The 288,358-nt window shown below is 40.5% G+C and overlaps 3 protein-coding genes across 6 annotated transcripts in view; all 3 read left to right on the top strand.

Moving 5' to 3' along the window:
• The first annotated feature begins 1,274 nt into the window (after window positions 1-1,274).
• On the top strand, window positions 1,275-29,692 carry slc9a1a (solute carrier family 9 member A1a). 4 transcript variants are annotated; one of them, XR_011177881.1, is made up of 15 exons: window positions 1,275-2,409; window positions 12,219-12,691; window positions 14,848-15,098; window positions 16,927-17,144; window positions 18,206-18,408; window positions 21,197-21,286; window positions 23,534-23,604; window positions 24,063-24,239; window positions 25,372-25,498; window positions 25,841-25,942; window positions 26,513-26,594; window positions 26,888-26,944; window positions 27,486-27,692; window positions 28,080-28,175; window positions 28,304-29,692. XR_011177881.1 is itself a non-coding variant. In XM_069141709.1 (14 exons), the coding sequence occupies exons 1-14, from the start codon at window positions 2,118-2,120 to the stop codon at window positions 28,112-28,114; spliced, it is 2,385 nt and encodes a 794-aa protein (XP_068997810.1). In that variant the 5' UTR covers window positions 1,276-2,117; the 3' UTR covers window positions 28,115-29,692. The 4 variants fall into 4 exon arrangements, 3 of the variants coding, with proteins under 3 accessions (XP_068997810.1, XP_068997800.1, XP_068997809.1); XM_069141709.1 differs by having other exon boundaries at window positions 1,276-2,409; window positions 28,080-29,692; XM_069141699.1 differs by having other exon boundaries at window positions 1,278-2,409; window positions 27,486-29,692.
• Window positions 29,693-40,412: 10,720 nt separating this feature from the next.
• LOC138193581 (mannosyl-oligosaccharide 1,2-alpha-mannosidase IA) lies at window positions 40,413-228,078 on the top strand. The gene is made up of 12 exons (XM_069141711.1): window positions 40,413-42,073; window positions 125,604-125,700; window positions 150,790-150,905; window positions 168,746-168,826; window positions 209,890-209,984; window positions 214,465-214,588; window positions 214,840-214,933; window positions 217,107-217,222; window positions 219,262-219,481; window positions 223,134-223,306; window positions 225,097-225,212; window positions 226,547-228,078. Exons 1-12 carry the CDS (start codon window positions 41,528-41,530, stop codon window positions 226,686-226,688), a joined length of 1,920 nt encoding a protein of 639 aa, XP_068997812.1. The 5' UTR covers window positions 40,413-41,527; the 3' UTR covers window positions 226,689-228,078.
• A 54,243-nt stretch (window positions 228,079-282,321) lies between these two features.
• ifnlr1 (interferon lambda receptor 1) overlaps window positions 282,322-288,358 on the top strand; it is a 7,990-nt gene continuing 1,953 nt past the window's right edge. Inside the window, exons 1-7 of the mRNA XM_069138912.1 lie at window positions 282,322-282,364; window positions 283,154-283,280; window positions 284,911-285,083; window positions 285,179-285,357; window positions 285,848-285,989; window positions 287,113-287,243; window positions 287,519-288,358. The exon at window positions 287,519-288,358 is cut by the window's right edge and continues 1,953 nt beyond it. Of these exons, the coding sequence (XP_068995013.1) occupies window positions 282,322-282,364; window positions 283,154-283,280; window positions 284,911-285,083; window positions 285,179-285,357; window positions 285,848-285,989; window positions 287,113-287,243; window positions 287,519-288,358 (1,635 nt within the window). The remainder of the gene's footprint in view (window positions 282,365-283,153; window positions 283,281-284,910; window positions 285,084-285,178; window positions 285,358-285,847; window positions 285,990-287,112; window positions 287,244-287,518) is intronic.

The following is a 288,358-nucleotide window of genomic DNA, read 5'->3' on the forward strand; positions in this document are numbered from 1 at the left end:
TGAAAAGTCCAGAAATCAGCGACACAAAACTATAATCAACATATCACTCTCTTCATTTATTGTCTTGTCGTTGGGGCCCCACAGGTGTAAATACTTTTCAACATTTCTAGCTAGAATTTGTGTGGCAAAGTCACAAACAAGGGGGGTTGTTCGTGTGTGGAAAAAAAAAAAAAATCAATGGAAGGAACTAACTCGGCAAAAGTTTATGGGTTGTTTTTGTCAAAGAATCTGTAATGTATTAACCATTTTGGCTAATAATTGTATCTAAATGTACAAATTGCTGCGGGTTCTTTTTTTGTACCCATTAGCTGCTGCTTTAGGGTAGATTTTAAGCACAAGGAAACATCACTGCTTTAAATATCACTTGAACACATGCCACCCCTCCAAAACAACAGGCCTGTTTTGATTCATTGCCTTTGTTATTAGGGGAATTATATGTTACTAAACCTGAAAGGTGTGCTTGAAAATGATCTCGCTCTCTGAGTCACGATGTTGAACTTGCAATGCAAGTAGTTTCCAAGGCCACTCCTACAGGTGCAGGATATCTGACTGTGTTAACTTCACTGTGTCCATTCTGCTGGCGGGCATTCATTCCAGTTGAGTGCGCCTGAACAATATATTGAGCTCCTTCCTGGTCTGGGGGCTCTGGTTGTCAGCTGAAACTGACCACTGATCTCTTTTAAATAAAAAAAAAAAAGAAAAGAAAAAGTGATGTCCTTTAAAGGGCATTTAGGGCATCTATAGCCAGTCTGCTTCAGCCTCAGGTAATTTATGCAAACGTATGCACCTCCCGCAACCCTCAGCTCTCAGCCATTGTGAATATCACTGCTCATACTGCTGGATCACATCGTGTTTGATTGGTTGCTGGAATGAACACTTGTCCTCAGGCTTAATAAAGACAAAGGCAATGGCACGCTATGGTCATGTACAGGGACAGCCAAGGGTCAGATAGTAATCCATACAGTCCTAATGAATTAATAAAAAAAAGTGATCCTATGGTTTGTAGTTAACCCTGATCCCTCAACAGTGTCAGATATTGCTGTGATTAACAACACAGGCTCAACAACAGACCCCGTTCAGGGACAGGTGTGCACTACAGAGTAGAAATGTGTTTCAGCAGCAGCATTAGGATCCTTTTTTTTTTTGAGGTTTTTTTTTTTTTTACCTTAAACCTCCATTCCTATAGGTGTCACTGTAGTCGGGCACCCCCTTACCTTTCGACTCCAGTTCTCCTCCTCCTCCTTACGTCAACCAAACCTCCGCGAAAGGGTATGCGTTTTGAAGGTTGTATTAAGACTACAACACCGCTGCCGACGGGACGAGTCGCCACTCGCCTCGACAACCACGGGACAAACCCCCCTGAGGCCGGGGCGGAGCGCACCACGAGCCTTCCCCCCCCCCCATCCGCATCCTCCTTCAAGAGCTCTCAGCCTCCCCCCCCTAAAAAGCCAAGGTCTTGTCCTCCCGGGTTCACCGTGAAGATGCCGCATACACGGATATTAATATTAAAAAGTTGAACTACACAGTGCACGCGGCAAAAATGCAATGTGGCAGCTCGTGCGGCTTCTCCTCAAGGTCAGCAGCACCTGAGCACCGCCGCCGCCTCACGGACGACTTTCTCGGGCAGTCGGAAGGGAAGAAGCGGAGCGGCGCGGCGCGGAGGGGATGCCGCTGTCTCGCGCGCATCCGGCATCAACAATAACATCTTTCACCGACGAGGACATCGACAGAAACGGACAACGGAACCGGACAAACTTGTTGAAACGTTGACCGACTAGGTTTGCCTTTTTTGACAGCATCATCATCATCGCCTGCCTGCCCACGGCCTGCGGTCGGGGGCTTGTTTTACCCGGCGACGAGCGGACAACGCCGGAGGTCCAACTTAACAGAATGGGCTCTCGGTTCGGTTGAAACCAACCGAGCTCGGTTGTCAGTTCGTGTGTTCAACGGCTGAAAAGAGTCGGTTCACTTAACGCAACGCGGCCGCTGCGTTTGCGAGCGACTTTTAACTCGTTTGGGTGTTTTTGAGGCAGACTTTTCACCAACTCATTTCTGTTCAAACCGACTTTATTTATTTATCTATTTATTTTTTAAATTTCCCTCCCCTCCCCACTAACATGACTTCGAGGACAGGGGGACGCAGCCCGGCCGGCTTCTGGAGCAGTTTTCCGGAGCGGGGACTGCTCCTGCTGACGGTTCTGGTGTTCCTGGAGGGCTCCGTGCTTCCACTCGGAGCCGCCAGCTCTCCGGATATCAGCCACCACGAAAACGTGAGGAGCGACATAGCGGCGAACGAGAGATACAACTCGACGAAGAAGCCCTTCCCCGTGCTCAGCTTGGACTACCACCACATCCAGACCCCCTTTGAAATCTCACTATGGGTGCTCCTCGCCTCTTTAATGAAATTAGGTGAGTATCATGTGGATGTTACGTGTTGTTACGTTAAAGCTGCCTGTAGCCCGGAAATGCTTGCTAGGATGTTTAGAGCCAGTTTTTTTTGTTTTTTTTTAAGACACCTTACATCTGCTCCTCCATTACATCTGGTCTGGTTTATTAGACTCCTCTTTTTGAGAAAACGGGGTTATTCTACAGTATGCCTGATGGTCAGATAAGGAACTCTGATAACTTCACCACAAGACAGTAGATAAATCAAGTCTTGTGCAAGTCTTGATTCAAATGATAAACATGCACTAAAGCCACTCGAAGGGGGGTCACGAGAACTGACAACTGGATTATCCAGGACCACCAGTTCATGCTGTTTATATTCTGCATATGAATTAAAGAGGGCCTTGTCACGCTGACATAACACGTTTGACCAGAGTAGCTCAATCCAGTCTGTTAATGGCTGGTTTTGCTTGTCCAGCAGATGAATCACTACTGTTGGTTTCATGTGGAGAGGATCTTAAAGCTGTATTTACTCACTGCTACGGGTGATGACTAAGCAGTTTGCGACAGTCTGGATTTTTATTTTAGAAAGGAACTATTTGGCAAGTGTCCAACGCAGGTTCACCTTCTGTTACACTTGTGATGAGGGATGTTTCAAAAGCAGAAAGTCAATTTTAGATGACCCAATTTAAGATCTTCCTCACGTTGTGTTCTCGACAGTTCAACCCTTCACTTTCCTCTGTTGTGTCTCGAGTTTCCTCCCCCTTTTGTTTGTTCCTCTCCTCTTCAGCTCCTGGTTGTTTGTTGTCCTCCTTTCTTTTACGTACTCTCCTGTCTTTTCAGCTCGTTCGTCAGTTCCCTCCGTGTGTCGCGCTTTCCACAGGACACTTGCATTGTCTCCAGCTATCTTTTTCTAAAAGTCAGCAGCTTGTCACTCGCATGTGACATCAGGGGCCTGACTGAGCAGCAGGCTGCAGACAGGGAGGACGCTGCCTCACTGTCTGGGCCAGAAGCCCAGTGTCTCCGGGGAGAGGACAGGCAAGGCAGAGAGGGACCACCTGGCTCTGGTGGCTCACTTGTAGGACACACGTCAAGCAAGCACGTCGAGGGGAAAATAAGCACAAGGAGAGAGAGAGAGAGAGAGAGAGACTGAGCTGAAGGAACGATTACAGTACAGTAAGCAAGAGATGTGCATAAAAGAAACGCAACTGGATGTTTGTAGGCTGACAGCAGCAGCAGACAGTGGTGACCTTAAGCCTCTGATTATCCCAGGACTGCTGAAAATGGGCGGTGGGTAATTCGAGGTGGCTGCTACATCGCTCAGCCTTGGCCATGTCTATGATTTATGTTGATAGACTTTATATCTTACAAGCCTAAAAGCACATTTGTCTCTTAAGCAGCCCCTGCCTGTGCATGGTGCCTCTCACTCCTCATTTTTCATACAAGTACTTTTCTTGAATTTGATTTTCATTACAAATCAAAACCAGGGGATGTCCTTTCACTGAGAACTTGCCTTAATGATGCTAAAGTGGCGCAGGCTTCATATTTATGAGATATCCTGTATTTTGGCTCCTCTAAGTGGCCTACAGACCAATTTTACACAAATAATGATTATTTATCAAGTTATGTCTCAAAAGCTATAATTGGCGCTGAAAGTGTACTACGAAGTCCTCATAAACTGATGTCGATTTTTCTCTGTGTTAAGAGCAACGGTGTGTTCGAATACATCTGTTAAGTTAAAATCAGGAAGATAAAAAATGACCTTAGTCCATATTAAGTTTATACGTAACATATCATAGAAAGACACTGCGCTGACGTTTCAAATTTGCATATCGGTGAGGTCTGATCTGATAACATTCACTAGTAGGACACATCTTTTGATAATCACTTTGATTGCCCTGAGGCTCCGCGATTCCTGCGTATTCGCTCCTTCCTAGTGTAACATGTCTGACAAGTTGAGTTAGTCTCACCTTCCTTGTAAATTTCACAACTGGCCAAAGAATTTGAAGAGAAGGTGTGTGTCCAGTGGGAAGCTGCAAATATATATATATATATATATATATATATATATATATATATATATATAAACAACCTTGGGCTCAAATGGATAACAGATACCTGGGGGGGGGGGGGGGGGGGGACCTCATATGAATGAAGTGGCGAACATTGATGTTACCCTCCCTGTTTCTAAACATTCACACCTGCAACTCGACCAAGTTCGATGCTGCAGACATGAAGCACAACAAATATAGCACCAGGCAGCCTCTTCAGTGTGCACTACAGAGTAGCCTGCTGCTGGTACAGAGACCTCCAAGGTCGAAAGGTTTAAGCCATAAATGTTATAAACCGCAGAGGCTCTACAGTGTGCCAGATTTTGCCCGTAAAATGGAAAGTAGGCTTGTAGTGAATAAATACAAACACCATTACGTTCTCAGCACTGCTGTAGTTTTATTACCGAGATTTTGGGGAATGTGTGGGAAATGCAAATGAGGGAATTCAACTGGTTATCAGTGCAAGTTGGTTTGATTTTGACCAACTCTCAGTGCTTGTAATCCCACAGTAAGTATTAAAGGGACAAAGTATCTATACTGATTAGACTTATATTTCTACTATATAAGTATATATTTATGCACATACAGTAATTAAAAGTACTTACCTCAGTCAGTTATTAGTGTTTTTTATATATATATATATATAAAAAAAAAAAACAGACATCTGGGCAAATGCAGAAGTCAATGCTCATCTGTTGGTAGACCCTGGGAGTTCGTGGAGAGGTTGGAGGTTGGGAAGCGAGCCGCTCCATCATGATTGGACACGGGTATTAGTGCAGAGTTTTGAAAACGTGAACTAGGAAAATTGCCCTTTGTTGTTGTTATATAGTGAGAAATAGCACATATTCAGAGGCAATCCAGAACCACAACTCTGACAGCCATAAGATGATCATCCATCAGTGTTGAACATTGCTGTTGCCTGGTTTCACCCAGTTACATTCAAATTCTAGTTTTACATATTAAGAATTGTTACCGGTTTCCATGTTTTTCTTACTCCTTCGATTCATATACCTGAGGAACTGGCGAGGTTGTGAGTTCTTTTTATGCCTTGTAATTAGTAGACGTGACTCTGTGATCTTAAATCTGGTTCTCGCAGCCTGCAGTTTAATTATTAAACTGCACAGAGGTTGACTTTTCTGAGATCCATTATACCTTGAATGTCACTATTTCAGGAATGCTGAGGTCGCTGAAGCAAATTTGTTTTGCTGAGTAAAAAGTTCCCTTGGAGACCTGCTCATCCCTCAAAAGATAGCTTTATCTATAGTAAATAGTTGATGATAGCTGTTACTGATGGGAGGCATTATTAGTATCACTGGATTTATGCACATATTCATTCTTGGAAAAATAAATATTTGTTCTTTTCCTTATAAAGTTACAGCATTTTTTTGTTTTTTGTTTTAATCCAAAGTGAAATTTGAAGCAGTCTACCAGAATCAACCAATCAAAGACTGGGTTATAATGAATTTACCCTGTAGGAGTATCTGGCTACACTTTGGCAACACTTGATGAACAAGTTTAATTCATGTACTTGTGGAGGATTTGGCAAACCCTTAAGAAATTGAGCCTTAATATTGTCCTTATCTGTAATGCAGCGTGGGAAAGATTACTATTTCATCATCGGAAATAACACCCTTGGCAAAGCTCGAATCACAGTGTCACAGACTGTACTCCGCTTATCTTCATTGTGTTATTTAGGTTAAAACTTAACTAAGATGTCAGGTATTCTTAACAGAGAGGAACATTGATATGCTCTTAATCTTAAAAATGAATGTCTTTGCCTATAAGATTACTCGCATCCGGTCAATATCAAAGGCATTCACACAAACAGCCCTCAAAGCAGTAATGGATATTGATTGTTTTGATGGCTCGCCATTCTTTGCGCGCACCACGGGAAGAAAGAAACAAGTGTCATTTTAGGTGTCATAGGCCAACGGCACTTTAATGATTAGCCTTACTCAAGTGGTCGGCTTTCGATTTGATTAAAAAAAAAAAAAAATTGCCTTATGGGTGGATCAATGTAGTGAACTCTTTATCATCACAGAGATAACGGTCTTATCTAAGACATGGAAACAAAGCTCACTTGTCAGTTGCAAGACAAAGTCAAAGGTTCATCTTGTAGTAAAAACCTACTCTGTCCTTAGAATTGTAATTATATCCTTTGGTTTCCTAGAAGTCAAATCTTCACTCCTTTCTGTTGGCTTGGTTTCTCTCCATTTAAAACACCACTCAGCTCACTAGACGGTCTACAGTACTGCTCGCGCCAGACATTTGATACTTTCGCTGAGCTGTACCTCACGCTGTAAGTTACTGTAGAAGGTATCTTTGTGCATTGCAGTAAACCTCAAACACAGGTGTCGGTGTGCCAACATCGCGGCCGTTGTGGCGCAGCTCTGAAACGCATCCCTGTGAGGAATCGCCAGCGTGAGATGTCAGAGTTTTTGTGCAGATGTGATGCCAGCAATCCTACTGAAATATACCAGCACAAGGCCATAATAAATAATTTAAACTAATGCTGGAGCTGCATGAGCAACTTGAGGAGCACAGTGGTCTGCATCAAACAATAAAACAATGTCCGTCGGCAGCTTCTCTTTCACGCAGCGCTGTTGACGGGAACAACGCCTCCATCGCTCTAAAGTACATATCTTTCCTGACCCCGTCTGTGAACACTCAAATGATCCGACGTTGGAAAACTTGGCCAGTGAGTTCAACGTCACAATTTCTAGACAAAGACTCAAATGAATCACCAGTCACCATCCTGAACACAGACACTGTTTAAATGTTTTCTCTCTCTCTCTCTCTCTCTCTCTCTCTCCTTCTCGCTTCATCCAGCTGATTTGGTTGCCAGTGGTGTTCAATTAGTCACCCGGCAACACGACACAGCTCCTGTCTTTTAGAAATGATCAGGTTTAGCAAGTACCAGGCTGTGCTGAGGCCGGGGACTCGTGCCGAAGTGAAAGAGCTGTTACCCTTTGCCGGTTTTCAATAACCGTGCTGCATAAAGGCTCTCAGGAAGGGAATGAGGCAAGAACACAGCGGCTGCTTTTATTAACAAGCAGCCGCAATGAACCGCCTGATCTTAGCGTTAAAGAATGTGGCATAAAATTCTCATGATTACTCCTTGTCGCCGAAGCACCGCTTATATCTTACCTCTTTAATACACGCGTCTTGATTGCAGCGCGGTGGTGGGCGGTGAGTCATTCTTTGATATTCACATCCCTCCTTTTCACTACCTTATCTCCAGCGTTCTGGCTCTTCACTTGATGAGCGCCGAGGGCCCAATAACGGGAGTCACACAGGAGAGATTTAAGAATGTGCCGTCACCACTTACACAGCGTCGGCCGCTTTAGGCTTCCTCGACCTGAGCCTTTTGTCTTGGGGTCCTAGATGTGCTGAGAAGGGTCAGTAGCGATGCTGATGTCCAGCATGCACGGTCGTCACTTGTCCCTCTTGGCCACCCTTGAATGATAATGGCTCATTTAGAGTTTCCTTCTTGGATCCAGTATTGAGTGTGCCTCCGCTCAAGGCACCAGCAGAAATACATTTGTACAATCCAGTCGTGACCCGTTTGCTCTTTCCTCCAGGACGACACTGGATGGCATTGTGTCAAAGTTTTTGTCCTGATGACTTTCTTTGCAGAGCTCGGTCATCGGGACAGTTTAGAAATCTTTCTTTAAAAATGAAACAATATTTCTATGTATTTGGCCGTTAGGGCCTTATTTATGGATTATGATTCGGGGAGGGAAAGCTGTGAGCCAAAAGTCCTCTGCCTCACGTTCATTTCTTAATGTCACTCAGAAGAACACTTTACACAAGGGATCATGGGACTGTTTGTCCTCTAATAGCACCCCTGCTTGGTGTCCCATGTCCCCCCCCCCCCGGGACTGAATTATACTTATTTATTTTTTTGTATAACTTTTGAAAAAAAAAAAACAAGTGTGACAAGGTTTTCTTTTGGTCAACCCGCTCCATAGCCAGATCAAATGAGCTGCACAGTCGGCCGCTTCCATTGTGTGAATTTGGAAACCACAGTAATCTGTTCCTGTAAGTGTCTGTAATTTTCCATGCTCATGTCAGAAGACTGTGATTACTTAATTATTATGATGAAACACACATTGAGGATCAGTTCTTGGATAGCAGTAGGAAGTTGCTTGTTTTCCAGGACTTTCTTTCAACTGTGGCCCTTACAAAGGAAGCTTATTTTCAGCGGGTATTCCCGTGTAACCATAAAACCTGAGTCATACCTCGGCAGCGTGTTTGCTCAAGGTCTATATGAACATGCTTGTTGTTAGCACACCTTGTTGCAGACATTCAGCTGGCAACAGGCTGAGCAAATTTGTCTTGTCTAAAGTTTAATGCATATAACATTCTGCATACCTTGTGTACATACATAGTGTGTTATTCAATTCTAATTGTTAACGTCGGAATTGTTGTTTCCATGCATTTGTAAGAAAAACGAGGGGATGACAAACTGATAGGACCTCTTGCATTTGCGGTCGGAATAATTCCATAAAACGCTATCAGGGGTATCATTTCTGAGGAAGGCCTTTCATCGTGATCTATTCTGTTCATCTTAAAACCAATTAGCCCAGCTGGATGCGCAGAGGCCCACTTGCGCTATCTGGTGGCCCCGTCTCTGAACAGAGATCTCCGCGGTGTTGACGTCTCTTTAACACGTTTAGACGAGACTTTGGAATGATGCAAGTGCTGTGGGAGTTGCGACGTTGTGATTTCTCTTTAATTGGGAAGCTTCCATGAACAGATTGCTGCTTTCTTCTGGAGAGACACTGTGCTTTGGATAGTCTCGGAACCAGCTGTGGAGTTTACATCCTGCTCACCACTCATGCCTTTTGGGGAATTTGCATTGTTTACCCCAATCAAGCAGCTATCACAAGAATATTTTCATGAACCCAGCTGGCCGCTGAGCCTCTGGGGAGTCTGGGGTGGTGCTTATTTTCGAATTTAGTTCTTGGAAAGAAGACGAGCGCTCAGGCTCTGACATCTCGTTGAGGGCAAATTAAGTCTCCTTAGAGTATTTAAGATAAAGCCTCTCTCACTATATTTCCAAAACGTGCAGCTGGATGACTCACAGACGTGCACTTGTTTGGCTTGTGTTCTGAAACACTAATCGTGTTGTCCTGAAGCTAACCGAGCATTAAGCACCACCACCACCACCACCACAGACGCCTTGTACGAAATCACGACTGTTTGCTGTCCTGGCTCCTAAATGGTGGAATGAGCTCCCCACCGACATCAGGACAGCAGAAAGTCTGTACATCTTCCGCCGCAAACTAAAAACACACCTCTTCCGACATGAACAGTAGCACTTTAGTAGCACTTAAAATGGCACTTACTGACAGCACTTTGTAGTTTGGCTTTCTTGAAGAAATTGTATTTTCTTGATTCTTGTTGTTCTGGGTTGTGTACCCTCATGGTTGAAATGCACTTATTGTAAGTCGCTTTGGATAAAAGCGTCGGCTAAATGAAATGTAATGTAATGTAATGTATGCCCGAAGAGAATTTCTCCTACTGGCCTTTTACATACTGTTAAGACAAAGCCATGTAACATTGTAATGTCGATATAATTCCACATTCTACGTCTCGATTGTAAATGATCTGTTTACTTCGAGTGGTAAACTTGTAAAAGTGGCAGACGGCAGGGCGATTACACAACAAGCTGCGATGTGCTAATTAGCAAACATTAATTTGCTGCTCCGCCATCATCCACATTGTGTAATTGTAAGATAATTGAAGCAGCCCGGCGCCATTCACCAGCCTGCCCCTCCTGTCTTTGGCCCGGGAGGGAGGGGAGGAGGGGGGGGGGGGAGCTTCTGAGCTTCTGCCATCGGGGGGGTTATGTTTGCACAGAATGCTATGAATGTGCGAAAATGTGTCAAAACCAAAAACGTCATCCAAGTGACAATTATTTTCCACAATGACGGACCGTGTGACGCCATGCTAATGCCTATTGGATGATACGCATGGTCACATTATCTGCATCCGTAAGATTGCCCAGCCCGCATGTCACCTCACCCGGTTCATATTTCTGTGCGTGTGGTTCGTGTCGGTGTTGATGCGCCGTGGGCTCAGCGCCAGCCGGAAAAATGACACATCCCTGCGTTACCAGTTGTCAACAGTAAATATAGCCGCGGGAGGACTTCACACCGCGGGATGCACACGGCTGTCCCTTTGAAATCTTCGTCCCCTTTTGTTTACAGCAGCTGTCCCGTCCCCGCCTCACCGGGTTCACGCAGCCGTGTCCACGCTTATGATTTTCATGTGAAACTCACAAAGATAGCCTCATAAAGTCGGCTACTTTTTTTTTTTTTTTTTTAATTTTTAACGCACAGGTGAAGTGTAAAGAAGACTCCTCATTAGACCTGCGGCCTCAGGAGCCGACGGCGTGACGTGTAAACGCAACAGGATCCAGCGCCCTCGCCCCGTCGGCTCCCTTTTTACACGGGCGTAGATTGATTCGACCGCATCCGCTGCTGGCTTGACAGCAGAACAACAACGGCCCACTCCCCCCCTTTCCCTCCTTTCCCCCCTTCCCCCCCCCTCCCCCGGATGGCACGTTTGGACATTTTATACACAATGGCGAGGCGGAATAACAGCACCACTTTCCTGCCTTGAACAGACTGTATAAAAGGGTCTATAAGCGGTCTCCGGCGACTCACCGCAGAGTTATTTGTGCCGTGATGCGAGCCACGCGCCCTCTAGCAACGGCAGGTAATTACGGACGGTTAGTCTCACTTATGTGGAACTCCCCCGAAACCGGATTACCACGTATTCAAAAAGACAAATGAAAATTGAACGTTTTTGTTTTTTCACTTCACATTCATTCATTTAGTCGTTTACCGAATGTAGGCTTACGACAAATGTATTCAAATGTCAGCTCTTCCGAGTCGATCTGTCATGATATCTGTGGACAACAAGTGTTTTCCATGTTTATTTCAGGTTTTTTTTTACTTGGAAGAATTCACAAGGCCAGCCGCTACAGGGCACGCAGCAGACTTCTCGTTTTCTTTACCCAGCCTACAGCTTCAAGAGAAAAGGAACCACTTATGCTGACACTGTTAGTTCCTTTAGGTGAAATGAGGACGGGCGAGCTCTGACATGTCGGCACAGCCACCGCAAAAATCAAGCGTTTTCCTTTGTGTTTACTACGAACATTAACAGTGTAATGAACATTGATGTCGACAGGAAATTGCACATTTTTTTTGACCTTGGGTCATTGCACCGGCAAGATAACTGATAAATTGAAAGCAGAAGTTAGGAGTGGTTGTCTGGGTGGTGACATAATTCAGAGGTGTAGTGTGTCACAGCTGATCGGCCTTCTGATGTCGTGTTTGCTTTTGCGCTGTTGCCGTTTCTACAGTGAGGAAACGGACGGGAACAATTCCAGTTAAGTGTTTCAGCCGCGTCTTTCAGTCGTCCATCTGCATTTTTCACCTGCACTGATGAAACAGATTCTTATGTTACGCTTCGGTGGTTTTGTTTTGAACTCTTGAGCACACGTGACCTTCAACTCAACGCTGTGCCTGAATGCCTCCTGTGTAGAGCAACACGGTCCTCCTGCTGTTGCTCTGCCAACGTGATGCTCGGCACTATGCCTTCTGTGTAGGCGCGCGCGCACGCACACACCCACACCCACACCCACACACACACACACCCACACACACACACACACACACACTGACACAATTAACTTCCAGTGAACCCCTCCCTCGTTCTTGTTTCCCCACATTTCATCGCTCCTTGTCTTGTTTGCGTCCATTTCCCCAGGGTTCCACCTGATTCCTCGTCTGTCCAGCATCGTGCCAGAGAGCTGCCTGTTGATTGTGGTGGGCCTGCTGGTGGGGGGGCTCATCAAAGTGGCCGGAGAGACGGTCCCACCAGTGCTGGATTCCAGATTGTTCTTCCTCTGCCTCCTGCCTCCCATCATCCTGGATGCTGGCTACTTCCTGCCCATCCGTCCCTTTATGGAAAACCTGGGCACAATCCTGATGTTTGCCGTCGTGGGCACTCTGTGGAACGCCTTCTTCATCGGTGGCTTGCTGTACGCTGTGTGTCAGATCCAGCCAGACAACCCATCGACCCTCCATCAACTGGAGCTTCTGCCTTGCCTGCTGTTCGGCTCCATCGTCTCGGCTGTGGATCCTGTCGCGGTGCTCGCTGTTTTTGAGGAGATCCACATCAATGAGCTGTTGCACATCCTGGTGTTTGGAGAATCACTGCTTAATGATGCTGTAACTGTGGTGAGTGACCAAAACTACAAATATGAGGCAATACGTGAGATGACAGCCTTTCATGATTTTATTTACGAGAGTGCCTTTATTGCTTTATTTGTGCACCATTAAAGGTAGACGGATAGATAAGAGATAGACTTCTGTCAAGAATATTTATGATATAATGGTGTAGTGTAAGCCCTCGCTTGTAGCCCTCAGATGCTTCTATGCCATTACAAGGGTGCAACTTTATCATGTTGGAGAACCAAAGTGCCTTTGCATCAAATGTTCTCATTCAGACACCTCAAAACGTCGCAGTTGAACTGGGCATTGACGGTCTGACCCCGAGGGACAAATTAACATTGCACAACCTGACAGTGATGTTCTGCTCCTCTAAAACAAAATGTCACTCAAAACGCCTCGCATTTTATTTCTTAATTGCTGTAGATTCTCAGAAGCACTTCAAGAGTCTCTGTTGCTAATTTCCTGAGTTTGAGACTAAATTTGACTTTGTCTTTTGATCAAGTCCGTGGAGAAATCGCCCAGACCACCGGTTGCACACCGTTTGTGTGCAACAGGTGCAGTCTCAGAACTGTTTGATCCACTCCGGTATGACAGAGTTATTATTGAGTGGCAGTTGTTTATCTGATACCCAGCGAAACGATAACATGGTCTCCCTGAAGACGCCATCATCAATAATTGAATGAAGGGCATAAATTACCTTTTAACCCTGAATGTTTCTCATTGACGCCAATGGCAATCTTGATGTGTCACACAGCAGTCTGTGACAAACTTAGAAACTTAGTGTTCGTCATCAGATTAAGTTGTGGAATGAAATTGAAATACAGTTCTTTCCTTCAATTTTTTTTTTAATCTACTGACAAGCCACAAAATAGTTCTCAGCTCACAGCATGCCGGCGGTTGGCTGGCGTGTTCCGATACAGCGCCATACGCAGTGTAAAGTTACTGACAATTCTTGCGCTGCGTAGTTTATAGTCCTCATAGACTCTGCATGTTCATTCCCCAAGGGCCCTTGTCTCCTTTGGCACCACTGCACATTCATAAAAGTTGTATGGTACATTGCCACCGTTTGCACAGTCAGTTTTGAGTGCAGGCTTTGGTGAGAGCCAGAGCTCATCAGCCTGGGAGCACTTCGTAGTCAATCTGCAGATTAGTCTGCCGTGCTTTACAGGAGTTTGGATATCCCACAGTGAGATTCTCAGCAAGTGCCTGGTTTCTTTGTGCCAAATACTTTCAGTACAGAAGGGTGCACGACTGACTACACGTGACGTGCTTTGCAACCTTTGGTTGTTGATTTTTTTTTTTTTTTTTTTTTTAATCTGCTGCGACATTTACCCTGAATTTTTGTCGAACCACTTTTTTGTAGCTTCCACTATGACCTCCGTATTAGGGCCGGAGCACCGATGGTGCGAAAGCCCTATTGTTTTTCAAGGAATTCTTCTTTTTATTCTTACGTAAAGTGATTTGCCTTTTTGGAGGCTTTATCATATTCAAAAACTCATGAAAGTGGATGCACACACGTCTCCCGGTGAAAAATTTCGTATTCTAGTGGAGTCGCGAGTGGGCGTGGCCAAATGGCTCGAGAGCGCCCCCTAAACCTCACGCCTGAAACCTCACAAAACGTGCAGCATACATCCGGCGTGGTGAGACGATACATCTGATGTGTTTTGCGAGCGGGCGTGGCCAAACGGCTCGCTCGCCGTGACACAGGAAGTTGATGTTTAAGGTCAAGGGATGCTTGAAACCTCACGAAACGTGTCACGTACATCCGGCGTGGTGAGACGATACATTATATACCTGTTTTGCGAGAAGCGGGGATATGCGGTCCCTCGCGCGCTGCACGTCGAGGAGGCGGCTTCGGGGAGGCGGCGCACGGGAGTGCGAGGGCCCGTTATCACTGCTTGCAGTTTTAATTTCATGTTCCTCTTTTGACGGAATCAATACGGCCACATGGGGTAGATGAACTACACCGGAGTTTCCATTGTTTTGTTGGCTTTTCTTGTGATTTGCAGTGTCTTGTCATATATTATAATCAGGATCATTTTTCTTAAATTTGAATACTGTCCATTCACATTTATTAAACCGTTTTCTTTTTTCTTTCTTTTTTTTATCTCACCTCTTTTATTGTTCACTCCCTCCCTGTCTACTATTCCTCCCTCTCACAGGTACTATACCACCTTTTTGAGGAGTATTCGGGCGCTGGCACGGTGTCAGTGTTGGACGCCGTACTGGGAATCATCTCCTTCTTTGTGGTTGCGTTAGGTGGCGTCCTAGTCGGCACGATCTACGGGATCCTGACTGCCTTCACCTCACGCTTCACCTACCACACGCGTGTCATCGAGCCGCTGTTTGTCTTCATGTACAGCTACATGGCGTACCTGTCGGCCGAGGTGTTCCACCTGTCTGGCATCATGGCGTAAGTTTGTGGTTAAAAAGACAGGCTGGTAAACAGAGAGACTAATAGGGCACCTTATTTAAATGTGCTGGGTATACAGTACACAGTTGTGCAATATCGCTGAATGTCAAATGGTTCAAAGCGTTATCATTTCACAATAATCCCATTGTTCTTCAGTTGATGTGTATTTTATATGATCTTATGTATCCTTTAAACATGGTAAAATAAATTGAATATATGAGCACCAAAGTACAACCAACAAAAGTGATGCCAACCGTGACATCTGTAACAAAAGCGATCATACATGTATCTTCAAGTCAAAGCAGTCAAATCCATGTACAAAGTTATAAAATGACCTGTGACCTCAACTTTGGCTTGTTGCCGTGTCTAATGCAACATGGCTGGTAAGGTGTTGACTGAACAAGTGTGTCACTAGATTGTGAGACCTCATAAAGATGGAAGAGGATACAGAAACACAGTTGCAGCACTAGCGAGGCGGTATAGAAAGAGCCATACTTCCAAAACCAAAAGGCACAGTGGCCTCATTCAATCAAAGCAATATCAAATTCAAACAAAATTATACTTTAAGGACCGTACAATGTCCTGAGATTTGCATGTTTAACTTGTGGGTCTTTCAGGTTCTTTACAGAGATAGTTATTGGCTTCCTTGTAGGTGCTTTCTTTTTGATATATATATATATATATATATATATAATGTATGCGTTCCATAGATTTCCTTATGTAATGTTAAAACAATGTCATTGTATCACGGTTAGCTCTAGACTCTCAAAGAAGAGTAGCTTTGGAGTCTTGGTCTCCCCAGTGAGCTGCTGTATGCAGGTTCAGCATTCACAAATTAATATTCTAGTGTGGCGTGTCTGCTCTGTGGTGCCTAATGAAATACTCCAAAGGTTTTGGGAATGTGCTCCCTATACTACACGTTTCTGACATATTGATTCCCCCCCCCCCCCCGTGATTAGATGTCATGGTGTATATACAGCCTTGCCACTGCAGGGTTTCATTTGGACATCCTGGCAGACTGAACTACATATAAGCAGCGGTATAATGAATTCATCTGATCTAACACCAATTTAACCGAGCCTGGATTTATTGTGATGTCAACATTCTCCGAGTTGCCATTTCATCAGCTCCTCCAGTACACAGCAATCAGTTTTCTGTTTGAGCTCGCAGGTGTCACGGACGGGGTGTTACTGACGGGAGGTGCTGATATACCGAGTCTCTCCCCTGTGTTGGGGCAGATGGATGCTCTCTTCAAGGGCAACCCCTTCGGATGCCTGTGGCTCTTTTACTGCAACTCGTATCCAAATCTGGATTTTTTTTTTTTTTTTTTTTTTTTTTTTTCACATTATTGGGTTTTAAAGGGGGAGAGAAACAGCCTCACTGATGTGAATTCCTTTCATCATAATGCCTTGAGAGCCAAACCAATATTGACATGAAGGAGGAATGGGGGTGAATGTTGAGCAGCAGCTGCAGCTTGTGGGGTACAGATGACCTTTGGCCTTCAGTTCTGACATAAAAACTTTGCATGGCTCTAAAACAGAACCGAGAAGTGGTGAGCAGACAGATGGCGACATCTTTGTGTCTGTTAGTGTGGGAAAAGTACAGCATCACTATTGCCTCAACTCAAACGAACACTTCTTCTAAAAATTTGTAGATTTATGTTACTTCATTTTGTTTCAATCATTTGTTAAACAATGTTCTGACATGGATCACAAGGGGTTAAAAACATGCAACCTATTCAAATCTATTTCCCAAAAGATATGTACATTAAATCTCCTCTGCGTCGTTTTCCTTCAACTGATCCAACATTTGCCTCCTCTCTTTTCAGATTAATAGCATGTGGAGCGGTGATGAGACCCTACGTGGAGGCTAACATATCCCATAAGTCGCACACCACCATCAAGTACTTCCTGAAAATGTGGAGCAGCGTCAGTGAGACACTAATCTTCATCTTTCTGGGCGTGGCCACGGTGGCCGGACCTCACGCCTGGAACTGGACCTTCGTCACTCTCACCGTCCTCCTGTGTCTGGTCGCGCGGGTCATCGGTGAGCTTCACTTTGCACAACTTCTTCAAACAAATGCAGTGATGCCATTCTGGGGTGTAAAGTAAAAGAGGAAGTGATGTATATTTGTTGTGTTATTTGTTTTTGAGGTGAATTCACGGAGGATCCTTTTGATTCTGTGATTTGCTTTTATTGGTCCATCTTTACATGGTTGAGTCACTTCAAATTTCATCTTGAAAAGCTTTGTTTGATTTGTCATTTTTAGGGCTCCAAATGGAAGTTCCTTTATTTTCAAAGGAGATAATGATGAAGGAAAGAATATTGCACTTTTAAGTGATTTTTTTTTTTTTTTTGTGGAAAAAAAAAGGGCCATATTCTCAACTGGGAGCACTGACAGGAGTTAATGTTGCCATCATGTTTCATCACACAGCTGTTGATGTGTGACAGGAAGTACCGCTGAGGATTTCCTCGTTGACTTCAGGATGTCACAAGTCTTTCTGCTGAGGATTTGTCATACACCCAACTCGTGTTGTTGGAGAGAGACTGAAAGGGAAAGAATCATGAGGACGAAGTTGTCATGCAGTCTTGAATTGTTGTCTTAAAATTAACAAATGAGTTAAAGGACAATTCCAATTTTTTTTTTTTTTTTTTAGCTGGTTTTAGGTTGTTCACTGTAAATTATCCATAAGTTGTGTACTGTTAACTACTTTCCAAAGCATGCATTGATTTCTCTACTCTCCTGACAGCGCTCGGTTTATTACGCTGCGCTAGAAATTCAAATTGCAACAACTTTTGTGGATATTTGTTGTCCATGAAACTACCTTAATGCTTGAAAGTGAAGAATTTAAACAACATATGGCGGGCAGGATTGTCTTTTTAAGCTGTTTTTAGAGTACTAAAGGAAATCAACTCTCGATGGGATGGGACAAATAACCCAAAAATTTTAGTACAGAAAATATATTATTGCATTCACTCTTTTCCTTTTGTGTGCTAGCGCTGTTATTTAAACAGGCTATGAAGAAAGCTATTCGACCTGTTGACATACTCGCGCAGTCTCTGACAGACAAAGCCAACAAACTCAACTGTTCATTGTCCTCCACCAGGTGTAGTTGGTCTGACCTACATCATCAACAAGTTCCGCATTGTGAAGCTGACCACGAAGGATCAGTTCATCATAGCCTACGGTGGCCTGCGAGGTGCCATTGCTTTCTCCCTTTGCTTCCTGCTGAAAAAGGAGCACTTTGCCATGAGAGAGCTGTTCCTCACTGCCATCATCACCGTCATCTTCTTCACTGTCTTTGTTCAGGTACGAGCACCTTATCGTGGTTGTCCTGTTTCGGTCTAAACCAACTTTAGTCGAAGAAGTTTTTGTTTAGGTTTATTTAAACAGCAGCTGAAAATGCACATTGCTGATTAGACATCGTTTCAACTGTTTTCTGGTGCACATTTCCAGGTACACAGTGTGGATTTTACTCACTCGTTGTGTGTTTTACCCACTCAATTGCATCTGCCTTACTTGTTTACAAAAGAGCTCCTTTTGGTGTCCTATATTTGCATCTAATACATAAAGTTTGAATTTTTCCCTTCAACACTTTGAATACTCATTGCTCACCACTGCTTAAATTAGCCTAGCTCAGAAGAAAACATTTGAAATTATACATACAGCTGGTCATGCGGAGAATTGAACATCTAATAAATGTAATGAATTGTGCGAATTAATGCCTGTCTAAGAAAAAGCTATTTGATCTGTCATCAGTTGCTCAACCTCGTGTGGTCAAATTTTATTTTTTTCTCTGCTCCTGCTCGTTTAGGAAAATTGCGTAATTGCTTGTTCTCACTTAAAAGCGCACACACAGACAGACAGGTGAGATAATTCATGCATTAAATGTAAAAACTCTGTTAAAGGAATAAAAGATGTGGTTTGGGAGCATAACTTTCTACTGAATCATCTCACGCAGTGAGCCTAAAGATAACATGCTAAATGGTACACAGAGGCAAGATAAATACACAAATCCAGGGATTGTGTACATATTGAATTTTCTGCCCTTCAAGCACAGTGCACTGCATCGCTCAGCCGTGTCTGATAAACTAGTCTCCAGGCGGACTTTGGGAAGATTGTTGGGCATGAGTTGGACCCAGAACGGCAGCAGCTAAAGTAAAACCCTGAAAACGTGTTCTCTCTCCTGAGAGACTAGATTAGAAAACATATTTTATTCATGCTGACGTGTTCAGCCGTGGCACACTGATGCTGTGACTGACGCAGACCAGAAGGTGGAAGGTAGAAGGTGGAGGCCTCTTTTACCTCCAGTGGAATTCGAAGCGTAGGTCTGTGTGAGTGAGATAGGGACTGAGTTTGTGTTGGCGTTTGTGAAAGATTAAATCTTATTTATTATTATGTGGCAATGTTATACTTTCTTTTTTTTAATTTTAATAAGTGGCTCGTCCCTTTTTGTATTGGCTTACTTCTGTTATGTTTGTCATTCTCTTACCAATGTATCCCAACCGGTTAGATGGGTAAGTGGTTTATAATGTTGGTAATTTAGTTACATGTCCTGAGAACAGAGAACAGAGACTGTGTTATATTTCTGTCATTATGTGGACCAGATGTCTTAAAAGCAAAGAAAGATGATGAAACTCACCTAAACTGAAAACAGAGACTGTATTTCCACCACAGTAAACGTAATGGAGAAACCATTGATGCTGTTTCGGATGCCGCTGATTGAATTTTAAAAAAATACCTAAATGTCATGGCTACAGTCTGGCATTTTGTTAATTGCACTGATTGGCCAGAAGTGGAATGTTTCATTTAGTGTAACCTTTAAACCCAGTTCCCTGGTTTGGGGTGAAGAAATAAATGTTGATGGATACTTTTGTATAGTAGCAAGAAACCAACTTGTTTTATGTGGAAGAAGCATGGCATGATAAAAGTGCAGGTTTCTTTGCGCACATGTCTCGTAGCAGAATAGAGAATTATTTAAGAACAGGAGACTTCTGTCATCCCCTTTATGCTGTTACAGTTCACCAGATGGCCCGCTTAATCTCCTTAAGAAACAGAATGATACACACAGGCTTTTAGGTGCAGACAGGAACAAGCTTACGCACACACACACACACACACACACACACACACACACACACACACACACACACACACACACACACACGCTGCCCCTAAAATGCTATAATGCTGCTTTGGCCAATGCTCTTGGTTCTGATGTGAAAGTGACCTTACATCAGACTATTGTTGGGATTTGTGTTCCAGGACCTACACCGTTATTTTTTTCAGTATTGCGACAATATAGTTGTTAGCTTTAAGAAAATCAAAGAGCACACTGGATCTGATATTTGTTTTTATTTTTCACCTGATTCGCTTGCTTATGAACATGTAATGAACATTTACAATTACATACATGGAAACGTACACTCAGTGTGTCATACAAAAACTGTTTGTGTTGATGTGCACACTGGCAACTTGCGTTTATGATCACTGTGATCCACAGTGAAGTCACAACATGTTACTGGTATTGAAGTAATGCTTTGCTTTACTGTAGGCCCTCTCTGTTCAGACAGAACATCAAAGTTTAGGATATATCTTCAGCTTAATTTGTGCTTGAAAGAAACATCTCTAAGCCGTATTTACCTCATACCAACCTGTGTACTTCAAAGAGACCTCAAGGGAACAACAATGGACACACAAAATAATATTGTGTCGCATTATATACAACCAGATGGGCCTCTTTACATTCGTCTCACCAGGGTGTTGCTACAGTTTTTTATTTCAAAGCTGAATCTGTAACTGTTCTTTTATGCCGTCACCCTCTAATGCAGTAAGAGATTTACAGCAAGATCCTGTTGCAAGATTTAAGAAATGTGTCAGTATTGGACCCGATTAGCTGATCAACCGCTGTTAAGATTGTGTGTAAACCCGGTCTGTGTTGCACATTCATCTGACACACAGAGCGGCCATAAAAACAACAGATAAGAGTTGTAAAGCACTTGCACAGACTGTGTGATAAGAGCGTATTACTGTCTTAAACCAAGGTTGGGAGGTGTTTTTACAATGGTTCATGTTTTGTTCTTATCGTTCCTTTAAGGGCATGACCATCAAACCGCTGGTGGAGCTGCTGGCGGTGAAGAAGAAACAAGAGGCCAAGCGCTCTATTAATGAGGAGATTCACACCCAGGTACAACTTTTTCCCTCCCACCGTCCATATGCTTCACTGTCAAATAGCCAGTGATTTTTGAGTGTTTACACAATTCCCTGGATTGAGGAATGCACAGCAATTGCACAAATAGTCAAATTTGGATTATGAATTTCTGGATGGCATTCCTTTCAGTTGTAGTCATGTAAAATGTGACATCCTTTTCCAGTAAAAAGCCTCTGTGGCCATTCAGTTTGTTATCAAATTTTAATAATTGCCTCCACCTACTGGCTGGATGGTGGAACTTCATATCAGTATACTGTACAGTGTATTGGTGGTACAACGTAGAAAATGTCAGTCCAAAGATTTTTGTCATTAAATGACTTTTGTTGCCCCAATTTATAACGGCAGCTTGTTTTACCATCCAGTTAAATATAACATGGGTTTATGTCTATGTATGTTTTACTGGCGCGCACACACACACACACACACACACACACACACACACACACACACACACACACACACACACACACACACACACACACACCATCCATAGCGTTCGCCACTCAATCAAACGGATAAGTAACAACAGTTCTCGAGTGCTTTAAAGCTATTAATACAACTCAGATAAATCCACATACACATGCATTCACGCAGCCCTCTCAGGGGCTTGGCAGTGAGTCGCCAGCGCTCAAGGCTAGAAGAGCAGTCTGTCCTAATGGCTCCTCCTCAGCTGTAAAACACCAGTGATCAGAGTCAACAGAGCTGGCTGAGGAGAGAGTCACACTGGGCTACGATGGGGTTGATGAATGCCAGCCTCCCGGCAGGGCGGTTGTGTTTTGTTTTTTTGTGACTTGTGTTTTGCAAGCAATTAAGTGACATACTTATCCAACCTGGCACAGAGATGCTGCAGATACTTCCAAGACCCTTTAAGTGTATTTACTTTTCTAGAGGGTATTTGTGACAACTCGCAAGACAATGGGACTCGGAGATCCTTCTCAAAACTGACAGTGGTACCACAGTATTAAAAACATACTGCTTGAATGGGTTATAATGTTTGTGCAACTGAATAGGAAAACATATCCCTAAATAGATAAGATGGGTTTTTTTCACCACTTAATGAGGGGCTTCTGATTTGAACAATTCTAAAAAAAAATAACGATACTGTGTACCACTTTAGCACGAGCTTGACACGTGTGTGTGTGTGTGTCTGTATTCAAATTAAAAAAAAACTTAAACCGGTGAAAGGAGAAGCTCCAGAGAGACACGTGTAGTTATCAGAGGGGTACATCTATATACAGTAGAGAGTATGCGGTATCTAGATATATTGCTGTCCTAATTATTTAGCTCACTCATTTTGTACTAGTAATAACTCTCTCCAGAAACTTTCCATAGGGTTACCACTTTTAAAGATGAGACTCTTTCACCACTGCAGTGGGTCAGTTTTTATATAAATCAGTCACTTATGACAAAGCAGATTGCGTGGTGCCACTTAATGACTTGTTCCCATGGCGACGCTTCCAGTCATCGGCCGGCTTAGTCAGAGCAGCGGGGCGATCTACGGGCCGACTGCAGTCTGAACAACAAATGCAGCGGTACATTTTCTGTGGTGCTGCGAGGAGGCTTGCTGCCACCGTTAATAAACTCTGTCCAATCAATCATCTCGCTGCTGCTGCTGCTGCTGGTTTTCTCGCACTGACTCCAGTTTAAAGCTCGTCGCCTGCTGTTGTTGATAATGATGTTGGCAGTCTCACCTGAGAGGTTGTGTTTGCTGTGAGGAATTGTAATAGTGGTGAAACAAGAGGTAAGAGATGCAGCTGTTTAATATGTGTGGTACCAGAGTGTTTGTAATCTCTGTTGCATTGTTAATCACAAATTACACTGTATAAATACAAAACATAACTTTTTCACATTTTTGCCTCTCGGTGGTAAAGTGTACAAATAGAAATGAGGGAAAAAGAGAACCTCGCAAGTGTCACGAACATATAATACAATCAAGCTTTAACTACAACTACCAACACAACAGCTAAAAAGAGAAATCAATTTCTGACCAATTAAATCGCTCCAAATGACATTGTATGACAGCAGCTGTAACATGGGCCCTCAGAAGTTGAGTGTATGAGATAGAAGCTGGAGGTCAAACTTGGCATTTTTTTTGCATGCTGTGTCTGTTGTGACAATAAATAAATAAAACTCCCCAGAGAAGACTGGGGTCAGCTGGGTCTGATTCAGTCTGGAGTTTGTTTTTCTATCCGTTCAACAAATTCTCTTCTTTTTATTCCCCAGTTCCTCGACCACTTACTAACTGGAATTGAGGATATATGTGGACACTATGGACATCACCACTGGAAGGACAAGTATGGAACGATTTTAGAAGGAACTAACAACATATAAACACAAGAAAACACGAGCTACATTATTTTAATGAGTCATTAATTGTTTAGTATAAATTAGTAAACAATCTGACAAATGTGCATTAGAAATCACCTAATCCCAAATGTCTTGGTGATGATGTCTTTGAATTTTAAACTCTGAATATAAAATGTTTACTTTTTACGAAGTGGCTTATATTTATAATTAACTGACAAATTGTAAGTGGTTTCTTTTCTGTCATATTCAGCTAACTATATGTAACCCGAGAGACGATACACAACACAACTATGGCTATAAATGTTGAATTGTTGTTATTAATTCCAACATTTACCTCTTTTTTTTTTTTTATCCCCCTTTAAGACTACGCAGCCTTTCTCCCTCCTGTTTTTACCGCCATGTCTGAGGTCTCCGTTCTCATCTGTCACTTCTTTCCATCTCTCAGATTGAACCGCTTCAACAAGAAGTATGTGAAGAAGTGGCTGATTACAGGCGAACGCTCCAAGGAGCCACAACTCATCGCCTTCTACCACAAGATGGAGATGAAACAGGCCATTGAGATGGTGGAGAGCGGTGGGGGAGTCAAGCCGCCGTCTGCTGTGCCTTCCACCGTTTCCATGCAGTGAGTACCAACTAAACTTTTAAGTGCTTCAAGCAGTACTTGTCAAAGGATTAAAAAAAAAAAAAAAAATTGTGCTCAATATAGACCATGCTTAATATTTTAATTAACTTTGACACAGTCATTAAATTCTACAATAGTAGAGACTAAGTTTATTTTTGAAGGTACGATTTAGACCATCACAATAAAAGACATCCCATTAACCTCTGTAGTTTCTGTAATTAGCTGTAAATAGAAAATAACGGTGTATTTTCATGTTATTTTTTACATTACCTTCACTCACACTCAGTCATTTCATATTAAAGAGGAATGCTTTTATGACTTCATGACTTTAATCCACTTTTTACAGTTAAATTGATGGAAACAAATCTATTTTTGTGGGAGATAGCACGATATATAATTTTATCCAGAGATGTCAAAGAGTTTTTTTTAGTATATTGTGGGTTTGCACATTGCTTCGCAGAGATTGGTGGTTCTTTAAAGAGCGCTGACGTATTAAAGTTGTTCTTTCTAATTCTTAATACATAAACAGCACCTTCTGTCACCCAGAAGGTGCTGAGTAGCGAAGACTCATTTGTTATTGTTGCCCAGTGTGCTTGTGTGGTATAACCTTTAAAAAAAACAATGACTGTAAGCAGCAGTACGGGCCTCACTAAATTCTTCACTAATTTCACATCTGCAGTCAGAAGTAGTCAGTGACGAATGGCTAAATTGAGCCTTGGCCGGTCTTAACATCCAGTAGATGAGTCAGTCTTCACTAGATGTAAGTGAAGTAGAGACAGTTGGATACTCATGAGAGAATTAGTTTTCCTCACTTTGGACTCTGTTGCTGTAAAACAGATAGACAAAGTCAAACAAATGTCTAAAAGTTAATTCAGTAAAAACAGTAATAATCTCACTTAATTTATCTGTTACAGAAATAATGTCATCCCTAACATTTATAAGTAAATTAGATCTCCTATTACTTAAAATATTGGCTGTTTACTGCCAGCCCGCACTGTTAGATATTTTCTCTCACGCATGTCATCTTTAGATTCGCAGAAAATATTCAGGGAAGTGCAATATCACGCGTGTAACTTCTTCCCGCCAGTCTACAAAACAAAATGTCTGATCGGTTTTCCTGTACATTCACCAGGAACATCCAGCCCAAGAAACCTTCTTCTGACAAATCTGCGAAAAAAACTCTTTCGCAGCTGCCCAAAGGCCGAGAGGAGGAGATCAGGAAAATCCTCAGGAGTAACCTTCAGAAGACACGACAGAGGGTAACACTGCTGATATACGAGTAGTTTCGCTTTTCTCATTTATATCAGCAAATTGCACCGTCTTGTATCAGTGGGAGCTGAGCATATCATTATTCAATAATGATTTTCACTGATAAACAAAGCACATCTGCTGTATTTTATAACGGACTGATTTCTTTGAACTCTGAATCAAATCGGTGTTGCAACAAATACTGACTTTTTAGAGGACACGGATTAGCACTTCCACTTGATTTACGCTGCCAAGAATATTGTTCCCATGGTGATCTTGGCATGAATAAATCAGCAATGATGACACAGTGGTATGAATTTTTTTTTTTTTTTTCATGTGGCTTTGTTTCTTAGCTGTGCTCCTACAACAGACACACTCTGTTGGTCGATCCTTACGAGGATGGACTGAGCGACATACTCATCAAGAAGCAGAAGATGGCTCATCTGGAGAAGAAGGTAAGCAACGCCTTTTAATATCAACCATCACCACCTAAATCAAGCCATCTGTCTGCTTTGTGGACAGTAGACTGCAAAGAAGCAGCTCTTATCATTTCATACTGGGCCACCAGCAGTTAAATGATTCGGGCAAAACTATGATTTGTTCTCGAATTAGTGAGTCCTGCAGTCTCCTAAATTAATTTTCTCCACACAAATAGGAGCTGATTCACTCGCGCAGTTGAGTGTCTCTACCACAATCTTCTATTTCACCCTCCTTTAATTGCATAATGAAAATAAGGCTCCTGTTTAGGATAAATTGGATGTGCTGGAAGCCACTGTAAACTCAAGAGGATTTCCAGAGTACAACGAAGCAGCGCATCATATTAATTAAGTTTCTCTAAGATATTGATTCATGTTTGATTCCCAAACAATTAAACGATGAAGAATTGTGTATTTCTTGTCATTTTTCTGCTTTGTACATTAATGAAAGTGAATGTTTATGGAAGCTACATTATGTATGTTACATTTTGATTAAACGCAGAAGGCTGATTCACCCCACAAATATACACTATCACCGTGTTTTCGCAGATAAAAGAGATGAATAACTACCTGACGGTGCCTGCTGCTCCTCCCGAATCCCCGACTATGCACAGAGCTAGACTGGCCTCAGGTAAACACATCCATCTTAGCTACATCCAAATGCAAACACCCCATTATCTGCCACCATTTTACTGTCTGGTACCCCCCTGAAATAACAGGAGAAAATGCAGCGTACCACTAATGGGACCCAGAAGGATCAGACTTTGTATTTTGTTAGGTTCAGAGGGCAGCTCTCACAAACCAATAGTAACTGTGGAAACACTGTTAATGTTCGCTGCTGCAGCCGTAAATATTTCCCCACCGATGGAAATATGTTTGCATGTGCCATCCCGGCATGTAAACCCGTGTGTGGTTTCATTTTAGGCAAAGATTCTGATTTCAAACCTGCTCAGCAGCAGAAAGGACACAAACTCTGCTCAGGTATGTCGTGAGTGTAGAGAAGATTCATTTGAAGTTGTGCTAACCTAACAGCAACTCTAACACGCATGCTCCTGTTGTTCTGCTTTTCAACACTCATTACTTATTCATTACTAATGAGGGGATTCTCATTACATGACTGACAAGGAGAAATTCAGATGAGTTATTAAAGCCAAGGAACAAAGTCCTGGACTAGAGTTCAGCATGTTGCATACAGGGAGCTTCAGTTTGTGTGTGTGTTGTTTTTTTTATTGTGTTTTTAGTGAAAGCGGATTTATTGCAGCATGCGTTGCACCACATATCATCGTGACGTACTTTTGCGTATTTTTTGTTGTACAGTGAAATGTGTGGAATGGTCTGAAAGCCTGATGTCCGCAAGTTTGTGTCGTGACTTTGACCTTCACATTTGTTGATCATATTTTCCTCCCCCTGTACATCGTATGTTCATGCACGCTGGTGGGATGATGAGATAATATCAGATCCCTTTTTAAAAGCCCTGTTAAAGCTAATTGCCTGATATTGTAAACTTTTATCCTGCATGTAGACCCCCAAACCTACAGCGTGAAGCAGATGTCAGACAGCGTGCCGACCATTCAGGTGGACCTGGCCTCTCCTCAGTCTCCAGACTCTGTAAACCTCATGGATGAATTCAGACGGGAGGAGGAGGAGCAGCAGCAGCAGCGGAGGGAGGAGGAGGACCACGGCCTGATGATGAAGCCTCCTGGGGGGCCGAGCAGACTCGACAAGCCAGGTGAGGAGAACGGAGTCGGCGATCAGCCGAAGCTAACGAGATGCCTGAGCGACCCCGGTCCCAGCGCGGACGAGGACGAGGACGAACCCTTCCTGCCCTAAAGGTGGAACCCCGGATATGGAGGGGGTCCGGCTGAACGCCCACCCTCGCTGGTTCAAATGGGGGGGAGGGCTGCTTCACCGCTCTGCTCTAAAGGAACTCTTTGGTGGAGAAACCAAACAAGCCAAAACTGCTAATGCTGGACGAACCAGAAACAAAAAAGAAAAGAAAAGAAAAGAAAAGAAAAGAAAAGAAAAGAAAAGAAAAGAAAAGAAAAGAAAAGAAAAGAAAAGAAAAGAAAAGAAGAGCCATTAGTGTGTTCTGCTCATTGCTCTTTATTTTTTCTAGACGGGAGTGGAGCTGGGAGTGGAGCTGCTAGCTGAGAGATGGTGGAGTTTACGGTTGACAGTGAGACATTCAGGAAAGAACTATGCATTACCAAAGGTTTGGACTGTTTTCGTGTCAGACAATGTTATTTTGACTTTCGTGTCAGACTGTCTTTTTCTTTTAATATTAGCTGTTAATTTCATGTTTTTTTTTTTCTTCCATCTTTTCTGTCTTTGAATTCACAGAGGCATGCTGGCCCTAAATGTCATCAAAAGAACAACAGTCCAAACATAACGCATTGAAGTTTGTTTTTTCGCTGTCATTCTATCACTTGAAATTGCTGGATATCCAAACATTTAGATTGTAGCTGTTTTAATATTTAATATTTGGCCTTATTTGATGTCAGACTTTTTCACATGGTGCATTTTAATCTCTCGTGTCTTTCTTTTTTTTAAAACCAACATATTTTACTTTCAGGGGCACAAACATCTGTCAGTAATCAGAGTTTATTCCAGTATTTGTTGTTTTGTAGGTTGGATGTATTTAGTCACTGTGCAAACCACCGACTAAAAGAACCACAGCTGTTTAAAGTCGGGCTTACAGACCTGTGGCCTTGTTCTGTGGCTGTTCTATGGGAGTCCAGAAACTGCTCACTGTTATAGAAAGTCAAGAGGTTTTGACCTTGAAACATGAAGAGGAGCTGAGTGTTTGGATATCTTATTGGACAGATGTTTTGATCAGCCATCATACACGTTTCCTCATCCGAGTTAGATCACGTGTTGTCGTGCCGCTTTGCTCTGTGGATGTTGTTTGTTTTTCCTTCGAGGTAGAATACCCTTTAAATTCGCTGATGTAGCAGTGGCGTTGTTAAAGTAGATGTCTCTCTTAATAATAATAATAATCTAATTAACAAGCTCCCATCAACAGTCACTTTCACTCTCTTCATATTGTAAACCTCTACACACACGAGTTGGGTTTAATATAACGGATCTAAATACTTAATTCTCTGTATCTTTTACATGCCTGTTTGCATTGTCTTGTTGTTGTTGGTTTTTTTTTTTTAAAGAAGCATTTGTTCTCTATATTACCACTGAGGATATTAACAGCACACAATAACTGAAGGTTATTTTGTACAGGAATCCATCCACGCCTCTTAACCTTCTTCAAAATCTAACACTGTCGGCATGTTGTGGCAAAAAAAAAAAAAAAAAAAAAAGAAGCAATTCTATGCAGTAGAGATGTGTAAATTATGTAGATGAATTATAATATTCTATATTTATGAATACCCTTTAAACGTCTTTTAAAAACCTTTTCATCTTCCGAACATGCAAATCACCGCTAAAGGCAACAACTGAAATCAAACACTGGTATTAAACTGTCGTTAAAAACCGTTCGCTAGAATTTTTCGCACGTCCGGGCAAGACTCCAAAATGAGCTGTAGGGTTATTACCTGCTGTCTCATGTCGTGTTGGTACTCTGCTGTACTTTCTACGGCTGTACAGTGTGTACGATAGTCAGTGTAAAATACACCGCGCGTCCACAAAAGCTGCTCGGCGAATCAAACGTATTATTGAAGTTATGGACGCTTATTTGGATTGATTTGAGCACGTTCATAAAAAAAAAAATTTAAATTTTTTTTTTAAAAAAAGGCACCACGTTGTAAACTTTTTCTACAGAACAGCCGGTGTCACAGCCGATAACAATTCGATTGTAAAGCCACAGGTATTCTTTCGCTTGAGTCCATTAAGTGCTCGACCCCCGTACAAAAAGAGTTTCCAGGTCACGCAACGACCTGACTGCGGACAGCAAAAACTCCGGCTTTGAAACCCGGTCGAACTGAAGTAGCTTGAGTGAGTCACTGTTCCACTTTTCTGGCTGTTCCCTTGCGTGTTGGCGACGATTGAATCCTTCCTGATCCTCTTACATCCAGAAAGCTCGCGTTACAGCTGAGGGGAAAGAGCAGAAGCGGCCTAAAAGCTTCTTCATTTCTTCCACTCCTCTTCTCTTAAGCATCTGTAAAATGCTTGCTACGGTAACCTCAGTTACCAAGAGTTGAAGGATGTTTTGGCAGTCGACACATTCACTCCTGTAAATCAGTGGGAACATCCCAGCGTACATTTTTTTTTTTTTTTTTTTTTTTTTTTTTGCCAAAACACTCTTCCTGCTTTCCAATTTATAAAATGATGTTAAAGTTGGCAGATGGAAGGGTCAAACTTTAAAACTTCTTAGTTCCCTGTTGCTTAACCACATTTGATTTTTACATTATAATAAAGCTCAGCGTGTGCGACAGACTATTAGAGAGGAGAAGTGCGCTGGAAATGCCAACAAGGACGGGTCTAAAGACAAACGTGACGAGCTTAATGACTTGCAGAACATTCCTCATCCTCAAATTGCCTTTTTATTGTCGTGTGGACAGTAATGTTTCACACGCGACATTGGATTTATGAGCTCCTCCGAAGCTACAGAAGCCCTGGGAACGGTTTCTCTACATCTCCGCTGTTGTGTTTCTTATAATCTTCCCAGATGCTCTATGATTTGGCAGTTTGTTCATCTCTTAACACTTAACTGCTCTTCAGAGGCTCATGAGTAGATTTCAGGACGGTTGCAGTAAGTAACAAAGCAACACATCTCTAAACATACTCCTGCGTGTGGATGTGTGTGACTGTGTGAATGCAAAGCGGGTTATCTCTGAGAATATCCTGCTTGAGAGTGTTTTTTTTTTTTTTTTTTTTTTTTTTTTTTATGTCAAAATGATAAGGAGAGTTTTCATTACCGGAGGGTGTGATCAAACGGAGGGAAACCAGAAGCTTCACATTTAGATCAAAACAATGCTTCAAGCGAAACACGCCATGTCCCTCATTATTTTCACGTTATTCCAAAGACTTGATTTCTCAAAAAGAAACGCTATTTTCACAACTTTTATTTTTCATACCGAATGCGTCTTCAGGGCAAACATTCTCGCGCTGCTGGCGGGGTAATGTTTGGTGCGGAGAACCTTAATCTGAAGCCATACAGCCTTTAGAAGAACCGCTTTTAATTGTATTTACTTATGTAATGTTATGTACACATTGTTTTTGCCTTTATTTTGCTTGATGCACAAATCAAACAAAGCCATCACAGTTAAATCATCTGTCCTCTTCGCTTTTTAATCAAGTGGATGCTCTCCGTTCTCTTTTTTTTGGGAGTTTCCACACTGGATGTATGTCCGCCACCGGTGCATTGTTTTTACGTCGTGGCATTCGACTTCATTGAATGTGTTGGCAACACTGTCGCCTCAGCAGCATTCACTTCAGCTTTTTTTGTTTTTGGTTCCTTATATTTCTGTGCACTTAAAAACTCTTCGTGCTTTACTTGTTCAACCACTTGATTGTAAAAAAAAAAATGTTTTCATCAGCTTTACGGGATATTTGAGTCCCTTTGCTTTCAATCGTCAAGTACTGTAAATGGAGTCGAGCGTTGCATCACTCCGTGTGCTTTACAGATGGCTTCACTGTGGGTTTTTTTGGGGTTTTTTTTGTTTTTTTTCCATCTCATGTTCACTTGTAACGGCACTCCAGAAGCATTTGTCACCCAAACTTTAAACGGCGGAGTTTACAGAGTAGAAACAGGCTGAATTTACTGCAAAATAAACTATAAACAGTGCAGCTTCTAAGCTTTATGTTCAAACTCACTTCTCCTGAAGTTAAATTGTTCCACTGGAAAAAACAACAACATATATATATATTTTTTCTTGATATTCAGACAAAATCTTCCATTAATTCTCTACAACATAACAGATCTCTGTAAAGACGTGCTTCAGCTTTGTCACTGTGAGCGTTCAGCATTGGCATCAGGTACATTTGTGTTTTGTTGTAATTGCAGTGCAGATTCATCTCGTCAACATATTCCTAGTATCATATCAAAAGATGAATGGATAATAATAGTGGTCTCACTGGTAGAAAAAAAAAGAAAAAAAAGAAACACAGTTCCTAAATAAAGGGAAAGCACCAATTTGGATACTTTAGGATTTGTACTGTTTGGGCTAAAACTTGCAACAACACTGGTATGTTCCTTTATAAAGTACCGTAACATTTGACTAGCCCGGCAGCACAAGGCAAATTAGACAAAGACGTTCAATTCTAAAGGGCAGCAATCATAGTGTGACGCACACTCGCACACTCATCAACATAATGAACCATGTGGAGTCACTACTCCACCATCCAAAGAATTTTTCCTCCCTTGTTTACCTCATCTTCCTCCAATTTGCTTGATCCAGCCCCTGTCGCGCGCCACTATTTTAAACCACACCGAGCACTTTAACGAAGCACTACCTTTATCTCAAAACTCTGATGTTAGCGAGAGCAATAAACGGCTTTAATGTAGTGTACACGTTGTGCATGGCTAACAGGGGACACATCACAGGGAAAAGGAATGTACTTTATGATGGGCGTTATTACCAGGGACGGGTTGGGTGTTGTACAGCAGAGAGGCCGGGATCGAAAATCCTAGTGAATGTTATGCTTTGACTTGATGACAGAGTTGATTATATTTCCCTTTTGTTCATCTTTTATGTTTATCTTTAATGTTTTGGTTTTTTTTTTGGTTTAATTTCTGTGTCGGTCAATTATTTGCAGACGCAAATTGAAATTCGTCAATGATTAAAGATTTATTTTTAATTTATACGCACATGAATTGCAAATATGTATTAAAATAAATATATAGTAAAGAAGTTTATTATATGATGTACAAATTAGAATCTGAAGGATATAAAGTGTGCGCTTTCTTGTTCATTCATCTTTAGCTTTCAGCATTCCGTTGTAATGACCAGTAAAACTTAACAAGCAGTAATGAAACTACATCTGAAACTATATAATAGATTAAAGTTATACTTTATAGCACACCTGTGTCTGTGTCTCATGATTGAAGATTAATGTTGTGGTTGACCCAAAAGTGGAGGGAAAAAAAAACTTGGGGTTTCATTTGAGTTTTGGTAGATCTTTAACGTTTTGGGGGAAATGCTGTCATTCTGTGCTAAAATTACAGCTGGTTGCAGCTTATTTGAGGCGATAATTCACCTACCTCCTTTTCAGGCAATCGGTCTCCCTGGTAACCAAGAAAATTGAGGAGAAGCTTGTTCAATTAGTGTGAGCAGATCTGCCGGACCCTAAATGTATTTGGTGAGTGCACATTGTAAATGTGTTGTATGCCGTGTAGTCAGTTCTCTCTCGACATAAATTTGCTCCTTGGCTATGGTCAGTCCCAGCATCCCCAGCGACCTGCCAGCTCTTTTCTGCCAGAAGACTGTCAAAACTCAGGGCTTTTAATTTGAAACAATGGCTTTTAATTTGAAACAGATACAGGAAGTCACAGCAATTGGCTAAACCAATGGTGACTTCATCAGTAGAGTCTTTCCTTCTGGACTTCGATGGAAAAGAAATGTAAACTCTCTTAAATTGAAATTATTCCAATCATGTACAATTATCATTTCAAAATTACTTGCTCGAGCACTCGTTCGAAGAAGGGATCGTCACACACTTTTGAACTTGCAATAACCTTTTTTGGCCAGAAGGGAAGAGTGCTGAACATTGTAATTAAGATACAACCAGCTGGGATTCAGCTGCATTCTGAGCATGCAGAGTCCCAAAAGTAAAATATAAGAGGGAGGAGCTGGATTCATATATCTGGGAGACATTCTATAATTGGACACTTTGTTGAGTCGAATAAACTCAGAATGAACCGTCTGCCTTGTTAAAGTGGCGCTGCTGTTGAGAATGTGAAGTACCCAGAGAGACGGCTGTGGCTGCTGTGGCTGCTCTGGCTGAGTTTATTTATTCCGCTTCTATTTCTGGTAGATGGAAAAAAAATCACAATGACTCGTGCGCTTCTTAACCAGTTTGGCCCGACGAACACGAGGTTCTGCTCTATTTTTAATATTCACTCATTTCAGGTCTTGGCATTTGTTGCATTCTATTGTTTTCCAGCAGAGCTGCTGGGTGGCCAAGTTAATTTGACATCTGAGGAGTCTGGTTTCAGACTCCAATTACTGGCATCATTGTTGGCTGAAGAATCCTATTTATATTTAAATTGGTTGGCATTTAGCTGATACTCATTCAAAGGATTTAACAGTAAGTAAACAGTAAAACAAGCTTAAATTCCCAGATCACCAACATTACAGACGAACAATAGCCAAGTTGTGCTCTCCACAAATCAAAGTTACCACTGATTTTAAGCTGTTAATATCTCAACTTTGACCGTCATAGGGTCGAGTTGCCACGTAAATGGTTCAACATTGTGGAAAATAGAATTTAGAGATTCAGATGATGAAACAAAGAAGATATTGCATGTTAATAAGTGAGTTTATAGGTGCACGTACCACACGTCAGTGAAATAAAATTGACTACAACACCCGTGAAAACAAATACACCATTAATGCTGCTTTTAGATCGTTTATCTGGGGACTGCATCAGAAAAGACTTGAATCAGCTATATGGTCATTTTTGATTGAGGCTAGACTTTAATTTAGGTTGTAGGTGGGCTGCAATACTTTATTGTGTGTGCTGAGCATCTTTACTATCATTATAGTAAAAGTAGAAAGATATGAACAAAATTCAGAACCACAAATGGGGACAAACAAGTACATACTGTAAGTGACTGTGACTTCAGAGGTCATCACACACTGAACTCCCAAATGAAATGCTGGATATTTACCAGCCATCCCTTCCGCCGCTCCAAATTAGCGCGTGGAGGGCGAATTAAGCCTGAAAGCTTTTCAAATGGATTAGTTTGAGTGTTTATGTATTTGTCTTTTTTTGCTCTTGTTAAATTACTGTCGGTCCGCTGGGTCTATCATCGTGGAGCTTTTTTAAATTGGTCTTGTTTGCAAGAGGGCTCTCCTATTTATTTTCTCCTCATCGCTCCTTAATGTTTGGAGCGTCTGCCCTTTACGTTTAATGATGCTGTTTGTTTTAAATATTGGACTAGTTTGACCCTCAGTCACCTCTAAATACACAGAGGAACACAGGGTCTTTTAGTGAGTGCAAAATATATCTGCACACTCTGTCTTAAATTTATAATGTTGGTGAATTTGGCTGAAAGGACAATTTTAATCCAACCCAAATGTGTACAAATAGAGTATATATATATTAAAATGTATCCACATCACATCCCAGGGTTCTGACTGCAGCGTACAAACACACACCAGCAGAGGGCACTGTGTAACTGTACAATCACCCAGTTCCCCAACAAGTGCTGCCTTCCCAGAACAAGAAAACAAGCTGTTACTTTTTCACTTGTAATTTCACTGTAAGGGTGATTTGTACACTAAAAGCACGCTGGCCTGTTTAAATCGGTGCGCTGGGGAGGGAGTCTGGCTTTTTTTTTTTTTTTTTGCGGCCCCATTCCATCAGCTCAATGGTGTGTTTCCTATTGCGTTCCCTCTCATTTACATGGACCATATACTCCCATCTAATGCATGGCTAATTGTTGTGTTCAGGCAATAAAAAAAATAAAAAATAAACACTTGAACCGTGACGCTGATGTTCCTCACAAGTGAACGTTCTGATTCTCAGCGTCGGCTGCTGCGCTTTGAAAATGTTTTGTTACACAACAAGAGATTTTTTTTTTTTTGATTATGAATGTGGTGGAGAAGGGTCACTGAAGGGCCGCGTGCACACTGCAGTTTGATGTTTGTTTTGTCTATAAAAGGGAGAGACAAATATAACTGCAGCAGGGCTTATTGTTCTGCTGCTACTATTTGCACTGAGCTGTAGTCCATTTATGCTGGACAAAGGATGCAACATCTTCTTACAGAAGAATTATGCAAACTATAGGCAAAGTAGTGCCCAGCCGGGCACTGGCAATGTGTGTCCCAGTGGAAAGTACATTTATTTAAGTACTTTATCGACATAAAATTGTGTATGGAGCTTTCTCATACCTGAGAATGTCCAATTGATGTTCCTTTGTAGTTCTAATCCGCCTCATTTCACAGCTAAATATTGTAAATTGTTTCTTTACACCATTTACTTGGCAGCTTCAGCTACTTTGTAGAATCATATTCTACAAAGAAAGCCCTTTCGGTGGTTAAAATTAGATCCAATTCAACAATCTCACACTTCAATCCAATCATCAGCAACAATACCAATACATTTTGCTTACACTTCCTTACTTAAATAAGAGTTTAAAAGCAGGACCTTAAGTTGCAATCGTTCACATTGTGGTTTGATATATAAGCAAAGGATCGGAATTCTTCCTTCGCAGCGTCACTAAACTCTGAACTAAGATGATCCGAAGTCTTCGGTATCTCCAGTCGATCCTCGAGTTTCGTCTTATCCGGTGACCCAGCATTCTTGAAAGTTTAAGAGTGGAGTCAAATTCTACAGGAAGCTTTGTTCAGGCATTGTACATCTCCAACATCACCCCTGAGGGTCAGTCCCCCATCCCAAAAAAGCAATCTCTGATATTTATGACTTGTAATCAAACGATTCCCAGCGTCAGGGAAAGCTCTGCCGCTGTGCTTAAAGAACGAAATCGCAAGCGTGGTGACATTATTAATCCGGACACACTGGCACAGGCTGATACATCTCGGGCCTGCTGTTTGATGTATTGGAATGAGCACAACACAGAGATGGACTTTTTCATTGGCATGTTTGATGAATAAAACATCAGGGCGTGTTGGGAAAGAATTGAATTTTTGAATACAAGAGCAGACGTGGTTACAGCCCTCTGCAGAAAAATGTTCTTTAAGACAGTCGGCTGTTTCAGCCACGTCCTGCATACATTTCCAGAAACTTAGTGGTCATTACGTGGTTGTTTCACGGTGATTGTACAGTAGACTGGGAATAAAGTGGCCTTTTCTATGAGCGTAAAATATTTTCTTACAGTACGTCTCTCCTCTGATCACCATCACATGCCAATTAAGTGTAAAAAAAAAGAAAGAAAAGGGGTCACAAAGCCACTTCCTCCGCTCCCTAATGCATTCTGTTTGTGGAAACGCTTCCCAGCTGATAAACCGGTGAGTCAGTCCGATAACGAAGCCCAGCTGAGAGATGCATCCTTATTAACCACATGCAAACAACATCACATTGCAGCACCAGATTTCCCTCACCGTGCTCAGGGATGATGTTTGTACATAAAGGATCAGGTTGCCAGTATGTTCAGGCCTCAGCCCAATGAGGATGGTGCGCGTGTGTGTGTGTGTGTGTGTGTGTGTGTGTGTGTGTGTGTGTGTGTGTGTGTGTGTGTGTGTATTATGGAGACAGTCACCACGAATGGCATTTGAGCTGTGAAACAGAAAACAGCGCCCGGACATCAGCAGTTCGTTTCCGCGGTGAACGTGAATGCAAAGCACACGACAAAATGTCCTCTGAGGGAACCATTTATCTGCACAGCGTTCGTTTTTGGTGGAAAATGCCTGCGCTTTGGTTTCACGCTCGCCTGTTGGTAGCAGTGAGACCGTATCGCCCTGCCCATCTATCCTGGTGATAAACTGGGCTGTCAGAGACCGGCGCAGCTTTGTGCAAGCTCAAAGACTGGACTCGTGTATAACTTGGGCCCTTTGAGAGCCACTGACTGGATGTGTCTATTGTGTTGCTTTCAAAATATTTTGTTTTTGTAGGAATCGACATAAACATTTACATAATCCATAAATTTGCCAACAATTTCCGAATGTTTATGGTGATGGTAAGGTTGTGCAATGTATACATTCCAAGGCCACTTTATTGGGTACACCTGTACAATCAAATACCACAAATTCCTCCCTTAAAAAGTCTGTAATGTCCATTTTGTACTGTTATCGTCAGAAATGTGTATATTTAATTGCACTGTATGTTTAATTTTTTTAGGTTATAGTTAAAGGTGGCGCTGCACTGGTTGTCTTGAATTTTTTTTTTTCTCCCCTCCCTGTTGACATAGATCTAGTGGTCAAAATATTAGAAACACCTCTAAATGTAGCTCAATATTGTAAAATACAATCAATATACAGAATACATCACTTAACCTTTGTTAGTTTAAAACATGAACATTGTTTGACTTCATGACATAATGGTATGCAAGCTATTGGACGGATGAAGCCAATAAAGTGGCCACAGGGTGAATGTTGTCGTGGAAAGAGTGATACGATACATGAGATTCAAGCCTCATTACAGACAGACGCTGAGCCATCGTAAAGCCCCTCTCTCACTGCAAACTGTCCTTTTGTCAGCATTGAAGTCCACAGAATGCTTCATGGATTTACCTGCTCCCAGAGGAAATGCTCTTGGATCAAAAACTAGAAAAGCTAATTCAACAGCTCTGTCTTCCCCCTCCCCTCGTTCTGTAAATTACAGACGAGCAGCAGTCCGACTCAATTAGGGCCGCGGTGAGAGATGGTGTAACGGTGAGAATGTGGGGTCAAACGCTGTACAAATTGCCTTAAAATTGGCTCGTCGCACCACATGCACCTGACAATGACAACAAAGGAGCCTGAGGAGTTTCAGGCGTCAGATGTTAATAAGTGCTTATTACTTGTGCAGGCAGGGATTTTGTTCAAATTCAAGTCAACTTTTTGAAGGAAGAAAAACATCCACTTTTATATTGAAAATGACTATTTTAACGACGGAGAGGGAAACGGATGAAAAATGAAACGTAGGTAAGGGTCAAGGTTCGTCGGGAGTTATCAGACATCATTAAACGGATTTGATTTTAAGAATGTCCGGAGGCAACTTTCAGACAGCGGGATGACAACAGACGTCCTGGAGGCCTGTGGGCGGGCGGAGGGGTTGGGACTTAAATTGACATCTAATTAAAGGTCAATACTGACACCGATCACCTTTTGTTTTCTCATTGCTGCTTTCAGGACCATTGGTTGAATAGTGCCGTGCGGGCTCTTCAGTAATGGCCACCTCATTTGCACATCTATCTTATTTAATGCCGAGAAAACACTGTGGTTACCACTCAGCTTCTTTCTCGCTTATGCAAACATCATGTAAACACACCTTTCTCCCCCTCCTGCGCACACTGCAGGCAAAACACTGATGGCAAATGCGAACTATGGCTCTCAAAGTGTTGGGTTTAAGTTCACCTAAACTCAACTCATGGTCAACATATTTGTTTTTATCAGAGCTTTCAGCCACACTACACAATCCTTGATGTATCCATTAGTATAATTTCAGATTTATTTCCACGAGTGACCTCCATTCCCCCCCCCAAAAAAAAGACTCTTTAAATGTTAGTAAGTTCACCTTACTTTGAGATGCCTTTGCTGAGACGACGATCAGGCGGTTAATATTATTTTTCCTCATACATCATGATGCAATATATTTCTTATTTGACCAAAAATGAGTATTTCCCTTACGATATGAATCTTTTGTCTGAGTAATATGTTCAGCTGAATAAACTGTTGCTGGGAAACCACATGAACCAAAGTATTGATAAATTGTAGTTTCTAGTAGAGTTTTAGATTTTGTTTGGAACAAAAGAAAACTGCATGAACAGGAAGACAGATTCTTTATTTTGACAACACTCGGCAGTACAAACAGGAGGAACCTGTTGATAAAAGTCTGTAGATGTTGGTCAGGCTTACCTGCAGCAAGACAAACCAGGAAGTACGCCACTTCCGGCTACTAAAGCGTTGCAAAGCCAGAACCTGGTTAAAAATCAACTTTTATGGCCATCTCTGCATTGTATCGGCTATTTGCTCGAAGGAAGAATCTGTCATGACTTTAAAACGTCTTCAGATCAGAAGTAAGTGTAGTCAAACGGGTGAAGTTTTGGTTTCTCGTTGAAGGAGGTAAAACTCAACGCTAAGATTCTCACGTGGATGATCTCATGGGGCCCAAATGGTTCTTTAGAGGATTAAAAAAGAAACTAGGTGATACATACCAAATGAAATGTTTGTGGGTTTCTCCAGACTGGTGTGATTATGTGACAAGGAGGTCATGAAAACAAAGAAAACGCGAAACCATGCAGGCCTGTGGTGGATTTACCATCTCTTCCCAAAATGAAAACAGTGACTAATCATTGGCACTGTATTTATTTTTTCTCCTACAGTTGATACATCTGTAGCAGATGTATCAATCCTCTCCAGTTTTCCCCCGGATGAAAGCAAGCTCATTTCCTCGGGGTGTGGATGATTTCTCCACGTACAGAGCCATTCAGACCTCTCTCCTTTTGTTCAAACGGCTCAAAACGGCTTAACTGTGTTTTGATAAGCCGCCTTGAATATCCGTCAAGAAATCCGACCAGCCCCACTGAATTGTTAAGCAGCGGACCGTTTCGCGCCCCCCCCCCCCCATTCCTCCTCCTCACCCTGCCCGCTCTATATGTTACATTTCCAGCCCTCTCCTCTCGCTTTTTTTTTTTTTTTTTTAATTTTTTTTTTTTACGCAAGCGGACGTCCACGGCACAGCGACACAAGTGCGCACTCTGCGAGCGAAAGGGAGCGATCCGCACGGCAGCAGCCAGGCTGACGGCGGCGGGTACCGGAGCGACGACGCAGGCGGCGTGTCTATCTGCCTTTGTTGGAAACCGGCGGACTGGATGGTGGATTTGTTTATTTAACGGATTTTGGATCAGTGTGTGTGTGTGTGTGTGGGGGGGGGGGAGACGAGGATAACTTCGCATGGGACAAAACCCGCCTTCTTTCATGTCATCCGGCGATTTGTTTCGCCCGGCGTGTTGACGCCAGTGGAAAGGGGGGCAAAGGAGGCTGCCGGAGGAGCGCAATTGACAGCGAGGCGACATGAATATCCATGCGTTTCCGTCCACCGGCTGTGCAGAATAGATGCGGACCGAACGGCTCGTGATTTTGAATGTGATTCTAGGTGCAGCAACGCGGGTCGGTTTAAACGGAGACGAGGAAAAAAAGATGCTCTGCCGCTCGCTAGAGGTTTTTGTTTTTTTTTTGCACCGCAGGGCGATGTGTTATTGACGATTTGCACGGCGTGCTATAATGCATCGAGTCCCAACTTTGTTCTGACACCACGCGAGACGTTTGATTATCTCTTTTAAAAAAAAAAAAAAAAAAAAAAAAAAAAAAGTCTATTTATTTATCAGCCTGGCGTACGCTGCAGTAATCCTGTTATTCTTGAATACAGCTTCAGTAAACGCCAGTGCCATTTATCTATCAGCCCCGAAGCCCCGTGCTGTTTTTGTTTTTTTTTTTTTTTTTTTTTTTATCATTTACATGTTTGGAAACCCAAATCCTGCAGTCTGTTGATGTCACATATTTGCGTTACACAGATAAAAGCTCCGGAGTTGCGTTGCCAAATGATGAATTGTAGATGTAGGCAGGCCTAACCATCGCTTATGCAGATCCAATCGATAGCGAGATAAAGACAGCTCTGGCAGCCTGTTTCTGCCACTCTTGCAAGTGTCACGGGGGTGTGTTAGGAGAAGTCCCGCATATTTCGCTTTCACACAAGCCTCAAGGCAGCGGAGGAGCTGCTCGGTAGAGAGTGAAGTCTGTCAAAACACAAACGTCTCTACTGCAAGGCGAGGTCTCCAGAAAAGTTTCAATGGTTTTCCGAAAGTTGCCCGGTGTGTCGGCATCGGGCATGGGTCTGCGCCTGTCCCAGAAATTCGTGTTTCTCCTCTTTCTCTCGGGTTTGGTTACGCTGTGTTTTGGGGCCCTTTTCTTTTTGCCCGACTCTGTCCGACTAAAACGCATTTTCTTGTCCAAGACGGAGATCCAGCCGGTCACTGTTGGCTCCGGGTCCGAGAACGATGTCAGGGAACACCTAAAAAGACCCAAGGACCAGGGCATGACCTCCGCCAAAGGAGAGAGCGTCGCCAAGCTGAAAAGTCTGAGCCGCAAACCCTCCGTCTCTCATGAGGCGACCGAGGCGCGGCTGGCCGGCGGCAAAGCGCAGGAGGATTTGACTCTGACCGGGACGAGAACGGAGTCCGCCTCGGAGAAAGCCACCTCCTCAGACCCCGGTGCCAACTCGGATACTTTCAGTTACCAGAAGTTCAGGGGGTGCCTGCTTAAACCCCCGCTGGGGAGAGACAACGGCAAGCCGGGCGACCCCAAGACCAACGAGCGCCGGGAGAAAGTCAAAGAGGTAAGGATGCGACTGTCACCCTACTGGGGGGGGGGACCAAGATGTTAAATGTTCCTACAAGTGGTGGATGACTGACGTGTGGTAGACTCGAGGGTTAGGCGTAAGTACAAGCTGAGTGTTGGTTTTGTTACAGAAAGTAAAGGTTGTGGTTAAAGAGAAAAAGAGGAAGAGCATATGAGGTGAATCCAAGACACGTATGATCTAAGATCAGTGTCTGATCTATTAAATAGACATTTGACAAAATAAGCATTTTTTTTTCTTCCCCCTTGCGGCTTCATAAGTTTCCATTGTCCACCGTCTTTTCAGTGGGAGTGTGTTCATGCTGTCAAAAACAGGCAAACACAGCAGATAAATGGCAGTCTGCCTTATTCCAGCATGAAAAAAAAAAAAAAAAAAAAAGGCATTCACACTTGAATGGAGTAATTATAAATCAGATGTAGAGTTTGATTCATCTGGATTTGTCTGACAATACAGCCGACCTCTATGGAAGCAGTGGGACGGTTGTTTGCTGAGCTGCTGTCAAACAGACAAAATAAATCCCTTTCAATCATATCAGTTGTCTAAATGCAGCCGTCGCCTTCTACAGGACGGATTCCAGTCAGGTTTCTATCAATGAAGAAAAAGAACAGTGTCGGGACTAAAGACGGCTTTCAATGCACAGGGTCTAATATTCAAACAGAACTAGAATTAAATAGTAAATCAGGAATTTTTTTTTTAACACTGCAAAACAGATTTCAACTGCACTTTACTCACAATAAAAGCAAAAAAAAACCCCATAATCTTAGTTTTATAATATGTTATAATACAACTTCATATTTGATTTTTGTGCCTTTTTAAATAAAAAAACAGCACAACTTAACAAATCGCGGTGTTTGTTTTTAATGTGAGCGCTTAAATCACGTTCCATCAGGTCACCGAGTGACGAAACGTCCCGCGTTTCGCAGCAGCACCTCTTTTCTCCCTCGCACAATCGGCCCCGCGAACGACGTGACCGTGTGCGCCGACGACTCTTTGAGCCGCGAGCTCCTCAAGCTGTGTGCCATCCTTTGTTGAGCCCCGTGGGTCCAATGAGGGCTCCGGAGTGGGAGCGTCTGTGGATCACACATCTGTACCCACTCAAGGCGAAGTGAGGCTGGTGAGGCGGAGGGAGGGAGGGAGGGCGAGCGAGCGAGCGCAGCGGGACATGTCATTGGCCGGCGTGGCACAGAAAGGTTTCATCCTCGGCATGTGACGCGGATAAAGTCCCGTTGTCACTCTCGCTGTGAGCACGGCGACACCCTCTTCGCGCAGGCCTCTCGTACCGAGGGCCGACGCTGCCGGGGCGACGGCCGAGGCGTCAGAGGACGGAGGGGTCGTTCTCCCTCTCACTGACTCGCAAGCTTCCTGTGTTTTTTTTTTTTCCTCTTCTTTCAAGTGACCGCCAATGTGACTTTGCTCGCCCGGTCTGTTGAGCCAAGCTCTGCAAAAATGATTTGCCTCGGGGGGGTCGTAGTCATTGGAGGAAAAGTTATTTCCTGCCACACCCATCCGCGCCCAATTATTGTTGAGGCACATCAGTTGTGCTTCCAAGAATGACGGCCTTCGATTCCGGCGTTGGGAGAGCAGACACGTTTACCTGCATCGCGTGCTTTTGTTTTCGCGGGCATATTCAAGCGTGTGTCTTGGTGGTCTTGCATTGCTGTTGGTTTCCGTCTTTTCTTTGTGTGCGTTGCGGACAGATTCACACTCACGCCGCCAGCACAGGTTGACACAATGCTAACATGCACTTTGTCCAAGTTTACAGATGTCAAACTAAAGAGTGACTTTAACGTTTAAAACTGACAACATAGACATGTTGTGATGACTGTTTTTTTTTTGTGTTTTTTTTTAAGCAGTTCCCATGTATACATCTGTGAAGCTTGGGGATTAATTCAGACTTGAATTTTTGCTGTTGTCAGCCTCAGTTTGTGTCGTGGTACAGACAGAGCAGCTCTGTAAAAGCAGCCTCTTTTTTTCACTGCGATGGAATGCAGAGTGAGGGTATCCCCCTCCCAAAGCCAACAACAACAACAAAAAAAAAGGGGTCTGGTCCAGCCCACCGAGTGCCTCAATGCCCAAAACTGTGAATGGGCATCGTTTTTCTAAACTGCCAACAACTACAAAGCAGACACCCCCGCCTTCTCCCGCTGGGTGTGTGTTTCCACTGCCAAGAGAGGGTGAAACGATTGGAAAAGGACTGCCTGATCACACATCGCAAATGTTTAAAGGCAGCCCACCACGAGCTCGGGTACCAGGTTACCTAGAAAGTAACCGCCAACGTGAGATTGACGGTTTATTCTCCTCCAAAAAGTCCTCAGCAGGATGAAGATGAGAGTCATGCGGCGTCCTACTTGTTATTCTGTGACGTTATGGGTCGCTGGGTTTGCCTTGCACGGCTGTGTTGGTGCCTCGTTGGCTTTGGCGTAAGAAGTTGGATCGCAGGGATAGCGCCACAAAAAAAAAAAAAAAAAAAAAAAAAAAAACGCGCGACGGCGGAATGTCCTTTTATTCTGCGTGCGCATTTTGTTGAAGATGTCCCTTTTACGTTCAGCGAGGTTCGAACACTGTGCAGTTTTACGACACGTGTGTCTGGGAACATCTCAACTTTAAGGCGGGAAGGAAGGAAAAAAAAAACTCTCTTTGTACAGGAAGAAACCTCCGACCGAACCACGCTCGGAGGCGGGAGGCCGTCTGCCTCGACCGGTCGGGGTTCGGGGAGCGAAGAGGGAGATCATTGTCTTAAGTGTGTGTGTGTGCGTGTGTGTGTGTGTGTGTGTGCGCGTGGTGGATAATTGTGCACGTCTGTGTCGGATAACTATCCAGTTGATCAAGACTTTACAGATTTATGTCAAGGTAGACAGTCTCAGCTGAAATTGTTGTCACTGTTTAGTCATCCAGTTCCAGCCTCACCTGCATCACTGTGTCGACAAACAGCAATCAAATGAGGTACATCTGTTCTGTTTAATGGTCACCTGTGTGTGTGTGTGTGTGTGTGTGTGTGTGCGTGCGCGCGCCTGCTTATAATCCACAATAATAAGCAGCATCTCGGTGAAGTGAAACCCCTCCACCTGCTATTTGAGAAAACAAATTATTTCTAAACAGAAGCTTAAGAAGCACAAACAGTTTAATCTACACAGTCAGTAAAATGCAATAAAAGAGTGCACAGTGGTGATAAGACAGTTTAGTTTAACCTCCATCAGTTTGTCAGCTCGCCTCCCTGAGAAACTCAAAGCAGCAGCACGCACCTCATCTGCTTACTTTAGCTCCCAGATGAGTAAACAGCTATGAAAATAAATTGCAAAATAAAATACTTAGTTGTCGGCAGAACTCGGCAGAAGACTCGCTCTTAAAAAAAAAAAATCTCTGGAGTGTGGAATTTTTTTAAGCTTTTAAAAAAGAGAAACCGAATACCATCATCTTAAACAGATGAAAATAGTTTGATCAGAGCTTCCTTAAAAAAAAAACCATCTGATTTTATAGGGATGCTGTCCTGACGTATGTAAGCTCAGGGAGGTCAGGGAGGTCAGAGGTCAAGTTCAGCGAAAGCACGGCAACCAATGAGCAGATTTAGATGAAATACATAAAAAGATTCACACTCTGCTAAAATTTTAGATGCAGTAAACTCTTAAAGTCAGAGTTTAAGGTGTGATGTAAAGTATTGTTTTTACAGTGTAAATGTGGGAATCAATCAAAGAATATGAGCTGCCACATTACACACACACACACACACACACACACACACACACACACACACACACACACACACACACACACACGCACACGCAAACCCAACACAAAGCCTCAGAAAGAGGTGAGCTTGTAGCCGGACATGAAATCCCCTTACAGCAGTAATGACCGGTGAGCTGGCTGACCGTCTGAATAAAATGCTGGCGCCTGCTGGCCGGCTCTGAGCGCCGTGACCTCCCTCCACCCCTCGTTCCCCCGCTGTCTCCTGCTACGGATCAGGTGTGCCAAACAACCTCCAGTCTGAGCCAGGGAAATGGCCGCCCGCTGAGCGAGAAGAAAGAAACGGAAGATGAACAAAGTCTTAAGAAAAAGGCTTACACTCTCCCAGTGTCCCGACAGAGCTGGAACGTTTCTGCTTCTTTTTTTCTTTTTTTTTTCTCGTTTCTCGGCGGATGCTGTGCAAATGTCAGCGGCTGGTGTTTGGAATGTGAGCCCATCGTTGTCTTTGGTCTGTTTGTGTGGGGGAGGGAGCCGCCGGGCCCGCTGGATATTGATACATACTGTAAGTCAATGGCGTCTGAGGCAGATATTATGAACCTGTCAGTGCTGCCGACCGTCTCCGCCACACAAGAAAGAATTGGACCCTTTCGTTTATTTTCGGGGACTTTTTGTTTGCGCTAAATCTACATGGACATTAAAAGCATTCAGTGGGTTTTTACCTCGGGCCACATGCAGTAATTGACATAGCAGAGTCATTTCCGAGGTTGTCAACATAACGAGCGGCCAACGACGCATGGGAAACATGGCCGTTTACTGCTTAAAGTAAAAGCAGCGAGTGTGGTCGTCAGTCTCTGTCCTCACAGGTTTGTTCTCGTCACTTTTGAGCTCATTACTGACTATCGTGATGTCGAATTTTATCATGTAATACAGAAGGGAGGGGGGGGGGGGACCTGGAAGTAAACCGAGGAAATGTCGCTGTAATAAGTTCAAGTCAATGAGATTAAGTTACGTTGCGAAAACAATGCATTTAAAACGAATTCAGTGTGTGTAATAGTCAAATTCATCACATTCTTTCTGGATAAATGTTTACCGAGCAACCTGTGTGTAAACTAAATATTTATGCTGCTGGTTCTTATTGCAACTCGTAGTTTGCTTTTCGGAATAAGTCTTGCTGCTGGATTCACAAGTCCGTAAATCTCTTTTGGAAACCCCGGCAGGAAAAAAAAGTGCAATTTTTTTTCACTTAAATGAAGCTCAAAATATGACTCGCTGACTGAAGACCAGTTGTTTACTTTTATGCGTACACAGAGTACGTCACGAGACCCAGCTGACAAGGCAAACATGTTGTCACATGTTCATAAAAGTTATCAAAATAAATGTAATCGTGCATATTAGACCAACATAAAGCCGAACACCCATTATTGGGAAACATTTTAACCGTTAATGCTGCTTATGTTGAAATACTGATTTTGATTCCGATTTTGACTGAAGGAATGACTGATCAGACATGGTGTCAGCAGTTAAATCGACCGAGTGTGATTGACACCTGTCACATTCACCCTCTAAGTGCTGGTTATTTATCCTTTTCTTATTTTTCCTTTGTTTTTTATTTTGAAAATCTACTTAAGATTGCTCGAGGCTCCCTGAAGAGTTTTCATTCAAGCAGAGTTGCAGGTCTGACAATTATGATGAATGCACTCTCGCCTTCCTCATAAAACATTTGCAGTGCTGGTTTTAAGTATTTTAAATCCTTCATATCTTTTCACTAGTTAGCAGTATCCCTCTGTATTGCTTCTGCTGAGCAGGAATGTGTATTGCATTTCCCTCGTGTTCGAGCATGTGCACCTTTATGCACAAATAAAACAGTGACCCTGTTATTAAGTCATTTCCCAGTGGTGCTACTGGTGGTCAAAACCTCCCAGAGGGTGCCTTTAATGTGAGGGTTGCTGTCTAAAGCAGAAAACGTCCGCATTTCTTCAGTACATACAGGGAACCTGCTGCCACACTTCAGTGGTTACATGCTGACGGGGTGATGAGCAATGGAAAGCTGGCTTCCTGGAACCCATCACATCGATGTACTTCTCTTTAACCACGGCGCTCTCTGTTCTCCTAAACCAACAGTAACCCCTCTGCCTGCACGCACACAGATTACAAACACTTCGGGATGGTACGGTCCAAAGGTCCGAACAGATGACCCTAAAGTTGGAAGCGTCTCCGTCCAGGAAGTGTGTGCTCAGCGGAATAAGACAGAGGACTGCTCGGTTAAAAACATCGGGAGCCCGGCAGAGAAGCGTATCTTTCTGTGGGTGATAAAGGCCGATTAAGCCGTACAATAACAGCCCCACCGCCCGCCCGCCCGCCCGCCCATCCCCAGGCAGGCAGACGCTGCAGGAAGTAAAGTGATCGGGTTGAAATGGAGAGAGGAAGAGGAAGGATGTGGGTGAAAAAAAAGGGGGGGAGATGTTCGCTAACATCCTTTTGCATTCACGGCACATTCTCCGAACATTTCTCTTTGTGGTAGGGGCGCCGGCTTCAGGGCACGTTTCTCTGTCGGGGCATGCTTTTCAAGAGCGCGCGTGCGTGCGTGCGAAAATCCTCCTGCGCAAGGCCGTTCGCACGCAACTCTTTGTGGATGGTTAGGAGACGCACACAGGCCACTTTGTACAGGCACATCTGTTCATTTGTGTGCGTGCCTGTCTCGCGTACCGCGGGAGCGTTGTGCGCGTGTGTTGTGTTGGTTGTGGGTTACGGGCGGAAGCGGGGTGGGGTCGGGGGGGGGGGGGATTACATCACATCTTGAAAACGAATAAAAAAAGCGCTCTTTTCTCTCTTGAGAGGCCGGTAAGGTCCTACTGTTGAGCCCGAATTTAAGGCTTATGCGCGTAAGCTGTATATTGTGTGTGTGAGAGAGACAGGGGATTTGTGCGAGCGTTGTAAAAATGTTCCCCAGCCATTTTGAAGTCACACACACACACACACACACACACACACACACACACACACACACACACACACAATTGCACCCCCCCCCCCCCACCCTCCGCCCTCCTCCCACCCTCCCCCGATGACGTGGCCTGGTCAACGGTTTGCAGATGTTTTTTGTTACACAATCAAAGTCCAAGTTTTTCCCCTCTGGAACTCCCTCTTGTTGTTTGTTCCTGCACTTCCATATTTGCAGAGTCTTTAAATCAGACTTTACCTGTCTTGTTTGTTTGCTGTACTTGTCCAAGGCCCCTCTGCCTCTGTTTACTGTGGGTTTTGCGTCAGTTGTCAGACAAAAAAAAAAAAAAAAAAAAAAAAAAAAAAAGCAAGAGGTCCCGGAACGCATCTGGCCACATTTTGACCCCCTTCCTGCTCGAACAGAGCAGCGAGGGAGCAACGCTGGAAGGAACGGTCATGTGTTTAGTAGATTTCCGTGTTTCTCCGATTTCATCATCTGGACTCTGAAAAGTTTCTCCGACGCAATCAGCCTTTCCACTGCTGTGATGCTGCGATGTTGCGATACGTTCCGTCGAAGCCCATTTGTCACACGCTGCTGACATAATGGGGTCATTGTGTGTATACCTCCTCATCCTGGCTTCTGAAGTCCTGTGATTACTGGGGGAAAAAAAACAATACACACATTCGTTCCTGACTGGATGCTCTCGAGTTGCATGTTGTTCCCCTCGTGGGTAGGGACTTTTCGATAAGGCTAAACATGCCTAAAATCCTTTTTCTTTTTTTTTTTTTGTACCTCTTCGGTCTTTGACGTAACCGGGAAACCAAACTCTGGTACTTTTTATGTCACCAACCAAAATGCTTTTGCGCAATCTACAACTGCCTTGTCATTCTGCACTAAATTTCAATAACTGGCTTAACTTTTGCCTCAACACAAGACTAAATCTCATCAGAGCCGCGGTTTGGACCACATGTAGCCTCGACTCAGGATCCCGCACACAAAAATTCAAAAAAATTCCCCCGTTATCAGCTTGGTTGTAATTTACATTATAAAGCCTTTTTTCCACTGTTTTCAAACTAATATGTAGCCACATACTTTTCTTTTTTGCATGCGCTGCAGTATTTGCTTAGCTTACCAGGTGCGTACAGAAAAGCTTTCATCTGACGATAGGATGTGACGTTTAGTTTAGGAGATTTCAGTAAATTGTCGCATCCAGCGCTAACTTGCACCTGAGGTGTTTCCCTCTGAACTGCATGAAAACTTAAGGATTTGTACCGTAATGTCTAATGTAATTTTCTTTTTTATTTACAGTAGAATTAGTAAAAATTATTATCAAAAAAAAGTATCCTTCAGGAATCTAAGTCCTTGTATCGGTACCAGAAGCGATATTTTTTTTTTTGACACCCACCAGCCTGTTAAGGTTTGGTCATTACTTTCAGGCTAAAAAAAAACAAAACAACAACGAGATAATAATCATGGTTATCTCCACTCTTTCACTGCTACTGCTGATATTATTACTTCCAAAGTAGTAAAAACAAAGAGAGAGAGAGAGGAAGACAAGCACCGTTCGTGTCTGGCTGCATCTCTGTCTGTGAGTGCATGTGGACTTGGAGCATCTTACAGACGTGTCGCCTTGTTCGCAGCTTCAGATTGACATCCTTTGCTGAGGTGCCGAGTGAAATCCCCCCCCCCCCCCATCGCCGCCTCCTTCTCCCTTTGTCCTCGCTGCCCCGGCAGATTCAACAAACAGGGAAGAAGTGAGGGGGAGAGTGTCCTAGATGTAACCAGCAGACTCTCGGAGCCCCTAGCGGAGTTCCGGCCCGCTGCCTTTATTCCTGCCTAATTGATCAGAAACAACATGCGTGGCTGTGTTCACCGGCTAATGGCAAGACATTAGAGTAGGCTGGGAGACCTGGCTTGTCCCCATATGTCTTCCACATATTTCTCACTCTTGTCTTTTGTTCAGTCCTAAAGCTCTGTCACCGACTCTTTCTCTCTCTCACCTCTTCTTCTCTTTCTCTTTTGTCTTCTTTTTTTTTTTTTTTTTTTTCTTTCTTCCTTCCTCGCTGCTTCTTGGGGAATCTGCGGCCCCTGGCATGTTTACTGCCGCCGCTGCTCTGTCAATTACGCTCTCGTCCCCTGCATTGCCCGAAAGCCAGTGTTAACTGCCCGGCTGCTGTTGTGGCAGACTGGCCTGTCTGCGTTGTTGTTATCGTGTTGTGACAATGGTTTCAGCCCTACTTTCAAGATGGCTGAATAATGGTGTCAAGCCTTTGACCCACAATTTTAGGCGACTGCCCGAAAGACAACATGAGCTTTTAAGTGGCGGCTTTTGTAGGCGAGGATCAGGTTTTTCCATCGGAGCGAGGACAATGACTTTCGCATGGAAAGCTTAGCAGACCGTTTTCGTGGTCAGCAACAGTGCTGTCTAGTTCTAGTGGGCTAAGAGGAAAATGTGTATCCCCAGTGATTTTCTCCTTCATCGGCATCAGTGGGCAAATTGCCATTAATTAGCTGAATGCTTACAAGACCATTTTAGCCAGAGCTGGGTGTATTTGCTCATTATTATCACAATTAAGTCCCTAATCAAATAGCAGCAATGGTGCTCAGTGCTCATTAGGGAGGCATATAGATTTCTCTTGTTTCCATCAAGGTTGGATGATTGCTGGCTAGATAATTGCAATTTTCATCTGTCCACAAGTCGGTGGCGAGGCAGTGGAATAACAAATAAACTGACTTGATGGTCTTCTAATGACTGTTTGTGTGTGTGAGAGAAACCAGTTTGCCGATCATTAATTGGATGAGAAGTGTAGGTGACAGGCTCTTTGGCATGTTACTTGCACATTCATTTTGCGCCAGACTGCTGGATGTGGCAGAGATGCATCCATGCGATGCCTTTTTAAAAAAAATATTTTTATAAATAAAGCCTTGAAAGTCTCTCGGATAGCTATCTTAACCGAAGAGAACCAAAGCAGACGAAAATGATCTGTCGTTCCTCTACGAAATATTACTCAAAATCATCCTGTATTCTGGAAAGCAGCTTATAGAATGAACATTTAGGGTCTTATTTAAAATACTATTGATAAAAAGAATTGTATTAAAAAGTAAAGCTCCTGTAAAAAAAAGCAACTCATAATTGAAGTGTTGAAAGATTGTACTTTTTGTACAATGTTTCAGAGAATATTATCTTTCCAAACATTTAATACCCTCAAAAACATCTGTTTTCTTAAGCAATACTGTCCTAACTTAATCTGCTTATTTCCATACAAAAATCCATTTTTGAAACTGAAATAATTGTATTTTTCTTTTGACGATGAGTCTTCACTTTTCTCTTTAAGAAGAGAGTGGATGGTGGTACAATATGCTTTGACAACAGGAAATGGGTGTAGCTGGCTGGCTGCTTTCAGAAGTCACTGTGGTTATCAGTTTTTTGTAGAAGCCCAGATGTGTCGTTTCAGTTAATCAAGTATGACAGCGCATCGTGCCGAACTACTGTTGAACTTGTAACTGACAAATTGGTGGTTGGCGTGACCAGAGGGTTAAAAGAATATTATGATTCATTTTGACTAAAATAACAGGTAAACTATAAGTGCATGATACTCTGGCAAATATGGAAAAGATAGTGGTGTCATATTGGGCTAGTATGAGACAAAAAAAAGGTAGTGGCTTCTGAGAGTTTCCTCTATTTCAGGCCTAACTAGAAATGCCAAATATGGCATTTCTAAACCCTGAGCTAAAAGGGATTTTTACTGCTTTATATATAAATAAATAAAGACTCACTTTGAGTCAGTATAGGCTGATAATTGATGCTTAATATGCATGCAAAATGATATGCACTTGCATGTATATTTGACATCTGTATGTCAATGAAACTAGTCAGTAATACGTCATTAGAATAAAATGAAGTAGTTGAATGGCAGTTTTCAGAGCCTTTGCAGCAAAATGACTTGTATAGCATAATCCAAATGATCAAATACAGACAAACAGGGGGTAAACAAAAAAATCATAGTAACACTACACAAAATTTACGGTTTGATTGGTACTTCGCTATTTGGGGTTCAGTTACAGTTCAGTATGTTTTCTTTACAGCAGGAAAAACTAAAAGAAGGCATAAAATAACAATTTTACATTTATTTTGAGGGATGTAAACGTTCTAAAAGTATCATATTGGCCATAATTTGTACTGGTATATGCTAGCATGTTATCAAAAACAAATACCATGAAATTGCAGATCCGACTCTACCAGTGGTCACGAAAGCGTGTGTACCTCAGGTGTCGATGTTTGTCAAGCAACGTAACTTGGAATACTTCCCCCACGAAGGTCCCAGCTTCCCTCTGCTCATTGCATGTCACGGTGCTGTGCTGCGTTCACGTGCAACAGAAGCAGTCTGTACTTTTTGGTTGTACCTTGTATGTATCTCAAGCTTTAAAGACCAATCATTTTAGCACGCTGAAACTGATTGACGACAACTGGCACACTCACAAGACTGTCTGAATGGAACTCGAGCTGTAGAAAGTACATAGTTTGGCCGCACTGAACAGAACGGTCTCCTGCCAAACCGACGGTCACGTTCGGCTACACCCCTGCTTGTTATTGCAACTAACTAGTACAGCTATGGATTGCTTGAATTTTTATATTTTAAGTTGTTTAATTAGGACAAAAAAAAAAACCAATGTTTGCCGGTTGTAGCTTCTAAAATGTGACTAATAATTCTTTATTTTTTTTCTATCATGGGAAGATGAATCTTTGGGTTTGAAAAATAGACATATGGAGCCATCACCTTCGTCCGTTACAACTTGCGACAGATGTGGAGAACTTTTGGACGTTTCTTAGACTAAATTATTTCTTGTTACATCCATCCATCCATTATCTATCCATCCATCTACATAACTAACTTTGGGTGAAGGCATGGTACACTGTGGACATGTCTTCAGTCCATCACAGGACTTAATTGATACAATAAAAACAAAAAAGAATAAACTGACAATAAAAATTATTATTAGTTGCAACCCTGCGTAGAACACGACAGCCATTCAGTAATCCAATCTTTCAACATATAGTCTGTTTTTACTTTTATCCCCTTGTGTTCCAACTGCGTCTGAGTCATGTAAATGATCGAATTAGACTTTGAAATGTCGATCCATTACAGTGGAAACCTGCTGCTAACTAAACCTTCGCCAGAAGACGTGAGCCTGCTCCTCCACTCCCTCATAATGATGTCTGCTCTGGTCTTCCGGACGCAATGATAGAAATGAAAATGGCAATGACGTGTCTGTTATAATGACATCTCCGGATGACAGAGGTCGAAGATTGGTGGCTTCTACCTGCGAGTGAAGAATCACTGAGATCATGTCACTTTTAATTTTCCCCAATTCAACATGCAAATTGAAAGCGGCAGTTGATATGATAACAACAAAGCAGCAATTTCCAATATCTTAATAGTAATTGAAGGTTTGATAAAAGAACCCTAATCATGACAAAGAGCAGTGTATCTCAGCTGTGAGGTTTTAATAGAATCATGAGCAGATCCTAAAATGCATATTCCCAATCAGTCTGGCCTTCAGATTGGTTGTGTGCCAGCATCTCATGAGTTCTCCAGCCAAACGCACGCTTGTGGCTTAGCAACAGTTGAGTTTATTTTTTGCTTATTCACCAGCAAATCAGAGAGGCTTTAGCTCTTCAGCTACCAAGTATTACAGACACCATATCAAGGAGAGGAACTGGTTTGAGACTGCGTTAACGTTCAAATCGGTTTGGTGCTTTTATTGGCTGAGGTGACAGTGAGACAAACACGTAGGTAAAAACAAACATCCAAAATTGAAAATCTTTTAGCTTTAAAAGGGCCTGAAAACAGTTTGAGGTTTGACTTTAAAGTAGCACAGAGCATGTCAGAACATGAATGCGTGTGTAAAGTAGCCACAGATATTCCCTTTATTCAGAAGTGCCAACATTTTGCGTGCCATATTTGGATCTCTGAAAGAGGCCTTACTCAGTTTAACACCTTGTTTTGCTTTCCTCCAATATTTAAGGTTTCATTTTGTTGCAGTGTTGTAGAAATGTACTAAATATGTGTTTAGTAACTGGGAGGGGGAGTGAGGGAAGTGGTGGGAGGGGGATGTTGTTACATTACACTTTAAATGAAATATTTTTAGCACAAGCGGTGCTTCATTCAGTTATGGTAACGTCGTACCTAACAATGAACTGCTGAGATTTCGGAACATCTTTATGTCCGTGTCGGGTAACAACAGTCATTCAGAGAGATGGTGAACAAGACGACATTCTTGCCAGGTCAGCTTTCTCTTTACATGAATGGATGTGTGTTGTTCATAACCTCTCAGAGGAAAACTTAAGTACATGATTATTATGCGTACATTTAAGTTCAGCAGGGGAAAGTATTGAGCTGTTGGTTGCTTATGCAGGCTTTCCTCCTCCCCAAAAAAACCTGACCCTCTTAAAATAGGTCTTTTGTGCAAACAGCTTTTTATTACAGACAATTTATTTATAAACCCTCCAGCGGTCGCATAAATAATGACAATCTCGTTTCCTGGAGAAGTGACGCAGTTCATAGGATGTCTATGTTAGGAGGAGGCAGGTTGGATGGATTGTTCGATACAACAGCGGACTTGAGTGCAGGAGATCGCTGTTAGCTTTCTGTTTCCAACTAGGAGTTGGAACCGTCTTTTGAAACAGCGTTTACTGTCGCCATGACAGCAAAAGTTACATTTCTTTAGGGAAGAAGTGACTTTAACACACAATACAGTTCAGGTCATCATTTGAACCCAAACATTAATCTTTCTGTAACTCTAATCGATGTGTTTTTTTGTGCTTAACGTTTTTCCTTTTACTGTCAGCCTTTTTTTAAAAAAAATTTATCTTCCAAATAAGTTTTAACTGAACTTTTCTATTAACTAAAAACCATCTGTCTCATGTTATCTTAAACAAATTCTTTGGGGAAGGTTTCCGATCTATTCTGAGATCTTTCTTTCAATTTCTTGAGTGCAGTGTTATCGAGCCAGCAGACAATAGCTAAAGCTACAAGCATAGTTTTCCTTTAAGGAGTCACAGATGTTACAGACCACTTTCCCAGATCTGGAATTTATTGTAACACTTGTCAGCGCACTGTGTTCGGCCTGTATGGTAAACTTTAAAGCATTTGTTGGCATGCTTTCTTCTGAAATCCGAGCAGCTTTACTCTCAGAAGAGGATTCGGGCTTATGGAAACCATTTAGGGATGGTAAATGAAAAACAAACCCATCTCTAGGGGGCATAGAGTAGAAAATATGTGCGTATGTTTGAGTGTGTGGGAGGCTGAGAGCACCATGGCCATTGTGTTTTCCAAGTAAAATGAGATGGATGCCTGCGATTAATTCTGCACTGACCATTAGCTTAAGAGCCGAGTCCGGCAGAATCAGCAGCAGGAGGCTCGATCAGACAAGAGCAATGCAGTGTGTATGTTTGTGTGTGTGTGTGTGTGTGTGTGTGCGTGTGTGTGTGTGTGTGTGTGTGTGTGTGTGTGTGCGTGTGTGTGTGTGTGTGTGTGTGTGTGTGTGTGTGTGTGTGTGGGTTGATGCACGTGTGCGATGCTTTAAACACAGTTTGCTTGGGGACCTCTGAGGCCCGCTGAGGCTTTACAAGAGGTGACTAGATGCTGACCGGAGTGAATGAAACCCGACAGGTCCATTCAACATCTGTTCCAGCCTGCTCTGCGTATTTGTTTTAGGTACATGCACGCAAGCAGGAAGCACATCACTGTAATTTAAGACACAAAAGATAGACCTGTGAGCTCTTGCTTCACATTTGGGCCAAGTTATGTGCAGACCGAGGCAAACAGGCTGCCAACCTTCAAAGATACGAAAGAGAAATTTCACAGTAAACATGCATCGAATATAAAATGAATTTCCTTGTCCTCTCTCTTTATTATTGCCCTCCGTTTTCTCCAATGCTGTTGATGGAAACTGTACATGAGGCTGCGTTGAAGCTGCTTGTTTGTTTGCCTCTGTTAGTTTTGTCTGTACTGTTGCTTGTTGAGAATAAAGAGTTATTTTGATTGTACCTTCCTAAGCTGCTACCATTACCACCATCGAACCATCTGTGTCTTTCTGTTCTCTACATGCAGCTGAATAGCATCGAATGTATGAAATGTCTGCCGATCTTAAATCACTGTAAAGCAAATGGATTTCTGTTTGACCTTCAGGTTGTCGCAGTCGGACCATCGCGTGTTAATTGAATCAGACAGGGAGATATTCGCTATAGAAAGATTGAATTACAGATCCATCAAAAAAGACCATTTCTTTTGCATTTTAATTAGAAAATGATACTAGACTTAAAGGGGTACAAAGCTCTGATTGACATCAGGGGGCAATTGGTTTTCAGCATTTTACACTGTAGCAGGAAACCTGACGGCAAAAATGTCTTAATCACGATTTGATTTTGACCGTAATGCCACGTCACGTGTCGTTTCTATGACGTTTGAACAGACAACGTTGATGTATAATGAAACTACAGATAAGGCAGAGGGTTTAATAACTAGTTATGTTTGAGCCTGATATAATGTTGAAGAGAAAAAAAAAACAGAGTGAGTCACGGTCATTCATTAAATTTTTTTTTAATAAACAAGAAAACTAAAAAGAATACATTAATTTATGTTTAAAAAAAAAAATCCAGGCTTTAATATGATATTTTGGCATCAGTCATCTAATGAGTTGCACTGAGATGAAAAAACGCAGAGCTTGAAATGGTAAATTTATAAGTGATAATGGATTTATATACCACAAGAGGGTCTTTTCATTGTGCGCAGTTGACTCATCTGTGTTTTGTATTACTTCCAGAAGCTGGACAAGATTTGGATGCGTTTGCTTTTTCCTCTGCTTGGTTCTGAAACGGTGCCTGCAACAGCAGTGCTATCACACACGGAGGGGTCTGTTGGCCGTGGGGGACTGACTTATTTTAGCTGGGAAGTTGACACACGAGTGAACTTACAATGCTAACAGAGCTAAAGGAGCTAACAGAGCAGAAAAGCCCAAACTAAAACAAACAAAAAACTCATGTCAGGCACAGGCTGCCACAGGCAGGCCGAGCTGACAGTGGTGGGGTTGGCACGGTGACAAAAAGCATCATTCATATTGATGAATGTGTCTTCCCAGGTTTGGCATTATTCATTATTTCCTTGTCGTACACTGGTCTTGCGGCCATAAGCAATCAGTATATATACAGTGATTGGTGTCGCTTTAAAACCTCCAGTGGAAACCAAAACCAGAACGACGGCTGTGATGTAAGGATGAGTTCATCTGCAATTATTTTCATTATAGATTGATCTGACTAGTGCTGATTACTTCTTTTGATTTATAATTTGGTTAATAAACTATCAAATAGTAAAAAAAAAATTACCGTTGCAACTTTGCAAATGGGGCTTTGGACAAGAAAAACTGTTTAAATATTAACAAATGACAAAATGTTCTTTTACTCCAAAAGTGAGAATATTGCTAATTGATTTTCTGTAGCTCATAAATGACTTTTATTATTTATTATTATTACTTTTTAGATTCTCCTTGTTACGAAGGAGGTTCAGGGAAGGTTATTACTGCGCAGATTCCACTGTGAAGTTTGAAGACTCCACCAAAAAAATTACCCTCTGGGTTTTTCTTTTGTGGACTATGGTTTATACCCTCATTAGCTACTTTGTGTTGTTAGTTTTATAGTACACAATGTGCCCTTTATTTTGACATTTTTAATTAGTTTGAAGGGATTGGATCAGCTTGAATAAATTTGCAGATTTAGCAAGTGTTTGTGCAAAGAAAAAATTAGCCCAGAAGTCATCCTTGCCTTTCATAAACTGTGACCCCGTGGCTGGTATCTTGTGTTCATGTATTGGTGCACTCTGTCACTTCTGGCTCCATGGTACTGGTCCATTTTTGGAGGTTATCTTCGGGGAGTCACGCTGAGCGATTCATGTGTGCTGAACTCATTTGTTCTCTGCTGGCATAAATAATCTATGGCAAGGGGAGTCTCAGCTTTCTGGTTGCGAGCCTCTTCTCCAGGTTCCTCCTCCAGCCTTTTAGCTCTGTTGCATTCCTCCCTAGCGTATTACTTTAGCTGAATTTCCCATCGCTCTCTCTCCGTCTCTGTCACTTCTGTGCTCTCTTCATCTGTCTTTTCCAATTTCGCTCTGATGCTCCCGCTCTTTCATGTGCTGGCCTGTTGTTCGTTCTGCATACTGTATTGGAAACACTGTGTTGCTGTGGTACTGTACTTGGCCTGTCAAGAGAAAGAGTTTCTTTTTACGTCTGTCAGACTGCCGTCATCCTGCCCAGTGAAACAGATCAATTCATTGGGAAACAGCCCTCCTGTTATGATATTCTGTTAACATTGTAGATTAGATTATTCATGATGAATTCATTTCCATTTATTACACTGACGCAAACTGTGATCATACATTGTCCGTCAAAACGCACAACACTTTGAAGTAAATATTTTGACAGATCAGGATTTTGAAGGTTAGGCTGCCTCCTCAGCTGTGTTGCAACAAGCTCAGGCATGATGATGCTGTTTAATGTCTTGCAGCGATTTATTCTCTGAATGAGCTGATATTTTTTTGGTGAAGTGTGTTGGTCCTGCATACCTGTCTATCCGAGAGGGATACAGGGAACAAAGGGGCATGCAGTTCCTGTGAAGAGGTGATCAAAACAAGCAGCCCCACTAAATGCACAGCTTAAGTATTACACGTGAAGCCATCACGAAGTTTAATTAACTGTGCAGTAATTCTGGAGCCTAAGTTCAAAGGTGTTTTAGATCATCCAATGGACTTAATATTTCAGTCATGAAAGCATTAAAGTAGATCCGCTTCTGTGACTTTAACTTTAAATTCCTGCAGTTGCTCTTAGTGTTGTTGATATTATACTTGGACTGGTTAAATCCAGTAGCGACAACAGAGCTGTGGAACAAAGGGAAAACTAAACCGAAATTTGGGGTAAAATGACGGAAAAACAAAATCTTCAATCTGAAATGTCATTGGGCTCCTAAATGAACTACCTCAATGTACATTATCATTTACAGTACATGATAAATAAAAAAATATACTTTTGCTAAAAGAAACTGTACACACAATATAGTAAAGAACAGACGCAATAAAAGAAAAACACCAACATGTGTCCACTGCTAGTCCAGTTGAATAGTGAGCAGCGTCCATACTGTAACGTCCTCAACAGCAGGTTCATAAAACTGAAGGTCCCATGTTGTCTAAATTCAGATTTAAATTTTTCTTTCTTTTTTTCATTATAAAGTTGGCCTAGGTGCTATATAAATATAGTGAAACTGTGCCGTTTGAACAAGCCATTTCAGCTTCTGTGAGTTTGTGATGTCACAAACTCAGGTTCATGTGATATTTCCACCCTCGGCCCAATTCCCAACTTTTAATGTGGAAGAAAGCACTAAGTAATCAGTCTGTTGCAGAGCTAGCAAACTACAAGACAAAAGAAAATTTGGCGTTGGTGTGGGTGTGCGTTTCTCCAAAAACAAAAAAAGTCAGCCAATCAGAAGAGAGCGTCATTGATGTCTTCATTAATGAAGACAAAAAAGCCTGTTATTGGTTGACCTCCAGAGAAAAGCTTGAGAGAGGAGATGTAATACTATATTGAGATGGTTTTTGTAACTTAAAACCGTAAAAATATCTTCTTACGGATTTCAAGACTGCAAATATAACACACAGAAAGTGTAAAATATGGCCCCTTTAACCTTCAGCTCTTATTCTGTTCCAACGTGTAGGAAGCTGCAAAACGACTCAGAGAGGTTTGCTGGCTGCTGATTAATAAGCACTTTGACTCCCACACCATGGGACACTGAAAATATAGACTGAACGTTACTGGATAAAAGCCAAAACATGCAAAAGCCCACACTGAAGAGTTATGGTTGCCATGGACTCTGCAGTCAGCCTTTATTTTCTTAATCAGAATGGTCATATCTAATGTAGTATCCTGTACACTTGAGCCCAGATGCTGCAGTGTATCAGCAGCCATCCTTTCAGTACAGAGTCTCCTTGGGTTGTCGCAGTCTTAATATAATGTAACATGGTCTACATGTAATTAAAGTGAATGGGAAAAGGTCAAATGTTCCTGCAGCATTCCTGCATCCTTCAGGGTTTGCACATAGATTATAGACACATTCCCAAAGACATGGGTTGCCTCATGCATCACTACACTAACTGTTGCCAAGGTCATGACCTTGCTGGAAGTTGAAGGGGAAATGTCTATTAATAATTTTTCATTGGCTTGGTCAGTGGACCCAGGAGATGAAGAGAGTTTGGCAAAACAGGTTTTGCCTTCACTGGGTCAAAAACTAGGCTCATCAGTTGTTGGTGGTCAGACTGGGTGAAATAATATGGAGGACTCAAACTGGCAGACTGAAATCTGGAACTTATATATATATATATATATATATATATATAGGAGCATATGTATATATATATATATATATATATATAAACACACACATACACACACTATACTGTACAGTATTTTCAGAATGAGAAGCAGCTGGCTGGGCAGAAGACTCAGATGATGGGTTGACGTGGGAAACTCAATAGTTACAGCTGGTGGGCAGGTGTGAATCGGTGGGCAGAGGTTAGTCCGTGTGTGCACAACATAGAGATTAATCAGATGTACTTGAGGTGCAAGAGAGGGGGATGGAGCAGCTGTCATCAGGACAGAAACATTTATTTTTGGAAGTTTTGCAATTTAGCTGTGCCTTGTCGTGAATTTGCAAATTCACGACATCTGCAAAGAATACCAGTGCAATATTCTCTGCCTACAGGAACCCCACCGCGGACCAAAAAAAAAAATCATCGCCCCCATGTGGAAGGTATGACCACCCTCATAGAAAGACCACATGAGAAATATGGCAGCATCATGCTAGTAAAAAATGGGACAATCGCTGAATCAACATCAAAGAGTGATGAAAACAAGATTGAAGTCCTAACCACTGAGCTCAGAGGAGTTACCATCACCTCAGTCGACAAACCGCCCCCCATACCCATTGAGATACCTGAAATACCACCATCTGGAAAACCGAAGATTGTGATAGGCGATTTCAACAGCCACAGCATGCAATGGGGATACGCCAACAACAACGCAGATGGAGAAGCAGTAGAAATGTGGGCCGAAAACTGCCAGCTTAATCTGATCCAAGACGCAAAACATCCAAAGTCCTTCAACAGCGGACAATGGCGAGCAGGCTACAGCCCTGATATTGTGTTTGTCAGCCACAAGATTGCCGGATTAAGCAAAAAGCTGGTCTTGGAGCCACTGCTGAGAACCCAACACCATCCCATTGGCATCACAGTCAACGCTGCAATAACCCCAGCCACAGTTCCATTCCGAAGAAGATTCAACTTGGAAAAGCGAACTGGCCTGGCTTCCAAGAAGATCTTGAAAGGAAGATTGCCCATCTCCCAGCAGACTCCAGGAACTATGACAAATTCCCTAAGCTTGTGCACGAAGCAGCCCACAAGAACATCCCAAGAGGATGCCGCACTCAATACATCCCGGGCCTTGACGCTATAAATACCGAACTGTACGAGCGATACCAACAGCTCTATGAACCTGACCCTTTTGCTGAAACTACCACCGAAGTAGGTGAGAGACTCATGACCTCCATTTCAGAACGCTGCCAGCTGAAGTGGAAAAATCTGCTGGAGACAACTGATATGGCAAAGAACAGCAAAAAGGCATGGAGCCTCATACGAAAAATCAGCAACGATTCATCAATCGCAACTCGGCAACAGTGTATGACAACTGCCAACCAAGTTGCGCACCAGCTGCTGCTCAATGGGAAATCCACCACTAAACAGCCAAGACCATAGGTAGATCGAGTAAAACACTCCCAAACCATGGGACTGACCAAGCCGTTCTCCCCTGAAGAGCTCAATATCAGCATCAACACCCTTAAAACCGGCAAAGCCATCGGACTGGATAACATTTTCACTGAAGAGATCAAACATTTTGGACCTCTGGTGAAGAAATGGATCCTCGAGCTGATGAATAAGTGCATGCTGACAAAAAACATCCCAAAGATCAGGAGGAAAACCAGGATTATTCTCAAACCAGGCAAAGACCCAACACATGCAAAGAGCTTCTGCCCAACCTCTCTACTATGCCACCTCTACAAGCTGTTTGAGCGCAACAGGCTTGCCCCTTTTGCTGAACCAGCCATCATACCTCAACAAGCTGGATTCCGACCTGGCAAATCTACAACACTTCTGAACCTCACTCAACACATTGAGGACGGATTCCAGAAAGAACTGGTAACAGGAGCCGTCTTTGTTGATCTGTCTGCCGCATATGACACTGTGAACCATCGCCTCCTCCTAAAAAAGATCTTGGAGTTGACAAAAGACCTGGCACTCACAGACCTCATTGGAGCCCTTCTGAAAGACAGGCGCTTCTTCATTGTCCTGAATAACAAGCAGAGTCGCTGGCGACAACAACGGAATGGCCTACCTCAAGGTAGTGTGCTGGCCCCACTACTATATAACATTTACACCAACAACCAGCCAATGGAGCATCACACTGAGCGTTTCATCGATGCAGACGATCTCTGTGTAACATCCCAAGAGAACTCGTTCGAAGCAGTAGAATCAAACCTCACCACAGCCCTAGATGAGCTACTCCTTTATTACGAGCGCAACCACCTACATGCCGACCCTGCAAAGACCCAAGTCTGCTCCATCCATCTCAGGAACCGTGAAGCCAACCGACCACTTAACATCAAATGGTCTGGAACACCACTTGAGCACTGTACCCACCCTTTCTACCTTGGAGTAACCCTGCATCGTACTCTCTCCTTTAAGGAGCACATCAACAACACAAAATCCAAAGTCGGTTCCCGAAACAACATTCTACGGAAACTGACCAACTCCAAATGGGGAGCCACAGCACACACATTAAGATCTACTGCTCTGGCCCTGTGCTATTCCTCTGCGGAATATGCATGTCCTGTCCAAGAGACTTGACCCAGCATTGAACAACACCTGCCACCTGATCACTGGCTGCTTGAAACCCACCAACACACGCAACCATCACTTCCTCGCTGGCATTGCCCCTGCTGATATTAGACGGGAGCCGAGTCGAGAAAACAAAATCTACTAGTGATGAACGCCATCTCCTCCATGGATGTCACCCTCTGGCCCAACGGCCAAAGTAAAGAAGAAGCTTTCCCAGCCATGTCCAGCCCCTAACAAAGTCTCGGGAAGAAACCAAAATCAAACTCTGGATGGAAAAGCTTGATAATGACCCTCCTCCAACTGCCATGGGAATACCCCCTACTGAAAACCTTCCCCCTGGCCCAGAAGCACCATGGGCTCAATGGAAAACACTAAACCGCCTCAGAACGAGAACGAGACGATCAAAAGCTGCTCTGATCAGATGGGGCTACAAGACTGGCCCAACCACCTGTGAATGTGGAGAAGCAGACCATACTATGAAGCATTACCTTGTCTGCCCTCTACTACCCAACCCTTGCAACTCAAAAGACCTTGCAGTGTTCAATAAAAATGCAAAGGACTGTGTAAAGAAATGGGAACTGTCATATAACCATCACGCTTCAGTGAAATGAAAATAAGAAGTCGTGAATTGGGTGTAACTTAAGAATATTTTTAACTGTAGCTTTGAACTGTTTTCTTACTTTCCAGTGCTGCTCCATCCTGTGTTTGCCTCTCCCTGTACATCTGTCTTTTGCCTTTCGCCCTGCAGTAATATTAGTGTTGAGTCAGCTCACTTTTTTCATCTACTTAACATTTGAACATGGATGTTAATGTGCCATCGCCGAGGGGTGCCCACCGTCTTCTGACACTCATTTGCATAAACAGCGCACCTTCTAAACGCTCTTAACGCCCGGACCGACGAGTTCGTTTCTCATGTGACTCGGGTGCATCGGTTTGATATGGATGCTGTAGGACGCAGCTATTCTCAATGAGCTCTTCCTCTGTACATTCATGTATGCGTGTGCTAATGAGGTTCATTAACCTCCCTCAGTGATGGATGAATACATGCTCTTCTTTCTCCTCTTTGCTTGACCTGTGTTAACATGCAGTATATTCTCTTTTCCTGCTCTAAAGGAAAGCAGTTTTACCCAGGTTTACCCCTCCTTGCAGACTATATGTGCGCAATTACAAGTGTGCTCTGAGCAGATTTGCACCCCACTGTGTCCAATTTTTGAATATTTTTAATAGTTGTTATTGACCTATTTCCCTAAGCTATAGAGACATCAAATGAATACTGAGTGACAGATAAAGCTTGTCAGTGATACTGGCTGAGTGTCTGGAAACAATGGTCGGGTATTTTTCCCAGGTCTAAAACAGGAAACAGGAAGTGGACTCAGCAGAAGTGGTGTGTCCCCCCCCCCCCCCCTCTCCTCAGAGATCAACATTATCAGTGTCAGCTTGCTGCCTGCCTGCCTGCCATCTCGCTGTCATCCTCCACCCGTTCAGACGTATCACGGTCAGAGGTCGCCTCACACTCTTCCACACAAACAAGAAGAGCGCAGGAGTCAGCGATAGGAATTTCCTCCTGCCTGTTATTGCCACTTCAAAGGTCCAGGAGAGCAGCTCTCAGAGAGTGCCTTTTCAGCACTTCACAGGCACCCGCCCCCGGCCTGCAAGGAGAGCTGCCTTATTTTATTAGACAACACAAGGAAAACAATTGAGATTTATGAGTGATGTGGCTCTGTGCACTAACATTTTGCTCTCAGCCCCGCCCCCTCGTGGCTGCTCTTCGCTCAGTGTTTGAATTGTGTTGGACATTGTTATGAGTCCCCGGGGTCATTTGTGGCCCAATAACCCCACGAGACATCTGGCTTTAATTTAGTCCATGTCACTCAAAGGAAATGTAAGTGGAAACATCAGGTTACAAAATTAACTGTCCCATAAAAACCTTTAGACATATTTTTTATGTATTTTTTTTTTTTAAATGATCTATAGGCTATTTGACATAAGAAAACATCACTCAGTTATTTTTTGTGAAGCATCACAAGTTTAATGAGAAATGAAGACCTTAATAGGCTGGGCAAATTTGACAAAGCTCCAATGTTTAATGTAGACGAAAGGTTTAATTCAGTGAAAACTGGAAAAAAAACACGTATATTTTTACAACTTTTCTGGGAAAAGAAATTCCAATACTCTTAAATGTAGTGCGAAAAACACAAATTCTCACCATATTACCGAATTAACTTTGATAGGAGGGCTTTACTTTAAGAAAAATACCACCGGAACCTCACAATAAAGTTTCTTTCTTATTTGGGGATACATAACCCCTAATCTTTTTATACGGTGTCTGAATAAACGCCTTTTCTTTCCTTCCAAGCTCAAATTGACTTTGGCTCCGTCATCCAAGGCATGTCGACGAGCACCTTGAGTACGCCTGCATTAAATAGGCATGAAAATGTACACTACTCTACCTTTTCTTCAATCATTTAGAGTTCGAAAAGAGTTCCAGGTTTTTCTGACAGAGTTTATTTTTGGGCCGACACGAGGGTTGCAGCCAGCCAGCCAGCCTTCCCCAACCCACCGCTCACTGTGTCGCTGACGGTTCATAAACAACAACTTAAGGAGCCTGATTGCAAAAAAAATAAAATAAAATAAGAAAAATGTGCAAAAAAGATTTTTAAATGAGGAACACGGTTGCAAGAGAAAGCAAAGCAGTTGAAGCAGGGGGTCGGTGTTTGTGCGTATTTTCTGACACTTTCCTATGATGTGTGTTGAACAGTGCCCTGCAGCTGAATACACGAAGACACAACTGACGGCCCCTTTCTTTACTTTATTTTCCAAAGACACGGTCTCACCCCAGGGGTCTCCTGTAGATTACAACTGAGTATATAAGATAGAAAAGGAAGAAGGTGTATGTGTGTGTCTGCTTTTGTTTTGTGTGCGTTTCATTTGGTAAAGAATTTATTTCCCTGAGACAGCTCAGCAACCCCGGCACGCTCTTTCCACCATTTTCACTCGAACCGAATATGTGAAAAAGTGATTTCTCTATATGCTTCACCAAAGACCAAGAAAAAAATGACTCAGCAGGACCATCTAATCTACCAAGTCCCAATAAACCTTTTTGCCTCAACACAAACACACACACACACACACACACACACACACACACACACACACACACACACAGACACACACACACACAGACACACACACACACACACACACACACACACACACACACACACAGACACACACACACACACACACACACACATATATATACAAAGGCTTATTCCTGTACAGTTCCCCCTCCAGAACGTCTGACAAACCTCTGGTATGGCTCCCATGGAGAAAAGGCCAGGCTAGAAAATCTCTGTGGGGATCAATAAGGCAATTTTCTGTCGGGCCAGCGGCTGACGCTTAGGTTATTTACTCCGAGGGGGTTGTGGTAGTTGTGGTGGTGGGGGGGATGCGGCATGTTGGTGGACATATTGCCTTGCTTACCTAATCTCTCTCTGAGCACTTTGATCATATCAAATAGCTTCTGCAGTGTCCCAGAACAGAGGTGAAACACCCCCGTTACATAAATATGACGCCGGTGTTTTGCCTGTAAACATAGTGGTTTTATATATTTATCGATAAAAGATATGTTTTTGTTTCATCACTAAATGTATTTGAGAATATTTGGTTGCTAAAATGTGTCTAGCTCATAAAGGGACATTACTGACAGATGGCTTGTCTCACTTTGGTGATCTGGACTTTGAGAGCGTTTTTTTACGACTCCTGAGGACTCAGAACGCAGCATCAAGTACCAGATGCGTGGAGAGCTCGTGTAGCTTAGAGTGTGGCCTCAGAGCTGCTGCTCCTGCCTGAGTTTAGAAAGTTAACAGCAGCTAAACATTTGGCTCTGAGAAATTGTGATGGATATTTTATAGACCAAATGATTCAGCGAGAAAACAACCTGTTGGGTTATAAATACCGACAACGACAGATAGATGAGGCCCAAACAGTTTGAGATCATTTTGTTCGTTTGTTACTTCACAATCCACTTTTTGTGACGAACTTTGTTATTTGTCTTGTCTTGTATTGCTGTTTATATTAGTTTTCTATTTTCTGTTTCTTCTAATCTTCTTCTTTTCTGTATTAATGAGCATTCATATGTATCACGTATATTATAAAATATATAAAGCTTTGAGCATCAAGAGGGTGCTGGTTTCGAGAGGCCGGCGAAGGGAAACTTAAAAACACAAACACACCGTGGCCGAAACAGAAAATTCCTTGTTGCGATGTTTTCAATTCTCAGAGGATAAGCGAAAGAATTCAGGGAACCGAGCGACCCCACTGATCTGTGTGGAGGTTTGGCGTTGCAGGGGGGCGTTTGGCCTCTGTGAGGAAAACCATGCCTTTTTTCCCCTCCTGCATGTTCCCAAGGAGTGAGCGTTCGGTTGCGGATTATGCTCACATATCCCTCCTCGTGTTGACTGCAGAATAACACATCCCCAGGGAGATGTAAGTTCAAAAAGATTCATACATTGATCTTTTATTTACAGAGTATATTCTTGGAGTCTTAATGGCTGCAAAAGATGGCAGGTTATGTTCACCACAGAAATGTGTGGTGAAACAAAAGTATCTGAAATCACACAAATAGGTCTATCATGCAAATGAGACACATTAATGCCCCCCCCTTTTTTTATGGTTTCAGGCTGAAAAGATGATTTATGCCACATTACCCATTGATGATGTATTCAAGGTGAAATGGAAACCTGAGATGATCAATCAGACTAATGAACGCAATCATTTCTTACATTGGCGTTGGTGGACATTTTATCAATGTGACGATGGAGAAGCTGAGGAACCATTTACATCTGAAGCCACACACACACACACACACACACACACACACACACACACACACACACACACACACACACACACACACACACACACACAAAGCACACAGAAATGTGTGCAGTGGTTGACAAAGTGATAAGTAGACCAGTCAAGCATTTAAATGATTATTTCTATGATTATGTGTTTGTGGTTCAGTGTGATCACTGCTCCTCCTCAGCCTATCTAAATGTAAACTGTTCTTTGACCTTGCCAACTGCAATTTAGATATCTTTGATTTAATGTCTCCTAGGGTGATTGTGCCGCACTAATCACAGTAATTGTTCAGCCTCGCCAAGTGTCAGAGTCCATTCTGCCCCCGAGCCAGTAGCTGTGAGTGCAGGTGAATTCAGAGCACCTACGCTGAGGTTCCCGGTATTTAATGTCACCCCGGGGGATTGTGGCAGCACGGGAGTGGGTCAAAAATAAAGGGGGCTTAACATAAATTCTCTGCAACATATACAGCCCATCGAGCTAATTCTCTGCGACATATACGGCACGTTGAGCCTATCATTGAGCCATCCGATTTGACTGCCACGCCAAGGAGTTCTCAAAGCAGAGGCCCATCTTCTTTCCAATTATATCAGCGGTGCAGGTGAAGTGGCCTATTTGCTTGTCGAGGCGCACAGGGCATGCTCGGCTAGCTGGAAAGACTGGCAGCGAAGACAGGGATGAGGAGGGAAAGGGGTTCACGTCAATGGAGCAAGTGCTCCATCTGCTTACACGGAGGGAACAGTTAAGTTGTGTTTCTGCCAGTTAGCATCACGCAGTTCTTACCATCACTGAGTCTGTTGACAGTGAAAGTCTGGCTCCCCGCACGTCTAAAAATAGTTGGTGAGGATGGAAATTCTACAAACAAAAGCAGAAACGCACCGAAGTGTAGTAGGCTTTATTTATATATATATATATATATATATATATATATAGTTTTTTCAGTTTGTTTTGGTTTTGTGTTTTTTTGTCCTCTCCTGCCTTTGTTTGTATCTGCATGCACAAATCCAACTGCTTAATTCCCTCTCTTTTTTTTTCTTTCAGTCAAGGCCTTGGCAGTAAAAGGCACAATGAGTAATGTCGATTTCCAAGTGCAATTAGGATGTGTGATAAATAGTGACTTATTGTTTGGTTCTTGTTAAGGCCAGCTGCCTGTCTTTGGTGTATTTTTACTCAGACCCGAGCAAGGGAAGCACATCTCTCAGTAGATTTAACGTCTATCACGAGGAGTCAGAGGAGTTTTTACTGGTTCTTTTTATGTATGCTTTTGTAGTGTTCTTGTGGCATTGCAACGCTGCCCAGTGTCGTTTATGGGTCTGAGCACAAAATATTGTAACCCTTCACTTGGGATTTCTCTTTCTAGTTTCAATCATGAACTTCAATCATAATTCTTAAACACAATGAGACCCAGAGCAACTACTTTATATGTACTTACATGGTTATAAAACACATTTCATGAATAAAAAAATCATCTCTGAAACTCTGTAACGAAAACCTATCAAAACACTTTGGTACTTTCATACTGTACATATAAAATATCTCTGATATTCTTAGGATATTGTGCAGACATGATCAAATCAGCCATAACACATCACTTACACAAAAAAAAACACAAGTACATGTGCAAAAACTCAATTGATCACATGTGACCAGTTACCCATGTTATTGTGCATATGTGAAACATGTATTCTGCCCATGGCACACTTGTGTTTTTGAAACATTTTAATGGTGTAACGTGTGAAGCCCATGTAGATTCTCACGTGAAAACTTTTCCACATATTTTTCCCATGTTATCATATGTTGCAACATGTGGTAGACATGTGTCATACATGTTGTCACATGTCCATGTGGAAAACTTTTGTGTTTTTTCTGTAAGTGATGAACACAAACTGCCTTGCAAAATTTTGGCCCAAAGTAGCTAAAAAAAAACTAAAGATCAAAAATTGACTGATCATAAATTCACTAATTTGTGTCTTGGACATGTCATTCTATAATATACTATAATTCAGGTTGAGTGGCAGAAAACCAGCCAATTGATCATCAATTTAATGCTCTCACATACTGTATGCTCCGTGCTCTTTGGTGCCTATATGTACAGTGTCCAGAGTCTAAAGTCAGTGATTGTTGAATTAAAAGTTTAAGCTGTAAAGTATTTCTCCTTTTTCTATTACAGCTCTGGCTCAGTGATTTTCTCTGCTTGTGTGTCCAATCTCCTCTCAGCTGCTGTCAATACAATAATTTGCTCACTTCTTCTTAGTTATTTAGTTTTATGACCTTCTTCAATGTGCATTTGTCTTGCTATTATAGTAAAAGTAAAGGCAGAAGCTGATCCAGGACAGGTTTCTCTGTCCCGAAAGCAAAATGTAATTTGGAACTTTAATATAACACTTCATGCAGTATCTACCTTCTGTATTTGTGGGAACTGCATCCAGTCTGCCACCCATAATTTATCTGCATGAGTTGTTTGTCAAACTCCAAAACAGTGTGTCATATCCCCCGCCGAAAGTGACTGAGACAGAGAGTTCAGTTTGTTATAATACGAGACGTTGTCTTCCCGGGACAGAAACATAAATGGGTGACTGATGTATGAAAGGATGAAACAGTAAAAGGGACTTGAGTGGATTAAACCACATTTGTGAGTCAACACAAGACTCCGGCGGTCAGGGGAGGGAAAACAGCCTGTGATACCAGCCTCTCTCTGATTTTTGCAAAAGGCAGCATTGTTTTCTTTGTGCCACTCCAAAGATATCTCTGGTTGGCACAGGCGTGATGGAGGAGAGGCTGCACTTGTTTCTGTCCCGACATTGAGACAGAATCCTCACCTCCCCCCTGCTCACACCCCGGCACCCAACCTCCTGTTGATGGAAAGTGGAGGGATGAACAAAGACGGGCATTGTTTTACCGTCTGCTTTTGAGGGGTAAGTGGGGGGTGGGGTGGGGTGGGGTGGGGTGGGGAGTGGGCATCGCATATTCCTCAAAAACAAGAATCGGAGGGAGGCCTCTGCACAGGCCTGACACCTAATTGGGTGAGGGACAATCCAGTTACTTTAGCAAGGGATTCTGGGAAGCTTTGTGGCGAGTGGAGAGCTATTCACAGCCAGCCTTGACAAGAGAGCCTCCCTAAATGGAAAACAGTATCATTCTTTGTCAAAGCTGAAGTCATCGACACATTCAGAGCTTCAGTTGCCATTGAGACATTGTGTGAGGCGAGGATGTTGTTGTTGGTGAATGGGTGGAGGGGATGTGGGTATACAGGCTGGTGAGAGGCTGGGGGTGGTATCCCCCGTGGAGTCCCCCACGGCTCTGGAGTGACGTCATTGATGCTTTTGTTTCTCCTCCCGCTGAGCACCAATTAGCCTGTCGCCTCCCGCTACTGGAGAGAAAGCTTTTTTTTGTTTGTTTTGTGCTCCGCAGCCGAGCAGCAGCCTTGTGTTGCTCACTGACTCGGGTTTACTGTACATGCCAGCCACTCTGGAAACAGGATATTGTGGTAGCGAGTGATAACTCGTATAAGCTGTCACATACTGTACGCCGAACTGTTAAACTGGCATTACATCATGACAGCAGCTTCTTACTACAGATGTACCAAGCTGAAAATAAGCACACTTTGAGAGCACTTTCATGTCTTTGTTACAGAACCTGATTTGACAATTATACAAATTTAAACGGGACCAATGTTGCATATTCGATGCTTTGAGGAGAAATTGATAGAAAAGTAAACTGACCAAAAACATGTTCCTGAAAAGACTTAACATTCAGGTAACATTAGCGTCCTTTCACTAGATACAGGCGGGGTGTATTTAGAAAATGCTGATATTCTAGTCTGATTTTTAGCAGTTTGAGGTCCAGATTTTTCCATTAAAAGCTTAACTTAACTAGGCTTTCTTTGCATCACGTAACGAGTGCAGCTGTCATTAACTTTAGTAACCTTCACCTGTGTTCACCTTGTGCTCTGCGTGTCTGTGAGAACGCAGACATTCAGCTGAGCGCCGAAACAAACAAATTAGATCGACTTTCAGTGACCAAAAAATGCCTGAGCGACTCTCACTGAAAGAAAGCTGAAAGGAAACTGGTGCACAGGAACTAAATACATTTTAGTTCCTGGACTTAACTGCAGTTCTATGAGTACGGTTGTATTTTGGTTCTTTCCCGCCCCGCCAACTGGACCTCCCGCCCTCCCAAGGCAATGGTAGAGGAAACACTTGCATCTATAATCTTTTTTTTTTTAGTACCAGTAGTCCACCTGTTGAGAGTTTGCCGATTTAAATTATGTCTCATTTTAATAAATCAGTGGCAGAATCAGATAAAATTACCTGATCCTTTAACTTAGGAGCACTTCAAGCAATGCCCAAACTTGCAAAACAAGAGTTGACAGGCATGAAACTAAATGTTAAGTCCAAAAAAAAAAAAGAATCCTGAAAGCACAGACTGAAGTAAACAAGCTTTCAACACATTTCAAAGGTACAAACTCAAATGTACATCATTTGGACAGCAACTTTTTAAATTATATAAATTTCCAGGCCGTGTGAGGGGGTGGGTCTACAGCACATGGTGAGCCTGAGAGTGATACGAACAACTCGAACAGTCTTTCTCCTCATTGCGAGTTCTCATCACATCTGACTTTGGCTAATCTGGGGATTGTCGGTGACTCATTCAAAGGACACTTTACAATGGCAGCCTATGGCAGGATTATGAAGGATGTGAGAGCGCACAGACAATCAGGGTCAGCAGGAGACGTTGATCCAGCTCACTTCCTTGAGCCTCCAATCGTTGTCAATCACACTGTGTTGTGACCTCTGCGAGGGGCCGTATGTGGCATTTGTTGGTACAGGTTGTCCTCTCTGGCCTTTGTAGCCGGTGGACCCTGACACCTGTTTCCCTTTAGTGCCTCTTTAATGTGCTCTCACCTTGGTTCCATTACCCTAGAATGTGCTTCCCACTGTGGACAAAGAGAAGGCCATTTTGCTGAGGCACTGTCTCACTCCTCAGTGTTGTAATTGGCTACCTCTCTTCTCAGTGGCCTTGATAACTGCACTGAAATTGAGGTTCAGTGGCCTTGTGGTGCTCAGGCATTTGGCAACAGTGAATCATTGACAGCCTTTAAGGTTTACCTGTTAGCCTTGCTCTGGGTTTGAGTATCTTGTCTCCCCTGTAGCTGGAATAAAGGTCAAAAGGCCTTGAGATTTTCCACAAATCATGCAAATAGTTTTGCTCAAAGAGTCTGCAGCTTTATAATAACGTGAAATTAGTAAGTTACAGGACTTCTTTTCTTCTTTTTCATCTAAAAACCACCATACTATCACATGACAACATAAATTCTCCTCGTCTTGGCTTGATAACCTTGACCTCTCTTTACAGCCGGCTGTTACTCAAGACTGGTATGGCAGTTAGCGTCCACAACACTCAGGCTACCTCTCAGATCTTCGCTCCAGGCTAAATTCCTTTCTTTGGGCTGCTCATGAAATTTTAAAGTAATAGTTAGATGTTTGTTTTATATCCTCCTACCACTGCTGACATGTTTATTTTTTGCCCCTCAATGCTCGGTTAAGCCACTTCTCCTTTGTACCATTTTCTCGCTGTACTGCATCTGACCATAAAAAGACAGTAATAATGTGGGGGGGGGGAAATCCCTTGTGCCATGAATTTTATACCCAAATAAACCACCCCGATTTTGGAAATAGAAACAGGAACACAAAAAACATTCTTGCTTGCCTTGATAAGTATGTGAATAAATGCAATCCTTTCCATACTATTCTGCTATTCTGGCGTTGTCTCACTCTGCAGTTGTATACAGTAGCTCACTGTTTGCAGTACAATACAGCTACAGAATACATGTCTACTGTACAATCGAGGCTTAGATGAGACTTTGCAGCATGAGTATCAGTATGCACTGGGAGATGAAAGTACTGCAGCTGTGGTTAAAACCTTGCGACTTGAAATAAGGCACTCGGATCTCTAAAAAGACAATTAACTTTAATGGAACTGAAATTTATTACACTTTTGTAACTTTATATCTGCCCAAACTCCCAACTGAGCCTATCGTACTGGATGAAGATCACTTTGAAATACTGGTTAAGGAAAAAAAAAAAAGGCCATGAAGGACAACTGTACTGCAGTTGAATGATATATTAGATTCTGAATAAATGGGACATATAGATATGTACTATATGTGATGTGTGCTCACTTTATACTCGCAGATTCAAGCGCTTTGATTTATCGTGTCATGTCACCTGTGCAGTGGTCTCCATCCTGCCTCGACTTAAGCCCTTAATTTTCACTTAACCCTTCACCCCATGTGACATTTTCTGTAGCAGCATTTAGCTCTTGCACCCAAACGCCGCCGTCCTGCTGAGTGACATGCTGCGAGCTCCCGCCTCCGGTGGTCTCCTGCTGTGAAGCAACGCTGATTGACGTCTTATTATAGGACCTTGCTTTTTTTTTGACAGACCGATCAGGGAATTGACGAGGTGATTATATGATATGGGTCCCTGCACTGTGTCAGGATTGCTGTAGCACTCTATACTGACAGCCTTTGTTGAATTGTAAAAGATGGCTGTGTTGAGATAGGATATCGGGTTAGTTGGGGCTAAGGTAAAAAATAAAGATGACACTATTACAAACCAGAAAGTGATGTCTTATGTAAAACCAATACACAGTTTATAAAAAGGATCAATACTGATGCAGCAGAATCACAGATTTTTTTTTTACTTTCCACTCATTATTCCTACTGGGCAAAACTCTGCAATTACATCCACACTACAACTTAACCGCTGGCGTTTTGATTGGAGATTCAGGTGTGTCTTGCTGGTACCAGTGAACGTAGCCTGGAGCTGCTAGCCTCAAGCAGAGATCTGGTAAGCTCACATTGTTCAAACCTCCACACCCACAGATTCTTTTCATTTTCAAACTCAGTCTTGTCCCTTCAAATCAATTAGGAGTTCCCCTTTAATCAGATGCTGTTGTACAACATTAAAATCACTCTTCACTTTGATTAATTGCAAAGCTACAATTCACTTTAGAAGCATAGATACTCCTGTAGCTGGTCCTCTGTTGGTGTTTTTCTATGGTCACAGCCTATTCTGCAGGATGTGATAACACTTGTTTTTCTGGTTTTACTTCTGCCCCTAGTTCTACCTCTTACAGCTCTGTAATTCAGCTTCTTTTTACTTTCCCAGTGTGTCTCATATAGCCCAACACTAGGCCTTAATTAAGACGTGGATGTTTTCCTCCAGGGTGTGTATGTGTGTGTGTGTGTGTGTGTGTGTGTGTGTGTGTGTGTGTGTGTGTGTGTGTGTGTGTGTGTGTGTGTACGTACGTACGTATCAGTGCTTCAGAGGAAGCGGTGGAAGACGGTGTCAGCTTGTATTCTGTGTGCTATTGAGACAGATATGGAAGCTGTTTGAGCACCGCTGGTTCAAACAGGATCTGCCATGTAATCTCCAATCCTCAGGGTTCCTTCTGTTTTTGTTAGATATGAACTATATCATCATTAATGGGTACAAGGTTAAAATTACAAGATGGACCCACGAGCGAACCACTGAAGGTAAACTGGAGGAAGGGCTGGAGGGAAACCCATGACACCGAAGCATGACATGGTTCTGGATCTGCAGTCATTAATGTGGTGATGCTCCATAACAGTAAAACAGAACAATTAATGGAATAGTCTTTTACATATCTCGTATATTCTATTAATTACCTGTAATATATTGTCACATGAATGTTAATGTAGATATTAAAATGCATAAAGTAACAGCCCACTGTGATGCTTATTTTCTCATTGTTTATATACCTGTGCGATCCTCAGTCAGTGCTTTCATGTTGTTGCTGAGCAATCCATCACTGCAGCAAGTTTCCCTCTTAATAGTGTTTTAATTGCGTAGGTCACTCTCTTTATGTCGGGCTTTGTACTGAATCATTTAGTCCAAATTAACAGGGAACAATTTTGGTCATCAGTTAATTGCGTAAGTCTTTTTTTAAGGAAAAATTTACTGGTCAAGTGTGGTGATTTTCTTGTTTTCTTTGACAGTGGACTGTCCTTCTTAGTCCTTCTCTGAAGTTGCAATCACAATAATTAATGCTAAATCAACAACCATATTTGCACAGGCTTTACATTTTTGAATCCCGTGGTTCATGCACTGAAAGCACATAGTACAAAGCTCCAAAAATTGTATCACAAGTTTTGTAAAAAGACATTGCAAAGTCAAATATTTTGGATCAAAACAGTCACAAAACAAACGTGTATTTACAAAGAACAGGACACTTGGAATAGCTTATAGAAATTATGAAGTTGTGAATGAGTGAATGATACTGGAGATCATCATTAGAATCAGCCTTAATTGGTTCCCTGGAAATAAGCTCGGCAGCACTAGGTTCATAGAGCCACAAATCCAGAGAGAATCATAAACTACATCTACATTTAATCAAAACTGGATTATTATGAGTTAGAAAGTTACAAAAAAATGGCAATTATTTTTTATTAAAGTTATTGTAGATTATTATTTTGAGCTTATTATTGACTGGCTATAAATCCCTATCCTTGGATCTCTCACATGTTTGCATTCAGTGCTCTTGTACACCCACACATAACCACACACATGCAGGCTGGGCTTTATCATCCCATTACCCCAATTAACTGCGGCCTGCAGCATCAGTGGTATTGTGCCGGTGAGATGGCTCTATCAGTCTTGCTTGGCCGCGGCTCTGCGCACAAAGCATGACAAATGAGAGAGACCTCTCCCTCATTACCTGAACTGTAATCACTGTGTCGCCCGATAAGATAACTGTCACACGGCACGCTCAGTTATTGACAACCTTAGCAGTCCGGATTGGCTATCTGTGGTATCTGTGCCAGCGTGGTCAAACGGAACAAATAGCAAACAGGATTGATTGCTGCACTTTTGACCTTTCTGAGATTTTTGATCTACTGTATAAAACAAACGGGAGATGTCGGCATTTGAGGAGATAAGCTCACAGTGAATGTGAAACTAATGCACGTGGAGATAATGCACACGCAATATGCAAATATCATCAAAGGTTCCTTGTACCCATGTGTGCTGTAGTTATCTATCGAGTGTGTCCCGTGTTAGCCGGCAGGCAGCGGGGTGAAAGTGACTTTTGCGTCGACGATGCCAACTCGTAGTGAGGGGTCTGCCCCCTTCACCCTCCCCCTCCCTCTGCCCTTCCCCCTCCCAGCCCGGATCCCAAGAGGAGCCCCAGGCTAGAGCGAGATAAGAGCACCAGAGTAGGCTGCTCGGTGCTTGGCTAATTCTGTTGTTGGCTTGTCCTCTATGCTCTCCCAGCATTTCTGTTTGAGCAGCTTCAGTTGGTTGAACAAAGCTTAACGTGATTAGACAGATAGAGAAACCCTGTTTAGGAAGAATAGACTTGGCAATACTACGAGTTGAGGCTTGTTGTGTGTGCAGTGATACTCAAATAGCCAAAGGTTTCTCACCATATTGCTTCAAAATAGTCGAGTTAATGTGGCAGTGATTTGCCACTTGAAGCTTTTTTACTGGAAGCAAACTGCATAAAAGTCAACATTTTGCTTTAAAACTGACCACTTGTGACATGACAGTTCTTTGAGTCCAAAGTAATGAGTAGTAAAAGTGTGTGTTAGAAAAATTACTCAGAGGCTAGGTTCAAAATCAAACATTGGACATTTATTCTTGAAAGAAGGAGCAAATACATGTACACTCAAAGAAGGATGTCCAGCATTGCTCAGCGTCACTCCTTCCTCCGTAGGGCAGCTTTTATACAGTGTGACAAACAGTTGACAGTCACCCCCATTCCCTTTGTATCTGCTTTCGTATGGTAATACTGAGTTGGTTGCAGGTCACAAGATAAGGACGCAGGGGAGTCGTCAATTAGATGCGGAAAGTAAAACAAAAGGAACTTTCCAGGAGTCGCTTGCAAATAAGAGTAAATCAAAAGAAACCTGCATGACAAGAAACTTTTTCGGAGCCACAATGCAAAGAAAAAGAGAAAATCTTTCTCTTTCCATCAGTGTGCTTCTGTGTCTTTGCTTTCTTGCAAAGTGTAGGTATGGAGCGGTGCTGGTTGGAGGCCTGCCCCGTCACAGTGATTAGTCATACAGACAGTGGTCGGCAGACCACATTACGTAATTTGGCCCAGATGGAGGTGGAGACTTTGCAGCCAAATGCTGAGCTGGAAGCTGTTACTCCCCTGATCCCCCACCACTATTGTTTTTCCCTGTACTTCGGCTATGGGGTTTCCCATAAGAAATTAATTTTAGAGCCTCTGTGGTTAGCGAGGTGGATGGTTTGAGAAGACCTGTCCAAATCATTGAGTCTTGTCTGTAGAGGTTCTCCAGACAGGCCTGCATACTGTTAGGCAATTTAATTTCCTTGGGGTCATACTGTGTTCTGTGTTTTTGCACAATCCGGTCTGGGCTTGTTTTCCTTTTTAGTTCTCGCTCCCCTGTTCTCTGTGGTGATGATGCATGGTGCTTGTCAAAAATTGAGCAACACTGAGTGGGAAAAAGAGAAAAAAAAATAGCCTGAAAGATGACCAGAGATTCAAGCTGAGGCTGAAGGTGTGCAGGATTTTTTTTATTTTTGGATCTCTCAGCAAAAGCAGAACAGTCCAGGACTTTGACATTTTAGTTATCTTCTGATTTTTTTTTTGGCCCTTTTCACTGCTTTAAAATGTACTTCTCGCTCTCTCTCTCATGAAACTAAACGTGCATGACGGGAGCAAAAGGCAGGGGAGCGTGAATGTCAACAACCGATTAAACACATTTTGGTTGTGGAGACTAAGTCACATAGTCTGTTCGTTTATATTGTCGCTTCATGTACTGCTGCTCGCCGAAATGAAGCACAATCAATTTTAATTGCACATTATCTACCGCATCTATTTCGTGTCATTACTTGATAAAGGAGCTCTGCAGTTCAGCTGCTGCAGGTCACTGTTCATATGTTTGAACTGTAACCTCGCTACAGTCTTTGTCTCTGCTCTGCATAATTTAACAAGACCCTCCACAGGATTTGTCTCAGTTTATTGCTCGAGTATATCTCTTTCCTTTGTGAATATTTAGTAGGAAAATGCTTAAGAGGGAAGGAGATTTGCATATTTGCATTGATATGCAATTCCCTTGAAAATTTTGCCTCTCATTTGACCTACTTGTGTTATATTTCCAAAGTATGATCCTCTGCTTGTATTAATCTTTGGCTGTCTGCTCTTTCTGATAATTTTCTATAGTAAATGGAGCTGTTTGCTTACTACACGACTAGTCAGCAGCACTTTTAGTCTGTCACAGAGGTGTTACTCTAAAAAAAAATAGTTTGCTGATCATTCATAGTACAGAAATACGAAGCTGGTTTAAAAGATGGGTGTTAAAAAACAGTGATAGTTACAAGAGACACTGAGACAAAGAGGCTGATTCACCGAGAAAAAAAAAAAGAACAAAGGAGCAAATGGCATCCTGGGTGATAACGGCCCAGTCTAGAAGATAAAGCACCCACCGGCCACTCTGTAAACAAACTTTAACTGGGGACTCACTTCAGTGACCACAGCAGCACTGTTTTAATCCTCTTTTTATGTTGCCCATATGTCTGTGATAACATAGAAGTGCCGGCCATCAATTATTAGTGGCTGCAGCTGACACACATTACTGTACCTACCTTCTGCCTTTACTTCACATCCCCGTGCTACAAACCCAGATAGATTGACCAGGATGGCTCATTGGCTTAATTGGGAGGTGGCGAAACCTACCATTTACTCCAGTGGCACTTCAGTGAAGAAGGCAGCCTCTGTTTATGAAAGATAAACAAATGTTAACTCAAATTTTCTGGTGTCTCATTGCACTAAATGGACTGTGTCCTCCGCCGAGGTTCAAATTACTGCTGCGCGGCTACAAATTTGGTTCCTGCAGGAAAATCTGAGGCCACACAGAGCCACCTCTCCTGAGGTAATCATTATCATTTCTGTCAGGCGCTTGTTAGGCCAACCTCATCACTTGAGCCGTCTGTGTCCTTGAGGCTTCCACTGAGCTGCCTGTTACCCTTTACACACAGATGATTTACCACTGACAGCAAAGCAGCTATTATCCCCTAGCAGCTAAGCTAACCTGTTACCCTAAGACAAGCAAACGGGTCAAAGGTCATTTAAAGGTAAACACAGCTTCTGTCATGACACTAGATAGAAGGAAAACAGTGTGGCGGGGACTTTACATCAGCCATTCCTTCGATCTGCCCTTAAGACAACCCTTTTCCAAGCCCGGCAAACAAACCATTGATTTACCCCGCAACGTACCGCCAACCTAATTTCCTCTCTGCTGTGAGCCAGAACTTTATTTAGACTGGGATCTTGTCTGGATCAGATATTCGCGTTGCGAGATAAGTTCAACAGAGTAGTCTTTTAAGCTTTGGCACACACTTCAAAACAAAGCGCAATGTCTCAGAGATCTTAAAACACAAACTTATTCTGCATTCATTCTGTAGTTTGGATCATGAAGGTTTTTTTTTTCCTCCGTTATTTTCTGAAAGGCTGTGCTTACAGGTAGCTTACACATTAACACAAGCACCTCAATGACATAATGCAAGATATGGTTGTCTTTCCTCAGGAGACATGAGGCCAAACTCTGACCCCTCACCCTTTGACCTCAGTAGTAATGCTTTACGCCTTTAATGAGCCACATCAGGCCAGAGGTCTGCCACATCTGTGAGACACATAGAGACAAACAGAGAGTCTTAAATACAGAAAGATAATGTATGTATGTGTGTGTGTGTGTCAGAGGTAGATTTGTGTACATTTGAACGGCCGTGCGTGTGCATATCTTCCTCCCTCTGCCTGACTGTGCATCAGTATTTCAGTCCATCTGTAACTCTGTGTGTGCTCTGTCTCGTGACTCTCCTTTGCCCTTCTCTCCCTTTACTCTGTTCCCCGGGCAGACTGTGTGTGTGTGTGTGTGTGTGTTCTATCTTTAGCAGAGAGGAAAAGTCCGTTGTATTTTGTCACGCAAACTAACAACACAAGTGTGGTCTTCTATAAATTGTCTCAATGAAAAATGTAGTAAAATCATGTCATGTCATAATGACATGATGGAGGGAACTGGTGGAGCAGGCACGCAGCCAAGCTCAGAAAGATGAAGAATGTCCTGTTTGGGAATACGTTGTGTTCAGATCCAATCATACAGGTGAGCCAGCCAGCACACGTCAGGCTGTTTTCTCCAGCTGAATAAAGTCGTGTTTGGTATAACTTGTAAAATGTTGGGAAGGAATTGAGGCATCAATGAATGAGGTACTGCTTACGTCTCATCTCGAGTGCTATCGTAACCTCCTGTCTCCACTAGCAGTTTGAAATGTCGAAAAATTCAAATGAGAAAAAGCACTCAGCCGATCTGATAAACGAGAACCTAATGAAAAACGTTTTGATATCAGCACATGATGACGCTTACCCCTCTGGCAAGTGTAAAAAGAGACATACAAAAATGTGTGTGTGTGTGTGTGTGTGTGTGTGTGTGTGTGTGTGTGTGTGTGTGTGTGTGTGTGTGTGTGTGTGTGTGTGAGAGAGAGCGCGTGCATGCGTGTCAGGACAGCTACTCATCTGTTTGCTGTGGTATCTAAGACCGGCATGCTGAGGCTGATCATATGACTGCCGGTGATGAGTCAGAGATGACAGTGGGAGTCCTGCTGCACTCTGACCAGCCTCGGTCTGACCCCGGGGCAGTGCTTTGTCCCGCTGTGCAGAGGGTCTGCCGAGCTCTGTTGTTGTTCACCCATTAGCTTCAGTGGGCCATCAGACCTCCCTCTCGTCCAGCAACATTAATAGCATAATGGAGGTCATGGTTGGGGGTCATTTTGTGTGTGTGGTGGCAGATTGTTTGTGTATGGAGGGAGCATATGGGCTGGGTAGGAACTGTCTTTTTTTTTGGGGGGGGGGGGGGGGGGGGGCGCGTGTGCCTGTGATCTAATGTACAAAGAAATTTTGAGATCATTGCTTGGGAAAATGAAGACAGAAGGTGGTTACATATTGTGACCACGAGTCTTACATTATTGCCATATTTGTTGGTGTAATTTACTCCACCAAGAAGGTTATGTTTTGAGTGCAGTTTGTTTGTTTGACTATTCGTCAGCAGAATTACGGAAAAACTACCTTCCCGACTTTCGTGAAACTTGGTGGAATGGTGTATCACAGGCCAAGGTAAAATTAGGGGGGGAGGGTCCAAAGTATTTATTCTTTTTTTTCACATTGCGAGATACGTCATTTGACCTGCTAAATACCATACATCTTAAAATCCAGTCGATGATGCTTAAGTTTAATCGTTACAAAACCATTCTAGAACTACGATGACCGACATTATCGGTCCCAGGATCCGAGAGGATTAGCAATGGGGGACAGTGGTTTCGTTGGGGAGAACCAGAACCGGTACAACAGCTGAGATGAGGCTTCAGTGAGGCACAAATGCCCTCTAGTGGTCAGACTTTTACACTGTATCTTTTGTATTTTATTACAGTAAATTTCCTACTTTTTGGCCAAAATATAGGCTACATTGACATAAATCTAAAATCTGCGATAAGCATTCATCAATGTTTATCAGGCTGCCTGATTTCTGTAGCACTAACATTAATTATTACTGGACTAATACAGTCAGTCCCTCAGTCCGTCCCGGAAATTGCGATCTTGCGATGAATGCGAGTTCAAATCAAGCATTTCTGATTGCAACAATCTCCAAAAAACATGCAGGGTGAAAGTGAGGGTGCAGGGTGAATTATTCAGGACATTACTGAGAAAATCTTCTGCACAATCTCGTAATTCACAGATCGGAAAGATTGGCTCAAAAGTCATGTGATATTTTGTTGTCTTTGTAGGATGTTTTTAGATTTTTTGGGGGGGTAATTTCAAGACGTTGCTTCTTTTGTTGTTTGTTTGATATTTGTCTTTGTATTTGCAAAACAAAATGCATGAGTTTGTTGAGTGTGTTTTGTACTTGTAAACCACACTGTATCTGTTAGTGACTCATTTAAAAAAATAATTTTCTTAAAAAAACAAAACAAGTTTGTACAGGAAATTGACTCCATAGCCGTCTGCTCTAAATTGTCTAAAAAGATCTGCATGAGTAGTGAGTGGGCCAATACTGTCCTTCAAAGAGATATGCACAAATACAGGATATGAAATCATCTTGTGATCTCAATTTCCTTCTGCGGATCAGAATGCGTATGCTATTATATACTTTTCTAACTGCGGGAAGTGTGTGTGTTTTTAAAGCACCCTTCTGGCAGAGGATAGATATAGCTTTCCACTCTGCCACTCACTCTGTCACATGGCTGCCATTTCCTCCTCAGGGTCTCCTCTCTTGAGAGCTGGCCTGTCAGCCAGAGACGATGTGGGTTAGAGGTGTCAGATTTGACTGGGATATGGAGGAGACAGAGGAGGAGAGAAGGCCACGCTGAGGTTATCTGCTGAAATGAGGATGATTATCCTGCTCTAGAACGTGCACCGAGGTTTTTCTTTTTCTTTTTTGGAGGTACTCTCAGAGGAGTTATTATCTTTGGGCACCCCTGAATGAACTGTTTTTGTTAATGGAAGTGAGTTGGCCTTTATAGTCAGTCGAGCATACTATGGAAGTCTTTACCTATTTAACCTTTGCCAGCTCTGAGCCCAAGTGATGAACTGTGAAGCTGTTAGGAAGTACCTCTGCGAAGCATTATCGTTATTGTCCTTGTGCCGTCTTATTGACTCCCTCTGAAAGATGTGGGGAGCACTTTTGCACAACTTGAGGCTTCTTTAGCTAAACTTGGCAAACCAAACGCACACACATTCACACAAGCCCGTCTCCGCCCACAACCATAAACAATCATGACTCTGGCAGTCTATTTAGCTGATGGATATGGTATTGACTTTATGGGCCTTTGCTCCATCTGCAAGGGGCTGACATGGTTGGTTTCCTGCATTTGGAGGGGTTTCGCTGAGGTGGATGGATTGACTTGTGTATCGATAACTCTCTCTTCTTGTCTGTGGGTGGATGTTTTATGGCCGGGGGGAGGACAAGATGCTGAGGTTAGAGAGGAGAGAACCTAGCATGAAAATCTGGCTTGTTTCATGCCGGAGAAGTTTTTATCTCTGTGGAGGATGATGAGCAGATGTCAGTCCACGGCAGTGGGGGAAATAAACTGCAAACAAATCACTCATCTCATTGGCTTGTTTTTCACATCGCTTACGTTATACAGAATTTCGGAATATTCACATGGAAATGAGATTAGGCAAGATGAAACTTTAATGGTCCCCTTGGGCGATTTGAGTAAGACTGAGTATGCATGCCAGTGTGACTACTTCCAGCCACTGCCTTGTGGTTTCCTGTCATCAGCTGAAAATGTTGCTTTTATGGTAACAATTTAAAACTTTAATGGTAGCGGGCTTGTTTCAGGGCTCAGTTTGTGTGAAGCCTACCACCCCCTGCTGTCTTTTTATGAAATATAATGTGTTTAAAAAGAAGGAACAGCAGATGACATTATGTTGACAGCATGTCTTTTGACTTCAGAAGGTCATCAAGCCGAAAAAGCTGTTTTGTTTTTTAAACTGATCCAGTTCAAAAACCGTTTGTCTTTTGGACACTTTCAGACTTTAGTCTCTAAAGAGAATCCACTTTTCCTTCAGTTTTGCTTCTGTTGTTGTTTTTTGGGCCAGCTTTGCTAAAAACTTCACTCACCGGCGCTTTGTTAACACACTCAGGTGCTGGCTAAGGCCTCTGCTCTAATATCGGGCACTGACTATGCATTTATCTGAATCCCGTTGTGTCTCCTTTGTAAAAGTTATTGATGGAGGCAGGGTAAGTGGCTGCAGTCTTCTTGTAAAATGGCCTCAGCTTTTGTTTTCTCATCTCACACAAACTCTTAATGGCCTTATTGGATCAATTAGAGCCCCATACATAAAGGTGCTCAGTAACTCATTATTCAGCCAGCCTTCATTAGTTTATTGGGGTTGTAAATAGGCTTAGTCTGTGTGTGTGTGTGTGTGTGCACTTGTCGGGATTAAGTGCAACATTTCTTTTGATCTTTTTTTGCTAATCCTATTGACATTTTGGTTTGTGCAATCGACTCGCACGTAAAGTTGGGATAAGTGGGAAATGTCATGGAAATGTAGAAATATGTGGATTTGTTAAAGGCCTATCTGCCACTTGACTGTGTTTCTGGTCAGCTGAATGTAAAGTGGCAGGAAATCATACACACACATAGCAACACTATACCAGTGTTCAGTAGGTGTGCGACTTTCAGTGTGGATGTGACCATAGTTTGGGTCTTAGGAGAGTCACGGACCTACAATATTATGTTGAGTATCCTGCTTGCTGCTTGTAGTGGCGCCGATGTACACAGCACACATCCAACCACAAACATACATGAGAGAAGCTGGGACACACATCTACAACACGCTGCACATGTTCACTCAAAAAACAAATGGAGTGTTAAGAGGCAATATCCTCTGTGCCCTCACATGCAGAGTGGTTTTCTGTTGATTCGGTTTATTTTTTTTCACATGATGCCCTGTTCCTGTCAGGATATGGTGGCAGAATTTAAACGCTGCACCTGCTTCCTCAGTTAGCCAAATACATATTTATTTGACATTTAAGTAGGTCTGAGTACCGAACTCTGATATTTTTATGGCACCGAATAAATTGGTTCGAAACTATCTACAATCCAAAAATGCCTTGACAATTGGTACCAAATTTCAACAGCAACGTTACATCCATACTAACACATTTTCCTTTTTAAAAATGCCTAACTTTTGCTACATTCATTTAGTTGTGGTGCAGTAAATGGAAGCTTCTCTGTGTGCAGCTAGGAAGATAGCTTCTACTGATACCATGTGAGGCATGTAGGGGACATGGGTAAATTGTAGCATCTCGCAGTATCTTCCTTGTGAAGTGTTTAGGGGAAATCTGTTAATTATAGCTATAGAAACATGGGTTACACTCCCCCCCACTAAACCGCATGAAAATTAGAGATCTGTAAAATTTGAATTTTTTAAAATCTTTTTCTTAACATGGATTTTATAAAATTGGTTTTCATTCAGGAACCGTTATTGACGTCAAGGTATTGGCACTAATGTTAAAATTTGTAAATTTCCTTTAAACAACCACTGTTTCGTGTTATATGCCTATTTTTGATTTATTCAGGTTTCAACAAAATGAAAGATTAACAAACAATTTAAAAACCAGCTGGTTAAACCATCTAATCAACCATGGCGGAAAATTTTGTATTTTTTTAAGTTCATGATATTTGTCCTGCAGTTGGCATAAAGGTCTGCAGTTGGGTAAGCTTATGAGATGTGACATGGATGATCAGATAAACAGATTTCCACATTTCCTTTTTTTTTTTTTTTTTTTTTTTTTTTACTTGTAGATATTTAGAAACAACGGCATTGTTCTAAAAGTGCCTTTGAGAATATCGTGTTCATGGCGCCACACAATGAAGAACTATATAAACTGTGTTTTATAACAGACGCGGAAACAGCGAGCATCCATTACTTCACTGTATCTGAAAACTAGTAGCTCCATCAGTCTTTGCTATTTCTCAAACTCATCGACAAGCTGTCTCTGAAAACGTACAGTACGGCTGCTGGCTGCTTTTGTTGCTGGAGAAGAACACGGTTAAAAAATGGTGTACAACGTGCTTTCCACACAACGTAGTGGAATTTAAAGAGGTGCTTTACTGCCTTTGTTGAAAATTGTTGTCTAATGAAAGACATTAACCAGCTTAGACACCTGAATAAGGTTTTTCTCTTGATGGCGTGTCACTTCTTGGTTACATTAACTGTCACATCTTGGAGCCGTGCTTAGCTCATTCTTTCACTCTCAAAGAGTTAGCTGGAATTTGCCGGATCTTAGATGACAGGCCTATTATCAGCTTCAACCCCTCCCCACTCCTGCTAAGAAGGTATTGTAGATATACTAGGAGATGTATTTGGACAGCCTTCCTGAGTCTAGTTTATGCATCAGTAAGAAACCGCACAAGCTGCTCGGCCCCTCGTGTCAATCACATCTGCTCTCCCCCGACTGAGTTTCATCTGAATCTTTTATAGTACAGCCAACATCAAAGATTAACCAAAATAATAAGTGCTGCTGTGGCCATTACAGTGCATGAGGTGATAAAACATTTGTGACAGGCATGAGACATTTTACACAACACCCTTTACCAGACACAGAGCCTCTGTCAATGAAATCAACTAGCATGTGTCAATAGGTCTGTAGTTCAGTCGAGGTAAACTGAGGGCAGAGGGCAGAGGCACGAGTCAGTACAACACCAGAAAGGGGAAGAGCTGCTTATTTTAGTCTCATCAGGCAAATAAATCCATTGTTGTGTGTGCTGTGGAGGCTCAGTTTCTGTGTCTTTCTGAAGGCTGGCGTGTTGGTGCGCACGCTGCGTATTAGTAGGTCAATTGAGATTAAGCCAATTCAAAAAGAGTTCGTTTATCGTGCGTAAACTCCCACCCGCCACCCCCGCTCCCCACAGCAATACAGGCTTTTCATATCCATTTCGAGGAAAAAAAAAAAAAAAAAGTGGGTTGAGAATTAACACACTTTTTGAGTTCTTGCATAAAATGTACATTTTACAGGGATCTTCTCTTCGTCTGTTCTTCTCCTTTTGAAGTGATCATAAATAATGTTTGTGGACTTCCCAAACGGGGGGCTGCAAAGGTTTAAGAATATTTTACATCTTTATTTTTCACACTTGCTTCTCTTAGAGGAAGTAATTAAGTGGAAGCAGATGTCGTCTGCGATGTTATCTTTCTTGAGTGTTTTGCATGGTGTGACGCAGAAGTGGCATGGCAGCATGTGAGCAAACCACAATAGGATTAGACAGTGATGTCACAGCGTTTGATAGTTCCCTGTATTTTCCTAGTTATCCCCATTCCTCCGCGGTTATTAACTTTCCACCTTCTACTCCCTCTTTACTCTCCAAACGTTGGCAATTTATCCACGTCTGCCTCTGTGATTCACCAAGCTTGTATCCCACACTGTTCACCTCCAGCCAAAACGGTCTCAGATGGACGGCGAAGAAAAGGGAGAGGGAGTTTGCGAGGGACAATCAAAGACAAACAGTTGTAGGGCGTTTATAGTTGGTTAGTCTGAGGGGGCTCTCATCACAACCCAGGCAGAGGCTTTGTGATGTACAAGTGGAAGTCCGGCCCTCTGCGAAGGCACCAGCGCTCTGACATTTGGACTAACAAGGGAGAGCAGCCGAGTAGAAACGATGAGGGCGCTCATGCATGCTCATCGCTCATCAGGCCCGTCTTCAGGCCCCATGATTCCAGCACAAACAAACATCCAGTGTGAGCCAGAGACGGGCCGCAGAGAGGCCGCCAAACTCAATTTTATTTGTTTCATTTAAAAAAAAAAAAGAAGCTTGCTGTGTGTGTTTTTACTGTGTCTCTGTGCACACAATCGTATGCCTTTAATGTATCTTGTTGATGTTCAGACTGCCCTATTATGCCTACTTGTGTTTATATATGTATGGTGGGCAATCTGTTTAACGCGCTGCATCTCTAAGTAGGTGACACATTAATGTACTATGTGTGAATCAGTGGAGCCTTTTAGAGCAGAAAAACAGAAAATGCATTCAGACGCATCCTGCCACTGCTTTTTTGGTTATTTGCTTCTGATCCGGGACCGTGTTGACTTTACAAACAGCCCGGGTCGAGTCCGTGTATTTACTTGACGCCCTTCTGGACAGTATATTCCTCGAACAGAAATGGCTTTAATATGAATACATGAAGACAGTGCCGACAGCAAAGAACACTCTGTGCCTGTGTGTGTTTGATAAAAATGGAGAGGGAAGGGAAAACCAAAACAAGGACTGAGAAAGAAAACTGAAGTAGATGCTTTGCAATTATGCAAGTACCCATGTTATAGCAGAGAAAAGAGTGTATGTAGTCACAGCTATTCAATAACTTCAACCTGCATGGAAACTATCAATAAATAAAAACTCTTTCAATATCAAAGCAAGTAAAGAGTAAAAATTCCCCCGAACAAAAGAAGCGAGGAACTGCGTGTTTTATATCTTATCGACAGGTGTAAATTAAGAGAGGGCTTCTATATCAATCCATGTCGGTTTGATTTCACACCACCATAAATCTTATGGCAGCCAGTGACAAACCAAAAACACTCAGGCTGAATAATCAATGATATTCTAATTAATGCTACATCAACAAATCTGCAGGGCCACTTCGTTTATATTTAACCCTCGATACATCCTCTAGTTACTGAAGAAAGGAGTTGGAGTCATTTAGTGGCACCATAATGCATCTCTGCAGAAATGTCCAGCTCTAGATTGAAGTGGCACTCGCTTTTGAGTGTGAATAAAAATGCTAACCAGTGCTTTTTTTTTTCTGTGTTTCTTTGAATTTGCCGCTGCTGTGATTGCTGCCTCTGTGGTGACTCTTCAACAGGTAATGTGATTTTTTTTCTCTCTCTCTCTCTCTTCCTATCAGCCTTATCTGTTATTGTACAAGGTTCTGGCACTGCAAATAACGGTGTCAAAGCAGCAGTAATGGCAATTATTTATTTCATATGACCTCACTGGGACTTAGAAAATACATGTGAGCCGCACTCAAATTGCCTCCTGCTTCCACGGTGCAACCAGAAAAGAAACGGGTGAAAATGTATGTTTCCCTTTTCTGTTCTTTTCTTCTTTTGTAATGACGTCTGGAGCAAGGTGGGTTTTAAACAACAACAAAAATGTGACTCAGTGTCAATTGAGTGGTAAAAGCTTTACTGCAGGAATTTCCAGAGCATTATTGAGGTATTATATATATTTTTTTATATTATATTAGCGTTTCCATTTTAAAAGCAAAAAAAACCCAGAATGTCTGACTTCAGCAGAATCCAGCGGTTGCTTTGAGTTGAAGAGGGTTAGATCTGCGTGGTCTCTGTGGGGCTCAGTGAGAACGAATAGACTCGCTTTAATCCCCTGAGGCCCATCTGGTGTGTGTATCTGCGTATGCGAGTCTGCTTGTGTGTGTGTGTGTGTGTGTGTGTGTGTGTGTGTGTGTGTGTGTACGAGGATGCCACACTGCCCTCATTCACAACTGTCCATATTTCAAATCCTCCAGCAGCCCTCCCTGCCAGCTTGCTCGCGCTGCGGTGTTGTTGTTTGACGTTTCGCTCCTCTCCTGCTCCTCCTCTGACATTTCGTTATCCGCCCATTTCATTGTCTTACGCCGACAATATTGTCAACCTTCCTCCTCCTATTGTACTTGTTGTTTTTGACCCCGTTTCCATCTCACCCGTCCTCTGGGTTCTTCACCTTCACCCCCTCCTTCTTCTTCAGCCGCTCCCCGCTGCTCTCGCTCCGCCTCAGCTCCTGACACTCTTTGCCTTCCCATCGCACTCCATCGTAACATGATAAATAATTGAGAAGATTGTTCAAAATTGTTTTGTCCGTCAGGTGCTGCTGCTCGAAGGATTCGGTATTTGTAGCTGTGTTAGAGGGCGTGACATTGTGACACGTAACATCTAGGGTAGAGGCAGATGATACTCCACTGCCAAGCAGCTGCTTTTCAAATACTCTCTCTTTAGTGGATGTGTTTATGTATATGTGTGTGTGTTTGTGTGTGTCTCTGAACTGTTGCTCCTTTGTCAGCTGCGCATTGACTGACAGTGACTCCTCCACTGTAAATGTTTACAGATTATTTGGAGGTTATATGTTTGTGCAGCTGATGCACTTTTTTTTTTGTCTGTAGAGTATTTATGTTTCTTAGTTTCTGCATGTTTCTATAATGCTTCCCCTAAGTCGGCTCTTTTTTTGTGTGTTTCGGGCTCATATTTTTGTCGTTCTAGCATCATGGATGCCCTCAGGGGACTGTAAATGCACTCCAAATGTCATAATGTGACAGAGCCTGTTATCCAAAATGACTATCTGGTGCTGGTGCCCAATGCATTATACAGTATAGTGTATACGCTGTGGGATGTTGTGCTCATGTTTGTTTGTGACAGTCTGCTTTTGTCTGAACAAACATCATCATCTGGACCACGGTCCAGTCCTCGCACCAGAAGCGACTCTTGGTAGCTCGTCTTGGCCTCGACCGAGTGTCGAGATGGAGGGCGGAGATTATGAACTGATTAATTTGCAGGGGAAGATTTCGGAGGTCCAAAAGAGAGGTGATGGCAGAGAGCTAAGCAACTGGGATTATCCAGATTTAATGGAGGGAATAAAGCGGCCTATGAGTGGCAATCCGCTTTCCATCCGCACAGATTTCCATTCACATTGACTTGTGATGTTGCGCTGCAGGATCCCTGCAGCAGAGCAGGAGGGGCCGTACACCAGGCCACTGGATGGCACTGTACTCAATTTTGAACTGCTATTTGCTTCATATTTACTTCCAGTGAAACAAAGGTCAGATATGAGAAGGCGATATGAGATTTGCGAACACTACGGTTCTGACAGGTAAACATTTATGAAGGCTGTTTTTGTGAGGGAATAATACATTTCAGGAGGGAAGTGATTAAAAGAAGGGCTGCAGTTGTCATGACAACAGCGAGAAACTGGGGTAATCCTTGTTAAATATTTCAACAACATTTGTTTCAACACAACTTTGACCAATTCTTACAGACAAAATGTGATCATAAGCATGATCAAAGCAATAAAGTGTAAAATTGATGTACTATTGCCATCCTTATTTTGGATTTTATCGAGAGCCTGCTTGATTTATCGGTTGGCCGATTTAATTGATGACGTGACAGAACGTGATGCAAAAAAGAGGTAATTTAGAAATGTTTTAATTTGTTTTATTTCATTTATAGTAATTTATAATCATTATTTTTCCAATGATGTCTGCTGTTTTTAATGCACTGATGTAATTTTGGACAACAAAGTTATTATTATTAAACAGTAAAACATCCTGCTTTTATTACATACTTTATTTTTATCACAAGAGTTTGATAACCACATTTTGATCACTAAATCAAATCACAATTTCATTTTACTTCCTAATCATGGCATCCTCCCCAAAAATCCAGTATCAGTTGGTCTCTAATTGTATTTGTATATCTTTGTCTACGGGAAAACATAGAAGCCAATTTTCCATTTTTATATCCATTAGGAAACTCAGATAGTGAACAGGAGATGTCAGTCGTGACGTAGACCATCAGGTCATTTCTTGTAAAGAGTACAGTCAAAATGTCACGGAGGCTGATTCTGTTAGGCAGCGTCAACGAAGTGAAATGATGTCTCTATCATCATTTAACTACTTACTAAAATACCCATATCAGACAGAGATCCTCACTATGGATACACAACAACATTTGTGATTGATAACACAGGAGAAAAAAATTATAATCAACAGTAAGAGGGAGGGATCCAACTTCAAACCTGTAATCAAACTTTTGTGACAATTTAAAAAATAAAAAATGATATTAGACCTTGAGGACTAGTCACAAAATAATAACAGTTATGAGATTATTTTCTGTGTTTTGTTCAGCGATCAAATTTGTTGGGCTATGTTGCCGCAATCCTTTTTAATTATGTTTGAAACTTGAAATTAAAGCCTGAAATGTTCTTTTATGAGGCAAAGTTTCTGTGACTCTTGTAGTTCATGGCCTTTTTGGAAGACTTGAACCAGTGTAAAAAAAATGATCCTACAGTGTCGAGACTTAATGTCATTTGTGTTTAACTGGACTAAACTCAGCGTCATCAATCAAAGGAGTCATGGGCCTGTCCTGTGTGTTGTCTTGACTTTGAGCTCCAGGCTCACATGGTTGATTATAAAACAGGACTGCTCTTGATGAATGAACTCTGGCTGGATTGATAAGTGATAATAAGCAAAAGCAGACTGCTGACTTCATCCGCTGCAGACGTAACACTATCAGACGAAATGGATGTCTGATGGTTCAGTGCTGCCTGCTGTGGTGTGTGTTCATCTGTCTGTGTGTGTGTGTGTGTGTGTGTGTGTCTGTCTGTCTGTCTTGGGCGAAGAAGACGTGAATGATGGGTGGGTGGTTTGTGTTGGGATCCGTGCATGTGGGTGGTTTCATTTATGTGTCTGTGTCTATGTGCATGTTTGTGTGTTTTTTTTTATTTTTGTTCATGCAGCAAAAAACAAAATGTAAAAAAGCTCAAGTGTGTGTTGTGTGAAGTGCAGCTCTCTGCAGCTGGCCCGTGCATGCACACCCCTGGGGCTAAAGAATTCAAAGCAATCCATCGTTTTCATGCCAGCAGTCCTTGAAATCCTCCGTGTATGCCCTTGTAGGTCCACCATTGAAAGATTTATGATATTTACTATACCCCATTCTTCCTATAGATCGTGCTGAATAGCCCGAAGGCTCAACAAGGCATGTGTCTGTTCACTTTCGTGCTTGAGAAAGCAACACACGTTCCTCAAGTGACCTTGGTTGTCTCAGGCGAGGAGCGACTCAGCTGTATCACCCAATTACTGCACGTATCGGACACGTTACACGTTTTTGTCACATATACGGTGGTCTCAGCACATATCATAAGAAAATGTATGCATTATAGAGAGAGATCGTCGAGAAGAAACTATGGCACACACTCATGGAGCTCAGCATTTTTCCCGAGAAGCTGTGGACACTTAACAGCTGGTCGGGGAGGAAGGAGCAGACTAAATTTCCCAGGTGTCTCTCTGTTTCCACACAGAGCGACCTGTTCTGTCAGCAGGAAGGCACACCGCCTCTCTCTCTCATTCTCTGCCCACCTGCAAATATTTTGCTGTATAATTTTCTTTGTTTTACTTCCTGCTGTTAGTTTTGCAGTGAAATGTTAATGGAGGCCTCTTGCTTTTCTGTTTTCGACCTCAAACCACAAATGGTCCGACATAATTCGATATTATCCGAGTTAGTTTTTATGACTCATTCCTGCACAAGTAAGCGACATTTTCCACTTCGAATGAAGCTAAACTTCAAACTTATGACTCTGACTTTATCAGGAGCTATTATCTAAATGATCCTTTCCAAAGAACCACTTCACATGAATAAGTTCTCCACTAATCCCTTCAAAAGGTTCCTTTTTCTAACGACTCGACGTATCTTTACTTGGATATGAAGACTTCTAAAGAATTCCTCGTTCTTAATGAGTTTCAATATTGTTCGCAGGAACAATGGACGTATTTCGGGTATCATATCCCTCCGCCTTCGCCCTGCCTCCTCATCTCCCTCGACAATCTGATAAGTCTTACCGTGACGCTGCCCTCTACTCAAAGAAAAGTGCACTTCACAGCTCTCCTCCTCCTCAGATCATTTTCCTCAAAAACTGATTTCAATCTTTTGGGATACAGTACCTGGAGGATTGAGGGAACTTTGTGCGCTGCGGCTGCCCTTGACTATGGTTGATTAGAGTATGGAGATTTTATGTCATATTTAATGAAATGTAAGTGTTACTGTATCTGAGTGTGTGTGTTATCAGGGAGATATGGGTGAAATCCCCTGTGGAGCATTTTCCTTGGTGTCTCAGGAGGGGTGAAAAATAACAACTCATCTCTTTTTATTTCTATTCTATTCTTTCAGCTGTTTGTGACTCAGCAGGTCGTCATTTCATCGTAAAACGACTAAATTTCCTCACTGTGAGATTAATAAAGTCTAAATCTAAGTCTGAGACTAACAGTTCGTTAGTCTGTTTAGGGGTGGCCCTATATTTCACATCAGAAAAGAGTGTATGAGATTTTGAAATTGAAAATTGAAAATATTGCTGTAAGAGGCAAATATTTGTATGGAAAGCACACCTCTACCTGTTTGACTTCATTTATTTTTACGATGTGTAAACTGTTGTGGCCATGAGTGAGAAACTCCTCACTGTCTGTTGTCTACAAGAAATTACAGCACGAAGCCTGAAAGCAGTTCAAAGTTCAAATCAGCAGTAAATTAAAGCCCCGTTGTTTTATTAAAAAGGAGTGAAGATGTGTTTCCGTGTCTTGGTTGTGGCGAGCGAGACTTGAAGCAGTTGTCGTTCTCAATTTGTGGTCCTACTGCCGCCTCAGCCTGAGTGATGGAGGAGGAGATGATGCTGCGGGCTGAAGTCTACATCTGGGTTGCGGGGGTTAAGAACCGATGAGCTCCAGTCGGTCACACGACACAAAAGGTGATTGAAAAAAAAAACAGCGATGTGATTGTGGTGCGTGTGTGTCATGATGAGGGATGATGGCAGGACAGGGCCGAGACGTGCACCCTGCAGTTAGCTGTGGAAGAATCAATGCAATGATTGAATGACTGGCTGTCATCTCTCCCTGTCCCTCCTGAGGTGTAATTACTGAACTGGAATAGCTATGTTTCTCCGGGTCATAAATCCCAATCTCACTTCTCAATGACAGTGATGGTGACCAAGACCAGTGGAGCACATCCGCTGTGGTGGAGCTGCAGTTCAGACCCAATTTTTACAGGTTTACTTTAAAACCTGCACTCACAGAGCAATATGCAACATTTTATTGACAAACAGCCAGTAAGTGGAATACAAATATAATCCAATATGCAAAACGATATGTAATTTTCTATTGTTTGGATCATATCTGTATTCCACTTACTGCCACTTTTGCACCTCATTGACCTTTAAATATAGCTCTAGATTTTGGTTACTACATTATTGACATCAGTTATTGATAAATACGATGTTCTGAGATTTTATGATCCTCCCTTCATCCAAAGGCCCTTCTCGGGTGGATTTAGTTGTCAGGCGTCCTCGATGTACTGTTAACGGTAATGATGGCTTATGGCTGAAATGCTTTTTTTCTTCTTTTTTTGTCCACAATAAAATGTTGTATATTTGCTCTGTGATTGCCGGTATTCTGCTACTTTTTCCTTTATGTTAATAACCGTGCAATCGCCATTTTCTACACATGAAATTAAATCCTGATCTTTTTCAGAGGTTTGTTTGTGACTCGTGTATGATTGATTCAAACAGTATGCTCAGTAATTGGTGCGACTTTATCATGCAGCACTCTAGCAGAGGCAGAGTGTCCTCAATTAGCCGTAACTTGTGTGGTAAACTGCTCTGGATAAAATGGATGAGTCAGCTGAATGCATACAACGCTGTGTATACTTCTACAAACGTATACCATAATCATTATGCATCTCCTAGCTCTTATTTTAATGCGTACATCACACTGTAACACGGAGGTGTTTAAAATATTACATTTTATGATTAATCCATATTATCATATCAAATGCAGATAATTATTTACCACAGAATGGTTTTAAAGTGCCACTTTAATAGAAGGAGGTAAGGGGACAGCACATAGATCTCTCACTGATATAGTTGTATTATACCAGGAGTCCACAGTATCTAATACACACTCTGTCTTCTGCTATGTGGCTCCGGATCGCCTCAGCCTTTAAGAACTGGAGAGGTTAACTTTGATTACTCCCTTCGCTGTGACTGGAACAATTTCTGCTGCTGGTACTTGAGCAAACTCGTGAGCATCTTTCTCACCATGCAAACTTTTCTTTCTCACTATTTGTGGAGTGATTATTGTGCTTCTGTACAAGTCAGCCTCTGCGTAGTTTTTTTTTGTTTGTTTGCGTTTTACAATGTGCAGTGCTTGAATAAACTACAGTTTAGTGGGATCAGCAGCGTAGCCTCCAGAATCCTGAATAAAAGAGATACTGCACTGTATGGTGTGCTTGTCGTACATAAAGAATGACGGTAGAAATCAGGCAAGTGTGGAGCAGCTTCATGCTGGTGTGTAGTGAAGACACAGTTTGGATTTAATTCAGTGATTTTTCTTTTCTTTTCCCCTTCCAACACATTGATGTTGACATAATGTTCACTTCACTTTAGTCATATACAGGAGCAGCATGTGTCAGAAGTTGCTTATTGTGTTACTATTTGTTCTGTATTTTGTCTACATTGTGTTGAAATAAGTGTACGTCCCTGCTTTCTTTGTGAAATATGAGTGGGCATCTCAGAGGAAGCCATCCTCCACCTGCATCCTGTATCCTCTAGCTCACTGATTCCCTCTCCTTAGTCTGTGTACAGTATATTCTGCTCCAGCTCTCCCTCCTCATTGTGAGTGATCAGTATTCAGCAGCCAGAGGAGCAAGTGTCACGGGTTGCCTCTGAGCTGAGAGTGGTTAAAAAGACAACATGAGTGGCTCATTTCCTTCTGACTTAATGTATGTGGACATTCTGACCATGTCACCACATTTCCAGCACGTGGAATTTGCATATAAATGTGTTTGTGTGAGTTTTCAGCACATTCATATGCCCTCTCATCGCTGCTCTGCATGTGAGTGTAAGTGTGCATTTAACATAACACTCATTCTGCTCTTCTTCCTATCTTCTTCTGCATTGATGTCTCTGCTGGAGCGTGACAGTAGACGGCAAGGGGACGTCAATGACCGGCTTCAACACAAAGTGGTCGAATTGAAACATTTAAAAATTCCAACCTACGCACCCCGAAACCAAACGGCCTGATAGAGCTGAATAAAATGTGTATAGAGGACGTGTATAGAGGAAACTGGAGGACTGGTGACCGTGGTTAGCGCGGTCAGCTCACAGCACAAAGGTTCCTGGTCCGAACCTGATGGTTTGCTGGCTCCCTTCTGTGTGAAGTTTGCATGTTCTCCCTGCGCCTGCGTGGCTTTCCTCCGGGGGCTCCGCCTTCCCACCGTCCAAAGAAGTGTGTGTTAGGATAATTTGTCATTCTAAATTAGACATAGGTGTGAATGTGAGCATGAATGGTTGTCTGTCTTTCTGTGTTGGCCTTGTGATGGACTGGTGACCTGACCAGGATGAACCCCGCCTTAACCCACAGTCAGCTGGGCTCCTGCACCCCGGTGACCCTTTTCAGGATAAAGAGGGTGTAGATAATGGATGGATGGATGAATGTAGAGATGGACTTTGAGACTTCCAAATGTTATATATATATAAATATAAATGACCTTTGGCAGTCAAATATAACTTGAGCCGGCTGGTATTGTATGCCTTAATATTGTATAATTTGAGTTATTTTACCAGTTGAGGAGACACAACATGTTCACTAATTGTCCTCATATGGTAGTATGTTGCATCATTTAATACAAGGAGTGAGTTGTATATATGAGCAGTGCCGCATGAAGAAATGTCTTTATTTATTTAAGATACAGAAATGTTTAGAAAGCCTACTTTTATCCTTTAGCAATGGAGCAAACATCACATCAGAGTATAATGTGTTATTCAACAATTATGACTATACTGTATTTTTTTTTTTTTTAAACAAATTTGTTTACAATGCTTCTTAATTACTTAGGAAAGAAGTGACCTTTTAATACAACTGTAAGAAAACATTATCTTAAGTAGAAGTTATATAGTGTTTTCAGAGCTAAGAGCAAAAAGGTAAAGATGCAAAAGAAGCAAACATGGAGAAACTTAACAATATAATTAAAGGCAATTCAAGAAAAATCCAAACAAAATAAGTGTGTTTTAAGTTGCTTTTTTTGAGAACCCTTAATGTCCAATATTTGTCATGTTGCAACATGTGATCACATGTATGATGCATGTTTAAAACTTCACACATTACACCATGAAAGTGTTCTAAAAGCACCCCATGGGCACAATACATGTTTCATAATGTGCACAATCACGTGTGGCGTTAGATCACGTGATCACACGAGTTTTTGAATGTGTAATTCATGTGTTTTTTCTATAAGGGGGTGTCCACATAAAATAGAGTATAACATTTTTGAAAATAAGACTTTCTGTAAAAATTAATGTGAAAACCAAAATATCCCTCTTAAACGACAAATCCTTCTTGTTCCACATTAGTATAATTGACAGAATTAAACCCGTCGCTGTATCCTCTCCTGACGATGACTCCTCAGACTTCATCCGACCGTTTCTTTTAAGATGGCCAGTCCTTGTCTGGAGAGTAAAACCCTCTTGTTCCTCTTGACTTTGAATTAAGTTGGAGTCTCACTGATAATCAGAGGACAATCTGATTCTGTTGCTGGGCTAATACGAAACCTACAGCCATCACATTTACATTTACATTACATTACTGCATATTTATTCATAGCACAATGTCACGATGGGGCCTGAGTGGAATGACAGATGGAGCTAATGCATTTTGCTGAGAGATGGATGGAGGAGCAGAATCAATAGCATCTCCAGTCTTTTTCATTTTGTGCAATGAAAGTAGCCGCATGCAAAACGTACGGTGTCACCAGGAGACAAGACTCAAGGAGCCACTGAGAGGAATAATCATTTTCTGTTTGCCTATGATTGAATAATTGACAGATATCCTCACGTGCTGTCATGAGCCGAGCGTGAGCGATACTTACCGCATATTTGACACGTATGATCCATGTCAGTCAGATACTAAGTGTCCTGCTAGATGAGTAAAGGGCAGCAGTGGGCATGTGAGGGGTTATTGCTCAGACGGGCGTGATGTCCTCTGATGTTCCCTCACGTCACTTCGCTGGGTCATCTGGGGCGGATGTGTACAGGGTCAAGAGGGACGCAGGACGAAACTCCAGGGATCGGGGAGGAGCACCACTCCTATAAAATTCATAGGAAGTAAACAAGACAACAGGGACTAAAAAACGACGAGTCAGATTGGTGGGCTGATGTTAATCTAATACGTTATGAGCAGAGAAAACATTTGTAATGAAGGAAGGTTTAGTTTTATCAATAAACTTTATTGTCCAAAATGACATCGAAGCGAAACCATGAACTTCACTGGAAAAATTATAAGTAACTATACATTACAAAAAAACAAACTTATTACGAATTATTTTTAAATTACCGCAAGCATCAGTCAACATGTACACCAATACAGATATATCTGAGATGGGTCAATATTGGTTGATGAAGTTGGCCAAAGGATAAATCGTTCGGTCCTTTTTCAGTATTCTTACACACAACAATGTCAACTTCACAGATTTATTATGTTGGTCTTTGTAAATTTACTGTAATTTAACCGTGTAGTCGGATAGATGTTTGGAAAGTGACATGCAGACATGAAAAGGCAGATAAAGAAGCATCAGAAAGGACTTCTACCTTTAAAAGTAAGGGTGATTTTATAAAAAAAGAGAATTCTGCTCTATTGCATGACTTCATTTTTCTAATTTGCTTTCTCTCATTAGGTTATACTCTAATTAATCTGCACATTTAGACTAGTTAGCAGATCAGCTTGAAAACTTTGTTTAAAAGTCAAAAGTTTAATATATTCTCGTTATTCACTCATAAGCCTGTACTTCATTGAAGTTCTATACGAGGACATCCGATTGAGTTGTGTACAAACTTGTGATAAACTTTTGCAATTAACTTGCCTATAGTAGGACATCCTGTATTTATACAGTATTATGTGACATGGATTTGTAACAGCAGTTGTACTTTCGCAGAGATGCTTCTCTACCGCCACAGATTGTTTTCCGTCTCACTCTAGCGTTTGTCCTTCACGGAGGAAGGATCCCCCCCCCCCCCCCCCCCTCCCTTTAACAACCAGTAAAGCCACTCAGGCTTTTTCACTGCCTGTCAGTTTATGGTCCCCCTCTCGGCCATGTAAAGTGGCTTAGGTGACCCTGCTGCGATAGGGGTCTGTTTATCCCTTAAGAACCCCTATGCCTATAGTCTCCTACCAGCCTTAAAGACCACACATGCACTCAGAAATACACAAGCATGCACACAGTCCTCACTCATTGGGCTGTAAGTTATGGGGACAGGCCGTGATTGGGTGAACCGAGTGCGGGAGGGCAGAGCTGTGAACGTCTTCAGCAGTAAAGATGAATTGTGTTGCAGATGCAGGTATTTCTTTTGTGGCGTTTATGGGACTGTAGGGATTGTCTGGGTTGTTTGCTAATCAGCCTCAGGGTGAAAGTTGAGGGTGTGTGTGTGTGTGTGTGTGTGTGTGTGTGTGTGTGTGTGTGTGTGTGTGTGTGTATGTATTTATGGGACATGCCAACACACTTAACCCCATGTCCTACAGCTACAGTTGTCGCCTCTGTTTAGCTCCTGGTCTGTCTCATCGAGTACGTGTCTGTAAATACTTCTCCTTGTACTGTATCCTCTAGTGGACTGACGAGTGTATTACATGCTTTGGCGTGATGCAGAGTTGTTTGTCTCTACTCTGTGCTCTTTAAGGTAGGCAATAAAATAAAATAAAAATCCTCTGTCATGAATTTTGTGCCAATTCTGTGTCTGTATACCGCAGCCTATTAAATATGTCTTCAGTCTATTAAACATGCCTTTCACTGACTTCTACTCTTTAACAGACTTAGGTCCCCAAGGCCCAATTTAATTTTGCCTCCCCCACAATTTTGCTCCTCCCTCCTCCCTAAATTACCCAGAGTGCCCAGGAAGCAGACAGGTGAGACACCCTCCCTTGCTGGTGCATAGGACCGTTTACTGTTTGGCCGTATAACTCTTTCCGACTTCTTTACTGTCGTGTCATTAATTCGCCGCTAAATCAAACGCTGTCGTCTTAGAGGGTCATCTTTTTATTTTCCCAAAAAATTTACAACACCGGCTTTATCCATCAGTTCAAGCTGTTCGTTTTAAAATGTGGTTTATTGATTTCACACCTGGCACTGCTTACAGGGCACCTCCACCAGAGATGGCACATGGAACGTTTTTTTTTTTATTCTTTTAATATTTTGAACTCTTCCCTCCGTGCAGGTGTTGGTAATTCAATTGGATTTGATTTCTGCCGGCTTATTTGAGCGTCTGCTAACGCATTAGGAAAATTAGCACGTAGTGGTGTAATGGAATTGGGCACTCATGTGACTGTGATCTGGAATGAGTTTGTGTCTACTGTATATTATGTGTGTGTGTATGTGTGAACTCTATAACTGTGGTTTACCGCATGCTAATTGAGCCAAAATGATTCAGTTTGAAGTTAATGTGTTTTCTCAGCATGATTTTTTTTTTCTTCCTATTTCCATACTCCATCACACATTTCTGCATCAGCTTTGCCCTCACAGTTCCCCCCCCCCCTTTTTTTTTTTTTTCTTGTGGGCTTTCTGTTTCTCTGTGTTTTTCCTTAATAGTCAGCCTTTCTTGGTTCTGTCGGCCGTTCCAGTAAGCACTTACACTACTTCACACTGTCATGTCCCTTTTCTATCCTCTTTTTTCCCCCTTAAGAACAAACCACCAATTTTGGAAACTTTGTTTTATCCACATTAATAAGACTTTTCTTTGGCTTGTTTGTCACCACAGAGTTTTCTCCTTTTAAGGAGATAAAAGAGGGGAGAAAATAAAGCCAAGTATTGTCTCTTTTCAAGAACCTCTCTGATGGACACAACTGTTTCTTGCATCGGGGTGATTTTCAGGTAGCATTTCTGCAAGTTTCTCATATGTCACCATGTTGCCGTTTGTAGTCTTGTCTCTAGTCTCTCTCCAAAGGAGAAGTGATGTAGAAAAAGGAAGCTCAGGCTGATAAAAAGCCGACAGAGAAGCTCCAAACGTCCATCCCCCTGCTTTCAAATTTTAACGTACGTCTTAATGCCAGAAGCTAACTGATAAAAAAAAAACTCCTCTCAGACTAAGTTTGTATTCATAAAACATTCACATTCAAAGCAATTGGGACTCCAGAGGTTTTCTATTTCTCTCTCTCTCACTCTCTTCTACTTCTCTTATTTCCCCTTTTGTCCTCTTTCTATTACTCGTTATCCTCAGCGCTCTCCTCCAGTTTCCCTTGAAATACATGCCTTCTTTTGAGTCCTTTCCCTCTCCCTATCTCTCATTCTTCTTTCTTTCCCCGCCTTTTGTTCCACAGTGGAGGTGATCCCTTTGCTTACGGAAAATATATCCAAGATTAGTTGGGAACTAGAACAATTGTGCTACTCAGTTTTCCTCCTGATGGGCACTCTAGGAAAAATAGGCGAGGGTTGACTTTGTACCAGGACAAGGAGACCTGGATGGGCTGGTCTCAGGCCTTTGTCAATATGTTTTTCACAGAGGGAGATCAATGCTAACTCCATCTGCCCTCTCTGCCAAAGAGGGCCTGATGGGAATCTTGATGGTCCCACATGAAAGAGGGGGAGTGCAGGAGAAAAGGAGCAGCTGCAGCCAGAGGTTAAAATGGGCTTCAAACGTTGACATTATGAATCCTTTTAGTGGCTGAAAAAAATCTCGATAGGAAATGTAACCTCGCTCACCACTTTCAACTGATGTGACCGAGGCACTGCAGAGCAATATATTCAAACATTTGGCGTGTGCTACCTACAATTAGTTTGTAGTAAATTTAGATTCAGTAACATCTGTAACGTGACACCAAAAAAGCCTCAAAGATATAGTTTGATAAATATGTTCATTTGCTTTCTTTTTGAGTTGGATCAGATGATACCGCTCTCGTTTCCATACAGTAAATATGAAGCTCGAACCACCCAGCGATGAGCTCTGTATATTTACAGTAAGTCAGAGGTTCCCAAACTTTTCTCTCTGATTTTACGGCTGTTGTTTCAAAATTAACGAATACATTTATTAATCAACGACTGGCGAGTCCAATTCCATCGAATGACAATGATAACTTTAGCATTATGCTATGTCAGAACGACGTGACGGCACCCTACGTGGCTAAGTACAGGCAATTGTTATTTTGAAAATAATTAAATGATTGACGACACATTTTTTACATTGTTGCAATGTATTAACTTTTATTTGTAAAATAAAACATTTTTTTGGCTTGGGCCAAAATGAATTCAGAGGTGAAGTGAACGGGTGAGGGAAAGGAGAATTTTAATTTTATAGCTGCAGAAGTGGAGGTAGATGTTTAAATGTTTTCAGTTTTGTTGAAAAGAGCTTGTGCAACCGAGGCCACATATTGACCAGGTCTGGATCAGGTCTGGATTTTTACATCTGATCAATGTCTGGTCAGTGAAAACCACCAACACCAACAGTGTGTTTGGTAGGTTTGTATTCCGCCATTGATTAGCATGGGACGGGACATGGCTGCTGCAGGAATATAACTCGCAAGAATTGAGTGTGTGTGTGTGTGTGTGTGTGTATGTTTGTGTGTATGTGTAAACATTTGTTTGTATGTCTATGTATTTGCTTGCACCATCTTGCTATCATCAGTTTCAAACCCATTTTAGGACCTGACTTTCAGACGTTTATGACTGTTCATATCTCCCCCACTGCTGCTCATAGTCAGCAGCAAATGCAGACTGCAGTTTATCATTTCTGTCACATACATTCACAGCATGAGACAAGGGACATGACAGAGTAAATATTTATCAGACTCTTATTTACAATCTTTGATAAACTGTGTTTCTTCTGAGCCGGCTACCTGCAGTTTTCACCGGCACACTCAGCCTGCCGAATAAATAACGCGAGTGGAGATGCAGACACCTGCCTCGAACCACCGCAGAGAAGATTAATAACAAATGCTTCCTCCTCTCCTCCATTTGCTTTCGTGCTTTTTCCAATCAGAATCGTACTTTCTGTCTTCTTCCCTTTCTTTCTTATCCGTGTCTCTTTGTCTTCAGACTCTCTCACACTCACACACACACACACACACACACACACACACACACACACACACACACACACACACACACACACACACACACACACACACACACTAGCATTCTCACAAACAAACACACAGATGCACACACACTGTAGTAATAACTAAACGCCCTGGGGTATGATCACAAAAGGGGAAGAGAGAAAGAGTGGTGTAATATCAGCCTTTCTGGGACTTATCAGCACTTTGCAGAGACAAAGACACTGGAGTAAAAAAACATTTGAATCCCAGCACAAAGGGTCGGGCTGCGTGCGCCTGGCAAATATCACAATCAACAGTATCTGTTGATTAAAGAAGCTAGTTGTAGCTGAAAAGTGCGTCATTAAGCCCGCTATACTCTTAAACCACTGAATGGCCATACACAGTTATTGGTCCATGTTGAGCTTTAGTCTTCCTAAATCAGAACGGTTGCCCATCTGTGGTAAGTCATTCATGCAGACGCCAGATGGCGAGTTGCAAGTCTCTCCTGGCGTCTTTATATAGATATATATTACCTACCAAATGAAAATGTATTTTCCATTTTGCCTACACTGTGCCACTTTCCCAGCTCATCAGATAAACCAAAATAGAAGCAAGAGAGTGGAGATGAGATCGGAGATGAGAGGAGGAAAGATGAAAATGAAAAAAGGGGATTGAAAAGAGGCATGTAGAAAAAAACAACAATAAAGAAAATAAAAGATAAAACAACAAAGCAAAGGTAAGCATGGACAAGGCAATGGAAAACAAGCAAAAGAGCTGAAAGCAATAAAAATAGAAAAGATCAAGAGGTTGAAGCAATAATCTTGCTCAAAACAGCCAAGACGGACCTCTCGGTTCGTTTGAGTTTCTCGCTCCGTCTCTGCGGAGCTTCTGTAATGGCCACGCTCAGAAAAGCAAGGCGTAGCACTGACTCAAACTCATTTTCTCTTGCTCCCAAGACACGTTTTAGGGGGTAAAATGGTTCGGAACTCGGGCACAGAAAGCTTTTTCTGAGACACAGAACTGCTTTAACACCATGTTCCTGGTCTGTGGCAACTGAAGAACTCAGGGGACAGACAACTTCCAAACGTGGAGTGAACTCTCTCTGCACTAGTTTAGCATGAAGACGAGGCTGATTTTAGTTGTGATTCTTTTATGGAAATATGTGTGATAATTTAAATCACATTAAGTGTGCTAAAGCCGCTTCCTTTTTGTTCAGGGAACATTTGCAATGTTCGACAAGCTTCAGCGAGGTTCTCACTCAGCCATGGCTGCATAGATCTTTTGTCAGTGTTGCTTTTGAGGGATTTGTAGCTGCTTTATACACAGGCAGACATTTCAATTTTAATATTAAGGCTTTTTTTCTGCCACATTATGGCACCATAAGTTATTTACCTGCATTCGGTTCAAGTGTTTCTATTTATTGGCTGCGGAGTGCTTCTTTGCTGTTGAACTGCATAAACAACAGTGAGACAACTCCATGACTTCAACCCTCCGGGGAATAAGTAGGTGTAAGTAACACAGCGGGACGCTTCCAAGCTTGTTATTGAGCCCATTTGTGATGGATTCATGAGCTTTTGGTGGATCAAAACTTAAAATGAGCTTGTTCTCTGAATTTAAATGCATTAAATCAAGAAAGTAGGTTTATCATCATTAAATCTGACGGTAAAGAAATGCAGAACATTCCTACAGATTCAACACACATTAAGTTTTGTCTTGCGATTCAGTATACATAAAGGCACACAGAAATATTTATATACCTGCCAGGTTGAAAGTGCAAAGACCTCAAAGATGACTTGGTATTTGAATGTCTTTGCGACTGCAGTCAAACTTTAGTGTGATCTAAAAATGATCTGTAGTCTTTATAAAGACCAAAGCCCACACTTTGCAAAATAAGGCCTGTGTTCCCTCTGGTTTTAAGACCTAGCCCCCTTTTTTCAGTTGAGCTTTGAAACACCTGAAAGAGAAGTTGCATATGATTGCAAACCAGCAGAAATCCCACTCTGCCAGAGGAAAGGAAAAAACTTAATAGAATTGCTTTTTTCTTGCTGACAGTAGAAGTGCCTCTCTTTGTTGTAATGCTGTGACAAAACTGCATTTTTTTTTTTTGGAGTTTCTAACTTTTTCCTCTGCATATCTTTTCTTCATCTGGACTTGAGGGGAAGCTTTCCTTTTTTTCTTTGTAGATGGTATTTTCAACTGTTGTCTGACCTTTTCTTTTACCTTTATTTAGAATGTTTGTGTTTGATGGTTATATTTTTGTCTTTATGGCCGTTGTTTGATCTTAATTCACACACTAGTTATGTTTCTGATATATTTTGGTTTGTAATTTTACAGTACAATGCTGTCATGGTATTTGTTGAAGAAAATAACCCACGGCAGTCTCATTTAGTGCTGCCTCGTTGGAAAGGGAACCTGTTAAAACCATTTGTGCTTGGGAATCCATCCCAACATGCTCATGAGGGAAATTTATGCTCTCTGTCGGTGCCAAGAATCCTGACACTGCAGACCGAACAAACTAAAGAAAACCCCGTGTTCTCCAGTTTCCACTTTGGCTCAGCATCCCTTTATGTCAGCACGTCCCTTTAAACCACCATTTATAACACTGGGCAGACATTTCATGACTGGTCTTTTATGGATTTTATGCCCGTCTTCTCTGGTCCCCTCCTCTGTGTCTGTGTTGAGGTGTGAGCTTGTGTGTGCAGCACGCTGCGCCTGTTCCTGTACAAACAGAACTATATCAAGAAATGACCAGAGCACATCACCGGACTCACAGCATTTATAAGAAAGATGTTCCCCCGCAACCTCTGTCACACCATCCCTCAATAGCATCCCAGAGTTTTTTGTGACTTCTGTGGTGGTGTATAGCTGTTATATGAGGGGCCAGGAGGTGATATGATTGGTGTTTGTGAGGACTGCAGTTTTCATCGTAAGAAGGACAGACTAATCCACGTGCTCCAAAGCTGTGTTCACAGTATAATAGACTACAGGGTCACTTTTTTGCTGCCGTGTCCGCTGTGGATATTTAAAAGTTGTGATTGTTTTCCATTTGAACTGCTTCTTGCCCGTGGTTACGCGCCACATGATGGCTCCGGACACGACGCTGCATTGTATGACAGAATAGAAATGGCCAGACTCGTTAATGCATTTGGAGTGGATCAATAGCTTAGCGCGCAAGTGTTTCTGTCACACAAATAACATGACATTTAGCCTGCAGCTGTGGAGTGCTTCAAATGTCTGCGTTAGCTTTTGGCCATTTCTGTACAGATATGATAATGTCAGATGTGGAAAATGTTATTTTCTTCCCTTCAGGTTTGTGTTAAAAAAAAAAATAGATTAAAAGAACATGCTGCAGATCTAAGTGACCAGCTGTCGCCTGGAGGCTTTTACAAACAGGTGTAATGCTTTTACATCAGACCAAAGATACCACTGGCAGTCGTGGCAATGTGTACTGCTTTCGTTCAGCTTCAATCGATTACTTATGCTGGATTTTGGATTTTCCATATCAGATATTTTGAGATATTATCTGTTTGTGTTTAAAAAAAAAATACTATCAACTGATGTATTGTTATAAAATTTTCAGGCCGTAGTCTTAATCCCATTTACAAAGCTCAAGATGGTCATTGTGTCTATGACTGGAGGAAATGGCCATCAATTAGATAAAAGCCTTGTCTATTTCAATCGCAGAACAAATAATGTTGGGTTTTGATAGCCGGTTTCATTTTGGATCTGGTTCCCGCTCTTACCACACCTATAATCTCTCCTCATTATTTTGTAATTAGCAAATAACAATGTCGAAAACATGCAGATAACATTGGCGACTTCTCATTAATAGCCGGTACAGACTGTTGCTGTCTGCGGCTAAAATGACCAACATCACAGGCGTTGGATTAAAACAGCTGTCCCTAATTAATGTTAATTGTGTAACCACTCCACTGAGACTTTACTGTGTTGGTTCATTTGCTCCCTCTGAGTGAAAAGACACATCACTCTTTAACGTCACACTATAGTGTGTTTGTACTTTAACAGAGTAGCGACACTTCCCTAAACATGTTAGACATGTGGCAGTATGTTAAATACAGGAGAGTCCCAGTCAAACTTTAAATTTCTGTGTGACAAGAATTGGGTTCAATCAAGGCAACATTTAATATATTCTGATGCTCATGTCATTCTCAGATTGTATCTGGAGGTTATTTACATTGATTAATTTACCACTAAAAACTAACATTCACCAAACTAAATCAGATTTTTTTGAGCAGCAGTTATTTTTTAACTTTGTAGTTATTTGGAAATGATGAAAGCTAAGTTTGATGAGATTCAAGAGGGGATTTGAAAGGATTTTGATTTGATACTGGATTGGGATTAGATAAAATGCTTAAATGATGACCCCCAAACCCTAAGAACAAATTTAAGATGCGGGCAGTGATTCAGAGCTCTGGAACCAGGCTAGATCATTTTTTGGGATGAAATCATTTCATTTGAAATGCTTATCGTCATTAGCAATGCAAAGCACAGATACTGCTTGCGCAGTATGCATGTCAAACTCATCATTTATTGTGCAATTCTTCTGTAAGTAAAGACCTACATTACAAATGCAGTTTTGCAACAGTTGCAGCTCTCTTGATTTTGACCTTAATCTCCAATAACACACTCACTGAATTATGATGTTTCTATATTCTGATGTCAGCAGGCCAGACGTCACTGTGTGCTGCTCAGATTTTCCAAAGAGAACTTTTGATGTGTTAATATAGTCATGATCCGCTCAAAAGCTTAGGCTCCCATTGTTTTTAATTGAAGATGATATTTTGGGGATTTACTGGATGTGGGTGTAGGCAGCGAGATGCTCTGCTGTGTGTGAATCTGGCAGAGGATAAGGAAGTGGAGAGTTTATTGTCTGAGCATTGAAATGGGCTCTTTTCTGAGTTGGGATTTCATTAAAGTGAGAGAATAGGGCTGTCAAACAGTTCAGGCAAGGTGACTGATGTCTCCCCGCCACCTCAAAGGCAAAGAAACAGAATATATAACTTTCCTCAACCTGTGTTCATAGCACAGCAAAAATGCTCCTTGCATTTTAAATTGCTGGTGTCTGAAAGTGATAATAAATTAAAGAACAGTTCCTCGAAGAGGTTATTCTGCTTATCTGTACATGTGGCGTCTGCAGGCCGAGTTATTAAATTAGAATTTAGGAGGTCTGTTCGTTTCCTGTCCTGCTAATGGAAGGCAAAGCTCTGCAATTTCATCCATTTTATTAAGTGCTTCTTTCATGATTTATGATTTGTTTAAGGACAGTGAGGCTTTGTGGCTGTTTCGGTTTAGAAAACCAGTAGTACACAGTTTTATTTGAAAAAAAAATAACAGCAATATATTATCTAATTTCTCATTAATTTTATTTTATAGGCCTGCATCAAAGTAATCATATTAAGCTACAATGGAAAGTTTTTGTATGCAAATTCACTCTTATCAGCAGAAATGTAATAAATGAATTGGTTTCATAGCTCTTTTCTTAGGAAATGACATATTGAAGCCAAAACATGCCAGACTAATTTCACCACTGACAACATTTGGTCTCCAAATTATATTTTCTACTCCTGAGAAGTCACAGTTCAGTTGAATATAAAATAAAAAAAATATATACTCGTTACATCTTTGAGTTCAAAGGCCTTCCTCTGTGTTTGAAGAATCATATGGTGAAAGGAAGGTGTTTCAAAGCTGTCAACCCATATAACAAGGAATCAGTAGGATTTAAAACATGGTATGAGGATATGCCAACGTGATAAGTGAATGTGCTTGTGAATGTTTCTTTCAGTTTGTTAGCAAGACACAGGATTTTCACACACGCGACACATGCTTTACTTTACGAGTAAATTGGTCCCACTCCTGTCAGCTAGTGCGAACAGTGGCAATTAAAAGTTAAAGGCATGCTGCTCAAAGTTTGCTGTAAGAGTGGGGAGGAAGATTCTGTGTTTTCTGGATCAGCGTCGACAAGAAAAGTTCCTCCATGTTTACTGTAAACTAAGAAAAAGTTGAGTTTAGAACTTAAAAATTCTTAAAATAATATCATGATAAGACTCTTGAGGGCAAGAATGTGCAAATCCATCAAGAAATCTGTGATTGATTAAAAACTCAACGACCAAATCGATGTATCAGCCAATCGTTGCCACCCTATTGGCAAAGACAATAATATGCGTTTGCTAAAAAGAATTGAAGAAAACTCAAATATTTCAGAGTGAATTTCAAATACTAGTTTCACTTGAAATACCCATCCCTAATAGCAACCCACCCATTGGTTTGTAAACTGCCATTGTGAAGCCTGGAGTCTGGCAATGATAATTAGACGAGCTGGGGAGGCACGAGAGGCAGATCTGATTAAGAAAGCAAGGAAGCTGTGCCTGACCTTCTGCCCATCACATATCACTCAAACCAGGCATGTCCCCAAACATACCTCAATTTGAGGCCTAATATCTCATCAATTATGGAATTATTTTCAGAAGGTCCGCCAGAACACTGAACAGAAAGAGTGAATTTAGCGAATTACTCTATAATTAATTATGGAGAAAATTAATTGACTTTGTAAAATGTATCTAATTGATTCTGTGAGAGTAGTTGACGCCCTTTGAATGGGAGTCTGTTGGAGCCAGCCCCTATTGGCTCTGAGTAGTATTGCGCATTAAGGGGACTTCCGAGGTTATTGCTCTTTGTCTGCAGCCAAAGCTGTCTGAGCGTGTTTCCGTGATCTAATACATCAGTGCTGCAAAATATGATGGTCAACTCACCTCAGGAAAACATTCAGTAATGCACCACCAATCACCAATGGCAATTATTTTCAAGTGGATAGTGTGATTTTTGGTTGCTCACGGAAGTAGATTGTACCTCAGTCTAACACACTGTGCACCCTGACAGACTATTGAGTAAAATGAAAAAACACACCGTGGTGATTTGCACCTTATAATGTTTGGTTAGTTTTTCCAATCAGGTCTGAAAGTAATCTGAAAATGACACCGCAGTCGACACAAGAATAAAACATGTAAAAAAAAAGGCCTTCAGTCTCACTTCATCAGAAATGAACTTCCTTTGTAAAACATCCATGTCTCCTCATTTTACCCTGATGAGTCTATTAATTGTGCTCCCTTTTTCATCATCCCTGGTGGATTTGAGGGAGACCTGATCTACTTGCACGTCTTCCTCTTAAAATAAGTCTGCTAAAACTCTTCCTCTAATTCAGAGGTCTTCAACAGAGGGTCTGCGACCCCTAGGGGTTCTGCAGAGGTACTGCAGGGGGTCGTGAAATTTTTGGTTGATCAGACAATTTTTCATATTTTTTTTATACCCCCCCCCCCCCCAAATTTTTTTCCCCACGAATTTAAGTGTCTTTAAATACACATTAACATGAATCCAACATATTGTAATGAATGGATAAATGGAGGCAGAAGATGTTATCTTTCAGTCAGAAATGCACACATTCAGCGACACACAGGAGTTCTCTCAAGCTGGACACCGGTTCACTCACAGCGCGAGACTAGCCTGGACCTGTCTCTCCAAGCCTCCTGCACTCCTCCAGTTTAATATAAAACACAATTTTATACAATATATATAGTAGGGGGTCCCTGTTCCATCTTTCTTTCAGTTTGGGGGTCCTTGGCCTGAAAAACGTTGAAGACCCTTGCTCTTGTTGCCAGTGAGAAAAATAAAAATTAAGCTTGCATTGTTTGAAGTTTTCCACAAGAGGCAATTTAGATTATTTTCTGATAATTATGCAAACTCACCATCATGATCCCCCACAAAACACAGTGTTGTTCCCTATATTCCCAGACTGCCCACTCAAATTGGCAATGTCTCGCAGATAATTTACTTCCTTCTTGTCTGTATATCCGTCTTTTACGATCCCTTTCTCCTGCTCCTCTATCTGCTACCTCACTCCCTCTGATGATACTGTAAAAGCTCTGTAATGGTTTGTATTTACTTTCACCAACCCATCATTTTCTGTACCACCCCTGCAATTTCATTACTAGCTCTTTTTTCTGAGAGAGCTGTTGTCAGCAACAGCAGTCAGAGTGCAGAGTAGTCAGTTAGGGGTTTCTGAATAATTTTGGGTGATGTTATACTACTTGTGAAAGTTCCCTCTAACTCCACGAAGTTTGGAACCCACTCCTTCAACTTCTATAAACTTTTCCGTCAAGGTCTATTGATTGGGCCGGCTCAGTGATCCATGCAAACAGAAGGGAAGGAAATCTGTTTGACTGAGGTCTGGAGAACTCCTGTGCAGACGAACATTACTTTGGAAAGGAAGCTTGGAGTTTGGCCTACTCAGTTAAAACAAGTGTTAATCCAGTGTTTCCGCCGAGTTGTCACTCTAAACAAGTGACTGCTGTTGAAACTCTGAGTATGCAGGCGTTTACTTCATAGTATAGTGACATTTTTATATCAAAATTGTGCAACAATTCAGCATGTTTTCTTCCCCTCAATTTATTTTCCTGAAAACATTGTGTAGGACTTAAAAAAAACAAAAACATTTCTGTTTGAGCGTCTGCCTGTGTTCATGAAGTAAAGTCAATTTAGGAAGCCGGACTCACAACTACTGTTTGCTTCAACCTACAATTCATCTATAATGAAACACATATTGACATACTATCAATTTATAAAAGTAATGTTTCTCTGCACAGGAGTTCTCCAGACCTATGTATGTGTGTGTGTGTGTATATATATATATACTCCTGTGCAGACAAACATTACTTTTGTATACAGTTTGTACATCCAGCAGACAAAGAATACTATAATTCATCTGAAGTCGTGCAGCTGGCCTACTAATTTAAGTCTATTATTCCGTCTCCTGTGAGCTCTGTTTCTGGTCTCCACTAACTCCTGTGGGATATTTCTTGGTATTCCTAAATGGGAACCCGTGTAGAGGTTAATTTTCTGTAGGCGTGATGGTCATTAGACTCTGCGTTTGGAAAAATCCTGTTCTTCAATGCTCATAAGTATAAGTAGTGTCAGTGGTTGAAGAGAGATATGTTTTTGACCTCACTTGCTCGATTGACAGGAATCTCAGCCAATCGTGTGCAGCCTTGGTGGTTTTGTTACTCGTTTATCAGACCTCCACCTTCAACCAGTTAGCCCAGACTTTGCCCAGTTTTACACTGTGGTGCGTCAGTGAGTGACTGATTGCCAAACATTTCCTCAGAAACATGTTGGAGATTTTGCTTTGTTTTTGGTTTATCTGTCTGTCCATACATTCGTCTCGGTCTTGTGAATGTGATATCTCAGGAATGCCTTGAAAGTCATTTGTTAAAATTTGGCACAAACATTCAAAAAGATTAAAGGATGAACTGATTAGATCTTAGTAGTCAAAACTCAGAGATTACTGTGGCTCAAAATGTTCCGCCATAATTCAGAGAATCCACATGCTGAACATGAAATAGACTTCACACAAATTCCTTATACTATTATATGATGAAGTGATGAAATTTTAAATGCAAAAGGTCAAAGGTACATCAGAATATTCTGCAAAACACTTTCCTGCCCACTATTCAACACCATGACACAGAAACAGAAGGCGAGCTTGTGACCATATTTTACATTTGGTCAGATTAGTGACTATTCTTGGCTGTCGACCTTGACACTGTGTTGACTGTAGAGATCTTGTATGAAGTTGAAGAATATGTTCCAGAATATGTTTCTTAGCAGGATAAATGTTATTATTCTACCCACGTGCTCATTTCCCAGTTTTATGACCTTTATGACCACTGGTGGACAGATACTTTTGCACAAGTGTTGCCTTTATCCCTTGCGACTGCTAAAGCCATGTCCATAGAGGCGTAGTCAACTCAGCCATATTTGGGTCTGTTCTCAACTGTATTGTCGTATCTCTCGTTCTCCTCATTACTCGTCATCAGCGGCCTCTATTGGGGCCATTTAGGCATGTTAATACTCCAGGTTTACCTCTCCAACAACTCAAGCCCCGAGTGCAGACATTTTAATAGGCTCCTTGTGGCAATTCGCTTTCTTTTGGCATGAATCTTTCATGCCGCAGTGAAACTCTCAGACCACCAGTGGGAGATGCTCAGGAGGCAACTTGGCGCAGGCCACACATCTCTCATAATGATCTGTTGTGGAGAGAGCGCTCGCCAGAGAAAGAAGGATACAAGCGAATGCACACTTTATGTAGAAATACTGTGAATTTAACATTTATTTAAATTGAATTAAACTAAAAGTTCTACATGTGTTTAACAATATTGTGGGATATTAAAAAAAATCAATGTCAGTAGTTGACTTGAAAAAGGTGTTTCAGAAAATCACATTGGACAGACACCAGAGAGACAAAGAGAGAGAGACTACTTCTCTGGTTATTATCTATTAAAACACATTTTAAGCTTGCAGCTTAGATCCAGGTGTCCTGATCAGTTGAGGCAGTAATTTTCTTTTTTTCTCTTAATTTTTCTTGCAGCTGGCTGTGTATGCACATTCTGAGTTTAACAAGGCTTGCTGACTCAATTATTGTTAATTACAAACACTATGTAGACAATTTCTAATCGGAAAGCTCTTAGGTTTTGGTGTGTAGTTACTTTCCATATTTTGTAGCTTCTGTGAAAAGTTTTCCAAATGACTGTGGTTTGTGGAACAACGTAAGAGCTTTATTTCAAGACAATAACTTTGCTGCATCTTTTCTGCTCTACTTACTGTATTATTCAGTAATTAAAAGAAATATGTGTGTGGTCAGGTGATGTTGATCCCAGACATTCATTAATTCCATGCATGAATGATCTGCAGCTCAGTGCTGCCTGATTGTCCAGCTCTCTAACTCTTGTTTTGGGGCTTGCTTTGTAATTGACCACAGTGTTGTGCTGACTCAGGATGGCCTCACTCACCTTGAGAGACCTACAAGGCTCTGTCGCCGCTCACCATGAATGTGGTTTTAATAGGTAGGAAATGGCTGTGCTCCAAGAAGGTTTCATACTGGAGGAAGGAGGAAGTGTGAGATGGGAGGATGTGCAAGTTGAGGTGGGAAGCTCCGGGGGAAGCGAAGGCGGGGGAAAGCTGATTCTGTGTTTTCTCTGCCAAAGTTCCCGTTGGTTTCAGGTGATGACACAGCACCTCGTTAACGCAGCAGTGACTCGGGCCTGACATGCCAGGGCGCTGGGGTGATTTATTATCTGTGATCCAACCGAAAGCTTTCTCAGATTAAAGGGATACCTCGCCGGTGGAACCAAATATAACAACTGCATTACAAAACGTCCAGGTTGGGATGGTGTTAAGAGCACTTTGAGGGATGCTTGATGCATATTTATAAGATAAGACTCTTGTCCATGAAATAATCTGAGTTGTTTTATCGAAGAAAGAGATAATGTGGTATGCCCGGTTTAAACTGAGTGTTGTCATATTTTTCAGAGGGAGAGATGGCGTACAGTTCTGCAGGGAGGTTGGGATTTAACATGAAACATTGTGGAAAGATACATTGAGCTCGCACAACGCAAACACAAGAAACAATGCATCCCCTCTATTGGCCTTTCACTAACTAGACAACGCGTTGGCTCATTTATTATAGTAAATATCATAATACTAGTTGTATCCAAGGGTCCTCTGATATTCCTTCCCTTGCATGTTTTTCCCTCGACATTTGTTCTGGTTTGCCGCTAACTCCCATGTGTTACACTTAGTGTAATTCTTTTTTGCTAGATTCGTGCTGTTCTGTCTTATGTTGTTTGCAGTCATTTGGTTAGATATGTCATCTTAATTTACTTTATCTGCCAAGTAAATACATCTCAATAAAAATGTAGCCACAGAAGTGTCTCTGCTTGAGAGTAAAAGGAGGATCAGATTGACTGACTGAAAAAGTGGTGATGGCAAATAGTTTCATTCAACCCCGCCATCAGATGTAATGTGGTAGGTTGTGAAGTTGGGACTGTAGTATGATTAAGTGTTTATTGACTACCTGCCATGGGGTATTTGAGCTGATAGCAAACCTCAACATCTAATATTGTGATTGTCTTGTCTTTTTGGGGTTTTTCCAAATGTGTACCATACGTTTTAACTGTTTAACTGTTATCTGTTGCTCTAGAATAGATCATAAACCATTCTGGAGCTGTGATTCATCAACTACTTCTAATCTGATTTTATCTGCACTCTGAGCCAATGCGTCAGCCGATACCACAAATTTGTACATTTTTGACAGTGACTGTCCCAGTGTGAATCATACTCATCATAACCCTGGAAATATAAAATATATTGCCATGATGTTTTGCCACTGAGTACTGAGGCTCTTTTTAAGCCCGTGAAACACAAGAAAACCAAGAAGTATTTTCTGAAGGCTTCTTTATTTTTGTATCTATTCTAGTACCTTTTCTCTCTCTCACACAAAAAGCTAAAGTTTTTTTCCCCCCTGTAAAACAAACCACATCTAAAGCTATTTGCAAGAGAGACTCTTGATTTATTTATTACCCTACAGTTTTTCCTAAAGAACAGGTGCATCAATAAGAGCACTGCAGCTTAATTAGCGAGTTGAAGCTCAGTTCTTGTCATCTGTTACAGTGGAAGTAAAATGTTGGGTTGCTTCATGTTGAGAATGTGTGAGCTTAAAGATTTTCTGTCAACACATACAGACAGTCCCACAATCCAGACTATATGATATCTGTAACCTCCTCTGTACAAGTTTTAAGGACTTATGAGGCCTTTCACTTCATGATTTTACAATTTGTGTAAAATTCACAACATATACAATATGTATTGCACATCTTTTATCTGATACATATATTTTTAGTGTATTTTCTTGTTATAACTGTAATGAGTTCTTCACCCACACGGCTACAGAAAGTGGCAACATCAGGGGAGATGAAGATTGTTGCTGTGCTTTAAACAGAACATCTGCTCTAATTAGTTGTCCAGAATAAGCTACAAACTGACTGTTCAGCCCACCAGTTCGTATCTGTATATCTTCCTCTCCTGGGTCACATGGGGGGCCACTGAGTCCAAACCCAGCTGGCAGTACTATGTTTACAATGAATCAGTGAAGTGACCTTCAGGGGTACTGCAGCCCACTTGAGCTCACACTCTTAATTAATAATAGTTAGTATTTCTTTTCTGTATAAGATATTTTCCTCTACTTTAAAAAGTAACTGGGGCAGATTCTGAAAAACAATTACAACTCTTCTGAAGTCTAATTTCAACTAAAATCAGATGTTGTTACCATAGACTGTATATGAAAGTGGACGTGGCTTCTGGGTCTGAAAAGTGAGGTCAATGCAACTGCTATTAAATGCATTATCACCAAGGGCCACTAGGGGTTGGCTCCTAAAAGGCTCTGGCTCCATAGACTCCCATTCAATTTCTCCCGTGAAATACAAAGTCAGTAAAATAATTTCCATAAATTATAATGGTCTCATTCACTAAAGTCACTCCTTCTTATTAGTTTTATGTCCATGTTTTGGGGGCATGTCTGTTTGATTGACAAGCCTGTGGTGCTGTCAGGTTCTTGCTAAATGTGGGCACACGTAATGTCCTCGGGTTCCCAATCAGATCGAGTCAAATCCACCAGAGTGGAAGCAGCAGATGAACACCATTAAATCTACAGTTCCTTGAGTCATGAGGGGAAAACCACAGAGCTCTTTGGGAATAACCTCCTGGGAACCCCCCTCTGTCTGGTTATGGCTCTAATTTCATTTTGTTTGCAGTTACGGTGGATTGCCGTTGGTGAGATTATTAAAATATTAGCTCAGCCCTACCATTCAGAAGACTTATCACTTCATCTAAACTCCAGATTCAACCTACCCTTCTGGCACCATCTCGTTACTCAATCTTTTGCTCTGTTACAGTGCCTTTGGTTTAGAAGTTACTTGTTACCTCCTTTTTTACATCATTGCCTCGGAGAAACCTACGTTCAGAATTTCTCAACTGTGTGCCAGATGGTTCTTTTACTCTGCGTCATCCTTTTGAAGCTGTTTAACATAAACCTGGTTGGGTGAGTCTAATTTTTGCAGTGACGGATAAAAATGGGCTTTAAAAGCCCTTCTCGTGGCTACCGGTTACTGTATGTCCAAATTTACCTGAGTGTTTTGAACTCACAAAAAGTGACCAACTAGCTGCCACCTTCAGATCCTCAACCTTTTGCTAACAACAGCTCATTGAAATCCCTTTTTCCCACTTATTCTTTATGACTTGTCCCACATGACTCACAGATTTACATACCATATCAGGAGCCTCTCAGACATTGGCAGGCTGTGATTATGCACTTTTGAGAGTTTCTGTTTGTGCAAATAGATGGTCATGTAGGCAGCAGATGTGGATCCAACAGACTCAGAAACACAAAGAATGGTTGATTATAACCTTGAGTTTTGAAACACCTTGTCCTCGGAGTGTACAAAAAGACAGATCTACACATTCAACAAAACTCAGTCAATTGATATAACATACCTTTTCTCTCGCTTTATGAATAATCCTGCAGTGATTCTACAGATTCTACTACTGAGAGAGTCCAGTGCTTTCCTGTAGGATGAAGTTGTAGCATCAGAGGTAGAGCACGAGTGCATGTGAAAGTGTCTTTTGTTCATCCGAAAAAAAGGTTTTGTGCGGTTTTGTTCTATGTACCTGCCAGCCTGTACGGCTCTCGAGGGCTGAGTACATACTGTGTAGTACATTTGTGCACAGTAATGAGCAGGGGAAATGTCTGTCCAGATAAAATATAAGGCGTCTCAAGATATAGGGAAATAAACTTTCAATGAACATAATAAGAGAATAATCTTTACAACAATTATTGATATTTATTGAATGAAATATATCAACGAGATTTGACTGATTGAGTTTTTTTGTTTGACTCATCACCACTGACCCTTTACATCCACTTACATCCAGCTGTTTGCCAGCTGCTGGCTGGCTGTCACTCATTCCTCCACTTTTTCATTTTCAACTGTCCTTTTTTGCAGAATAAACTTCTATCACTTCACACATCAGTGATCTCCCAATGGTTATGCTACAACATTTACTTCAGGAATATTAGCTTTCGCATAATTTGAAATAATTTTTTATGGGAAAAATATTCAGTAACATCTGCTGTTGGTTTTACTGTAACTCTTAGTTAAAAAAAAATGTGCTGGTACATTATTTTGAGAAACTTTTATGGGCAAAAATAAGCTATTGAGTAACTACAGTTGTTTTCAGTGCGCTTGTCAGCAAAAACACTTCACATATTGATGGTCTCTCGTAGGTTTTCCAAACTCAATATTGTAGTATAACCAACAAGAGATCACTTGTGTGAAGTAAGTTTGGTCACACTAAACTGAATAAGACTGAAGTTCTTGGATATTTTTGTAGGATCTCTTTCCATTGTTACACTTTTTTCTTCTTCTTTTTCTTCTTCCAGCCAGCTGTGCGCAGACACTACTGTTATTTCTTCATCTCTAAAGGCGACTTGTTTTGATTGAAATTTGTTTGTAGCTGGTTGTCTAGCTTCCTGCAGTTGCAATGAAGTGTTGTTTGTGTTTTAGCAGCGTTTAGTTAATGAGTTATTGATTTAGGAAGTTTGAATCTGCCAATACAGATGCTGAGTTTCCTTTCCTTTTAAATTAATGAGTTTGTGGTAACGTTGCTATGCGACACTCATGAGCAGTTGCAAGACTGTTTTCGCTTCGGTGAATGATAATCCTGAAAACGTGATCTCCTTTGCTGCTTCATTGTTGACATTTTGCCCGTTTTTTCATTATCAGTTCAGGATAAAGTTGTGTGAATTGACCTGGATATGAACAATCTGTAGCACGAAATGATAAAGCTTCTAATGAGATGCTGTGTATCCGTGCTGTTAAATGCATGTAGGGAAAACACTGGAGTCTGTAGCACTTGTAGAAACAAAATATTTTTGTGGTTTTGTGACCTTAGAAATAAACTTTCACATCAAGATGCAAGTCAAGATTTTGAAGGATTTAGCCCCAAACGACACATTTAGTTTTGACACAGCACATGTTGAAGGTCATGTTTCCCGCTTTTACTTTTCTAGTTTTTCGCCTGAGGTGTCCTTTCATTGCTTTGAACGATACAAAACCAGTTTGGGTTTAATGCTGCCATGAATTGAGAGGAGCATCAGTGAGATAACTGCTCCTCCTGTGGTGTCATATCCTCAGGGAGTTTTCCAAGCTACACTAGAAACATGGTAAATACTGAATCCAGACGTCCAAGTGTTTTTAAACACAAAAAGTATTTCAGTAAAAATTCGGGCACTGCATTTTTGTGAAGGGGAAATTCATATTCTCACTTCTCTTCCTCCATAAAATATTTTTCAGTTGACGTCGTGCAACATCTTTTATGATCTTGTGGATGTTGTGTGACGGTCGTCGAGAGCATGGTCAGCAGCGTGCGGCCTCTGACCTGTGGTAGTGGTATTGGCACGTTGTATCCCTGATTAATTTCAATCACTGGCTCTGTGTTCAGCTATTGATCTCCTCTGCCCAACAACCAGCCAATTAGATTAACCAAAGAACGGTCAGACTACTGTCAGATCATGTCTGTCTGCTTTGTGTGCCCCTGGAAACTAATCATTCATCCGCTTGCTCTCTTGGAGAAGCAGCGATGAGGGTGGTGTGCTCGGCAGCGACTGCAGCTATCGATTGGCACCGCGTGTGTTTGTGTGTTGTGATGATGGGCTCTTACATCAACACTCCCTACGGCTGTGTGACCTCAGTACTCCCCCATTTTGACCTTCCGCAGCGCACAACGGCAGAGACATGAAACGCAATGGCAGATATCTGTTTCCCTCCGGTGGAAAGAAACAGCTTCAGTGTGTCACAGCAGGAGGCCGAGCCAAATATTTTTGTGGAGAGTGAGTTTGATTGTGTTGACATTTTGGCATGAAAACAAAGCTTTTATGTGTAGCACGACCGTGGAAATTATTTTGTTGACAGCTTTTTGTAACAATCCAGAGCTGCAGCTAATGATTATTTTAACCCAATAATCTGCTTTTTTTTTTTTTTTCTTTTTTTTTAAGGGGTTTTGATTAATTGTCAACAGTTTCACAGAGACCAGTTCGACATCTTAAAAATGCTTGTTTCATCCGACCAACATGGTTTAAACCAAAAATAATTTACATTTACAATCATGTAAAACAAGAAAAAGCAGAACATTTTCACATTTTAGGGGCTAAAATCAAGAATTGTTCAGCATTATGCCTTGAAGACCAGCAGTTATTAAAGGCTCTAATATTTAATCTTCTTAAAATGTCCATGAGCTGTTTTTTATGTGCCAGAAGACATACTGTATTTGGGAAAAAGCTGTTAATGCCATGGCTAAGTGTTTCAGTTTTGGAAAGTCTGACCGTCTCAAAAACAGAGATTCAACCGCTAGAGTTTAATACATCACATACTGAAGGAGCCAATCCTGTCAGCTGGCAGGGTAGGTCTTTTAATATTATCGAGGGGTGGGTTGAGAAAGAGGCGGTGACTATTTTAGATCCACTAAGTGCAAGGAAAGGTGTCGAGTTACATCTAAACCACTTTAAGTCATTAAGGAGTTTTTGGGGAATTGGAAAATACTTCTAAGTATTAAATTCTAATAACCAGGGATGCCTTTATAGATGTTTAATCAACGTGAGGAGAAGGACTGTAATTGACTGTCAAACATTTTTAATTTTCTTTTTGTTCAACTAAGTAATGACTCAAATTCATTTTCTAATAATTTCAGCTGTGTTGCAGTATAATTTTAATTTAACAATAGAAAATTAGAAATCATGTTTTGTTATTAGCAGTTAGAGCTGAAATAATCAGTTTTTTTTTATTGACTGATTGACAGCAGTTCTAATACAATTATATGAAATCACAGCCATGAAAAAGGCATTAGTTGGCTTAAGGGTGTTAAATTTAACTGCTTTTACCATTTTTTTTTATTTGGATGGAACAAAACATCTTGAGATGCCACTTTGGGCACTGGACATTTATATTTGACATTTCATAAATTGGGAAATTTGGATGGTGAAAATCAACATTAGTTGCAATAAATCCTCCATTTTATAGTCAAACCATTGCTGATTAATGATGCCTTTTTACTTTTTCAATGCCTACAGTCAAGCAATTTTAGCATACCATCTGCCTGTTTCCCACTTTCCCCAACATTTATTTGATGATGTGCGTAGTCGTGCTTCCCTCGCAGGTTCATCTGATAATTCTTTTGCAAAGACGCTATGGCATACCGTCTGTAACATCCTTCAAAAGAAACAGAGGTTCACTGAGTTCTAACGTTTACCAAATCCCACCATTTTTACAAACACTTTTTTTCCTATTACTTTTGTTCTTTGGCTTTTAAGGTCGTCAGAGGAAGCGAGACAGGCTGGCATTATAAAAGATGGAGTAAATTTCAAATAAAACTTGAGATATTTGCTGGTTTTCACTCTGAGGCAGAGTGTTGTGTCGGGACACGGTGAGACTGGCTCTGGCTATTTTTGTTCTTTCAACACTTTGTGAAGAAACTGATTACCTTTGTGAACATATTTCCACCACAAGATTCATTGCTTCTATTTGCCTAAATCATATTGTATGCTTGTTCGTTAGGTTCTGGGAGATTGCTGTTGCGCTCATTGTCGGTATTTATTCGTAGAATTGTAAAAAGCCCAGTTTAAGAAGCTGCTTTGTTCGATTTTATATCAGTCTAGATAAAGAAAAATAGCTATCAGTTTCCAAATGCAGACTGTGTTGTTTCTGCTTGTCTGTGAATGGTTTTCGGTACATAGTGATTTCATATGTTGTGCTGCATAAATGCCATATCACTAATTAAACTGGTACTGTGTCTCCAAAATATTTAAAGGCCTGAAAGTTTATCTGTAATCAAATCGTAGCCCTCTGACCTGTAGCTGCAGTGTTTTCGTAACGTTAACATTTATTTGAATAATGTGGTTGTTTTGTTTTTTGTGTGAGAATCAGCTGGAGCTCTGTATTCTTGGCTGTGTATATAATGAGCTTTTTAGGGTGAGAGGATTTTCAGCTGGAGGCTTTGTCGGAGGTAAACGGATTCATGTTGTCTATTTTCCACAGGCTTACATGAGCCCACCTCTAGAGGCCAAGGAGTCTCACATCGTATCGATAATAGAGATGAAAAAAACCCAAATAAAATCCTGCCCCAACTGTCCATCTTCATGACAGATAAAGGCCGCCCACTTTCTTTATGTTTGTTGTATTGTGTTGAGCAATTGAATTTAATGAACATGACATTGTTGAAAGCACTTGAGTCGAGTATACTTTGAGCTGGAATTAGTTTTCAGTGTATTGTCAAGCATTTTTCATTGTATAAATGTGCATGCATCATGGCATCTCTTCAATGATGATATGGAGAAAACATCCTCTCACACTGCGTATATGACAGCTGCTCTTCTGTTATAAATGAGATGGTGGGGGATGTAGGGACTTAGAGTCAATTTATTGTAATTCTACAGCAGATCAAATTCACTTTAACACAAACACATCCTTTATTTTTAGTCCCAGTAGTGGCATTACTCTAGTGTTTATTTTTCAATGTGCACAACTTTGGTTCAGACGTAAATGTGCCAACAAATAACGGATGATTCCTGAGAAATTGTGTACAGACATTCATGGTCCCCAGAGAGGAAATGTTAATAAACTTGTTGTTCTTGTCAGTTTTTCTTGAGTTGCAATGAGGATAAAGTTTTTTATTTTTTATTTTAGAGGTGCATACATTCATGTTTCCTTCAGGGTAAATTATATAATCGCTTTAAGACTGGCAAAACTATGCTAACATACTAAATCAAAATGGTGAATATGAAAAACACAACACCTGCAAAACACAAGCAAGTTAGCATTGTCATACAGCCTCTCTTGTTTTACTAGTACATGTTTCAGAAGATTTGTCAGTCAGATGATAGTTATATAAAATTACATTTCAGATTTAAAGTTACTTGTGTTGATTTCACTACTTATACAAGCAAGAAAACCAAAATTTTGGTTGAAAAAAAAAATGGCCAAATAAGACCAAATACTTGACCTTGTTCAAACTACTGGGATCAGTGTTAGGGTTAGGCTTGTACGTGACTCACTAGTAAATCTGTAGAGCTGGTGTATACAGAGGTATGATTCCTTTGCCTGACATAAACACAGGTAACCAATGGAGAAAGCAAGGTGTGGAAGTGTTATGTGAAAGTGATTTGTAAATTAGAATACTGTCAGGTTTTTGTCTTTGAGCAGATTATTAATGAGCCAAACTATGCTGCTTCCTAACTAATGTCGCTGGAGGAAAACTCGATACATTAAATTATGTTTACAACAAAAGATGAAAATGAATATATTAACAAACTTCACCTTATGCTTCTCAGCTAACTCTGTCACCGAAGGTAGAGAGGCTTTTTCTTTTTAATCCGTCTGAGGAAGTTTACTTGCGCTGTGCATATACAGATAAAATGTTTCAGTGAAATTAATCAAGATTTTCTTCTCAAACATGCGTTTTTATCTTGTAAAGTTGCTTTTCATCAACCGACACCAGTCAATCTCTAATTTGAAGGACTGGCTGCAGGGGAAATGTCAGCCATATGGTTTAGCAGTGTGGTTTATGTGTTGTAATTGCATGCTTGTCCTTAATACAGTCCTGATCAATATCTATCATTGCCTTTGCCTTGAGCTATACCAATTTAATTACGGTTGGCTTTGGAGATGTGTTGCTTTGCAATCAGTCCACTGACCAGTATGTCTGCTCTTTGTTTATTTTGCAGATGATGAAGTTTTCCTGGGACAACTACAAGCTCTTCGCCTGGGGCAAGAATGAGCTCCGGCCTTTGACGAGGAACGGCCATATTGGCAACATGTTTGGTGAGTGTCGGCATTTCACTGGAGGCTCAAAAGGCCAGAAAGGTCATCCAGTGTTTTTTTTTTTTTTTAAGCCATTTGACCTTTTTTCTGAAAAGGTTTCATGCAGAAAACATAACTAAGACTAAAACTAAAAAGGCAGATAATTTTACCATGCTGAATGGAAGTGTCAGCCTGAAACCAGAGATTTAAAAATTATAGTTTTGTGTCAGAGAAGGAAAACAAGAGTTTTTTCAGACACGTGGTCAGGAAATTCTCAGTTCGGCATGGATGGACTACAAGTTCACAAACTGATTCTGATGAATGACCAAAAAAACCCCAAAAAACCCCTGTTTTCCTCGAGCTCCTTCGTAATAACAACAACAACTCGCTGTGGTTTTAAAGCATGAAATATACAGTATATTCTACATCAGGCAGCACTGGTAACATGGCAACAAACATGACTAGGCCTGACAATGGAATTAATTTAGTCAAGTGAGGAAAACTGAACAGTGCAGGCTGCCCTTCGATATGCATTTAAACCAGAATTGACAGCTAAATCACCTCAAAGAAATTAGTGAAGCAATATTAACCCTTTTCTTCGAACGCGTGGGCTGAACATATTTTTCCATAATTAGACATTTGACGTGTGTGTGCATAAAATTATGTTTTCATCCGTTAACACGGAAGCAGTGTGGTAGACGCCAAGATGGTTAGCGCCATTCGGTGTCCTACTTGCAGCCAGTATTTTTATACATTTTCTCTAAATTATTCATCTTCTGCGTATCGCCCTTTGTGTTGAGCTGGAAAATTTAGCTTGTTTCGCCTCATTCAGCTCTGTTGGTTCACGGCATGCAAGTGGTTTGATATTAAATAAATGTTTAGAAATTCACACTTTTTTATTCTACTACAGATCAAAGGTTTCATTGATTAAATTATTCATTATTCATTGGTGGTGAATCCTAATTCTAAGACTGACTTTTCTGAAGGTCATGGTAATGTTGGAGGTTTGTTTTGGTTGTTGTTATTGTTGTTGTTTGAGAAACTTTGATCAATCAAGACTGAGGACAGTAGTTTAACTCAGAAACAATTGTAATATTATTTACTATAACATAATATTACACCTTTTCAAAACAAATGATAATGAGGATGTCATATGAGAGGTAATGTATCGCTCTGAGCTCTTGACAACCCATCTTCCTTAACTTTCACGTAGCACAGGAAACTTCACAACCTGCCACAGTCTCTGTCAGCCTCTAATTGGAGAGAGATCCAGAGGGGTCCTCAGGTCCTCAGGTCTTCTGCAGTGGAGCATATCAGTCAGTTCCCACTGCTGTGCCAGAGGGAAATCCCGCAATAAAGCCCTTAATAAAAGGTGGATCAGCTCTTAATAAGACTTGGACGGGTACTGTCTTCCATACCTGAGGTCTCCCTTCCTCCCATCTGTAGGCAGTCAGGATTATTAAAGAGATGATGCAAGCTCTTTTGAACATACAATTTGTGTTCTCTTTGCTGCTCATATTCCCTCGAGGGTTGGAGTGAAGAGGAGTTCTTTTGAAACACAGCCCTTTAATCACATGATGGGTTGTATTTCAAAGCAACCAATCCAAGATTGATTTCTGATGAAAATCACCCAAAAATAATTCAAAACTCACATTTTGGCCTGAAGTTTGGAGTAGCTTTTTAAAAGGCAGAGAATGTCTTAAGATACTGCTCCAGCTATACCTAACTTTCAGACATGAAAACAAAAAGAAAAAGTTTTTGAACTCTTTGGACAAATATGTGCAGATATGTGAGGTTTTGAATGTAGCTTAATATGGAGTTGAGTTAAAGGAATACGATTAGTTGTCAGGGCAGTCTGCAGTAAGAACGGGAACCAAAACGGATATCAAACACAACATTTGAAGCATGACATGGTATTGCGTGTGTATAAAACAGACATGTTTTTAATAATGGCAGCGCAAAACAGTGTATCTTTGCCACGTTTTTGCTTCGTCTGCATTGTCAAATTTGTTTAATGAAAATCAGCAGAACAACTTCATTTTTACATCGGAACATTTTTATTGACATTCAGTTATCCCGTGCTTTCCCTGACAAACAACACACTGGCAGCATCAGTCACTGAAAGACAGCGAGAAAAATTATAATTTGAAAACAGTTTAAATAACAGAATATACAATGAAGCCTAATTGATTTTCCTTCTCACTGTTATTTAATGATACATTGAGTTGAATGATGCTTAATTGGGGCTGATTCTGTGCTGCAGAAAGCCTATTTTGTTGAATGGCCTGTTAATACGCGCAGATCTGTTTGTTTTACCACAGGTCGTGTTTAGAAATGAGTTATCAAGGTTTCATCTACTTACCCACTTGTGATGTAAGGCATCATTAAGAAGCAAGGAGCAGCCAAGGACACTGAAAGCTAATGGCCTGTGCGGTTGTCAATATTAAAACTTGAGGGATGATAGAGAGGATGATAGAGTCAGTTGCAGTTATTTGTTTCTGTTAAAGCCGCATTAGGAGATGTCTGACTGCGAGGTGGGTGGGGGGGCAGAAAGTAAACACCAAAACACACTCAGAGCGGTGAACCTTGATGTCGGCTTATTAAATTGTCATTGCCAGCATATTAACAAACAATCACTATATAGTATTTACAGATGCAGTATAAATGGCAAGATGGATTCTTGATGTGAGAGATCAACAGCAGCCCTACTGTAGTTGCCTGTGATGGAGGTTTGGAATTGACAGGTCAGTGTCAGATTTTGGCCGCTGTCAACACAACCACGACACTAGATGGACGTATTGTACATTATACAGGTCATAAGGTTATTTACCTATAATAACTTAAGGTAACTGTTTACATTCTATCATTTACTGTGTGATGAAGAGAGAGACAGACAGGCAGAAAGGTTTTCCATGTGTCATTATTGAAAAGGAGACTGTTTGCTGTATAGACAGTTGGTTGTTAATGAATTGTTTTACTAGTTTATGTTGCTAAAAAAGCTGGAAGTTACTGCAATGTTGTTTCAGCTTATCCATTATGTTTTTATTCATGAACGTGTAGGTGAAACAAATGCAGTCCAAGCTGGCCGCAGTTCTTGCAGACTGAAATTGCTCGATATTTGGTTAGATTTATCTTCTATTTTATATTCTTTTGCTGTAAATCCTCCCTTTACTCTTGGGAAAAAATAGCTAGGATTCTGTGACCTGCAAAATTTATGGTTTTGAAAAAAAAAAAAAAAAGTTTCTCAATGTTAATTTTGCTAGTTTTCCAAACTCATAAGATGACTTTGAAGAAACTAATCAACCCGAGTTTGGTTAGCTCACGTTTTTTAGTTAACCAAAATTAGAATGATTCAGTGCAATCCTAACAAACCTTTCACTACTGTGAAAATTGAATGAGTGTAAAAATTAAGAATATTGCGTGAATATGAAGTGTCAGATCTCCAACACAAAGATTTGTTAGTTAGTTTACAGAGAGTATAATTTTTTTTTTACAGATGTCATATTTTGAAACCACAATTTCAAAATAATTCTGCTGTTGAAGCGAAAGGTTTCTCATAATGGGCACTTCAATCTTTAAATTCCAGCAGCTAATTGCCGTCTTTATCTGCGCAGCACAGCTATCCACTAAGCAGCGTACCTTATAATGCAGATCTAACCGATATGCAAACAATAAAAGCTTGGATATAATAAGCTATTTATCCGTGGCAGCACAGCTGAGAAATGGTTCGGTCTCCAAGCGTGGGGGAATGGGAATGACTTCTTTCAACTGAATACGGTTAATCCCTTAAGAAAATATATTTCCAGCCTGTTAAATGCTGGCATCATTTTCCTGCTCTCAACTATCCTTATTTGCTACACAGTATATTATCTTTGAGGAGCAGGAGGGAGGGAGTCAAAGGGAGAGGAAGAGAGAAAGGGCATCATGCTAGTGCGTAAATGTCACATTGTGAGGGGTGGTGCGGGAAGCCAGGTATGAAATTGGATGCTGTGTTCTTTAATTTAATCCCCAGAGTAAACAGAGATGCCGCAAGATTGGATCCACAGTATAAGGGCGGCGTTGTCGTCAGAGGCTTGTCAATAAGCCGAAAGTCACCAAAACATTCCTGCTGCTCAACATGCAAAAAAGCAAAACCCCAAACCACAGAGAGAAGTCCGAACCTCTTTCGCTGTCACACTTTCACTGTAATCTTCCTTAAAGTCTTTCTTTCAACCCTGCACTCCTTTCTGTTTTTCCCATAATCCCTCCCTTCTTTCCTTTTGTCGTGACCCTTAAGGCTGAAACGGTCTCTCTCTTAATTCTTTTCTCGAAACTTAAAAGTTGGCTCTCTGATACACTTTCTCTTATTTTACTTGTGTCATATAAAATACAGTATATCTTCAGAGCTTATTAAAAGTTTATTTTGCTCAGGGCAATTAGAAAGCTATTTAGAGCGCTTTCAGCAATTGTGCTGAGACTTTGTGGGTGTTCTCGCAGCGAAAGTGTTAATATATGCACATTCATTTTTTTTCAGAAAACTTTGTCTTACTATTAGTAAGCATTGTATTAGGATTTTTTTTTTTTTTTTAAATTTGGCACTAGAAAAGCATCTCATAGATACATTATTGGTTTGCTGATTGTTTAAGTATCAAGTATTATCTCGTAACTCTGGCATGTTTCCTGCTCCCCTTTGATTTTATTACTTTATGTCAGGTTTGTATTAAATCTCATGTAGCATTATGTAAGGATGGAGGTCAAGGTCGGATTGTGGTTTAATGTGACCGATGACAATATTTACTTTGTCTAGAGCTGCCTACTTATTCTAGTTGTAACTACTGCTTAAAGGGAATGAGATTTGATACTGTTGATTTGAAATTGTGTATCATACATTAATTACATGCTGATATCTATGTTGAAAGGTCTTTTGAAGACTAAACAAAACTGTGGTTTTCACTGCTTAAAGAATGCTAATGCAATATTTAACTTGCTGGGTTCATGCATGTTTTTTTTTTTTACCATAAATAAATTCAACTGATATATTCATATTTAATCTTTAAAGGTGAAAATCACTTTTAACGATAAGCTTATTGGCAATTTTCATCGTGACTGGCGTAAATCCCTGAAGAAGTCAAACTGATGATGTGTGGTATGACTCGCATGCTGGTATTGACTGCGCAATATATCAAAGCAGAAAGTGCTTACTCGTATTAAAACTGAAATGGTTTTGTCGAATCGCTGCAGATATATGGGTCTGAAAGCTGCTTGAGTTTTCAGGATAAAATGTCTGCTGCAGTAGATTTTAAAATGCATGACTGAAACTTGCAATAACTTCTTTTTGGGGAACATGGGAGGAAATAAAAACAGAACATCAACATATCACCTTTTAAGTGGATATGATATTCATTTTTATTTAAATTGGAGTTCTGGTTCTGGCCGCTGGGCGAAATCCAATATTCACTTTCACTTCAGCTGTGTTTTGTCTCCATTGACTCCTGACAGAAATATCCATCTTTTTATCTAAATGCTCCACTGTGTCTAATTACAGTAGAAGAAGCGTGGAAATGGAGGTATGTGGGAAAGGATCAGTGGAAATCTGGAAGATGATGGCTTGCCGGCACTTCTGCGTCTCTTTTTTGTTTGCATTAGTTTCAGTTTCTGTTTTGTTTAATTCCTCCTCTCTTCTTTGTTTTCTCTCTTTTTTTTGTGCCTCTGCTGAAACTTTTTCTGTCCGAAAGATCAACAGAGGTGGACTTTGACATCATGGATCAGCTCATATGGTGATAGATGATGAGCAGTTTGGTGTAACGGGCGAGGAAAGGCTCTCTTCTGAGGAAACGTCAGATAGCTCTGAGCAAAGAAAGAGGTGATGATACGAGATTCTCTAGACTTCAGGCTATTGGGGAAGACTTAACTCCCATGTGTAGATATGAAATGGTTTAAAAGAGTGTGGGAAAGTGATGCAAAGTAATTTAGGGACACTTGTTAACCGGAAGACTTGTAAAGCCAAAGCCCCTCGGTGCAGTGAATTATTTCCAATGTTTGGCTCCCAGAGCTCTCGTGCCCTACTTTTATGGTGGAGGGCATTAACTAAAAGTATCAGCAGCGATGGTTCTATATATCCAGCTTAACTGTGAGCCAGACCGAATGGAGCCCTCAGCCTTGAATTTAAATGATGATGTTAAACACAAACATGTTATCCCGGAGAGGTAGTAATAAATGGCATGCAGTACGACACACTCAAAGTTTGCCAAAAGAAGATGCTGATCCTGATCTGAAAACTACAACTCCAGGCCCAATGTTTTTCTGTTCCGAATTATTATTGTACTCATGAGATAAATGCATGCGCAAGTTATTTTGCCTTTAATTTATATGAATGCTAGCTTTTACCATTCTGGGAGGATCACCTCAAGAGGTTTGTGAGACTTTTTCCTGTGTGTTTATTCTACAGTACAGTAAATTTATTCACCAGCGCACCACTGGAAGCAAATCAGTGTGGACAGCTTGTTTATGTTGTTAAATCTTTTATCACTAGAGCTCTATAAGCAAGGCTGTTTTCTCTAATTTGAAAAGAAAGCTGATCCAGGAGAGCTCGATTGTGAAGAGGGCATGTGGCTCTTGGACAGTCTCCAGGATGCCTTTTTCTTCCTTTTGTTACCAGTATGGGAAGAAGCTCCATAATTTATCCCTCCAGTGAACTCTGTGTCAGTCTCATGTCCTTGAAATGTTAAGACTTTTTTATTTTTTTTTTTTTTTACTCCCTTTTGGCTTTAACAAAGATGCGGGAGGGAGATGATTGGGCTCCTGTGCTAACCTCTTGTAAAGTAGAGGCTTAAGCACGCAATCTGTAAACTCTACTGGCACAAAAACTCACACAACTTCTCACAAACCCTCACAGACCGAAAGATCAAGTACCGTTTTTGTTCAGTGCACGAGAAAAACGAGATGAAATGCCGACGAAGGTCCTTTTTTAAATTCTGTTTATTACTGATCACCACAGCAATCCAAACAGAGCTGGATTTAGTATTCAGTGTTCATTTTCTCGAAACCAAGCAATACGCTATGTTTTTACAAAGATAACTGCTATTCTGTAGAAACATTTTTCATTTTGCTACCTCAAATGGATGAATAATTTGACATTTTGGTCAAATTATCCAACTCTTCTTTTCAAGAGTTGGATGACAGGAATGTTACCATTGTCATGTCTGTATTGTAAATACTCTTAAGTAGTACTCAGTTAGCTTAGCTTAGCACACAAACGGGACGCTAGTAGCACTTGTAACTCATTGATTTACACTTTATTTTTCAATTGTTCAAAAAATATTAAATATAAAACATATTTGAGGTGCCAGTAGGCAGATTTGACTACTTTTGGTCGGAGTCTTTGTGCTAAGCTAAGCTAAGATAACTGACCACTACAAACTTTACTTGCATCCCATCTCTTTTATTTAAACCTTAAGTGTTTGATGGTGATTATATTCCAGATTAATTCTTGATTGAGACTTTAGAAAGTCACACAAAAATGGTTCAGCAGTTCGGCTACTGCCTGATAGAGCCAAGTTTCATATTTAATTTGAAGACACAAGCACGATATCAACTTTTTCTCTCTAACAAAAAGTGAAAAGGTATATTTTCCAAAAAGACTACAAATCTGAGCAGACAGCTGGTGCCAACCTTTGATACCATACTTGACAGTTCTCTTTGTATTAGCACGTGTGATATTCAGCCTTAGGTATACATTGTCAGTTTAGTGCAGCTTTGTAGCGCTGTGATCATTTAAAGAAACAATTAGATGTCTGTGTCATCTCTACTACTTTAGATGTAGTGAAAGCCCTCAGGCATCTCACATTCGTTACACGTTCTCTTTATATTTCCCTTTCTTCCTTGTTTAGACACAACTAATTCACCATTCGCTTTACAGCTCTCATGTACCACTATCACTTTCTCCATTGGGCTCGAAGTGAGAAGCCAGACCAGTCCCACGGCCTAAGTGGGGGATTAAAGAGATGTTCATCCCTCTGTGAACGACGTCATTACCTCCCGTGCCTGAATATGTGGGTCACTAACCGAGGCGCACGGCACATTAAATGCCATGCAAAAAGCGTAGTCCGACAGATGCGGGGGACAAGGCTTGCGATTGTGCTGAAAAAAGCGAGAACATTACATTAGGTGTCACAGCTGCCCCTCCTGCACCCCAGAGATTTTTCATCAACAATAGATGTTTTATGGCTCTTAAGGGGATTGGCCACATGCTGCTATCCAGCTCCCTGCCCCTCCGCAACAAATGAGAGAGTAAAGTCCTCTTTTCACGCCTGGACAAATGGTTTTCTATTTTGCTGCTTCTGATTATTTAATCCTTTTTTTTTTTTGGTTCCATCACTCCGCTACGCCCTCATATTTTTCTTTTCCCTCTTCCCTCCTCTTCCCAAGAGGTGCAATTAAAGAGCATAAGGTCAGCGGGTTTTGCCGTGCGTTGTCCCGGCAGGCAAAACGAGCCGCTCCTAGCGACACAGGCTGAACCCTTCACCTTTTCTCTCATGGTGTGCCAGGGGGCCATTTAAAACCAGCAGCGTTTATTAGAAAACACCAAGGGCTCTTCAGATGATGTAAAGTGCTGTCAGGTGCTCTTACATGATAGAGAACAGAGGAGGAGAGAGAGGAGATGGTTTGAAAACTTGATTTAGCTTGGATCGATGCCTCAAATGAGGAAGCACTGGGTATTTATTATTTAGTCTTCTCTGGCTGGAAGTGCAATTGAAAGGCGAAATAAATTGTTTATAGAGTAATTGGGGATCCTCATGGTCCTGGAATCCCTGTAAAGTGATGAGGGATTTTCACCAATCTTCACTGTCATATGTGATTTTTGATAGAATATACTGCAAACAAAGCTATTTCTGCGACAGCACATCTGTAAAGACAACGCTGCTTATAAGGGACTCATAGGGGACACACATGCATGCACACAAACACTTATGCATACTGCTGTTAGGACTAAGCAACACTCACGCTTATGCACCCCTTTCATTTGGAAACTCCTCCTCTTTTTGTTATCCAAGAAACATCTTTATTAAATGCATTCAGCTGGCAACCACTTCCACTAACAATTGCCTGCTCTCTCATCCGCCCACATATTAGGCAGAGCAGACCGATTTTTTTTTTCCCCTCCTTTGCAATTACCTCCCAGCGGGCCTCATGCCTGGTCTTGAAGGGTGCACTGTGAAGGTGAGAGAGAGTAGAGGAGGGAGTGGCAGCCCTCTTTGTCATTAGGGTTAAACGAAGGGCTACGCAAATGGTGCCTATCACCACCTGTCACATTAGAGTCGCACGCAGAGCGAAGGGTTGTGACCATCCACCCACTTTCCATTTCTACCCCATCCATTTCGATAACCCCATGGGCTCCATCATGATCGGGTAGATATTATCTGCCTCCTAGGAACCAGCACCAGGTGACAAATCTGGATCTGGTTCCTTACCCCTCCAGAGAGCACATCCCAATCCTCCATTCAATATCCCCTATTTGTTCAGAGACCAAGAAGGTCTCAAAGTGAAACTGCTGGCCGGATACGTTGCATATTATAAAAACTCTAGACCTGACACATTTCTCATCATCAGAGTTGCAGCACGGGGTTGGAAGGGATTTACATTTCCTACAGTGCGATTAAGTTATGTGAGGATGTACATAGTAAAGCCCTGTAGATAAAAGGATTTTTGAGGCATGATGTCTTTCAACATACCTTCACACCTATAATGATATATCTGTGATAATCCGGTATTAGCTGATAACAGGCTCTTGTTCATAGAGAAACAGTGTTCACATTATCCTGTTTACTGAGTACGGCAAACAAGTTTCAAATCCACTGTGCTGTTTGGTTGTCAGGTATTGAAAGTTCTCACTAGCAAAACATTAATGCATAGTCCTTCATATATTCAGATAGAGCATCTCATCTGCACAGATTGTGTTAAACAATTCAATATCACGGCAAAGTGTGTAATACACCCTCCAGTCCGCTAGAGGGCAGTGTGTCTTTGTCGCGCTTGACATTGCCTTGGCATGAAAAGAAAACGCACAACACCTGAGGTCATGTGACAAACATCATGCAACGGAGTTCATTAGACAAATTACAAAGCGGTGTAAATTGTGGACTTTCACCCAGGAGGGCTGGGTTTGAGTCTAGGAGAAGGCGACATGGATTTCTTTTAAGCAATGTCATTTTGGTGGGTAACTCTAACCACTTGGCTTTGTTTTCCTAACCCCCCATGGTTCACGAGCCCAAAATGTGACACAGAGATGCTACCCTCTAGTGGACTGGTGGGTGTATTGCACATTTTGCCATGATATCGGGTTTTTCAAATTCAAACTGTAAATTAAAATCTCTGCAGTTTGTTTAGTGTGAGGAAATATTATGTTTAGTGATACTGCAGCTACTGTATACAGTTTTTCTATTTTTGTAAAGAGAATAAAATGTTGAACATTTTTGTTGAAAACTGCCTTTTAAGCTCACTCTGAGGGAGGAGGGTAGTTAAGCCTACTCTTGGTCATTTTAGCTACTCTTTTGCATGTTATTTAAATACCCGTTGAATCATTCGCACCTGCTGCACACAGTGATGTGTTTGTCCTACATTGTAGAAAGGCCTAGTTTGCATCGACCTTTCTTTTTTTCATGGGTTCAGTCTTGGTTACAGGAAATGACCAGACTGTCAGAACCATGAGCTGTGCACAATGTAAAGTATGCTATGTTCAACATAAATTAATTTCAGGAGATCCTACATTTAATGCACCTCTCTGAAGGATGCTAAGAAGTAAAAGTACCTGTGGAAACACATGTTGTAACAGTAGTGAGTATTGTAAACGATGATTTGGATGTTATAGTATGAACTCCATGAACTCAGTGAAACCAGAAGAGTGAAGACAACATTTCACCCTCACCTTGGGTGCATGCTGGTGCTTTTAAGGTGCGGGCACATGAGGAAGCTGACAGCGAGCCTGTGATAATGCACTCCGGGGGCGAACCTGCTGTCAGAGCAGGTTTCGTCCTACTGCATGTAATGACGGTGCTGGCTAGCTCTGCATCTGCTGGCACCAAAGCCAGGCATCAGAGCACACCCAAAGTGAGCTGAGTGCCTCACTCATACCGAGAGCTAGAGACAGGGCTGTAAAAGCATGGTTGAGATCATAAGGGTGTTTCACAAGAATAGATAGCTACTGTAGAATGCAAAGCCAGAGGAAATAAATGAGAGTACAGAGAAAGATACAGTTGGGATAACAAAGGAAGAATGCGCACTGCATGACCTTTCACTATATCAGCTGTGGGGCTTTTTTCAGTGCTGGTCCTCTCATCTGATGTATAGAAAGTTTCTGTATATTATAGTTGTCGACATGGATTTCTCCTTCACCTGATAGCGAACCTCCCTCTACAGCAACACAGAGCAGAGCACAGGATGGTGAGATGGAAGCGAAGCCATCTTTCATGATCATCACCACCAAATTTCTGCTCTTCCTGTCTCAGATTAGAACAAGTCCCCCTCGGTGGGCATGGGCATGTCATCAAGCCTCTGCGCAGGGATTATAGTCAAGATGATGAAAAACTGGTTGCAAAATGTATGGCGGAGCAGGAAGATTATAAGGGATTGTAGTCTATGCTGGATTGTACTCTGCGCTACGGTAATGATTCAATCGCAGGCAGATGGACACGAGGGTGAGGGTCAACCCGCCTGCATCCAGATGAAGCCCCAACCCCTTGTGCTGTGTGTTGTTTGTTTGGTGCTGTTGGGATCCAGAACCTCCGTCTTTACGTAATCCGTGGTCACTGATCAGTGTGCGATGACGTAGATCCGGAGTCACTGACGATGGCGTCTCTGCAACTCGAGACATGCTGTTTGGTGTGTAGTAATCAGTGTTTGGCAGTTTTAATCACAAGCTTTTCCTGCCAAGCTCTTAAGCTTGTGGCAGTATTAGGGAGCAGATTTAGCTTCATTCACTTATTTTTGGGACTATTAATATACACTACTTTCTTCTTCGTCTTTTTTTTTGTGCCTCATGGCAGCCCGTCTCGTCTCTCAGCCTAAATATTTCACTAAGTCCCACAATAACTCCTCCTCTAAGTGCTGATATATCCGCCCGTCTTTTCATCCTTCCATCTTAGACTTTCAGACTCCTCAATGACAATCCACTGTTTGAATTCCCCTCACACTCCTGTCTGTCAGGTACATAGGAACATTTTGTTTTTGTCTCTGTGCTCATCTATCATTCACTGGCAACTCTTCAGATGTTGCCTTTTGTGTTCCATGGAAACACAGAGTTGCATTTGCATTTAAGAATATTCCCGTTGTGGTTTTCTCTCAGAGCTGATGTCGCCTGTCTCCTTCACAAAGAGCAAAATGAGCACTGCATCTCGAAGCAATAGAACCAACTCTTGGAGTCAGCACCGGTCAAACTCAAACTCACTGCGGTATACTTTCAGCCTCTTTCGCTGTATCATCCTGCACTAACTGTGTGTGCAGCAAACACTTTTCTGCTGTCTCATCACCAGGTACCCACAGCAAATCATTGCAAGGTGGGCCGCAAGTTCTGTGCAGTGACTCTTGACTCCCGAGCGGTGAGTGGAGGGGAAGGAAGAAGTTGGTGGCAAAATTAACAAGTAAAATTGTGTGAAATTATTCCTTCTGTTGGTGCAACCTGCCGCGAGGGCACGGAGAACTTTTAGAATCAGCCTCTGGCACCTGAGGAGGTGGCCCAGATGTACACAGAAGAATAGGTGAAACGGTGATACTGAGTAATGTGGACAAGTGTTTCAGCTCACACTCTTCCAGGAAATATTGTTAGAAAGTTTGCATTCCCTTTGTGATTCAGTGTGAAATTGCAAGTGCCAAGCAGCAGAACCTTTCAATGACCAAATGGTCTCCAAATCAACTTTCTATTATAGATGAAGCAGAAATTTTGAAGTTTCTTTTTTCCTTAACTAAGACCTTCTTTTTTTTTTCAAAATCTTGCTGTTTGCCTTAACCACACAGGCATTCTTTTCTCTGCTGATAGTCACAAAAAGATGGGAACTAGATATACAAAATAAAACATACATTTAAATATATACACTTACATAGCACACAAAGCTCCTTAGTCCCCGGTCCCTCCTCTACCTTTGAATGGCTGCAGTGCTGCACAAATGAGGCAGAGCAGCTGCTCTTTTAAGATGGCTGGTTTAATTTCTCCAGCTGACGGGTGCTCCTTGTCAACAGGTTATTATGCTTCTCCTAAATAGGTTGGACTGCACATTTTTCAGCACGCAACTACTGAGCTAAAAAGCTACATTCCGATGTGATAAAGTCTGGTTTCAGGATGGAGACCACTGCCTTGTTTTATATCCAGACGAAATCAAGTTTGCAAAGTGGATTTCTGTCAAGGTTATGAAACGTCAGACTGAAAAAGTAGTGCTTTCTTCCCTCTGCTGCCAAACAAAGTCTATTAAGGTTTAATTACTGTGAATATTCCAGACTTTTTTTCTATTTGTTTACTCTCTGGATTGAACTTGGATGACCTTAAGACTGTCTGAATTATTACTGCCGAGTGTCTTTATCAACTGCCTAATCGGAGCCTCTAGCTTTAGCTGTCATCTCCAATCAGGTTTTCTGGGTTGACAGACCATCAGCTGTATGATCCCCCCTCACCTACTGTGCACGCCATGTCTGCTGATCAATGCAAGCCAGGCTTTTTGGAGAGGGAGGAGGCGAGGGATTCGATAACACTGTGTGCGGTGTGTAATCTCATCTGAGAGGCTGTCATATCAGATGGGACTGCTGCACTGACACGCCACGCTCTCCCAGAGTGGCAAATTACATTGCTGCAATTAGATTGATGTGTGTTCTGCTTGAAGTCTGGAACCTCTCTAATCACGTCTGGACAGTGTGCATTGTGTGTTTTTTTTAGGGAGGAGATTAATCTGTGTAAAATGCTGTGCTGATTGTCTTTATTGTCTTTGACACTTAAAGTGTATTGATAATCCTTGTGAAAGCTAGTCATCTAACATTTAATCCTTTTTCCAAACTGAAATATTAACATTCAGCATATTTGGTGGAGTTATTGGAGCTGTACTTGCAGACATGGTTGCCTTCATGTCTGCTGTTAAATTTTCACTTTTAAAAAACAAAGGCGTTTTCGGACGTTAAGTCAAAGACTGTACCGGTATAATGTACGGTACACACGTTTCATGTTGAATCTATCCCACCCTTTTACCACAGCTGATCATGATCATCTCAGCTAGTCATATAAAATCCACAAAGATTTACACAATTTCCAAAAGAAAAATGACCTGTCCAAGGCTTTGTTCAGCCTGCAGGTAAATCAGATTTGTTTCTCAGGTCAGATCTTTAGGACAGACTGTCTGCACTGTTAGAAGTGACTGGATCGGATCTAGTGTGTCCAGACATCACCAAGCTATCTGCATGGATTGCTGTGGTAACGATATACGTGCAGCTAGGCTGACACGGCTTTCCAACACGGAAGAGGCCACACACAATTTATTTCAGCTAGCACCTGTTGTTGTCATTGTCCTCCATAGTGCCAAAATCTACACTCTATGACAGCTCTGCTAGCGGTAGCAGAGATTCTGCTCTCTCTGAAAATGACGTCACGTAGTGTGTTGTGAGTGACACAAGAAATCCAACTGGAATCGCATCTTAAACCATCTCTAAATGTGCCTTGGTTTCGGTTAACAAAAAAATAAAATGTTTTTCTGCTCTCCAGACTTTCAAAAATCCATCCAGATACAATCTGGATATGAAAAAACAGGATTGGGGCTGGCAGTCTGAACAAAACTTATCTATTTCTAAATTATGAAATTTCACTATCAGGTTATACAAAATAACTGTGTTACAATTTTCTAGGCTTACCTGAAACTGACATCATCTCTCTAAAGCTTCGCACCTCAAATAAATTAAAGTACAGCAGGAGTCAATGACAGATTGATACCATCTCCCTTTGCTACTTATCTGCCTGGTGCAACATGCTGAGACTAAACATTGATATGCTCCAAAATAATGGATTCCTGCTGTTCACTATTCCAGTTGAAGCCTCTGGCTCAGTCGACTCCTCGTCTGCAGGCCTCATAATGGCACAAATTTATTTTGACTCCGCCTCTAATATCCTTTGATTTATCAATGCTCTGTCCCTTCCTCTGTCTCGCCAAGAACACTGCTGTCGCTCTGAAAAGCAAAAAGCATCATTACATGCAAGTCCTTTTGCCAGGCAGTTCTACAGTTTGATTACCATAATGGGGAAAATGGAAACAATGACGGGGGCCGAGGGGCAGCTGTGTGGGGTGAGATGGGGTGCAATCACAATTGGATGCCTCTAATTTTGTCTGTTCTGAGTGCTGCAGGGAGTGGAGTCGTGTGATTTTCTTTGTTGTGTATGTGCACACATGCTAAGCATAATATTTATATGCGTGGTTGTGGTAGCCATGGCAGCAGGACAGTCTTACAGATGCATTCACAGCACAAGGAAGTATTCCTCTTAATTTTTTGGACACGTGTAGTACTTGCTGCGTTCAAATGGATCTCCTGAACTAAGTGGTTAAGGCAGGGGTCTTCAACGTTTTTCAGGCCAAGGACCCCCAAACTGATAGAGAGATGGAGCAGGGACCCCCTACTATATATATTGTATAAAATTGTGTTTTATATTAAACTGGGCCTAGTGCCATGTATAAACATACCTTGTTATTGTGCATTCAATACTAAGCTAAGCTCCAGGCTAGTCTCGCGCTGTGAGTGAACCGGTGTCCAGCTTGAGAGAGCTCCTGTGTGTCACTGAATGTGTGCATTTCTGACATTTCTGCCTCCATTTATTCATTCGCTACAATATGTTGGATTCATGTTAATGTGTATTTAAAGGCATTTAAATTTGTGGGAAAAAAATTGGGGAAATTATTTTTAAAAAAATGAAAAAGTGTCTAATCAACCAAAAATTTCACGAGCCCCTGCAGTATCCCCGCGGACCCCCTAGGGGTCGCAGACCCCCTGTTGAAGACCTCTGGGTTAAGGCATAAAAATGCTGTTGCTTGGCAATGGCGACGTGGACGGCGTCTAGAGGCCACAGAGGTTAACAGTTTAGCAAGCTAACAGGGCTTGGAAATGCAAAGGCATGGAGGGAAAAGATGGGGCTGTTGGGAGGATCAACATTTTCCTGCGTTGTAGGCTATTATCTAAGTTAAGAAGACAAACTCTACATGAATAAAATTACAATATATTAGCTTAACATCCAACGAAAAATGAATTTCCATCGCCTTTGCCGTTTCCGTAAATGTCAGTAAACATGTTACAGCTCAGGTCTTTTGAGTTCTGACGTTGTGAATACCACAAGATATTCATATGGACTCTTTTCGTGCACACAGTAAATATGACCCCATTTCAACGCAGTAACTGACTCTAAGAGCTGTGGTTAATGTTCTTTGTTAATTGACAGTCAGCAGTCTAATAAGTTATGTTCAATACTTCTTTGTAACTGAGGCACCGGACACTTCAGGAAAACAGAATAGATGAAGAAATAGTAGTTATATGGTAGTGGACATTATAAATCTCTGACATCCTCTGATGAAGATCATGTGATATGATCGAAAGCTCGAATGATTGAAACTAGAACAAAACAGAAGACAGGAGTTGTGAATGGACTGAAGGCTACACAGCATATTCCTGCATCCGAGTTCAAGGTGATTTTAATGTACAGGAACTTTGGTTTTTACATAAATAATCTGTCATCAATCCGCCTCTATACAGTATTAGTTCATAACACGTTACAAGTAAGTGGTGCAGCAGCCTGTGTCTCTTTGTTTTTTTGGCCACTTTGCTGATAGCTGAGCTGTTTTCTGAGCCTCCCACCTCCCTTCTTCATCTTCCACTGCACTTGTCTGGACAGGGGTGCTACATCAATGTCTCTCACACAACACAGCTATGCATATTCCTTGAAGCAGGGTCAGCTTTGCTTAGCCTCATGATTTAAACAATGCGTTTCAGTAAACAGACCTCTCCAAACAACTCTGTCTCTCTCTGGTTGTCACCTGCTCCTCCAGGTCCGCTTTAAATACGCCTCTAAAGAAAAATGAAACTGAAGACCAGGTAATGAGTTATTTGGAGCTGACGTCAGTGCCCTCTTAGTCATTTTTGCAGTGTTAAGACTAGATTTTCTCAAAGGTTGATTGGAAGCACTTTGCAGGCACAATTTGTCCAGTGCAAAAAGAACAAATTGTGCAGTCTGGATTGAAAGTGAGGATTCAATTGAACATGTCTAACGAGCCCCATGTATGCACCCTTGTTCTGTGAAGTCACTGGAAGAACAGTCTTTACAATGTTAATCAGTGGGATTAGTTTCCCTGACTTACATCTTGTAGCAAGGATAGGATAGGATCTGGACGTGGGGATCTAATTTTACCTGCTGTAGAAGAAGGTTCCCTCTAATTGTGTCTCTGTCTGTTTCTGATGGCTTATCTTTGGGTGATCACCAAGCCGCAGTCAGAGATACCTTTGGGTGTGTTGGGATGCCTATAGAACAATAGCTGCAAATAAAGGTAGATAAATCAAGGTCAAAGCCAAAGTAAACCAACAATACAGTAATTTATGCAAAGGATTAATTTATTTTAAGTAGCTGGGCAGTATAGAGAAAATCAATTATTAAGATATTTTTGGGCAAATTCTTGATATCAATGTTGCGACAATACTGTAAGGATGTTGACACAATTTGATTTTTGATAAATAATCATCAATAATGTAGATGTAAGAGGCTAAAAGTAAATAACAGAACAGCTAGAACAGGCTGGTAAGTTCAGTAAAATGGCTTCACTTTACTGTAATGCACCCTTCAAAGGCAAGAAAAACACAAAACGTATGCCATATCACCACATTGTATCCAAAATATGAGACATGTTGTCTCCTAGTATTGATATCATAGTATTTAAGCTCTATTTGAAAGTATTGTCAAAGACATGCCGTAGAGCTGGTTAGATGTTAAAAATGTAGTCATCAAAATTAAATTAAAGTATTAGTTAAAATTTCAAAAACACATTTTTTTTCCGTAAAACTTCCTTCAGTTTTAATTGATGGCCAGAAATCTTCTCAGCTGCAAATCAAAAGAAGTAGATTTTCTGGACTAATGGTTTTTTTTACCTGCTCTGACAGATTTGGATAAAATAGAACCAAAATCTACAAAGCCTGCTCAATGTTATCAGTTTCATATCGATTTATATCTGTTCGGTCCTCATGTTTGAAGTTGATTTGATGAACAGACCAAAGATTCACTCAATATAACCAAATTTAACCTGCTACAATTTCATGTGTGTCAGATACTCATGGAATAATATATATATATATATATATATATATATATATGTATCCACTGTACCAATAATGTGAGTTATGGTTAAACAGCACTTTCACAGACCGCACCACATTATGGCGGTCAAACAAAAACTTGTATAAAAAATGTCTACATCAAAACTAAATATACATCGGTTTTGAGATTGAATATGTTCAACCTTCGTCTGTCAGAAGGGATTTTACAAGAGGTCCTTCAAAATAAATTACACAACACATTGTTTATAACTGCACCGAGCGACATTCACAAGCACTTTCTGAACTGGCACTCAATTAGGAGGACGACGTCGTTTGTCTTTGCCTCTCAAAGTAAATCATGCTTTATAAAATAATGATGGTTATATCTCTATGGTGAAGGTGGCCTTAGGTTTGGCACGAACATGATTTAGAGAAAGATCTTTGTTAAAGTAACAACAACACCTTAGTTTGGGTTTAAATGAATACTTCATGAAGATTGGCGGACGTCATGGTTGCAATGCACTTGGTTAACGTTAAGAAATGATGACAGTCATCTTCACCAGAGTTGACTGTCAGAGACAATAATCCCTGATCCACCCAGCCTTCTTACTGCGTGAACTTTTATCGCTGTGATTCTCGACTGGGCTCAAACTAAACGTCTTTGTTTTCAGCAGCAGTGAAATTGTGTCAAATTCGACTCTGCTGCTGCAGTAAAAACCTGGCTGAGGTACAAAGATAAGGTGAACTTTACATACCGTAATATGCATCAACAGTGAGACTACATCCAGTTGATCCTCTCTCCTCTTTCATTATTGATATTTCTTGACTTATCTGACATCTTCTCCTCAAGGAGACTAATGCACACAGTTGGTATTCCAGCCCTCTAGAAAAAAGTCCATCTTGATTGATGGACATGACATTTGGCGCCCCCTGTTTCTCCCTGCCTTTTTCATGTTATGCTCAGTAACCCTGCTTTATCCTACTCCCTCTAAACTTCCCTTCCTCTCCCTCCGCCGCTGCTCTGTTGGTGCTCTTCATCAAAAGTCCACTCACCTACAGAGTCATCTCCTTAGTGCACTTGATCTGCGGTGCTAACCGTGTGCCTCGAATAACAAACAGCTAGATATCCTTAGCATCACACAGACACAGCAGTTTGCTAATCCTGTGTCTCTGGTGCCAGGTAGCATTAGCGCTAACAAGATGCTCATTGGCCCTGCAATTGATAATTGGATACTGACAACTGCTGGTAACGGGGCAGTGTAATTAGTTTGAATCCCGGTGTCGACATCAATTAGATTCACTTCGATGACGTTAGCGAGACGTTTTACAGTATTAACCACATCTATAGTATTATATTATTAATTCAACTTAAAATTCCCAGATTAAAAAAATAAACTGTGTTTGAGTTCTGTTTTTCCGTGGGTGTATTAAAATACCCCATCTCTGAAATCTGATCTGTTCTTATCTGGTCAACGATGTTGCACTTTGAGTGTACTTAGTCAATGGAATTTACAATCCGGTCATTGGATTTCATTTCAGGAATATCATCATATATTTTGCATTCATATCGTAAAGTATGTGCTGGTTAAATTAAATTAAAGCAGAAATGTTGCCTCTGAACTATCCCCTGGGGGATTAGATACGTGTACCCTAATACATATACATCAGTTGTGTGTGTGTGTGTGTGTGTGTGTGTGTGTGTGTGTGTGTGTGTGTGTGTGTGTGTGTGTGTGTGTGTGTGTGTGTGTGTGTGTGAACATTTAGAGAAAAAGAGAGGAAGCCAGTAATTTCAGGACACAAACATTCTGCAGCGAGTGATTGATCATGTGGGCGCGGGCCGTCTAATGTAACCACGCTGACCGACACTGACTGGCCTGTGACAGCAATGATGAATGAACATCCACCGGCCAATGTCTTACTAATGGCTTTCCATGTACTATGCGTGCCTCAAACACACACTCAAACACTTCTCACTTGCTCATGTGCACGCTTCATTTCTGCTTTCTACTTCTGATTCTCAAAGAGATGAGTACGTAGGTGTATTCATTCGTGTTCATGTTAAACTGGGGTTACGTAATGTTTTAATCAGTATTGGGTATTGATCGTTTTCTCTCCTTTTACCTTACAAATAACAAGTATTTAGTTTAATAGCCTGAGAATATTGCATTTTTAAGTGTGAAACATTCAAACCAGTCCAGAAACTATTATTGATGAATTAGTTAGTTGCTAAATTTGAATCAGCTACATTTTTATATTAATGTACCCTTGTAGGATCAATAAAGTATCTATCTATCTATCTATCTATCTATCTATCTATCTATCTATCTATCTATCTATCTATCTATCTATCTATCTATCTATCTATCTATCTATCTATCTATCTATCTATCTATCTATCTATCTATCTATCTATCTATCTATCTATCTATCTATCTATCTATCTATCTATCTATCTATCTATCTATCTATCTATCTATCTATCTATCTATCTATCTATCTATCTACTCATACATGTTTCCATACTTGACAGTTTGAATGCACTGAAAATATTAAGTATAAGTACAGAAGTATGCAATTTGACTCACAGCCCATAGAGTTTGGAGCAGTTGGCAGCTTTGCCCAGTTGGTTATCCAGCTTTTTTCTGTGGGTGGTTGGTCATTATGTATTTGTAGATAATACTTGAATGGCTGCTGCTTTCTGTTTATGTTCGTGTGTTCTGTTTTGTTCAGGCATTATCGGATGCATCCTCAGTCTCTAAATAAAGATTTTGTTTACTGTTTGTTTATTTTTTAGCCTTGCTAGGCATTACATATGATTCTAAGGGCATCACGGAGGACATTAGAATGCATGAGATGCAAATTGAGACCTTGTTGTCATGAATGTCAGTCTGTGCATGTATATCAGTCTTTATAAATACACAGTAGAGCACACCTATCGCTATTGTCTTCAGAGGATCCCTCAGGCCTCCTTCCATTTGTAGCAAAGGGCTACAGAAATAAATAGGGTCTTAGAACATGGAAGTTGAAGGAGTACACCATGATGGATTGATCTGCTCCGTCTATCCTCAGAGTCAATCAATCATCTTAGCCTCGGTGGTGTTTTCAATAGGAATTTTCCACACACTGTTTTGCCTGCAGCCACAGAGAGCCACTTCTGGGTATGGATAACCACAGGGCATTAGATATCTGATTACACCCCTCCACTCAGTCGTCACCCTCACTATTTGTCATAGTATAAAGATAAGGGCTGCTCAATAAGAAGACTTAAAAAAGGTTCTTACCCTCCTAAGAGAGTAAAAATTTGAGTTACATCTGAAAATATGCTCGGTTTTCCTTCCTTAACATTAATAGATGCAGGAAATCTTTCTGATATGATACACCAACATACAGTATGTTACAGTGCCGGGGTTAGCAACCTCAGCAGATGGTCCTCTAGTTATGTAGACTCCATGGGTCTAGCTCGAGGCTAGCGCTGCCCCCTTACTGACAACACGATGTGGACTGCCACCAGGCAAACGACAGCAGACGAGTCTTCAAAGGGCGTGTGGTATATGACGACTGGCACGGCGAGCTTGTGAAGCCAACATGCTTGGTGTGAAGCACTGTAACAAAAGTAGTCCTGCAGTGTGGCTTTACGAGACAGCTTCACGCCACACCAGAAATACCTCTGGATTTATCGCCAAAGAGTATGACACCCATCAGTCAGTCAAGTCAAGTCATTGATCCCTCGTCCCTCGTGCCCTTTGGCGTCCGAGCTGACCTCATCAGCTAATCCATAAAGCTATAGCGATAAGTTGAAAGGTCAGTGGTGATGTGGAGGGTTTTGAGTGCAGCTACATATACTGTATGGGCAGTTTGAGTCACAGGGTGGACACTGACAGGAATTAAAATCTTTAAGAGGATGAAAAGAGCGGAGATGTTGATCGAGACTGACAGAAACCAACCCGTCGACAGTCAGAGTTTGATGTTTGTTCTCAATAATTTAGATCCCATTAGACATAATCAACTTCAGTTGTAAATTGTAGATCATAGTCTCAACATTGTCTCAACTAAAATGAACTGAAGACAGAAAACTCTTCATTACAATTCATTATTTTCACTATTTGTTGGTTTCTTGGCATGAAGGCAGCAGAAAAAGACAAGTTTCATCAAAGAAACCCACTTGAGAACTTGAGTGTTTCTATGTTCTGACATTTGTTAAAACATAATAAATCATTTTCTGGTTCAACCTGCATTAATTGACTTTTGACTGCCACCTGGAGGTATAAAAAAAAAAAAACTATACTAAGCAAACAAAGTCTATGCTAATGAGCTAAAATGGCAAACTTGTCAGCAGTTAGTTGTCCATTTAGACATCCAGCAGATATGAGCAACTTTTGCATTTATTTGGAATCAAGTTTGTGTTCAAACGTACGACCAGTGTTGCACTGCATCAACTCCTGATGGAAATATCAGATACTTGAGCTATAAAAATGCTCCATTAGTCCTGCTTATCTTTTGTTTTGTGCTGGGTAGGTTGTGTATGTCCAGATTTTAGAGTTTTGGTTTTTTTTCTTTTTGAAAACCGTTGCCTACCGTGTGTGAAAATGGCACCAAAAGAGCAGCGACAATGAAACAACAAAGATGTCTGCCTATAACTGCAAAACAGTGAATTCAAAGATGCTAAAGTGCTCTGAAGGGAAACTGTAGAATTCATGAAATGTTTCTGTTCATCATTACAAGTGAATCCATTCACGTGGCCTTTTGATTCATTGTGAATACAAAAATGTTGATGATAAATTATCAGCTTAGATCTAAACAATTAGAAAATAGTAAGGACTGACGAGAACAGGATCCTAAAAGACTGCAAGAGACTTGTTTAATTTTCCAGATTTGTATTTTGTCGCCCTGAGGTATCGTTAACATTTGCATATTTGGAGTGGTTTAAAAATAATTCTTGATAAAAAAAACGAAGTCTTTGATGTGCCAGGTTGCTGAACGCTTGCATCAGATCAATCCAGCCATCTACTGTAGGTTTTCATCACCTCTTTCATTTAACCAGGTCAGTTTCCACTCGGTTGCATTTTTTCCCCACTAATCTTCCATCTGAGCCCAGGAGCAGTTTAATCCACTATTTTAGTCACAGTTTCTTGTTATCAAACTTCCAAACCATAATTTTCCCTTCAACTCTTTTACAGTAATTCATTAAGGATAATGTTTATTTTTTTCCTTTGTGTCGCACTGTCTGTGAGGCTCAGCTGCATTTGCATAATATTTGGTCATATGAGAATGAAAATGGGCTGTGCAATCGCTCATAAGGCCACCAGGATGGAATAAACATCCCTTAGTATTTTTCATTTAGTTGGTGAAAAGAAATTAATAGCTTTAAATGAGATTCATAAAGACAAACACTCACACAGTAACTGCAGACACACACACACACACACACACACACACACACCTATTTCCTACTCTGTGACATTTACACACAGTTTAACGGTGGAAACACGTCGACTCTGTGTAATCCAGGAGCAGCTGCTAAATGTTTGCAATAATCAGTATATCAGTCCTTTTTTTCACCCTCTGCTGCTTGATTCCTAAATGACTTGACTTTCATGTTACAGTGATGGATGCTTTTTAGCGGAGGCTTTTAATCTCCGAGAGAGGATGCGTTTCATGTGGGCCACACAAAGCTATTTTTCATTCAACATCACTGCAGTAATTACAGAAGCTCAGCGTGCGAGGAACTTTTATGTTTTGTTTTTTATCACACAAGCTGTCAAGTTACTGTTGCTAATCAGAACATTAGAGGTTTGGGGTTCAATCTCGCAGTTATATCTTTCTAAGAACTCGACTTGCGCGACAATCCGATCAGTTATTTGCTGCATTCACTGCATTGCTGTCTTTTATAAATCTTATCAAAAAGTCTCTTAAAAAAAATTCTACAGAGGAAACATCAGGCGGGTGGGTCCCTCACAACCTCAGGGATTAGTGATTGAAATACCTTAGTGTCAATGTGATGCACAGACCAAACAAATACTACACAACATGGGGTTGGATGTGTGTGCATGTTGTGTGTATAGATGTGTTTTATAGGAATAATTGATCACTGTTAGGTATCTGGTCCGGGTTAATTTTGAAGCTATTGGAGCAGCTTTAACTCATCGCCTCAAGCTTCAATTCCTCAACTCTGCTAGCATTGCTACAACAATTCGTCTTGCTTCATCTCGCCCTAACCTCAAGGTGATCACACTTAGCCACCCCCACTGTTCCCTGATTGAACTACCCTTCAGGGTGGCTGAGCGAACCTTTATGCAAACAGGGTTTTCAGGCTATAATCACAGTGAAAACTGTAGATGTGAGCAGCAGGCAGTGGACACGGGCTAATATTATCGATGCAACAGCTGACGTTTGCTGCTGCTAAACTTATCTTATAATTTAGTAGCTCTACAGGAAGGTATTTCCTCTCACCAGTGTGGAGAGGAGGAGTGATTACAGCAATCTATACATCTTTCAGTGTACACAGAGTATGTGAAAATTGTAGCCTGAAGAAATCTGAACATATAAGGCCTATTCATACAAAGAACCTCCATGACATCATGAAAAAAAAGAGATGTGGGTGTGTATAAGGTTGTCAGGAATGTTTTTTTGTTGGCTCTGTGTTGCAAATTGTTGCACTGGTTGCATGCTGAATTTTGGGGAAATGTACTGCGTTTATTGTTTTGATATTTTCATTGAAAAAAAAAAAAGCCCACAACGACAAACAGAGCTTCAAATGTGATTTTCCTCACTGGCTTGTCTTTGTCTCAATGAGTGCTAACTCAGTTCTCATCCATTTTGCAGGTGGCCTGAGAGGAGCATCCATCATTGATTCACTGGACACACTGTACATTATGGGATTGATGGAAGAATATAATGATGCCAAGGAGTGGGTGCAGACCAGCCTGGACCTAAATTCGGTGAGTTTCATACATTTTCATTTTTGTCACTTACTTCAAACTCAGTTGGGACCACTGACCCAAGATCAGGCTCAACTTCGCTCTTACCAAATAGCAACATAATGAAGTTTTCAGCAGTGGCCTTCCAGTGCAGGCTGGATTGATTTCAAGCTGGGCTTTTGTGCTCTAACAGCAACATTGTGTCCACTGAGTTGGACAGTTTTCCAAAGCTCAGGACATTTCAGCAGGAATCAAAAGCGTCCTGTGTGGCCACCGGCCACGCCGTGTTACCGACTGATGGGATTCTCTGCCGCGCTGAAAAGTCTTTATGGGCCAGAACATTTTATAAATAAAGGAGAGAGGAGAGAGAAGGGGACTAAAGGATGTTTTCAATAAAAAAAATTGTGGGAGACAGGAGGCACAAAGAGGCCACGACCCTTTCACTGAGCGAGTCGGTAATGACCAGGTCGGGAACAACTGAGGGTTGCCAGTTCTGATATCATGTTGGATTGAGTGGAGGCCAGTGAGGGTGCCAGCGAGGGCAGGGCTTTGTGTGGTTTGCTGCTAACAGTCAAGCGTGTGAGCCAGTTTGTCAGTGGTTTTTTAAGTTGTGTAAATGAGAGAGGTCATGTCTGGGCCACCTCTGAGTCACATGTTCCACCAACTGTAATAAATACATAATGCTGTGCAATTACACGAAGCTTGCAAACACAACTGTCACAATGTCTGTCAATGTGGTGTTGCAGACGCTAGGCAGTAATTATACCAATTCACTGCCTGATATGACAGCATGTTGAATGTTTCAATTTTGTTGCTTTGTTTGCTGACAAAATGTTTCTCAATTTGCATTAAAACCACTTGTTTATTTCAAGTATCTTACTAAGAAAACAAGCCCTGACTATATTGGACTTGTGTGCACATGAGGCCTGTAGCACTGAATTGTGTGGGAATATTATTAAGCCAGCAGTTGTGCACACATATTTATTCCACTGGGAAAGCAGCCCTAGTTTATAATCAGGGCTAAAACACTCTTGCAATGTGCTTCTCTCCCGTGGAGCTCAGCACAATCTTGATCACTGGCAGTTTTAAGGCCATAAAGAAATGCACAGTTAGTGTTCATTTCCCCCACACATCAAAGGAAAGCTTCAGTTTTCAGCTTTTATTTTTCTTACTAATGGCACACACACACACACACACACACACACACACACACACACACACACACACACACACACACACACACACACACACACACACACACACACACACACACACACAGATACATATGCATTGTGAAAGGGAGACATGGAGAGAGGCATGATAAACACACAAAAAGACAGCCTTTGTGGTTTTTGCCAGATGATTATCAACTTTGACTGGAGCTGCAGCTACTGGCTGTGTCAGCCTGAGCGGAGACAGCCAGTAATGGCAGCCGCTGACAAACAGCCACAGTGTCCCCAATCATAAAGACAACAAATACAGATTTACACTTTACAGTGCAATGCATCACGGGTGCCATCCGCCACGATCTGTCTACCCCGTCTCCCCCCTCAACCCTGCATCAGCGGAGGGGGAACTCCCTCTTCATATCAGACGTGACCTTTCAATGACAGTTCAGATTCCTTCTCCAAATATTTGGATATTTTAAGGGTAAATAATTTACATGTCCTAGTTAGAGGGCAGTTTCGTGTCCTGAAAGATGTGCTTACACATCAGATTCTTTTACATCTCATGTGAACATCTTTGGGCAGTGGCCAAATGAAAGCGCTTCTGTCATCTTATCTGAAAATGAATCAGGCAGTTTTACAACATTTCAATTCAATATTCATCTATGCACATTTATTAATTTGATGGGGTTATTTTTGTATGTGAAGCATGGCAACACAGAAACACACTGACAGACATGCAGATACACACACACACAGACACGCACACACTCATCTGCAGGTCTCCTGTACATAGAGAAGTAGTGTACTAGATATTAAATAGCTGCAACGCCTCAGAGAGTATGCAGTCCTCTTGACAAACATTTATTTGTCACATTATATCATCATTTTGAAAATGACCCACCTTGCGAAGAAATGACACTGACTCAAGATACAGATTGTCAAATGCAATGGTTCAGCAAGCTTGCCATGAGCTTCCGGAAATTTTCTGATGTTCTAATTTTATCAAAATACCACCTAAGGAAATATATGCAGAATAGAAGCAACTGCTGGAAAAATTTTAGCACTTGAAGTCAAACAGTATGCTCATTGTTTAAACCCAAAGTCTAGACACTTCTGCCTGTTTTTAATACGATAAAGATGTTTTTCTTTACTGAGGCATAAGTTTTGGATTATAATTGTTATTTTTATTTGAGTATTCTAAAGCTTACAATATAATCAGATTATTAAAATGTGGATGTGTTCTGTGTGGTTTGTTAGAAGTGTTCCATCAGCCAAGGATCATTTTCATTTTATTGCGGATCATTTATTTGCTTTACATTAAAGTAATGGTATTCAGTAGATGGATTTTTGCCATTTTAATGTCCTCAGGTCGGGCGCTTAAATGCCTTTTATCTTTGGGTCAGTGCTTAGTTCTACACAAGACATCCCATCTGTGGCAGACCATTTATTGTCAAATTTATCCTGACATAGCCTTATTTTTATTCTGGTGATCTTGGTGTTTAATGTTTTAAGCAGATACGGCATACCTGCCCTATCTGATTCAGACTTAAATACACACGTATTATACATCCGCCGCTGATTATTATGGTCAGTTTGTTCTTTCTATGGTAATTAACCCAAACATAATTGTGAAATGCTTCACTTTTATTTGTATTTTCAACAAATGGGTTTAGTAAGGCGGAAAGAAAAGATTTTAAAACTGTGCCAAATGAACAAATACACACGTATTTAAGTCTGATTAAGACGTACAGAGTTAGTCAAAAACATGTTTTATGAATAAGGAAAATTATAGCAGCTAGGAACTGTGCTTGTATATACTCAACAATTATTCTGTCTTGAATCCAGTGTTGTGTGGCAGGTTGTGTTTTACAGAGATGGCAGTGTTTTTCAAGGTTCTTGTCACAGAATAATGTATTATTACAGACTATTTCATCAGTCACATACAGTAGCATAAGAAGAAAGAGATGCATGCACAAGGAGGGACTTTCATGCAGGCATTGTTCTTAATTACATTGCGGTGTCACCAGATGCAGTCAACCACACTGCAAAGCACTTTGTCAGACTCATCTGTTCAGGCCTGTCTGTCATCCGGAGCTCGATGCATAGTGACAGCCAGTCTATAACTTGTTAGCAGTGAAACAAGGACAGACAGACAGACAAGGACAACATTACAGTACACACTGGACAGCGTTCACGGGTAGGTTGCAGCCCGTTTCTGCCCACCAAGAGGCTCAGACATCCGCCGCTGATTATTATGGTCAGTTTGTTCTTTATATGGTAATTAACCCAAACATAATTGTGAAATGCTTCACTTTTATTTGTATTTTCAACAAATGGGTTTAGTAAGGCGGAAAGAAAAGATTTTAAAACTGTGCCAAATGAACAAATTACATTCTTTGAAATGCATCTTGACCACACGAGTCTGAAACAAACAGCAAGCTCTTAATGCAGATCTGGATGAGCAGCTCAGCTGACAGACTGTCTTATTCTGCTGGTTGAGGCAATTATCAAGACAAAAGAAGCTCCAGAAGGTTTCCGCCTGTGTCAGTTTAGCTTTTGCCATATTTTCTCTGCAAGCTGTTGTTGGATTAAGACTGAAGTGTTTGGTAGATCAGTATTGTGGGGGTTCTCGAGTCTGATTAAGACATAAATATGTGTTAATTGCTTTACTTTTAATCAGTTTATTGAGCATGAAAGGGAAAACAAAATCAAAGTAATAGACAAAAATAAAAAAGAGGCATCCTTAATGAGACAACAATCAAATCAAGGATATCAACTTTTTAATTTTTTGTTTTTTGTTTTACTTTTTCAGTCCTACCCTCTTATAACAATTATATGTTAATAACAGAGAATAAAGTTCCCTTCACAATCCTCAGTGTCCATACTCGGTATCTTGGTTGACTCAAACAAACAAACAATGACATAATACACCACAGCAAACAAAACAAATAACAAAAGGATCACAAGTCCATCACATAACTGTTCAGTATTTTATTTTGAAGGATTTATTTTGAGGACCTTCTATCAACAGTTTGATCAATATTTTAAGAAAATACAGTAGTTCCCTTCTCGTAGCTCAGCAGACTTCTTCTCATTTAAGAGAGAGTAATGAAGAGTGATTGATGAAGACTACAAGACTGGATTGTACACCTCCCAAAGCTTAGTACTCTTGCAGAACCTCCACGTCTCTATTTCTACTCTTTGACTCAATGTTATTTCTAATCTTGCCATATCATTGATATTCTGGCTCAGGTCTTCCCACTTATCATCAGGAAAATGACTAGATCAGTGTGTGATTAAAACGGAACAATGGGAACAGATCGCTCTGATCATTTCACCCTAACCTGTCTTTTAGGCATCTGTCTTTTTCATCTACTTACTTTCATTCTTTTCTAGTTTAAAAACAAATTGGAATTTCCACCATCAGGGTGTAAAATTAAAAGTTGTCACTGGTTTATCAAGATGGATGAGCTCTGCACAGAGGTGGCATATTTTCAACTTCAGTTTTATGCAAACTACATCTGTGTTATGAAGGTTTAATCGAGAAAAAAAAATGGATTTAAAGTAACAATAGACAGCACAGGACATCCACTCAAAGGGTATCAAAACATACATAGTTACAGGTTATAGCCCTTCGAGATAATTCATTCTCAGGGGTTCATGGAGGCCTTAATCCAGCCACACACTGTATCTAAGAGGAACAAAAGGGGAAAAAAAGGAAAAAGTACAGACATTTTCATTCAGAAGATTCTTTTTATCCAGTCTGAAGCCTGTGGTCATTCATTCATAGATGCTAGATGCAGCTGTGATTTACAAGCTACACCGAGAGTGACTCAACCAGGCTTATTGTTTATTTTACTGTTGTAGACTACACAGAGTGAAACATGTTTTTTTTTCTGTTTTTTTAGTAGTAGTATTTTTGGAAGTTTGACATTTTGGAAATGATCACGCTGTTGGAAGTTGGAACCAGATTTTGTGCTGAAAGAGATTGACAGAAAATTAACTGGCAGCTATTTTCATGATTGCTGAATTCTTTGAATCCTCTTTTTAAGCAAAAATGCAAAAACCTTTTAAAGGTAGTTTCTATTCGGATATCTTCTCTCATATTAAACCAAATATTTTGGGGTTTTAGATTGTCGGTTGAACAAAACAAATATTTCAATAGTAATGCACAAATTGTACTACTCTTACTAATTTATTCATTTACTTTTACAGCAATCAATCAATAAAGAGCAGATCAAGCAGTTTAATCATTAATGAAAATAACTGGTAACAGCCCTTTCTGGTTTTATGGGTGTCATTTTGCTGACGCTAAAGGATTTTTATTGCTCAGAACTTAATAACGAGGTCATTTTATTTATGGTCAAAGTATTTTCAGCTTGATGACAGAATAGTTAAGCCTTCAGGCTGTAGTACTGTTGTGCCATCAACTCAAAGGTTTTGTTCCTTTTAGAAAATATAAACATGCAGTAGACCAATGATTAAAGCCAAATGTAACCACAGCGACCTGCGTTGCTTCTCCACTCGTTTCCTGTCTGCCCATTCACTAATGACCAATATCCAATGATGGTGGAAATGCTCAAAAATAATCTTAAAAAAAAAAAAAATCTATTCATGTGTTTTATCTCTTAGTGTCATGTGGTATTAGCCAATATGTTAATGTGTAGAAGAGCTGTCACTGTAAATTATTTTGTATGGAAACTGAAGTGTTCACATCCTCCCAGTAAAATCCATCGACTGTGATTGTGCAATTGTTGCTGTTTATAAATGAAAAGGTCCCCCTGTGTGTTTGTTGACGATTCCCATGAAGCCTCTTCAGAGTAACTAGCAACACCCACTGGTAATAACTTCTGATACACCACAATGAAAGATCTCCTGAGCCAAACCAGGATGGATAATGTGACTGGATAATTTGCACATTCAGGCCTATAATTCCACATCTAAGATGAACTGAGTGTGAAGTCTCGCGGGTGTCATTGGGAGAGACTGAAGGAAGGAGCTGTGTTATTATTTATTTATTTTTTTGTTCTGTCCTGGCATGAGCTGCATTTTTCTCCCCTTGAACAGTTAAGTAGTGCAAATGTTGGCATGTGTGAGCAAAGTGTCACACAAAAAAAAGGGCAGAGTGCATAAAAAGAGAGGCAGCAGAGTGGGAGTGGATGGACAGCACTATTCTGAAGCTAAGTGTGAGGGCGGCCGAGAGGGTGACAGTAACATGAAACAACATGTGAGTGAATGAGAGCAGCTTTCCACCGGCCACATGCAATCCGGTAGATCCAGACTAAAATATCTTGACAACTGTTTGAATCTGTCAAATTTTAATGCAGGCATTTGTATTAGCCAAAGGATGTATTCTAATGATTTCGGTCATCCCCAGATTTTTTTTTTTTCTTCTGTTTGAGGTTTACATTTGTGATTTTGAGTGAAATGTCAGTTATTGGCTGGTTTGCTGTCGAATTAGGAACAGACACCCACGTATCCTTCTTTGTGTGATCTCTTAACTGTCCATGTACACTTTCCATCATCAGATCACACTTTTTAGTTTACATTATTTTGTTAATTTAGCAAAACTAAATAGGCTACACCTTCAGCTGCACTGTGCTGATTAGCAAATGTGAGCATGATAACTTGCTAAGCTAAGATGTGAACATGGTCCAAGTTCAAGTCGTCATTTTGACCCAAACCATTATCTTTTCCTAAGCGAGCAGTTTTTGTGCTTCCCCGCAGGTTGTCTTTGAGGGTGGCGATAAATGACTTGTACGGTCGTATGGGTTGAAGGACTTGTTGCTTTGTCTTGTTTGTTTTGGGTTGTTATCCTGCCTGCCCTCGTTAAGTGTTGTGGTCTCTTGCTGTGAGCGTGACTCTGCAGACATGTGAAGAGTTCGTTACAGCAGCGACGAGTATTTCCTTTAGATTGTTATGGAGGTTGTCAGGGGCACAGAGGCCTGCATCACCCGGAAACATCCCAGAACAAAATTACGTAATTTCCCTTGAGTCTCCTCTGTCAGCTTGACATATTAGCACGAGGTCTCAATTTCATTACATTCAAATCAACTTTGCAGCAGCATAAAGAACAGCACAGAAAATAACTTGTTTGTTCCGGTCAGTGCCATTTTACTCCAGATGTAATTGAGGTTTTGGTAGAATGAGGGCAGAATTGTTGTGCATTGTTGTTCCTGTTAATATATTAAACTCAAAGCGATGCGGGGCCCAGAGGCCAGGCAGAGTTTGTGCTTCCAGTCCAGATGCACAGTTTGCTTTCAGACTCTCACCCCATTTTCGCAAAGAGGAGAAAGTTTGGTGAGAGAGTCGACGAGGGTGAGGAACTTCATCAAATCGTCTGAGACTGCCGGCAGCATCTTACCAACAACCGAACTATAGAGTGTGTGTGCACTGAACTACAACACACATGCATAGCACCGAGTGAAATACAGAGAAATGTGTTGGCAACGACTTCTTGCATAATTGCCAAGGAAAAAGTTGTTGACAAGGGAAGAACTCTGCAAACACCTCGAGCAAATATACAGTGTATGTGTAGGTTGTCATCCTGAAATATGTTCAGCAAAAAAACATATTCTGAAAATGTTCATGATGGCAGTTTTAAGTTGAACATGTCATCACATTATTGAGGGAAGTATTTAGTATTTTTCCCTGTCCATTATCATCCATTTTTTAATCAGTTGTTAATGAGTTGTTTTCTAAATGTTCGCTCACACTTGAGGACAAGATAAAGTGACATTAATGCTGGTAACGAGGAGACATGGAGCAAGGTTGTTGTTTACCTCTGCAGAGCTGTTTTTTTGACCCCCGCGACCTCCTGTCTGCACTAAACAAGGCCCAACTTGCTCCCAGTCATGAAGGCGTCTGAGGAAACAGTGTCATTGATGGTGCAGGGAGATGCTTCAGCAAAGACATCGTGCCCCAGAGCTGAGGTCAAGCTCGGCTGACATTCTGCAAAGGAGGGCAAAGGACATTTTGTGTGGGTGGTTCATCATTACGGATATTTACCAGCACGTTTGAAATCATTAATGCACTTTGTCCCTGCGGACCCATTTGGCACAGGCAAATGCGGACACTCCATTCTGGTTACTACAGCGAGGGAATAATTGGGAAATAGTTGTCATTTCAGAGGCTTACGTGTAGTCCACAGGTTCCCAAGCTTTACAGACCATGTTCCATTATGTGCCAAACCAAATTTCCCAAGTACCACTTCCATTGGAGATACCTGCAGGTTTTTTGTATGATTAAATTAAATTGACTGATTTAAGAAAGTGCCCTGATCGAGATCAAAGAATACATTTATATTTCTTGTTAGAGGTAGCGCCTTAAATGGCGACTCCGGCTCCTCTTTACTATTGAAAGGTTCGTCTGACTTGTCAGGTCCTGTGTCGTCAGTTTCTCCCAGACCGACTTCTGGACATCGAAGCCATTTCAAAATGTTACTTATTCTGCTGTCTTAAATTACCAAACTACAATTCTTCCGCGTCACGCTAATGCTCAGGACAGACAAGTTGTATTTCTAAAATATTGAAATGATTAATACCTCATTCTCACACTACTAAAGTGATGTGAAGAAAAGTGCAATGAATTATTATTTTTTTTTTTAATAATTGATGCATTAATTAGTTCAGTTAATGACCTAATCTGCATAACTGGATGTTTAATTTATCAATGCGAAGACAGCGGAGCACTCAAGTGCCTCTTTTTTTCCGTGTCGGCACTTTGGGAGCGAGCAGCCTCCGGTGCGGCTGAGGAAAAAAAAAAAGGTGAAGGATGTGGCTCAGTCAGTGAGGCCAAATGCAGTGGGAGGTATATGATGAGCGACAGAGTCGGGAAGAGGGCCGTTGGACTGCAGCGGGGTGAATAATGATGGGCGAGTGAGAGCGTAGCAAAGTCCCACGAGACCCGAGCATTACCATGGAACACTCGGTGGGGAGCTGCTGCATCCCTCAGGAGAGAGCCGAGACCTGTACACACGACGCTGCTCACAGTGATTTTGCGGGTGTGTGTGTGTGTGTGTGTGTGTATATTTGTGTCTCCAGATGTATACAGAGAGAGCATCAAAAGATAGAGACCAGCTTTGAAAATAGATGCAGCGAGACAAATATTCTCGGTCGTAAACTCAAAGGATGGGATGCAGAGGATGTGAGTGAAATACGTGGAGAGGTGATGGGTTGGGTTGTTACGCAGCTATAATTGATCACCGTGGCAGTATCTGATTCATTATTAACCAGGCTTTTAATTTACAAGTTAATGCGTTTAGTGGAGATGTTTATGATATGACGAGTACAGTCTGTCTTTTGTGCGTATGTGCCTGCTTGATGATGTTTCAGGAGATGTTAGACGCTGAATAATTACCGGGTTTTAAAGGATAAGTGTTATCGAAGAGATAAAATGCAAATCATACCTGATGAGATTCGAATCATTAGCCAATAGTCTACATTAATGCCTCGCGGTTTATTGGTTTGAGATGGGATTAGTTATTCACTGAGGCGACACTCCCTTCCCCCACCCCCTCACCCCCTCCTCCCCCAGTTTGTTAAAATGCATCATGGGAATGTTAGAAAAGTGGAGCCGTCAAGTAGAAGAAAGAAACTAGCTTGATGTATTGCAACGGATAACCATCACTATCCAATGGCTGTCAGTTAAAATGCAATTTCAAATCAAAAACATTTCAAATTATCACAATAATAATAATAAAAAAAGGCTTCAGAAAAAAGACACAATTCCCTGATGTTGTGATTGTTGTTGAAACAATGTAACGGGGCTTCTCACTCAAGGCAACATGAGCTCTTTTTGATTAGTTTAATCATTTATTTTATGTTTCAAAGAACAAGACTGCAATGAGTGATACAAATGAAACTGGGATGTCAGTCTCTTGGAACCTAACCATTACACTGTAATGATCGATGCGTATAACTTCATCATACAGTATAATTCTCTTTTATCTACAATTCTCTAAGTTTTAAATAAGTTTAAGAATGTAATTATCTATAAAAGTAGCATCTGATTTGTCAACACACTAGCCTATTTAAAAGCTAAAAAAAAAATAGTTTTCTTAACCAGTCACTCTTTACTGTTAGGCTGATGTCACCCATCTAAATATTGAGCTGTTTGGGCGCATCAATCGTGAGGTCAATTTTTTTTTTTTTTTTTTTTTTTATTGATGTAAAGTTAAGAGCTCCCTCCCCATCTCAGAAGGCTGTTTAGCATGTACCAGAAGTAAGCGGTCATTAACGCTGATGTCGTAGACTGCTCTCAGTTTGAACACTGATCAAGACCGCAATTACTGTGGAAAAGAAAAAAAAGAAGTAAGTCAGTTGAAAGAAGCAGTCTTGGGAAATTCCTTACAGCAGAGGCAGCAGCTTTGAGCCTGCAGATTGCCAGACTGACAGAGTTACACGATCAAATTGGTCCCTTTCATGATTTCTCCATGTTAATTAGCAATGTTAAGTTGAATCACAGCCTGTAAGTGTGAAGCAGCGGCTCTAGGAGAAGAGGCAATCATCTGCTTAATTTTTATCCTTGGCTCATCGGGTCATTTCTGTCTGTCACACCAGTCTAATTTGGATTTGAAATGTGGGAGCCAGTCGAAAAAACCTGGATGGCGGCGATGCTAACAGTCATCTGCCCAGTGACAATGATGCCTGTTTATTAGCAGTGTATCATTAGATTAGCGTCTGAGCGGGACACACCACTGGGCAACAGTGTCGTTGGCTCCTTGGCACACAGCGTCCCGGCGGCCTTGCCAATCAGGCTCACGGCCCAAGTAAATCTGGGCCGTCTACGAAGGCAATCTTTGCCACGAATGTAGAATACTCATTAACAGAGGAAACCAGCAGCAAACACTGTCAGCAACATTGCATGGTGCTGGTGAAGCAGAACACCTACAAGGTTCGACAGCAATGTACCCAGTGAGTCATTACCCTCATTAATTAATTTTTCTTTTCTGCTGTGGCTCCCTCAGCACAATAATTACATTATGTCAAACAATTAAAATGGTAATTTTCTTCCAGTATAATGCATATTTTACCAGTTGCCGGTGTACTGTATTTCTTTTAAAGTGATCTACCTTTTTTCTAAAAGTTAGGACAAACATTAATAGTAGATTTACGCCCATTTTTCCTCATTGGAGAAGCTTCTTGTATGCCTGAAATGTTTTTTTTTAAGTAAGCAGTGTGTTGTTTGTGGTGTAAAGTTGCAGCATATGTTTGTTTTTATTCTTGATAAATTGTTCTTCAGAGATTCTCTTCCATCACCTTCCAGTGCGGGAGGCTGAGAAGAGCAAGATCGAAATTGCAGGCAGGGTTGCATCTTGATAGAAGTGGTTGTGAGGGCTACTGTGCTTCAACTGGCGGCCCTGTGCTGTCTCCTAATTAGGTCCTCAGCTTGAGCACTGTGAACACAGACGAGAGGGAAAATAGTAAAAGCAGGTGTTATTCATTTTACCAGATTTCTTTGTCATGCTTTCAGGAGAGCAGTTATGTTTGCTGAGCCGTGTGTTAACGTGCCTCCAGGAGCAGCAGCACAGTTAAATTAAACTGCGTGCTGCAGCTTTTAGTGTCTTAGTGGGAAATTATTTCTTTGTAGACGGATGTAGGAATTCCTTATCCTTAGTATTCATCTATCATTTATTTTAAGAAAGTAAACCTGTTTTAAAAGCCTAAAACTGTAGTAAACTGCATTGACCTGAGAAAAAAAACGATTTAATCACAATCAGATTTGACAGTTAAAATGTCCAAGCAGCTACAGTTTAAAAGAAACCGAATGATTCATGTTGACATTTCCCAAAATTGAGTTTTACGGTGAATTGGATTTTTTTTTTCCATCAGAAATCTCACTTTTTCAGCCGGGCAAAAATCGGTTTCACCAAAAAGAAAACCATCTTAGTGATCACTGAAATAGGACTGAATTTTTTTTTTTTTTTTTTTTTTTTTTTTTTTATTCATTTTTGGTCAGAATTTAATTGCAATTGTGCAAAGAACGGGGGATTTTACAATATTTGACACCAACCGGTGTGGGTAAATGTTCATCATTTTGTGTTTTAATGAGATACTAGACTTGGATATTGAATAAAAACAGGACATAATCTTCTGATTTGCACACATTAAACTGTTAAGCTTAGAAAAAGGCCAATAGGTTCACTATTTTTTAAGTCATGTGCCCAGATGAATATAGAAGTAGATTGTGTTTGCTGTCAAAACATCTGTTCCAAAATTAATTTAAATGAGAGTAATGGGAGACTAAATGAACAGTCATCATTCTGTGTAAAAATACATTGAAAAGACTTTCAGGAGAATACAGAGATGGCAGGCTTGATATTGAAGGTACGTTAGGGAAATATTTCACAAAGATGAGTATGAACAAGAGGAATGATTACCACCATACACTACATAAAAACAGACACAGCCTACGGGTCTGAAAAATGAAGCTGATGCCTTGAAGTGTAATTCCACTGAGGAACACTAGGGGCTGGCTTCGAAAACCTCTGGCTCCAATAGACTTCCATACAAAAAGCATAGAGTTCTGTCATGAAATACAAAGTCAATACATTTTTCCCTCGAGTCATTATGGTGTCATTTACTAAATGCACTTCTTCTGATCAGTGTTGTTTGTGGTCCTTCTAAAAATGATTTCATAATTAATTAGATATGAGGCCTCAAAGAGAGGTATGTTTGGGGGTGTGCCTGGTTTGATTGACATGCTTGGAGCCTAGTCAGGTTTCCAATGTAGGTGGGCGGGCAAAGGAGTCTCAGTTAGATGGTAACAGCCATTACAGCCAGACTTGAGGCTTTGAAACTGCAGTTTACAAACCAATGATGTAACAGTGGGATGCCACTTGGTAAAAGCAAGGAAAATCTGTTTCAGTGTTCATATGGGGACCTGACTATTGTTTCAAGGCAGGTTTACCATTTTTAAGATCAAAACAGTTTTTCAGTGAGCTTCAGTCAGAGTGAAATCCAATCTGCTGTACAGTTATTCAACTTCATCATCTGTACAACAAATGCAGCCTCTCAGAGGACTGTGACATTGCTTTTAATCTTTTATCCTGATATCTTTCTTATGATGTGATGACTGAATCAGTTTATGTCAGTGTGAGTTTTATTGTTTAGTGTGCATTCTCAGAGCCTTAGGGTTTGCTTTTTTAGTTGATTTAATAGAGTCAAATCGGAACAGTTTCACTGAAACAATGTTGTTCCTGAAAAATGCATTAGATTAAAATGTAAAAATCAACAAAAGCCGCTTGAGCAGTAATTGTCCCTGCAGGCTTGTTTCGTATCTAAATGTACTTCAGATATAAAAAGCTTGCTGAGTGATTTATCGAGCCTGCACTGGGAGGTAAAAATCTGATTGCCAAAACCTTTGTCAGCGATACTTGTCTTCACTCACTATACCTTTTGCCTGTCTCGCTGAGAGCCAGGATCACTGGTGATAAATAGTCACTCCTTCCCTAATCACTGCCATCGTAGTGCCATTACTGAATGGGCCACTCATTTCGGGGTTGGCAAGACAGCTCAGCTCGGCCGCCCTGCCAGAGGCGTCGGTGCTTTGTCTCAGGAAATGTCACGGGTGTGCAGACTTCACAGTTGAAGCCAGCTCCCTGGTTGTGCAACAACCCTTCTGTTATTACCTGAATCATAGCGCACTGTAAAACATGACAAGGACAACGCTTTTTAAAAAGGAAAGAAAAAAACTGTTTAACATTTGGACAATGTTCTTCTTCAAATGCTTGACAGGAATTACACTGACACATCTTTCATGTGTGTACCGCAAATGTGAAGCTAGAGCCGGCAGCTGGTTAGCTTAAATTCAAATAAAGACAGGAAAAGCTGGCTCCGTTTTAAGATAACAAAATCTGCCTACCAGCACCTCTAAAGCTTTGTAATCTACACACTATGTTAAGTTTGTTCATCAAAAAAAAAAAAAAAAAATCAAAGTGTATAAACAGTGGCTAAGCTCCGCTACCGCTTCATATTTACTGTAAAAACTTGATATTTATCTTTTAATCAAACAGTGTAGAACTATTCCTTTAAAGTAGACAACATGGAATATATGTTCGTTGCCAATATGGCGACATGAAGATATCTTTTGTAATCAAATTAATGGACGAACGAATTTCATGACTTCATGCCAATTATTGATTTATGACAAGCATCGTAAGATGAAATGGGTGTAAGTATATAAATATTCTAAATAGAAGATATATGTGGAGATAAATGAAAGCATTGAACTGATACCAGTGGCTCCACATCCCGACCCTCCTCATCAGAGTGGAGCAAATAGCCCTTTCTGGAACCCAATTACAGTTTCCTTATCATCCACACTTGAGATAGCAATTTCTTTCTCAATGGGCCTCCAAGTCAATGAGTACCAGCCTGCTTTAACCTTCAGCTAGCACAAGAGGCAATAATTACAGTGACATATTAAGAGACATGTTGTGGTACATCTTACTTCATTTTTCATTTAGAAAAGGATGTAGACCAAATATACACGTGGCGACACAATAGAAAAATGCCTTCTTTGTAAATGCTGCATGAGAATCAAGCGGACACCAACAAGTGACGTCACCCATTGGTTTGTGAACACCTGTTATTAAACCTTGGGTTCGGATTTTAGCCGGCGACATCTTGCTCGTTCTGTGCGGTTTGGAGCCAGAAGTGACCATATTTTTGACGCGCTGGGGGGGGGAGCCAAAGATCTGACTCGATTTGATTGGAACCCTGGCAATACTACGTCCCGCCCACCGATAGCTGTAACCTGAATGCACTACGGGCCTGTCAATCAAACAGACACGCCCCCCCCAAAAACACATCTTTTTCAGGCTTATTGTCTTCCACCAGAAAAGTAATAACAAGGACTGACTTTAACTAGCAAAACCGAAATAACCGAAATTGTATTCACGAGTTTCAACTTCTTCCATTAGCTGTTTGGCATTAATAAATTAATTTGAGCACTTCCTGGTCTTGTTCTCCCTGCAGGTGAGGTACATGTAGGTCAGAGCCACTAATTAATAATTTACAGTATTAGTTACCTGTCCAATAATAAATAAGAAAACTTGAAATTGTCTCATAGAGTTATATTTAGTTCCAAAAGCTAAATGACAAAAATATAAGGAGAAAAAAAAAAAAGACATTTTAAAATGATGCAGCAGAAGACACTTGAATTAAATTCAAGTTGAACCAGTAAACTTGCTCTCCATTAATCGATACCGCCCTGCAGTTGTAAGAGACTCTGAGACAAAAGAGGAAACAAAACACTGGGGAACATGATTACATGGCTTTAACTTTCTAACCTGACTTTTTGAAGCTGGCCTCGCTCTGGTCGCTGATTTCTTCGGGGAGGGAATCTCTATTACAGCAAGCGTACAAGGAGACGGAGGGGAGCATGCGAGCCTGGCGGTTAGAGAGAGACTTCCTCATAAGCAGGAGCTCACCGGTCATATTCCCACAGTGACTAATGTGTCCATCACACACCAGACAAACCAGAAAACCCTCGAGCGAGATCACATTTTGTTATTTTAAATCACTCAAAGGGACAAAATCAAAGTGTAAAATTATTAATGAATTAGACTGAGTATTTGTGCCAATATTGACACTTTGATGTTAGTTAATGCTGAACTCTCCCGACTGTATTGGCTTGTTATCATCCTTGTATTATGGAGTCAAAGACTCACAAATACAATGTAATTTTCTAATGAAGGATAATAAGGTTAATCATTCAGTCAGTCAGCGGAGGTTTTGTGTCATCTCCTAGCAACCACATCTGCTGTTGTCATGGGGGATCGACTGCAAAACTGCCTTTGCGTAGAAACAAACTGAAGCTTTTATTCTGTAAGATTGTAGATAAACATGTTTTTTTTTTATGTTTTGTAACTTAAGTGATTTGTCACGTAAAGTCTGAGATCGTATTTGACGAGAGTGCTAAAAGTTGGAACTTTGGGGGTGGAGACATGATGTGATGGCCCTGCCACCCGCCTTGACCTTAATACCAAGCTAAATGTACAAACAATCTATGTGGGGAAAAGCCATTGATGTGTAGCTCGATGGACAACTGGCAATTTGTAGTTATTTTTTTATGGCGAAAACGATAGCGTACAGCAAACAGTAAGTTAGTCAAAGAAGACTGAGGCGGTTGTGCTACGTAATTTCACGAGGGTGCAAACAGTACTAACATCTTCAAATACACATGAAAGTTGGTGCCTGATGCATGTGCAAAGTTTTGTGAGGTTTGGAGCATCGTTTGACCTTAAACATCAACTTACTGTGTCACGGCGAAACATCAAACTTAGCCGCATCGCCCTCGCTATGCTATATACAAAATTGAATTTTGGGTCACTTTTTGGGTGACATGCTATAGTATGACTTTATTTTTTTTTAATCACTTTTTGGAGTATGACCTTTTTCTGAACTGACATGCATGCCTCAAGTGGGGATCAAACCCAGTTACTTCTGTGAGGTAACTGCTCTAACTCTAATCTAATAATATTTGTGGACGCTGGAGTTATAGGTTGCAGTGAGCCAAATATTTGCCACAATGCAGACTGTCTCCAGCAAGAAGGTTTGGGGTTCGAGCCCCTCCTTTGTCATGACTTAAAAAAAAATAAAAAAAAAATTATACTATAGCATGTCCAAAAAAAAGTCATACTATAGCAAAAAAATTTAAAAAAACTTTTTGGATGACATGCTATATTATGACTTTTGGTTCACTTTTTGGCCGCCATGCCATGGGCACACCGATCGACGAAAACTAATTATTTTGATAAATTTAATGTTCAGAGTGCACAGAGTAAATTTCAAGTCGGTCCGACAAAGTCTGTATGAGGAGTTCGTTAAAGTACAACGTGTGAATCGCCAAAAATGGCGACTATATTCAAAATGGCGGACTTCCTGTTGAGTTGACGTAATGGTGCTGTTGGAACTTTTTTGTACGTCTAGGTGTGATACACATGTCCATCGAATTTCGTGCATGTAGGTAAATGGAGCCGCCGGGGCCCTAATGACTGACAGCTGTTGAACACAGTTGAGACAATCTTGTTCAAAAAGTTTCTTCTAGGCCTTGTGTAAATCCACAGACTGTAATATAACAGCTTTTCAATCAGAACACCAGCATGCAGCAGCATTTCTTATACGAAATGTGTCTGTTCTGTTCTCTCCACAGGTAGTGTTCAAAGGTATAATTTTTCATCAGCACATTTCAGAGGTGTTTGTGCATTATCATTTTTTTTCCAACTGTGTGATGTATACAGAACAAAATTCTTAATTATGTGTCATTAAATCAGCAGTTGTTCTGCATTAACCTGTTACTTTAATCAACTTTATGGAACTCCGAAACTAACCGGTTCTTATCAGGAAAACAGCCAATAAAAAGAGATGTCAGAGGAAATACTGGAGCAAATCGGCCCACCTGCAAGTGCTAAATATTATTCACATCATGCATCTCAGCGATTTTACAGTTTACCGCGTGTGAAATATTTATCTACACATCTTGACTTGTATACCCGGCAGACCTCAAAGGACAATTCAACTTCCGATAGAGTAAGAAAAATAATCCACGATGTCTCATTGTTATGTGTATTCTATTTTTAGTCTATAAATACCACTGTGTTGCTTCACTTCTGACTGAGGCCTTGGCTGAATATGACATTTGATCTCTCTCTCTCTCTCTCTCTCTCTCTCTCTCTTGGTTCAACAGAACGGCGAGGCATCTCTCTTTGAGGTGAACATCCGTTACGTCGGCGGGTTGCTGTCGGCGTACTACCTGACAGGGGAGGAGGTAAGATTAATAGATGTCTGTTATCCCTCTACTCTAGTGAGATTCCTCCTTTATCTCCAACTGGCACCTCTTTGAATGATGAACAGGCTGCCCCTGCGTGTGACAGCGGTGTGTTGGTGTGTATTAATGTATTAATGTGTATTAATGTGTCACCACAGTGCCCCCATACAGTTATCTCCTTCCATTAAAAGCAATTTAAGGTTGTGGGTTTTTTCAACCGAAACAATATTGTCTATCTAAAAACTACGAGGCTGATTGTTTTGGATTTTTACAAATTTTAACCAAATTTAAGCAACTTTTTAAAAAAAAGTGTCAACATATGTCCATAAGTTGTGTCACAGTAATCAAGGACCTGGTGTGACAACAAAATGAGCGGTCCTAAAAATATTTACATGAACAATTGAAGTAAAGACATGGAATATCTGGTTTTAACAGTTCATTTTCTAGATATTTTCCTGCTATGAAAACATAGAAAATTCAAAGAAATCATAAAAATTAAGTCGTACTTCAGAGTTAGACTTTATTAATCCCACAGTGGGGAAATTTAGTCGTCACGGCAGCACAGAAACACAAAAAAGGTGCAGACAATATGAAAACATTTACAAATACGTATACATAAAATAAGATAGATAAAAATAATTATTTTAGAAAAAAAATAAGATCAGTAATAAGAAAAATAAGAGCAATGAATAAATACACACACACACACATACAACCTTCTTTTTATTACTGTATATACATGTGTCTAATAATGAGGAGGTGCCAGATGTTAGAAAATGTATGGTATGTAAGAAACTTACTTTGTATGATGACTGCCCTTGCACATAGCAGCCTGTCACAGAGCCTTGAAGTCTGGGAAGCTGTTTATCCTCTATTTAAGGAGGCGTTATACACCTCATGATAAATCCCAAGTTGTCTTATTCCCATGTGTTATCTCAGCTGGCTATCTCACTGCCAAACCAGGTCAGTGTTGGAGTGTTTGTGAAGCCTCCATTTTTTTTTTTAGACAGGACCTCTGTAGTGCGAGCACTGAAGCTGACAATAAGCTAGCTGTTGACGGCCAGTGAATACTTCCTAAATGTTGGTTGGCTGCTGATAATTTTCTGTCTCTGCATGTATTAAATACAGAAGAGGTGACGTGTGGGTGCGACGGCTCTGAAGTTGTTTATATTGAAACTGTGCTGAGTAATGAAAGTAATAAAACACCTTTCGTTTGCTGCTGCGTAAGCAGTAAAGTAATGCTGTTCAAGTAACTTGTAGAGAGGGATGTAGTGATTACCTCATTGCATTACCAGATCCATTGCAGGACTCCCCCTTTTTATATAAGTGGGTTTTTGGAGTATTGTGCACGTCATTCACTCCATTTGTAAAAAGATTTTTTTCGGAAACTTAACCTGAACATACTCAGCCCTATGTAAATGCTGTGTTCATTGCATTTTCATTGCAGTATAAAGATGGTGCACAGAGGTGAGAGAGGAAAGATTAAATGAGTCGGTCAAATTTAGAAGGCTAAAGTGAATCAGTATTGTTTTCCTCTGCTGGAGAACCTCAGTTGTGTCCTTGAAGAAGCCACAGTTGCTCCAGTGAAGCCGCTCGGTTGCTCCGTGTTAAAGCCCGTGGTTATGATGGACAGCGTCCAGGTGTGAAGCGGTGAAACTTGACGAGTGTGACGTTCGGCCTTGCCAGAAGAGAAGTATGAACGCTCTGTAAACCTTGGCTGGATAAATAAAGGTTTGAAAATTGCCTGTGACAACCACACAGCACAAATGGTCCAGTTCATTATCAGTATATTGTGAAGTCACTGGAGGTCAATGTGTCACCATAATGAGCATCTGCCTGTAGCAGCCTCCTGGAGCGTGCACACGCACACGCACACACACGCACACGCACACACACACACACACACACACACACACACGCACACACGCACACACACACGCACACACTCTGCAGCTGTACAGTTTTGGACGCCAGTCAGTGGAAGAGGCTGAAATCTGTGCTGAAGCAGAATTAATGGAAACAGGATCCAGTGACATATGAACACTCAGTCGCTTTAATGGACATTGATTTGCAGGCCGGGCGAGCTGAGGGAAGAGCAGCATAAAATTATCCACCACTGCTGGATGAGTGAAATATGAATACATTACTGGAGCAGAATATATTGTCGAATCCATTATTCCACATTTGCCTGCCATTAACGCCATGCAGAAAATATTCTTCTTCTCTCTTTACTGGTCCACGGAAACTTCTATATACGTCATCGATAATGATATTTCCTAAGATAAGTGCGCACGAGGGTGCAAAGAAAGAACAGTGTGTTCTCCATGAAGTTTGAGTTTAGTTGTTTAGGTGAAGAAAATCTGTAACACAAACACCTCACTGCTACCTTTTACATCTTATTATCGTCCTTTTTTAACCTCAGTCGATGTAATTAGAGTCGTTATCCATCTCTGCTGCCCCTAAGTTTAGTTCAAACGACTGCAATCCTTCCTCCACATGCTTTTTGTTTAGCGTTTCTCACTGTTTACAGTCCACCATCTTTCTCACGAGATGGAGCACACCGTCCCAGTTTGCTGACGGATGTATCAATACCCTTTATCTCGGCGTAGATATCCATCACATGACTTGCTTGTGTGCTTTCCGTGAAGGGTCTCAGAGAGTGAGATTTATAGCTACCTCTCCCCCCACCTCATCTAAAGTCCCCCATTAAAGGCTTTTCCTCGGAGTCTGCTGTTTCATTCGAATGATAAAACCAACAGATTGAAGGTCTGTCACTGACTCAAATCAGCTGAAATACAGTGTGGGAGAATATTACGAGATTGTGGGTCCAGTTTGACCAGAGGACACCGGGCAGCTGGTGCCACTGTAAATGATTGCCGGAGAGGAGGTGATGATTATGGCTCCTTGCGGGACACAGTTTGCTGGAGAAGTGCTTGGAGCAGAACAGGAGCAACACCTGACCATTAATAACCTACTGTTGTTTTGACCGGGTGGGACGTACTGTTTATGTGTATCTTTTCCTTGGCGCCCCAAAGGGCTCATGGTTGGTCTTTATGGAAGCAGTCTCCTGCATTAAATGACTCGTTCAAATGGGTCCGTCCGCCGCCTCCCCTCTCTTTCATCGTTCACCATCAAACAGTCCCTGGCCAGGCCACATGGCTTTAAAAGAAGTGTCAATTACTGCGGTGTTAGATGTGTGTGTCCCGCTGTGGTGTGTCTACCTATACGTCCAATTGTCTATAAGTTAGGGATGAAAAATTATTTTCATTACTGAATTCTCTTGATGTAATTTTGAATTAATAAAACGTCAGACATCAGTTAAAAATACCCATCACAATTCCTGAAACTTTGCCTGAAATCACCGCTTTGTTCACTTATTCACTCTCAATCAATAAATGTTCACTCAGTTGTGAGCAGTATGTTGAGACTTTTGACACTTGCTAATAATTGTCATTTTGTGAATTCAATGCTGATGTGACCGGGGCCTTAATAAGGGTTGGCATCATTCAAAAAGTTTTGATACCGGATCCAAAACCTTAACTTCAATACAAATTTTATAAAATCCATTTGAACAAAAAGAAAATGATATTACGCATTATAGTACCAGTCTTTAGTTTTCATGCAGTTTAGAGGGGGTGAGTGTAAATTGGGTTATTTACTGCAGCGACAGTTAACAGTTGTCCCCTAAATGCCTCACGCAAGTTATTGTAAGAAAATACAATTTACCGATTTCCTTCTCATGTCTGTCATTTTTTGCGAAGAGATGCTTCCGGATTCTTCACACAACTTAGACAAATATGTGACCAAAAACGTTTTTTAAAAATGAAATCCTGAGAGATTTACCTAAACTAAAAGTGATTTTATCTGCATAAACGGGCTGCCAGAGTAAAGACTACGAATGCTAAATGCTGTTGCTCACTGATGGTGACGAGATTTGCTCTGGCAGAAACATTCTTGCAGAATAGTAGATCATACCGCAAAAATTTGGTCAGTGACGTTAAAGTATCAAAGTTTGGTACCGAGGTCTCGCATTGACTCTTGTTTATAGTATGTCATCTTTTTCTGACGGTAATCACAATCATTGAATTTGTACTGTATTCACAGTATATCAACTCTTTGAAGTAAAAGCCACAAAGACCGACTGCTGTCCTCATTCTTGATTGGAAATCTTTTTAAACACCAGCTGCAGTTTACCTACACACACACAGAGGTCAGAAGAAGAATCCAGATTGCTTGTATTATCTGAAGAACTCCAAGAAGAAAACAAAATTGTCTATGTAGAACAAGACAAATCCTCAGATTTGCAGAATGTGAATGCAGCAAATGTTTTGCAATCTTGATCCATAAATTACGTTAAATATTGAATGGATTATTAAACAGTTGTCAGTTATTTTTCTGTTGCATTACTAATTTATTATTTCCTTTTCTCAGATATTATAATATACTATGCATTTCACCCTGAACACCTCCCTGTGGGTTATCAACATCTCTGTTCCAGTCTGTTTGTATAGTTTGTTGTTTGTCTCCATGCATACAAGTTAATTTGCATGCGTGTCTCTTTAGGTGCTTGTGCATATTGAATGCACCTCTATATAAGCATGTGTGTGTGTTTGTACATCTACCCGACCTCAATTCTCCACAGCCTGCGCGCACCGCACACCTGCTTGCGGTCGTCTATACGTGCCGTGTTTTTTATTTATCTGTGTCCATTTATATGCATGTAAACGTGTGCGGGGATGAGACTCTGTTGCCTCATCGCCTTCCCTTTGCAAGAACAGAAAAGAGGGAGGGGGGGGGGGGAGAAAAGATGCAGGGGGAAAGGAAATGAATTCAATCAGCCTTGTGTGAAAATTGCCCGTGGGCTGAGCTGAAACAGCAGGGAGTGAGGGAGGAAGCAGCCGGCAGAGAAGAAAGACTTGTGTTCATATGCTCATCAGGAAGGGGAAATAGGAGACGGAGAAATAGAGTAAGAGTGATCAGGAGAGGTGTGGAAGACGCAAGAAGTGTGTTCATATGCTGATCAGCAACTGTGAGAGTGCAGGAGAGGGTGATGCTCCACGCATCACCCTCTCCTGCACTCTCACAGTTGCAGAGTTAGAGAGACAGAAAGAACTGGAGGATGTCATAAGAAGTAGTCGTAGGGAGGCGTTGAGTCCTTCTCGTGGTGCAAAGAAAATAAATGTATCCTCCATTTTATTCACGATCTAATCAGTGTGACAATGCAGGAATACTTTTCTATGCGTTTGCAAAGGAAATATTGAATGTTTTGTTACACAAACAAAATATGTTTGGGCATCAGATAAAACCTCTACAAACTACCTTCACTGAAACACTGTTCTTTATTAGAAATAAATTTGATTTCCATGGTAAAAAATGCAAAGCCACATGTACTAGTTAAAGGCTAATTGACTTAATTTGATCATTAAACACACTGTAAACTGGAAGAACCTGCAGCTCAGTAATAAACAATTTTATTGATACGTTTTGCTGTGGCTACCTGAAAAGACAAAAGTCATAAATTGGCTTCTTTTTACAACCTGGCCTCATAGTTGCATCCTCCACAGAGGATTGTAATGTGTGTTAGCTGTGAAACCATCTGGCTGATTTGTCATTAGATATTTGGTCACATGACTTCACATGACAGAAACAGATTTACTCGTTAAAAATGATTACTTTCATTTTCAGACATGACCTTAGTCATGTGTCTACGTTAGCTGCATATAAAAATCTATTCTGGTTGTCATTTGTGTAAAGGGAAAATGTAAAGCACGAGTGCTACATGAATAATAGTGTGCGGTAGGACTGAACATAGTGGAGGAAAAAACTGTAAAACACTGGCTGGATTTATGGCAAACTTTGTCAAAAGATGGTTATGCTACATTCTCATGTTTGTTTGACCAGTGACAGTCTGTCAGCTCGGTGCAGTTCTGAATATAGTTTTCCTGTGTTTAAAGAATCTGCAGCAGGTGATGGCAGACAGACAGCTGTCAGTCCCTCCGTACATGACAGACAGGTGTGCGCACATGCACATATTTTGTTTAGATACATAAACAGAGTGAAAATGACTCCAGCTCAAGAGGTATATGAAAAGGGTGACAAACGTTTGTTACGTGGCTGTAAAGTAAATTAAAACTGCATGACACAGTCGTACTATAGCATGTCGTCCAAATTATGAAAAAAAGTCATGTCGTCCGAAAGACAAACTATCACAGGTACAGTGGTGCAGTGGTTAACACTGGTACATCTCAGTGAGAAGGTCATTGGTTTGATTCAGTCAAACCAATGACTGACATGTGTGTCTGGTCCAAAAAATGTCATGTCGTCCAAAACATGAAAAAAAAAAGTCATACTTTAGCATGTCGTCCAAATTTATGAAAAAAGTCATACTATAGTATGTCATCCATACCAACTGTGTACCAACTTTCATGAGTTTTTGAGTATGTTTAAGGCGGCAAATAGGCAACTCTTTTGTAAGAAAAAAATAGGGCTTTCGCAGCATTTGGTGCTCGGGCCCTAACAAGCTAACAACAACAGCCCAAGCTAAATTTAATCTCGAAACATGCAAAATTATTTCCAATCATATCCAATTTTGTGATAATATGTATTGTTTATTTGTAATCTTCGCTGGGTGAATTGCTAAATTGTCTAATTTACATTTAATGATTTCTGGGTCTAAAGAACAACATGTCTGTCAAAATAAAAAGATTTGTAGGCATATTTCTTTTTGTAAGAAAGTCAAATTTTCCTTGGAAAAGCCCCCACAGTCCCCTTGTGTGATTGATTATTTCTGTCAATGAAAGATCCACAAAGACAGAGAATAAGAAAGATAGAGAGATGGGGAGAAGAATCACAGGAAGAGGAGAAGAGATCCAAATAGGCAAATGGAAAGCAACCAAGACAAAGGAAGATTGAAGAGACAAAAAAAACGCCAGCGAGATTTCATATTTTTGTTGTGTAGACCAGCCAGGATTAGGAATGAGACATTATAATCATTGGTAGCAGCCACATTATGAATCTCATTTTACTCTGCACAATCTTGTCAAGCCAACAAATAAAGGTCAAAGCACTCATTCCAAAAATACACTGTTTGCAAGACAATACAGCGCCAGATATCAAGGCATATGTTTTCTGAGAATTGAGACTGTGCCGTGGTTCTCCTTTGAAGGAAATAAGTACTTTATTATCTTTTTACCTGCTTATTTTTATTCTGAGTCAGTCATATTACTGCCCATTACAACGGAGGCACTTCATTCCACCTCACTTAAAGCCTTTTTGAAGTGTGGGAGGAACTGTTCGTGAACTTTAGGAGAGTGTGTAATGGCTACGAATCTAACCTTTTCTCCTCCGGAGCACTGGAGCTGAACACAGAGTTCCTTTGACACTTCAGGCTTTCCTTTTTTCACGACTAAAGTTCATAAACTTCAGTCTTGGTTTATGGCCTGGGGGAGTTATTTTTTATTTTTATTTTTTTTGATGGCATCGTAAAATACCATAAATTTAGATGTGTGTTGGGTTTTTTTTGTGAGATGATGAGGGGTATAATGTTTGTACCAGTCCATGTTGTTTTCCTTCTAATTCGGGTGACCCACTTCTGTCTCCAAATATGGTTTTATTTTGGGTCATAACACAGGAGAGCGCTCACACGCAGACAATATAAATATCACACACATCACATCGAGAAAACTCAATAAATAGTACATTTCCGTCCTAGATGACAGTTTCTTTATTTGTCTCTGCTTATGTTTGTCACTGTCTGCATCATTAAGTCACATCATTAATCGACTTGGGGAACTTCGTTGTCATGTGAATCCGCAATGTGTGCTGCATGCATTAACAGAGGAACAAAGTTAGAGTGAATGATTTGACCTCTGCTCACCGGCTTGAGAACTAATGCAGCCCAGATTGATATTCATAAGGTGCCTAATGTCAACCAGAATGTCTTAAAACTCAATCAAAACCTTGCATGCAGAAAGAATATGAAAATGATCTGTCTTGGTGGATTTTCCTGCACGCCGTTTTTTTCTCTCCGCGTCTCGTTCTTACAGCGCTTGCAGAAAATGTCCAACTCCCCTGACATTTTCTGTGGTAAAGCAGCTGAATTTAAATGGCTGCACTGAGACTTATTCATTTTTTTATAATTTATATGTTTGAGATGAGATGTTTAAAACATTATGGATATATTGATATTTTGAATAAATAGTCCACCCTCTGGGCTGCAGTTTTATTCTAGTGCATGATGGAGCCTGTGTGTCGGTGAAGTTGTGTTTTCTTGGGCTACACCCGAGTTATTTCTTGCCCTCACCTGTTTGAAATTTTGAAATCTGTGCGCCTGACTCCACCGTAGTGAGAGGAGCGGCTCAGCAGAGGTTTCAGTGCTGTTTCGGTGTCGAGGACTACTGGAATCTGTGCTCGTGCCTGCCGACCTGCTATTGCACAACACACTCATGTGCTGTACTTTGTAGATAAAACAAGCAACGGTTACATGAATGCATGTTTTTCAAAAGCTCACACACTGTTTGTAGAGGATATGTTGGCAAATTTGACTTGGCGATAACTCCGGAGCTCCTGTTTTCAGATCATGATGATCAAAACAAAAAAAGATCTTTACAGATCTGCAAATACATACGGACTGAAACATACCGACACGATGACAAAGTGTTGCTTAATGTTTCTGACAAGCTTCTGACAAGTTTTGGACAAAAAAAACGTTGATACTGAACAGTAAAATGTTTTTTCTCCTATAATACTTTGGTAGAAAATAACAGAGCTATAATGTTATCAGCTCTCGGTTAAGGTTTGTCTTGATCAAATACAGAAGAGGTCCACAGTGATTTGAAGCACAAAAAACAATGTGTTTAACTTCTTTAACATGTAACTGAAATCCCAATCTTTTTCTGCCTTTCACTGTAGTAATTTTGTTGTCACAATCTTGACTACCTTCCTGTAACCTGCGTGGTGTAACATTGCCTTTGACTGTGAAATCATTGCCTGTCAACTCGGGATGGCCATTTCAAACAAAATTACTATTCGAAATGGCTTCTGAACCACCCCCCGGCCGCACACCTTTTACATGAACTTTTATATACAGTCCATACCGCACACACACAAACACATAAAGAAGGAGGGACTCACTTGCGCCGTAAACTCGGGCTCAACAAATGCCATCTAACTTCTAAAAGCCTCACCTTGAACAGAGCTGATTAGAAGAAGTCTTTATTTTCATCTTTGAGATGAGGGCCGTTGTTTGCGCTGCAGGTCCAACATCACACTCATTTCGTCTGGACCATCTGCTCGGTGTTTCACTCTTAACATCGGTGCTTAGCCGTGAAAGACTTGTAAGCGTGCTCTACCTGCAGAGTTTGACTGAACTTCATCTTCATTTATGTTTTAAAGGACTTCCACTCAGAACTTTCTGACCGCTGTAGTCGTCTTTGCATGTTTCAGCTGTTCACACCGGGACATCTAATCCCTTAGCGACACACAGTTTTACCTGCAAAGTTTTGGAGCCTGGTAGCAACATGTTCTTCTTCTTCTTATGTTGTTCACTGGTGGCTGGTAGACAGCTTGTAGGTGAATTACCGCCACCTTCTGACGAGAGTAGCGCATTACAATTTGATGCCGGTAAAAACAGGAGAAACGAGGAAGGAAAGGGGAACAGACTAATACATTTTAGATATTTTACTGACTATTCGAATATTCAAAAATCATGTCCTATTCCCACTGTTAACACAATCTAAGCAGCATTTGTACAACATCACTGGTAAAACAAATTTGTTTTAAACATATTCTGATTTGCAGGCTTGTCACTAACAGATGGATGTTCCAATTTAACATTTTACTTAGTACTAGAGCATCAAAAAAAAAATCTCCTCTCAACTAATCTAATTTATGATATGATTTATGCTCAGGAACATCGGAGTGCAGCAATACAAAGCACTCTGCTTTTAAAAGAACAGGAAACAGGTAACTTGCTTCATCATGACCTATGCCAGGCCACACAACACCTTCTGGTATTGTTTCCTCCTACTTTGACCTGATTTCTATGCAAGCTGCGGTTGCCGCGCTCGCTTCTGGCCACAGTAGTACCCAAATGTCAGCTGCCAGGCCATATATACCTGCACCATGCTGCATTGACTGTGTGCTTTGAACTGTGTGCTACAGATTCAGTGACCATAATGTTATTTGAATTCTTTCTTTGTAGGACCCCGTTGGTGTAATTATATTTTTCCTGTATTTATCTGCTTGGGAGAACTGTTAGTTGTATTTTTTTTAACTCACTGTTTCTTGCAGATTTGTGCAGTAGCTTGGCCGTGTTTAAAGGCTGTGCTGCATGCATTGTTTGCTTTGAGGGCATCTCACATAATTTCCTGGCCTCATTTTGTCTCTGATTGCTGCAGCAGATCCTCATTGTTATTTCATTTCTGCCGTGCCCTGGTATCTCTTGGACTTCTCTCTAAAAACCTCATTCAAAATCACTTTTGCAGCAATTTCATTCTCTGAATCTGTCGTGCAGAAATCAAGTTCAGCATCCCTGCTGCTCCAGTCTGATTGTGGGAAACTTCCCCCATGTGTCTGAGCTGAAGCGGTCAGTCACTGCCCTTTGTGTCTGTCTGCTACTTTTCATTTCTCTCCCATCACCTCTGTGCTGTGACTGGGCATCCTTGTGTAAAGGCAGTGGTGGGCTGTAGTGGGAATAAATCTATGCCAGGGGGATTTTTTTTTTTTTTTTTCACAGTACAGTCGGTCACCGTATATGGGTAGCGAGTTTAATAAAGCTGAGCCTCAGTGGTCCAGGGAGTGCTGATATTCATCAGAATTTGCACAGAGAGGATCACTTTTCAGTTCTCCTTGAGGGAGAGGCACGAATATACTCTCCTGCCAGCTGAAGGGTACGCAGCCTTTTCTGACACCCCATCCCCCATCACACCGGCTACCTCTTACATAAGCTGTGCTGAGAGGCGAAGAAAAATGGGAAAATGAAATGTGGTTGAAATGGGAGATATAGCTCCTGCATGGTTAGCCGCTGTAGGTGAGGGAATTTTAGATGGAGTTGATAAATTGTGTAAACGATGCTGACCAGCTTTCAGGGAACATGGGAAAAGTGAAATTCTCTCTTACAGTTTGTGCTATGTTTTAAATATCATGTGGCCATCTTAACTAAATTTGAACAAATTTGAAAAAGAAATGGGGTGTGATTGCTTCCAGTTTGTACTCAGTAATGTTAGCTTTGTGACTTCGGAAATAGCAATGTGACCACTTTCTTCCAGGTTAAAATAACTCTACAAGTTTCTCATAAATTGTCCTGACATTTCTGACAGACACTCACGTCTATCCCAGAATTATTTTTTTGAATAACTTTGTTGATTTCTCCACTTTTACTTTAACTCCTACATCAGTCAAAATTAGAAAATGTCCCCAAGGACCAAAGGTCCTGGGCCTTTCTGTGCGGAGTTTGCATGTTCTCCCTGTGCTTGCGTGGGTTCTCTCCGGGTTCTCCGGCTTCCTCCCATCATCCAAAAACATGCACCTCAGGTCAGGTTACCTGGCGCCGCGCTAGTGGCAGCCTGCTGCAGCAGCTCCCCCCTGAGAGCCCCCCTGCTGTAGTGAAGAAATTTCCCCTCGGGGATTAATAAAGTGTATAAAATTTAAAAAAAATTTAAAAAAAATCAATGAATTTGTCATTAGCCTCTGCTTTACTTTTTACTAAGTGCTAATGGTCTGCACTTAAATTACACCGTTTTACCGCAGCAGTCTACAAAATGCTTTGAAATGTTTGCTTCCAATTCACACACACACACACACACACACACACACACACACACACACACACACACACACACACACACACACACACACACACACACACACACACACACCAATAATGGCACAGCGGCCATGCAAGGTGCTCGCCTGCCTTTCGGGAGCGACTTAGTATTGACTGCATGTGGACGGGAGGTCCCAATTCCAGTCTCAGAGAGCTACTAACATGGATGTTAAAGTTTTGTTTTGGTCCTCGTTCAGAAACGGTTGCAACTGGTCTCAAAATATAAAGGTATTACATGTGGTCTGGCTGTTGTTTGTAACGTAGTATGTTTAAATGAATGAATCACAGTGTTGTCGCCAAATGGGAATATCACCATTGTTCTTCATATATGTTTATATTTTCTTAGACATCACATCGTATTTACTAATGCGTCACTAAATATCCTGCTCCTTCTGCAGCTGTTGCCTAATTAAGGCATTTCTGTAATCCATTTACACAGAGCCTGGTAGTTCAAATATCTATAACACTGAAGTCAGGCAAATATTATAGTACAGGAAGTTTAAATGAGGCAGGAGTGACCGTGCATGCTTGTATCACGTATGTGTGTGTTCTGCCGCCTGTGTGTCAACAGTGTTACTTGCTCCTGTATTTGATCTGTTTGTCTCCTTTTACTGAAGAGCTGAGAAGTGGTCTTGGAAGAGATTTCATTTCCTCAGATCAAAGTGGATCATCATAATCGCACGGTAACCTGCCGCGCTCCGTAGTTCTTGCCGCAGGCTTAGCCGCGAAAAGGAAAGCTCCCTATCCCAAACCCCCATTCTGCTCTGTGTACAAACACCTAATCCCATTTGTGCAGAGTTAAAATAACTGTGCTCAGCTCAATCATACACCTTTCAGTTTTATTATGGAATTAAGAGGCACTGCTGCCGCTGTAAGAACAACGTCTCATAACCAGCAGCTAACACATCCTGCATTATAGCTTGTTGAAATGTTATATGCATCAGAGCGTACAGCTTATTTAATATTTGTTTGGGCCGTGTACAGCGAGCTAATAATAACTCATTCACTGAATAAATCTGTCACTCAATAATAAGCTCGCAGTTTATTTTCCAGGCCTGCAGCCAAGGTGAGCTTTTAAGGATACGTTTCTGTAACTGCTGGAATTATTACATGATTAAGAATGCGAATAATGTTTTTTATGCTGTGAGAAAAACACAAGGTCCTTTTCTCTTTTGTGTCGTCGCCCTTCATGGGTACTAACTTTTTCTCAGTGAGTCTGTTCATTTTCTTCCTGTTTAAGCCCTCCAATTAGGTTTTTTTTTAGCCATACATAACATTCCTGCTGGAGTAATTGGACTCAGTCTGAGAGCTTTGGCATTGGACCAAATGAGCTCAAACATCAACCGAAGCCCTGTTGAGAGACTGATGAAATTTTGGTGGTTTTTTTTTTTTTTTTTTTTTCACAAGTCATGCCAGTCAGAGAGGATGTGACACAGGCCAAACAAATCAAATCCAGGGGATCATTAGGCCGTTCTTAATGATGTCAGCCTTATTGCATGCTGGCCTGAGGGGCCTTATTTATAGGCATCAATGCTCCTCTCTGTCCATCAGCAATTAAAGGAGAGGAAGAGCCTATACAGTATTTGTGCCTCTGAGGATGAACTGAAGACATTTAAAACAACGTTTCCAAGTATTCGAAATACACTTTTCACAGACAGCAAGTGCTTTGTAGAAAAAGAGTTCTTAGCTGAGAAGTTTTTGTTCTTCACCAATGGCAAACCTCCCCTATTGGATGTTTTTTTTTAGCCCTGAAAGACGACAGAATTTGATTTCGTAAAAGAGATCCCATCATAGCCTCAGTACACTATACAGCATTATTTAAAGGGTCAACGAGCCGGCTTTTAACAGTGAAACTATCGATCCTGATGGCTTTGCTCTGCAATCAATGCTTTCCTGGAAATAGAGATCTGTGTAGTCTCTGCTGATTTGTCACTGTAGCGACTCGGTGATGTACAGAGAGCCAGTTGTTCTGCAGTCGCAGTAAAATAAAGAAAAAAAAAGTCCCTTGTGAGCTACCAAATTGATTTAAAGGCTGCGGCTTCGGATTGTTGAACCGTACACGCGCTTGTTTTCTTTCATATTTTCACATCATATTTCTGTTAATTCAGAGTGATTTGTCAAGATGTAAGCAGAAGTAGGTATAATATCGAATTTGCCATTGGGATATGAAGGAGTCCACAGCCAGGCTGAGTTTTTTCAGGCGTCTTGCCTATTATTATGCTGAGACTGAAAGGAAACAGAAAACATTGAAATTTGAATTGATAGCATTTGCTTTTCAGGCTCCACAACACACACACACACACACACACACACACACACACACACACACACACACACACACACACACACACACACACACAAATACAAACACACAAACACAAACTGTGGTTCGTACTGCCAAAAATGCATTTTGAATTCAGACAGTGTTGGCCATGAATGCTTTTTATTCAAAACAAGACCCCATGGAATTGGTTTGGGTGGCGGCCTCTTTAAACATGAGCTTGAGAGATAAACGTGTGTGTCCGCGTGTGTGTGTTTGTACAGCTTCTCGTGTGTCTGCGCACATGTATTGTGTATTGTTTGTTTACAGAACAATAACTTTTCCCCAAATATGAGAGGTGCAGCATGTTGAATATGATGTCCCTCTCTCCAGAAACATCAACAAAGTGTCACAGCAGGAGGGGATGGAGAGGGGAGGGAGGCAGAACAACGACGTTTGTTGACAGCTAAGTTGATTCGTAGTGGCTTTTGGGTCAAGAGGAAAACTTGTGCTGCGATATTGCCACAGAGGCAGCATGACAGCAATATGAAAAATTTTCCAATTTGGTCTACAAGACTAAATCTGTCTTCCTGAATTCCATTTTATCTGATTAATGTCTCTTTGGCATCCCCAGCGCTGCAGTATAGCACAAGCTGCCGCGGCTTTTCAATTCCAGATGTAATTGAGTGTGTTTTTCATGAAGCTGCGATGGCCATTAATTAGGTACATAAAAAGCAGCACATTAATTGTGGGACAGGTTAGAAAGTCTACATGCAGTAATCAATTAGATGATAAATAATGAATAAATTCTTTCCATTTGCTGCCTCGGGAAATTCAATTATTTATCATCCTCTTCTTCCCTTGAGGAACGTCTGTGTAACAGCTCAGGTAAATTATTGGCTCAACATCCTCACTGCAGACGACTGTAGGTTTGTGGGTGGAACAGCCAAATTGCACACGTTAACACACACACTGGTACATGTAGAGTCTACATTGTAGACTAACACACACGCATACACACGCATTATCGTGATCTCTGTCAGAGGCGGCAATTGATCTGTTTCTTCATATTTAGCGTAACACAATTAGCTAATGGGCCGGGCCTCTAAGTGAGCACGCGAGCAGAGATTTGGAAACGCTCCCCACGGAGCCGATGATTGGAGGAGGATGAATGGGCGCCGGGGTCGTCCCCGCTGAGCCTCGCGCTTCCTCACCAACAAATAGCTCTTTCCTGACTCAAATGCATCATTACAGCTGCGGTGCACGCCCTTTTGCTCACTGCGCGGGTAATGGAGCCCAGTCTCGCTGCTGGGACGTCCTTCAGCCGTCAATCAAAAGGACGTGTCCAGACATCAGTTCCTGAGAGGTGCAGTGCTGATAAACTGTCTAAAATTAAAAAAAAAAAAAAAACGATATTGAGTTTTTACCAAATTTACGGCCGTGACTTGAAAGATTAAAAAAAGGCTTTGCTCTATTTTCACCTGTTTTTATTATATTTCTGTCCCTTTTCCTCCCTTCAGCTTTATCTTCTTTATCTTGGCTGTGGCTTTGCTCGATGTGTCGCTGCCAGCTGAATGCATGGTTTTTCTCTTTTCCCCCTCCCTTTGTATTCTTCTGGATTGGTGCTACTCTTAGTTGCACACAAAATAAGATTGCCCAGGGATACGGGAGTCAGCTCACAAACTCCACCTGAGGTAGTTACGCTTTGCTGTACGTCTGAGGAAAGAGGGGACGTAAACAGAGTGTCCCCCTGGGCCTGTGGGGGAGTCTGTGTTCACGGCACGCCTTTGGCTGGAAAAGTCCATACAGCTCAGTGTTTGGGTGACATCGAGTTCTCTCTCTTGATCTTACTTCTCTGCTTCTGCTGGCAATTAACAGTGCGGCAATTATCAAAACATGATGCTTAATAAACTGAGCAGGACACATTCGTGCCCTCTCTCCGATTTTTGCTCCCATTCGGTGACTGCTTCTGTCACGGTATCTCTTGAATCTGAGTTCACGGTCCCTCATGGCTGAATGAGCAAAGCCATTCAAACAGAAACACTCCAAGGCTTTTTTCAAAGAAAGCTTACTTCTGTACACTGCTGATAAATTATAACCCTACGTTTGGCATGTAAATGAAATATTGTTCCTTCCCAACTCTTTTATCTGCTATTATGAATCTCGCAGCTACTTTTTTTTTTCCATATCGGTTATCTGTTGCAGTGCTGCAGTCCGCCGGGATGAAGAAGAAGTGAGATTAAAGAGAAGACTCTTCTGCAGCGATTTCCCCTGATTGATTTCTCTCAGGCTCTTGGCAGCTAGAATTATGATTCCTACTGTGAATTGATCCCCTTGATTTGATTCTCTGCACGAAATGCTTTTAATACTCACAATCCCATGGTGCAGTCGGGCCGAGTACGGCCATCGTTTGACTGATGGCTCACTGCAGCTGTTGACATACAGCTTGTGTCGCACGGCTCGTGATCGGCCTGTATAACTGCCTGCAACAGAAGGCACCATCTCTCCGGGTGGTCTGATTGAAGTCAGAGAACACATTTAGTTATGGCAAGCACAGATCGCTCTTTGAAGGCATCAAGAAAGGTCTCCCTTGGAAAAAACACACACTCAAAAAAAAAAAAAAAGAACAAAAAAAAAAATCAATCCTGAGTGTTGTACAACTGAAGCTTGCAACAGTCGGTGTTGGGGTTTTGAAAGAAACTCACCTATCAGTCACAAGCCAAGGGCTGAGCTTGCAGTCTGCCTGCCTAGTCATGCAGGAAATACAATATCTGTGTGGTCACACTGTGCTTTACAATTCCAGGAGAAGCTTGTAGTGTAGAGGACACATGTTTTTAATGGCAGTTGGCAGCTTCATATTTACAGGTAGACACACACAAGCTGCAGCTTTTTGTTACGTACAGGCTGCGCATACACGAGTGATATAAGTTCAAAACCTGCAATGTGTGTTAAAATCAAAACCACAACTATAACTGCACTACCGTAAAGCTTGTAATGTCAGAGGATTTCAACTCAACTTTCTGAAACTCAAGGTTGTCATTGTTGTGTAATCAATCAATAAATGTATTATTTTAATGATAAGAATTTAATTCCTAACTATTCAGATATAAATCAGTTGTTAGTAGTATTTTTTTCAAGCAAAAATGCCCAACATTTATTGGTTTCAGCTTCTCAAGTGTGAGGTTTTGGTATTTTCTTTTAATTATGTGATAATAAAATGAATATTACTATAGGTCTTATCCTATTGAGATAAAACGAGCATTTGAAGGCATCAGTTTGGGTCTGTGAGAGGCATGTTTTACTCTTTGGAGGCTATTTTATGATCCAAATGAGTTATCAAGTTGCCACACAGCAAATAATGTTTATTAATAAGTAAGCTGATATTATCAGTTAACATTTATTTTCTGTTTTGAGTAATTTAGTGTTTTTTCCCTTGATTAAATGCTCATAAAATTTTAAAAAGGGACTAATGTTTGCAATTTCTCAGGTCTTACCATGTCCGTTTGTCCAACCAACAGTCCAGAAATCAAAAATATATTCAGTTTACTATAATAAAAGAGAGAAACGCAGTAAATCCTTATGACACCAGAAAATGTTGGAGACTTTTGCTTGAAAAAACAATAAATGACAAAAACAACAAATCGTGTATACATCCTCAAGATGTATTTATAAAATAAGTCATTTGTTGCATTCTTATTTTAAGGTGTTTTTGGCCGTACATGAGAAGAGTGTGTGTTGGTGTGTGTGTTTTAGCAGTGGGAACACCTGGCAACATGGCATGCCAAAACACAAACACAATGTGAGCCACACACTCACACTGTTTCAGGGCTGTTATATCTGATTACATTACATCATACAGGTGTTGTTTGTATTGTGCCCATCCACTCTTTATTCATATTTGATATCTTTTCTTTGAATATTTAAGAAAAATGCACTCTACCACTATTTGCATTCCATGGTGATACGCTAATACAAACATTTATCATACTCAACGCTCAGGCATTTACCGTAAGTGAAAATTCCTTGTTAATTTTTTATACAGCTCTCATTTGTCCTTTTCTTGTTCTCCTTTGCTGAGTCTCTTTTATTTTTTTTTGCATCTGTCTAATGTTCCCTATGTGGCTCATTAACTTGATCTCTCACCCCTGGGAACCTTCTCAGTACCCTCGAACTGAGAGTTGTTGAGCTCTTTTTCAGCTAAAGGAGAGTCATTTACTGTCACTGCTCAGAGTTTTAAGGACAGGAACTCTTTCTTTTGTTACTTTGGGACAAGTGCCGCAGAGCATGTATGACATTCATATCAGGCTCTATTCTGCTTCCTTCTGGCCGCTGTAATGTACAGTTGAAGATGGATGCTGATTTGACAAAAAGGAGCTTGTATTCACTTTCTCTGGTGGCCCTGGCATAGTGAACCCATTACTCTGAGCAGGTTAGAAATAGGATTATAGAGTATTCTGACAGTCTGGGGTGAAAAAGACTTTGATATATTGGTTAATATGTATGCAGGCTTAAGCTCAGTTCTGGGCTTGTTCCCACGTGGAGTTGTGTGTGTGTGTGTGTGTGTGTGTGTGTGTGTGTGTGTGTGTGTGTGTGTGTGTGTGTGTGTGTGTGTGTGTGTGTGTGTGTGTGTGTGTGTGTGTGTGTGTGTGTGTGTGTGTGTGTGTGTGTGTGTGTGTAGATCAGGTATTAATATTGCTGTAAAGAACCTGGTCTTTTCTGGAAAGTAGGACAACTGCCATCTTTGCTGGAAGGTATTTAATCACCAGGTGACAGTAGCCAGGTGGTAGATGTCACATTTAGTGGGTACAAATACGGTACAAACGAATGAAACCTTAACGTGTAAGGGCCTGGATTTTGCAACACTGACGAGCTTATATATAAATTACACTCGCAGAAATACACAAAAGTATTCACACACACCACCTCATTAAAAGGAAAAATGGTGTCTTCTCTATATTGCCAAGCTGCTTCAGAGGACCGTACATGTCTCATCTTACCGTACACCTACTTGCCTGCTTTCACCCTCCATCTGTTTACAAACTAGTAGGAAACAGGACATTGATAAGAATCATGTTTTTCAGTTTGCTCATAATTTCTTAAATATTAAATTTAATATGAAACAGGAGGCTGCCATTTGTTTTTGTTTAAAAGTGTCTCAAAAACGTTATGTCCCCGTGGTTTCATTTTGTTTTCCTTCCTTCCTAAAAAAATGTAAGCCTGATCTGGTAGTGAACGGCACTAAATATTTTCTTGTCTTTGGATGTAGACCTGTTTTTACTCAACGAGGAGTTTTCAATAGTTGATGTCAGTGACCAGGGCATCCGGAACAAAGAACGGCTTCACAAATCAACTCTTAAGGTGCATTTAGACAGAAACATAGTGAATTTCAGACGTGGCATGATTTTGCACAGAATCAATAGAAAGACGCTGAGTTGAAGACTTAATTTTCTACAAAGCAGCGCAAATTGGAGCAAACACTCGTATGCAAGAGTTGTATTGACAGAAGCTCGATTCTGTTCATTCATGGCTCCAAGCTGAAAGGGTGAGAAAACTATTTACTGTCTGCTTAATGTTGCCTAATTGGTGGGCGATTACTACAATGTGTACAACAAGGTGAAACTCTACAAAATCATAGAATGCCGTCCGGTTTAATTTGTAGAACAGGCTTGCAACCTCTATGGGACATTAATATAAGGTGAATAAAATCTCTAGAAAATAAAGTAATCCATTATTTATCAAGTCATAATGTCCAATATTAGCTTTTTCCCAGCTTCTCAAATGTAAATGCAATGCAATTTAAAAAAAAATTCCCCTCGAGGATTAATAAAGTAAATACCTACCTACCTACCTACCTACCTACCTAAATATATTTTGGTTTTCAACGTCGACTGGACAAATCATTTTTCATTATTCTGTAACATTATATGATTTAATTATTGATTAAAAAGTAGGCAAGTGTACCAAGGAGCCAATCTGTCTGCTTCTAATGGAGTAATATGTCGGCCCATCTCGACATGTTAATCAGACCCACACTAACTGGAAACCAAAGGCACGTACAATCTGCCTAAAGATCTTATGCTGCTCTACAACACAGCGAGAGACAAGATAAGAGTTGATTATTGTTCCGAGGCTTTGTTGATTCAGATTCTTATTGATCTCTGGTTCCAGTTCTTGGCGTAGTATTTGAGCACAAAAGAAAGAATAAAGTATGTTGACGGTTAAAAACACGCATTTTCTGCAGGGCTGTGTTACCACAGACAAAAAGAAACGTCCAGGCTGCATAAATGCTTGAAGACAAAACAATAAAGCCACAGATATTACTGAGAAGGTCAAATATTCTCTGGTAACATTTTCTCAGTTGTGCAAATTTCCATCCATTATTTTTCTCTTAATAATAACCCTAACATATTTGATGTTGACCAGACAAAACTGTTAATCTGATATAATCATTTTGGATCTTGAGAAATTGTGATAGGCATTTTTTTTTGCATTTCATCTGCAATTGATGAACTGAATGGTGAAGCAGGAAAATAAGATGGATTTTAACTAACAATGTTAAATGAGGTTAAATTAAGCTAATATCAGATTCAGCAGTTTATTTTTATTTTTTTCAGACTAGATTGTGGCTGAAGCATGAATAAATTATTTTTTTCTTTCCACCTTTAATCTCTGATTCTTGTAGATAGGTAGGTTAGTTGTTCCAAACATCTTGGAAAACTTTCCACAGTTCTTCTGTGGATTTAGGCTGATTTAACTTCTTCTGTCTCATGTATTCCCAGACTGACAGATGTTGAAATCAACACTCTGTGGTAGACATACCATCTGTTGCAGGACTCCTTGTTCTGCTTGTCACTGAACCCAGTTCTTTATTCCTCTGGCTGAATTTTTGGGGTCGTTATCAGCCTGCAGAATGACTTTGTGACGAATCAGACGATGGTACTGAGTGATGGATACGAATATAAAGTAGCTTCAAACTTTTGCACAGTACTGTCCATGCTTGGTTGAATACTCAGGAAGTTTGTACTTCTGGCTCTCCATCACTCATTTCCTATCTTTCACTGCCTCTTACAAAACTGCACACACACACACACACACACACACACACACACACACACACACACACACACACACACACACACACACACACACACACACACTTCAGCAATGAACACCGTTGTGCATCCTGACATGAGCCTGCGATTTGAGATGGCAGGTGTCAGTCAAATGTTCCCATTAAGATGAAAATGATGAATTCACTAAGCAGTGTTTGACAGGGTGGAAGTTGGGTCAACTGCTAAACTGGGTCTCACACTGACATTTTCAATCAGTAAAGGACTTGGATCATTCCTCAGCATCTTTCAGCTCGAGGTTCTGCACAGTGCAGCAAAACGAATACATTAAATTCTGTATTCTTTTTGCTCTGAAGCCATAATTGGACAATTTACTTGTCGCAGCTGTGAATTGCTGTAAATGTAGCCATGGCGACTGGAAGAAAAAGCTGAATTCCTGACGCCAATTATCTTTAGTCATTGTTATTCCCAAAAGTGCTTGTCTGAGAAATTTCCGTAACCTGATAAATTGGGAAAGTGAGTTCACAGTCGATCCCTCATCCTCTTCTTTCTTCCTCCGTGTAGCCTATGGTCTACCTGTATCCATGGCAACCTAGAAGGCAGACCATTATATGAGATGAAGGGAATTGGAAGCCAAGAGACGGGGCATATTTGTTTTGATGTCTTCACATTGCATAAAAGAATGTGGCAGCTATTAACTGTGTCTACCCATAATGCTCAGGGACACCTCACTGCCAGCGGCCACTTCACTTTCCCTTCTCTTTCACAGCATTGTGACATTTCAAAGAGCCTCAAATGTCCCAAACCAGAATGCATCCGCCTCATCTTTGTTTCCTCGTTTAAGATCACATTGTCAATGTCTTTGAAGTCATCCTTAGTTTTTTTTTATTTATTCCCATGGAATGCGAAACTTGCCAGTTTCTTTAAACGGAGATCGGTATGACCATAGTCCACGTCAGACAAAGATGGCCTAGATCAATAATAACGACCTCTCCAAGGTGCTGCAAAGTCCATGTAAGCAGCAGTGGGGTGGACGGAGGGGTCAACAAAACATCCAGGACTACTGTTCCTTTTTCAGACTTTTTTTTTTTTTTTAATTTAAAGCATGGCCGAAGTGTTCATTATCATACAAAAAAAACAACACACTTTGTCCTTTAATTTAGAGGGCATATGTTTGTTTTCTAACTTTTCTCACACCTTATTTCTATCTAGAGAAATACTAGACACATTCAGGTGTCCCCCCGTGACCCTGTTCAGGATAAAGCGGGTATAGATAATGGATGGATGGATGGACATTCAGGTGTATAGGAAATTCAAAAAATAGCAGGTGGGTTACTTTAGTTTGTTTAAGAGAATTTGTTTGGGGAATAAACTCATCATTGAGGGGACTGTGGACAAGTCAAGAAAAGAGGGCATCACAAAATGGTGATTCTGCAAAATAAGTTTGAGGTATATATATTTTTAGTAGTTACATTATGCCAGACAGACAGTGTACTAGGAATCATTTGATATTGCATTCTGGCAGGTTAACTTATGGGAATGTAAAAACAAATCTTGATTTCAGTTTGGTCCAGACCAAAGGACCAAGATTTGGTCCAACCTGGTCCAACTTCCAAATGAGGTGGTTTCGATCCAGATCAAGCTGAACCATGGTTTGGTTCATTTGCAGCGGGAAAACACTCTTTGGATGGTGAAAACTTTTAAGACTAATTACAGGAAGTTGAAGCAGGCTATTGTCACACATTAAATAGAAAAAAAACAACCATAACAGAAGTATAAATGAGCACTGGCAGCTCATGGGGAGAGGAAGGCGGATTTACTGTAAGTGGAATTTGATCTGACAAGAAATCAAAAGTCAACTTTGAAAATACATATACAAATACTGAAACCTATGACTTAAGAGAGAAGAATAAGTACTGATAGTAATGCCATAATAATAAATGTACAGTGGCAACAAAATTAATCTGTTCATTAATTGTTCTCCGCTCAAACAGAAAAGGTTACCGACTGAATTAACAACGTACCCATGTAAGACGCACACGGTCTACAAACCAATCATTGTCGAGTACAAGTACACAGATGTCTCATGCAAAGTCCTTTAGTGCATTTACAAAATTGCAATCTGAAACTAAAAGTAACTGTATCAAATGAACAAAATGTACCAAAAACATGAACCTTGGTTCAAACTTTCAGATGTGAAAATGCCTTTAAATCTAACCGTGCACATTTATCATTCTGTTAAACATCTGAGTGAAGTAACAATGAGCACAAAACATACTTTAAAGTATTAAGTCATTTATAAGAAACAAGCACTTGAACCAAAGAAATCTACACACTTTAGCTTGTAAATTCATGAATTTTATCTGATTAAGGTCTGAGAACTAAAGTGCTTTTATTAAAGTGAGCACAAGTGATGAAGTCTGATTTTTTTTTTAGGTCCCTCACAGTCAAAACACTGTTGTTGTTTTTTACCAACAAATCTCAAATCTGAGAAAAGTAAGAAAACAATTCAGCGTCTTGCTCGCCACGTTAAACGTCTTGTGGCTGCTCTAACCCCCTCAGGTTGGAAACTACTGCTCCAGGCGACCACATGAAAAAAAAGTACTATAATGCTTGAAATTACACATTAACAGACAACAGGAAACATCCTCACTTTTCCACCCGACTCCACCTGTTTCCTCCACATCATTGCCTCAAAGTGAATCCAGTCATTTCTCCAATTCTCTGAGGCCAGTTCCTCCACTGTTTCTGCTCCCCTTGAGTTAATTTGCCATCTATTCCTCTTCCATCATCCAAACTGGTTTTGGAGGCTGACAATGGGCCAATTCTCTGTAGCATGACATTTCATTACTGCCAAGAATTGAACACATGGTGACCTCCACTCAGTTCCCCTGCTACCACATCAGGTCAAAACTTCCTCTCTCCCTGAGAAAAAGCTTTATATATATATATATATACATACATATAATTTTTTTTGTTAAGCCAACTGTGGCTGTGGCTGCACAATCACTGTGCTCATAATGATATCAATCAGAGACAATCATGGTGCTCCCCTTTGAAGTTGCATGCTAATTTGGGCCTTAATGATCCTCATCTTTGGATGATTTTGTCGCCAGCTCGGTGATTGCATTGATCAAGTTAACCTACGTTGTCGCTCAGTGGGGGGGGACATGTCTTGATTTGCCTGTCAGATGCTCCTGGGGAGAAAATGTCCTCGCAGCTTCAAAGTGGAGGAGTTAGCTGAAACTGGCAAAGGCTAGCAGTGACTGGGCAGAGTGCCAGTATAGTGGGGCTGGGAAGTGCTTTCTTTTTGTGCCAAACAGTGTTTTGGCACTGTCCATATCCTCACATTCAACCCACGGAGCACGGACATGAAGTCTGGCATTCGCTCAAGGTATTGCACTGAGAGAAAGGAAGAAATACAAAAAAAAAAGCTATCTCTCATGTTTCTCCAGTCACCAAACTTTTCACCCCAACCCTTCTCTTCCTCTGTAGCTGTCTCAGGTGGGACAGGACACACAGTGAGCTGGTAGCAATAGTGGACAATACAGTGTAATCAAATAATGTACTCAAGTAGAAGTAGCAGTGCCACTATGAAAATACATGTAGATGTCTGGCATTCAAACAACAAACATGTATCATAACAAAAATATGTATAAAAAGATAAGACAGTAATTATGAAAAACGGCCCCTTTTTTTATTATTATATAATTTTATATATTAGATTCTGAACATTATTGATACCTTGGCATCAACATACATTTTAAGGTTCTTGCTCAGTGACAGGAAGCAAATTTGAAATACTATATCTATATAGTATATATATATATATATATATATATTGTTGGTTAGTTAAGTTTCTGAAACGAAAATTCACTCAGTGGACCATGACGACATTATTTTGTCTGAAAATAATTCTATTAAGTATAAATAGTGTTTTTAAATACAGAATAAGGCAGATTGCTGGACTAGCCCAGAAGGGAACATGAATGACCACACATACATTAAAATAATAAGCAAAGTAACTATTTCCTATAAATGTAGCGGTGTACAATATATTTTAAAATACAAGTGCCTCAACACTTTACTAAAGTGCAGTATTTCAGCTAATGTTTTTAGTTACTTTAGTTACACGATAACTCCGGCCTGAATGTCTATTTACTCATAAACTATGACCATTTAAAGGGCTCCAATAGTTCTCACTGGTTTAGTAAATGTAATCTAATTCTGTTGTGGAAACATAAATTATACTGAAACCTGAGGAAAGAAAGTCAACAATGTCTGAGTGTCTGTAAAGTTCAAGAATGAGAGTAAGATGAGAGAAAGAAGTATAAAATAAGATGAGAAGTAGGTTCTTTTTTTCTTTTCTTTTTTATAATTAAGCTGTAATTGGGAAGCCGTGCAGTCAGGTACAGTTGCTGTCAGACACTCAGGCCACTTAAATTACAATCCACAGGTAAAAAAAAAACTGCTTCTCCTTTCTGCACACTTGACTAAATCCAGACATTTAATGGCCTCTCCTAAGTTTTTATACTTTGACTTGTTAGGTTTGAGTGAGCAGTTACGGCGCCCATGTAAGCGTCTGCTAATTGGGATGTTTCAGGCGACGGGAAATTGTTAGATCAGTGGTCTAAGAAGTCGCACTGAAACGCAAAAACAGAGAGAAATAGAAGGCAAGTGACAAACAAAGCTGTGGAGAGACGGCTCATAGCTGCCAAGCAGGTAGCTGCCCTCACAATGTGGCACTTCTGCCACTTCATACTGGGAGCACACAGGAGCTGCCAACTACCGCTGATCCTGCTTTTTCTCTCTCGCACATAGACAGGTGAGCTATTCTCACATGCCACAACTCTTTGAAATAAGCCGTCGCAGTGCCAGTTGCTGCTGAAAAGGAAAGAAAGGAAAGGGGGAGGGGGAGCAATGTTACCTTCTGTGTGGACATTACTGTGGCAGGAGTGACAGCATGCCTTCCCAGGAGACACCTTGGCTCTACTGTTGTCACCACTATGGACATGGCAAGTCCCTGCAGTCCGGTGAAATTAATACGAGCTGACCAGCAGCCTGGTCTCTCGGCCCTGATGGGGACAGCGGGCTTATTCAGGGTGACAGAACCTGCGACTCGTCCCAGCGAAGCCTGGGTGTCCTGACTGGGCTGGGACATTAACAAATGCCACTCTGCATGAAGCCCTCTCTTGATTACAGCTGACTTTGGCTTGGGGAAGTGGGATTGCCAGGCCAGGGTGACTTTCACAAAGCACAAACCTGGCCAGAAAAGTCACACAGTGTCTTTGCAAAGAATATAAGCACATCTATACATTTATTACCCTGACAGTTTAAAACGCAACTTTACTGACACACATCCACTCTCCTCGTCCAAGCAGGATTTGCTCTGTTGTCACAGAAAGGCAAATAATTAGTAATGTAGCGCTGTGCTAAGCTGATTGTTTCCCACGCATCAATAAATAACATTTAGACATCTGAGTCCCAGCCGAGGCCCAACCACTGATCCACATAACGGCACTGGCTCTCAGATGTGACAAATCCAGCCAACGTGCAGACAAGCAAACACTCTCTCGCACGCGCGCGCACACACACACACACACACACACACACACACACACACACACACACACACACACACACACGCATCCTTGTGAGGACCCTGTTTGCAGTTCAGCGTTGTTCTGCTGGCTCATCGATTTCAGGACCCCCTGATGCGATCAACAGCTGTCCCTCAGTCAAGCGGCGGGCTGACGGCTCTCTGGTGGCGTTCTGCCTCAGTGTAGCCTGTCAAGGTCAGATCTCCCCTCCCCCCATCACAGGCTGTCTTTTTGTCCACATTTTTACACCGTAATGTTCTTCACAAACAGCGGGCTGCCTGTGAATGGTGGTGTTAGCCGGTTGGCTTTCCTACAGATGTGGCCTATCTGTGCCGGTCCCGATGACTTCGGTTTGTGGATTTCAACTGCCAGGATCAAGCAGAAAAGAAGCGGCTCAAGCAATCCTTCAGAGAAGAGCAAGGCACAATACCATTTGAAAGTGGGGATGACAGAAAAAAAAACAGTATCTCCAGAAAAACATTCAGTGTTTGACTTGGTTGTTCAATCTAAAAAGCTAAAGAAAGAGGTTCAAACCCAGCGTGCTTTCTCACCTCTGCACAGCTAGCCAATCACAGTGTGAAGTGGGTGTGAATGTGGCATCGACACAGTCTTCCATCATTGAATAGGTGCAGAGGATGTGAGGATGCCCCTTAAGCCTTTTTTATTTTCCAGTGTCTGATTATTCGTCTTTCCTTCACAAAGGAGTAAAAAGAAGATATTTCATCTGACCAAGCCGACAGATATGTCCTGCTCCAGAGGGGATATTGATTTAGGCTTTCCGAACAATTTGCCAGCTCTACATTTGTTATGTCCAGCCATTCATCCCTCATATCCCTCTGTCCCTCCTCCTCTTACTCATTCCTAAAACTTAAGGTTATAGGTATAAAACTCTACACAGACATTTGTTACACCTCCTTTTCATCAGAATTCCAAAACCCGTAATTAAAGTGATATTTTTTTTAATAACTATCATTGAAGAAGTCTCGGCCTCATTTCTACTTGTGGATGCAGAAACGCCTTTAATGAGCTGTTTCCGAATCTTTGTACTTCTGCCTCCTACACCACCCATTAGTCCCGTCAGTTAAAAGATGAATAAGTACAAATTTGACCAATTGTGCATCATTATCGAGGTTCTCCAGCAACATCAGTTTAGCTGTCATTTCAAAAGGCTGTAGCTATTTATTGTGTTTGTGCTTAACTGGTCACATGTACCTGCAAACCATAATTGACAGTGATACTGAGTCATCATTCTTAAACATCAAAAATAGAATATTTGTTGGATTTTATGGAGCCGATACAAAAGAAAGTGCTCCAACACCAAGAGGGAGAAATACATTTGATCCCTTCCTCTTCCATGCAAACGTGTACATTTTCCTTTAAATTTCCTTCCTCCATTTTCCTCACACTGCGTTCGCTCTACCTCTGCACTTCCTCCTCATCTTTGGCACTCGGTGAGCAGTAACATTTAATTAGCATCAAAAGACCTGGGCCCATGCAATATCTATGAGCTGTGACATTTGTGGCAAGACGGGGATCTCCTCTGATGACCCCGGGGCCTCGCTCGTCGAGGGGGGCCGGGGAATATCAGACACCGTTACTCACCCATCTTCTGAGATTATTCAGCGTGTTCGGGCCTGAGATATCCCAGTCTCTGATAGGTGAAAACTCCCAAGAACTCGTCTTGCGATGAAGAGCGTCGGAGTGATTCATGGTTATTTATGTTGTCGGTCATGCCTGTAGCTGTCTTTCATCAGCTGCAATTTATTTCTCAAGTTTGTGATCGCACTGTGGCTTAATTCGTCTTGGTGTGATGGGAATTCATATGCAACGCATTTCCACAAAATCAACACCCGGAGGAAGAACCGGAGCCCATACTGGTGTGTTCCAGGAGAAATGGTTGGGGACCAGCACTCACAGTTATACTGGTGATAATTTAAGGTGGAAAAGCCGCAAGCTTGATGCCCTCAGGCATGACCGTGCGCTGGCATTACCTCACTGAGCACACAATAGTCAATTCACTATTATTGTTACCATGACATGTTGCCACTGCTATTTTCTGATATTGTATCATTCAGGCAGCACATGTTCTGACATGAAAAAGTAACGTGGAAAGTATTCAGAGATGGAAAAAAATGAAGAATTTCTGTGTTGATTAAAGGAGACTGGAATGAGGACAATGTAGCATTATGCCAATGTTCTTTAATTATGGAATTTAAGATGGTTTAACATTTTGCCGATACGAGTGACCTCCTTTCTCTTTGGACTCAGAAAAGCTCTGCTGTATTTATTTGTTTTTCTCACTTCCAGCGCCTGAACCCCGCACCTGGGTATTTTGGCAGGAGTTAAGCAAATCTGCTCGGCTTTCCTAGCATTATTTTTGCCTTCAAATTGATGAAGCATGTCCAACCCCAACCAACAATCCTCTTTGCAGTCGAGCTGTGTGTCTGAACTCGAGTCAGAAATTGCGTTGATGTGTGCCAGCGTGGAGACAGAGAAGCGGTAGCAGGATGGATGCCACCCCCTGCTGAGAAAATGAGTGGAATCACAGCATTTTCCACCCAGCTGACACCCAAGACAGATGGAGCTAGCTAACACTGCAGCGCGGACCCAGCCGAAACCATGGCAACAGCGAGGCAACATGAAGCCCGCCAGGCCAATCACAGAGACAAACGCAGTACCATCTAAGTAGGTCCCCGAGGTGGAGTCAGAGAGGAAGATAGCCCAATGGATGGAGGTTGGTGCTGACAGAATCGGGAGGATCCATCATGACGGTCATGGAAGATAAAGAGAAATTTACCACAATATGTTTTGTGTCCTGAGGGGATAATTCAATATAGGCAGCAGCAACTAGCAAGTTAGATCACAGGCAAATGGCATGTCATTAGCAAAGCCTCTGTAGTGTTGTCAAACAGAAGCTGACTGAAGCCTCGAGACATGTCTACGGTTGATGTGTTTTTAGAGAGTTTACAGTGTGTAGTTTGCCGAAGAGATTCCTCTCTACAATCTGAATTCCCTTCATTTGAACTTCCCTTGTTGTATTTCTTTTACCGCTGCCCACAAGGAATTTGTTATTTCACGTTGCTCCTCAGGGCACAAGATCAGCTTCACAACAACTGACGGAGATTGAATGTCTCGCTCAAGGACGCTTGAGTATGCTTGACCTCAGAACCTGCAGCTGAATGGAAGTCCTGAGTTAATTTAGTAAACCTACCTTGTTGACCAAACGGCTTGTCCTTGAAAGGTGATTTTTACGGTAAGGGATTTACAACTGTAGTTTAATCTGCTAAAGGATTTAAACTGCCAGCACACTGAAATACAAGAATCTACAGAAAGTACCTGCTTGCAGAAATTTTATTTTCTCTGCTGTGGTGGAAACGAAACCCTCAACATTATCACACATTGTCTACATTAGATTGAAAGGCACATGATGTAACGTGGGAAGCCAAGTTAAATATGAAACTGTTCTTACGGCACAGAAAATATGACTGCAGCAAATAAAAGCCCTCTTATTTAACAGAGCGTGAGACACTTAAAACATGTATTGACAATGGTATAGTATAATTGCATATATTAGGATCCAAAATTGTTTTCACTGACGCCTTATAGGTCTTCACAAGATTCCCATTTTCAATCTAGAAGAATATAGTTTGACCATGTGAGGCAACATCAAAGGTTTTTCTTGCTTTTTAAATTTCCTGTGTGACATTACAGCTCGCTGATGAAATATCTGTCATTATAGCAATTGAGGAGCTGCCGTTGCTCTAACCTCTTTCTGAAGAACTTGTGAAATTGAGTTTCTGGAGTGTCTTACACGTTTCAATTTTTGCAGTTAAATTTTGAGGGTCTGAATGGCAGTTATCTATGCTACACAGCTTGTGCACTGTGTTAAGCTGAATTGCCTTTTGTTTTCAGACTCTATTGAGGATTGGTGATTATCAGCCCGCTCTCATTCGCTGAGCGTTAAATGGTGGCGTTCTGTTAAAGCCGCTGGGTGTCACGGAGATACGCACAAGGTGCCCTTTGGTGTTGGTGCAGTGACCACCCAATTCTAAGAAGGAAGTCAGATTACGTAGTACGAAGAGTTACCAAGTCTGCATAGGAAGGAGGATTGAGGTGGTTGGATGGATCAAACACCAAACCTTCACCCAGGAAAGTGATGTTCATGTCAACATGGACTATTTTAGGTAATGCAAGTACAAAAACTTAAGTAACATACTCATTTTAATCCAATCCACAATCTTTTCCTGGACATAACCACGTTTGTTTTGGTGCCTAAACCAAAGGCACCTTCTGCAAATCTCCAAAGTAGGCTTTTTTATTTTAAGTAAATACTTAAACTCTTAAGGCTCCCTTTGAATCTGTTGTGGAATGTCACAAACTGCTTGGTCAATGCATTATTTGTTTGTATATGCTCCTTTTATATACCCGCCACTGCGGCTGGTATGTTGAGTGCTCAGAGCAGCAACTTTTCTCCATAGACATTACTGTATCCAGCGACATTCAATGTCTAAATGTGCTACCGGCGCTGACATGACAGAACGTTCCTGGCTTCCTATTTGTTGTCAGCCACTGACAGCACAATAACTTCCTGCAGAAGCTCCAATGAAGGATCCATGCTATAATCGTTAATCTCTGAAAGCATGTTATATGGCGTCTTAATTTACAGTGGAGAGAAACACATAAACATATTCTCAGGCGAACATCTGTCTCTCTCTGGCTTACACACGCACACGCACACGCAGTCGCTCTCCCACATGCATGGCATCACAGTGTCCATATCCTTCACTGAGTCAAGTCTTTGATGAGGCAGCCGGGGCTTTGAAGGCGGCCTCTGCTATCAGGAGCTTTTAAAGAAGCCCCACTTCGCTCTCCCTCTTTCACGCTTTCCCTTTCACACGACAAACAACAAGCTCATATCGCCCAACTGAACCACAGAGCCACGCTAGGCCACACAGATAACCCAAATCTGATCTTCCTCATCTTACCTCGCCTCCCCTCATCCCAGTCAGATTCAGACACAAAACCTCCCCCCATTCTCTCTCTCTCTCTCTCTCTCTCTCTCTCCACACGTCTCTCCATCTGAAGCTATGACTGCTCTATCTTCTGCACTTTATCCTCACCCCCTCGTCACACTGTGCTCCTCCAATCTCATTACCACTCCCACGAAATCCACTGCTGCATCTTCATCTGTTTTTGAGTATACGCAACACGTATTTGCAGTATGTTTGTTGTCCAGAATTCAAAGATATCTAAAAGGAGCAAGTTTGGACTTTTTTTCACTATTAAACAAGAGATGGATTCAAAGAAAGGTCTTTTTTGTTTGCTTTTGTTCACAAGTTTGGAACCATTTGTTCTAAAACATGGCTGTGACTGTTACCAGTGATTTAAAAAAAAAAAATTATATATTCTTGACATATCTCAACAAACTGCATGGCTATGAAATTCTGTACAGACATTCATGGTGGCAAGAGGACGAATCTTAATGACTTTGGTAACTCTGAAATGTTCTTCGAGCAGCACCAGCAGGTCGATTTGTTTGTCTTATTGGCACATCATGTTGCAGACTTTTATGGAAGTTAATAAAAACAATATTTACCAATCTGTAACAATCTTTTAAGCGCGGTTGACGAGGTGGTTGGTTGTCGTCTGCCATTTCTGAATCCGGCTCAAATGAGTAACAGCACTGCCATTACTTCTCTGCCAATAAAGTCATGTTTGCCAGTAACTTTAGGGAGCCACAGTCTGTCACCAGTGATTGGCCTGGCCGGGTGTTACTCAGAAAATAGGTAACCAATTAAAGGAGACATTCATTAATATTAATGAGCATTAGGTACATGTACTAAAAACAGCTTGTTCTCAGAAGAGCTCCGTTGAGAGGCTTTAGGAGGTGTAAAATGGTATTGAAATGTTTTTTTGACACTGAAAACCACAAAAATATCTTCATGAGGATGTCAGGACTATACATAAAGCACCAGTAACATTACAATATAGGATCATTAACACTTTTATACTGAAGAGTAGGATAAACATTACAGCCTCTGCGCGAGTGGTTTACATTCTTTTGCTGGTTGCAAGTTGCTGACTGAATATAAAAAAGTATGTGTGAAAACTTGAATCCACCACCCACATGATCTTGCGATGTCTCATCCATTTGCATGTAACTGACAGACAGTCTCACACAGTTTTTCTCTCTTGACACTTTAACAAGATCCCTCAGATTTCTTGCACTTTCTCTGGGAGTATTGTCTGTCGATGCCCACACAGCGCCTCTGTCTGGCTGAGTGGGCCAGAAGGTGCCTGTTGTCCTCCTACACTGGGCCTGCGAGACTCTGTCATGGCCCTAATGAGAAGTGGACTTGACATCCTTTCCAAACACTGCAGCTTTCCCAGCAGCCCCCTCTTCTTCCTGTTCCTCTTTCCACAGTAATGATAGCAGAAAGGTTGTGGCACCAAGCAAATTGTAGCTTGAATTATTGATGGGTCACTGGGTCTGTCTGGGCCGTTGCTATGGCGAGTGTTGATCGTGGATGACATCCGTCAATGTGTAAACAGGTATACGAGTGTTGCTGTGTGACTGGAAAAAGCTCTTTTATTTTTCCTGCGTGGCACATTCGGGGTAGATGATAAGGTCTAGAGTGTCAACATAATAATCTGTCAAGGTGTGAAGACAATGACTCGCAGTGATTTTTCTGTGAGGGGTAGTACAGAGGTAGAGCCACATATCTAAAGAAGTTGAGTCTCCATGTAGCATCTTCAATAGTGGAACATGGGTGGGATCTTCTCTTTGGATTTCCTCCTTTTTCATTTCATGCAGGCGCGGTGTTGCAATCATGCAGCACCCAACAATCAGCTTTAGATGACAAACAGCAGCATCAGAAAAAACATAGCATACACTGCCACTCGGTGGCTAGCCTATAATATGGAAAGATTATATCGAAGCTGAAACATTTCAATAATGACCTGTTATGTTTACAACAGTCAACCACATCCTTACTAGTCCTAGTCATTAGACTCTTGGTATTAAAATGAAGAGCTAAGGCAAAAGGCACCGAGTGTGTGTGCACAATAACTGCACCACTGAAATGTGCCTGCTGTATTATCCGGCAGCAGCAGTCAGCCAACTGAAATCATTTGTATAAGCCCAGTTTAGTGGGTCAAAAGGAGGGGTAGAACGTCTGTGGGCGGCTCATGTACTTCACAGAAGAACGTTTAAGCTGATGAACACTGCTTAACAATATAGCTGTAATGTGGACTAATTTAGAGCTGCTCCCTTCCAGCGGGGGATTGATTGCGCAGCCGCCACTTGTTTGTTTTCCAATTTATGCTTTAGTGCGTTCTTTCATTTTACCACTGCGTTTGTTTTGTTAATTGTTTTTGGTTTTGAGAAGTCCTCATGGCTAATTTATTGAATCTGTTTTAGCATGTTCGCCTACTCGCTCTCAGGCAAATGGTATGCTGCATAACTTATGTAGAGTACTTTTCGTTTCTGACATCCGGGGTGAGTGGCTGATGTGAGACTGCGTGCTGCCACTTTGCAGCCAGCGGCAAAGAAATCTATGTCACGCTGCCGGCTTTGCCAATCGAGACGGTGAAACATGCTTTTCAGGTGCAAAACTGAAGCAGAAATTTGCAGTGAAATCATTGGATTACATGCAGTAATGTTCCGGTTTATAACATTAGTAAAAGGTTTGCAGAAAGCCCACAGAACAATGGACACTCCGCAGGCTTTCTGCTATCCAGCCCATGTTGACCTTAAATATGTAATATGACTGTTACACACCACTGATGCTGTTCACTACAGCCACTATTTCATAGCAGCTCAACATTCAAAGCAGGGTTAAAGCTTGTGAATGTGCAGAGCGTTCGACTTGTTGAAGCACAGCTCTGTGAATGCGCTGCGACCTGTGGGCTCCTCCGTCAGCTCGCACCAGCAGCTTGTGAAATGAAGAACAAAATCAATGTGCAACAAAGAGTCTCCTCCTGTCAGTCTTGCCAGATCCAGCTGAAAGGGTAGACGTATTGGGGGACAAAATGGAGGCTGAAACTTGTAATATTCCTTTCAATCAGTGATGACTGCATCAGAGATTCCTATACAGTGTGCGTTTCACGAAAAATATTTCCGTGTTCGCCCAGCAGGCCCGTGAACACGAAGAGAAAAGAAAAGAATCCGTATAATGATCAATGCTGCTGGGAAAGAAGCTAAACAAAGGTGCAGCCGCTGGCGTGTAAAGAATCGACTTCTTGTTACAGTCATCTCGCACCGAGCAAATGAGTGTCTTATGATGGCTTCAGCAGAATTAAACTGCAGATTTCTTTCAGCCAGCAGCAGCTTTTGAACCACGGTTTAATGTGTTCCTGGGTGTGAACACAAATGCAGGAATAACATTCTGTACAAAAATAAAATGATACTCGCTCTCTCAGAAACACACAGCAAACACACATACGCAGGTGTAGAGAGATGTCATGATGAAACATGTTTTATAATGATTCAGTAGTTTGCAGATGGAGCCTTTTTTGGTTTGGTTTTGTACACCGTGTCTCTCCATTTCTTAGATATGAACCCTCTCCATTTACTTTAAAAAAAAAAATATAAATTAGGTGTCTAAATGTCTAACAATACCAAGATCCGACTCCTACATTTTGAAGATTTGGTGCTTTTCTTCGTTTAACGTGACAGTAGAGGGGATGAGTTTTGGTTTTCTGCTGCTGGCCGGTCCAAACAAAACAATTGAAGTTGTTCCCTTAGGTTTTAGGAGGCTGTGATTGAAGTCTTTTCATCGACTGATCAAGGCAAAAAAAAAGTTGGCTGATTAAGCAGCAATAGAAGTGATGCAGTGCAGCAGACAAACTTCTCACAAAGTGATTTCACAAAGACTTTCATGTGTTTTTCCAGGACTGATCCACAGGTGTCATTGCAAGACACTTTTTGTAAGTCTGTTAATGACAAGCCTGTAGAGACAGTTCAGAGTTGAGCATAGTTTTTTTTCCCTTTGTGGACAGAACAAACAGTGTGCTGTTTTTTTAGTTGCTTCATAGATTGTGTTTCAACCAAGACTCAAGCTGTCCTTTGACGTTTGGAACAAAGGAAAAAGATGATGAGAAAATTACTGTGGATGTGCGTGTTGGGGAGTTGAGAGACAGGCAAAACAGGTTTGTGTGCAGATCTGTGTTCACGAGCTGTAAAACTAAGAATTATGTACCTGTGGTCTAAAGAAAATGTATTCTTTTTCAGCCAGGCGACATCAGAAGACTCTCAAAATGTCACCAGCTGCGTTTTTAAATTTGGTCATTACTTGTGGAGCACAGGAACCTGAAGTGACTCCAAATGAACTCTTCCTACAGAGGCAACCAGTTGCATGAAAGTAGCTGTGTTGGTGCCGGACTTGCATCAAGACAACATTATGCATGCACTGTGCATGTGCTTTGGTCTCAGAACTAGAGGGCAGAATCGAGGAAACCACATGCAGCCCTCTGAAGTTCAGATGAAATTTGCCTTCAAACTCGATATGTTTTCCATGACGTGTGTTTCTCATCTTCAGCAGATCAGCTTTTCAGCTGACTTAGTCTCCAAAATCTCTGTAATGTGAGTAAAGCGCAGGTGATGGCAGGTGTAAAAGAAACGGGGCTTTGTTGTCGCATTAAAAGCCCACATTCTTCCTTAGAATCAGTGACACTGTGCTAGAACGCATCAGGAACAAGTCGTGCAGTTATTTGTTTTATTGCCACGTTACATTTTCACTGTGCCTGTCACCTGTCTAATCAGACTTAGGGATATGTCCTAAATGTGAAGAAGAGATGGAAAAGAGGTAAGACAACCTGCCTGGCTGAGTTGGTTGTCAAGCCACAAAATAGTAAGAGTAGACACCAAAATAAAACTTTGCATGACTAAGCCACTTAGCTGTGTCTCAATTTTAAGAATAAGACTGGTGATATTTTATATTTTTTTGTCTGTTAAGTCAAATGACTATAACAAGGATTTGTGGCATAGAAAAATCCTGATATCTCTTATTCCTCAGTGCCATAGAGCTCCATTTTCTTTTCTCAAGCTATTAATAACACATGAATGAGCTAAAATAATGTGGCATATGTTCCTTTATTAACATGAATGCTGCAATATTTTTTCTTTCATCCCATATGCTGTAAATACTGTAAATAATGTACCAAATACAATTCCCAAATAATGCTCTATTTCTGCCTGTTTGTGTCACGTTTGGCAGTAGCACACTAGTTTAAATATATTCTGTGGTAACACATACTCCAACTCTGTTTTTAGGTGTATTTTATAGTGCTAGTTGGACAAAATTTACATCTTTTTTTTAGCACCAGTTAGGTTTGATAAAGCGAAGGCTGGTCTTCAGGTATGGTCTCGTCATGGGATTTGTTGACATATAAAAATACAAAATATCACCAGCCTTAACCTCTAATTCTGAGGGGCAATATGCTCCTTAAAATACACAAACAATGCAAGTCTTAAACAACAATACTTTACACTGACAGTTGGACGTACGAAAGAGTGCCTTGGCCCCTTTTCTTGGGTCTCTGAAGCGAGGACTGAGAGGTTTTACTGGTAAACAGAAGTGACAGACCAAGAAAAGTTTCTCTCCACTGCAGCTCTCATGATGTTTGCGATGGGAGAGATGACTGCATGCCTCGTGTGTGTCTTGAACAGTTAAGAGCCGATAGAAAAGCCATTTGTGTGCTGCCTCCGACAGAGAATTACAACTGAAGGAGAAGAAAAGTGGCCTGTCTGCTGTCACCTTCGATCACTGCTGCTCTACGCCGAGTTCCTCCACTCTCACGCCCTTATCGGCAGAGACATGTTAAAAAATAATCGGAGAATATATTGATAGCCTCACATGATTGAATGGACGGGTAAGCGGTGCAAACACACAAAGTGCAATTACATTAGCACTCCAATAATGAAGCTCATGTGCAGGAGGAGGCTGTCGGTGTGGCACAAGAGACCGGCGACACGTCAGCGGAGACAGATTTATGAACACGGCCCATAATTTAGCTTGTGTCCTGCGTACAGTAAATCACAGAGCAGATGCCAGCCAAAAGGGTTTTACTGTAATTAATCAAGTAACGTATAAACAAGCAAACAAGAATAAATGAATGCAATATAAACAGCGGCTCCTGCTTCATGTCTGTTTGTTTCTCAATGCAGGAGAGGGAGTCTATTTAAATGTGAACGATTACATGAACAAAAGTACAGAGAAGTTCAGAATGAAGCAAGTTCACATCACAAGTGAGAGCAAGTACGTGTGTGTGTGTGTGTGTGTGTGTGTGTGTGTGTGTGCGTGTGTGTGTGTGTGTGTGCGTGCGTGTGTGTGTGTGTGTGCCTGTGGGCTTCTGCTTTGCCAGAGCAGCACTGGCGGTAGAAAGGACCGATGAAGAGAGATGAGACCGGGCGGAGGGTTATTAGTGCTCTCTTTGATAAACTAGAGAACCCGGGCTTGATAGGGAGCGCAGCGCGCACACACACATCAAGGCCGAGGCTGGTCTGTATTACTCTGCCAGAATTAACAAGTGACTATGTTAACGCCACCCTGTACCCAGCTTACTGCTTTAAATAGCAGTGTCCAGCCAAAGGACTGAAGGCTCCATATAAACACACAAAAAAATATCCAAATTTTCTCAGACTGTGAAATCTGAGACCAAAACCTTTGTAAATGTTATTTTGAAGAAAAGTTTTTGTTTTTATGAATAAAAGGCTTCTCAAACTTCTCAAATAACTCATTGCTGTGTCATTATGAAGCACTCAAACGAACTATGACTTTCATTACTAATTAATTTACACATTATTTTCTCAGTTAGTCGTTTGGTCAAATATCCGTCACAGTTGTCCAATGTGATCTCAAGAAATGTCAGTAAAATGTCAATTAAAAAAGACATTGTTTCCGCTTCAGTATGTACTCTACTGACAAAGTTATGATTTACTTGAATAAATACTTGATCAATTAATTTAAAAAAAAAAACAAGACCTAGCATTCAGTACCAACTTTTAGCAGGTTTTGATATTTGGTGGTGGGTAAAAATTTAAGTCCTTTCTTAAAATGTACTGATATTCAATACCCAGCTATATACAATATGTCAACTGCGTGAAAATTTTGAAGGATCTCGGCCAGCATTTGTGCTTTGTGTGTGAAGCACTCCATGTACAGCAGCAAACATCTCCTCACAGGATCTGTAAGACTGTATTATTCGACGCCCGCATGAAACACTTTGAAAAAGTAAAAAAAAATGTCAGCCTCTTGCAATTTGGAAAGTGCAGCTTTCAACTCAGTGTTCAGTCTGTTTGTTAATTCGTTCATCCATGTATTTAACATGACAATATGTCAACTGCGTGAAAGTTTTGAAGGATCTCGGCCAGAATTTGTGCTTTGTGTGTGAAGCACTCCATGTACAGCAGCAAACATCTCCTCACAGGATCTGTAAGACTGTCTTATTAGACGCCCGCATGAAACACTTTGAAAAAGTAAAAAAAATGTCAGCCTCTCGCAATTTGGAAAGTGCAGCTTTCAACTCAGTGTTCAGTCTGTTTGTTAATTCGTTCATCCATGTATTTATGTGTAATTCACTTCGTGACTACTCTTGTCTGTGAAAGTCTTATACAGTAAAGAGTGTAAAGATGTAAACACTGTAATAGCGTGCATGTGTGTTTCCTGCAAAGGTTTATGGGTAGGTTTTAAACATATTTTGCAGTTAGTGGCTGTAAAACTGGCAGGATTATCACAAGAGTGTGTTTGTGAATGATGAATGCATATGTATGTAGATCCTGTATGAAAAGTTTCTAACATGCATTTATATTTAAAGTGCTTTAAAGTACAAAACCATGAGAAGGGGCTCTTAAAGAACAAATTTTCCGACATGTCCACAAAATTAAGAATGTGATCTCGGAGGATTTCAAATTACGATGAGGGCACCGGAACAGCGGACAGGGTGGGAGAGACGTGAGACAAAGATGCCGCACGAGTTGAAAGCGACACGTGCATTTGTGTTCTAAAAACTACAGGAAATTAGTTGTTGTACTTTGGCCCACTGATTTACCCCCAACAACACAGTCAGATCTTAACACAGATATAATTAGCATGTTTTACATTTAGTGTGGCTTACACCTCCAGAGGATATCATCTCTGAGGTCCATCACGATTAAAAGTATCTGTTTAGAAATCACAGAAAAAAGATTAGCGTATAACAGAACTTCATCTTGTTTTTATGTTTCCCTCAAGTATCTTGGTAATCCACTGATAGCTGTTTGCACACCCATGTCTGCTTTGCAAGCAGGATCCTCTAATAGCCAGTTCTGCATAATTTTATTATGAGACTTTATTTATAGGCGAAAACATTGGGGCTCAAATTGTAGCCCGCAGCCTAATTTACTAACTCTATGGCAAGATTATACTTCATCTTCACTTATGTATTATATAAAGACTTATGGAATAAAGACGATTAAGACAAAAGCCATTAACATGAACTTTATTCCAAGCTGCAGTGTTAAATACTTACCGAAGCTCAGAAAGTCTCATCAAAATCACTGCAGACTACAAGGTAGACACTGCAAAGACTTATTGTACAATAAACAATCCGCATAGTGAAGGCCAGTGGTTTCTACGCATCCAGCAGCCATTTATTTTCCCTCATCGTCTTGCATTTTTCTGCCGAGTCACTGCTCTCCATAAACTCCATCTGACTGTGCTTTATCTTTGATGAGGCTCTCCGTGCACGTCGGTCTCCTCTCAATCACTTTCTCTCGTCTCTGAGGCTTTCTGCCTCTTATATGGTTCTCCCTTTTTTTTTTCCTCACCTCTGCTCTGCTATCTTTATGTCATCTCAGATGTCTCTCTCTCTCTCTCTGTCAGGATTTCAAGATCTTACTCTACTGTCTTCTATTTTTTCTTGTTCCCACTGGTTAATGGAGATTTTGTGACTGATACTCCAGCTCAGAAGATGATACATTAACTTTGCCTCGCCTTGGCCTCAGAGAGTCTGGCCAGTGGAGATATGGAGCGGTTTTAAATGGACTACTGTAGATTACATCGATGAGATTGCTTTTAATCCTGCTGCACTTCTGTTGTAGCAGGCCTTATGTTTCACATAATTAGCTTTGGAGGGAAAACTGGGGGAGAAATGTGTGCTGGGGTTTTGATTTGCAGTCTGACAGAGGAATTTTAAAGCTTGGTCAAAATGAGAAACATATTTCAAATTATTTGAGTAAGATATAAATAGAGGGAATGATTAAACATTTAAACATATGTTGTATGTCTTTTGTCTATTTACCAAGATGTTTCTTCTGGGTTTTTTTTTAGCTGTTCAAGAATAAAGTCTTAGAGCTGGGAGAGAAGCTTCTGCCTGCCTTCAATACGCCAACAGGGATCCCCCGAGGAGTCATCAACCTGGGGAGGTAAGTATTAGCACCAGTCCTCACCTCCAACTGTCCTTCATCCCGGATGAGAGATGATACACAGCTATCATACTGGCTGGTGTTATTCAGTGCACAATACTGTGTTCATCTTGAAAACAGACAATAGTTTGACGTGCATGTTGTCGAGAAGTTAAATAAATGCAAATATTCAACCCATGTCTAATGCTCAGTTTGGTTGAATGCAACAAAACTGAATTTTATCATAAAGTTATGATGATTCAAGATAATTTGGCACATAAAAATAGACTTTCACATGTGCTACGGAGGCCAGGAAGAAGAAAGTAGATCTAAATCTGTAATTTTGTAAAAAAAAAAAAAAAAAGTAGATACAGATTTTTAGCCACATTTGAATTTTCAAAAACTATAGTACCAACATTCTGTGTACAAAAAGTGAACTCAGGATAGAAAATTGTTTAAAGTCAACAAGCAGGCCCAGTGTCTCTGTTTATTGACAACAATGGATCATCTGCAGGCTGAGTTTTATTATGCCGATGACATTTGATAAGATTTCATCTGTGTTCGCTTTGCAAGATGATATGAATAATATTTGCATCTCTTTAAATGAGTGGTACTCATTTTTAATCTGTTCCAAACCATTGCCTTCCTAATCTAAAATCTCTAGACGATCTTATTAATGCCGAAACATAACTTCAAGCTGCTTTCATTTTCAGAGCAATTTGACCATTATTTCTGTACGTGCTTAGATTCAGGTTTGAGCCTTTTTAAGCAGGATTGGGGAGAACATGTAGCTTTTGTTTTGTGATCCATCGGGTTTATAGTAAGACTGAAAATTAGAGCTGAAAAGCTTATAACAAAAAAAAGTTTGACAAACTGATGAATGCTAATATCATCACTGTGTCGTGACTGTGATAGGCTAATTATCATCGCTAAGCTCCAGTCTTGCAGGTCGACTATTCTTTTGTTTTGCATGAACAACAGGGTGATAAGGGAACGCTTTGACGTGTCCTGTGAAATTGGGTCTGATATTATTTGGCCAAATTTTAACTCTCAAACTCCTTTGAAATCTGTTTTCGAGATTTTGCTAGACGTTCCCCCGTCTTCCTCTCATTTCCTTATCGTATTTTCTTTTGAGACACTTCCTGGCACCTCTGTCACCCACCTGCTACCAATTAACCCAGCAGGCAAAGCTGGACAGCTGCTGGCAGATTTAATTACCTTATTTTACAGTTAATTCCTGCTACATCACCAACATGCGCCGGTGGTACAGATGGGCAGGAGGAATCATGCTGCCCATAGTGTAACACACAAAAGCAAACCTAAACAAACGCACCTCATTTTAGAGGTGAACATATGCAATGTTTAAAAGAACATAAAGAGGCAGTCAACACTCTGCACACTGGGGAGTTAGGCTATGCTGCACAGCCTGTGGCTCCCTGTGTCTTTCATTGCATGTAATATGTTGTGTTATATCTGTTGTTATGTGTTTCTTCCAGTGTGTTTAATGTTATAAGGGTGTACTTAGTGTGTTACTGTGTGTATGTTTTAACTGCAACCTGAAACAGTTGATAAATTGATTGACAGGTTTATGTATTTTTATATAATTTTTCCAAAAGAAAATGTCAAACATTCACAATTCCCTTCTTCTCAATTGGGGTGATTTTGTGCTTTTCTTTATTTGATGTTAAAGTAAACTAAATATCTAAACTTTGCTTTGACAAGACTGCCCATCTGAAGGCATCACCATGGGCTTTTCAGCATTTTCTGACATCTTAAACACCAAATTATGAATTGACTTTGAAAATGATTACTTGATTAACTGGAAATGAAATGTATGGTTAGTTGCGAAGCCTTTTTTTTTTACTTTAGGTTACTTTTTTTTTTAAACTTTATTTTGGATTAAGCCTTTTCCTTTGTTTCACACTCTACAGGAGAAATAGAGCTGCCGATTTTATAATAATTCATCAGAAGATAAATATTTCCAGTCAACATCAAATACAGAAATGATTTGAGCTCTCTTGTTAGAATGCTCAAAGATGCCCATTTCCCCAACACATTATACTTAATATGTGATATCGATTTTCACTTCTTTTTTTTTCATCATACACCTGATTATATTTCTGACAGCTGTGGAAGAGCGTGTGCTTATTGAAGGGAGTGAATAGGTTAATGGATGTGTGCCAGTGATGCAGAGACTAAACCCACCCCACCCTTCTCCAAACACACACAAACAAACCTCCTGCTGCCCTGCACCTCAGATTAGATTGATTCTTCTTAAAGGAGACATCAGATATGACTCAAGCCAGAGCTCCTAATGGTGAAGCCCCCAAAACCTCAAGTACGTTAATGAAAATTGCAAACTCTTTGAATCGCCTCTGCCCTCAAACAACAGCCACCTCCTATTTTTACTCCACTCCCTATCTTCCCCTCCTCTTAACAATTCAGCTCAATTCATTATCCAAAATCTGATATCCACTGGCAACTCTTACAGGAATATGTAAATTCATTCTGCCTTAACTAATCACAGGCAAGCATGAGTACACCACACATGTACTGACATTTACATTTGGAAGGTGACATTAGCCTCACGAAATGACGGGATAAAACAGAATCTTGTCCTGTATCGCTGACCTTGTAAAAGTTTCTACACAACTTTTTAAGGCTGTTATTATTGCTCATAACTTGGCAGCATTGAGTGATTGTTGAAGTGAGTCTTAAGTCAATGTTAAGAAATCTTTACACAAACATCAATCCCAAAAGGCAACCATACATTTAATGAATAGGAAATTATGCTAAAGGTTATTTTGAAGACTTGTGATTAGTTTATTTTCAGCAGAGTGAAATTCAATTTGCTTGACATCATGTCATTAATGGTTTTGGTGTGCCAGCCAACTTCAAGTGCCAAGTTAAATTTATATATTTTAACTACCGGGAATGTGAGACAAGATCAAAACATCCACTGTTAGGTTGCACTGCCAACTCCCATTTTATCAGCGAAGCTTCTTCACAGCTTTTTACCCAGAGACACTACTGTTGTTGCACGGAGAGTTTAACTGGGAATATTTAGCTCACGTGTTGTTACTCATTTATTTCGCTTAAATCAGTGTCATGAGCTGTCAGGCACCATCCTTTATTGAAATCAGCTGAATGTTATGACCTTGACATACTTTGATATGAGTATTTAACTGGTAAAGAAATTTGGATAACAGCATTTGATGGTGCTGCAATTTCAGATTATTTTCATTATTAATTGAATTATCAATTTATTTCTTGATTATTTTTTTAATTGCCCATCACCAAAAACACCCATCAAAATGTTACCACAGATCAAGGCCATGTATTCAGACTGCTTGTATCATCCAACTAACAATCAAAAACTCAACAACAATCCATTTTTAATTGAAAAGAACCAAATCTGAGAAGCTGGAACTTGTAAATGTTTCACATTTTTGCTTAAAAATAGTTTAACCTAATAATTTCCTTACTACTATATCCTTCTAGTCGCCTGGTAGAATTTCAAGTCTTTGTCAGCAGCTTGCTAGATTGATAAATTTATTAAACAGGTCAATCTACAAATATATTGAGTTTTGATGACTGGATGTTGTTGGCTATCAGTAACTGTGTTAATCAGTCACAAAGAAAACAATAGTGGCTGTGATACATCTGTTGCTGCCGGCTTTTTACACTTCAAAGTAAGAACTACCTACTGTTCATAATATTCACATAAACTGTAAAAGGAGGAAGCACATAGATAACAGTTAAAAGCACTTCTGCTTCTTTGCTGCTGCTGTGTTTTTGACTCGGAATACAAATGCAGGGTCAATCACACTAACAGTGTGAAGAGATGCTGGTAAAAACCTGTTACCTTCCCAGTATGTCTCCAGTGGCCAAATGCAATGCTTTCATGATTTACTTTTTGTGACTGGACTGTGTATGCACTAAGCTGTGCGCTCGTGTATTACATACCCAACAGCACCTGCCTTGTGCTGCTGTTAGACAAAATATTACCGTGCTTTGGAGAGGCTTTCTCACAAGAAAAGATAGCTTGAGTAAAACGGCAATAGGCGAGCATTGACTACATCAGCAGTGGCCAATCAGCATGAGGTTAAAGCCTCAACTTTAGCAGCAATACTGAAATTGCAGTCAACTACCAGCAAGTAAAACAAAAGAAACTCAGAAGAATGATTCTTAAAGGTTAGTCAGTCAACTTGGCCTTTTCTTTGTATCAGCGACGTGAACAAAACAAGGAAAGGGAAAACACCTGCCAGCACAATCGTGATCCTCTGCAAGAGTAGGAATCGTCAGGGAGGGTTGGACGTTTTTATCTGTTGTCAAAACTGGGTCATAATGTTTCCACAATGCAAACGCTATCCCTGGAAAATGGGGTATTTTTAGTAGCTGTTTTGTCTCCAAGTAGGTATTACATATCTACCTAATGACACACATGGACACAGACCGCTGGATACTTAGTCTTCCTGTTTGAATGTTGTTTCTGTTGCAGTGGCACCAGTTGGAGCTGGGGCTGGGCCTCAGCCGGGAGCAGCATCCTGGCTGAGTTTGGGACCCTTCACCTCGAATTTGTGCATCTGAGCGAGCTGTCCAACAATCCCATCTACACAGAGAAGGTTTGACTTGTGAATCAAGCTTCCAGTTTTACTTTGCAGGACCGTTTCAGTGCCTATGTCTAATGTTCTGGACACTAGTAGTTGGGAAAATATAATCTTACCAAAGTTTGAAAATGCTAGTATTTCTTTATGACCTCTGATTTCTTATGACCACAGTTTTCTCTGCAAAATGCTTTTCAGCCTTAAAGCGATAATGTAGTACAAATTAATTTTGTTGAACCATGGCAGTACTTGATGACATGTCCTTGCAGGTGATGAACATCAGGAAACTTCTGAACAAAATTGAGAAACCCCACGGCCTGTACCCCAACTTCCTCAGTCCAGTCAGTGGCAACTGGGTCCAGCGTAAGTGCAATAATCACTATATACTGAGTATTTAATCGGGTTACACATCTAAGAATTTGGGTGGATGTGTTTTCTAGGGAACGGTGTTGAATGCTTTTGATTTGTGAAGACCAAGGTCAAAAGCTTCAAAATTGGTATCAGAGGTGCCCTGGGAAGGTCATTCTTGTTTCCAACTATGTACTACAGTAATTGAATTTTCCCACTGCAGGTCAACATTACAGTTTAAGTTCCGAGTTTGTCATTTCACATTTTTACCTTCCTCACTCTTTTCTTTGCCTTTGTGTCACCTCACGTATCAAAACTCTTTTCGCTGTTCGTCTGTGTCATCCACCCATCTGTTTACTTCCTCTCATTGTAATGTCAGCCTCATACAGTAGCAATGCCTATATGACTGCCATTACTCTGGGTTATTAAAATGATAACAAATTCAATTACTTTAGGAAATTGGATCTTTCCAATTTACCTAAAAGGAGGTGAAAAATTAAAATTAGGTGATTAGATGATGCTGGAACTGAAAAGGTAGTAATCTGGATGATGACAGCGGTTAATTGTTGTGGGTGATCATAAAGGGAAACAAAACTGTACATAAATATCAGCAGAAAAGAAAAAATACGCTTCAGCTTTACAATTTTCCCTCATTTGTCTGTCAAGGACAAACACAGCCTCACTGTGATAACATTGCGGGGAGTCAGAAAAGATGTATGTACATGCAGTGAGTATGGGTGGATAGATAAAAACTCGTGCGTGCTGTCTCCTGTAATGTCACATTAGTCTTTATGAATTTGAATATGGGCAAGAGGAAAATCAACAGACACTTGTTTTAATTCCCGACCGACAAGCTTATAGTGTGTTACGTAATATGGGTTTTACATTTTTGAAAAAATTAAAAATAAAATGTACGTCAGGGAACAGAATCACAGTTAAATCTGGGTATTAACATGCTTCTCCATGTGTGTCTCAAGTTACCACTTGTGATTAGATATCACTTCCCCACTCTACGTGCAAATGAACACATATATCACGTAAATAAACAAGTGTATAGACATGTGAACGCATACAGAAATGCAGGAAGAGCAGTCTCAGCATTCAAGGCATTTAACAAAATGAGACACACTCGACCACTCAAGCCTCATTTTAATGTCCCGTCCAGTAAAGATTTAGGACGTATTTCACTTTCGTAAATGTCTGACCACATGAGTTTGGAATTCCTCAACCGTCAGGCGTGATCCAATCACATCGGTTCAGGCTCAGATTATTGAATTATTCCAGCAGGTTTGAAAGAGTCAAGCTCTGCGCTGCGGTCGATAAATGAACTGTGCAAGAGGGCGGCGGCTGTGTGTCTGATTTGCATTAGAAATTGCAGGTAAACTAAACCCAGAAGATGCTTTGATGAAACAACCAACAGGTAAACATTCTGTTTAAAAGAATGTAGCCATATTCATCTGAGTCCACCTCCAAATGGAGTCTGAGCAGATCGGATCTCAATGCATCCTTGTTTTATTCACACCTGTGCTTTGAGCTGTCCAGTTGTGATCAGATCAGTACAATTTATGTTAATGCCAGGTGTGAGCAGGCTCAGTGAGCATTTGGTTTCCCACAATGTGATTCTGAATTATGAATTAACCAGAAAAGCCGAGAGGAGTGAAGTTGTGAAGCCTAAACAGTAGGACTGGAGTTTTGGACAAGACATAGGCGTGATTTCATCCAGTGAAATTGAAGTTTTTTCAAGGCTTAAACACCACATTCAATAAAACTGAATTCCCTTTTCATGGTCCTATGATTAAGCTATTTAAGGTTTCCTAAAATAAACACTTGCAAAATACCTGCACTTCAGTGAGCTTCACAGCTACTGTGTGGTTACCAGTAGTGCCACATGTCTCATAGTTCTACCTGCAACACAACAAAAGGGATGGAAAAACAGCCTCCTGCAGCAAGATCCATTCTCAAAACCACCTCCATTTTACTTTAAATGTATCCAACATCTTCCAAAAGGCTGCAATCAAATATTTCAAGACTAACATTCCTACCCACAGAAAACAGGAACATAATTTAAGACATTCTATCACCTTTTTTGAGGAACTTGAATTCAGTCTTGAGGAAATCTTTAATAAAAATATGTGTGTTTGTGTGACCCAGCTGAATGACTCAGTTTACCTCTAATTTCCCCTCTCAGATCATGTTTCCATTGGTGGCCTCGGGGATAGTTTCTACGAGTATCTGATTAAATCATATCTGATGTCTGACAAGATGGACGAAGACGCAAAGCGGATGTACTACGGCGCGCTGGAGGTATGGAAATCTTTATCTTTCAATGCACACACAGAGATGTTCTGGCATAGCTCATTTAGATAGAATAATAATTACGGTAATTTGCATAAGCTTTTGATCAAACAAAGTGAACAAAGTGCTTTATACCCCAGACAAATAAGAGACAAACAACAAGAGGGCAGCAATTGTGTTGCTTTTTAGGGGATAGTTGAAGGCTCAGTGAAGGATACAAAATCGTAAAACCTTTTTCAGACATGGTATAATGTGACTGTAGCTGATTTGGACATGTTTTCAAATGCTGTAATGTTAAAAAAAAAAAAAAAGGAACACTCTCACTATCTGCAGAAAAATATCTGTGCTCGTGAATCTGCCGCATGATATACATATGCATAAAAGTACATCAGGAGCTGTCTGTTTTTCTCTTTAATGGAGATAATAATGTCAGAGTAAAGCACACTGCCTCCGGCTGCAATTACAATATTACAGACAATAAGTTAAGATTGCCATTGAGATTTTCTCAGTTCTCATCAGAGGGTCAAGCCAGAGGCAGAACTACTAATTACAGACTCTGCTTCTCTCTTGTGACTTGGTATTTAAATGGAAAAAGACCCCCGCACTATCAGATTAAGTTATATGATGCATGTTTATACAGAGATCTAAGGTGAGGGCACAGCACAACTCATTATCGTTGGCATTCAACTAAAAGTAGACTACTAATTAAAACAAAGTGTTGGATGAGATAACATGTTCCAATTATGCTATGCCATGATTACTGCTAACAACAGCTAAGTAGTGGGACATTCATCAGTGTAAACCCTCAAGAAAAAATTATTTTTCTGAGAACACAGGTATTTATAAACCTTCGTAATCTATACATTACCTTGTTTTGTTTTTTGTTATTGCTCGTTACATCTTTATCAACCCTTCGGCATGAAAGGTTTCCCATGCAATACACAGCAGTGGGAAGACGGAACAATTAAAAAGAAAGCTGCTGTTCATACTACAGTATGTACAAGGGAAGTTAGATTAGGATTAAAATATACCTCGCTACTATTCATCTGAAAGATGTTTAATTTCCAAGTTCATCCTCAAAGAGCTGTTACAAAAATACCTGACTTGCGGGTAAAGAATGAGTTTACACTTCATATTTTGTGTGGTGTTCCTGCTGAATGCCAAAATTCAAAGTCAAATTGAGCAGCGTGTCAGACAGAACGGGTGAGAGGGAGATGAGAAAGGGAATGATGAGTCATTCAGAAATACTCTCATGACTTTCTGTCTCATGAAACATAGAGCACTTTCAAGAAACAACTACAAAGAGGCACAAGTGTGCAAAACCGAAATGAGCGGATTTCTCTAAAAAATATAAGTTCATATTTTTTTTAGGTTTTTCCATGAAGTCTTTTTGGCAGCGATTTAACTGGAATCTTTAACAAATACAGTAAATACAGACTTTTACTGTGCAGCAGCCAAGTTGGACTTGCCCTTATAAACAGTACAGGTGCTTATGCCTCTAATTGGTTAATTAGTTGCATCTTTTGTTGCTCAGTCTCCTGTTCTGCCTGAATGAATCAACTGTTGAAGCTGTTGTTTTAAATTACCAGTGTCTGATCAGAACTAATCATAGACGGCATCTTTGTGTTTATTAGCTTATTTGCAGCATAGTGAGGTTGTTGTAAGTCACAGTTTGGTCATGGTCGGCGGTGATTCTTATTATGCCCGTTTGGTACTGCAGCTGGGCACAAGCTACTACTGTTGTGACAAATTACCAAATACTGCAAAAACCTAGGAAGCATACATATTCATTACACGCTCCAGTGAAGCCCACGTGCTGTAGCACGGATGAAAATGCAGCCCTCACAAACTCCATGTTGTGGAAGTTATTTACATTTTCAGTGTTCCTATCCCAAACTCAAGTAATTCTTAAGAAATAGATGTAGTTATCTCTTTTAGATCACAGTGAGTACATTGGCCTCAAACAAAACTAATACCAGTTGTAGAATATCTGCCTAAATACAGTAATATGAAGTCTTAATGTTCAAATATTCCTCACTGTGACACAGGCGATCGAAACCAACCTGGTACAGAAGTCCCCCGGTGGCCTCACCTACATGGCTGAGTGGAGGGGAGGGATCCTGGACCACAAGATGGGCCACCTGGCCTGCTTCTCTGGGGGCATGATCGGCATCGGGGCCGATGACGGAGCGCCGGACAAGAGGCAGCACTACCTGGACCTTGCTGCTGAGGTCACACACACATGCCACGAGAGCTACACTCGCTCAGGTGAGTGGAAATGTCAGAGCTAATGAAGAGGGGTGTTTAGAGTGAAAGGCTGTACAATAGTTCAATTCAGGAGTAAAGCGGATGAATTAGAGATCTGACCTGGCTCATACTTTTGCCTTCCAGACCCTACTGAACCCTTTGTAGTACTACTGAATCTGAGACCCCAACAAAGACAGATGCTTTTTTTTTTTTTTTTTTTTTTTTTTTTTAATTTACTCTTCAAAGACAAAGTTATTTGTCTAGTTTGTAGAGGCTTTCTTACAACTATCAAATATCGAACAATGCTAATAGAACAGCAAAAAGAAAACATAACTTCTACTAGTCTGTGAGCAACAGGTTTAGTAGCATTACAGACATTAAAGTCAAGTACCAGCATGTTTCACTGTAAAATCTCAAAATCATAACTCCGCTTCCTTACAAGCTCCCCTCTTCCAAATTTTTGCTTTATTTCATCCATTGCTGATCACCAGCTCGCCCCGGACCGTGCAACTAATTGGCTACATTCTATCTCTCTTCCCGCCTCCCCGTGGGGATTGTGTATCTACTCCCAAAACATAATACGCATCCATTCAGACAATTTGTTGAGTCTGAAAGTGAGCATTTTTTTTTACATTTCAATGGAAAATAATCCCAAACTGTAAATATCCCAAAACCAAACCCAAACATGACCCCTTGTTGGTGAACTCTTACTAAAAAAGGATCTACTTGAACAGTAAAGGATTCTTTTATCACAAATTCAACATATATATCACTGGTTCTTACAAAAAAAAGGTAGAAACATTTTCTTGGTTCATCACTGTTGTGGTGCACTGTCTTGTTATGGAAGGTTACGTTGGCATTCAGAGTAAGAAGGTTTAGTCTAGGAGAGCAATGTTAAAAATTAAATGGGCCCCCAGCGTTTTCATTTTGCCCTGAATCAAAAGGAGAGGCAAATGGAAGCAGAGACGGCAGGTCTAATAAGGAGCAGCACAGAATTAAACTTTTCTCTAATGTCTCTCAGCTGTAGGCAGCAGACGTGGACCCTCTGATGTGTTTGATACTTGATAATCACAGTTTGTTGTAATTTAGTGTGAAGAAAGAAACTAGAGAGGGAATAGAGATCCAGCAGAAGTAGAAAAGTAAACATTGTGATAAAAACTCTGGCGGCAAATTTGCTGTGGCTCCAAACTATGAAACAGAATGACTATGGCTGTTTTCAGAAACCGAAGACGCACCCAGGAGTTGTTCATATGAGCAAGTCTGCCCACATGTTTGGGGAGGGTCCCTGTTTGATCTCCTTCCTGGCATCTGTCTTGGCCCTGACAATATTCTCTTCTCTGCTAATTTCAAGGATTCCTTTTTTTTTTTCTTTTTTACGCCCTCCACTGTTGGGTGGGCTGAAACGATTCATCCTCAAGTATTCCTTCGCCTTTACTTCACCAGTAAGCTCATGTGACTCATCACATAACAGCTTCCTTGATACGCTTTGAATACTTTTGATCTGCGGGCCCAAAAGGCTCCTCTGGCTTTCTCTTTCATAGTCTTCCACCAGGTTTACTTGTTGCAGGGACTGGATAGTGCTTAGCTGCTCATGGATTAGCTGTCTGCAGGAAAGGGAGTGAAGTGAGATTTGCTCTTGCATATATGTAGAGTGGCTGCTATTTAGCCGGGTCTTAAATACTGATACCGTAAAGACTGTTGTTCTGCTGCTGCTCTGGATCTCTGCCACCTGCACAGCAACAGACTGATGCAGGGAAATGGAGAAGACGAAAAGGTTATAATAGACTTGTAATAGACTTTGCTGAGTTAATTTCTGCTTTTGAGATGAGCTATATGAGCTGATGTGCAGCAGAGAAACAGGAAGAACTGATTGTAAATTCTTATTCTAAATTCTAACAGTTCAAAATGAAAGAGTGTTTTATCAAAAAACGTGTATGTCTTTGCACTCAATGCAGGCAAACATCGACCCATTTAATCTTGACCTCTGGTTGAAGTCAACATGGTGAAGTCAACCAGCAGCCAATATGACTGACTAAAGGCCTGTACTGTCTGTGGATGGGACACTAAATGAAAAATGTGAAATACTCGCCCGCAAATATTTTAGATCAAAACAATTCATGTCGGCAGTGATGCAAATTTGTGATAGCTACAACATCTGTTCGGGAAAAAAAGGTCATTTAACAGAAAAAACAATGGATTAAAAATGGCAAAAATATCCTCTAAGTTGTTGTGCAACATGCTGAATGGGAGTTAAACGTAGAGTTTTTGAGTTTTTATTAAAAGCAAAAAGCCTCAACAGCAAATTTAAAAAGAGACAGAACAGAATAGAATAAAAGCAATTGAAGAAAATACTAATCTAAAATGATGGGTTTTATTTGAGCAGCACTTTTTCTGTCTGTCTCTGAGGTATTTGGTGCGAACGGTGCACAGCTGGGAGGAGAGACACAAGCACGTGGCAGGTTTATTTACTGTTATACTACTTGATATCTCAGAACCACATCTGTCTTGTTGTTGCACTTGCTTGATTAAAATATGGCCAACTGTGTTTTTAGAAGATGAAGTGTGAGCTTGTCTGAACTCCTCTGACAGGGGTTGTGATTGCAAAGGCTCGTTATATTCTGTTTTTTAGCCTCAACCTGGGAAGACCAACCAAAGGATCTCTGGCTCATATTAGGTTCCCGAGTAAGACTAACACAGGAGAAATAATAAAGATCTGTCTCTGACAAAGGCTCTGGTTTCTCTGCAGTTGAGGTTGATAAAACTTCTGGCAAATGTTTAAGAGTTTACACTGCAAACATTACAGTATGAAAATCTATAGGCTCCATATTTCTGTGAATAAACATACTTATTGCTCCTCCTTAAGTTCCTCTCTTTTTTTCCCCTGTTAAAAATGTTTTGTTGGGAAGTTTTCCTTTCAGGGTCTAGAATATAAATAAAAATGACCTAAAACTGGCATCAAACTACAGTTTTCCCTCAATACCACTTTATACAGTGACCAATGTATAATATAGTCTGTGGGTTTGTGTGGAACAGTAAACCATGTATTACTATGATGTTTTCCTTTGTCCTGCATGTTCACTTAAACACTATAATGATCCAGCTGACTGGGAAGCCCTGCTGCCTGTCACAGCGACTTCTCATTTCAAGATGATTTTCTGGTCCAATTGGATGCATCTACTCGCAAATCCTCAGTGACCTCAAAAAACCTGCTCACTCCAACCATAGTCTCTATTTTCCAAATGACCACACATTCGGCTAAATCACAGGTGATAAGCATGAGGAGAAAATGCCAGAGTAAATAGAGCCAACCTCGCATTTTCAAGCATGTTTCTAAATTTATGATGTTGCCATGCAAGTGCATCTGTAGTGACCTTGGCGAGAACAGACTCCTTTGTGGTGTATCTTGAACAGAATCTCTTTGCTATGCAGCTGTGAACTGTGGTAGAGATATAATGGAAGCAGGGAGAAGAATAAGACAAATGAGGAGAGACAGAGAAGCCCACGGACCATCTGGACAGCTGTGGAGATTTCTTTAATTTGTGCCTCAAGTCTTTTATTTCTTTTATTTTTTTGCAAGTGAACCATGGGTTTTCAAACTGACTACAGATGAAAAGGCTTTTATATCTACTGACAAAGTCACCCAACGACCTGTCTTTATTTCTGTCTCTGTCAGCCACTAAACTGGGACCTGAAGCGTTCAGATTCGACAGCGGAGCCGAAGCCACAGCAACCAGACTGAGCGACAGATATTACATCTTACGACCAGAAGTCATTGAGAGCTACATGTACATGTGGAGACTGACCCACGACCCCAAGTACAGAGATTGGGGGTGGGAGGCTGTTGAGGTGAGATCATCAATACAGTATTAGTTACCTTATAGGCCTGAATATAAGATGTGTTTTTAGGAAAAGACTTCCAAAACATTTCAGACCAGTTCTTTTGGGAAAATTTCCATAAGATACTATTAGCATTACTATACTATTAGTATTACATCGTTTTAAAGAGGAAAACAGGAAATTGTTCCTCTATAGTAGAGTCTAAACCCCTTGTTCATGTATCTTGTTCAAGTGTATTTTCAAATAGGAGAATTTGTTCCATATTTGGGACATTTGAGTACCTCGCTTCCTGGAGTAGCTTTAGATGAGAAGATTTATACAACCCCCTTACATGTCCATTAAATGTGAAGCTACAGCAAACAGCTTACTGGATGGACACACTGAGAAACAGCTCACCCATCTAAAACAACAAAATCGCCCGTACAAGTACCTTTAAAGCTCATTAATTAACATGTTGTTTTAAATCTGTACAAAAACCAAAGGGCATAAGAGACAGTATTCCGGGGGGTTATGTGTCCAGCCATTTCTTGCCTCTGAACAGTTACCAGGAACTCCCAGTATTTTGCACCTTCAAGCAGAAACGCCCAATATTACATATGCATTCAGGCAAACACGCAAAACAGACAGTGTGTGTTAAATTGCACATTTAAAAGACGCAATCTTAACTGCACGTCGTCAGTAGATCTGCTCGGACATTTTTTTGCAGGTGGTGTGAAGTTTGCACGTGATTTTACACATGCAGAGCTTTCGTAAATCAGGCCTTAAGTGTAGAAAAAGCCCATAATCCAATAATTACTCAGTGTAATGTCACGTAGTGACCAGAACGACCTTCATTCAAAGAAAGCATCTGCTGTTGTAAATATGTGAACGTGTCATCCTCAAATACGATACAGCCGCCGCTTTTTCAAACTAAATATCCAGAAAGAAATATGGTCTTTAATTCAGGTCAGAGCAGTACAAAAATAATGTCGTGTTACATTTAAGTGGGAGAAACTGTACAGTGTAATTTTGTGCCCTATACTTCTCTCTTAGTGGTGGCTCAGATGATCATTTTATAAATTGTGCTCACCTATTATGTCAAGCCCCTTTAGCACCCTGAACTACCCTCGACCAGCCTCCTTGATGTTGTGTGGCACTGTACATTAGCTTGTAGATCAAGCAGTCGTGCTAGCGGGAGGTGAAGGTTGTGCGGGGATCACCGTTATTAATGTGGCGGTAGACAGGACATTAACTGTAGCAAACTGCAGAGGGCTGGTGTGATAGATTTAGCATTAATTTAGTGCGCGCAGAAGTGGAGAGATCAGGCTGACGAGTTTGACGGGCCTTTAATTATCGGGCACAAAGGTTAGAAGCAGTGCACGGCGCTTCTCTTCATGAACATCGAGCATTAACATGCCAGGGTCTTTGTTAATTAGCACGTATAAGCCAGCCCTTTGTAGCAGGGGTAATAATGAGCTAATCCGCTTGGCTTGCTCAGCCACATCTCCATTAGCTCTTGTCAGATTTAGCATTGCTTGGGCTTCGATTGTGTAGCTGGCCGAAGTGCTCGACAAGTTCCATCATTTACTCGTTATGTAGGTGGACGTTTTAAGGAAAAGATTTTGCACAACTATATCACTGGAACACCTAATGGTGTTTTACTCACACACTGTGATTTATAAAGTACAGCTTGCACAATGTTTGAGCCCTGTGTGAGAGTTCGTTCATTAAAACTATTATTTATTCAATTTGTCCCGTCAAAGTGGAAGTAGTCTTTATTTTGTCCATATTTAAACATGCCTTCTCTTCCCCTCTGTCAGGCCCTGGAGCAGCACTGCAGAGTGGAATCTGGCTTCTCCGGGATCCGTGACGTTTACACCATGACCGTCAGCCACGATAACATGCAGCAGAGCTTCTTCCTCTCCGAGACACTCAAGTGAGTGCCGTTTCCTCTCGATGTCTTCAACGGGGAAAGAAATTACATTATATATCCTACATTCATAAAGCCATCATCGATATGAAAGTAATACAGGTACAGACGCCGAGGATTCATCTTCTACCTATTATCTCTTCTGTCCATGAAGCACACTTGCGCTGTGAAAGAGACACTACTTCTATTCTACAGGGGATTCCAATCACTCTTTGAACAAGACTCTTTTTTTGCTTGTAAAAGAAACAAGGATGGCAAATAGATAGTGTGCAGTTAGGCACTTCAATTTTACCTCCCCTCATTCTTGGATCATTAAGCAGTGCAAACCATAGAGGTCACCACTTTGTATCACAGCTAGTGGATGATAAAGACCTGTTTGACCTGCTATTGTGAATTCAGGGCATGAGGAATCATTCAGGTCAGCAGTCACCACACTTTACTGCTGCCTCCCAGTGTTAAACTGTTCCTAATGTGCTACTTTGAAACTGAAATCATACCAAAACATCTCTGTTGGTTAGAGCTGGGTACTGAAGTTCGATACTTTCATGGCAGCGATCGAATTCGTTTGGTAGTATGAGACTCCAAAAAATGGTTTGTTATTCAGTATGATATTTCGATACCTTTGCTACATCCACACCAACATGTTTGTATTTAAAAATGCATAAACACAGTATTTTGAGTCAGTGAGCCATAGCAGTTGTTATGCAGCCTCTACATGGGCAGTCCACCAGCATAAATAAAAATGACTTGGTTTTAACTTATCGTACATTAAAATGCCTTATTTCACCAGTTAAACTAATCTTTGTCAATGCACCTGTATGAGTTATGTGCTCTGCAGTAATTGGAGGCTTCTCTGTGCGCAGCGGGCTGGCTAGAGTCTACTGATAGCATGTGAGGCATTCATGGGACATGGGTAAATTGTAGTGTCAAATGATCGCTTCCATGTGAGGCATTTCGGGACCAACGGTAAATCGTAGAATCTAGCCATAGTTTGTGTGGGAACATTTTATAAAATTTGGATCAAATAAAGCACCAGTAGAAAAGTCACTACTGCTGGCGAATAATTCAGATGTTCTGGACTAGCAAAGCACAGTGTGAAAGTTTTCTTGGAGATTTTTTAAATCCGAACGACTAATGTGAAAATACAGGAAAGCAGCTGCAATCAGAAAACATAGGACGAGCTTAACTTTAGAAAATGAGTAATTTAAGAAACTGTGGAGTGTCGAGGTTGAAGGATGACTTTGTCCATTACTACAATTCAAAATAATTCAAAAAGCCTTGACTTTGATTAAATTAAATGACTGTTTTTCATGTTATGAATGTTATATTCACATTTTCAGGTATCTGTACCTGCTCTTCTCTGATGACGACCTTCTCCCTCTGGAGGACTGGGTGTTCAACACAGAAGCCCACCCGCTGCCCGTCATCCACAGGAGCTGCCTGCAGGACGAAGCAACACAGGATAAGACGGTCTCAATATAAGACTGAACCCTACCCGACCACTGAGACAGTTACAGACACAGTTCATGTGCACACACAAACACAGAGTCACAGAAATATTGCAAACACCAATTCAGTGCAGGTTCAGAGTCTTTTCAGGAGCGTGTCATGGACTCTCGATTCCTTTTCAGTAAAGGATGTTGTCGTTTTACGCTGTGATTGTATATCTTATCGCCGGGGTTACTTCCTGCTGGCACTTCTTTTTTTGTGGACAATCAAGACAAACATGACTTTCATGAAAAGAGCACCTTTTTTCTTTCCTTCTTTCCTCTGTGAGGAAACTGGTATATCTTGCAGACCCAAATGTATGGGCAGAGGGTTGAACTATGGGCCATATTGTTAGAAAGAGAGAGAAACGTATAGAAAACCACTTGAGTTTTGCTCCTTGATTTTGTCGTTTTGTTAATCTTGAGTGATGAATGATTTCCTTAGATCTTGTCATTGCATTTTTTCCTTTGTGAGTTCACTCTTTGACCAAAGGTTTCTTTGCATTTCTACAGTATGTCCCTCTGTTAAAGTGAAGTGTTTTTGGTGAGATTTGACAGAGGGTTAAAATTGAATATTGATTAATGTACAGACAAACATGAAATGTGACTCTCAAATCCACCTCCAAACTAATGTTGATGTCATGTTTCTTACTGAAACAAGTTTGAATGAATTTTTTTAAAGTTCAGTGGTGCCAGGAAAGCGGCTGTGTCTTATGCATCCAGGGACCATTTCTAAAAAGAAAAATGATGGTTGGCTTGGGTTTCCGCTGTACGCTTGGGTTATGTTTTCAACAGGACAGCGCTTCTCGGTCCTCTCAGCCTTTCAGATCAAAGTAACAAACGGAGTACTGTCAGTTCTGCAACTGTAATCCAAGCATAAAGGAAAAATAACATATTTGCTAACCACCTCCAAATGGGTTTTCCTGTTTCTGTTGTAGTTTTTCTGCCTCACCCTGCCTTTACATGTGAATCCAATACGGCTGCCAATACTGATGTTAAAGGCTGTTAGACTGCAGAGAGGAGTTTTCATTTTCACTGTTCTTTTCATCACTGCTGTTCTGCACAGTCGTGGAGCGAATGTGCTGTACATACAGATGAAGTGAGTGACCCCTGTATGAGCTTGTCTTGACTTTATTTCGTGTCTCCTTTTTCTTTTTTGGGTTCTAAACTTCAGTGGTTATTTTTTCTGGGTTCTCTTTTTGATTTGCTTCCCTCAGGTGTTTCAGTAAAAAAGAAAAAATAACTAAAAAGTTATGATTTTAAGTCTAGTTATTGCTGATATTAATTATTGTTATTACTTATTCTTACTGTTTGATTTAACTTTCATTGTTGAATATTTTCAAATACTGATAAAAAAAAAAAGACCTGTGCAAACTTTGTACATTTAAAACAATTGCCGTTGTTGTGTCCTTTTTTGGTCTTGTTTACAAAAAACAAATGCCCTACTTTCTGTGCTTATTTGTTTTTCTGGGATTTTTGACAGCAGGTAGCTACAGCAGCTTTTCAAAGCATCAACCTGCAGTAAAAAAGGAAGGAAATTTTATTAATTTGCTGCTTACATTTGTTTCGGTATTTGCTTCCAGGAAGTTCATTACAGATTTAATTAAAGAGGGACGTCTCAGGGTTGTGGAATGTTCCAGCAATCACCACCAGAAAATGACTAATGGGGTTTTAGCCATTGCACCGCTCTCAGTATATCAGGCCAACAAAGCAAGATTTAATATTATCCTTCCCAAATGATTCAGCTCTACCTGCTGTCATCTGAATCCTAATTTCACATTGGCTTTAAACAGAAGCAGCATGCATTACTGACATGATTGACATTTAATGGTAAATTGAAAAACGGTATCTTAAATGTCACTGATCTGGAGACATTAATCTCACTGACACCCTAAAAAAGAACTAATGCAAAGGTGTGTGAGTTTAAACAGTGTAATGTGTAAATGTTATCCGAGGTACAGCCTGCAGCTTACAGTGACCAATCCCCCCCTCAGCTCAGGCATGGTAATGAAAAGAATAGCAGAAAGAGAAGGGCATGATTTGTACATGTGCGCTTGCCCGGGGACATTAATGGGAGGATAGCTGTCCATTTGAAAGCACCTGAGACTAATAGTGAAGGACAAACACTACAAATAACCCCCTCCCCTCTTTTTCCCCCCCCCTCTTTGCTTCACCCAAATTCCCTGGCAAACCAGGCAGGGCAGCAGAAACAGAAATGTTGGGGCTGCTGTCTGACTTGGCAAGACCTCCAGTCGATGTGTAACGAAGAAGAAGAGCTATCGCTGTCGCAGTCGTCCTCCAGCCGACCCTAACAGGACAGCAGTTTTATGGGGAATAACTGGCATGTCATGGATATCTGGTTCAAATATTATTTGCCATTCCTTTGATGTAAAACCATTATCTACTCCACTTGCAGTCCACCTACTCTCATTTTCAACATCAAGACAATTTAGAAAATAAGGGAACAAAAACAAAATGTTGGGCCAAATTGTGAAAAGGCGACTGTGATTTGCATTAATTACAGGCTACAGTTTTGAATTTCATTGGCAAAAACATGACTTTATATTTATTAATATTCGGTTGTTTGCTCAATATTTGACATGAGGAAAGGAAAGGTCGTTAGCAGATAAACAGTGAACAGTGAAAATGTATTTTCATCTAAATAGTGAAGTGAGTAGAAAACAAACTGATCTCCAAAATTTAAACATGAAATATTTTTGTCAATGTTTTAAGCAAGGTTGGTGGATTATTTTGGTTTTGTACAATTTTAGTGTGAAAAAATGAAAGCAGCACCAAGCAAAAGTTTGAAAAAAATCCAGAGATTTGAGCTTTCTAATAACTTTTACCAATATTTCTGACCTTGCTTAGCTTTGTAGAGCTATGAAATGTTCATAATCATTGTTAGAAAAGGCCAGGTGATGCAAATTTCAAAGCTTTATAAACACAAACTTCTTAAACCTTGTCCCAACAATCAGCAAGTCCTGTGAGCAGTTGTCTAGCACTATGAAAATGAATATTACTGATGCCCACAAAGCAGAATATAGCTATAAGAAGATAGCAAAGCCTTTTCAAATAGCTGTTTCCTCATTAAGATCTAGTAGTTAGCAGTGGAGGTCAAGTTGAGGTGTGGAAGATCAAAGAAGCCTTTTAAGAGAGCTGTTTAAAGGATTGTAGAAAGGAAAATTAAAACACCGGTTTGACTGCAAAAGACCTGCATGAAGATGTAGTGACCTCTGGACTGGTGGTGCACTGGTTCTACTGTTCAGAGACATCTGCACAAACAGGACCTTCATTGAAGAGTCATTAGAAACATTTCCTACATTCTCACCACAAAACTCAGCCTCAGAAATGTGAAAGAATTATCTGACCAAGCCTGATCCATTCTGAAAACACGTCTTGTGTTCACAAGAAGTTAAAAGATATTTTTGGAGGAAAAACGTAGCAGAATTTCCTGAAAAAAAAACAACCTCTCCAACTCTCCAACACAAAGGTAGATCAATAGCGGTTTGGTCTTGCAGAGCAGTCAGGGGCACAGGGAACATTTCACTGGTAGAGGGACGAATGCATTTGATGAAATACCAGCAAATTTTGGAAGCAAACATCACTAATTCTGTAAAGAAGATAAAAAGAGGATGGATTCTAAAGCAACATAATGATCCTAAACACAACTCACGATCCATAATAGACTACCTCAAGAGGTGCAAGCTGAAGGTTTTGCCATGGCCCTCACAGTCCCCTGACTGAAACATCATTACAAATCTGTGGCTACACCTCAAAATAGTTGTGCATGCAAGATGTCCAGAGAATCTCACAGAACTAGAAGCCTTCTGCAGGGAAAAATAGGCAAAAATCCCCCAATTAGAAAGTCAAGAGACTCACAAAAAGTATTTACAAGTTTTAACTGAGCGAGCTCAAACTTTTTATTCCAACCCTTTTTCTTTTTTGCTATTCTAAAAATCATTAAAGATGGAAATAACAAAGTAATTTTGCTTAAACTTTCAAGAAGAAATGTGTCGCCATTCATGGTAAAAACAAAAATTAAAGTAGGGGTTCACAAACCTTGTCATATCACGTAGTCAGACACCTTAATTGAAAATTCAAGTGTTCCCACCCCTTTCACATCAACTGACATTTCAACTGCATTGTCATTGGGGCGTCTTTGACTTACAGTTCACCTACTTTCAGCACTTCACTGTTAACTGACATTTCAACTGTTTTCATGTCTTCAACTCACAATTTAGTTGCTTTCAGAGGTCTTTACTATATAAACTATATAAACACAAGAGAAAACTGAATGTCCCTTGAAAGACTGACAACTCAGCTCATTTAAGCTGACACAAAAACTTCAACATAACTCTTAAGAAGCATCTCACCAGCCAAATGCAAACATTTTCAAGACATGTATTTGTTTATAATGTTCCACATGCAAAAGACCTTAAGACTAGTAACAAAAAACACATAAATCATCTACAGGAAATGTAGCCATTACTGGTATAATGCACCGAGCATGCGCTATACGGTATAACCTCCCCATGCTTTATCAACATAACCGTCACCTGCATTAATTACAGGCTTGATCATTTTTCATTACCTTGGTACTGCGAGGTCTTTACTATATAAACACAAGAGAAAACTGAATGTCCCTTGAAAGTTTTGATTTTCTGCGACAAAATGTCTGACTTCAGAGAAGGAAAATGTCAGCGCATAAATAGTAGATGATAATGACTCAAGGCAGCTTTGCTTTGTCTTCTCCAATAACAAAAACAGTGAAGTGACAGGTTCGGTCTCCTTATCACCTATCCTACACCCACCTATCACCTATCACTGAGTTCTCTTCAAAATCCCTTAGATGTATTCTAGAACAACAATGTCATCTCACGCAGTTTTCAAAACAAACACGTCCCCTGAAATGTCATCATCTGACATAGAAAAGTTTCAAGTTGCTGAGCTATTTCACAATTTTTTTTAGTAAGTTGGACACCTCATCCCTGTAGCTATTTTTTTCAAGAATAAAGCCCTTCAAATTAAGACTTAATTTCATCCCTCTGCTCCCCCCACCTCCTTTTCTTTTCCTCCCTCTCAGGTCTTGTCGGCACACTTTCAAGGTTTGTTAAACATGGTTACTTTCCCTCAGGGTTTCTGGTGAAAGGGAAGGAAAAGGAGACATTATGGAAGGATTTGAAAGATTGTTTCTTGCCGTGTTACTCTTTATAATTAATGGTGAAGTACCTGACTCTCATCATGCCCACAAAAATTGGTGGCAGATCATTTTTGTTTCGTGCCACTCAACAGTATATATTATCTGTATAAAGTGCAGGTTTCCATGGTCAGAATTTTTTTATTTTTTTTTTTTGCAATGTTTTCAAACAAGATATACGTTTATCTATAGATATACGTATATCTATAGATATACGTATATCTATAGATATAGATATAGATAGATATACGTATATCTATAGATATACGTATATCTATGGATATACGTATATCTATAGATATACGTTTAGCAGGCCAAAGACAGCTAAATGTTTATTTAAAGATTAATATTTCATCTTAAACCCCATACCGATGAAGTGCCAGTATTATCGTGCATTTCTCGTATGTACTGTTAGAATTAACCAGAACTACAGACAACACAAATCCTATTATTCAAACTTTCAAAGGCACACAAATCACCACACATATATCATCAATGTTAAAACCTTGTGCTCTTAACTGTCCTTAACCTTAACTGAAACTGGAAAAGAGTGCTGGAGGAAGCACAAGAAGAATCCATTGCTGAATCATTTCCCACCTCCTTCATTATTTCTCTACTTGTATCTTGTGTCAGCTAGCTGTAGCTTTATGAACTGCAGGCCAAAGACATGGAAGATATGAATGAAGTTGTTCTGCCCAATATGCCGAGATTGATTTTTATTTTTTTTTTATTTTTTTTTTTATAATCTGTATTGAGGGACTCATTCATGAACTTACATTTTTTGGTTTTCATGGAAATGACAGCCGGAAGGTTGCTTTGCAACAAACCAAAGCAGCTCTCTTCGATGCAGACAAAATTTTTGGGGGGAGGGAAACCCTGAGAAGCAGCACAGATGATGCATTTCTGTGTCACCGTCTGGTTTCCTTTCACATCCTTGACTTTGGAAAGTCTATGTACTGGAAAGTGAATCACAGTGAGAAAGTAGGCTGTAATATAGTCTTATTTTTAGAGAAAGGAGTATTCAGTATACGTGTTCAGCAGCACAAAGACTTCCAATTGGACAGCGTTAATCCAGCAATATGGAAAGCCATTCTGGTTTGTCCCCTGCCATTATCTAATTTTATGATTATTAAAACGTATGTGATCATTAACTAGATTCTGATTTATGGAAATGATACCCCTTAGTTCAACCATGCTGCCATTTAATATTCATATTCAATTATAGGTTCTAATTAGATTACTTATAGTAATGTGAGAAGCCAATCTTTTCAGTTATGAATCTTGGTAGAGAATTTTTTTTTTTTAATCAATTTTCACGATAAATGCTGAATGAGTAAGTGACTGAGCAAGTCTATGCTGTGTGTTTCTGCCGTGATTATCCGTGTGAAACTCTTGGAGAGTGTATGGTGTGTTTTTCCTGACATAGATTCACCCATGTGTGCACTGAACAGATGCCTCAGCCCTCAGACAGAGTACTACGTAGCTCCAGTCTCAGCTTGTCAGAACACCCTGTGCTACACTGCACTGCCAGCACTTGAAGGTCTGCCAGGCCGGCCTCATCTGCTTCCCCAACACCTTGTTAATGCCCAGAAGGGAACGCAAATGCATAATCAGCAGCTAATACTTCTAAAAATAACACATTCAGCTCAGGGGTCAGGAGTAGGAGGGCTGAGAATCGACAGGTAGACTGCATGCATACTTCCATATTATGCACGTCATACCGTAGCATTGGTTTGTGGGAATTTCATGCTTGAGGCTTTTTTTTCATGAAGGTCACACCAGAGGTTTTAAAAAAAAACACAAAGCTGACAAGATGCATTATAGTAGGGCTGCAACTAAACAGTTTCCATTATTGATTCATCCTTTAATCAATAACGTCACAAAAAACAGCAAAAAAAAAAAAAAAAAAAAATCCATCCCAGAGTCCAAAGTGACTTCAGTGAATGTTTAAAACCCAATTATACAAAGAGACTAAAAATCGTCACATTCGAGGAGCTGGAAGCAGAAAGGTTTTGCCATTTTTTTTTCACTGTTTTTGCGTGAAAAATTACTAAAACCGTTATTTAATCATTAAAAAGTTCCTGATCGATCAGCTTATCATTTAAGCGCCTCATTATAGGCTAGATTTTGATGCTGTGGTAGCAGCTTTATGAGGTTACACTACAGTACTATGAGCTAAATGCTAACATCAGCACGCTCACATCCTTGTGAATGACTAAACACAACGAAGAGCTGAGACTGATGTGAATGTTCATAGTTTAGCAGATCTTTACTCGTCTTGGACAAAATATTTTGACCTGTTAATGAAGCCACGAAAAATGTTAAGTAATAAGTTATTACAATTCATCCTGAGAGGACCTGAATATCTGTACCAAAATAGATGACAAACCATTCAAAAGCCTCAAAACCACAAATGTCAACCTCGTAGTGGGAGTTGAGGTTGAGTCAAAGTTTTTTAAGATTAAGATGCTATGGGCATCATGGATATCTGTACTAAATGTTATGCCAACAAATTCAATAGTTGTCAAGATATTCAATTAAAAATGTCTACTTTGTGGCGGCGCTAGAGGGGAAAAGACAGAATTATCCTCTGGGAAACATGAATGCCTGAATTTCGTTGCAACAATCAGATATTTTTGTCTGGAAAACCGATGCCATCCCAGGTGTCTAAAAACACAAGTTTGTGCCACAGCAATACAGCGAGAGTTGCTTTTTTTAAGCCTAAATTTATTATACAGGACAAAAAGCCACTGACAAGCACTAACTGACATCCGGTGTGACAGCTTACAAGCTCCAGCGGTAGAGACTAGCTGTGCCTAATTTCCTCTCCCTTGTGAATGTATTTTTGACCCTACAGAATGATGACAAAAGAAAAACTTTATTTCAAAATTTACACGGCTATCAATTAAATATATTAGTATGCAGACTAAAGGGACTTGAATTTTTACTGTGATGAACAACATGCAATACACAAAGGAGATGGGGAGCAACTTACAGCTGGGATAGGTAAAAACAAACAGCAGATGGTAGGCAGACAGCTTCAGACAGTTCTTGGAAAAATAAAAAATTTAAAGTAAACATTTTGAGGGGAAAAAATGTTTCTCACTGTCAAGTTTAATTTGCAGTAACTTTACAAACATGTATTTTGAACTCTGGATGCTTGAAACCATTTCTAGAAAGAATGAAAAGAGAATATACAAAAAAATAATTTGAAGAAAATATGTTCTTTGATTATTGATAGACAGTATATTGTAAAATATTGGTACGGCGTATAGAGAGGGTTTTGTATAAGCAGTATGTGGCTTCAATGTGAAGGTTGAGGGTATTTTAAAGATGAATTATTATTTAAAAAGTGACAAAAAAAACCTCTTTAAACCTTTAAATCTTTAAAAACTGTGATCATGTAGTAAAATAAGTATGGTGTACTTATGATGTTATTATTTGATAATACTTTGTGATACCCAGTGATAAATTACTTTACCTTAAAACACCCATGCCAATTTTGTTGTCTCTACAGAGTGATTGTTGTGTAGTGGCCCATCTTCCTCGTCAATTAAGTGTTTTAATGTTCAAAAGCTTTGAGGAGCCTCCTGAGTGGTGTAATTTAACCCAGAATCCTGATGAAAGCTAATGCTAATTGTTATGGCTCTCACCGTCATAAATATTCATTTGTCAACCCAGTGTAGCGTTTGTGACGCACCACTTATTGCTCTCTGCTGAGATTTACAGCTTTGAAGAAGCCAGGATTTGTGAGGATCTCTACTTCTCCAGTGGAGAAGGTAAAACATCAAGATGTATACTGTCATCATTTTCTTGGAGATACTGCTTTAAATTTAGTTTATTATCTTACCCATGATGAATGTTTCAGCTTTTACACATACCTTTACGTTTTCCTCTGTCTTTATTGTGGTGAAGGTTAAAGCATAGTGGCTGGTAATCATAGTAAGGTTTGTGGATTATCCAGAGTATCTGGGACATTGTTTCTGGAAAGGCATTGCACTGTGCACTGTTGGGTTTTTCAATTTAATTGTTTTATGCTTTGAGCCCCACGAATGAAATACCATTCTTCTCAATTGTACTGGGGTGACAGCAGAAGTCTCAGCAGCGGAAATCTCAAAGCCTCTGACAATATAAACCAAAACTATGTGCATGGCTTGAAACCACAAGAGGGAAACTAAATTTGAGGGATTTCAGTACACTGACTTTTTAGGACATTTTATACATGCATTGATTTTCTTAAAAAGTGCCTTTTTAACAACTAGAGGTGCTTCAAGGGACTTATTTTGCATCTAACCTGTCATTACAGAAAACTACACAGTACCTATCACAGAGGTGTACACCAATCAGCTACAATGTCAAAACCACTGATAGATGAAATGAATAACATTGATTATCTTGTTACAATGTCAGGAGGTGAGACGTATCAGGCGGTTAGTGAACAAGCAGTTCTCGCAATTGATGTGTTAGAAGCAGGAAAAAGGCGACTTTGACAAGGGCCGAATTACAAAAGCTTCAGTCAGCGCATCTCAAAAACGACAGGTCTTGGGGGAGGTTTCTGGTAAGCAGATGTTAGGACCCACCAAAAGTGGTCCAGAGAAGGACAAGAGGTGAACTGGTGACAGAGTTATAGGGGCCAAGACTCATAGATGCGAGTGGAAAGGAAAGGGTGGCCTGTGTGCTCCAATCCCACAGAAGAGCTACTGAATGAAAACCTTAATACGAGGCTGGGTAGTTCCTACAATGGGCACATCAGCGTCAGATCTCAACCATGGAGAATTGAAATACGGTGAGCTGGTCTGATGAAAGATATTTTCTTTCCCATCATGTGCATGGCCAAGTGCGTGGGCATTGTTTACTTAGGGAAGAGATGGCAACAGGAAGCACAATGAGAAGAATGCAAGCCAGAAGCAGTACGATGCTTTGGGCAATGTTGTGCTGGGAAACGTTGGGTCCTGGAATTCATGTTACTTTGACACGTATCACCAATCTAAACATTGTTGGAGACCACATACACCCCTTCATGGCAACGGTGTTGCCTGATGGAAATGGCCTCTTTCAGCAGGATAATGCGCCCTGCCATGGTGCAAACATTTGTTCAGGGATGGATTGAGAAACATGACAAAGAGTTGAGGGTGCCCAGATCTCAGTCTAATGGAGAATCTGTTAGATGTGATGGAATAACAAGTCCAATTTATGGAGGCCACACCTCACAACTTTCAGGACTTACAGTGCATCCGGAAAGTATTCACAGCGCTTCACTTTTTCCACATTTTGTTATGTTACAGCCTCATTCCAAAATGGATTAAATAAAAAATGTTCCTCAAAATTCCACACACAATACCCCATAATGACAAAGTGAAAAAAGTTTGTTTAAAATCTTTGCAAATCTATTAAAAAATAAAGAACGAAAATATAACTTTCCAAATCATGTCTAATCAACTGAATTTACCACAGGTGGATTCCAATCAAGTTGTAGAAACATCTCGAGGATGATCAGTGGAAACAGGATGCACCTGAGCTCAATTTTGAGTGTCATGGCAAAGGCTGTGATTACTTAGGTGTGTTTTTTTCGTTTTTTATTTTTAATAGATTTGCAAAAATTTCCCCAAAACTTTTTTCACGTTATCATTATGGGGTATTATGTGTAGAATTTTGAGGGCAAAAATGTATCTAATAAATTTTGGAATAAAGATGTAACAACAAAATGTGGAAAATTGAAGCTCTGTGAATACTTTCCGGATGCACTGTATGGGGTCTGCTGCTAACGTCTTGCTGCCTGACACCAAAAGACACCTGCAGAGCTCTGTGGAGTCCATGCCTCGATGGGTCAGAGCTGTTTTAGCGGCAAGAAGGGGAGTTACAACAATTTTGTGGGCAGGTTGTTTTAATGTCGAGTCTGATTGGTGTATTGGTGGTAATCCAGGGCTGTTTTTAAATTGACCCCTTTACTCTGGCTTGAGGCAGCACTGCTGCTGTAAAATGGGTTTATGCTGAAAAGGTTTCAGTTGGTAAAGTTTGATAGCAGCTGTGACTATTTACAGCATATACGGAAGAATTCTGGCTTTTACTGCAGCACAGGTGTGTAGCGAGTATTTCTGCTTTCATCACTATGTTCTAAAGGCAGATAAATGTTTGTTTAGTTTTCCTGTTTTTGAAGCAAGCACAATCTGGTGTTTAGAAACCTGCATTTACGATTTTGACTGCACCTAAATTATACGTGTTTTGATTCCTAAGAGATAGAGATCCTCTGAATTTGATGTGGTCTTGAATACAAAAGCTGTTTACTAGATATTTTCTTCAATCTTAGACAAGTAGTAGTTTACTTGACAGTGTTGAAAAAATTGAAGTTTTCAACCATGGTGATTTTGTTTATTGTTAGTTTGAAACAGTGAGATTGTTTTTCGGGCTGTCAATCAAAATGCAAATGAACTGACTGGGTGGTTTTTTTTTTGCAGTTAAGCAATGTTTCATACATACATATTTAAACACTGGAGGCAATTACATGTTATCTTTGTGAACGACGAGCCTGAATTCTAAGGAAGGAAAGACTCCCGACAAGGTCGAATGTATTCAGGCAATAAATATGAATACAAACACATGTAATTAAAGCACGGGTTGCCAAAACAATTGTATCATGTTTCAAAAATGGATCTGGGTACACTCTGTAGGGAATCGTGTGTAGTCATTGCATCCTGGGTGTAGACCTTGGGTTAATTTTGAAACTATCAGAGCAGCATTAACCAATCAGAATGCTACAAAAACAGCCAAAACTCTTCCACAAGTGCAACTACATTTAGAAAAAAACGCTCAACTTCAACGTCATTGCACTTAACTGCTGACACCAGTCGCTGATTGGTCCGTCATTTAAGTGGCTGAGCAAACGTTAATGAGAACAGGGTTTCCAGACACAGCAAAGAAAACTGAAGCTATGAGCGATAGTCGGACGGAGCCAGGCTTCTCCTCCACCACTGAAGTTGACAAATTCAGCAATGTAATCTCACTTGCCTCCACATGCTGTCTCTAATGTCCTCATTTCGTAGTCTTTTTTTTCTTGCATTGTTTTACGGTCAGACACATTCAGGCCTGGAAGCTGCTCAAAACTACAGGATCTCTATTGGAAGCTAAGCAGCTCCACTGGTACAGCTGCATCCCTGACATTGGAGGGGGACGTCTCTCATTTTCACATGCATAGACATAATTTTTGGACACAAACATTATAATCACGTCTGTTCTTGTTCCCCAGTGCGTCTTTACCGCTACGGTGAGACCAGATTCCTCCAGGAAGTGTGAGACCTGGTTGACAGTGGCAGAACCATACTGTGTATGCCCAATGAGGGACACACAGGCAGCCGGCACGAAGCCAACCCCCACACTGAGCCTCCAAGCTGTCTGTATTGCACCACATGATGAAAGAAATACATTTACATTAATCATGTCGCCACGTTTCTCCAAGGACTCTCCCTTCCTGTTGTCCTTGTCTCCATAAAAAAGGCAGCCAAGACATTGCTAATTAGGCTGACAATTATTTTAACCAGTGAACAGATTTAACAAGAGCTATTTAAAGTTTGTGGCTGATAATAGGCTGCTCTCCCCAGAAGAACAACAACTGCAACTGATTAGCTTCAGTCACACAAGGACAAAGACAACAAGTACACCAGCTTTAACAATACACTGCAGTAGAAGCCACAGACCTGCAGTGCCACTGTATGTTGGGCATATGACAAAGAACTCGGGCTGAAAATATTATTCTCAGATTGATTAATGTGCAGATTATATTCTTGATTATTAAAAAAAAAAATTGAAAAATGAAAAAAAAGAGGCAAAAGAGGGTTTTTTTTTAAACACAAACTATAAAATATTCACCATTTACAATAATTTACGAACAGAAAAACAAGCAAATATAGATATTTAAGAAGCTGAAATCATCCGTTTATTTTTGCTTCCTCTAGCTTTAATACTATGTGTGGCGAGAGATTACTGTATTGTCAGTGGAGCAATACATTCAACTTGGATTGATTACTTGTCTGCAAAATCCATATTTTACAATGAAACATCAATTTATGAATTAAAGCTACCAAATGACTGCAGTGTGCTTACATTTCAGTGAACTGATGAGATTCTCCAAGGGACCATCAGCACTGTAAAATCCAGCAACATAATGAATTTATCTTGTGTATCCACCAAACAGATATTACAGGTTTTTAATGTTGGTATAATCATTTATTTGTAGAAATAGCAGCCTTTAGGGGGAATCTACAATCACAGCACATTCATTATGACCTCTGATATCTACAGCTGTAAGTCATCATACAGCTGGTTACGACTGGAGAGCAAAGCACATGTTTTTTTTTTTATTTTAGCTTGGAAACCTTTACCTCATATTTAAGATTTGTTTCTTTTGTTGTGCATATTTGCACAACAAAACGGCAGTATTCATGAACTCAGTCAGTAAAATGAAAATGACAAAATGTGCATAGGGACTGATATGGTGCATTATGGCAGAAATCTGCTGCATGAGCTGCGGCGGATGTTTTAAAATATGTTTTGATCAGAGCTGAATCAGTCGGTTGATTAACAGAATAGTCAATCAACAGATTATTTATCTGCAGCTTTTCTGACAATCATTTATTCTAACATTTTTCAAGCAAGAATATCTAATATTCCCTGGTTCCAGGTTCTCAAATTGTGAAGATTGACTACTATCATCTGTTTTTATATGATATCCTAAATATCTTTGGGTTTGGGATTGTCCTTTTGACAAAAAAGAATATCTAAAGAGATGTATCTTGGGCTCCAAGAATCCGTCAAGGGAATGTTTTACAATTTAATCAACAACTTAATCAGCAGATAAATCAATAACAAAAGTAACCGTTTGCTGCAGGCGCAGTATTGACTTAATTATCATAAAAACCACTGGAATTAAATTTTAATGGCAGTGTAATTGACTGATTATCAAAAATAACCAAAGCTGCGGTCCACTATTTTATTTTATTTTATTTTATTTTATTTTATTTTATTTTATTTTATTTTATTTTATTTTATTTTATTTTATTTTATTTTATTTTATTTTATTTTATTTTATTTTATTTTAATATAAACTGTATAGGTCATCACTATACGATGAACCATATAGGTCATTTGTCTCTAACCTCTGAATACGCAGACTTTGTGGCTCTAGAACTACATTATCTCACCGCCTCCTTTGCCCTCCTGATAATTACAACGGTCACCAGAGAGCGTTGAGAGCATGTCACAATGAAATGTAACTAAGGGACAGAACAAGCTGCTTGCACAGTACACAACAACCTACAGTGTAGAGATAACAGCTGCGCTTCTCTACCTGGGAGGAAAACTACAGTATAAACCTATAAGTCTACAGGCGGTCAGTATCTGATCTTTAAAAGAGGATAAAACTGTTTATTTAAAACAAAATCAATTAATTAACAGCCCTTTAAACCAGGTATTAAACTGCAGTTTGACGCTTCCATTAATAGTAAAAGAAGCATCATATTCTTGGCCAAACTTCTTTTCCAAAAGCAGATGGTAATTATCAGGCCTAGACTGCTGACAGCGTGGCTCCGTTAGTCAACACACGAGATGCATCTCTCAAGTTCTCAATATGTTAAAAACATCTTAGCAGTCAGAGAAAGAGGCAGCCAGCTGGCTGTCTCTCTAAGTAAATATCCTACTCGCAAATAAGGTTTGTAAGTCTATATATATATATATATATATTAAGAACCGATTTAATTATTGATCTTAACAGTAGAGGCGGATGAATGTTCATGTTTTAGACCACTTGGACAAATGTACAATTAGAACTCCAATGATAAAGCAGGGATGGAGGGTGGAAGAAGATCAACAGTATGCTGCTGCAGTGTACATGCCTCACTGACTTGTGATGATCCATTCTGTTACATTAAATCGCCATAAATACACTAATGTCCTGTTGCTGCTTCATATTACTTGTGTAGTTTTTAGAATTTATTACAGGAATAATATCATCGTGTTGGGTTCAAAGATGCAATCTCACCACAGTCAGCTGACATGAGCCAGTGTGTTTTCCTAGAATACAACAATGGCTTTATAGGTAAAGTCTACATTTAAATAGAGATTTTCATGTGGAATGCACATATTGTACAATGTATTCTGAGCTTGCTAGAAAAAAAAAAATTCACATCTTCCCTAAAGAGGAATGTTTTAAATTATGGCTTTTAATATTAAAACTGTTATTTTTATGTTTAATTTTCCACCCTTTACATGTTATTGATAGGCTCGAGGGTGGTGTAGGCTAATTGATTAATATTCTGCAGGTCAGGAATAGAAAACAGAGAAGTCAGATCAATATAATCTTGAAATGCACAAACCTGAACAATACACATCTAATTATGCATGTTGTCTGCAGAGAGCCTGCAATGACATCCCAAGTTCATTTTTAGAGGAAGGAAAAACTATTATTGTTTACTCTGAATCAGAAAATAAAATTAGTTTGATGACTACCAGCCCACACTCACATCTTGCTAATTGCCCATGAAGTCATTTCCATAAATAATTGCTCCTGTTTATTACACAGGCCCCATCTGCCACACAGGAGTAATCAAATGAGCACAGTGACTTTGAGTAATGGCACTTACAGGCCTGTATTGCTCTCCTCCACCACAAAGCAAATTATGTGCAATTCTGCAGCTTATAAGACACCTATTATTTCAGCAGGTCAGACATTCAGTTCAGCTCGCACTCGTATCAAACATCACGGGAGAGAATATGTTATCTAGCCATTTTAGCAGTATTTCATGGAGGGTGACGTTTGCCGGTGTGCCACTTTGGTCCAGACTGAAATATCTAATTATGAGATGGATTGCCATGAAATCTGGCTCTGATAATCATGGCGGTCAGACGACATGAAGCCAACTGACTTTTCCTCTTGTGTTGTCATCAAGTCAGAGGTTTTACTTGGAGTGAAACATCTCAGTGCCTACAGCAAATAAAATGGAACATCATTTTGTATGGATGTTCACGGTACCCACAGAATGAACCTTAATGATTTTGGTGATATCTTTATCATTCATCGTCAGCATTGGATTGGATAGATCGCCTTGTGAGCTTACACATTCCTGTTCCTTTCAGGATGAACTGTAAAAACGACCCTCAACTTTTCAACTGGAACCGTCATCGTGCAGCCCGGTATAACGGTGAAGCGTGTAATACACATGTCTGTCCACTAAAGCAAACGATGTGGTAGCTACGCCGTGACAATAACATGTACGAAAATATAGGCACGTCCCGGAATGCCACGCATTTGATGGGGTTCAAATCCAGGAGGTGATAAAGTGTTTTATTTTTTGTTTTGTTTTGTTTTGTTATTGTTCTAACCCTAGCCACGTGGTTTTTCCCCTAACCCTAACCGAGGTTGTCTTTTGTCCTCACCTGAACCACGTTGGTTTGCACATGGTTTCATTTTCCTATAAAGCACATGGTTGAAAACACGCAGGTTTTGGTTTCGTCAAGCTACGTGACAACACGGCAAACACGCGATAGTGATACGGTTCCCTCTAGTGGAAGGGCATTAAGTATTACACCATTTGCCATGACACCTGATTTGTCAACATTTTATTGTGTCCAAAAAGCTGGCAGGCAAAACTAATCGCAGTTCAATCAACCTCTGTACTCTGTGAATGATGCTAATTAGCATATTCTAACACAAAGTTATGCTAACAACATAAACACTGTGACTCATAAAGGAAGTTATAAAAAAAAAAATACCCTTAGCTGACAATTACCAGAACAGTACAGGAGCCGGATTTTTTTTTTTAATTTATTTTCTAGTGGTCACACAACCAGATAATTAAGCTGATATTCTGCACATTTACACTGAAAATTTACAGCAAAATAAATCTGCACGTTGGCACAAAAGTTTCACTCTGTTGCCGAGAAGTTCGATATGTACAGACATCTCTGGGCATGAAGCAGATTACAGGCTTCAACATCAAAGACTGTTTGAGCTGACTGTGTTTTTTTTTTTTTTTTAACAGGTTCAGCGCAGAACCTCCAGCTGGGCCTTCCCAAACTAGACAAGCCTTCACATCGTCTCAGACACCAAATAAACCCGGCTTTGCCCTCGCTGTCCTCCCTGAGCCTCCCTGATTACAATCCCACAACTTCAACCTCAAAAGGGATGACCAGACTCCCTGGCATGACTGTGACAATCAGGCAGGTTAGGAAACCACAGGACAGACTTTTCCAAGGCACGGCTGCAGGATGTGCATATTGTACATATCTTTATTTGATATTCAGTGTCTGGCTCTGCAGAAGTGCAATTCTGCTTTTAATTGTATTGTTATTCTTAATTTATTGTTGATTATGCTGTTACAACACAACAATAGAGTGTGTCTGTATCTTTGCATTTACTTAGTATTAGTAAAGAGAGACTAAATTCTGGATTGAGGATTACTTGTTCAGGGGACTCTCAAAAATAATATTCAGCAGAGTCAATTAAGCAATTATATGCTCCATTTGACTGCTGACCATAATGTCCCCAACTGTTTTCTGCTTCAGTACTCGCCGAGCCTCTCTAATCTTCATACAGTGTTTGATTTAAAATTGGTGTACTGGTAAGCAGCCGCCTAAAAACTATAAACTTTTAAGTTGAAATAATGGCTAATTTGAAGAACCTCAGACTCAACAAAACATACGATATGAATCTTAATTGTTACTGGAAAGATAATTGAGAACCGTGATTACATTAAAACTGATTACATTTTAATTTGCTTTTCTTTTTACAATAGCCCTTGATTTTACCTTCAAATAAATTACAATTAAACGTGACTGCATCCAAATTCAACAAAACTCTTACAGGAGTGTCGTAGTGGCTTGTGAGCTCTATGATATCGACAGATTGGCTTCACAAGGTAGTTTTTCCTCCCCCCGTCACTCATGTGGGAAATGTTGAATTGTGGGACTTTCTCTATATTGCTGTGGGTTCTCGACTTTACTATATTGAGTGCCCAGAGATGACTTGTGTTTGGAATTGGCGCTCTACAAATAAAACTGAAACAGCAAAATCATGACTTTTCACTTTATACTTGTGTCTGTGCACTGAGCTGATACTTCCCACCATTTTTTTAAGTGTAGGCTGCAAAATTTACACTTATTTGGATTCTGGATTCCTAATATTAGGGTGCCATTACAGTACAGGTCTGAAGAAGTGTTTGGCAAATATGTTAAACAGCAAACAAGACAGCAGAACTAGACAATGTGCACTTTTGTTATAGTGCTATATCTAGCTGAATAGCTGAACATGTTTTTTTTTTCTATTTTTTTTTAGAACAGATAAAATATAAGCCTTTAGTATAGATCATTAAGTTTATTTTCTTAATTATTTTTATTTTTCTGCAAAAAATGAAGGTTTTTAGTAGGGATGGGACTATTTTTAAATATTTGAATAGTTAATTAATAATCAAATAGTTACGAGCGAATTTTGAATAGTATTTTTACTATATATGCCCTAATTTTTTGTAATAAATGTTTTATATGTGTCATGTTCACTCTACCTGATGGTTATTGCAGCATTTCTGTTTTTGCTTGTCTTTTTTCACATTTGCAGTGCTGGAAATGTGCCTTTATACCCTGTACATTGCAGCACGCACCATTGTTGCTGGTACGGTCTCTCCAGCTTCATGACATGATACTATTTGCTGCCTAATGGAGTCTAGGCAAATGACAAGGGTTTTGTATTTTTGATGAGCTGCCGCCCTGGGGCCGAGAGAAACTTAATTATGTCTTGATAAACAAATCAAATTCTAATACTGTTCCCTAATGATGAGCACTTAGCAATTTAACGACTGGAGTGACTCGTGGTGCGCCAACAGGTAAGAGAATATTATCACTGAAAAGTCAGCTAACGAATGAGAAGCTTGAAAAAATGCCTTAAACTGTATGTTATTTACATTAATAAATACAGATGTTCAGATTCTCCTGAATTACAAAGGTCATTCAGTGTGGAAATGTGCATGCAGTCGTAGAAATGTGTCACTATCAGTCTACAAAACATCTTGTTGTCTAATTCGAGTGTAATTGCGTAAAACATGGTGATGTTTTTTTCTATTCATCTGTCCAATACTGCCAATAAGTGACTGCGGTTACATGCACGCCTTTTTCATTCAGATTGATGATTTCAGGTCAGCTGTTTACATGGGAGGTGATCTAATACGGTGCAATTTAATCCGACCCATTTGATCGTCTGTGTGACGTGCAAAAGTGACAAAAATATCCCGTTTCATCGGCATTGTATATTCTGCGAAGACCCACCCCTAGTCTGTCTCTGATTGGCTCTGATCCTGATATTGTTGTCCCAGCCTTCTCACCAACCTACCAATGTGGGCAACGCGTATTAGCCAATCAGAGCCAGAGTAACGCAGGCCTTTGCAGAAGAAAAATGGGAAGAAATAAGATGGAGAACTATTGTCTATTCAGTGTAGTATTTTCCAAAATTGTTTTACTCTTAATCAAGCAACAGGTTGATAACAATTGCTGGGAGTCCAACAATGATCAGTTCTATAATAGATTGTATCAAACACGAACGCTTAGCTGTGGTCCAAGTAAAATCGATTTTGGATTGGAGGAGAAATGTACATCCACTTTCATTTACATCAACACGGGGGCATGCACTGAAAAAACACAGCCAGGAAGTTTTCCAGTGTTATTGTTTGTAGGGTACACAACATTTCTTTTGATCGGTTCCTAAAAACATTTAAACGGCACCTTTGCAACTGATTACAATTTCTAACTTTTATTCTATATTCTAAATGAGGTGTATGTCCAGAACAGTTTATTCTGTTTGACCTTTTAAACCATTTTTAATCTGAATATTTAGCTGCATGCAAAAGTTGCTTGTGTTTTCTGAGAAACAGATGAACAAAAATATGTGCTGTGCACACAGAGAAAGACATAAAAACAAGTGAATGAGGTTATTATAGTCGATCCTGTCTGAACAAATGGATGAACAGTGTAGCACTTCAGTTAACCGGAAGACCAAAATGTGCGATTGGATGGTTGAGTTGAAAGTTAATGTTCTCGATGATACTGTTTTCTACTTGGCTGTTGCAGAGTGATGGCAGTTTTAACCTTGACATGTCATCAATCACCTGTGATACTGTGGCGATTGCTCAGAGAGTATTGGTTTAGAAGGAGAGAAGTGAAGGCTACACTCCTTTATCACAATGAGAATAAAGACCTAACTTACAAAGACCCCCAAAAAAAATTTGGGATGAAGGATCGAGTCTACACTGATGTAATCATGCCAAAGGGTGTTTACCCTCACCACAAGGATCAATGTTTTAATCCCCACTGGTCTTTTTAAGAATAAAATGATGATGGTGTCATAATTAATGGTGTCATTTGAAAACCTAACAGCCTCCAGAACAGGCAGATTCGGCTCTCTGCTCGTCTTTGTCAGCAGCACAGTTTGATTCAGCTTTGTGAGGGATGAGGAAAGGGCAGGCGAGTGATGTATCACATCCTCTCCATGGTGAATATGAGTTGTTATCATCAGGATGAAGGTACATACATTCCTACTTTGCAGGTATAGGGCCTTTCTTTATGAATAATGCATCAACTTTGAAGTATTTCTTTCTTTGTATGATGCGACAAACCAAAGCCAGACTTAAACCTAAAGGTAAATGAGTGGCAATTTGTATTCAGGAAAGCTTTTTGAGTATTGAGTATTTTTTTTTTAATCAAAACTAGTGCACAATACGGGGGGAATCTGCAATCGGGCACTTATTACAAAGCATTCTTTTCCTCTGATTATGTGACTTGTGTGAACACATTAAGTTGAGGTAGCACAGACAGTTCACTAAAACCAAAACTTTACCATTAAGAGGAGATGAAAGCCGCCTTTTGATTTTTGCTTTCATCATTTTTTGATAGTCTTCCACTTCACCCCTCTCTCCTCTTTCTTCTTAATTTTTGTCTCCCTCATTCTCCCACATTATTGTAGAATGTGGTCTGCTTTCATCTGTCGTTGTGGGTGCACATATTGAATAGACATGTGGGCTGAAAGTAAAGGTTACCCTACTGAGTATTCATTATTCAATAGAACAAAAATGAAAAAAAAAATACTGTAATATACTAATGTAATATAATGTTAAATACTCATCAACATTTCCTAAAGCCCGAGGTGAGAAGCCCAATGATAAACCAATTTACGTAAGTAATGATCAGTTATCAAAATTGATTGATGTATTTTCTGTCAATATTTGACTAATTGCTGCAGCTCTAACCAGTCTCTACATGAGTCCACAGTCCAAAGGAAGGGAGGTGTTCACACACAAGGCTGCTTCTGGTCCTGTGCATTTAGAGTCCAGATGCAATCCGACAGTACACAGAATGGATTTTACAGATAACGGCACGGTATTACAACAATTAAAAGATGAACACTGAAATTCTTTAAGCGAAGGGACAAGTTGCAAACTGAGCAACACTGTGCTTATGAGAAAAAATATTTTACACCACATTATTAAATAAGATCAGACTTGCTGGTAAAGTTTGAATTTAGTCCCATTTCACAGGGGGAAAAAAATTGTGCACATTACAAAAAAGGTTGCAAAGGATGCAAAAAATAAATTAATTTATTATACTGTCAATTCAAACTCTGGAGAAATGGGACAGTGAATCATTTGTCATCATCACAACAACAACATTATTTTGGAATCTAGCCTGAGGTACACGCACATACAGTAAATACAGGGTGTATTTTTGTTTAGGTAGTTACCAACTACCTAAAAAAACAAGAACAACAAAGACAATCTAGTGGTCAAACTGAGAACCATTTTTTAGCTGTAGAAAAATGGTTGTACTGTCATTAAAATACAAAAGGCAGAATACTTCTGCTAGATGATGCTCTGCAGATTAATGTATCTGCTCCCCTGTACGTTCATGTTTGTTTGCTTCATAGAAACAGCCGATAAGAGCAAGAGCGGCACAAGCTCAGTCTGTAAAGCGATAGCTGTGCACAAGATCTGGAGCCTGCTGCAATTCTTTCAATCAGCAAGGAAGCAACTCCAGCTTGAAGCAAGTTTGTGGTAAAAATGCTTCAGACTTTGGCTCTCAAAACACAGATCCCCAAAAACATTCATATCATATTATAGTCAGCATTTTACTGAAACAGTGACTGTGGGGGAGGACTTTATAAACGTATTTGTTGAATATTTCTATTCTAAATAAATGTAGTTTTTCTTTTCAGACAGAAGTGACTACAACTGGTTTTGAATTGTTAAACATGATTTTTAAGATTTTCTTAGTCTCTTAGCTTTATGACAGTAAGGTTAATATTTGATGGTATCTTTCGCCACTTTATGACATTTCGTAGTTTAAAAAAAACAAGAAAATAATTGACAGATTGATCAATGATTAATCTTATCATCATTGTAGCTCTACTTATATTAGTTGCATCATTCTGTTATGTCACAGCTATGTCTTTAGCTTCAATTATAGTCCGTTTTTCTATAACAGATTTTAAAATATTTTACAGTCCAGTTGCAACTTTGTCACGACGGCATCAGTTTTATAAACAACTTAGTAAACATTTCTGTATTAAATCAGTTTTGACGAAGTTCACTCATCTGTTTTTGCTAATCAGTACAACTTGTCCGCTTTCCAAAGTAGCTGCCGTTTCATCTGGTCGATGACAGAAGTGCAGAAGCTGCACTTCAGCAGCAGATTAGCTGCCAACTTCCATTACACCGCCCACGTCACCAGGTATTCACAGTTTCATTCAGAATTTACAGCGCACACAGTCAGCAGCAACATCTCACCAGGGGACAGCATGTCGGATTAAAAAATGCATTCCTTCCAATTAAGGCGAATAAAGAACATGTGATTGACTACTCGGGAAATGAAGCACTGACATCAGTTTGAACTATTAGACACAGGACTTAATTATCACTGCTCCTGTCAGGTACTTCCTCCATTCTTCACACTGTCATTGGATACGATAAATATAGTCAGACTGTTTCACAGATCACTGAAAACTTAGTCAATGCAATTTCATAAATGATCATATGACACAGTAAACAAGTAGATTGTTTTTTAATTCGCCCCCGATGTTGTGCAGCAACTAATTAATATTGTATTATCAATTAAACCCTCCAACTAAAATCGATTGTTTTATCTGACCAATAGTTTTAGATGCAATTCACAAAAGATCTAAAATAAAAGAAAGCAGAAAGTCCTTTAATTTTAGAACTTGGTACCAGTGAATGTTGGGCTTTTTCCTGATAAATGAACTACCCAAAACATAATCACTGACTTAAATGGTCAATTAATAACCTCATCATTTCATCCTGACAGTGGTGTTATCATGTCTTGGGCTATTACAATAGAATGTATTCAAAAACAGTCGTAGTCTCCTGGTCTAAATGGTGAAGCTAATGCAGAAGTACCTTATACTGCAACAGCACTGTGGGCCACTAGGAGCTGGCCCCTCATAAAAAACTCTGGCTGCAATGGACTTCCATTCAAAGAGCGTCAACATTTCTCATAAAATACAAAGTCAATCCATCTTTCCAACAAGTCATTTTGCTGTCATTCGCTAAATTCACTTCTGATCAGTGTTCTGGTGGTCCTTCTGATATACTTCCATCATTAGATATTTCAACCTCTGGCTCCAGACAAACCAAGATTGTGATGACCAAAATGACAAACTCAAAACTTTGTTCACAAACCAGTGGGTGATGTGGTCTGTAACAAATAAATTATCATTATACATTAATTTGCCGACTAAAGAAAAATGGCAATTACGGATTCTCTGCGCCCAATGTGTTGTCTTCATAGGTCATATTTTGTCAGAGACCCAGACCAAACAGTCAGTTTAATATCATAAAAAGGAAACCAAAATTATGGCAATTTGATAAGCAGAGAATTTTCCATTCTTTTCTTAAAGTAAATTACTCAAAATGATTAAATGACTGCCAAAATAACTGCAGATTTATTCTAATTCAAAGTTAATAGACTGATCATTGCAGTTCTACTCATCTGTCCTCAGTAACTCCTCTTGCAATTGGCACTGTTCACATCATTGCTGAAAATAAGATGTCAAAATCATGATCGATATGAAATTTTCACAGCCTTCCAGGTCATATAGAAGTGCTGTAATTTACGATTTTGTTGAACCCATTTTCTCTCAGTCGAGCTTACCACACCATCCTGAGCCAGTGATTAAGTTGATCTCTCAGAGTAGCTTCCAACACGAGAGGGATACATCATAAGGTGCATCTCATTTGTCTTATTTCATATCTCACACAACTTGCGCTCTCATGTGACCTGGAAATCAATTGAGGTCTTCCATCATTAAGGTCATTCCGGTTCCCCTAGTGCCACTTGGAGGTACGAGGCAAAGATTCAAGTGAGGGGAACGAGGACACAAAGAAGTAGAGCCAGTTAATGTGGATGAAATCAATACAGAGATATTAATAAAAGTGAAACAGACCGCCAGTCCTTTATGATAGTAAATCCAATGTTACACTATGGATTTAATAAAAGTGAAACAGACCGCCAGTCCTTTATGATAGTAAATCCAATGTTACACTATGGATTTATAATTTAGTAAAATGTAGAAGAGTTTATCATAATAAGAATAAATTCTATTAATTTTGTATCACTTTTTCTTATGGAAGATATTTTGAATGGAGAAAGTACATATACAGTATAAAAATATTTGCCTGACTCTTTGTGCTGAAGTTCTGAACGCCAGAGTTGAGTTCATCACTCATTCAGGAGTTTCAGGGGATATAACTAGATGCTGTTTTCTCCCTTCACATGATGGGCCTCCTCACTCTTCCATGAACGGTTCAAACATCAATACACACACTACGCGTATACACATGCATGCGCGCAAAACTACACATGGGATAGCTCTACCTCTGAAGATAAAAAGTTTTTCAAGTAAACAACCTTTTTTTCCATCTCAGAAATGGAAAGGAAAAGAAAGTTGCCAGTGTTGCCTGCCGTGCCCACTGGCAGGTTTCCTCCATCATCTGCAGCTTCAAAGGCTATCCAAAGACTCCCATACAAGCTCATGCAACAAAATCACTGCCTGTGCATGAGGTCTCCGTTGGCAACGAAAAAAAGAGCATTTAAGCCTCTTGGTATGAACTCATGAAGATGAAATGGATGTTTCAAACACAAGAAAACTTTCTTTGCATACCCAGATCAAGGCTGATCTCACTATTGTCACTCATTCGTGCAACTTTTCTTCATGTGAAAGTACTTTTTTTAGTTGTTTTGTACCGATTACCATTAAGTGATCATGTGCCATCCTTATTTTAGCATCAACAAAAAAACTAAAGGCGCAAACAAAAACCCAAAACATTCATGACCACTCCCAGATTAAGGACAAAATTAGCCAAATTTAATCAACACCGAAGTTACTACCACTCTAAATTTCAAATTACAATCATTAAATGCAACCTGCTATTCAGGCCAATCAGTATAATTTTTCAAGTAGTAACACTGTTAAAATTATGTGTCTTCCAAAAATGTGCATGACTCAACTGCAGTAGCCCCCGATTCAAACCTCCTGTCAGTCAAAGGCCCAGACATGTTTTTTCACTGCATCATTGCACAGAGAAACACGGAATATCAGCATGACTGCACCGTTTTACAAAGGTAGCCTCGCCTTAAAAAAAAAAAATAGAGACAGAACCAAGATGATGGATGGAGGAACAGCAGCATGATGCATTTTGGCTCACTGCTGTGACACTCAGCTCCCGTGCCGAATGCTACAGAGGTCAGCAGACAAGACTCCGGTGCTGCCTCCTCTGCTGGATGGCAGCAATGTACCATCAGGAGCTGCGCTGGAGAGGTGCTCCGCAGTGTATTAGAAATATATTACTGAACCGTGACTACGACGCACACTTTATATTTCTCTGCCAGTGGAAATCTGATGTTTTCACGTCACAGATGATGATCATGTTAAATGGCGGGTAAGAAACTAAAGGGTGAGTCTTAAAGGTAAAATGTGAGAGTTGTCATGTAGGCTGGTGTAAAAGTTGATTTCATGGAAGGTGCATATAAAGGGTCTTTAAACGCAAAAGGCCTCATGCACATTTCACATTCTTCCTGTGAATCCTAAATCTCAACTTTTTTGTGTGAGTTGTGCTTGAACAAGTGCAGCGAGCAGGACATTCTGCAACAGAAATAACAAGGAAGCACAAGATGTTTGAAGAAGCGTCTTTTAAAGCAAAGCGATGTCTGTGGTTTGGATAGTAGGTGGTCAAGGAGATGTTAAGTCAGGGAAATATTTGACAAGAGAATAGGTTGTGAAGTGTGAGATGCAATAGAGAATGATACTGCACAACAACCTGCACAGATAAACGAAGGCAGCTGTCGGAGCGAGAACATTTTACAACAATACTGACCTTGTATGAGTTTCTGTGATGAAATACGTCAATAAAACTCAGGAAATCTTAAAAAAAAACAAAAAAAAACAACAACAACAAAAAACTCAGTAAACTGGGAAGCAATGATGGTCAGTAGGATATTTATTTTCTATTAATTTTGCCTTTGTTATATCTCATTTTAGTTCACTTTGGAAACATACTAAAACTACAAATTCAAAGGAATTATACTTTTAGGTCAAATTAGTGTCTTCTACCCCCCATACCAAACGCCCGTCTAGTGCAAATACACATTTTCAAAGGTCGCACCGGTCCAGCTGAAATTGAACATTGTCTGGGTGTACAAACATTGACCATTTAAACAACTATTATAGACATATTTTCTGACCACTCCTGAACTCAGCATTATCACACTGAAATGAGACACCACAAAGTACACAGGGAGAGAGACATTGACTCATTGATTTCTTCAGTTTCCAAGAAAGTTCTGACTAAAAAGAGTATTTGGGGTTGAATGTAGAAAAGATATAAACTACCTACAATGTTTACTTTTGAAAATAATTATGAACTTTTAAAATGTTGCTGCTGTTCACTAATTCTAAAAAAAAATTGAACTTTTATTTAAAGTATTTTCTCTTATAATCAGTTAAGAAAAAAAAGCGTTTTAAGTTTTACAGGTCAATAATTTATACAAACAATAGATGCAGAGACAACTTTTTGCATTCACATTTGCATATAATGACTTTACATTATATGGCGATAATAAATGTGTTTTTAAGTTGTCTCGCGACTTCCAAGTGGCCAAAAGAAATCAATTAATAATTACAAATTCGAACCAAAAACAAAAACTATTACAGTTTTAGTAACGTAACTTCACTTAAAACTTGAATTTACTTCAATAATAAATATCATGTTGTTTTTAAGTTTTTTTGGTACTTTTTCCATCTCGTGCTTTCAATGCACCTGAAGGAGAAGCGAGCTTTTGTCTGCCCCATGGAGGACCCAGGACCGAACTGCACAAGTGTCATCACGGTTAGTTGTGCCAGCAGGAGATTGATAAGCCTTCAGTAACACACTGTAGAGGAGAAATCACCATACATTTTGTGATTGATTACATTTGTCAGGAGGAAAGAAATTTCCTCTGGGTGTCTGAGTCTATTAAAAACTGCCATAGAGCCCGTGTGGAGTGGTGATATAGTGCGATGCAAAAAAACACAGACGCACTGACACATCTTAAGTCTGGCAAATATAACTAATCACAAAGCCAGGGCCCACAGCTCTCGCCTTCATCCTATTACTCATAAACCTCTCAGTCTCCCTCAGCTGTCTGCTTGCCACAGATAATAAGGAAGCCAAACATTTTTCTCTCTGCTTTATGAGCCTCTCCTGTACCCAAAGTTTCCGACGTATTCATGTTCTCTCCCTCTCGAAAAAAAAAAGACCTCTGATTTTCTTTGGATACATTTAACAAACAAGATCTCGCCAACGAGCTTTAGCTCAGTGTGGGGACCGCACATGCAAAAATCATTCCCTACTTTTGTGAAGCTTTGAAGTACTGATTGACACAAACATCAAGCATGACGGATGTGAGAATGTAAAACCAGATAGGACACTGTCATGTATACAGTCTATGCTCCACTGGCTCAAAACAACTCTATTATTTGTTCCATGTGAGGGTGGTGTTAAGTGGGAGGTGAGTTGGGCTGTGAGGAACAGCAGGGTTGCTGGATGATATTTGGTCCCTGCCAGGGCCATCTGCCCCATTGGAACAGCTCTCCTTTTTCAGCGGTCGGATTGGTCGCTGCATCTGTTTGCGAATTCTCCCACATTGTTGACACAAGACGTGCGCGCGCATGTGTTTGTCTTCTATCTTTTGCGATGACCATTTTGAATTTTACCCTCGCAAGGTGAAGACATCTGTGTAACATGCTGGGTTAATATGGCTGCTCCTCACCATCAGGTTGGGGCTTATGAGTACAATTTTATTTATAAATAAGTTAAGGTACATTTTAAGGCTAGGCATGCAGGGCTGAGCCAATTCATCTAACTCATAGAACACATGCCTTATTAATGAAGAGTATTATGATATAAGTACTTGCTGAATTGCCAGAAATGCCCCTGGTGCACCATCAAAGCTCATGAACTTGTATTTAAGCTACTATAAAAAATGTTATAGAGGTATTTTACCCAAGTAAGGTGTCCTAAACTGGTGGAAATATTTCTATTAAGGTATTTCCTCTGTCATTCATATAGTTGAAGCCTCTTGTTTTCCTGCTGAGCTGACTTGTGTTATCTTACATCCCTGTTGCGAGCACCATGGCAAGGCAAGGTGGATGTATATACCGGTACCAGGCAGTGTCATGTTTTCATTACAATGACCACAGTACTGCAGATGTGTTTACAGTCCTTCATGTCCTTTGTGATATAGAGCGTCATATTGTATGTGGAGTAAGTTATTTGAGTTATTTGCTTTGTTTCAATACTGGATTAAAGATTATAGCCATGTCATTCTTGTACTTGCATTGTGTCATTCACAATCGCGATCGCGGCAAGTAGGTCTTTTGCTCCGAAGCCTTTTTTCAGCATGCTTCATATTGTCCAGTGCTGCAACGATTATCTGATTAATTGATTAATCAATCAACAGAATATTAATTGTAAATAATTTTAACCAATGATTAACTTTAGCCATTTAAAAGGAAAAAGAAAAAACAGGTTTCGGTTTAGGCAACCAACATGGCAGCGCGTTTCAAATGCAGCGGCCCCTCTATGTCCTGATACGACGGTGTTTAACTGTGTAGCTTCGTCGTGTGCATGTAAAAGATTGTCGTGTTTGTCAAGACAACAGTACAGACATCAGTTTGCACACAGTGGAACAGTGGGAAACGGTTTTTCGATCCATCTGTATGTCTGTATGTCATATGGTGGTTTGACAAGTCAAAGTTGAAGTTGAAGTTGTCTGTATTAAATCATTTCCGATCTTTTCTTCATTTTAAAAGCAGTGTTTCCCCCTACCATTGTCTTGGGAGGGCAAGCCACCCCACCACCGGTACCTCCTGCCGGTGGTGGAAAAGAAACAAAATACGAACGTACTCATAGGACTACTACTTCTTCACTTAGTTCCTGTGGACCCGTTTAATTTCAGCTCAGTATGAGAGTCGCTCATGCATTTTTCTGTCAGTAAAGGTCGCGCTAATTTCTAGTTATTTCTAATTATTTCTAATTTCTCTGCTCTGCTGCGTGAGCGAAGCTCAGCCCCGCCCTTCAAGAAACACAGAAGCTGCAGAACAACAGGTGGAAACAGGATAATGTTTCATGAGTTGACGATAACTACACTCGCTATGTGACTGTAAAAAAAAGAGCAGTAAAAGTCAATGGACAAACCTCGACCTCAAACTGCTGAAAACCAGACCAGAATATCAGCATGTTTTTAAACGCACACTACCAATATCTACTGAAAGTAGTAAGGATGCTAATGTGAGCTGCGGAACAAATCTAGCAGTCAAACCCAGAGCTGCAACCCCGTCAAGTTTCAGTTTGTTTCTCACTGAATTCTCCACAAATAAATTCTGTTTAACAAACCCTACACTCTTGTTTGTGAAGAGAAAAAACATTGCACACTAGATTTCAAAAGAAAGATTGCATTTTTTTTTTTGTCGTAACAGTAAAGGCCTCATCCAGTTAGATAAGCCGTTGAGCAGATGAGCTCACAGCTAGAAGTGGTTCAATTTGGTTTGGTGGTCCTAAGCCAGAAGTGGGACACCATTTGGTTCGTGGCTCACCCTGCTGGGTAATAATACTATTCACTCTGCTGCTCCTGTGGCCTGGCCATCTGGGGATTTAATGAGCCCAGAACGGCCTTGTTGATGCCAACCAATTGCAGAGCTCACACTCAGTCCCCCTGGTCAGTCAAACCCCAGCATGAGTCACGGGGCACATGAAAGCAGAGATACGTGTCCCATACAGCGAGTTCAAGCGAGAACCAGCATGAAATTCATACTGGTGGAGTCACAGACACATATTTCACTCTTTATCACACATACACACCTGCATATGCATTCTCTCCGTCTGTCAGTTCACTGTATATAACTAGTTCAAAACATAAATGGCTTAAAAAATAAAGTCGGAAATTCAGAAATTTCAGAAAACGCTCACACATGACTGAGCAGCGGACTTAATAGCGTTGTATTATCTTAGGGAAACATCTGTAATTAGCAGGTCACGCTAGTCGACTTTTCATTAACCCCTAGAAATTCTCGGGTGTCGGATTCCAAAATCTCCATAATTATGCAAACTTTGTTTCTCTCAAAATTGCTATCACCACACAAGGGCATCTGATAAGACTCCGAGGAGTGGGGTGGAAGCGGAGGCAGTTCACAGCTCCGAGTCTGGCTGAAATACTTTTTTTTCCCTCTCAGTATGAGGCAAAAGATCAATACTGTGTGTTGCTCATGTTGTGCCCTGCAGTTCTTTGAGTGCTGTCGTCTTGACACAGTCGTAGCTGCAGCAGCTGATTCAGAGAACATTGATGGTGGTGAAATCCTCCCTCTGATCGGGGACTTTAAAGCCACAGAGCTCTCCCAGAAGGCCGAAGTGGGGCTCTGTCAAAGCACTCTGAGGCTGTTCTTCAGGCTACGAAAGCCGACAGGGATTTCAAACTGTATGTATTTAGTTGTAGAAAAACACAATAGACTAAAAAAAGAATTTATATAAAATTCGTTTTTTAGTCTTTTTTTGTAATGGCAGACCCTGCTGATAGTTTTACATGTGTTTCATTCAGCATGAAAACCATTTGATTGCCAAGGCATTGCTAAAAACACTATTCACTGTATTGTAGCGCTGCAAAGATTGGGCTACTATGCGATTACTTGATCCACAAACTGGTAATTGAATCATAATTATATAATTTGAGGAGCATGTGCAGCTGTTTCCAGCATTTCAAATGTCATGCTTTGAAGCTTTCCTTTCTTATACACAATAATAGACTAAATATTATGGGGTTTTGGACACGCAGTCAGCGTATCTCACTTTTTACTGACAAAACATTGAATTGATTAACTTGGAAAAAAATTGACAGATTTTCTGATATCAAAATATTGTTTATTCTCAGCCCAGCTGTTTGTTTTTTTTCGTATGATCTGACTGTCTTTGTCCCCCACAAATTTCCAAATTTCCAAATTTTCAAAAATTTAGAGTGGTAACAAGCATTCGCTAATTTGTTTGCCAAAATGACATGAGGTTTTGTATTGTGTGCATTTATGAACATATTTAGAAAAAAATTCAAGACGTTTTCTGCTATCTGTAGAGAGCAAAATAAACAAGAAAATGTTGGTGCCAGTGCAACTGAAGAAAATCCCGACTGAATCATAAACAGAGGGGAGCTTTGACAGGCCCTTAATCTCATTAGGAGACCATCTGGTACTCTCCTATTAATTTCTATATGCTGATACTAGCCTTCATTTAGGCCAACATTGATTTGAGCGAATATCATAAAACTCGTGTTAATGCCAGATTTTTATTGAGGCCCATCCAAAACGTCGTACTAGGGCTTGTCCTCAGGGGAAAATGACGGGAGCAACACACAAACACACCTTTCTAGTGCAGAGGTTCCAAAACCTCCCTCTGCAGATACCAACAATTTGTTCCATAAGATATAATTCACTGATTTAATTATGCAATAGCATCACAACATAAGGCTATCATTTCAAAATCAACAACTGCATTTATCTATCAAAGCATATTCAAACTCAAAAGTTATCTCTCTCTCTGTATGACCAGTAAAGTCCAGCGTTGTCACTTTCCTGTCGACTGTTTTTTGGACCTTTCAGCCATTCCAAAACTTCACTTATTGCATTTGCTCAAACCATCAAGTAGGAGACCGAACCCGACTGTGTCAAGCGAACATTAGCATTGTGCTACATGGGACGTGACATGACGTTGTCACATCATTGTAGTGTATACTTGGAGTAACTGTTAGGTTTATTAAATTACTGATTGAAATTAAATGACTGATTGAACTTAAATGACAATTTTTTTTTTTGTACTTGCAGTACAATTGCAAGTGCTTTTAGCAAAGCTTCTATGTACCACCAGGCCTGACTCCGCCAGACTGTGGCTCACAGTTTCTGTCTCCGCTGTGATTATAGTCCGAAATCTCAGTTCCTATCAAGCTATACCAAACAGTGGCACCAGAGAGGAATCGTTTCCGATAATATTTTCATGCATTAGATCACACCTTCCTTTTCTTTTTTTTTTTATTGTTTTTTCAAACCACTTTATTTGTTCTCATGAGAAGGTTTCTGCTCATTTGAGTCATGACCAACTAGGAGGGCATAAATATGAGAGGAGAATCAAACAACTTTTCCAGAAAATGCAGCACAATGGCACAGCGGAGGAAGAACTAATTAATTTGTATTTGTTTTCTGTCCTTCTCTTAACTGACACCAAACAGATAAAAGTGACTTTGCCGGGTCCTCAGTTGTCCCTTTGACCAAGCAGACTTTGTGAACACAATTTAATTACTCCTTCATTGGTTACACAGAGGGCTTGTTTACTGATGTTTCCCATTTTATGTGCCTTTGATTCTGTTTTTCACTTTGCAAGACTTGCCAGTCATGCCCTACAGTTGCAAATAGCTAATGAAGAGCTCTGTTTGCGCCTGCTGCTTTTTTAAACACTCCGTCAATGCCACATAGCTTTGCTCCCCTCTCTTTTCACATAATGCGCCCTTCAGGAAACCTTAAAACTGTGCTCCACAATCTGTACCGAGGTGATCTTCTCTGTCTGCGCCTCTTCCCAGCTGAGACTGTAATTAACTTGCACTGATTGAGCCATCAAGCCCACTCGACATGTGTTCCTGCTCATTTTAGTCCCATAGAAGAATCAACGTGAAATTCGAGGCATACTGCTGTTTTGGTTGATGGGCTGCATTGTTTTCTTCTTTCCCTCAACTTATATTGTGTTTCTATTTCAGACGGTGGGGTATCTGCCTCGACACTTTCATGTAAATCAAACCAGAGGAGAATGAACAAGAAAACATCAAGAGGTAAACGAGAGCTCAGTCACACAAACGCACACACTCACATACAGTACAATCCATGGTTTAATCCAGAGAGCTTTATCAGCAATAACTCTGAATTATCGCTCTAAAGCCTCATAGTCTCTCGCTCAGTGTGAGGCACCACTCAAAACACACAGAGGCCTCCCTATTGGGCCAAATTGTTAGAGCTCAAAAAAGACTCTTCAAAGGCCTTTGCGACTTACTCCTACAACCCACAAGCACTAATTTCTAGCTATGGGGATTGTCTGGGGTCAGACGGGGATTGTTAGAATTCTTTCTGGGCCAATTATGCAGAGAAAATAAGCCATGTTTATTGCCAGGAGACAAAACTACAGCTCACTGATCTTATCGTCAATTTGATTTCAGAAGTTTAGATGCACTTGATGGGTTTCAGATCTTGGCAGTTTTTTATTAGCTCAGTCATACTGGCTTAACTCCTTCAGAGGGGCATCGCTTTGGAAGGGGAGATTATCAGGATGGTCTGAGATGTCAGTTTTGTGTTATTTAGATATCTGAAATGACAAATCAAATTATACAAAATGCACTTGCCATCATCACTGGATTGTAACAGCATTACTATGAATTAAAGAAGCATCTCAAACAGACTTAACTCACCATACTGCCTTAAAAATCTGTACGAACCAGACCTGAGTGATATAAACAACATATCTACACAGGCTGCTACATAAATATGTCCTTAGTAATACACTTTGAATAACATACTATCTATACGTCAAATTAGTCTTTTCAGAATGGACAGCCCACTTCTTATCACTGGTTAGTAAAACACACCATAGGCTATTGTTCTGGTATCAAACAAAGACGTAGGTCTGTAAAGTGAAGCCCATATGGAAGTGCCCTAAAGTGCAATACCACTGATGGCAATTAGGGGCTGGCTCTAAAACAGCTGTGGCTCCAAAAAAATACCCATTCATAAAGCTTCAACCGCTCTCATGGAATACAAAGTCGATATAAAGAGTATGTATTGTGAGCTGTGCCAAAATCACAGACCAACAGAGATGAGAAATGTCTTTAAAAGTAAATAAATGTTTATTGATTAACCATCACCATCCAATAAAGCATGCAGTTAAATCTGCAGTTACAGTTTCCAACACCAGCAAAACATTTCAGCTTGAAGGGGTTTGACGAATTAGTACTGAGAAAATGAGCTGGCAACAATTAGATGATCAGTCGGTAAGTTGATAAATTGATCAAAAGATAATTAATTGGCAAGTATTTGGATAAATGATAAAACGTCCATCATTTTTTAAGATAAAAAGCCTGAACAATTCTAGGTTGTGAAATGTGAGAATTGTGCATTTCAAAAAATTCTATATTTTTTTGACTGTAAGTAAATTGTTTTATTTGTTTTGTTTTGTTTAGTTTTTTATTTCATAGTTATATATAATTATTAAATTTGCAGTAAAGTTCAAAGTTAATGCACTGATGTAATTTTGGACCATAAAGTCTACCCTTAAACTAATATTTCCAGGCTGCATTAGAGAAGTGTTGATAATCACATTCGAGTCAATATATCAGTATATCTATTTTTTTTTTTACTCCCCTATACTGGTATCAGCATCGGCCATAAACATCCAGTCTTGGTCGGGCACTAACTGTAAGGATAATTTTTAATAATTATCTCATCTCGTGATTTAAAGGCCAACAATAATGAAAAATACACAACTAACAAAGGACAGTGAGTTAGGATTTTATCAGTTTTTACAATATGTGCTGTTCTCCAAAGTGAATGCCAGTTGCATTTATCAAAGACACTAACAAGTGATATTTCACATGCTGGCACCACTGGAATCATAAAATTTAAGAAAAATCTACTTGCAGCTGCATGTTGTACACAGAGTACAAGTTAAAGGTTCGGAGCCTCTAGCCCTCTATAAATTCCACCCACATGTTTCTGTGTTGTTAGCAGGAGACGTACTCGGGGAAGCTTAAGATTCTAGGCATTGTTTGGGAAACAGCCTGGAATGAAATTAGGAGAGACAGCAGTGAAATGAATCCTGGTTGGTCTCTCGCTCCAGTTAATCAGATAACAACAAAAGGCAGCAGAGCATGGGGGAATCTGTCAGCGGGAAGTTACGGTCTTGAAACTCCAGGAGAGGAGCAAAGAGATGGAGCAAGCACACAGCAAAGGTATTTGGGGATGAAAGAGTGCAAGACTATCCTTGGAGGACAATGCATCTAATTGCTTTTGTTATGGATGCACCAGCAGGTGTCAGCAAAGCAAATGCTAACTAGGCCACCCACTAAACCGCCCCTTACATGAATTATTCACCCTGATACAGATGATTCGTCGGGCAAAACTGGAGCATGAAGTATGAGAAAGAGAAAGTGAATGCGACTGATGACAGTCATACGTAAGCAGTTCGCGCTCTGTCGTCCCACTCCCAGTTCTCTTTCATGTTAAAACCTGGTGCAAAAACACATAGACGGACTTAAATGACAACGGGAGATAATGCCATCGTTTGTATTTTCCTCGAGCTGAAAGATTCTGCTTTTGCAGCGTCTTATCTGCCCTGAAAAATGAAACAAACAGCACATTTGACCGTGTCAGGATGACTCGGTGCGTCTGAGATATGCAACAGTAGGGGGTCTCAACTCTACGGCTGCCTTTGATATATGTGACAGAGGGAAGAGAACTACAAGCTCAGACAGCAGTGTGAACATGACATCAACCCACGTCTCAGCCTCTGATATACTGTATAATAAACATGCAAATCAAATAATAGCATGTTCATTTTTAGAGCTTTTAACTTTCTGCAACTTGATGATTAGGATATGCTGCTGAGATGGCCTTTGAATTGACAACATTGACCAGAGTTACCATATTCATGAGGCTGCCATCTTCAATAAGAGGATTTGTTGCTCGTCATGGTGTATAATCTTTCAACTAGATTTCCTTTTGTCACTTTTTTCTGACAATTTATCAACTACACAAGTAAATAGTATGGGAAACAGTCTAAAAATGATTAATAATGAAAACAATTCTTGATTGCAGGTCCTTGTTGTTTGACATTAAGTAAAAAAAATCCTCCTGCTCCGATAGATACAGTATTTGTGAATTTGGAACAAATTGTACCACATAATCCATTTAGTAACCATTTTGGAGCTTTTGGTTCTGTCACATAATCTTCATCAGCCTGATGGAGGCCATTTTGTCATAAAAGTGTACATGCTCAAATTATCCTTTTGTTTTAAAGAATAAACTACAGAGCAATGGTTTTAAGCTAAGATTAACAAGTTCGATTTTTTTTTTTCACAACTGGACAAATTCCAACTGCTGATAAAAGTCATGTGATGTGGTGGAAAACTCCAAAACACCTATACTAAACTGACCTTGTGATGAAATTGTTTACTCAACAATCTAAACCATGGTAGACAAATGAAGCTGTAATTTGGGGACTTCCTGTCTAGTGATGCTGTACAACTGCAGACGTTGCAATTTTGAAAATATTTGGCTGCAATCTGAAAATTAATTCAGTCGCTCTTGCAGTTTTTGTTTAAATTTTAAATATTTCATTAACTGTGCAGATTTATTCAGGTGAGTGAAACACAACATTTCCACCTGGAAAGGGAATTTCAGAGAAGTAAGAATTGTCTGGTAGAGCAGTAAAGCATGCTGGGAAATATACTATCTCAAACTGTCTGCTATATCCTTGTTGAGCATGAGCCAAAATAAATAAACTGCTCAATTTACTATATTTGATAAGCTGGGCCTGTAACCCACGTGGTGCACTGACATCCATCTGACCTCGTATACTCTGTTAAGTACGTAAATACTATCATACATGTGTGAAAAAGGTGCATCCCTCAGTTCATACAGTACATCCGGTATGTGGCAATGACACATCAGTAATACAGACTTTGTAATAAGACCTGACAAAAAGTAGCATTTAAATAGTGAGTACATGAGGGTACCAGTGTCGTAGAGCCTTATGGACTAATTCATAAAAGCTCACGTAGATGCAGAGAGTTCTAATTATGGAACGTCTGTCATATAGATGGAGGCTGGAGGACGTGTTTGTCGGATTGGCAGCTGTCTCCTGTGTAGTGTCAGGCTTTAATGCATCTCCATACGGCTTCGGTGCTGCTTTTAGCTAACGGCTGTCTGTCTCGTGTCAGCTAAGATCGCTGTAGTCTCTCGATTGCACCTCCTCTTTTCCTTTCTGTTATACAGTCTCACTTCCCTCCCTTTGTCGTGTTTCTTTCCCTTCACATCTTTCTTCTTTCTCTGTAGCTCAGGATATGGGAAGATTATGCCAAAAATTATGACTGACACGAGGGTACAAATCACCGAACATGTCAAAGTAATAACATATTGGAAGGGTACAGATTTTGATCCACGGCTCGTTTATTTATGCCCTAACCTGTTGCATAAACCTGTCTTCCTTCCCTGCTTCCTTTGGTAATGTCATGTATTTGTCATGGTCGGCAGATAGCAAAAAGGGTTTCAAATCATTGTCAGCCCTGACCTTTCCTTTGAAAATTGGCACACATGCACTGCATATATTGGAGGAGTGTGTGGGCGTGCACAAGTTGCAGTGCATATTTAGGTGTGTGTGTGTATATGAGCGTACTCCATCTCACCAAATAAAAAAAAACCCAATGTAATCAGAAGGCCAGTCATTACCTTTCATTTCTCCACGAAAAAAGCAGAGAGCTTACAAAAAGTCTATTTGCAAAAGGTTATGCACGACAGTCTAATACTTTGCCATTTCATTTTCATTTTTGCACCGCCCACCTTCTGCATTGCTCTCCCTCTCTCTCTCTCTCTCTCTCTCTCTCTCTCTCTCTCTCTCTATCTCTATCTCTCTCTCTCTCTCTATCTCTCTCTCTCTTCTACCACTATCTCCTCTCCCTGTCTGTCTTCCTCCAGCGCATTCCTAATCAGACAAACACAACCTGTCTTGCTTTCCCAAGCAGCCACAGCAAGCAGCTATCAGCCTGTCACATCTCATCTGAGGATTTGCCTGCTTTCCAGGGAGACAAGATGAGGCTCCAATGGAATCATGGCCCAGTAGATTTTATAATTAAATAGTAATAATACTTAAAAAAAAAAAAAAAAAGTGTCTGGCAAGTTCTTCCACTGACCTGTTTCTATCTTTTTCCAAGTATTTTGGTAACTTCTGGAGTCCACAAATTTGTCACAGAGCCAATGAGTATTTCTGGGTGGTATAGGGAGAGAAAGTTGAATCTGTCTGACTTTGGACACAGAAATTCAGTCAGTTTCTAATGAAAAGCTGTCTGCATTGGTTGTTTTACAAAGAAGAGGCTGGTAACACTGATCACAAAATCCCTTTGGATTGCTTTCTCCATGTTACATATTTTGCTGGAAGCTGTTTATCAGACGTTGTTTCTCTAAATTGTCATATTTAACACAAAATTAGTATTTTAAACTGCTGGATGCTACGTCGGCTTTTGTGCTTTCTGGCATGTTAATAAACAACACTTGATTTTCTTTTTTCACAGTTGTTTTGAAGGGTAAAACAACTGTGCAGTGCCTTCTAGTATATTTTAATGTAAAACCACTTGAAACTCCTGTCACCTAGAAAATATGGTTATATATTATTAAATCTTTTTCCCCATTATGCCTCAGTGCCACCATAATTACAACAAGTCCTCCAATCCAGACGAGCAGACAGATCGTTTGTTCCTACCCTCAAATGTGACCTACAGAAGTGTTTCCTGAATTAGCGCCCCTGGTTAGGTTTAGGCACAAAAACCACTGACTTAGGGGTTAGGAAAAGGAAATGGTTTGGGTTAAAATTATCACTTGAGCTCTGCTATGTGTTAAGGTTATAACTTATGTATGCGACCTTCGTCATTATGATAAACAGTAAACGTAGTTTTAAAAAACTATCCTGACTTGCAGTTGGGAACAGTAAACAATTCACTGGTCTCCACCCACCCAACCCCCCCCCCCCTCCTAACAATATACAGACCTCATTAGAGCACAAGACTGTGATCATTTTTTTACAAGAGGACAGTCAGCTGGACAAAGTTCACATGCAACGTTATTTTGAATGAATAAAAACATGAATAAATGAAGGAACATATTTTTGACTCCCACACCAGAGACCTGGGTTTACATCAACACTTGGATTTGATTACATTTTCTTTGGTCAACAAAAGTACTTTGATTAAGGTTAGGGAAAGATTGGAGTTTTGGGTAAATGTAAATAAACAATTTGCATTTAAAGTCACTGCAAACTTGTTCTTCATTAAACAAGATTGTAATGTTTCCTTATTTCAAAGAGTTGTCCCACAATCTGGTGAACGATCTGCCACAAACACATTTTCTATTCATTGATATAGTGAAGGTTTTTTGTGAGAAAATTTCCTAAAAACCTTTATCTTAAGAGTCTGAGGATGAATTGAAAGATAAACATCTGTGACAGTCAATTCATCATGTTTTATCGTGTTAACCCTCAACATGGCACCCCCTGCCTTAAACTCAGAGCACCGATGTGACCGGTTTACACAAGGTACAATTATTGAGCGCAGTCTGGAGTTAAAGGAGCACAAGATGTGACACAGATTACAGTGACACTCAGAAATTGGAACATATGTCCTTGCCAACTTCTGAGGCTATATGGATATAGACGAACAAAGAAATGGTGGGAGTGCCTGTGTGAAAAGTGTCAGATAACCTTGAGCATGTCATTTCATATTTGTGTAGCTTGGGTCCCCTTATGACAGATAAAATGTACATCGAAATTTTCAGCATTTATCTGACGCAGCTACTTTATTTGTATATTTAATTTGTAATAAGTTCAACAACAGAGAAGTGCAAGAACATTTTCAACATCTATTTGTGCCGAGGTCAAAGAACCAAGGACTTCGAATAAATCAAGAGTACCTTATTATTTCTAAAAAGCCTTTTTATCATGAATTATGGCATAACTTTAAAAAAAAAAAATATTAAACCAGGGCTAAAATGTTGTAAAATTCTTGAATCACAAGACAGCTTGAAAAATGCTACCCTTTCCTTAATTCAGAAGGTTAAAGGAAAGGGGGCCTTATTCAGAGTCTTCTTGTCAGAACAGTGAAATGGGGCAAATGTGCTCAGATACTATAAATCTCTGACATCTAAAGTCTCACTTATTCGACCAGAACACTCTCAATCTCCTTCTCTCCCTCTTAATTATCTGATTACAAGAGCAGAAATGAATTGCAAGTCAGGATGTCAACCCTGGTCTGCTGCGCCTGTGCTTTGTACGCCCACCATCCACCCTGACCTCCTCCTTGAGACTGCGCTTACATAATGTAGTACTATATTCACACAAAAGGACATAATGCCTCTGAAGATAACGCGGGAGGAAAATATGAAAACACCACTAGAACATTTATAAACGTAAATTAAAGGATACAGAGTTTAAACAAGTGCCTAGACATGTCGAGTCGATGAGACCACAGTTGGAGACTAAAATCACAATCAAGAAACTCATTTATGTAATCATATTGACTCTCTGTGACATCAAAAGCCTCACAAAATGTTGAGGCAAAGTCAAACAGAGAGGAAGAGACTGATTAAATGTTTACAGCCACCTTGTCTGCCACTGCTTTCCTCTTTGTGATAAGACTTTTGATTATCATAGATTAATCAACAGAGGGAAATCGAAAATGTAGCACGCGGGAGAGCATTTACCTGAAGATTATACCTTTCTGTTTTTACCAGAGAAGTTTCTTTATCATTTCTTCATTTATTTTGAAGCACTTTTTTTTAAATCGGCCTCCAGTGAGTATCATAGAGCACATTGTCCTGTTAAAAAAAATATTCTTCATATTTCAATATTGTCTAAATACTTGTTAAGATGTCATGCTTAAGAGTCAATGTTAAACCTGAAATTAAAAAAAGTATATTTGGATCACAGTGTTGCATTGAGTTTTTTTTTTTCATTTTTGTATTCATATTGTACTATATTTTCTACTTTTCTCCTTGTGATGCATGTTTTACAACTGCTTTGAAACAAGTTACATAATTAAAGTTTGCTGAATGACATTCTATAGAAGACACAGCTCCCGATGTGACTTTCGTGGAAATGTGAACCATAATACCTGAATTAAGACTTCACTCAGGCAACTGCACCCAGGCAACTGCAGCCTAAATTTCTTAAGGAAACAGATTATCTTCTCTGAAGATTTCCAGATGAAACACATGAAAATAAAACCCCAGGAAACCTCTTTACAGACTAGGCCAAGCCGAAGCAGCCACAGATTATCACTGGAGGTCATGGATATAGAGTACGTCTTTCTTCTCTTCAAAGTGAACTCCTGGTGACTCAGTCTCTCTTCTCACCCATGAATTAATCAAATCTTTAGAGAAGGGCAAAATGGAGTAGGGCTGAAAGAGAGGATGGAGGCAAGAAGCCAAGGGTAACTGAAGAGGAAAACTGATGTGTGTCAGTGTTCGTGTGAGAAAGGAGAGATGAAAGAAAAAACTAAATTAGACAGGATAATGGGATCTGAACTGGGGTAAAAAAAATTACCTGAATAGAAAGATGATTAAAAAAAAAACACAGAAGGATAGTATTCCATTAATATTTTCTACTAAGACACGTTGATCACAATTACTGAAACCAATCCACAACTTTGCAATAAATAAATGATTAAATTAAGAAACCTTTTAATTTAATTTGTAAAAGAGGACTGAGTCACCCTTCTGGGAACACTTAAGATAAAATTCCCCATTTTAAAATAAGAAATCCAGGAAAAAAGCCCAATACCATTAAATAGAATACTTTATTGATCTGCTGTGGAAAAATGGAAAATGCTTAAAACATTGGACTGAAGTTGGTAAGGGAGCAGATCATCTCAAAAAACAGAATATAATAAGTGCACACATTTATAGAAGTATTCTTCATAATTGTTTTTGGCTCCAAGTCCAACATCTGACATTCTTTTTAAATATTACGAGATTTTACAGAAAGATTGCTGTGACCTTATTGTGTGTCAGTTACTCAATAATGAGCTTAGATTGCCATCAGTAACAGTTTAGAGGGAATATAATGACCTTTCATTTTTAAAGTAAAAAAATAGTAGTAGAATAATAATATATCATAATTATGGGGCCGTATGGTTCCGCCAAATTGCAAATTACATCCATGTTTATCCAGACTCGTGATCTTTAGTGAGAACTTTACATTTTGCCAATAAAGATGATTCTGTTAAAACATGGCAGCCACGGCACTAGACAAAGTTTCAAATATAAATGTTGTGGCAAAGAAGCTATAATTTCTAAAAAAAAAAAAAGTGTATCCTTCAAAGACACCTTCAACCTGACAGCACAGAAGATCTATACAAATCCTCATTGTTTCAACTAGGTACTGCAGGACACCCAAGACTGGTGTCCAACTACACATGAAATATAGTTATGGCATTCAGATTCACAAAAATGGGACATGCATGATGTAACGGTGACCACCAAATCGTAATAAGTTCATCCTTGAGTCCAAGTAAATGAGTGTGCTACATTTGAAGCAGTCCATCAAGGTGTATCTAAGTTCACAACAATAGAATGGACTTCAGGTCTGAGTGAGCTAAACTTTGGACCTTTGAACCGCAAAATATATTCAGTTCATCCTTCAGTCCATGTGAACATTTTTGACGAATGCAAAAAAAAAAATTCCCTCAAGGCGTTCCTGAGATATTGCGATCTTGAGAATAGGATAGACGGATGGAATGGATGTGAGGTCACAGTGACCTTGAGCTTTGAGCCCCAAGATCTAATAAGTTCATCTTTGGGACCAAGTGAACATTTGTGCCAAATTTGCTGAGATTTCATCATGGCATTCTTGATATATCATTCATGTTCACAAGAATGGGACGGATGTACAACCCGAAAACATAATACCTCTGGCCCTCACGAAGGAATAAAAACATGAGGTCAGAGAGTTTTATAGAGTTGTTATGCATCTGTATACAACAAAAACAATCCAACGCCATACAGGATCACATACTGCCGGATATAAATTGGTACCATGTGAGTAAACGTTATAGGCTATGTAATGCACTGTGAATGGACTTATTATTTCGCTACACTATTAAAAGTCCATTGTCAGTCAAAATTGCATGACAGCATACAAAACACATTAGTCATGCAGACAATAACCACACCAGGAACTTATTATACAACAATACAGACTTTGACATTTACCGCATCATGTTTATGACCAAGACATTAACATTTGAGGAGTTTCTATGGGGGCTTAATGATTCATAACTATTCCAATCTAAAAAAAATAAAATAATGGCAAGATTAATGAGCAATTTATTTTGCCTTTGTTATGAGTTATTTACATAAATTACAGTAATAAGTGCCATTTCGTTCACAGCTATAGCTGTAATAATTAAGTAAATCTCTGCACAGTGATTTAGTGGTGGATTCCGAACTCGCTGCTGCTCCTCACTGTGGGTTTGCATGTTTTGCCTCACATTTAGCCCCAGGCTGTAGTTGCAACAGGATGTCAGCCTGTCCAGGTTGTTTTCCTACTTTTTGACACTGGTTTTACGCGTGAATACATACAGAACAAATGAATGTAGTTTAAAATGGTTTACTCATGCAAGATCTTATACCTCCTTCAGAATCTTGATCTATCACAACGAATTTCCTCAATTCTGGCACATTTGAATCTAAACGTTTTCCACACAAAACTAAGGAAAACTTTGGACTATGTTACTACTTAGTCACTGTACATCTAAATAAGAAAACATGTAAAATGAAATTACATTACATTAAAGAAACAGTGAATAATTACTTTATATCCATGGAAATTTGGGACCTTAAATAAACCACGTTTTTAGAAAGAAATTAACTGGCATTTGCTTTTTTTTTTTTTTTTTTTGTGAGCCCACAAAAGTCTGAATTATAAACCTCTCTAAAACATCACCATGTTTGGCATGTAAAAGTACCATGGTTTTGAAGCATACTGTACAAACTAATAATCTTTTTCTTTATGTTTGGAAGAGACTGTTTTGATCAAAAATAAGCAGCAGCACCTGTATGAACTTCTTGTTTCACATTTTTACAGATGATAAGTTGCTCAATATTTTTTAGATAGACATTTACTTAAAACAGAGCTCTAAGCTGTAGAAAGGGGGTTAAAAAGGAAGCTTATTTCATGCTGCATGCAAAATGCTTTCCCCACATATTTCCTATCAAACTATGCTGTTTAATAAAGTAAACTGATGTCAAATCTGCTTGCCCAGATAATATCAGGAATTAAATATGAGTAGCTGTTTCAGTTTTTGATTAAAACTTGAAACACAGCAAAGACTGACCAATTAAATTTTTTTTTTCATGGCAAAAGTGCTGTCAGGGCTGAAAAATTATTTTTTTCCTCATGATGTTGAAAATGTTTTCACTCAAGCATTTTTGTTGTTGTTTCTCTTTTCTGTAAGACAATTTGAGTGGGCAATTTGAAGTCAAGTAAAAAGTTTGTGTGCAATCACATGATTAACTGCTGCTTTGTGTTTGCCCATGTCAACCTTTCACAGAGACATTCCTCCTCTGTGCTTTTCTGTCAGTTTTTACATCTCAGGCTTTCTTTCTTTGTCCCAATTTAACGGAGAGCCTATTTTCCGTGGTTCAGAAATGGAATAGTTTCATTTAACCATCTTCTCTCACCAGCCACTTGGAACCTTTTGTTCTCTCCTGTATCTTTCCTTTAATTTCATTTCAACGTTGACTGATTTTGAAGGGTGGTGTTATGTGCTTTGGCTTAGAGTTGCCCATGCTGTCAGAATGGGTAAGCAGCTTTCTAAATGTGAGAGAAACCCACGGGAGTATGGCAACACACAAAATGTCACTACCATGCAGAATAATCCTGGTGCTGAGCGGCTTAGTGAGTGTAGTTTAATTGAGGATACGATGCTCTGCGAACAAGGACATGCAAGCTCTCTTCTAAAGAACAAAAAGTTGAAATGAGGACTCACAAGGCTCTTGTTGAGGGGAGGCTACAAACCACGGACTGCCTGGTCTGTGTCATGATGTGAAAACCTGTTAGATTTCAAGTTGTTTAGTCGCCTCTTGCAAACCACCCATAATCATAAAGCTGACATTGTGGAAAAAATGGTTTGTGTAGCATGACTCAACCTTAGTGTTGAACAATTTGTTTTGGTCACAATGGTAAACCTAGCTTGAAGTTGGGAAATGAAAAAGGGAGGTGCTGTAAGACTCTTCATTGTGTGCAAGTTGTTCCATTGGACTGACTTGGTAAAAAAATAAAAAAAATAAAAATAAAAAAAAAAACATCTAACTGTTCTCTAACAATCAAAGTTTTACACAAGGCTTTTATCAATGCACCAAAAATCTTATAAATATTTTTTATTTTGAATTAATAGCATGCCCACTGAAGTGTTTTAATGGGAAAGTTGAAAACGGGTGAGTGGAAGCTGTGGAGAGGTCTGGGAAGATTTAATAAAGACTGCACTATGATAGTGATAAAAAAAAATAATAATAATAAATTTAAAAAAAAAAAAGATTTGAACTTATGGAGGAATCTTAAGAAGTCTCTCAATTTGGGTTCAGAATTGTTGCTTAATTAAATAAATATAAAAGAGGGTTTTATTTTCCAACTCTCAGCGTTGCATAAGGCCGTTTGTTGGTGTTTTTAAATCACTAAATTGCATTAGGAAGGTTTTTTTATGTGAAAAAGTTAATTGCAATAATTTTGAGGTTTGTTACACTGAATTATGAACTCAAGGTTTAATAACCAAATCACCACCATTGCTAAATCTCTATTATGGAAATACAAGTGACATTAGAAGTGAGAAGAAGCAGAGTGCTCTTCTGTGTCAATACAAATATTAGGACCCACACTAGTACTGCTGTGTGCAGGTATTTTGGTATGAACAGACTGCAGATAAAGTTATTTTCACCTGATGAGAGTTCACTAAAAAGATTGGTAGTTGGACCATTTTGCTTTGTTTGGCTGGCTCCTTTGTAATTTTGGAAAAGTACAAGAAAATAATTTTAATTTAGTAAATTATCCTTTTTTTTTTGGTGCGAATGCATAGATGTAAGAAAGTGTATTTGATGATGTTAATGGTGTTATTCTGAAGATTAATCCTGTGTTTTGTAATTATACATTATCTGTCCTAGTTTGCCTATGAGCTGCCATATTTCCCAGTTTTCTGACACTGTCTTTACTCAGAAGGACTGCGATTAAACAACATGATTTTGGGGGATCAGGGTTTATAAAAGTCATTAGTTATAGCCTTGCCAGATCTTTTGAGAAATAGGTTTCTGTATGCTGCAAATCGAGACAAATAGCCTAAGATATAACAGTAGACAACTCTGACTTTAGAGAAAGAGAAAAAGCCAACCACATGAATCCACAATCCTCCCTGAAAATACAATAATCGGGACAAATGGACTCATGACTTGAAGGACACCTTATTCCCTTTGGAGGACACCTTTATGACTCTTATAATTCAATTCCCAAGGTAGGCCAGATCAGTAAAATATTACACAGGCTACAGGCTTGGGGACGGTTTGTGCCTTTGAATTGTCACATTTTGATTTGTGAATCCATAGAGAACCCCAGCGGGGACTTGCATTCATTTACGTATTATCCTGTTGTGATGTATTTTGTCTTTTATCCACGTCCAATATACTTGCTTCCCTGGGAAGAAAGATGGATAGCGGTTGTCAAACCCGGATGACGCATGGGCCCTGCGGTAAACTCTGTCACTAGCCTGTATCCTCCGCAGCTCTCCAAGGTTACGCTTTCAGATCAACATCTCTCACTAATGTTGAGTTAAAAATGACAAGGCTGCTGTTAAAACCCTCACAGCTAGGTTTGCTGGATATTCGCTGTCTGTACTCTAATAATCAATGATTTACTCTTGGCAGTAACGCATTAAGGTTTGCTCCTGCATGGACTGAGGCGCAGATCTGCAGTACATTTACATTTAGCTGAGCCAGGGCAATTTACAATGACAAAACAGGTTGGGGCTCAGTATTATTGAACACAGAGCACGTTAACATGCCACAGGCAAAGAGTAATGTTGGCCGCATGGCAGCACCCATTAAAATACTCAGTAGTATCATTTCATACATTTGTTATGTACCAAAAAGTCATTTTTGAGCATTTTTATGTCAGAGTCAATATTTCATGTCAAACTTGAGGAGCTTATACATAAATATATTCAGACAATTGTGATTTGGGGCTATGAGCTATCATATGAAACCCCCATTGTTTTGTTATGAATTATAGTTAGCAGAAGTGGAGAGCGCCAAGGAGGAGGTGTGTTCTTGGATGAAAGTCAGCAAAAACTTTGTTCACATTTCCAAAAAAAAGGATGGCTGTGCTCCAAGTTATTCATTTCCTCCTCATCCTGCACCTCCAGATCCAACAACAGCAGTGAGGGAGTGTGTGCGACAAAAGGGATCCGGTCTTTTTAGAACGATCTGATTTAAATCCCCCATATGATTACATATAGCCCACATATTTCATAACACTCAGAAATGTGTCACATTAAACAAAATGAAGACATTAACTGCAGTTTCATTATGATTTTAAGATGTACGAGTTGAGGCCTATAATTTTGTATGTGTCATGTCAAACCCAAGTGGTAACCCGCTGTTACATCACGCCAGCTTGTTGTTGTTTTTTTGGGAGCCAGAAGTGGTCATATTTGGACATAAATCTGCTGGGGAAGAGTAGCGGTGAAGCTGAGTGAGAACATGAGTACATTATGCCCTCCCAAGAGTTTACACTCTTTTAATAAAGGTCTTTTGGAGCCACAGGTTATTTGGAGCAATCCCCTAGTGGCCCTCAGTAGTATTGCACTTTAAAGCCCTTCTGCATTGGCTTCACTTTTCAGACACGGTGACTATTTTCATAGTGGACAAACCACACATTTGTCCACCACCACTTTTAGTAATGTTTCACCTAAAACGACAGTTTGTCATGAAGACAGATATTCTATCATCTTTTCCTCCCAGGAATTAACTATTCCAGAGGCCAGAAGCCTTAGTGTAGTCACACAACCTGCACTGCAGAGCGCTTCTCCACTTCCCATGAGTTGCCCTCTTTATCGCTCTATTTTTATTACCACAAAAGTGTAGCCACATTAGCCACGACAGTTCAGGTTATGTCAAGTTAGCATTGTATTTGAGCAGCATGCTCAAATGTCGTAGACCTTTCCAGCATGTCACTGCTCCGACCTCTGCTATGACTGGTTTAGTAATATTTCTGAAGGGACGTACCACCGACCAAATTCTCAGCATTGTTCATCTCTCTGTTTAATGAGTGACACAAAAAGGCACCTTCCTGACACCACCCCAAGAAATTTTACCGCATACAGTATCAAGACTTTGGAGTACAACATCACACTTCTGCCGTGAAATTGTTATTGAAATGTGACTAAGTAAAATATACTTGCTGTTTTAACTATGAGTGAATTAAACCACCAGCTTTCAACTTGTGTCCCAGGACCGTCACAAAGGGTCACTTAAAAATGCCTTTTAAAAACAGTATTTTCGATTAAACTATTGACCTGAATTCGTTTTTTTGTAAGTTTGTGTTGCCAACAATCTGAAACAAAATGTTAAAGACCACAGTATAACATTTTCCTTTAACTGCAGAGAAAGTGTTGTGCTGTTGTCTTATTTCGCATTCATGACTACTGGAGATTAGAGATGTGTGGTTGTAGTGCATTATTCAAAAGATGGAATTATACACATCAAGAATTCAGGTACACATCAATAATGGCGCGGTGGAACAAAGATCTGTGAAAGGCAGTAATGCAATGTACACTTACAATGCAAAGCAGCCCCAGCCTTTACATTTCGTTGCTGCATTCTTCTCCCAGCCGAATAATAACGTGGCTCAGTCAGTTACTTTCCCCTTTTGACTCGCCGCCCTCACAAACACCTCCACCTCCTGCTAAAATTATAATGATCTGGTGTTAATTGATGGGTTTGGATAATGCCATGGCATAAGGCCAGGCGTGCGCCACACAAATCACGTTCCTGATCAAACCAAAGGTTCTTAGCCCCAAGACACATTGCAGATGAGTTTTACATAAAAAAATAAATTAAAAAAATCCTCCCTCATTAATTTATGAAAAGGGCACCTCTCACAACACCATTATGTGGCCATTAGTGAGCGTGTTGCTTGGAAGACTCAATCTATTTTCAGCTATGCTTGTTCAGATCATATACATTAATGCGTCATTATAATAACCTACTCACCTCTGTTTAATTAAATTGTTTGGCGTCTGTCATATGTTCCCAATGAGCCACAAATGCTGAGGGAGCTTTATGTATTTAAAAGGCCATCAATACAGAAGGCAGTTTTAGTCGGGTTGTTTAGAATAAGGCTGCTTGTGCAGTCTCGTGTGTTTTTAATGGAAGTATATCAACATCTATGTTGTCAAAGATTTTCACCTTGATTTAAATTCCCTGTGGCGCCTCCTGAGGAATGATCTGTTTACCTGCCAGCTCGTCTGTTTTCTATCTTTAGATCTTTATTTTTAACTTGTTCTCATTCTGCCTGTCTGTCTGTAAACTAACACAGCTCGTCTGTTTGCCCTTTTGTCTGTTGACTTGTTTGTTTGTGACCCGCCTCTCTGCGATGACTTCTCTTAAACAAACCACGCGATGCATCTTTTCTTTGTCGCTCAGAAGTGCAGCTCATCTGTCAAGTGTAAATGGTTTCAATGATCTTTGATTTATTTTACTTTTGGTCTGGCGACAGTTGAGGGAAATGATTATCGTGAAGGTAGCAGCGAGGGGTCAGACATCTTATTCAAATATCACCGGGACTTTCACCATGATGTTAGAAGGCAGAAGCAAATTCATAATCCCCAACTTTATACTTCTTCTCTCTCATGTCCCTCAGGCTCTGTGTTATTGTGCTGCATTCTTATGCAAAACCTAACTCACGTTGCAAATTCGGCTTGGTCTCTCGTAAAAAGAGACTTTATGGTTAAAAAATTTTTTTAAATGAATAGATGAGAATGGATGACTGTTTTAATGTTTTAGTGTGGCAAAAAATATCACAGTAAACGGTAATATAATGGTATCAGTAAAACTTTCTAGAAATATGACTTCAGTTGTAGGGCCCACTATCATTTAATACAGTTAAGACACAAAAGCAGGTGCCTCCTTATAAGCCAGTGTCTGGCATAATTAAAGGGCCAGTGTGTACGATTAAGGGTGATATATTGGTATAGTCGTTGTATTTTTGTTACGTTAGAAAAAACGTTTAAAATGTACAGAGGGAGCAGGTCCACTTCAATGGAGCCTGCCATGTTGCTTCGCCATGTTTCTACAGTAACCCATATTGGAAAAACCAAACACTGACTCTAGTGAGGAACTTTCATGTTTTTTGTGACTTTACAACTTCTGTAAATTTGGTTCCAAACCTCACCACTAGATATCATTAAATCCTACACACTGCTCCTTCAAAGCCGGCAGTAAATTTGCTCGGTATCTATTGGGTTTGGTACATCATAATGAAGGACATTGCTGATTGAGTTCCGAAATTAAACATGAATTGTAGAGATGGGTTGGTGTGGATCCAGTATAGTTTTCCAATTGCACCAGATTTTAGATAGAAATCGATTACATGGCTTCTTCTCACCCCGAGACCAGATCCAGAGCCAGAATCTGTCCGATCCAAACTATGTTTACTGAATCGGATCAAAGGTGTTGCTCAGTCTCTGTGACTCAAACAGGCTGGCAAGGTAAGAGATGCAAGACGCATTTGATTTGCTGTGACAGCGCAAAGGATGATTCACTGATGTTGTTCTTGAAGCGTGAGAGCTTACAGAAGTGCATCGCATCTTCTCAGTTTGTGTCCAACTACATCAAAGCCCTTCCTCCCCTCAGGGATGCCTCCACTGTGAATTAATTTGGCGACAGGGGGGAAAAGGAAAGGTTCTTGCACAATAAAATATCTTGAAGCATGGGGAGTTTCTAGGCTGGAAACTGAGCCAAACAGAGCACCAAAGGATACATTTAATTGATTGTTGTGTTGTTGCTCGCAAACTAAGTTTCTCTCAGCTTGAAATGGAATTGCAAAACTTTGAGGACTGAGAAGTCATGATCAGAAGATACTTGGTTAAAAGGCTTGTCATCATTAACAAAACATAGCCAGTCAATGTCTTTATCTTATTAGTATCTCATAAATAACAATTTCATTGTTTTGGTCCCATTAATGGATCCTGGACAAGCACAAAAGAACAAATGACAGTACGTACTTTTGTTTTACAACTTTGAAGATGTTTTTAGAATCGGGCAGAGCGCGTCTCTTTTCTCACTCTTTAGCATATTGTTGAGATGCAGCAAACACAAACGTCTTCATTAACTTTGAAAAGACGATAAATTAGACTCTTGCATTGTCTGTTTTTGTTGTGTAGTGACGAGACAGCGGCTTTATTATTAAGCCAGGTGGCATTGTTGTAATGACACCAGTTACAGGAGAGTAGTCAAACAACAATCTAATTAAAATTAACCATCAAAGAAAATCACTGCCAGGATGTTGTTGTCTATGATAAGGTGTCACTGACCATAACCCACCTGACGATGACTGAGTGTGTAACACAAAGATCAGTACATGTATTATTAGAAAGATTATGGATTTCGGTGAGATTAGATTGTCTTTGGTTTGCTGGAACAAGTGCTCTGCTTCATAATGTTATCCTTGCACAGAATGAATAAAAGCTACCTTTGAGACATATTTAACCAGAGCTTTGTCATTCTCAGGTCTGTCAGTTTGTCAGAGATCAGATTGATCATTTCTTTTTTGCTCCTAATGGTTTGAATCTGTTTAAATGACCTCGCTGTCGAGGGGAAATTATGGGCCCTCTGCATTTCAGCTGCACTAGAATTAGAGCACTTTAATAATGAGTCACATTAAAGTGCTTTTGCCACTTTTCTTTAAAGCTTAGCCTTCGATCACTGAAGTGAAGTTCTCATTTTAATAGCACATAGCTGCAAAAAAAAATGTCACAGACACAGTTCAAGAAATTAAAAGGAAAAGTAAGAAAACATACAAGGTATAAATATATTTGTGGTAACTTTTATGCTCACCACACAACCTATTTTAATTGAATTTGTAAGGTGTCTTTAATACAGAAACAGTGTTTACTCTTTATTTTGGGGAGATACTGAAGACTCAGAGACTTGTGCAGAAGAACATGTAACACTGTCATATGTTACCGGGCATTAATTACTGGCAGAAATGAAAAAAAATATTTCAGTCACGTACATAAACACGTAAGCAAGTAGCAGTGCTGTAGCTGAGTGTGAAAGAGGAGGAGAAAACCAAACAATCATACTCATTTGTCAAAGTCCTGATTTTAAAAATGAACAGATTGCAGGAGCATGCATGATTTATGAGCACGCTACTGCTCTGACTTAGCATCCACCACAAAATATAACTGTTGTAAAGCAGGGGAAAAGGGACGGTTACAGGCTGAATAGTAACCATTTGTTTACTGCTTTTTCAATGAAGTAGAAAAAAGGAAAAACATAATGTATTAACCAGACTATTAGTCATTTTGAACACCAAGGATTCAGACTCCAACCCTCCTTAATTTAATCTTTGCTTACTTTTGTGGCCAAAAGGGCAATTTATCAAAACAACAAGATTACAATTAGTGAGTAATCTTTTAACTGTAACTGTACACCTAGAAAAGGACCAAAAAAATGTGTCGAGTCAAAATGTCTGCATGGTAAAAAATGTATAGGGCAGATGCTTGCTCTCCTGTTTGTCTATAAGACACCATGGAAATTCCTCCTGTTGACATAAACCTTTGTTTGCATGGAGAGACGTTTTATCTGTACAACCATCAACTTTTTGGAGTCACTGCTCTGTTTTTTTTTCTTTCATTTTTAGCCAGTTTTAACTTGATATTTGATTACTCACCCATCCTCTTTTCATGCTCTTTTCATGTTCTGTTCTTACTTTGACAGCTGATGTTTTTTATGTACTGCCATTTACCCACAAATTTTGTGTTAACAGTCGAGTATAAGGCGCTTAATCAGAATATTTCCTTCTATTCTAAGGCGTAGGTGCAGCACCCAAACTGTTTTGGGCAGCACCTAAAATGAATGAGGGCAAAATCATTGTGAAGACCATCGAAAACTAATGAAGTAACTTTCCCCAGATCTTATGTTGTAGTTGTTCCCCAGCGGAGAGCACGCTTTTTTTCTTAAACTTTTTAGGGTGTTGTTTATTATTTGCTCTAGCTTTTCAAAAAATTTTGAAAAATGATAAAGATATGATCAAATAATGGAAGTGGAATTTCATGTTTTCACATTCATTTTTAAGGAGGACCACTAAATCCCCCACTAGATACACGTGTGTCAGGAGTTCAGTTTTGTCCTCCGTTTTGCCCCCGATCACCTCTCCTCCTGTGTCCTCTGTCTTTGTCTGTGGCCACGCCACTCACCTCCCATGGCCACGCCCCTCACCAGTCCCAGCAGATGCAGCCACTCACCCCTGATCACCACCTGCAGGTGTGCTGCATCTCCCTGATCACCTCCCCAGACTATATGTAACCTGCCCCTGCACAACTCTGGTTGTCGGTGCATTTTTGTTAGCCACCCGTCCGTCTTCCGTCTGCTCCCCGTCCGTCTTCCATCTGCTCCCCGTCAGCTCTCCGTCAGTCCTGTTCCCGTTCCTCCGGCCTCTGTGTCTCCTGCGGATATCCCCCGTCAAAATCACCAGTCGGTGGAGTTGCCCTCCCGGCTTGGAGGATTGTTGACGCCGTCCCTTCCGCTGGTCTGCTGGCTGCCCTGTTACCCGTGTCCCCCTGGAGCTGTCGGTTGAGTTGCCCTCCCGACTGGACGTAAAGTGGACACGCTCGGTGCCACCTTTTTGGTTTGTAGCTTTTTGTTTGTTTTTTGGACAATAAAGACTGTATTTTTGGAATTTGAAAACCTTGAGTCTGTGAGCTTGCATTTGGGTCCTGGAAAAACACCCCACCACATAACAACGTGCCTAACTCTTACACAAATTTAGGGGAAAACTCTACTAATGCTTTGCTGAACTGTGTGGTTACTTTTGTACTAATGGAATTTATGATTATTGCAAGTTAACTGGATTTTCTCCAGTAAATCTCTAGTCAGCTACCGTCCTACATTTCATTTTAGGATATTTACAAAAAAAAAAAGGCCTCAGCAAACAAAACTCAAAACCACAACTTGATCACAAAAATACGTTCTTATTATCTGTACTTTTGCTTAGATTATGTGTATTAGGTTACTGTATAACTGTCAACCCTACTGCCAGATGCTTAATGATGCAACAGCTGATAACCATTAGACAAGCCCTTAATTTTCCATTTGTAAACTCCAAAACAGGTATGATGTTTGCAGAGTTACATCAGCACAACACAAGGCACATCTCCCACACTGCTCTCAATCTTTTCTCATTATTACTGTAATCACAACAATGGAGACATAACTTACTGGCCACACATATTAAGACAGCTAGTAAGGCTGCTCTTTCACTTTCAGTCTCTTCCAGTTTCGAGCGATCATTTCCAGTAAACTGCAACTGTAAACCTGAAATAACCTGAAAGACAACTAGAGAGAGACAGAGACTGACTCAAGGTGGATAAGGGAGAAGGAGGGAAGAAAAGGGAAGTTGATTTTCTGGAGAGATAACACAAGTGGGCGTAGCATGTAATAAGCACAGAAACAGGAACAAAGTGAAAATGTGCCAAAGTACACCTGCACACCTGAGCGCAGCCACTCCTTTACCAAAGCACATGAGAGATGGTTGAGGAGTGGAGTCATGCAAATGCATTGAAAACTCGTGCAACTTTAATATTTCACATCTCTGTTCACATTAATGCTGGATTTGTTTGGACGGATTCCTGAGATTGGAGAGTTTATTTCATTTTTTTGTTTTGTGTATCATGTGTTACTTAAGAATTCTCAACTTAGCAGCTGGAAATACAACCTGATCGATATTTTTTGAGACCCACGTACCCGATGAAGATGTGGTCTATGAACGTTATTATCCTTCTCCTGTTCTGCTATGGTAAGTGCAGAGTAGCAAATCTGATTTGATTTAAAGATGTTATTTAAAGGCAGTCAAACATTTTCTTCAAAGTAGTGCAAATAGGAGAATTAAATAATATCATACTTTACTTTACTTTACAAAGTAAAGTAAAGTATGATATTTTATAAAGTAAAGTAAATATAGTTTATAAAGAGTCAATGCCTCTCATTTGAAATGAAGGACAGTGCCATTACACTGAGGACTTTGGTCAGTGCAGTACAGTTTCATTTCACAGGCTGGATCATTTAATATTGAGTGCTTCATTGTACAACTTATAAAAATGCTAATTTTGAATGAACTACTATGTGTGTAAGTTTCTACCTTGTGTCTTCCACATCTTCAGTAAACTATGCGGGCTTTAAGATTAAAGCTGCAATATGCTCTGGGTTTTTAAACCACTAGACTGTGTATGATCTTTCGAGCTATAACATGCAAGAAACTATACTGCTCACACTAAAGGATCGTGTTCCCTTTCTTGTGTCCGAGCCCGAGAGATGCCAATTATTTCATTGTATCAGAGATGTGTCGGGACAAAGTTAAGGAACAAAGTGTAGTTTTGAGTTTCAGCTGCCAGCAGAAACAAAGTCCATGTTAAATAATCTCCCTGTGGTCCTGGATCAAGTGTATCAACAACTTTAAAATATTTAAAACAATTTTGGATTTATGAATTTGACAAATAATATCAAATGAACCAGACTGCATAAGATCAAAAAACATATTTTATCATCTGCCACAAAAAGATTCACGTCTCTTCTTGTCTTCCTACAGCTTGTCTTTCGACTGGCAATGGCGGAGTGCGTTTTGTCTCCAAGAACTTTGACAACGTACTCCACTGGGATCCTGTGAAGCCTGATTTTCCTGGGCAAAAGGTGCTGTATAGTGTCCAGTACTGGAGGTAAGACAGATCAGTGACTATTATAACGCCTATTCTTCCATTGCCCTCTTGCCCCTTTGTGTGTCCATGTACAGATCTATAATAGAGAGTTGGGTCAAAGGAGGAAAAATTGTGTTTGCTAGGTAAACATTTGGTTAGTTTAGAGTATCTGTCTGCCAAAGCATTGTAAAATCCACATTTTGGATTTTACAGTCATCTATACAAGACTTGGTGACAAAGTAAGATCACATCCTGTACAATATGACATGCCAAATATAACTGAAAATCCACAGAATTTCAAAAAACTTTGTCAATAGCGTGGCATGTCATCCTTAAAAATACTCTGAGTTGTTAATCGTACCATTTTTTTTTTCCATCAATAAATCCCATAAAAAGACCAACGGCAACATGGAATTTCTCCTGGTAACAATCTTTAGAGCCGTAGACCTCCATTGTTGACCAAAGTCTGTTAAAATCAACTGAATGAACTACACTTGCACAGGAGCACATGTTCCTGCAATGCAAAGAAATGCAAATCCGTGGTGGAAAATACTCAATACTCAATTAATGTTTGAATTAAGTTTGATAAAAATCCAAGTGCTCAGGTGATGGCAGGCATTACTTTGTCTTTTTGAAAGGCATACATTTATGAGCCTGTTATTAAAGATGTAGGGATGTGGTTCGGAACGGCAGACAATCTGGGGAAATCAATCTTGGGAGATGGACATTCATGGTTTTGGTCTTTTCATGAAATTTATTGACACAAAAAATATAGAAAACTGCCATCCTTAACCTTAAGGATCTAAAAATTGCATTTCTCTAAGTAAACAGGTCCTTTTCTGACTTTCTCTTGCCGTCTGTTTTTCCCTTTGTCTCTTCCACTATGTATGTGATTAGAAAAAGATAGTAGCTCAGGAAATGTATGTTCACCATTGTAATGCTTGGATTGGTCAGTGGCTTAGAAACAAAACTAAATAAGATCTATAGGGCCTGTTCCCAGTGATTAGTATGGACTACGCTCAGCTCTCCTCACTGAATGGAGATGCAACTGTCATAGAAGGATTATTTTTTCTTTAGTCTCTACAAAAGGCCTCAGTAAAGTGGAAATGCCATCTGGTCCAATTTACTCATGACGCAGTCTCCCAGACAAATGTCAAGTGCTACCCCAGTCCTATTGACTTTTCTTCCAGCCACTGTCACCTGCAATTGCCGGAGTGACTTCCAGCGGCAAATCAGACTCGTTCAACTATCCCTGGTCGATATCGGTTCCTCATTAAAACAAAATGCTATAGTTTTTCTGCCTCAAAAAGGCAGTTATGTGTGGTGAAATGATGACAGTTGATTTTGTACAGTCAGGATGATTTTTGTGTGGTTAGTTCACTGTAGCTATTTTACAGCACAGAACAGCATCAGTGTCTGAATGCTGATATTTTAAAATGTCACAACATAAAAGTCTTTTGTTAATGATTAACATTTTCAATCAAGTGATCCACGTGAATGAATAATCAAAACACTGTCAAATGGTAGATACATTTAGTTAAATACCCACTAGCGCATCTTGATTTACATATTGTTTCAATTAACCTGCATTCGTACATCGCCATATGTTTCCACTACCACAGTCTGATTCATTGTACTCTACTCCTTACAGCGATGCCAAGGATCAGCCATTTCAGATAAAGAAGGAGTGTCAAAACATTACTGTGCCAAACTGTAACTTGACTGCAGAAACCCCATCACTTCACTATGATCACTACCGGGCTCAGGTGTTCGTTAATGGTCGCATACTCGGATTCAGCAACATATTTAGACCTTTAAGAGACAGTAAGAATCTCCACACTCACTCATGCATTACTTCCTCAAAGCCGCAGTGTATTCTGTTGCAACATCTACTCATTCATCTGTGTTTGTCTACAAAGCTGATCTAGGCGCACCCATCTTGTCAATAAAGACAACAATGTCGTCCCTCTCTGTTAATGTCACCCTGCCTTTGGGGCCAAATGGAGTCCCCATTGAAGACATCATTACCAGGAGCAAAGACTCCAAAACTATACCTCTTTATACCTTAAATATCACCCATCCAGAGTGGGCTACACAGGTGGGTCTACATTTGAATATAATTTACTGTGCACACACTTTTATATGTTACATTACGCAATACGTCATGTATGATATAATAAGTGAAAGCTAAGATAAAAGAAATTCACAGGAACTGACCAAGGTGTATCGCTCCCATGTGAGTTTATAGGTCTTTTAATAGTAGTACTAACAGAAAAAAAAGAAATTCACCATGGTAAATAATGCTTCCTCATGTCAATTTTGGGTTTACATAGCACTAAGGACCGGCCAATATTTTCAATGCAGTGAAAAGCTGACAAAGACATACTGATTCGTTTTTTTAAGACAAGCTAAATAATGCGTCTGAACCTCATGCAGAACAAAAAAAAAAATCAAAGGATTTGTTTTTATGTTGTGATGTTAATGTGTTTATTTCCTGTTATACGTATGCGCCTTGTTTATCTGACGTCTGCAACCAGCATGGGAGTAAATCAATTAGTTATAATCCGTACGACATACTGTGTCCCCAGGTCAAGGAAAACAGAGCTGGTCAGTTCGTCATCAACTTGAAGAACGACCAAACAGAGTACTGCGGCTACGTGGTGTACAAGCTATCTTCTGAATGGGGTCGCTCAGGGAGTGAGATGGCCTTCTTCTGTGCCACCCTGCAAGGTAATAATGGCAAAATGACCACAACATACAAATTCCGTGCATGAATGATTAATTTGTTCGTACGATTGTGTGTGGGTGTGTGTTTTCATATATTCTTACTACAACAGCCTCTTTCTGTGTAGTGCAAAAATTCAGTGCCAATTATGAATGGATACAGTTAATAATCATATACATTTCTAAGACCTCCACTCAGATATAGCCGAATAATATTTATAAAACTTAAATTTGATTTGCTGCAACAGTGTAACACTCAACAACTTCCCGGGAAGCTTTCAAGGACCCACCTGCTGTGGAGAAAATGCAAGAATTAAGATACTTGAAAAATCTAGCATTTTCCACATTTTATTTTAATCAATTTGTGCTCATCTCCTCAAGTGATTGCCGCCACTTGGAAACAATGCAGTGTTTGGTAATAAATCAAGACAGTTTGTTAAAAGTCCTTTCTTAGACGCCTGCATCTGCACCAAGCGTTTCCGTCACAGTAAAACAAGACAAGTTGACTCGCTAACACTAAGCACATGCTTTGCAATGAGGTAGTCTACAAAATAATGGTGTTGGCCATCATAACCATATTGTTCATGCTACAAATGTATGCCTCTGAAATGATAGTAAATGATATACAGAGCCATACAAGAAAAAAAATGTCTCATAAATATTTGGGCTTCTCCCTCTTCCTCTCCTATAACTGTCAAACTAATGAGACAGGAGATTAGATTGAAAAGTCGACTTGCAAAGATGACATTCTTCTGACCTTAGCTAGCCTGGTTGTATATTCTTTACATAAGTTCTCTATTACACAGGTAAACAAGCATTTCCAATTCCAACAGTGCACTCAAGGCCATTGCTAAAGGGGGAATTACATTTCTATGTGTACATTCCTGCTGAGATATTTCCTGTTAGCCAACTTACAAGCACTTCTGGGAAGTACTCCCATTTCTCCATTCATGACTAATTGTTGTCAATGTCACGTGAGCTACAGTGCTTCTCCCTGAGAACATGCCTGAGCATCTGTGTGTTATCGCTCACAGCTTTAATGCGCCTCAGGCTATCTGATTTAACACTTGTTTTTTAGTTGGTTTTTTTTCACGGACATGTCTATGACACAATCTCTCTTCTCCTGTAGACGATCCTTGGATGCTTTGGCGATGGCTTCTCGTGGGTGTTGCTGTTCTGGCAGTCTTAGTCATCATGTCAGTTGTATGTATGTGCAACTATGTGAAGGGTGGAAGACTAAACAGCATGCCACAGGCATTGGTAAGACTATTCTTCCTCCATTGTCCTTTGGTGTGTCAGTCTTGCAAGAAGGAAATGTTACCTTACTGGATTCCCAGCCCTCTAGCACATCATTACTATGCACTTGTTCAGTTTGTCATCATAAAAGTAATTGCAAATACTAAGTGAAAGAAAAAAAAAAGTCCAGTGAGTCTTAGCAGTTTCTGCAATTTATCTTGTATGTCTGTTGGCTTTGCTCTGTGGTAATGTGGTGTGGAAAGACATTGATGGGTCTGTCTTCATTATTTTCAAAACAGGTAACAACTACCGGGAGTTGTAAAGTACTGCAGTTTCCAGATAGAAATCTCATCATTTCCAAAGCAGTGGTTGGCACTCAAAGTGACCAGACAGTTTATGCCAAAATCCAGGTGAACCCGAACGTGCCCTCCGTTGGGCTCGGAGGTTATTCCCCCCAGGATACACCCTGGAACGTCTGGGAACGCAGCTCTGGCTCCTCTGTGGGCACAGATACACTACTCAGTACAACCTCAGGTCCTGAGGACACAAGCGCACAGTCCTCTGAAAACTACGGTGCAGTTGCAATTCACGTCCCAGTTGAAGAAAACGAAGATTCTCTGCAGTGTCCCACTGATCCCAGAGAGACCAGTCAGCCGCCGTCGTCTTCCAGTGGAGAGAACTGGGATAACGGTGAAACGAGTCCAAGGCTGGCCTCATTTGCAGCACCACCATCACCTGATTGTGACGCTTGTGAGAGCAATGCAGCCACACAGCTGCTGCTGCAAACAGTGCGGGATAGCAACGGACAACTCATGTTGCCTTCGCTAAGTTTCCTGTTACAGAGCAGCACTGGTGGCACAGTGCCACCAATGAACCCCGAGAGAAAACCTCTTTTATCAGACCTCATGGATTCCGAGGCATCTTTACTGAACTTTGACAGCTCCGAGTGGTCAGACTGTGGGTGTGATGATAGCTCTGCAAACACACCGACCCACCCGTACTGCAACACTCATTACTCCCCATCTCAATCAGTCCTTCCTGATTTTCACCTGGGATGTCCGAGCACACCCTCAAGTGATGCAATATTTCAATCAGGTTACAAACAAAACTGGATGGCTAAAATCCTTCATGGACCTGAA

This window comes from Embiotoca jacksoni, unplaced genomic scaffold (assembly GCF_022577435.1).
Source record: "Embiotoca jacksoni isolate LCO1_2020_lvr unplaced genomic scaffold, fEmbJac1.0.p SCAF_11, whole genome shotgun sequence".
Classification (NCBI taxonomy): domain Eukaryota; kingdom Metazoa; phylum Chordata; class Actinopteri; family Embiotocidae; genus Embiotoca; species Embiotoca jacksoni.

Bases quoted from the DNA above. Each gene is read 5' to 3' on its own strand.
- slc9a1a (XM_069141699.1), top strand. From the start codon at position 2,118: ATGACTTCGAGGACAGGGGGACGCAGCCCGGCCGGCTTCTGGAGCAGT. The intron at 25,499-25,840 runs GTAACACTGCTG...TTTGTTTCTTAG, and splicing joins TTCAGAAGACACGACAGAGG to CTGTGCTCCTACAACAGACA. The intron at 26,945-27,485 runs GTATGTCGTGAG...TCCTGCATGTAG, and splicing joins AGGACACAAACTCTGCTCAG to ACCCCCAAACCTACAGCGTG.
- LOC138193581 (XM_069141711.1), top strand. From the start codon at position 41,528: ATGGTTTTCCGAAAGTTGCCCGGTGTGTCGGCATCGGGCATGGGTCTG. The intron at 42,074-125,603 runs GTAAGGATGCGA...TTTATTTTGCAG, and splicing joins GCCGGGAGAAAGTCAAAGAG to ATGATGAAGTTTTCCTGGGA. The intron at 223,307-225,096 runs GTGAGATCATCA...CCCCTCTGTCAG, and splicing joins GGGGGTGGGAGGCTGTTGAG to GCCCTGGAGCAGCACTGCAG.